At 47.9% G+C, this 288,358-nt stretch overlaps 4 protein-coding genes and 2 pseudogenes across 6 annotated transcripts; all 6 read right to left on the bottom strand.

Annotated features, from left to right (window-relative positions):
• Positions 1–18,201: 18,201 nt before the first annotated feature.
• On the bottom strand, positions 18,202–32,174 carry GHRHR (growth hormone releasing hormone receptor). Its single transcript, XM_049894095.1, has 13 exons — positions 32,118–32,174; positions 28,346–28,448; positions 28,096–28,203; positions 27,220–27,317; positions 26,077–26,174; positions 25,114–25,246; positions 23,267–23,420; positions 22,928–22,988; positions 22,342–22,411; positions 21,474–21,565; positions 20,808–20,937; positions 20,102–20,143; positions 18,202–18,327 (listed from the first exon to the last, which is right to left on the bottom strand). Exons 1-13 carry the CDS (start codon positions 32,172–32,174, stop codon positions 18,202–18,204), a joined length of 1,272 nt encoding a protein of 423 aa, XP_049750052.1.
• A 22,658-nt stretch (positions 32,175–54,832) lies between these two features.
• AQP1 (aquaporin 1 (Colton blood group)) lies at positions 54,833–69,906 on the bottom strand. 2 transcript variants are annotated; one of them, XM_049894162.1, is made up of 5 exons: positions 69,446–69,906; positions 58,707–58,871; positions 58,068–58,148; positions 56,581–56,799; positions 54,833–55,312 (listed from the first exon to the last, which is right to left on the bottom strand). In XM_049894162.1, exons 1-4 carry the CDS (start codon positions 69,833–69,835, stop codon positions 56,620–56,622), a joined length of 816 nt encoding a protein of 271 aa, XP_049750119.1. In that variant the 5' UTR covers positions 69,836–69,906; the 3' UTR covers positions 54,833–55,312; positions 56,581–56,619. The 2 variants fall into 2 exon arrangements, with proteins under 2 accessions (XP_049750119.1, XP_049750120.1); XM_049894163.1 differs by having other exon boundaries at positions 56,588–56,799.
• A 20,459-nt stretch (positions 69,907–90,365) lies between these two features.
• On the bottom strand, positions 90,366–248,719 carry MINDY4 (MINDY lysine 48 deubiquitinase 4). Of its 2 annotated transcripts, none has more exons than XM_049893532.1 (18): positions 248,542–248,719; positions 240,259–240,378; positions 234,203–234,438; positions 229,331–229,577; positions 223,436–223,857; positions 178,525–178,583; positions 171,753–171,859; positions 168,802–168,918; positions 167,261–167,349; positions 154,454–154,555; positions 152,712–152,775; positions 151,466–151,531; positions 136,665–136,732; positions 122,168–122,231; positions 118,670–118,831; positions 112,024–112,204; positions 111,325–111,397; positions 90,366–90,793 (listed from the first exon to the last, which is right to left on the bottom strand). In XM_049893532.1, the coding sequence occupies exons 1-18, from the start codon at positions 248,602–248,604 to the stop codon at positions 90,745–90,747; spliced, it is 2,289 nt and encodes a 762-aa protein (XP_049749489.1). In that variant the 5' UTR covers positions 248,605–248,719; the 3' UTR covers positions 90,366–90,744. The 2 variants fall into 2 exon arrangements, with proteins under 2 accessions (XP_049749489.1, XP_049749488.1); XM_049893531.1 differs by lacking the exon at positions 90,366–90,793 and adding an exon at positions 104,467–107,080.
• On the bottom strand, positions 92,132–93,278 carry LOC126081547 (oxysterol-binding protein-related protein 9-like; annotated as a pseudogene).
• LOC126081546 (oxysterol-binding protein-related protein 9-like) lies at positions 93,278–100,127 on the bottom strand (annotated as a pseudogene).
• Positions 248,720–259,150: 10,431 nt separating the features above from the next.
• On the bottom strand, positions 259,151–263,908 carry INMT (indolethylamine N-methyltransferase). Its single transcript, XM_049893900.1, has 3 exons — positions 263,755–263,908; positions 261,813–262,020; positions 259,151–260,792 (listed from the first exon to the last, which is right to left on the bottom strand). The coding sequence occupies exons 1-3, from the start codon at positions 263,906–263,908 to the stop codon at positions 260,363–260,365; spliced, it is 792 nt and encodes a 263-aa protein (XP_049749857.1). The 3' UTR covers positions 259,151–260,362.
• Between the last annotated feature and the right edge of the window lie 24,450 nt (positions 263,909–288,358).

Below are 288,358 nucleotides of genomic sequence, written 5' to 3'. Positions count from 1 at the left end.
TCTCTCCCTCCACTCTCTCTTTTCATGTCCGTTTCGCCAGCTTCTAACCCCCTCCAGCTTCTCATCTCCCTCCAGGCAGGAGATGCCAACATAGTCTCAAGTGTCCACCTGATCCAAGAAGCTCACTTCTCACCAGCATCCCTCTCCAACCCATTGTCCAGTCCAATCCATGTCTGAAGAGTTGGCTTCGGGAATGGTTCCTGTCCTGGGCCAACAGAAGGTCTGGGGCCCATGACCACTGGGGTCGTTCTGGTCTCAGTCAGACCATTAAGTCTGGTCTTATGAGAATTTGGGGTCTGCATCCCACTGCTCTCCTGCTCCCTCAGGGGTTCTATGTTGTGTTCCCTGTCAGGGCAGTCATCGGTTGTAGCCAGGCACCATCTAGTTCTTCTGGTCTTAGGATGATGTAGTCGCTGGTTCATGTGGCCCTGTCTGTCTCTTGGGCTATAATCACCTTGTGTCCTTGGTGTTCTTCATTATCCTTTGATCCAGGTGGGTTGAGACCAATTGATGCATCTTAGATGGCTGCTTGCTAGTGTTTAAGACCCCAGGCACCACTCTTCAAAGTGGGATGCAGAATGTTTTCTTAATAGATTTTATTATGCCACTTGACTTAGATGTCCCCTGAAACCATGGTCCCCAGACGCCTGCCCCTGCTACGCTGGCCTTTGAAGCATTCAGTTTATTCAGGAAACTGCTTTGCTTTTGGTTTAGTTCAATTGTGCTGACATCCCCTGTATTGTGTGCTGTCTTTCCCTTCACCTAAAGTAGTTCTTATCGACTATCTAATTAGTGAATGCCTCTCTCCCACCCTCCTTCCCTCCCCCATCTCGTAACCACGAAAGAATGTTTTCTTCTCAGTTTAAACTATTTCTCAAATTCTTATAATAGTGATCTTATACAATATTTGTCCTTTTGCAACTGACAAATTTCACTCAGCATAATGCCTTCCAGGTTCCTCCATGTTATGAAATGTTTCACAGATTCCTCACTGTTCTTTATCAATGCATAGTATTCCATTGTGTGAATATACCATTATCCATTCATCCATTGATGGGCACCTTGGTTGCTTCCATCTTTTTACTATTGTGAACAGTGCTGCAATAAACATGGGTGTGCATATATCTGTTCGTGTAAGGGCTCTAATTTCTCTAGGATATATTCCAAGGAGTGGGATTGCTGGATCGTAAGGTAGTTCTATTTCTAGCTTTTTAAGGAAGCGCCAAATTGATTTCCAAAGTGGTTGTACCATTTTACATTCCCACCAGCAGTGCATAAAGTGTTCCAATCTCTCCACAGCCTCTCCAACATTTATTATTTTGTGTTTTTTGGATTAATGCCAGCCTTGTTGGAGTGAGATGGAATCTCATTGTAGTTTTTGATCTGCATTTCTCTAATGGCTAGTGATCGTGAACATTTCTTCATATATCTGTTAGCTACTCGAATGTCTTCTTTAGTGACGTGTCTATTCATATCTTTTGCCCATTTTTTAATTGGGTTATTTGTCTTTTTGCAGTTGAGTTTTTGCAGTATCATGTAGATTTTAGAGATAAGGCACTGAGCAGAATGTCATAGCTAAAAACTTTTTCCCAGCCTATAGGTGGTCTTTTTGCTCTTTTGGTGAAGTCTTTGGATGAGCACAGGTGTTTGATTTTTAGGAGCTCCCAGTTATCTAGTTTTTCTTCGGCATTCTTTATAATGTTTTTTGCTTGTGTTATTAATGATATTGTTTGATAATTTCCACATTCTGCTGAATCACCTTTCTTTGCAATGGGCACAAATATGGATCTCTTCCAATCATTTGGCCAGGTAACTGTCTCCCAAATTTCTTGACATAGAAGAGTGCATGCTTCCAGCATTGTATCAGTTTGTTGAAACATCCGAATTGGTATTCTGTCAAGTCCTGGAGCCTTACTTTTCACCAATGCCTTCAGTGCAGCTTGAACTTCTTTCTTCAGTACCACCGGTTCCTGATCATAGGCTATCTCCTGAAATGCTTGAATGCTGACCAGTTCTTTTTGGTACAGTGACTATGTGTATTCCTTCCACCTTCTTTTGATGCTTCCTATGTCTTTTTGTGTGTGTGTGTGTCATTCAAGATTTCCCCATAGAATCCTTCAAAATTGCAGCACAAGACTTGACTTTTTTCTTCAGTTCTTTCAGCTTGAGAAATGCTGAGTGCGTTCTTCCTTTTGGTTTTCTAACTCCAGGTCTTCACACATTTCATTATAATACTTTACTTTGTCTTCCAGAGCCGCCCTTTGAAATCTTTTGTTCAGCTCTTTCACGTCACCACCTCTTCCATTTGCTGTAGCTACCCTATGTTGAAGAGCAAGTTTCAGATTCTCTTTTGATGTATATTTTGGTCTTTTCTTTCTTTTCTGTCTTTTTAATGACCTTCTGCTTTCTTTATGTACGATCTTGATGTCATCCCATAACTCGCCTGGAATTCAGTTATTAGTGTTCAATGTGTCAAATCTGTTCTGAGATGGTCTCCAAATTCAGGTGGGATATACTCAAGGTCATACTTTGGCTCTCACAGATTGTTTTAATTTTCTTCAGCTTCAACTTGAACTTGCAGGGGAGCAATTGATGGTCTGTTCTGCAGTTGGCCCCTGGCCTTGTTCTGACTAGTGCTATTGAGCTTTTCCATTGTTTCTATCCACAGATGTAGTCAATTTGATTCCTGTGTATTCCATTTGGTGACATTTATGTTGTTGAAAAAAGGTATTTGCAATGAAGAAGTCGTTGGTCTTGCAAAATTCCATCATGCGATCTCTGATATCATTTTTATCACCAAGGCCATATTTTCCAACTACATATCCTTTTTTGTTTCCAACTTTCAGATTCCAATCACTAGTAATTATCAATGCATCTTGATCGTATGTTTGATATATTCCAGAATGCAGGAGTTGGTAAAAATCTTCAGCTTCTTCATCTTTGGCATTAGTAGTTGGTGCATAAATTTGAATAATAGTCATATGATTGTTTTTCCTTGTCGGTATATGGATAATATCCTATCACTGACAGTGTTAGACTTCAGGATAGATCTTGAAATGTTCTTTTTGATGATGAATTTGACACCACTCCTCTTCAATTTGTCATTCCCAGCAGGGTAGGCCATATGACTGTCTGATTCAAAATGGCCAATACCAGTCCATTTCAGCTCACAAATGCCTAGGATATCAGTCTTTATGCATTCCATTTAATTTTTGACATATATGTTATATAACATATATACTATACATGTGCCTGTGCCTGTGTGTATACATGTGTGTATGTATATATTATATTATATATGTGTGTATGTGGGAATATATGTGTGTGGCTATATTATGTATTATGCATGCTGTATATATTATATGTATGTATCTGTGTCTGTTTGTGTATATGTGTGTGCATATATATAATTTATGTACATATCTGTGGGTAGATATATATATGTGTATATATGCATATATCTATAATCAAAGGAAAACCCGGTAGCATAGTTGTAAAGTGCTACAGCTGCTAACCAAAAGGTCAGCAATTGAAATCCACCAGGGTTCCTTGGAAACTCTACGGGGCAGTTCTACTCTGTCCTATGGGGTCACTATGAGTTGGAATTGACTCAACAGCAGTGGGTGGTATATATCAATCACCTAGAACAGTGCCTGGAACTGCTATCATTTTCATTACTGAAACAGCTGAAGGAGCTTGCTGGCTGGAAGCCAGGCTGGTTGTGTGCCAAAATATGCTGTATGGGGCCTCTGGGTTGAGCTTTCTCTCTCCCCAGCCCCCATACCTTCAGGATTGAAGGGGTGAGGAGGGCTGCTGCTTGCCTGGAGAGGCCAGCTCAGGTAATGTGGTGGTGCTGGTGTCCACTGGAGAAGGAGTTCCTGACACAAAACTCAATGAGGCCAAATCCCGGAGGGCCTCAACAGATATGCACCCATCCCACTCATTAATAACTTGCCGATGGTCCTGGGGAGGGCTAGTTTTCAGGGCCAGATCTGCATGGGGCCACACGTCCTTAGCTGGGAATGCAAGCCTGGTTCCAGGTGCAGCTTTGTACTGTCTCCCTCAGGCTCCCATGTGAACAAGAGGAGGTTTGAGTCTGCCATGTCCAGGGTGAGCTCTGCTTGGGGGAGGCATTGCTCTGCACCAGGAAGGGGGCCCCATTGGTATTAAAGCTGCTCAGATCACTTATGCTCCTTCTTGGGCAGGGGTATGTGGGTTCCCACAGGACAACAGTCTACCCTAAAGTGTTAATGGTCATGCTACAGACCCTATGACAGGAGGGGGTAGAGAGGACATTTATGGAGGCAGGAGCTTCTTTCTGATGTTCCTTACACCAAATACAGGAGAATCAAACCTTGGCAGGACTTGTTCCCATTTAAAAGGAGGCCTGGTGATGCAGTGTTAAGTGCTCAGCTGTTAACCAAAAGGTTGGCAGTTCATACCCACCATGTGCTCTGAGGGAGAAAGATGTGGCAGCCTGCTTCCATAAAGACTACAGCCTTGGAAACCCTATGGGGTGGCTCTACTCTGTCCTATATGGTCATATGAGTCAAAATCAACACTATGGCAACAGGTTTGGTTTGGGTTTGGTTCCCATTTAACTCCACAGAGTCTGGAGACTTTCTGCCTCCCCTCTGCCATAGCCGTAGCCCTGGAGTCACACACACCCCTGCGTTCAAGCCCCAGCTCTGCCAGTTATAAGCTTCATGACTTGAAGCAAGTTACCTAATTTCTGTGAGACTCCGTTCCTTCATCTGTACAATCGGAACAGTTCCTACCTGGCAGAGCTGTTCCAAGGAGTAAGCGGAATAAACCAAATTCGTTGCTGTCAAGTGGATTCCAACCCATAGTGACCCAATACAACAGAGTAGAACTGCCCCATAGAGTTTCCAAGGAGCTCCTGGTGGATTCAAACTGCCAGCCTTTTGGTTAGAAGCCAGAGCTCTTAACCTCTACACTAACAGGGTTTCCACACTTAGCACAGTGCCTGACAATAGCAATGGTTCTCTTTCTCTCTCTAGAGCCTCCCTGCCCAGTCCCCACCTCATAATCTCCCACCCACCCCCCTGCCCCAATATCCCCTCACTCCTCCACCCCCCGAAGAAGCCCCACCTCCCAGCACAACCTCCTCCTGAGGCCTCTTCCGGGCGTTTGGCTCTGTAAACAGGTCTTGTGGCAGCAACAGCAGCCTTAATTTTAGTTCTGGGCTCCGTAATTTCCCGTGATTACAGGCCCTGTCAGTGCAGCGTGCACTCCAGCTGCCAGGAAGCCAGCAGGCCTTGTCAGAGCAGGCTCGGCACATGCTCGCACACGTGCCTGCACACGAGGGGACACACTGCACACACGTCACCCTTCCAGGGCTGGGATCCGGACTGGGACCCTGGGCCTCAGCCAGGCAGTGTACATACCTGTGTGAGCTCACACTGATTTCCTACAGTGGGAGTGTAAAAAGCCACACTTGCACACACAGCTTCCTCTGTGGTGGCAAGCAGGTCTGACAGTAAGGAGAGGGAAGATGGCAGAAGGAACAGTTTTAGGACAAGGACTCTTATCTAACCCCGCTCTTCCAAAATCTTCCCTCTTTCCCTAAGGGAAGTGCACCAGGCATAGGATAGAAAGAGAAAGATGCCCCATCTTTGCTGCTGTGAACCATACTGAGCTGTGTGTGTTGGGGGGCAGTGGGGTCAGTCAGTGAATATTTATTGAGTCCCCACTATGTGACTGTGACCCTGTTTAGGTGCTGGGAATACACCAGTAAATAAGACAAATAAACACAAAAACATGCAGATAATACAATTACTGCTAAGTCCCAAGAAGAAAATCAAACAAGAAAATATGGTAATGACCATGAACCGTGTCACCAGGTGGTTAGGCCAGGCCCCTCTGAGGAGGTGGCATTCCCTCTGAGTTAAGATAAAGTAGAAGGCAGTAGCCATGGGAGATGCTGGGGAGAGAGTGTTCCAAGCAGCAGTTGTGATGAAATGAGTACAAGCTCAGGGTTCCAGGGAGAGTGAGAGAGGTCAGAGCAGAGTGCCGGGGAAGAGAGGGAAAGAGGATGAGCTGGGGAGGTCTTGCACACAACAAGCCTTGCAGCCTATGGAAGGGAACTTGAGTTATGCTTTTTTCTAATCAAATTTCAAAGCAGAGGAGTGCCAGGATCACTCTGGCTGCTGTGTGGGAAGTGTCCAGTATGGGGCAAGTGGGCAGCAGCCAGGAGCCCAGGTGAAAGTGGAGGGTGGTTTGCCCTGGGGTATAGCAAAGGAGTTGGTGACCAGAAGTAGATCCGGGACACATTGTGGAGGCTGGGCCTTCAGAATTTCCTGATGGATTGGCTGCAGCCTGGGACTAAAAGGGAGAGATTTAAGAATTACTCCTGGGACCTGGGTGGGAACTGCTAGTTTGACGGTCACAGAGCTGGAGACACCACAGGAGCAGGTTTGTGACCCTCAAGTAAGAGGTGCCTGCTAGACATTCCATGGAGCTAGGGAGAAGGCAGCTGGATACGGGGTCTGGAGCATGGGGGGGCACACGCTGGGTCTCCTGTGTGCCCAGCCAGAGTATGGAAAGGCTCACTCTGTTCCCAGCACGAGCCCTAAAGGGTTCCACTGAGCGCTGCTAACCCACCCCCACCCCATCACCAGGATGCTTCCTGACTAGAGCGGGGCAGGGCTGGAGCTGAAGAAACTCTACATACCCATGGGTGTGCTGCTTTTAAAGATCTGATTCAACCACACATAATGTGCTCTGGCCACCTTACCTTCATGCAAGCTGCTCTTCCTCCCTGGTGCTTCCTTTCTTCAAATCCTACCTGTTCTCTCAGGCCCAAAACACCACTGCCAAGGTGGGGAGCAGATTCCCTGACTGTTCTGACCCCCACTGACCTTTGACATTTGGACCCCACACCCCTGGCAGTCTGAGTCCCACACATCTCTGTTCTCTGCATCCACATACCTCCCAAAGCCTGGGCTTGGGTCTCTTACCCACCCACTCCCCCCCGCCCCACACACACCCACCCTGTGAAGACCCAAGGGCACAGCCCTACTTGGATGGGTGTGCAGGAGATCAGAAGAGTAAGGCTGAGGCCAGGGTCAGGGACAAGATTCCTGCTGGGCCCTGGTAGGGGCTGAGGCTGTGCTCAGTTAGGGCTCCAACTAACCCCAGGTTAGGACTGAGTGACAGGCTGGAGAAGGGATTTAGGCTGGGAGCAGTTTCAGGGCTCAGCTAGGAGCCAAGGCCAGGACTCGGAGCCTGGTCAGTGTTGAGGCAGCTGGTGTTGGAGGCTTTGCCCCCAAGGCCGCCCACACCCTGCTCTGGGCCCTGGGCTAAGAGCCTCAGCAGGTCTTCCATGAGGAGACAGGGAAGGCACAGAGGACCCTCAGACCTTCGCAGCAGCTGGGCGAGGGGCAACGGAGCTGCTCCAGGGCACAGGCGCTAGGTACTGGGTGAGCCCATCAGCAGCCGTCTGCCCAATGAGCTCTGAGCCCTGGGCCAGCGCTATGCCCAGCCGAGCCACGCCCAGCCCTCACCGAGGCCCATTCGGTGCCATGGCGATGCCACTACTGCCAGCCTCCCCAGCCCGTAACCATGGGAATGTGTGCAGGGCTGCGGCTGCTTATGCAATGCCTCTGAGGGAGACCAGGCGCCAATCACCCCACCCCTCCGCCCTGCCGCCGCCTGAGAACAGCCCTTGCAGGTGCCCCTACTCCCAGGGGTGCCTACAGGGAAGCAGAGTCCAGGAAGGCTGTGAACTTGGGTCATGCAGCCCCACCTGTCATTCCCCAGAGAGGGTGGTGGCAGGTCAAAGGTCGCACAGCCCTCCCTCAGTGGCAGAGCTGAGCTTGGGACTCAGGTTGGCACCCCATCTCCAGAAGGTACCCACTCAGGTTAGAATGGCCTGATGTATCTGGGGGGCTTTAGGGGAGGAGAGAGAGACAGGGTCTGGGGGATGGGAACTGCAGAGGGAAGAGGGTTTAGAGAGGTCGGTTCTGACGAGTGGGGGCAATTTGCCATCTGGGTACAAGTACAAGAGCTCTGGCCACCTCCATCCAGCTGCGGGACCCAGGTGTTTGGTGTTGTAGAGACAAGAGGGCCAGCTGATGGGCTGCTGTGTCACCTCCCTGCAGCTGGAAGCTGGGGCCTCATAAGGAGAAAGAGATGGGAAGAAAGCGTGCAAGAGAGAGAGTGAGAGGGAGCCAGCCCGTCAGAAGTGAAATATCCACACGAAGAGAACAGCAGAAATGAGAGAGACAGGCCCCACTGTCAGAAAAAAACTAACATTTGTGGTTTCTTGCTGGTTTCCAAAGCCTGGCTCTGCCCCAGAAGGCAACTTGGCTCCTGATGGTTCCAAACTCTGGGCCTCTGGCAGCCCCAGTGATCAGAGTCTGAGGCCTTAGCAGGGTTGCTGGGCTGGAGACAGGGGGTCCAGAGGCAGATGGCAAGTGTCTGGGTCTTTTCCTGCCTCCTGTTGCCGGTCTTGGGTCCTCTCCACCCTGGCCTAGTCTTGCATGTCCCTTTGCATGTCTTTCTCACTCAGTGGCAGGTCACCCACCCCACCTGAGCCCTCTTCTTTGCACTCACCAACCTCTGTCCTTTTCCTGGCCAAGGTTCTGGAATTCCAGATTCCTTCTCAGCCATCTTGCTCCATAACCTGCCCTCCCCACTTCAGATCCTTCAATGGCTTCCAGACCCATCTAATTAGCATTTATACACTCTCCCTTTAAAACAAAACAAAACAACTGCCCATCTTGGGCCCCACACTCATTCCCCTCACCCCACTCTCACATTTCCTCCCCTCAGGGACTAGCACCAGAAAGCTTTGTCTACACATTCTGCCTCCACCACGTTCACCCATCCCACCCACTTCTCAGCACCCTCCAGTCTGCCTTCCCCCCGCCATCCTCTGCCAGAACTGCTCTTGGGTTAGCTGTGTTGCCAAATCCAGTGGACGCTTTTCAAACCTCATCTTATAAGGCTGCTCAGCGGCATTCAAACCGTGTGCCAAGTCTTTCCTTCTTGAAACGCTTTCTTTGTTTGACCCCCACGAGCCCACAGGCATCTGGTTTCCCTCCCACCTCTCTGGTGGCTTCTTCTCAACTGCCCTTGGGGGATCCTACTTCTCTGCCTGACTTTGAGTTTTGAACCCCTTGGGGCTCCATTCTGGATGAGCCTCTTCCTCATCAATCGTTCTCCTACGTGGTCTCATCCATGCCCTGGGTGTTGAACTCTACCAATATTCCAACAACCCATGGATCTCACTTCCAACCCCGACCTCTCTTCTCGGCACCAGCCTGCTCCTTGGCACCCAGCTGAAGAGGTCTCATGAGCATTCCAGGCCAAACATGTCCACACTGAGCCCCTGTGCTTGTCCCACCAAAACTTGTTCCCTTCCCTGAATTTCCCATCTCTCTGCCTCAGCCCATTCCAGACACCTGGAAATCTTCCCAGAAACCTCCCTTTTTCTTAAATCTTACCTTAATTCGTCTCCAAATCCTGCAGATACTGCTCTCAGGCATCCTTTGAGTCCATCCTTATCTTTTCTACCACATTCACCCTAGTCCCAGCCTTCATTGTCAACCTCCCTGCCTTCAGTTGAGTCTTTACATACCAGGCAGAGGAATCATGCTTAAAGCATAGTCTCATTATATCCCACACTTCCAACTGCTCTTGGGATAAAACCTAAACTCCTAGACATGACTTTCTTAGCCCTGTGTGGCCTGGATTTGGCCACCGTCTTGGGCTACCTTCCCTTTGTAACCCTACAATCCGGCCCTGGTAGTTTACTTTCTGTCCCCCCAAGTGCCAAGCTTCTTCTAACCTCAGGGCCTTTGCACATGCTGTCTCATCTACTTTGTATTGTTGTCCACTTCTTCACTTGGCTAAATCATACTTACAGTTCTAATCCCAGTTTAAATGTCACACTTCCAGGAAGCTCTTTTTTTTTTTTTTTTAACACTCCTAGACTAGGCCTGGTCCTGCAGATATTTGTTCTCTTGGTGCTATACTTCTCCTTTGTGCACCTGCCACCATTATAATCATGCAATGATTTGAGTGGTATCTTTGTCTCCCTGTCCTGCGCATCTGCCATGCTTGTGGCCAGCCAGCATATTTTGAATACTCTTCCTGTGTTGAAGGAACTTGCCACAGTATGAGCCTCCACCCCAAGGTAGAATCAAAACTTGCTTTCCCAGCCCTCCTTTGCTGCTAGGGGGCAGGCTCATGCCCCGGGCTGTGCCTGTCATTTGCAGCCCTGTGGGACCTAGGTTTGGAAGACAGCATGAGGGAAAGCCAACGCCAGGTGGAAGCAAGTTTTTGGCAAGGGAGGCAGTGGAATTTGGCTTTTCAGGACAGCCATGTGGCATTTCTGGCATTCTGTCCCCAGAGTTATTGGTATGAGCAGCTGTGTATGAGACCAAAAGTAGGGAAGTGGGAATTCATCACAGTGACCCCCATGATGAAGGGTGGCCACTGCTCCTGGCTGCTTTGCTCTGGGCCTGAGCTCAGGTCCTCAGGGAGACCTGTGAGCTACCTATCATCCTTGACTATGTTGTGTTTCTGCTTAGCCCGGCCAGAATGGGTTCTGTGGCCTGCAACAGAGAGCCCTGACAGGGATACTCCCAACCAGACTGGAAGCCTCTTGTGGGGAAACATTCCTCAGTGGTTCCCAGCTGTATTTCAAGGGTCTAGCAAGGTGCTGCCAGCTAAGCAAGTACTTAATAAATACTTGTTGCTGCTGTTGTCGTTAGCTGCCATCAGGTTAGTCCCTCACTCATGGCGACCCCATGCATAGTGGAAAGAGACATTGCCCAGTCCTGCACCATCCCCGTGATCAGTCACGAATTGGACCCTTGCAATTCAAAGGGTTTTCACTGGCTGATTTTCAGAAGTAGATTGCCAAGCCTTTCTTCCCGGTCCATCTTAGTCTGGAAACACCACTGAAACCTGTTCGGCATCATAGCAACATGCAAGCCACCACTGAGAACTGAACTAGGTCTCTCACATGGAAGGCAAAAATTCTAGCACTGAACCACCACTGCCTCAATAAATACTTACCAAACAAATGAACAGATGACACAGTAGAGCCCAGAGCCCTAACAGGAATGCTGTGTCAGTCCCTGGGAGAACAAAGCCTGGGTCTGATGCCCACTGGACAGACCCTTCCTCCAACCGTTGCTCCCAGAGCTCAGATCAGGTATATTCTTGCTTCCTGCCCAGCAGATGGTGGGAGGGACCACTGTGCCACATGACCTGGTAGAGTTCTAGGGTCTACACCACAAGCCCAAGTCCCCTCCTCCAGGAAGCCTTCCCTGACTGCTCCTGCCCTCACCCTCACCCTGTCCTCTGAGTTCCCACTGCCCAGATAGTCTGACTCCACACTCTAGCCCTTACATCCAAGTTCAGGTTTATCCCTACGGATCTTTCTAACATTCCTGGGAATCCCCTAACCCCACTGCTGTTGAGTCGACTCCAACTCATAGCAATGCTCTAAGACAGCCTAGAACTTCCCCGTAGGGTTTCCAAGAAGCAGCTGGTAGATTCAAACTGCCTACCTTTTGGTTAGCAGCCGAGTCTACTGCTCCACCTGGCCTCTGGGGCTCCTCTTGTACAGGGAATTAGTCCCTCACTTTTATCCTCACCTCCCCTTCCCCACAAGCTGGCCACAACAGGAGAGAAGTCGAGTTTCTTCCTTTGCTTTAGGAAACTCTCCTTTCAGGTTCTGAGGCGAGGCTGGCTGGAAGGAAGATGTGGGAGTGGGTGATAGGAAATCCTGCTTTTCCTGCAAGAAGCCAAAGCCAGGGGCTCAGGGGTGCCCCCCGCCTTTCTGGCCTAAGTCCTGCGTAAAAACTCCAATAAGAGCCTCTTCTCTTGCCTCTTCAGCCCCTACTCCCGCCTAGCATCTTATTTCTCAAGGTCAGGGTCTGGAGGGGCTGGGGGCTGCCCTGTTATTCCCCCACCTCCAGACCCTTCCTATCCCCACACATGCTGGCCAGACTAGCAGCCCCTTCTTCCATCAGCCCCTTGAGGTTCACCGTGCCCAAACCAGGCCCTGGGAGCCCTGTGTCCATCTTCCATCTCATCCAGGGAGAAGGGTCAGCCCAACCAAGATTCTTGACTGCAGTTAATCTGCCACCTGGTGGCCGAAACCAGCATTGCTCCTCTCAAACCACTTCGTTCACTGCAATCCGAGGTCTTTTCTGAAGAGCCCTCAGAAGTCACCTACAGACCAATTCCCTCCTGCTACAGCTAGATGGGAAAACTGAGGCCCTGAGAGAGGAAGGATTTGCCACAATCACACAAGACAGCTCCTAATCAAGAGATCTTCCCAGGAAGCCTTGTTGCATTCCGAGTCCCTAGACTCTCACAGTGGGAAAGACAAGAAAAGTGGCAGGAACTTTTTTTTTTTTTTTGGAGGAAACATTTAGTGGGAAGGACCAGTGTTCTCAAAAAGGAATAAGCTATTTTGTGGGGAAAAATTTCCTCCTTGAAGTGCTGGAGAAGCATCTTCTGTCTGAAGACAAGGGAAACATCTCTGAACACAGTGACTTGAGCAATAGGGAAGGTGGCCTGCGGCACCTGGCAGGCTTTCCACATGCTGGCCAGGCCTGGAGAAGATGCTTACCCCTGGGGTATATATAGCCACTGCCTCAGAGATTAGAGCTGGCTGGCCCTTGAATCCCTACGTTCCCTGGGGGTGTCTGTCCCTATCCTTCATCTGTCTACCCCCTCCAGGACAACTCCGGCAGCAGAGACAGCTTCTGGGGTATACACCTTTGTTCCTCCAAAAAGGTCTTCTTTTCCTCTCTTCATCTTTTTCTTCCTATCCCACTCATTTTAACTCAATCTTTCCTCATTCTTGTGTGTGTGGGTGTGTGTGCCTGCAGTTTAGGTGAAATTTTACAGCACAAATTATCTTCTCGTTCAAAAAGTCATACACAAATTGCTTTGTGACATTGGTTGCAGTCCCCACAATGCGTCAGCAAGGAGGAGCAGGAATTTGAGGCTCTTGGTGCTTTATGATGCTGCTGAAAGGGAGCACTGGGAGGGGTAGGCTTCCAGACAGAGATGGACAATCTGCAAAGCGAGTTTCTGCTTTTGCCATTGCTAACCCAAAACCAAAACCAATTGCCTTTGAGTTGATTCTAACTCATAGCGACCCCAAGTGTTTCAGAGTAGAACTGCTCTCCACAGGGTTTTCAAGACTGTGACCTTTCTGAAACAGATTGTCAGGCCTTTCTTCTGAGGCACTTCTGGGTGGATTCAAACCGCCAACCTTTGGGTTAGCAGCCGAGCCCACTAAGTCCACCTCCAATCAGTGAAATGGACATTAAAATTACAAGAGACCACTCTATCAGGCTGGCACAGTTTTTTTTTTTTTTTTTAATGACAATAGTGACACAGAGAAGCCAGCACACTCACACTGTTTTGCAAAAATATAATAGATCAATTTTTCTGGAAGGCAATTTGCCAACAGGTTTTGTGATCATTAAGGCTGTGTGTCTACTTGGCTGGGCCATGTAGTTTGGCAGTATGATGATGTGATCACTTCCATGATAAGATTTGATATAATGTGATCATTTCCATGGTGGGATCTGCTGTGAACAGCCGATCAGTTGAAAGGGAGTTACCTTGGGGGTGTGGCCTGCATCAAATACAAGTAGACTTTCTGGCAAGGCTTTCGAGTTTTGCTCAAAGGGATCCTGCAGCTGGCTCCTGTTATCTGACCTCTGGTTTTGGGGACTTGAGCTAGCAGCTTACCTGCCATCTTGCCTGCTGACCTTGGGATTTGTGGGTTTTCGCAGCCTGAGCCAGAGCCCTGCTGTCTGACTTGCATCTTGGGTTTGCCAGCCCCTGCCGGTGTGTGTAAATCAGGAGAAACCCCCAGCCTGGCCTGTGTTCCAGCTTCTACAGCCTCATGAGCCATTTCCTTAATATAAACCTCTTTCTCTGTATATTTATATGCTTCACTTGTTTTGCTTCTCTAGAGAACCAGCCTAAGACAGGTACTAAAAACTTAATATGTGTATTGCCTTAGCTTAAAGTTTTTAGATCTAGGGGTTTCTCCTGGGATTTTTTTTTTTTATCTTTTTGAGCTGTACATGAAGGATTTTCCACATGGAAGTTTATCATCACAACTATTTATAAAAGCGTTGGCAGCAATGGAGAACCTGAGGTTCAGAAGCGGAGAGTGTTGACACATCACAGCTTTGGTGACCAATGTCACAAAACAGTATGTGTATTGTTTCATGAGAAACTAATTCACTCTGTAAACTTTCACAAAAAAAAATTGGCAGCAACATAAATATTCACCGATCGAAGGTTTGTTAAAAATTACTAGCCGAATGAAGAGTATTACACACACCACACATATCCAATGCTATCGAGTCTATTCTGACTCATGGTGACCCTATAGAGTATTACATAAGCTTTACAAATTATGTAGCAGAAAAAAAAGTTTGCAAATGTTTTTAGCAATCATCAGTTTATTCTTTTTTTAGTAGTAGTAGCTTTATTGAAATGTAATGTAATCAGCATACCAGAAAATTCACTGTTTTAAGTGTATAATTCAGTGACTTTTATATATTCATAAAGTTTTGCAACCATCATCACTATCTAATTTTAGAACATTTCACCATCCCCAATAGAAACCCAGACCCATTAGCAGTCATTCCCCGTTTTTTCCCTCCCCCTCAGCCCCTAACCAAAAAAAAACCAAACCCGTTGCCCTCGAGTGGATTCAGAATTGTAGCGACCCTGGGAACCTCTCATCTGTTTTCTGTGTCTATAGATTTACCTATTTTGGATATTTCACATAAATGAAATTACACAACATATAGCCTTTCACTTTGCACAGTGTTTTCAAGCACCATCCGTGTTGTACTATGTATCAGAATTTCTTTTCATTGTGGAATAATACGCCAGTGTACAGATATACCACATTTTGCTTTTCCATTCATCCTTTGATGGACATGAAGTTGTTTTCACATCTTAGCTATTATGCATAATGCTACCAGTTTTATATAGACATATGTACATGTAAAGTTTTTATAGACATGCATTTTTAATTCTCTTGAATTCAATTCTCTTTTCAATTCTCACTCAGTATCTCAGGAAGAGACTTGCTGGGTCATATGGTAACTTTATGTTTAAGTTTTTGAGGAACTGCCAAACGGTTCTCCAAAGCAGCTGCACCATTTGACATTCCCACCAGCAATGTATGAGAATTCTAATTTCTCCACATCGTCACTCACACTTGTAACTGCTGTATTTTGTTTATTTTATCCATCCTAGTGGATGTGAAGTGATATCTTACTGCGGTTTTGCATTTTCCTAATGACTAAGGATGCTGAACATCACTTTCATGTGCCTATAGGCTGACTGTATTTCATGTATGTTTATTCTAAATCTAAAAAAACCAGATATCAATTTATGAATATAGTATGGTCTCAACACATTTCAAAAAAGCAGAGGAAAAAACATAAAGAATTAATGATGACTTTCTTTGGGTAATGAGACTATGGCTGATTTTTATTTTTTTAAGTCCTTCTATAGGGTTGCTATGAGTCAGAATCAACTCAATGACAACGGATTTGGCTGGTTTTTTTGTTTGTTTTTTTAATAGCTCTCAAGGAGCCCTGGTGGAGCAGTGGTTAAGACCTTTGCTGCTAACCAAAAAGTCAACAGTTTGAATCCACCAGCTGCTCCTTGGAAACCCTATGGGGCAGTTCTACTCAGCCCTGTAGGGTCACTAGGAGTTGGAACGGATTGAATGGTAATGGGTTGGCTTGGGTTTTTTTATAGCTCTCAAATGTCCTGCAAATGAATATGAATTAGGCCCCTGGGTGGCGAAAATGGTTTGCTCCTAACTACTAGCTGAAATGTTGGTGGTTCAAAACCACCCACAGGTGCCTCAGAAGACAGGCCAGGCATCTGCTTCCAAAAGGCCACAGCCTAGAAGATCCTCCGGACCCAGACACAGTGCTACGCTGCACACACGGGGCTGCGACGACTCAGAATCGGTGTGGTGGTAATGCATTTGGTATATATAGATATATATATATCTCAAATGCGCTGTAATGAGTATGAATTACTTTTATGATCTGAGACTAAAGAAAGGAACGAATAATGAGGTTTCCAGACTGGGGCCACACCTTGACATTTGTCTAATCAGGACTTTCATCTAGGCAGTTGGGCATCACGGCCAACGACCTGACCTTGGGTCTCATACCGCTGTGCCTCTTTTCACCAGAACTCACATGAATGTAAGGAGGAAGATTCCATCAGCTCCACCACCAGGCACATGCCTGCAGCCTTATGCACCGACATTGGTGAGGGATTCCCAGTTCCTTCCGTTGCCGGTGCATATGGAAGGGGACCTTATCCAGAGCAGTGAGAGACAACTGAATTCTTTATGCAGAAGAGAAAGCCACCACCGAGGGAGTCATGGGAGGGGAGGAACCCAGGCTTGGGCCCGGACGAGGAAACAGCATCTGGTAGTTAGTCCAGGTGGGCAAGGGTTGAAGAAGGAGATTTAAACTCTTGGAGTGGGAGTGGGGGAAGAAGAAGAATGGCAAGGAAGGCTGATGTAGTGAGGGAAATCTTCCTGGAGGCAAGGGAATGGAGCTGAGTTCAGCAGAACTGTGGATAAAGAAAGAAGGAGCCAGAAAAGAACGAGTTGCCGTTGAGTAGACTCTGACTCACGGCGACCCCATGTGTGTCCAAGTAGAACTGTGCTCCAAAGGGTTTTCAATGGCTGATTTTTCAGAATAGATCACCTGGCCTTTCTTCTGAGTTACCTCTGGGTGGGTTCACACTGCCAGCTTTTCAGTTGGCAGCCAAGCTTGTTAACAGTTTGCACTACCCAGGAACTACAGGCAAAGAAGGGGAGAGATTTAATTCTGACCTGCATAATATTCATTTCTGCCTGCTTTCTGTACTGAAATTCCGTCCTTCCCCATCCACCAACAGTTGCTCAAGGACAGCGCCCAGGTCTTATTCCCACAGAAAAGGGTGGAAGAAGGATAGACCAGGATGATGGAGTACATTAGGGGAGCCTCACCTGGGAGCGGGGGGTGGCAGACAACAGGCACAGGTGAGGGGTATAGGAAGGTGCAGGTGAAGAGAACGTAAGAACAAGACCTGAGTTGAAGAATCTCCACCCCAGAGAAAAATGGAAAAAGGGGCCCAAGCAATCTGCAGAAGACCAAACTCAAAAGGCTAACACAGGCAAGCAGAGATGCTCACACTCATTAGCTATCAGAGAAATTCAAACAACAATGAAATGTCATTTTGCACACATTTGACTTGCAAACATTAAAAAGCTGGATAACACAAGTGCTGGTGAGGCTGTGAGGACTGAGGAACCTCTGAGCTGCTGGTGGGAGTGCTGGTAGTTTTTGCAGTCGTTCTGGAGAACAATCTGGCACTGCTTATCAATTTAAGAAGCGACAGGACTGGTGACCCAGCACTTCTATCCTGAGTATGTGTCCCACAGAAATACCCCTGCAGGTCCACGGAGGGTGACCTGCAGTGGTGGTGGAGGGAGGGGGAGACGGGGACAGGAAACACATGGGCAATGGCGCCATGTGGTACCTCCCCACAGTCAGAAGCAAGGAACCAGATGCACACAGGGCAACACAGGGGATCTTGTAAAAACAGCCGAGGGGAAAAACGTTAGAAAGAGAATGAGGCATGTAACCAATACGGTTCATGTAAATAAAAATATTGACACACAAAACACTCCGTATTTTGCAAGAACACACAGAAACATAAGTATTCACATTAAACACGTTGGAATGGTTGCCTGTAAAGGAGGGGAATGAGAGTGAAAAAGAGGCTAAAAGATAATAATGTTTTAAAAAATAAAACCACAGCGGGTCCTCGCACACATAAACGATGCAAATGTGATATGAACTGAGACATGTGGAGGGCACAACTCTCCGCACCTGAGGTCCAAATAGAGAATGTAGAGCCTCTCCCCTGTAGAGAGGCATTCACTCACTCAACCAAGTATCCCTCAGTTACACAGGCCCTAGGAGGAGGAGTGATGGCTCAGGGCTGGTCCTGCCCAGGGCTCGGCAGTGACTGGAGGGGGGTGGCCTGAGGGCTTTCTGGGGGTGCTGGTCCTTCTTGCTCCCCTGGAGGATGGTAGGCCCCTCGTAGTTGCCCAAGGTCAGGTGTGGACTCCTGTCATGCCATGTGGCCAACCTAGCACACAGATGTCAGCACCTTCACCCCCGAGCTGGAGGGCATCGTACATCTGGCACAGGTTCTCCGGGCTGGCAGAAGCTCCGGGTCATGGCCATGCCACCTTCGAGAGATCTCAGTCCTCACCTCCGGGGACAAGGGAGAGGATGTCAAGAAGGTCCGCTGCCACTTCTTTACTCAACCCCAGTGAGAATGAGGGTGCAGGGAGAGACCACGTGGGAAAAACAGAGATGGGCTGGGAGAAGCCACAGTTGGCCATAGCCACTAAGTATCACCTCTGAAGGATACTACTTCCTCCTTCCTCTGAGTATTTCTGGTCATTTCCTTTAGCTCTTTTCTCTACCTTTTAGCGCTGATTTTGTCAGGACACAGTTAAGACATTTATGGGCTGATTTCTTGAGTTCCTGGCCAGATAACTTCTCCATGTCTGTCTTGCATGACTTACATCATCCCTGGCTCTGGTGTTCAGTCCTGATCTCTCTCTGTGAGCTGAACTGTGGCTGCTGGAAACCTGTTCTGAGGGCATGACCAGAAGGAGGGGCACTCAGCACCCTGTCTGAGGTGCTGCAGTTGAGGGAGCTGAGGGTAAGGGAAAGAAAAGCAGCCTCAGGGTTAGACTGTCTGCATCTTCACACCTCCAAGGGGCTGCGTGGGGGGCAGGGGCGGTGGGCAGATGCAGAGGGAGCTCATAGGCTGTGGCTGTAGAGAGCGGAATTAGGGCTGTGGTGACAGATAAAAGGAAGATAGATTGCTGTTCAACATACAAAGAAGTTTCCGCACAGCTACCTAACCGCAGGAAGAGCCATGCTGGGAGATGGTAAGCTCCCTGTCACCAGAGGGGTGTAACCAAAACTGCTTCCTGACAGAGCCCCTCACAGCTCTCTGTTGAAACCCCATCCCTAGGCTGCACCAGCCCCAGCCAGGGCTGCACCCATGACACCCAGGTGTTATATTTTTGTCTGCATCCCAGACCCCAAATAAGGTGGTGTGAGACACAGAGAGGCTAGGGCAGGAGGGAAAGAAGACAGTCAGAGGGTAGGGAGCGAGGCAGGGACAGAGATGGCAGGTCAGGCAGGGGTACTGCTCCCCAGTAGGAGGACAGGGCACCCACAACCAGATTTAGGCAGATCACAGAGCCCACAGCAAATCCTTGGCCACCAGAGGGAGCCTGTGACCCTTGCCCCGGGAGTCTGGGGCACTGAGCTAAATTCTCCTACCAAAACAATTCTGTCCCGAAGGAAGAATGTATAGTGTCTTTTGGATGGGGCATTTCAATTCACTGCTCATCTGTCTCTGCCACCTTTCATGTTCCCATGTGAGCACCTGCTCCATGTATTCCATCTATGGTTGTGTCTCTCCCTTCTGTTTGGTCTGGTCTCTCTGTATGACTCTCTTCTAGCAGCCCCCTGTCAGTTTCCCCAGCTCTGTTCTGGATCTTCCTCCTTGGCTCAGCATATGACTCTCTTTTCCTAGGCCCCTGTATATCTACCTCTGACTTTCTTGGTTCCTCTGTCTCTGTTCTGTCTGAAAGTCTCTCCCCCAGCTTGCTTATCCCTCCCGTACTCTCCCTTTTGTTCAATTTTAGGAGCACAAAATCAGGGGATCCATTTACCCCATTTCTGTATCCCTCTCCTGATGCCTAAAAGGCCTCCTCTACCCTGCTGGTGAATGGACAGTATAACTTGGTGCATCCCAGAGGGTGAATGGATAAAATATGTTTACATGAAGCATTCAGGTTCAGTGTGATCCAGGAGCTCAGTATAGACTTTCCCACAACGGATCACAGGGGTCAGGTTTGGGGTGGGTTGAGGTCTACAGGGCTTGGTCAGGAGAGAGGGGGCCTCAGGATTGGTGGGAGGGGCAGGCTTAATGAGTAGGGAGAACCTGGAGAGTCACACACCTCTTGGTTAAGGAAGCAGTACAGGATGGCAACGATGAAACCCTGTGGGGCCAAAGAGAACAGACTCCATCAGAACCCTTTAGCCTGGCCTCAAGTTGTCCGTAGTCTTTCTACAACTTCTCTCCCACCCACATGCAGGCTGTGGCTTGGGTCAAGCTTATGCGAAAGGGAATTTAGATGCATTCATCACTTACTATGTGCATATGGTCTCATGTGATCATCATAGAAAGCCTGCCAGGGCTCTACTATTAGCCCCATTTCTCTGACATTTTTTATTCCTGCGTTTCTTAGTAATAAGCAGCAAGCCTGGCACATAATAGGTGCTCAGTAAAGGTCGGGTAGAAGGATGAACGAGTGGATGGATGGATGGATGGATGGATGGATGGATGGATGGATGGATGGATGGATGGATGGATGGATGGATGGATGGATGGATGGATGGATGGATGGATGGTGGATGGATGGTGGATGGATGATTGGTCGGATGGGTAGATGAGTGAACGGGTAGTTGAATGAATAGAGAGATGAATGGCTAGAAGATGGACAAGCAGATGAATAACTGAATAGATAGATGAGTGAACAGATGGAAGAATAACTGGCCTAGTAGCCTTCATCCTACCATAAAGTCAGCCAAGGCCCATGGGTAGCAGCACCTCTTTCCTGAACCAGGAGTCTGAGGGAAGGAGTGCCTGTGGAGGCCTCTAACCTGAAAGGAGCCCAGCCCCAGCTCCAGGGGCAGGCGAAGGCCCAGGCCGGCATTGTCAGGCAGGAAGTTGAAGATGATGTAGTGAATTCCAAACAGAGGGATGAGGAAAAGTGTTGACTTGGAGAGCCGCCTGCAGGAGAGGACAAGCCCTAGGCTCGTATTAGAAATTCTTCATGGTTTGCTTCCATCAGGGCCCCTGCTCACCCTCACCTCCCACCACCTCCCCTTTTCCACTCTGTGCACCAGCCATCCTGGAGAACACCATCCTCCCCACATACCCCCTGGGCTTCCTTACTTCTGGGCCCTGGATCCCGCTGTTCCCTGTGCCAAATGCTCTTATCCAGTTTATCCCAGCCAAGGTCCTAAATGCATTTTTCAAAAACCACTTCCTCCTTAATTCACCCTCCCCCCACCAGACTGCCATAGAAATAAATTTCAGTACTTATCAGCCTATCTGACATGGTAACTGTGTGGAGCCTCTATTCTTTCCATATCATGGTCTCCAAATCTATTTCTCTCTGGGAATATCTGGAGCAGTATGGTGCCAGGCTCACCCACCAGATGAAAGAGACCATACTGGCTCCTCTTCTGGCTGCCCTCCCCAGCACCCCCAACACCCCCGCACACATGCACAAGCATGCACACACACACACACACACTAGGTACCAGTACTGAGACTGAGTGTGGAGGCTGCCCTGAGCCGGCTCCAGTTTCCTCAACAGGATGCGAATAATATTCAGAAAAAGCCCAAAGTTCACCTGGAAATAGAGGTGCGGGAAGATAGAGGGCAGGAGTCAGGGGATGGCCTGGGGCAGCTGGGATGGGGCCCCAGCCTAGTTCTTAACTACTGTGTCACCAGGGCTCCCTCTGGGGATTAGAAACCCCAAATCCTTGAGACATGGGGATGGATAGGTAGATGGACACAGAAACCATTGCCCCAGGACTTCTAGCCTGGAGACCAAGGGGTCCCACATGCAAGCCTCAGAGAGGAGGGTAAGGCTCAGGGTCCCTGCCTTCTCAAGTTTTGAGATCAAGGGTGGGAGGTTCCGGCCTTAGCATCCTGCCTCCAGCCACTACCACAGGCTTCTGTGGCACAAATTAAGTATCCCTCAGTTTGCACAATTGCTAAGTTGGAAAAAATTCACACATTCACTGAGACCATGCAAAACAGTCCTGGACGCCTCTGTTTCATGTGTGGGAGCAGGTGGGGGGCTCACCTGCAGGACCTCTCCGATCCACCTCCCTGCCTACCTGTCTCTCCCTGCAGTATAGTGCCTGACCTGGAACTAGGGCACCACATTCATCAAAACTCCGAGCTGGCAGGGGCCTGAGCACTGATTAAGACCACCCCCCTGGCTTTACCTGGGCCTGGAATATTGAGGCCCACAGACGGTGTCCCTGAAAAGTGGGGGTGGAGCTGGGCTGGAACCCAGGCTTCCTGACTCCCAGCCTGAATTTGTGTTTCCTGCTGTGGACAGCCCCTTGCTGAACCAGGGAGGCTGACTGAATGAAGCAAAGGGCCCCAGGGACTAACCCCGACAGAGAGGATGATGGGCCCCTTGATGATCCACCAGTAGGGGGAGCTGTCGTCCAGGTCCCAGCACCTGGGGAGAGGACACACCAGGGCTGAAGTTGGGGATACCAGGATGCAGTCGCTGCAAAGTACACTTTTCCGTGGTAGCCCATGCCTTTTCCTCCTCGCATCTCTGTACCTGCTGGCCTCAGACTGTCTGTCCTCTCTCTAGCATTCAAGCCTTCCAGCTTCAACTCTCTTACCTCCTCCCTCAGCCAATTAGCCACCCCACTTCCAAAGGGACACTCTCACGTGCTGGGCTCACCCTTTCTTTCCACCAAGGTGGATGAACTCGTGTTTGCTGATTCCTTCCTGGCCCCCAACACTCTCTCTCTTCCAGGACGCCCCCACTGCTACCTCTGAGCCCACGCCCTGAGAATCGAAGCCCCCTCTCTCGCCCCAGGTTACAAGCCCTGCTCCCCGCCAGCCTGGGAATTCCCTGAGGGCCGCACCCATGTTTCCTCCTCCTCTTTCCAACTTGGAGAAGAGCCAGATTTCCCAATTGTCCTCTCCCTGCCCCATGCAATTCCATACAGGTCAGACTCACGCAATATCCTCGAAGGCCCACTTGCAGCCCACCCAGGTCCCAATGAAGAGCACTGGAAACCCTGTGGGGACCACAGAGGGGACACAAGTGAAGTGTCTGCATCTGAGACTCTGAGGCCTACCCTCCTCCTGCCCCTGGCCAGCCACGCAGGCAAGACCAGTGAAAGCCCGGAAGCGTGCTCCCCTCCCCTGTACTTGCTGTGTGGCTGTGGCCCATTCCCTCCCCTCTCTGGTCCTCAGAGTCATCATCAGTGAGGTGAAGGCACCTCTGTGTGAGCTCCCTGGCCTTCCCAGCCCTCTGCCTCCCCCACTGCACCCAAACTCAGCCCTCAGTGCTCACCCCAGCCAGCAAGAGCCAGCCACCAGAAGGGGCACCTCACACTGGGTGACGTGGAAGCCAAGAGACAGGTCAGGTAGACAGCTTCGGCCAACAGCCAGCTGAAGTTGGTCATGGTGGCAAAATGGGAGGCAGCCACAGAGATCTTGCACAGAGCCTGAGGGTGGGGGACTGGGTGCTTCAGAGATGGGACACCCACTAGGCCCCAACTCAAGACACTCCACTCAGACCATGAACCTCCAGGCCACCTCCCCCTCAGGTGGCCCCAGAGGGGTGGGGCAGTACAGTGTGGTGTGCAGGAGCACGGATTCAGGACCCAGACAACCTAGATTCAAACCCCATCACCCATTAGCAGTGTGAGCCTCCCTGTGCCTGAGCTTTTCATCCCTAGAAGGAAAAACACCACCTACCTCATGGCCTGGTCATAAGGGTTAAATGGAAACTCTGTGTAAGAGTTGCTATGACTTTCCCTTTCGTCCCATCCTTCCTGAGCTCAAGTCCACCCCTAAACCCCTCTCCCAAGAAAAAAAAAACAGTGACTTTCAAGTTGATTCTTTGATTCTGACTCAAGGCGACCCCATGTGTATCACAGCGGCACTGTGCTCCACAGGGTTTCAGTGTTTGATTTTTAGGAAGCACATCACTAAGGCCTTTCTTCCGACATGCCTCTGGGTGACTCGAACCACCAACATTTTGATTAGCAGCTAAGCATTTTAATGGCTGGAACCTCCCAGGGACTAGAGTCCATCCCTAGAGCTGGCAACATCGAAGAGCACTGATTGGCGTACAGCTCAGTCCCACAAGCTTGCTCGTGTGGACCGTGCCTTCATCCACGGCTTCACTTCACAGAACCCAGCCGCTCTGAGAGCTGGCCCTTTGTGGGGTGACCTTGCTGACTGCCAGGCTCTCTGTGCCCCAGGCCCCTCCTCTACAAGATGGGATTCAAGTCAGACTTTCCTCTTCAGGTCATTTTGAAGGTCAAAGGAGATAATATATGTAAAGCGTTGAGTGCAATGTCTGGCACATAATAAAGGCTCAATATATATTATTGTTAATACTTTAATTAAGGTCATTGGTGAGTGTGTTCACTCATTTATCTGCTCATTTCCAGCATTCTTAGAGTGCATGCTATGTGCTGGGCCTCTGCGCTCTACCCAACTTCCTTTTTTGTGTGTGTTTTTTCAATCTTTTCTTTTCCTCCCCACCCATTTCCTAATCTGACTTGTCGGTTTCTCAGACATGCCCCAGTCCGCTAGCCTCCTAGAGTTTGTTCGCACTGGTCCCTCCCTTTGGTGTGTCCTCTCTCCCCATCTCCCTGTCATTGCTGCCGACCTGGCTCCCAAACTGCCTCCTCCCTGAAACCCTCTCTGTTCTCTCCCAGCTCTCAGTTTCCTGCACCTGGTAGTCCCATCATCTGTGTGCATGGTGTCCCCCGGGGAGCCCTGTGTGTTTCCTGAAGGAGGGGCCCAGCTCTCTCTCCACCCCTAACCCCACTCTCAGCCACAAGTACAGTGAGTGCTCCTTGGAGGGATGAAATGAAGAGACCCGTGGAATAAAACAGGGCCTAAATGGGAGTACAGAATGCAGAGCGTAAAGCAGACCAAAGGATATGGAGTGGAGATCAGGCCGTGGAGAGGGGCATGGATTGGCATGGTGGTCTAGGAAGAGGGACTTAGGGCCTGATTGGGGAGCGGGCAGAAGGGGACAGGGCGCTTCCTTGTTTGGGAACAGGCAAGGGCACAGTCTCAGGGTGAGCCAATAGACAGGGCAGTATTGGGCAGGTTCATCTGGGTTTTTAATCCAACCCTCCCCCACCCCCCACCCCCCCCCACCCCCGTCATGGCCATTACAGTGGAGAAGCTGCAGTGGTCAGTGTTGTCACCGTGGAAGAGGGTGGCATCCTTCAGGAACACGGCTCCTGCCTTGAGGATAAAGGTGGCGAACAGCTGGGTGTGGACGTAGTTGCGAGGGCAGTGGAGCCTCCTGGAGGGGGTGGGAAGATGAGAAACAGGAGGCCAGGTGGGAGAGAGGCTTCTGGTATGCTCACAGCAGGGGCCTGGTTTAGCAGGCTGAGCAGGGCTGGGAGGTGAACAGAGTTGAGTTGTTGAGCTGAAATGAAGTGAATTGAATTGAACTGAAGTTGGGTTGAGTTGAGTTGAAGTGAAGTAAGCTGAATTGAACTGGAGGCCTCAGTCTTAGCTTTGCAGGAGAGCTGATCAACCAGAGCCCTGGGCTCAGTCTCATTGAGGGAACAGAGGCAGAAACCAGATCCTGCCTTCAGGGAGCTCAGAGTCTGGGAGACAGATGTGAGGACAAGGGTACTGTCCGTGGGAGTCCCCTGGATCAGAGAGACAAGGCTCACCCCATGGGACAGAGGAAGGCACAGGCTGGGTGTGATCAAGGGCTGGAGTAAGGGGTTCAGACTCTGAAGGCTGGGGCTTTCAAGGAGAAATGGTCAGAGGGTTTGAACAGCCAAGACAAGCTGTTGCATACCTTTGGAAGAGACAAAGAGGATTCTGAGAAGCAGATGGGAGCTGGGCTTTGAATTTTGACAGATATAAATACATTGAGAAAGAAGGAAGTCAGCATTCCCAATAAATAGAAACAGTGTGAGCAAAGATGTGGAACTGGGAAGGAGATCTGGTGTGTGAAGGGGTGGGTTTGTATGCTGGGGAAAGGGAAGGAAAATTTAGAAATATACAGGGAGCCTAGATCTGGGAATCTCTTGAATGTCCAGGCAAGGAACTGGACTTGGTCATCTGGGTAATAGGGAGTCATTGAAAGTTCTTGAGCAGGTGAAGAGAATAGCAAACCTGAGAGCAACCAGGATGGCGATGGCCACGAAGAGTGTCACAACAGAGATGCTGTGGCCCATGGTATAGATGATCTTCACCGTGGAAAAGTAAGATTTCTGGGGAGGGTGGAGACAAGCAGGTCTCAGCTCCTGTGCCTTTGGAAAAGGGAGGCTGAGGGATCAGGCAAAACGCCCCCATTTGGTGGCAGGGATGTCCTTCCCACTGAAAGCCCCCTCTGTGCATTGAAGCTCTTGTTTACAGCCTGCCTCCCACCTGACCTGAGGTGAGGGAGGGGGAGAGGAGCAGGACTGGAGGTGCTTCTTGCTCTGGGGGCCGACAGAGGCAGCAGAAGAAACTACATGTCTCTGGCAGATGACAAAAGCTCAAGAGGAAATTGGGCTTGTTTATTGACATCCAGCTTGCTCACCGGTTTGGGAACAGAGCGTCCCCAAATCTAGGGGACAGCTACAGGCAAGCAGGCAGGCAGAGAAAATCTCACTCCTTGCCCAGTGTTTGGATCAATCAAAGCCCAGCCTGGCCCCAGAGACAAGAAACTGAGGGTGTATCCTGGAGGCAGGAGCAGGGCTTGGTGCTCCCTCCAGTTCCAATTCTCCTGTGGGATTCAGGCAGTCACGGCCTCCTTCTGACTCAGTTTTTTCTTCTGAAAAACAGTCAGGCTATGCTTACCTTTAGAGGCTGAGGGGAGAGAGACATGAGATTATGGGCAAGTAAGTGCCAGCTGGAGTTAGAGCATTTCTGGGCTCACTCTGGACTTGAATTTCCTTTACTTAACTCAAACCGTAGCCATGCAAACCAACCAGAGAGGGAAAGGAACTTGCTCAGGGCAAAAAAGCACTCAAAGGCCTGGACATAGAGAGGGTACACCAAGAAGACGGTGAACAGTGCATTTCCCACCTGCCCTCTGCCTCCCCTCTTCTCCAAACAAACGGTAAGAAGGTGACCTACACTTGACCATTGAGCAAATTAGCATAAGGATCCCTCTCCTCCTGGCACTTTACTGCCATCTGCTGGAAGACTGCTGTAATTAATATTCCAATCTGATGTTGGCTACAGAGGGAATGGCAGCCCCCACAGTTGTACAGTCCATCACCCATGCAAACACCCACCAAGGAAGGGTCCAGGAAGCCGGGAGCCTCTTACCTCCTCAGCCAGCAGCTCCAGGGGCACAGGGCAGGCCACAGGGTAAGGCGGGAAGGGCTCCGACCAGCCCGTGACGGTGCAATTCCGCTTCACAGCCCCTGGGAAGAAAGGAGAGGGAGGGAAACAGAGTCTCAGATTGTAATTCCTCCCCTCTCCCCAGGACACCATTGAGTGACCCTGGAAGGACTCGCATAGACAGACCCTTTTGGGAGCAGAGAAAGTGACCTTCCTTGCAAAGGCCTGGGTTCCAGGCCCAGCCTGCATGGGACACACTCCAGGCCCTTTCCTCTGTGCCCTCAGAGTTGCCAGCTGTTAAGCAGAGAGAATCCTTCCCTTGAAGATGAGCTGCAGGGGAGTTTGCGGGGAGCAGAAAGCAGTGAGTTAGGCCTCCAAGGTTCTAAGGTTAGAGTGAAGAAAGGAGGCCCTTGGCCCTTGATGGGGCTGAACTTCCCAGACACCCAGCCAGAGAGGCGAGGCAGAGGAGTGGGGGTGCCCTTGTGCCCTCCTTTGCCAGGATCCATTCTGGGCAACTAGTATCATCTGAGCAGTCAGACAGAGGGGCCCTGCTGTCCTCCCCAACAGAGCCTTGGGCCAGTGCCTTTGGGTACTGGGCCCAGAACCTAAACTCGCCACACTAATTCTCCTGCCCTGGGTAGCAAGTACTCTTATTCTCCCCAGTTCACAGCTAAGGAAGGTGAGGGTCAGAAGGTTGACTGACTCGCCCAAGGTCACACTGGAAGAGGGGAAGTTGGTATTTAAATCCAGATTGTCCTGCCTCCCAAGCCAGGGATGTGTCCACCACGTTCTGCCATGACCACAGGAAACCACCTTCTCCTTCCCCACCCACACACACACACCACGCCCAGCACTCCTTACCTGACTCTGAGCTGAAGTGAGAGAAGAAATCTGGGCAGGGAAGAGTGACCCACTCGCCAGAGCCTGCCTTCGGCCAGCACAGTAGCCCATCCCAGGTGGTAGGGCAGCCTAGATTGAGAGACAGGGCAATGTCAACTCGGCCCATGAGAAGGCTCCTCTAGCATTCTGAGTGGTGAGGCTGCAAGAAATCAAGGGTTCAGAGAAGCCTCCTCCCACCCTTCAGCCCCCACTTCCCTCCCAAGCCCCATACCCAGGGTGGTGTTGGGCATCCTCTCTGCTGCTTGAAGACACACATGCTCATCCTCTCTCAACTGCATGAGGAAGTCACATTCTGGGTGCACAAGACCCAGTGCCTGCAGGAAAGAGTTACGGGATGAGGCGAGCCCATCAGACGCTCCTTTAAGGTCCACTGGCCCAAATAACCTGAGCACAGAGAATTTCTGTGCCCCTAATCCTAATCACATGGCCTGGCTCACAGGACATATAAGATGTATTGGATGAATATTTGGGTAAATGTATGTATGGATAGCTGGGTGGATGGATGATGGGTGTGGGTGGATGGATGGATGGCTGGATGGATGGATGGATGGATGGATGGGTGGGTGGATGGATGGATGGCTGGGTGGATGGATGGGTGGGTGGATGGCTGGATGGATGGATGGGTGGGTGGGTGGGTGGGTGGATGGATGGATGGCTGGGTGGATGGCTGGGTGGATGGATGGATGGGTGGGTGGGTGGGTGGATGGATGGATGGGTGGGTGGATGGATGGCTGGGTGGATGGGTGGGCGGGTGGATGGGTGGGCGGGTGGATGGGTGGATGGATGGATGGGTGGGTGGATGGATGGATGGCTGGGTGGATGGGTGGGCGGGTGGATGGGTGGGTGGGTGGGTGGATGGATGGATGGATGGATAGACAGATAGACAGACAGATGATAAGTGAATAGAAACTTAGGAAGATTAATAAATGTATTGAATATGTTATGTGCACCACTTCAAAATTCTCTGGGGCTCTCCTCTTACTACAGCAACAACTGCAGTGCCCAGTAGTCTGCAAGGTCATCCATGTTGGACAGGTCTCAGCAGAGCTTCCAGACTAAGACAGACTAGGAAGAAAGGCCTGGTGATCTACTTCTGAAATTTTGCCCGTGAAGACCCTAAGGATTACAACAGATGAGCCCCCTAGGGTGGAAGACACTCCAAATACACAGTGGCCACAATAATGGACTCAAACATACCAACGATCATGAGGATGAAGCAGGATCATGAAACATTTCATTCTCTTTTACATGGGATTGCCATGAGTTGGAGCGAACTTGACAGCAACTAACAATGACAGTCTGGTTTGAAATACAGGTATCATGAAGAGTGCAGGGGGTGTGAGACAGGGGCTGAAACCAGAGTTGGGACGGTGGACAGTGAGTGACCACCCAGGAGGAATCCAAGGACCTTGCTACAGAGCTGTGGGCTAGGAGATGAGGAAGAGGCCCAACCCAGCAAGTGGGGCCACCCCTACCAGCCCTGTCACTGGAGAGGGGGCCACTCCAGTCCCCGATCTGCTGATCCCACTTTCCAAAACCCAGTTTGGGCTCAACTGCTCAATAGTTCTGCCATCTCCTGTGTAGTCCTGTGGGGCCTTAGGCTGCAGATGTCGCCGACCGTCCAGGCTCTGTGTCTCCATTTTGGTGGATGCCCAAACTGCTCTCGGTTTCCCTTCAAGACTCAGTGACCCCAGGCCTGTATGCGGCCCGGTCTCATCTGCCCAGAACATACTAAGCACAGGAATGCAGGAAGGTTTGGAGGCAGGCAAGCCTCATTGAGATGTTCTTATCCAGCAGCCTAGTTGTAACCCTGGGGTGTTTAGAGAGCCGTAGTCTCTGCCTGTCCTTCCTTTGTCACCAATCTGGGAGCCCCAGTCCTTCTGGGAACATATCAGAGCCTGTGTGGGGAGCCACTGAGGCCAGAGGGACTAGGGTATTGATGGGCAGCTTCCAACCAAGAAGAAGGAATGGCAGCCCCCACCAGGCAAATTAGCCAGGTAAGCACAATATACACCAGCTTGCATTGAGCAAGGTACACAAGCACTTAACTGTATTTACTTGCTAATTTGTGGTGAGGAATTTCACAGGTGAAATTGTGCACTGCAGATTGGTGGGAAGGCACAATTGGGCCCGTGCATACCTTGCTTATTGGGTAGTCCAGCCCTGGCCCCCACACTTCCTCAGGGAAGCAGGAAAATACTGGGAAGCCCAACTAATCACCCGGATGTGGGGACTCAGGGCCAGCTAAAAAGCAGTGACTGTCGGGGGAAGGGGACTGGGAAGGCGACCCAAAGGCTGTCTCAGTTCACCCCATCTCACATACTGAATCCCACTCTATCCCAAAGGCCCACTCCATCTTCCTCAACACTGGCCTCGCCTATGGAGAGTGGAGCCTTCCCTGGGAGACGCCAGCCTTGGCTGCTGAATGACCACCAGAGGGCCTCGGTTCCCCCTCCAAAGGTAAAGCTTTCAGTGTGGGGCTCGCACAGGTAAGAGGAATGAGGCTGCCCTCAGCCCAGATGAAGAGGGCATGGAAGCTCCATGCATGGCACCCTATGCCTAGCCCTTGACAAACCAGCTTTCACCGAAGGCACAACAACCCTGCAAGTAGGTAGCACTTTCATTCTTTACAAAAGCAGCAAGTTAGGCTCAGGAAGGGTGGAATTTACCCGGGGTCACACAGCTAGTTTGATGGGGCCAGGGTTCAAGCCGAGGCCTGTGTCTCTGGCATCAGGTGCAGCAAGGGTGCTGGGGGTGGCACCTCCCCCCCAACAAGCCAGGGGAACTGAGGCAACAGGGGAAAAGGAGGTCCCAGTCCATGTGGCTCTGAGGAGCTCCTGGGAGCTGGGGCTGCCCCACCCAGTACGTTGTGGCTACCCTCCTGGTCCCTGCTGTCACATGGTGGAACATCCTGGAAAATACGCAGGATAATTGCAGGACGTACAGAGGGGCCCCTCTGTCCTGCTGCCTATTCTCCAGCGTTCTAGGCCTCAGAGCAATATTTGGCACCAAACACTTCTCCAAGGCATATTGTGAGAGGAAAACCCAAAACCAAACCAAACCCACTGCCATGGAGGTGATTCTGACTCGTAGTGACTCTGAAGGACAGAGTAGAACTGCCCCATAAGGTTTCCAAGGCTGTAATCCTGTAATCTTTACAGAAGCAGACTGCCGCATCTTTCTCCCGCAGAGCACCTGGTGGGTTCAAACTGCCAACCTTTTGGTTAGTAGCCAAGCACTTTAACCACTGCGCCACCAGGGTTCCATTTTGTGAGAATGCCAGAGGGGAGCAGTTGGTTCTCCAAATACTACTCAGGCCCTACTCAGTCCTGGGGCCAGCTCTGGCCACGCACTCCTAGAGGGAAACATCAGAGCTGGAGCACAGTTCAAGGAGTCATGGGGAGACAGAGGGACCTGAAAACCTTATCAGAGGAGGAGTGCGTATAAGAAGTGGGGATGCATAGCTGAGAGGAGGCCCTGGGTGGTATAAACTTGTAACACACTCTGCTGCTAACTGAAAGGTTGAAGGCTCGAGTGCACCCAGAAGTGCCCTGGAAGAAAGGCCTGGCGAACTACTTGCAAAAAAAATCAGCCTGGAAAACCCTATGGCACACAGGTCTACTCCGACACGTATAGGGTCACCATGAGTTAGATTCAACTCAAGGGCAACTGGAAGCTGAGAGGAACAGGTAGCTTGGGATGTAAGGAGTTGGTGCTGACTTTGTCTCCCCAGTTCTGAGGCATACCTTGGGTGTGATGGCCCGGGCTTCCCAAGGTAGCATAGGCTGCCTGGACAAGGGAAGGACGGAGCCCCTGTGTCAGGAGTTCTCCAAGCCAGGGCCCGCACCTGCATGGTAGGGACCCCCGTGCTGGGTGTGGGCAGTGGAGTCTCGGCAGACTCCAGCTGGGCCCCCATCTGGCCGTTGGGCTCCAAGATCAGGAGCCCAGTGGGAGAGGCAGGAGGGTCTGAGCCAGGTACTCACGGTCGGTAAGAGGTTCAGCAAGCAGAGGATGGAAGCACCCCACAGCCGCCTGTCCATAGTGGGCTTAGCGTGGCTCCGTCAGCCTGGGGAGCCTCTGCCTTCTTTCCTCTCCCACCTTCTATCCTCTGCTGCTTCAGCTGCTGCCACCACCTCTGCCCCCCTTCCCAGGTGGCTGTTTGCATAGGCAGGAGCCAGCAAAGGGGACAGAACCAGCTGAATATTCACCAGGGCTGCAGGGCATCTTGTCCAACTCAGCCCTGGCCCTGAGGCTGGAACAAGGTATCCCCAGCAGGGAGAGGCTGAGCCCTCCACCCCTTCCACATCATCTGCAAGTCTGCCTGTGTGTTTGTCCTAATGACAAAGACCCAGAGAGGTGACATCCACAATTACCTTCCCTGACCCGGTTAGCCAATACTCTTAACCATTTTCTGTCTGAGCCCAATTCTCTGTTGGTCTACACAGTGGAGTTGTTATTGGTTGCCGCTGAGTTGGCCCCCAACTCATGGTGACCCCATGTGCAAGGGAAAAAAATGTTGCCCAGTCCTGCATTAAGCTCATGATTGGTTTCGGATCCAATTGTTACGATTTATAGAATTTTTATTGGCTTATTTTTGGAACTAGACCTCCAGGCCTTTCTTCCTTGTCTGTGTTACTCTGGAAGCTCCACTGAAATTTGTTCAGTGTCATAGCAACATGTAAGCCTCCAATAACAGATGGGTGGTGGCTGCACATAAGGTGAATTGGCCAGGAATCAAACTCCAGTCTCCTACATGGAAAGCAAGAATTCTACCACTGACCCACTGATGACCTCACACAGTGGAGAGACCACCCCCCTAAAAAATGAAAGGGCCTCAGAGAAGAGGAAGGAGACCTGGGCCTGCCTTCGGGGCGCCTCCAGGTTGGTTGGTGATCCCAGCCTCAGCCCTGGAGAGAGCTCAGAGCTGTGGGGACCCAGAAGACGTAGGAGCTGGGGGAGAGACAGCGGGGGCCAGAGGGGAAGAATAAGCTGAGAAAAGGAGGTGATCCGTACCTCCGGCATGGGCTGGCCAAGAAGAGTAAGAGCGGCAGGACCCCATTTCTTTCCCTCGCTAGGATGCCAGCCTGGATGGTGGGGTAAAGTCTGGAAATATCAAGGCTCTAGAACTCACATCACCATGAAAAGGCTTGTCTACCTGTCTCCCAGAAATCCTTGTGGTAGCAGGGAGAGTTGAGCCTTTAGGGGTCCCTCATGGAGCTAGGCCAGGCTGAATGGGGGTCCTCCAGTGCAGGAATGGGAGGGCTTGTACAGCCACTAGAATCATTTTGAGCCTTCATTGCCTGGTCTCTCTTTTTTTTTTTTTTGTAAAGATATGTATAACACAACATTTGCCAATTCAAGATTTTTCGTATATACAATTTACTGACACTAATTATGTTAGTAATGTGCAACTATCACCAATATCCATTGCCACATTTCACGATAACCAGAAACTCACTGCTTCCTAAACAATGACTCCCCTTCCCCCTCCCTCCTGCACCTCCCATTAAAAACCAACCCATGGCCACCCCATGTGATACAGAATAGAACGGCTCCCTTGGATTTTCTTGGCTGTAGTCTCTACAGAAGCAGACGGCCAGTCTTTTCTTCCACAGTGCCACTGGGTAGATTCGAGTCACCAACCTTTACACTGGTTGTTTTTGTTTTTGTTGTTGACTCATGGCAACCTCATGTGTGCAGAGTAGGACCGCTCCATAGGATTTTCAAGGCTGTGACCTTGCAGAAGCAGAGTGCCAGGCCTGACTTCCTTGGCACTTCTGGGTGGGTTCAAACCACCAGCCTTTGGGCTAGTAGTCAAGCGTGTAGCTGTTTTCACCATCAGATGAGTGCAAATCTTTTGCACCACTCAGGGACCCCTCCCACCCCGTAACCACTAATAAACTTTGGTCTCTATACATGTGCCTGTTCTAGATATTTCATATAAATGAGGTCATATGATATTTATCCTTTTGTGATAGATTTTCATCACTCAGCATAATGTTTTCAAGGTTCACTAATATTGTAGCATGTATCGGGACTTCATTTCTCTCTAATGCCTGACCATTTTTATCAGAGTTTTAGACTTTAAAATGCAGGATCCCAACCGGCCAGGCTGAAGACAGCACTCTAAATTACCCTGGGTCTTGCAAACATTTTTGGAATTTGAAAGAAGATTGTATCTTTGAGGGCACTGAACAACCCCGTGCCTGAGAAGACCCGATGTTTGTGTGCAGGTCTTTACTCACAGGTGGCGGGACTCGTTGCTCGTGACAGCGACATGTTTACAGCCTGACTCGCATCATAAATGATGCAGGATGCTTCGCCCCCGCCACATCTGGATCTAGGTATCTTTTTACAACAGCAGGGCTTTTGTTCTCTATTTTTATTCATTGCCAAAGAAGTGTTAAAAGCAAATATTTTGAGAAGAGCCACCCTCCAGCCCCTGACTCTCCTACCCTTGCCCCAGCGTTTCCACGTACCTGCTGTGAACACAGTGCAGGCTTGGCATGTTTTCAGGACGAGGCAGAGCCCCTCCACTGGCAGGCAGAGGGAGGCCCCACAGACTGGAAGCGCAGAAGGCTGAGAAGATGTAACTTAAAGGGAAGGGTAGAACCTTCTGACCCTCAGCTCCGAAGAGGCAACAACAACCCAAAGATACATATTACATAAATCACCACTGATAATTTGTACCATTAGCATTAATGATGATTAATAGCTGATATTGATAGTTACACTGAATAATAGAGTTGTCTAAGGTTTTTAAATGGGGATAATTTTGCCCCCCAGGGGACATTTAACAATGTCTAGAGACATTTTTCATTGTCAAGGCTGGGAGTGGGTAGGGTGAGGAGAGTGGCAAGTTCTACTGGTATGTAGTGCGTAGAGGTGACGGATGCTGCTAAACATCCGACAATGTATAGGGTGGTCTCCTTGCCACACACACACAAACACACACACACACAGAACTATCTGGTCCAAAACACAAACGGTGGCAAGGTTGAGAAATCCAGATCTAAGTGCAGGTGTTCCCTAGCTCTCTCCCCAAACCCATTTTCTATTGGAATAGCCAAGAGTTGCGGGACTCCCATCTCTAGCTCTCTCTATGTACTCTGGGTTCAAATTCTGCCTCCGTGACTTACTAGCTATGTGACCTTGGGCAAGTTACTTAACCTTTTTGAGTCTCAGCTTCCCCATTTGAAAAATGCAGGTGAGCATGACTTCAACTATAGAATACTGTGGAAACAGCAAAATTATAGCAATAGTGAGAAGATCGGTGGTTGGCAGAAGCTCAGTGAGAGCAGGGAGAGATGAATAGGTGAAGCACAGGGCATTTGGAGGGCAGTGAAACCATGATACTGTAACGGTGGACACATGACATTATACATTTGTCAAGACCCATAGGTCTGTAGAACACAAAGAGTGAACCCTAACGTAAACCATGGACTTTATTTAGTAATAACGTGTTGATATTGGCTCAACAATTGTACCAAATGCCCTGCACTAATGCAAGATGTTAGTAATAGGAGAGGCTGTGCAAGGGGGAGAGGGCATATGGGAACTTCTGTACTTTCTGCACAATTTTTCTGTAAACCTAACACTGCTCTTTAAAAAGTCTATTATAAAAAAATGAGGGTAATACTAGCACCTTTCTTGTGGAGCTGATGGCATATGTAGACAAGGAAAGGCATATAAAGCACCTTGCACAGGTCCTAGGTCACACGGACGACTATTAATGGGATTGTGCAACAAGGACAGACTAGCGACAAATAAGGCTGGAACAACAGATTCTTTGTATGGAAAAAATTAAGGTTAGCTTTATAGCTCACATTTACAAAACATCAATTCTAGAAAGTTTAAAATCCTAACTACAAAACAAAAAAATAATAGGTTATGTCAAGACTATAAATTTATTTTTATGATCTTAGAATAGATGAAATTTGTATAAAAAGTAAATAACCAAAAGGGAAGATTAATAAGTTTGACCATAAAAAACCATTGCTGTTGAGTCAACTCTCATAGTGACCCTATAGGGCAAAGCAGAACTGCCCCATAGGGTTTCCAAGGAGAAGCTGGTGGATTCGAACTGCCGACCTTTTGGTTAGCAGCCAAATGCTTAATCATTGCTCCATGGCAACATTAAAAGAATGTATGAGCAAGAAAGAACACATAGATAAGAACTAAAACAAGCTACGGACTGACAGAAATATTTGCAACAAACATTGCAGTAACTGTTACTATGGTGTCCCCTGGGTGATGCAAATAGTTAAGCATTCTACTACTAGCCGAAAAGTTGGTGTTCGAACCCACCTAGAGGCTACTCAAAAGACAAGTTAAATGATTGAATAAATAGGGACAAAGGAGAAGGGACAACTCTTCCTTACAGAAGAATTCCAATTAATAAAGGTTGATGGAATGAAAGATATTTGTTCACACAAAAGCTTGTACCCAAATGTTCACAGAACTTCATTCTTAACACTTCAAATGTTCGTTGCTGATGAAGGGGAAGAAAAATCACAGCCTATGCACAAAATGGAATACATGCATTGCCATCTAATCGATCCCGACTCATAGCGACACTATAGGACAGAGCACTGCCCCACAGGGTTTCCAAGGCTGTCATCTTTACAGAAGCAGACTGCCACATCTTTCTCCTGCAGAGCGTCTGGTGAGTTCCAATGGCCAGCCTTTCAATTAGCAGCCGAGTGCTTAATCACTGCGCTACCAGGGTTCCTCATACAAGGAGCTATTACTGATGCATACAACATGGATGAATGTCAAAAGCATTATGCTAAGTGAAGGAAGTCAGACTAAAAAAAACCTCTATACCGTACGATTCCATTTATATGAAATTTTAAGAAAGGTAAAACTGTGGCAAAAGAAAGCAGATCCCCAGGGTGAGGGTTGTGAATTGACTGCGAAGGAGCAGGGGAGAACTTCTGGGGGGTGACAGGAATATTCTGTATGAAGACCTTGGTGCTTACACTCCTCTGCCAAGCCGGTTGCTATAGAGCCAACTCTGACCCCTGGTGGTCCCATGTGTGTCAGAGTAGAACTGTCCTCGATAAGGTTTTCAAGGGCTAATTCTTTTTTTTAATTTTTTAGAAATAGATCCCCAGGTCTTTCTTCCAAGGTGAATCTGGGTGGACTTGAACTTCTAACCAAGCAGCTTTTAGCAACCAAGCATGCAGAAATTTATCTAACTGGATACATTAACTTTATTACATGCAAATGATTCCTCAATAAAGGTGATTTTATAGCATATGTATTTTAGTAGACAAAAGCAAATTGCAGATTTTTTTTTTTTAATCTATATGTGTGTATGCAGAAGTATTTCTTTAAGTCTGGAAGTTCCACATCAAAATCATAAAAATTGGGAAAAGAGGAAGAGACAGATGATGGGATATGGGGAATGATCAAATAGAACATTAGCTTTAACACTAATATTCTAATTTTTAAGAAAAATTCATTTATACACTCCTGGTACAATTAAAATTAAATTTAGAATACCACAGTGGCTGCTGCTAAGGTTTTTCCCTATTACCCAGCAGGTACCGGAGATATTGGTGTCCAGTCTATCTTCACCACAAGCGGGTGCGCTCCTTGAGGGCTGGGATAGCAGCTCCTCTGAGACAGCCCTGCCTGCCAGCCAGCATTAAGAACCCCCCAGGGCTCAGAACCCCAGAGGTTTCAGCCCTGGCCAGGGCTTTGAACCAGTTCAGTCCGGTTCAAACCTCTGCTGAGAATTTGCATTTCTAACAAGTTCCCAGGAAGTTATACATAAGGATCACCTGGAAATCTTGTTAAAATGTAGAGTCTGATTCAGTATATCTGGGGTGAAAATGCAAACCGGTTTGAAGCCGTTTCTGGCTGTGTCTGATGCCCCCTCTTCTTGATGGAAGCCGGCCGGTTCAGGCACTGAAGGCAGCCCCTGTCTCAGGGCCGCTCCAGAGATGCCAGGCTTAAGCTGCACCCAGAACAGGTCTGGGGTCCCCATAGCTGATGGACAGCCCTGGGGGAGCACCTGCTTCAGGACATTTGGCCTGGATGTGACTGGCTGGGGTGGGCTAGAAAAAAAAAAGAGGGTAATCAGGCCAAGGCCAGAGTGATTCTTATCCTTGGCTGAGTTTTAGCCCCTCTCCTTGTCCTCGCTCTGGGGTAGGGTAGAGTCTAGAGAAGAATTAAGGGTCCTCGGACAGGCCCTCAGTTTGTGAGCACGACCTCAGAATAAGTCCCAGATGCCCTACAGACAAAGCCCCCTTCTCAGCCCTCTGAGAGAAGACCTCTCATAGCTGTGCTCTGCAAGGGCCTGGGCCACCTGCAGCCTTTCCCTCACCCTCACACCACCCCAGATCCAGCTCTGGTGAGGCTAATGGGACCATAATGCAGTCTGGGCCTGGGGCCAGGGCTCTGCCTAAGGCCAGGTTAGACTTGGCCTGGGACTGGGATCAGGGCTCTGCCTGGGGCTGGAGTCAGGGCTCTGCCTAGGCGCCAGGGTCAGGGCTTTGTCTGGGACCCGTGCCTGGACTCTGTCTGGGACCCCTGTCTGGGCTCTGTCTGAGACCCCTGTCTGGGCTCTGTCTGAGACCCCTGTCTGGGCTCTGTCTGGGACCCCTGTCTGGGCTCTGTCTGGGAGCTCTCTCTGGGAGCTCTGTCTGGGAGCTCTGTCTGGGCTCTGGGACCCCTGCCTGGGCTGTCTGAGACCCATCTCTGGCCTCTGACTGGGATTCCTGCATGGGCTCTATCCAGGACCCTTGTCTGGGCTCTGTCTGAGACCTGTGTCTGGGCTCTATCTGGGACCCTGCCTGGGCTCTGTCTGGGACCCCTGTCTGGGACCTCTGTCTGGGCTCTATCTGAGACCCATGTCTGGGCTTTATCTGGGACCCTGTCTCAGCTCTGTCTGGGACTCCCACCTGGGCTCTGAGATCCATGTCTGGGCTCTTTCTGGGGCCTGGGGTCAGCACTCCATCTCTGTCCTATGTTGGGGCTCATATGAGCTCTGTTCTGAGTCTCCAATGGGCCAGGGTGGAGCCTCGGACTGAGGTTAAGGTTAGGGCTATGCCCGAGATCTGGGTTGTAACCCAGTGTAGGGCTGGGTCAGGGCTCATCTGGTCAAGGTCAGGATCAGCACACAGATGAGGACTAGGACCCTTGTGATACCCTAATAGTGATGCTTAGACTCTTTCAGCTCTGAATCGCAAAGCGATCTCTGTGATTAAGGCTTTTTGGTCAATCTCCCAGTTCCAAAGTGGTTTTTTGCTGAACAGAAATTATAGAACCGAGGTAGAGAATTCCTTACGTCAGGCCTGCCTCCGCCTTTTCCACTCAAGGCTGCCTCACCACACCTCCTGGCCTGCGTCACTCCTCCTCCCAGTGACCCTCCAGATGGCCCCTCCAGAGGAGCCCACTCAGAACCTGCTGAGTGGGGGTGGGGGGGGGCAGGTAGGACAGGGTGAGATGTGGGCAGGCAGGGGTGTGGGAGGAGGGCTGGCCTTCCGCCAGGCAACTTGAGAACAATGTGACACTTTGTTTTCCTCCAACTGAAGAAGGTGCTTTGCTTTGCACTTGGATCACTAATTTCTTCATAAACTTTAAACTAGGCTGAAGACTTTGCCCTCCTCCCCTGGGGCAGGCTTTCTCTGGCCAGGTCTGGAAAGGGGCTACCTATGAGGGATGCAGACCCAGCTCTTCCTCACATGTGACCAGCATGAGTATTTTGCATACTTATTTTGCAGAAGGAGGAAGGTTGCATAAGAGATTGTTCTCTGAGCTGGGACTGGAACCCAGGCCTCCAGGTTCCGAGCCCTAGGTTCCATCCATGGCCCAAGTTCCATGCAGTCATTCAAAATCTTAAAGGACTCATTTTAGTGTTGAAGGTGCAGGTGAGCAGAGCCCCAGAACACTGTGGGAGCATCATTCCAGGCCCCAGCTGAGGGGTGCTGAGCAGGGCTCACCCCACACATTCACTGTCCCACCTTGACCCCACTTTTAGACTCTTCAGATGAGGCAAGCACCACCCCAGGCAGAAGGACTGGGACACTGAAGAGGAAGGATTACCCACTTCAGCCCACTCACCTCACCAGTGGGAAAACTGAGGCCCAGAATGGGCAGGACAACTGCCCAGGGTCACACAGCCAGTCAGACTCATTGCCAGGACTTGGGACCAAGCCTGTGCCTCCTCAGCCAGCCACCCCTCCCAGCCCAGGGCTGTGTCCAGATGGGAAAACTTGGCCTTGGATCCTGGTTAGGACAGAGCCAGGTGCCCAGAGTTGGGGGGTTGAGAAGGGCTGCCAGGGGTAGGCGTGAGGGTCAGAAGGCTTTGAGGCTAGGGCGAGACACGGTCAGCTTCGTGCTTCCCAAAGCTCTCCCTGGCTGCAGTGTGCAGAGTGGTCAGGAGGGGTCAGGAGTGGCCAGGGAGAAATCAAGGGTGGTCAGCTCCCCACCCTGGAATATTTCACGGCAATGAAAACAAACTGCCACCTTATGCAATGACATGTGTGGATCTCAGAAACTTAAGGTTGAGGGGAAGCCCCAGAAGACTGCCTATAATAGGCTACCGTTTTAATAAAGCTCACAAATAAGGAAAGTTAAAATATATATTGATTAGGTATACACCCCACGCATGATAAAAACCCTTTTCGTTAAAGCAAAGGAATGATAAAGATAAAATTCAGGATAGTGGATCCCTCCAAGACACAGGAAAGGTATAGGGTAGGTGGACAGGGCCAGATGCAAACTATGGCTATATTCTAGTTCTTGGGTCGAGCTATGGGTTCCTAGGGGTTTCTTATCTTACTAAATTTTATAATTTGTATCTGTAATAACTGTTAATACTTGTACAGAGCCATAGTAGACCAGGCCCCGTAATAGCCACTTTACATGTGGAATTAACTCAGTTAGTCCTCACAACAACCCTAAGAGCCGGGTCGACATTTTACAGATGGGGAAACTGAAGCACAAGTGATTTGTCCACTTAGTCCAACGATCACACAGCTGGTTTCAGACGTGGATTCTAACCCAGGCAGCCTGATTCCAGAGCCCAGGCTCTAAGCCACCCATCTACATACACTATTTTATAAAGAACAAATACTTTCCATTGTAACGTAATAAAAAAATTAAAATCTACTTAGAGAGACTTGAAAGAGGCTGCCGCAGTCCTCGACAAGGGAGGCGGGGTCTGAGAAGGAGAGGAAGTGAAGAACAAGGTGTCCTGGAGTTCTCCCCTTCCCAGATAAACTCCTTCCCCTCCCCTCCCCTCCCCTCCCCTCCCCTCCCCTCCCCTCCCCTCCCCTCCCCTCCCCTCCCCTCCCCTCCCCTCCCCTCCCCTCCCCTCCCCTCCCCTCCCCTCCCCTCTCCACTTCTCCAAACCTTGCACTTTGTTAAGGCCAGAAGGCCTCCCTCCCCTGGCTTCTCTAGGGAGCCAGCACTGATGGTCTGGTACTTTCATTTGCAACTGGGATGGCCTGCTGCTACCTAAGATGTGGTCAAGGTGGCTGGACTCCGAGGGAAGACTTCGTGGAAGCAGCAGGCCTGGGCCCCTCTGGGAGGATCTGGGCGCTACTCTGGAGCCCTTCCTCCTTGAGCTTCCTTCCCAGAGGAGCTGAGCTTGCGGTTGGGCACAGGGGTGTGGGTAAGCACTTCTCATAGAAGGAAGGGCTGCTCCTGGTGTGGGAGGGAGTGGTGAGTGCAAAGAGGGATAGATGTCCCCTGAAGCCTTCTTCTGGCCTCTCCCCACAGTTTAATATTGACCCTCCCTATTTCACCCATCCCTGCCCCACCTAGTCCCCCTTATTTATAAACCATATGTCCCTGTGTCCTTGCTTGGCCCTGCTGTTTGTCGAAAGCTTCAGCTGCTTCCCCTGATAACCGGAGGTCCAGAGGCCCTGGGGAACTGGGAGGGGCCTAAGGGCAAGAAGAGTTCAGGGATGCTCTGGTGTGCCCCTCCCCAGCTCAATACCTTTCATTGGCTCCCTATGAACAATGCAGAGCCTGATGCATAGAACTTGCTCAAAAATAGTCAGCTCCCTCCATTTAGATTTTTAGTTATTGTTGTTGTTCCCAGGAGCAATTCTAGACTACTGGCCAAGGCCCTCAAGGTCATCTAAGTGAATTTAGGCCTCAGAGAGGGGAGGTGACTTTCTTCACTCACAGAGCAAATCAGTTTCAAATCCTCTTCTCTCTACCATCCTGCCTGCCCAACCAATATAAATAAATAGAGAGAAAATGCCCCTGGATCACGGACCAGGATAGCTCTAAGTCCTGGTTCTGCCCCTCCCTAGCTGTGCGCCCTTCACTCTGTTGCCCAACCTTTCTGACTGATCGTTTTTTCACCTATAAAATGTAAGCATTGCCTGTCTTGTTCAATACCCCGCTTCCAGAACAGTGCTTGGCACATGGTGTTGTTGTTGTTGCTAGGTGCCGTGGAATCTGTTCTGACTCATACCGACCCTATGTACAACGGGACGAAATACTGCCTGGTCCTTCACCATCCTCATGATCACTGTTATGCTTGAGCCCATTGTTGCAACCACTGTGTCAATCCATCTTGTCGAGGGTCTTCCTCTTTTTTTTGACCTTCTACTTTACCAAGTATGATGTCGTTCTCTGGTTGTACTTTTTCCGAGACAGATTTGTTCATTCTTTTTGCAGTCCATGGTATAGTCAATAGTCTTCACCAATACCACAATTCAGAGGTGTCAATTCTTCCATCTTCCTTACTCATCGTCCAGCTTTTGCCTGCATATGAGGCAATTGAAAGCTTGGGTCAGGTGCACCTTAGTCCTCAAAATGACATCTTTGCTTTTTAACACTTTAAAAGAGGCCTTTTGCACCAGATTTGCCTAATGCAATGCGTCTTTTGATTTCTTGACTGCTGCTTCCATGGATATTGATTGTGGATCCCAGTAAAATGAAACCCTTGACAACTTCAATCTTTTCTCCGTTTATCATGATGTTGCTCGTTGGTCCAGTTGTGAGCATTTTTGTTTTCTTTATGTTGCAGTTTAATCCATACTGAACGCTGTAATCTTTGATTTTCATCAGTAAGTGCTTCAAGTCCTCTTCACTTTCAGCAAGCAAGGTTGTGTCATCTGCATAACGCAGGTTGTTAATAAGTCCTCCTCCAATCCTGATGCCCCGTTCTTCTTCATATACTCCAGCTTCTCGTATTATTTGTTCAGCATACAGATTAAATAGGTATGGTGAAAGAATACAACCCTGACGCACACCTTTCCTGACTTTAAACCAATCAGTATCCCCTTGTTCTGTCTGAACAACTGCCTCTTGATCTATGTAAAGGTTCCTCATGAGCACAATTAAGGGTTATGGAATTCCCATTCTTTGCAGTGTTATCCATAGTTTGTTATGATCCACACAGTCAAATGCCTTTGCATAGTCAATAAAACACAGGTAAACATCCTTCTGGTATTCTCTGCTTTCAGCCAGGATCCATCTGACATCAGCAGTGATATCCCTCATTCCACATCCTCTTCTGAATCTGGCTTGAATTTCTGTCAGCTCCCTGTCCAAGTATTGCTGCAATCTCTTTTGAATTATCATCAGCAAAACTTTACTTGCATGTGATATTAACGATATCATTCAGTAATTTCCACATTCTGTCGGATTTTGAATGATCTTTAGCAAAATTTTACTTGCATGTGCATCATAGATTGAATTGTGTCCCCCCAAAGTATCAGTCAGCTTGGTTAGGACATGACTCCCGGTATTGAGTGATTGTCCACCACTTTGTCATCTGATGTGAATTTGCTACGGGTTGTAAATCCTACCTCTATGACGTTAATGAGCTGGGATTAACAGCAGTTATGTTAATGAGGCAGGACTCAACCTACAAGATTAGATTGTGTTTTAAGTCAACCTGTTTTGAAATATAAAAAGAGAGGTGAGCAGAGAGACATGGGGACATCATACCACCAAGAAAGAAACAATGGGATCATAGCACATCCTTTGGACCCATCGTCCCTAAGCTGAGAAGCTCCTAGTCCAGGGGAAGATTGATGACAAGGACCTTCCTCCAGAGCCAACAGAAAGAAAAAGCCTTCCCCTGGAGCTGAAGCCCTGAATTTGGACTTCTAGCCTCCTAGTCTATGAGAGAATAAACTTGTTTGTTAAGGCCATCCACTTGTAGTATTTCTGTTATAGCAGCACTAGATAACCAAGACAGTGTGGTATTAATGATATTGTTTGATAATTTCTGCATTCGGTGGGATCACCTTTTTTTTGAAATAGGCATAAATATGAACCTCTTCCAGTCGGTTGGCCAGGTAGCTGTCTTCCAAACTTCTTGCCATAGACGAGTGAATACTTTCAGCGCTGCATCTGTTTGCTGGAAAATCTCAATTGCTATTATGTCAATTCCTGGAACCTTGTTTTTTGCCACTGCCTTCACTGCAGCTTGGACTTCTTCCTTCAATACCATTGGTTCTTGATCCTATGCTACCTCTTGAAATGATTGAACGTTTACCAATCCTTTTTTGTACAGCGACCCTATGTATTTCTTCCATCTTCCATCTTCTTTTGTTGCTGCCTGCACCGTTCAGTATTTTGCCCATAGAATCCTTCACTATTCACATGGCAGGACCTCAATAAATATTTCTTAGGTGAATGAATGAGTGAATTCCTAATTCTCAGTTCATTTCTGAGTATCAGACAAAGTAATACAAACGAGGTCCCTATACGTGGCAGCAATGTTGCAATTGGGGTTCCACTTGCCCCTTCACGGATCACTCTGGGGCTCCGGCCTCCCTTCTGATCCCAACACAGGATCCCCAAGCTTCAGGACCCAGACTGCATCCTGAAACCCTCAGGCAACATGAGCCTGGAGCCTAGTGAGTCTGCTCAGTGGACACCAGACCCCCTCCCTGGCTGCCCCTTGGCCCTTACTCCACAATTCTCTGTCTACACGGTGGATCATCTGCCTATTGCCTGGGGAGACAGCACCCCGGCCTCCTGTCTATGTCCAGCCTGCAGCCCCTTGCTCCTCTGAACACCCCTCTTCTCTCCTCTCCTCTCCTCTCTTCTCATCATCTGTTCATCAAATGTTTCCCTCACCCCTGTCCCTGGGTCTCCAGGGACTCCCCAGTGAAGGACATCAAGCAGACAAGCAGAGAGGGACTGTGATGGAGCCTGGAATGAAGAGGGCTTGGCATTCTTGTCTTGGCACCTGCTATGTTCCAAGCTGTTCTGGAAGGCTGTAAAAGCCTTTGCAGAGATGGGTTAGGGCAGCCCCATGAGGACAGGCAAAGGGTAAGACAAGAAATGGCCACAGGAAAAGGCAACCAGAGATGAGGGTCAGAGGAGGCTGAGGGCAGCCAAAAGAGCTCTAGCCCCAGCCCCGATACTAAGCTGCTGGGTGACTTAGGGCAGGTCCTTTCCCTCTAGCCTTAGTTTTTCCAGCTCTACAATGGGCGATGTAGGCATGAGTGTTTTAGTCAACTCTCTATCACTTTCAGCCCTTATCCAGCTTCCTATAATCAACACCCCCGAGTACCCACAGGCCCCACATGCAGACACCCCTGTCCCAGGACACCCAAGGCAGCAGGCAACCTCAACTTCCACTCCAACACACTAAGGAGCCCCATCACCCCTTTCTGACTCCCTCCTTAGTCCATTAAGCCTAGGGCCTGTGCTGCAGGGCCTGCAGGGATTAGTATCCAGTGGGAGGAGGGCACGTGGACAGAGCTTTGGAAATGGTCCCCTGGGAGTGCTAATCCCTGGGAAGGGCCTCTCTGGCGGTTTCCCGAAGACTTGGGCCAAGGCACCTGGATGGTGTTTCCACAGGATAAGCACCAAGGCGTGTGGAATGAGGGCCAAGCCAGTTAGTGCTGAGTTGTGGCTCTGCAGCCAGGGCAGAGAGGGCACATGATGGCAGCCCATAGCCCTGCCAGTGTCAAAGCCCGCAGTGATCCAACCCCAGCTCTCCTTCCAGCACTTCTTTATGGACAAACCAAAGAAGAAAGTAGGAGAAGCTGCCAAGCATTGCACAGCAAGGCAGCGAGTGGCAGAGGCAAGACGGGAGGCCATGGCAATCAGCACAGCAGCTCCCCAACCTCAGTGGAATGGTGCACCTTTCAGAGTTGGACAGAAAGCAGGGGCCCTGGAAGGTGTCAGGTGCTCCACGCATCTTAGAGCTCCTAAGGACATGCCTGAATTCCCTAAGCCTATGTGTGACCCCAGCCACCCCGACCCCTGGGCCCACAGCAGACCTGAGCAAGCACGGAGTCCATGAGCATTGGGACAGAGCTGAACAACTATGAGCTAGGATATGAATGGTAAAACCCCAAGGCCAACTCACCAGGAAAGGCTCCCAGCAAGAGTTTGGGAAAGCCTTTGGGGCAGAATCCTAGACCTGGGAAGGTCTTTTGGGACTCTCAGATTCATTCCCATAGTTCACATGTAGAAACTGAGGCCCAGAGAAGAGGAAGGCTCCATCCAAGATCACAGCAAGTCAGTGGCAGAGGTAGGTCGAGAACTCAGGCCCCAACTCCTAGTCAGGGGCTCCCTTCACGTTCACCAGCGCTGTCCTGCTTCTGCAGGAGGAGGGCTCTTTTTTATGCAGCCCGTGCCCACGGCCCTGGGTGGGCTTGTGCTTGGGGAGCCGGGTCTGGCTCAGCCTCTGCCCTGTCCACAGCCTGCACCACTTTTGCCCCCTGCCCTAGGAGCTTGGCTTGGATACCAGCCCCAGCTGACTCCAGCACAATGGAGGGACTGTCAATGATTCATGAAGGCTCTTCCAGGGCACCCATCTCCGGCAACCCCTGGACACCTGCTGCTGGCTCCTGGACAAGCTCCCAGTGCAGCAGAGCAAGGCAGGGCAGGACAGGGATTAATCAGTGATGGGCCCAGAGGGAGAGCCACTCCCAGGTGGAAGGTCCTGACCCCCATCTCTGGAACTGCACATACCTACCCCCAGTCCCTTATTTCTTGTTCTCTTGCTCTATCGCTAGCTCTCTCATGCGCACATGCACACACACACACACAAACACACACAAATGCTCTTTCATGCCTCCCTGACCCACCTGCCCTCTCAGCCCTCACTCTAAACCCTGAACCTCTCCACTCTCCCTCTTCACTCACACCAGCCCTCAAGAGAGGTTTTGATAAACTAAGCCACTCTGAGGTTTTAAATAGCAGGATCTGAAAGCATGAGGGTCCCTCAGAGATAACGCCCAGGTCAGCATTTCCAGCACTTGTTTTGTAGAAAACCAGTTCCTGAAATGGTAATAGGAGCTCCTTCCAAAGGTGGGTTTTATGGGCAAATAAGTTTGATGATCACGTTGCTTGAATAAAGTAAGGTAAATTTGCTTCTTAATTGCAGGACTTAACAGAACCTCTACTGTACTAACTTGAATGGCAAACCTGCAAGAGGGTGATGTGGTTTCCAAACTGACCTCACCACTGGCTCCCTTGCCATGAAAACCCATTAAAAGCCCCAGGGGATGGTGCTGTCATTTGGGGAGGATCAGAGATGCAGGTGACCTACCTGAGCCCACTCACTCTGTCCTTGGCCAGGCAAGTCGATGACATCTGTTGGTAAAATTCCCATGGCTGCTAACCTCCATTTCATATCTAACTCTCTTGGGTCTTTTCATCCAGAAAATCTCCCCCAGGGCTGCCTGAGTTTGCTTCGAACTTAGGGAGAAGGTGGGAAGTGGGCAGGGGGCTGGGAGCCCTCAGAGTTTTCTAGAACCAAAAGCTGTGGCCCATGGAGACATTCCTGGGTTTGGTGTCTCTAGGTCCTACATTCCTGGAGGCAGATGCAGCTGCCTGGGAGGTCACTGACAGCAGCGGAAATTCCTGGAGTTCGTCTCGGATGGAAGGTGCTCCTAGCCCATCAGTCATGATCCAGGTGCCTCAGCGTGTCCGGAGAACTTCACGAATAGTTTAACAGATCATCTCACCTCAGGGCCCAGGAATCCTCCCACAGGGTGTGGAAGGGAGACACCTCTTCAGGTCTGCACAGGAATACATAGAAGAAGAGAGGGGATAAAGTGAGGCAGGACACAAAAAGACCCAGGGATAAGGAGGACAGGGAAATGCCTTGTGTCCATGCCTTTGCTTCGGAGACCCAGAAGTGGAGACGAATGCACAAAGAGGCAGAATATTAGGAAAGGAAGCCATGAAGGCTCATTTCAGATTGCAGGTTCATATGTGGCAGTAGGCATCGCCAGGCAGTCCGTTGGAATTAAGGGTCACACCCTGTGGCTATTTGAGGGGTGGGAGAAGCTGCCTCGGGCATCTGACTCCAAGGTTCCTCCACTCTTTCTCAGTCAATGACTTCACCCACACGTAAAACCAACTCCATCCACACGGCACCTCTTTAAACATGGAACTCAACCTTCCCAAGAAATGTCAGCTGAGGGTGCGTGATAAATGAAAATAGAGAGAGGTTGCCAGTACTCTTATCAAATATCAAATTTATTATACATTTCTCATGGAAAAAAAATTCTCACTTTCAAAAAAAAAAACCTCATGTGTAACCAATCCAAGTGAGAAGACTAGAGTTTAGATATCAGGTCTGGCAATGAGGATTGATGGTGAACACTGGTGTCCTCGGACCAAATGTGGTAAGTGAGGACAAGGGAGCCTGGGCCTCCACTTGACTCCTGGAGGCTGCCTTTGCCCAGCTTGACAGATCAAGAACGATGGCTTCGAACTTGGCAGAACTCTGTGCACTCTGTGACCCGATCTTGGTAAAGTGCCCTTGTATTGTTCAAAAAGAAGAGGCCTGGTGGCACAGTGGTTAAGTGCTCAGCTGCTAACCGGAAGGTCAGCTGTTCAAACCGCCCAGTGGCTCCACAGGAGAAAGATGTGGCTTCCGTAAAGATTGTTGTTGTTGTTAGGTGCCGCCAAGTTTTTTCTGACTCACAGTGACCCTACAGGGCAGAGCAGAACTGCTCCATAGGATTTCCAAGGAGCAGCTGATGGATTGGGACTGCCGAACGTTTGGTTAGCAGCTGAGCTCTTAACCACTGTGCCACCAAGTTTCTTCGGTGAAGATTGCAGCCTTAGAAATCCTATTAGGCAGCTCTACTCTGTGCTATAGGGTAGCAATGAGTTGTAATCAATTTGACTGCAATTGGCTTGATTTGGTTTTTTATTGTTCAAAGTTTCAAGCTAGATTTATGGAAGGTTTCCCTGGAGTCCAAACAAACAATCCAAAAGTTGTGGAATGATGGCGTCACCCCTGGCAGGCAGTATCAAAGGTCTTGAACAACCTAGAAGAACTGCCGTCAGCTCCTCAGTCAAAGCACAGGCTTCCACACAGATCTGTGTGAGCAGCCCTATCTCATGGGCTCAACATTGCTCTCTGAAATGAATGCACCCCCCAACCACACACCCACAAAGTGATATTCAAAACCTTTAACTACCCCACGAGATGTGAACACTACCTCCAGCCAGCAACTTTAAACTTACATGATGAATATGAATTGTACTGGTTTAGTTGATTTTAATTTGTTTTTGGTTTTCTATTTGAGTGCCCTTACATTGAGTTCCTTGGAAACCCTCGTGGTGTAGCGGTTAAGAGGTTTGGCTGCTAACCAAAAGGTCAGCAGTTCGAATCCACCAGGCATTCCTTGGAAACTCTATGGGGCAGTTCTAGTCTGTCCTGTAGGGTCGCTATAAGTCAGAATTGGCTTGACAGCAACTGGTTTTTTTATTTGAGTTCCTTAGAGGTAAAAGGTGTATATACCTATTCAAGTTGTATTATTTTTAAAAAAATAGCTAAGTTTAAAAAAAAGCTCAAGATTTGTAAGACGCCAGGGTATCTACTGGTCACTTTCAGAATGTTCAATGGCTCCCATTCTTGAGAACTTGTCATCTTTATTAATCCTTTAAGTTTGCTCTTTGTAGATTAGACTCATTCACTGAAAGGCTTGCTCTCTCCTTCCCTTTCTTCTCCCAATTGATGATATTCTTCTTCCAAATTATAGATCTATTTTCTTGCTTGTGTATATTGAAAATGTACGCCATTTCCTCTTGATTACCTGTATGCCAGGCCAGCCTTCTCAAGCCAATATTCAGCATGAGGGACAGGCTGGCTTTAGGTGAACTGAGTATAGCACCTTGTGGTGACATCTCTTAGGAACGACAAGACTGTGGGCAGTCTTTGCTTGTGTGGAAGGAATTGGTCATGGGCTAGTCTGCAGGAGTTAACAGAGTCCCTAGACATAGGGGTTTACACAAAACCAGGGCTAGGACCTATCCCATGAGCGAGAGCCACTTGGAAGCTTCCAGGATAGATCAGAGGATGAATCTAAATAGGGTATAACAGGAATAAGTTGCCCTTGACAACACACACATACACGAACACACACACACACACACATTGGGGCAGTGGTGATTCAGTGGTAGAATTTTCGTCTTCCATGCAGGAAACTCAGGTTCGATTCCCAGCCGATGTACCTCATACACAGCCACCACCTGTCTGTCAGTGGAGGTATGCCTGTTGCTATGATGCTGAACACGTTTCAGTTGAGCATCCAGATTAAGATGGACTAGGAAGAAAGGCCTGGCAATCTACTTCCAAAAACCAGCTAATGAAAACCCTATGGATCATAACGGTTTGATCTTCAGATCATCATAAGTAGGACTGAGCAGTAATGGCAGTAACAACAACCACACGCACACACACTTTTTCTAGCTTGCACCTCACTGTGTTGATGCCACTGTTATAAGAATTGACTGCTTTCTTTTCCACCCAAGAGTGATGTGCAAAAAATATCTAACAGCCTGGTGTGGCAAAGGCACCAATCCATCAGAACTACCCCATAGCTGTAGTGCTGGACAGGATCCTGGAGGACCCTGGGATGCCAGGGGTTAATCCTTTAAATGCTAGATTGTGGGAAGGTCCAGGGGAGACTGGAGAGGGACCAGGGTAACTGAGGAGGTGACAGGGGTGAGGGGAGCACTTGGAGGGCTCAGAGCGGATAGAAGCATTTTAATATTTTAAGGACAGGGGAGGTTGTATCGGCCCATACAGCTAAAGATCAGTTGTGTTCTCACCCCGTTCCCTGCCAATACACTATACAGAACAAAAAAAATAAGCAAGATCCTATATGCAGAGAATGTGGTTTTATTGGGATACAGTAGAATCACCTGAGCAGGACAAGCTCATTAAAATTGCTGGGTACCCTTCTCTGTAGATCTCTGTGTACCTCAGGGCCCAAGGTGCTGCTGGGGACTAACTGTCCCTGGATGACTGGAGAAGACCAAAACACTACGCAAGGGCACCACCTACCTTTCCTGCCTACAGAAATGCCCCCTTTTCTGCATTGAAGACATAAACATCCCCACCTTTGGGTCCCTGGCCCCCATGCAGCAGCAAATTCCACGCATGGTCCTCATTGTATTCTAAACCTAAAGAAAACAAGGCGCCATGCCCAGCAGCTCATCCATAAAACATTAATCACTATCCCCCTCCTTGAGAGGCTCTGACTGGTGAAGGTGTGACCTGTAGGAGGGATGGAAAAATCCTAACGGTCAGCACGTGTCCCAACCACGCCATGGGCGGGGCCCTGGCACCAGTTGCTCCAGTGTTTTTCCAGACCACCTTCTGTCTTTGGCTCTGGGGACCCTGAGGACCAGCCCAGGAACCCCAAAAGGGAAGCCCTACATCTGCCAAATCCTCCAAAGGCACCATTGTTCTTGGGGCCAAGTGGCAAGGGGCTGCCTTGAGCCACTTACACCTATTTATTTAGGCTCTCTTTAAGCCTACATGGGGTTTTGAGATGGATAACAGCTCTGGGTGCCTTGAGCCACCCATATCCTTTTATCTGGGCCATCTTCAACTCTCATGAGTTTTGAGATGAATAATGATGCTGGGATTAGGGCCAGAGTTGTGGGATGCGAACCACATCAAAGCTTCATTGCATCTATGTTTGACCAGTGGACTGATCCTAGGATGGTTTCAAAGATCAGTTCTCCTCCCCATAGACCTCTTAGCACCTCTCTAAAATGCAACCTCAGCCTGATATGAACATTCATTACAGGGACCTGGCTAACATTCCCTCTGATATGGCTTGAAAAGTGTTTTGGAAAATTGTGCAATCTGGGCCAGGTCTCCTAGGAGGCCTCAGAATAAGTGAAGGCATACTCTTTGCTCTTGTAAGTTTAATGGAGAGACAAATATTCTAGGATTCAGTGGCTGCTAGATTACATTCTGCTTCCTTCTAGGCCGGGTGCAGATTAAGTTCTTTCCAGGCCAGCTGAACCACCCCATGTGCAGGTCTCGGGCCTAGGACATGGAGGAAGCAACCTGTGGTCTGGCCTCAGGGATGGCACAGACTGAGGGGGGCAATATATGCCCCCCACAAAGAATCTTATGTGTGCAGTTGCCTGGATACTCAGCAGCCTGGTGCAAGGTTTGAGTCATGGAAGCTTTCAGGAAATGTACTCTCTCCATCATATCCTGATGAACAAAACAGAAAAGAGTTTCTGTTCCCCAAGGAGCTCCACCCCAGTCTCAGTTATTTCTCGAAACCGCTCTGTGCTGGGCTGGACAGAACATTAGCAGAGCACAGTCAGAGATGGCCCTAGGGCTGGAAGATGAGAAGGAGCCTGGAACAGCTTCATCCTTAAAGATATTGCACCCAGGCTGGAGTGAGTATCTGAATGGGTATCGTATAATGCATTATTATCCCTCAAGGTACAGCACTGACCCTCTCTTTCTCCTATACTTCTGGTAGGAGAGGACAACCTCCAGGTGAGCAAGTTCATCAGACATGTTCCACCCAGAGAGAGGGGTGGAGAGCACTGGAAAGCACTGTGGAACCTGGGGTGGGACCAGTGCCAAGGGAGTGGCTTTGGGCCCTTGGGCCAGGTGATGCCAATATGTCTCAAGAGGACGCTACACCCAGCTGGCCTTGGAATGAAAGCAGCTTCTCCTGATGGTGGAGGCCCCTCAGCTGGCCATTCTCCTTTCCTCCTTCCTCTCACTATGTGGTCAGAGGAAACCTGGCTGTCAGGCTAGTCCAGAGCTAAACTCAGTGCTGGTCGCAGCAGGTCAGCACCACATATAGGAAAGAGCTCCATCTTTGACTCTAGGATTCTAGAAGCATTGGAATGGGGTTGGGGCAGAGTAGGTTGGGGGCAGATGAGCAGGGGTTGGGGTATGTGGCCAGAGCCCATAATGGGGACTGAGATAGATTCACTGGAGTAACCTAGCACCTGTCCCGCTAACACTGGCTGGGCCATTATGGGGTAAGCTAGAACTTATGTCACCATCAGCCAAGCCCTCCAGAAGAGAAGCAATGTTGGGGACTGGGGACAACAGGATCTTCCCAGATGCCCCTTCCCTGCTTAGTCTACATATAGGATAATACCTGCCTGTGTGGCCTGGTGAGATTTCCAGAAGATTTATCTCTCTCAGAGCCTTCCAGATGCCGGGCCTCAGTGAAGGCATAAGCCTGTCCATGGCCTCTTTCATATTCTCAAGTACTCAGTTTCCCAGTATAGTTGGCCCTGTTTCGAGAATATAATCGTGTGTGTGTGTGTGTGTGTGTGTGTGTGTGTGTGTGTGTGTGTATGGGAAGAGAGAAGAAGAGGGGGCCAGGATCTTGGGTCCAAATCTCAGCTAGATATAAACTTATCCTGTGACTTTGGATATGATCCACAATGTCTCTAAGAATCCATTCCCTCCTCTATTGACAATGACATTCAAGCCTGCTCTGCCCCCATTTCTTGGGAGGCCATGAGTGGGAAGGGGCTTTGTGGGCTCAGGAGGTCTGGTCAACCTCTTTCAGCCCACACGGGGACTACACAGGGACAGGTGCTGAGGCAGGAGTGGGACAGAGGGGGCCCTTCTCTTCAGGGGCTTCCTGCCTCCCTCAGGACACAGCCCAGGCCACTCTGATCCCTGTTCTCAGGTTCTGTCTGCCTGGGCTGACCCTTTGGGAGTCTGATAAAAGTCACAGAACCTCCACAGAGAAATGAACACCCTCAAGGAAAACGGCATGTGATTTCAGGAGTAGGGGAGCCCTTCAGGCCCTCAAGGTTAAGAGCCCAGGGACTAAATTACGCTTCCCCTCTTAGCTACTGAAGGTCATCTTCATGACCTAGTTGAGCACCACCCCTTGTGAAGCCTTGCTTGATGCTCTAAAACCAGTGGATTGCCTCCTTTGGGGCTATGTGTACAGGCCGCCTTGTGAGCACCTGTACATACTGTCTCACCCGATTCTAATGAGCCAGTCTGTCTCCTCTGTGAGACTGAGCTCCCTGGGGCACAGCTTGCAGGCTCCAGTGCCCGGTGCATGCACACGGTGGGGTCAGACAGTGTGACTGAGTAGGGGAAGGAGGGAGGCCTGGGCAGGCTTTGGAATTCTCTGGGGATGTCAGACTTCAATCATGCTTTACCCCATCACTTCTATACTCCAGAATCAAAAATGGCTGCCCATCACCCTGTCTAAACTGGTCAGAGTCCCTACCCTCCCCGCCCACCCCCAAGCCCCCAAAGTCATCCCATTGGGCCCAGGAAGTGTCCCTAATTGGGGCTATGAGGGCAGGACCGTGCCTCCCTTCAGAATGGAGCGCCCCTGGGCAGGACCCTGAGTCCTCAAATGGGCTTCTGGGATGGAGCAGGTGGTGGCTCCCCTCAGACTGTACCCCTTGGACTGGGACCCAATATCCTCTCAGGTTCAGGGATCCCTTATGGGGCCAGAACCAAAAACAGAACACTGCAAGAAGACCAAAGGACCTTACAAGTCATTTTCCTTTATTTCCTTAACATAGAATGAAATTTCAACTCCAGAGACATATATGCAGAGTAGAGATGCAGAGTCCTGTACGCAGTAGGCAGAACCACGCAGACAGCAGGTTTGCCACCCTCTCCCCTCCATCACAACCCTCCTCATCCCTCCTGACCTCTGTCCTTTGCCCAGGCAGGAACCTAGAAGCTGGGAAGGGGCCAGGTCAATTTCACGGTCCAGGGAGTAGCCAGGCATGGCCTTGACTGCAAGGCTTGGCTGCATCATTATCTAGCTGTGGGACCTTGGGCCTCAGTTTCCTTAACTGTTAAATGGACTAGAAGCCTCTGCTAGGTAACGGAGAGGAGAGTGTGCAGCTGTCACGCTGTGTCGGTGCCTGTTAAGGGCCTCCTGGTCAATTGCGCCTCCCGGTTTTGCTCCCCATCACAGCTTGAGTCACAGGCGGTGGAACTGCTCTGGCCCTGGTGGAATGAATGAACTTGTGGAGAGAGCTGAGATGAAGAATCCAGGCCCCGAAGCAGACTCAGATTCTGAACTGCCCTTGGGGCTGCACCAGTAATGAACTTCATTGTGCCAAGGCTGACTCCCCTTACAGGTGAGTTAGGAGGGACAGTCTGTGGCCCACTGCCCCAATGCCTCCAACCAGGGGAGTTTGCTCCTCCCCCTCAGGATGACCTGTGGGCTTGGGGACCCCTCCTCATCCAGTGACGGCATCTGCCCCCATGGCTAATCCTCCCCAGTCTTGGGGCTCCAGAGAACCAACTGCCACTTCATGAACACACACGCACATTCACAATGGCGACCTGTGCTATGCTGGCAAGTGGAGAACTGAAATCACTACCGAGATGGTAGGTGGAAAAGACCAGCCGAAACTCAGTTAAGGAACTCAGTCCTCCTCCTTCACCCTCTAAATGCCCTTCATGGTCTGATGCAGTCACAACATAGGGGTCATGACCTGGACTTCCCATTACCTAGGCTACCCGTTAGTCTCTGCTTTGAAGCAGGTATATGTGTCGCACACGTACACATTTGTGTATAGATACAGCTATATACTTGGGAAAGAACACTGGGCAAGTGGAACAGGCTGTGCTGGTCTAGACTGTATCTTCTGGGACCCATGGTGTGTTTATGCTTACAGAAACCTAGAGATGGGCCTCAGAACCATGCAGCCTTTCCTGACCCTGCCATTGCACAGAGAGGGTCACTGAGGCCCCGAGACAGGGAAGATCCCAGGGGCATGCAGCGAGTCCAAAGAGGAAGAGCCCTAGGAGCAAGCTAAACATAAAGGGGAAGGTTGTCTGTAACTTGGCCCCGACCACTTCACCGCCTGGGGTCTCTCCCCATGGAAGCACCCGCAGGCTGCGTGCTGGGAGAAAGAGGCTCATGCCCCAAAGGTACAAAGCAATAATGGTGGAACCCCAGGCACCTGCGGTATATGAGTTTGTGAGCAACTTTGGGATGAGGGAGAACTTTCCGGCACACACCCTGAGGGGACAACTTAGCAAGCAGGGCCCTCTCTTTCACCTCCTCCATTACTTCAAAGGAGTAAATGACTGGTCCCCAAGAAGCCCTGAGGCCAGGAAACAGAGAAAGAGAAAGGAAGTGACAGAAACCCCCAAAATCATGCTTGACCATGAAGGTCTGGCGGATCTTTGGGAAGTGACTTTGGCCAGCTTGTCAGAGTCTATAATATGATTTCACCCCTCCCCTCCCTCCACCCCGCCCCTACCGCCTGCCTCCACGGTGGATGCCTGGGCCAGGCCCCCCTCTATTTGGGCTTCATCTCCACCCTGGAGTTGATGTCATCTGCATTCAGGTCATACTCTTCCACCTGGCCGCTGGTCCACACCTTCACGCGGTCCATGAGGTCGCTGCTGTGCGGGGCCAGGATGAAGTCGTAGATCAACACAGCCAGGGCTCCCCCGATGAACGGCCCCACCCAGAAGATCTAGAAGCAGAAGAGGCCAGGTCAGAGGGCATCTGGTCGGTGCCGCCCTTGGAAAGCTTTCTCGAGTTTTTTCCCTCTCTCACTGCCACATTGGAAGGGTTCTCTCGAACCTCTTCTCAGTGTGGCCTGGGAAAGAGGTGGGCAATGCTCAACTCCAAAGCATGAAGCACTAACAGTAGAATTTCAGGTACCTGTGGCAAGTGGTACAAATTGTTAGTGCATTTGGCTACTAACAGAAAGGTCGGAGGTTCGAGTCCACCCAGAGGCAGCTCGGAAGAAAGGGCTGGTAATCTACTGCTGAGAAATCAGCCATTGAAAACTCTGTGGAGCACAGTTCTACTCTGGCACACATGGGGTCACCGTGAGTTTGAATTGAGTTGACAGCCACTGGAAGGATGAAGTGGCCCGTGGGGCATGAGGGACATTTGGACTTAGGGAGGATTTTGTGGCCTCCAACCACATGGTGTCAGCCCTTCAGTGTGGGAAGACAATGGCATGTCCTCTCTAAGACTTCCTGTTGCCTTAATAAGCATGCCAATCCCAAATGCCCCAGAACTAGCCCATTTACACAGCATTTCCCTGGCTCTTTGTGGCTCGGCACAGGTGGCCTGCACTGGTCAGTAGCAGCTTCTTCTTAAGGACAGCCACTGGCCACCCAGCTTCAGTAGGGCCACAGAAATAGTTTGTGTATGTGCATGTGCTTGTGTGCCTGTGTGTGTTATTGTATAAGTAACACCACACCTACAGAGATGGTTTAGTTTGATAAAAAGTTCGGCCTGGAGCAAAAACCTCCACAACAACAGCTGAAATCCGCTGAGCTTCTGCTCAGTGCTGAGTTTGATTTATAGTTCTGGCTCCTCTCATCTGCCTAGCATCCCCATGAGGTAGGTTCCACCGTATACTCATAACACAACTCAGGAAACAGAGGCTCCAAGAGGGTGGGCAGCCTGCTCTGGAAACTGGAAAGTGGCAGAGCCAGGACTCAGACCCACGCTGTCATCCATGCTGCTGGAAAGACATGGAGCCAGGTCACGAGGGGGCAGGTCAGGGCTGGGATGGCAGGGCCAGCCCTCCCTCTACTCATTGTGTGACCCAACCTCAGCCTCTTCTCAGGTCTGTTTCCTCATCTATGCAGCAGTCACAGTGTCTCTGCCCAGCTGTCTCCCAAGCCCCCATGATGGGGAAGGGCAGCCCATGGGTGGGTCATGCTGGCCGTGTGGTGGGAAGCCTCCCACCCCCCTCCATGGGGTAGCCCCAAGACTGCCTACCCAGTGGTCAGCGAAGTTGTGGGTGATCACTGCGGAGCCGAAGGACCGAGCAGGGTTGATGCCACAGCCGGTGTAGTCGATCTGTGAGGGGAGAGTCGGACAGGGAGGGAGAGACAGAGAGGAGAGAAAAAAGAGGGAGGGAGAGACCGAGAGGGAGGGAGAGTCAGGGAGAAGGGAAGAGGGGGAGGGACAACAAAGAGGAAAATGAGACCGAGGGAGGGATTAGAGGCAGAGAAACAAAGATGACGAGAAAGTAAGACAGGGAGAAAGAGAGAGACAGGGAGAGATACAGAAAGACAGAAAGAAGCAGCCATGGTGGGGGGGAGAGAGAGAGAGAGAGGGAGAAAGGAAGAAGACAAAAACCATGTAATAGTGAGTGGAGGCAGAATGGGATGACTAGACCCAGAAATAGAGGGGGACGTGATCCAGAAAAGTGGTCACAAGGGCCCTGTGTCTCCCTGTCCTGTGCAGGATCCTGTCCCTCCAGTCCTGAGGAGCTGACCTGTCACCCAACCCAACCTGACTCCATGGCGTGAGCCCTATCGGGGGTTCCATCTGCTGCCCACATTGAGGTCCACCCACCGGTCCCCTGGGCTGCTCTGCCCCACCCACCCCCACCTGGAAAGGTCTCCCACTCACCGCCAGCAGGTGTCCTAGAGCCACCGAGAAGCCGATGGCCAGGGGGGCCGAACCTCCGACGTCGCGGCGTCTGCGGTCGGTGGTGGCCAGCACACAGAGCACCAGCTGCAGGGTGCCAATGATCTCAATGCCCAGGCCCTGGCCTGGGTTCACACCAGGCGCCAGCTGCAGAGAGAGGGGCAGCCCAGTGAGCAGGACAGGTGGGACTGTGCTGCAGGTCCTGAGCCGCGGGCACCAAGGGCCAGACCCTCGCCACCTTCAGAGCCCATCACTGCAGCCCCTCATCACCCAGAGGAGGCAGGCCCTGAGCAAGCAACACAGGAAACAGCAGCCCAGCATCTAGAACTCAGGCCTTGTCCCCTCACCCCACCTGTTGCTGGAGCTTCACCCCTAGTGCCTGCTGAGGCCCTGCCCCACCAACCTAGGGGTCAGAGAGATTTGGGATGGAGTGAGGGCTCCCCATCCAGGCCAGGGAACCCTAAGGGTAGACAAGATCATGGGCAAGGGGCTGAGCCCCAGGCATGGGAGGAGCAGCAAATGGGTGGGGGGCCCAGATGAGACACTGCTTTACACCCCAAATCCAGTACATTCGACCCCACCCCCTACTACATCTGAAAATCCCAAAGCCAGGGGAGGACTCCTTCCTTCAGTTAGCTCTTCCCCACTCACTCTGTCCTCTCCTTTGCACCTGTCTCCCTGGCTGCCTCCGCCCTCTGCCTCTCCTTCCCCACTTCTATCTGTCTCTCTCTGGTCCAGTCTCTCTCTCTCCCATTCTTTCTTGGCTGTGCCCTCCCTGTCTCCTGTCTTTCCCTCCCTCCGGACCCCGGCCCCTCCCTCCCTCTCTCTGGCCACATAGGTCCCGCCACCACCGCTCCTGAGTCACTTTTAGAAACATGACTCATGGAAAAAGAAGGGAATGGGAACTGTAGTGAGCTCATGGAGCCCTCCCCTTGGGGCTGCACGAGGACTCCCCCCAGGAAGCCCTGCACCCGCCTCCATGTGCGAGTCCCGGGGCCAGGTGTACTCACCACAGGGGAGTTGGACCAGATTGGCAAAGGCCCACTTGCAAAGATGCCCAGATGTGGCCATCTAAGCTGCCTTCTTCCAGACAGGACTGGTGTGGATAAAATAGCCCTGAGCTGGAAGTCTCACCTCCCACCCTGAGGGCATGAGGGTGCTCCAAGGCCTAGGGCATTTTGCAAAATCCTGGCCCCACCCTGAGGCCATCTTACAGAACAATTCTCTTCCCGCCTTTGTCTGGAGCCCTGGGCTACAGGGAAAATGACTCACATCCCCTCCCCTGCCCCGAAGCCACAGCACTGGGCCTCTCCTGGCCCACCCCAGAGCTGTGTCCCTTGGGTCAGCCAGCCCACTGGGCAGTGTCCAGTTTTCTTCTGATCCCAAGGCTGGGCCTTGGAGGCAGCAACCCTGAGTTCAGGTCCGGACTTCCACTTGCTGGATCTGTTATCACGGGCAAGTGCTTTCCCCTTCTGGTCCTCAATTTTACTATCTGTAAAACAGATCTACTTTCCCCAGCCTACTGTCCAGAGTGCTTGGGTGGTTCAAAGGTAATAGGAATGTCTCAGGGCTTTTGAAGAGGGCTGCAGAGGCAGAGGAAATTCTGGTGGGATAGTGGTTGAGGGCTATGGCTACTAAGCAAAAGGTTGGCAGTTCAACTCCATCAGACGCTCTTTGGAAACTCTATGGGGCAGCTCTACTCTGTTCTGTAAGGTTGCTATGAGTCGGAATGGACTCAACGGCAGTGGGTTTTTTTACGGCAGAAGCAGAAGGCACTGTTTGGCTCTTGTTCCAGGTCTTATCACGTTCACAGGTAGACAGAGGGGGCAGAATAAATTCTGCTGGGGGCAGTGCGGGGGTGTGGGGTTGGGAGTGAGGGTGGCTGGAGCTGAAGGGAGGAGCTGTCTGCAGCTGGGGTGGCTCCATAAAGGAGAGACTGGGAGCTGGGAGGTCTGTTCTGATACCCTGCTACCTGTCAAGCCTGCTACCCTGTGTGTCTGAGTGCTCAGGAAGCTCATGGCTCCTTCTCCCCCTCTCCTCTGCTCTTAAAAAGGGTTGGACTAATTGCTGGCTGGCGGCAGTCCTGAAACCAGCTCTTCCTCGCTAATTAACAGAGTAAATGGCTCCTCTACAAAGCCAAATTCAGCCTCAGACTCCCCGCCTACCCCGCCTCTCTCATTGCCTCTCTCACTGTTATGGCCTCTGTGAGCTCATCTCCTCCTCCAGGTCTGAGACCCAACCCCTACCCAGAGGCACAGCTTTCCACGCAAGGTGAACAGCCCAGGGTATGGTACCAGGCTCAGAGCTCTGAGCTCCAAGGAAAGGGAATGGCCGGCCGCCTCCTCTGGGAACTCCAGGAAATGCCCCCTTCCTGACCACCCAGAGCACTTAGCTCAAAGCCACGTGGGTTGGCAACCTTCTCTGCCAATCCACCACCACCCAGTCTACCACCACCTTCCTGGTGCTTCAGTGTCTGCTGACTGACATCCTCTCCTTTGAGCACCAAATACACTTGCATTCTCTTACATCTACACCTGGAAAAAACTAGATTATTCAGAATTGGAAGGGGTCGCAAAAGTCTGTCGAAACTTAGTGTCCAGGAAAGAGCAGGTAGAAAGCTCAAAACAATCCATTAAATATGAGCTGCTGCTTAAATTGAGCCAATCCCAGTTGTGGTCACTTGCTATGAAAAAAAAAAAAAAAGGTTTACATATCCCCAGGTAGTTTTCCTTGCCCAAGATCTTATAGTTCACTGATGAAGGCCAAAAAAGTAACAATCCATTGAATACAATTATAAACAAAGGCATAATCCACACCTTTGCTCTGAAGCATCAGAAGGACCAGAAGCTCTCTGTTTGCACACCTACCCCACTTAAACCCACTGGTCAAGGACCAATTTCGACCCCACCAGTTCTAAGAAGAAGTCCTGGTGGTGCAGTGGTTAAGAGCCCAGCTACTAACCAAAAGGTCAGCAGTTCGAATCCACCAGGAGCTCCTTGGAAACCTTCGGGGGCAGCTCTACTCTGTCCTATAGGGTCACTATGAGTCGACTTCGACGTGGTGGCAATGGGTTTGGTTTTTTGTTTTAATTCTAAGAAGCCCTCCTGGATCCCTCGCTGGAGTTAACTTCTACCCCCATGCCCTCACGCCCTCATTGAGCTGTCTGTACCTTTTGTAGTGAAATAATCCTCCTGCCTTAATATGTGGATGCCTCATCCCTCCCTGCCTGGAAGCTCAGTGAGGACAGGAGTGTGGAACCTTCACCATCTCCCTGTCTGGAGCACTCAGGAGAGCCTCAGCTGCGTGGTGACTGAAGTAGGGAAGGAGGCTGCTTTTCTAGAAGTCCCACTCTTTCTAAGGGCAGTCTGTATAGGGAAGCACTCTGGGCTAGGGCTGGGAGACATGGGGCCAGATCTTAGCTACTCTGGGCCTCACAGGGAGCCCATGCAAGGCCTTGATAAGATGACCAATGAGGAGGCTGAGGCCCAGGGAGGAATGAAGCTTGCCCAGCATCCTCCTCTCCCAGGGTCTGTGCCTCCCCACATTCACAGGCCAAGGCACAGCCTACCCTTAGGCCAGCTAAGAGACCTGGCTGTTCCCAGATTGGCCTGGAAACTGGCAGAAGGTAGCTCTGTGGCTGCCAGCATGTCCCAGCATAGCCTAGGGCTGAATTCTCCGAGCAATGGGCCCCAAACCCTCCCTGTTGCCTGTAAGCAGACCAATCAAGGCAGCTTCCAAGGCCCAGGGACCCTGACCATGTCTCTGAGCATCTGCTTTCCAGGAACAGGGAACAGTAGACACCAAGGCCTGTTCAGCCTGCCCCAGCACTTCCAGGACTCGGCACTGGACAGTGAGACAGCCTCAGCGGGCCACACCGGGTCTAGGTAACTGCCTCCACGGGTGTTGGTGTGTGCATGTGGCTCTGAGCATCCGCAACTTTGTATGTTTTCATAGACCAGTGCCTGCATAACCACACACACCTGGGTATGCATCTTTTTTTTCCTATTAACTATAGATTAAGAGGCTTATTACGCAATTAAAAAAAAAAAAGAAAAATCTATCAAAGAGCTATAAAAATTCTCAGCATCTATATACACTGAACAATAGAGCCTAAAAAATAACACTAACATTGACAGGGTTGTGAGGAAAATTTGATCAATCCACTGAAGATTTTAACCATCGTCTCTCAGAAACTGGTAGAATGAAGCAGTGGAAAAATGTCAGTAATACAAACAGGAGGATTTGAGCCACATAATGAATAAGCTTGATATAAGGAAAATACGTAGAACCCTGCACCCCCAAATTAAAGAATATACACTCCTTTTAACCACATGTGGGACATTTAGACCAACTAATTATGTACTGGCCAATAACGTCTCAGCTATCTCTGAGAATCACTATCACACAGGACATTTTCCTTACTGTGGTAAAGTCTCTGTGTGGTATGTCGGGGGTCTCTACGTGGTTTGTCAGGGGGTCTCTGTGTGGTATGTTGGAGGTTTCTGTGTGACTCGTCAGGAGTCTCTGTGTGACTCGTCAGGGGTCTCTGTGTGGTATGTCAGCAGTCTCTGTGTCATATGTCCGGGGTCTCTGTGTGATTTGTCAGGGGTCTCTGTATGATATGCCAGCGAGTCTCTGTGTGGTATGTCAGGGGTCTCTGTGTGTTACATTGGGGGTCTCTGTGTGATATGTCGGGGGGTCTGTGTGTGGTATGTTGGGGGTCTCTGTATGATACGTCAGGGGTCCCTGTGTGGTACCTTTGGGGCCTCTGTGTGATATGTTGGGGGGTCTCTGTGTGGTATGTTGGGGGTCTCTGTATGATATGTCAGGGGTCTCTATGTGATATGTTGGGGGTCTCTTCATGATATGTTAGAGATCTCTGGGTGGTATGTTGGGGGTATCTGGGTGATAGGTCAGGGGTCTCTGTGTAGTATGTGAGGGGTCTCTGTGTGGTATGTCAGGGGTCTCTGTGTGATACGTCAGGGGGTCTCTGTGTGGTATGTGAGGGGTCTCGATGTGATATGTTGGGGGTCTCTATGTGGTACTTTGGGGTCTCTGTGGCTTGTCTGGGTCTTTGTGTGGTATGCCAGGGGTCTCTATGTGGTATGTCAGCATCTCTATGTGGTACATTGTGGGTCTTTGTGTGATATGTCTGCGTCTCTGTGTGGCCTGTGTCCCTGGTGGCTGCAGCTGTGTGTTTGTATCTGAGTGCATCACCATGTGCCTGTGTATCACTCCCCCACACAGGTACCTACACTGGCTGAGGGGAGAGAGGGCAGAGGAGGACTCCCTGAGCAAGAAAGCGGTGGGTCTCAAAGGGCCCTTTATTTGCTCCCAGAAGCCATTTCATCTTCCTGACAAGAAACAATACACAAAGCAATGGCTTCCTCCTTCCCTCCCTCTCTCCTTTTCCTTAGTCCAGGACAGCCCCCTCCCTCCCTCCGCAGAAAGGAAGAGGCTCTGTGGAGGAGCCCCACCCCACTCTTATGGGTCCCAGGACCTGAGTATGACCACCGAGACTCGAGAATGTGCTCCGTGCCCCACGTGTGTGTCCCCCGTGTGCATGTACGTGTCATGTGTATGACTGCATATGTCTCTCTCTGTGTGTGTATGTGTGTGTGTGTGTGTGTGTTTATACTTTGGAGCAACAAAAATAATAAAGGCTGGGAGGCAGGAGGCTGGGCTCATAGTCCTGCCGTGACTTTTATGCAACCCCCCGCAAGTCTCCACTCCTCATAAGCCTGGCTCAGTCCCGTCAGTAAAATGGGACCAGGCCCAGATTTTAGCCCCAGACAGACCCAGGATTCCTCCCTGCCTGACATCAGGCTGCTCTGGCCCCCTAGCCAGTGTGGGTAGGCCCTTGCCCTCAAGAGCCACGGCTACCCTCCAGGCCAGGATCCAGAAACCTGAGCACGGTTTTCCCATGGGGCCATCTGAGCTGTTGGGCTCAACGTGGCACAAAGCGTGTAATATGGAACCTCCCATTTTTTTTACCACCCTGCTGCACCCCACACAGCCAGACACCCCCAGAGCAACCTCTGCCACATAGATTCTACTTGCACACCTCTAGTGACAGGGGGCTAACTGACTCAGAGGTACCCCCCTCCCACTTAAAACAAATAAACTCTTTACACCAAGCAGAAATCTGCCTCTCAGTGATGTGCGTTCAGGTGCTGGAAGAGTTGGTGGTGGGGGAAGGCGGAAGGGCATTCTCCAGTCCCCTCTACCATCTTTGAATTGGGATTTTCAGCCTTAGGGTGTGCCCACCCCCACTGAACCGTAATCCCATGTAGCCCTGTGGGCAGGGACCCCTCCGGTCCCCCAGCGAAAGGTCCTGGCTGAGGGACCCTGGACACCCCTGGGCCTCATGGACAACATTTTCCTGCCCACACCTGTAAAGAAGTATGGAGGGTGGAGATATATGAGCTCAGAGCCTGGTCGTTTGGGAGATGTCAGATTTTAGCGCTTCCTTAAAAAAAAAAAAAAAATTTTTTTTTTTTTTAAGGGCAGGGTCCATGGCCCCCAGGGAGGCTGGAACTGAGGGCCTCCTTTGCCAGGAAAAGCTTCCTCAGTCAATCTCAGGGGCTACCTGACCAGCCTGGGGCAAGTCGTGGGGGGCTAACACTGAAGAAGCACCTGCTGGGTGGAGCCCTAGAGAAATGGAGAGCACTGCCTGGGCCCCCTTGTGATGAACAAATGGCTCCATCTCATGCCAGGGCAACGCTGGGGTAGAGAGGGGAAGTCGGTGTGAGAGGAAGGCAGCCACGTGGGGGGTGGGGGGGCACAGACAAGACTCTGGGTTGGGCCAAGTCCCCTCAGACTGAGGCACTCCAGCAGGCTCTGTCCCCTCTCAGAGAGTCAGATGAGGCATTCTAGAGAGGGTCCTCGTTGGGGCCAGGTGTCGGGTGGGCAACCCCAGCGGCTGGCTGGGCTGCTCTGCAGGCCCTAATGGGGAAAACGGCCTCACCTCAGAATTTTCCGTCTCGAGGGAAGTCTCTACCACAAAACTCCCACCTCTCTGCACCCTCCCCCTCATCTGGTTCTGCCTGGAAACAGTAATTATATGTCCCAGATGTGACACCACCACCCAGCCCCCAGCCCCTCCCTGGGCAGGGACGTCTGTCGGAAAACTCTAGCTTCCCTCTCCCCAGCCTACCCCAAAGCTCTGGAGGAAAAAGGAGGGGCCCTCAACCCTGTGAGAACTGGTGCTATGGAGGGGACCTCTCACTCCTTGTTTAGGGAAACTGAGGCATGGGTAGGGGAAGGAGAGGGGAGCATTTAGAACTGAGATCAGCCCCAAGTACAGCAGGTAGAAGCATTTTGCAGGCAGTCACGCCCGGAATCCGCAGGTCCAAGAGGAGGTCTGCCCTGTGCCTGACCCCCAGGGACCGAAGTCACAGCTCTAGGACAGTCCAGGGACCCAGCCTTCTCCATGACTCGGAAAGACATCAGCCTGAATCCTGAGCCCTCACCACCCTCTAGAGCCCCAACTTCCAACTACAGTCCGACTCCCAACAGCTACCAGGACGCAGTCTCGCACTGCCACTTGCCTATGAGCCCCCTCCTCTCTCCACATTCAGGCTCAAGTGGCATCTCTTCCCTGTAGCCTTCCTGGCCCTCCCATCCCTGAAGTCCAGAAGCTCCCTAGCCAGCCCTAACACAGCTTATCACACCCGCCTCCTGTCTCCTATCTCCGGCCCTGTGCACAGGGCTTATCTTGTCCTGGGCTATGGGCTTTCCCCGGCAGGGGGCTGGGCTCACTCAGCCCAGAATCAGCACCCATCACCCTGCATGACCCAGCTCGGCTTGCAGGGAGAGTGCATGAGGGAGCCAGTGAGGGGAACAGTGTAAAAGCCAGCAGAGTCAGGACTTACAAGCTGTTATATCCCTCTTTTGTAGCTGAGAACTAGAACCACACAGGATATTAGCGACTGAGCTGGGTAGGGACAGGCCAGTGCACCAACCCCTGCTTCTGAGCCTCTCACTCATGGCCAAGATTGGGGTTTGGCACTTAGAACCAGGAGGGACCCTGAAGGCTGGACTAGAGGCCGTGATCTCTCCAGGGCGTATCCTAAGTCCTGACTTCGTGAGGAGAAAGTTGTCCCCACCATGTCCCTGGGGGACACTCCTTGACTCACCCCAACCACTTCCTGCCACTTCTTTCCTTTTTTCCTTGGAAATATCCATGCCCATGACCCGCTCCACCCAAATTTTGGCTAGGATGGGGTCCGGGCCAGAGGGGCTGTGGAGCCTTGCCAAAAGCATGGAGGAAAGAATGTGTCATCTGCTGGGTACACTGGTCTCTGTCCCTCTTGAGGGACCTAGGCCACCCCCAGGTCCCTTCAGATCCTGGGCCCAGTGTCCAATGGGATCCTTTGAGGGGAACATTTTCTGTTTCTACACCCAGGACTTGTGCTTGTGAAATATGACTCCTGACCCTGAGCTTCCATCTCTGGACAGGATAATGTTCCATCCCTTTGCGCTCTCAGCCAAGCCTTCCTGGGAACGGCCACATGCTCCGTGAACAAAGCGGGTCTGCTGGTAGTATGGGCATGGCCAAGAGGTGTCAAGACAACTAAAGTCAAAATCCTGGATCTCCTCCTGAGGCTCCAGGGTCTTCAGCTCCAAGGCAACTCAACAAGTTAGCAGCAGACAGGTACCTGCCTCTCTGGCCCCCACCCTAGGATGCCCCTTTTCCTCCCCCGTCTGCAAACTGCCCCAGCCTGGGTGTAGGCTGACTCCGAAGAAGAGAGGCCAGAGAGGGCATGGGGCACCAGAGCAGAGTACGGCCAGATCAAGAGGGGCACAGAAAGTGCTCCGCCCTCCCCTTATCTGCCCAGGATGCCCACATGAGAGAGTGTAAAGCTTCTGCCAGCAGATGAACAGGTTCTGTCCCTGAAGGGGGAGGGGAGGATGACAGCCTAAGGAGCCTCAAGCCCCACCCTCTCCCATGGGGATGCTCTCCCTGCCCCCATCATGTCCAGCAAAGCCCCAGTGGGAGCCTGACCCACCCAGAGAGTCCTCCCTGAGATCACCTGGCTCTGGCCCCCTGGAGAGACTGAGGCTGGAGGCCCGGAATAGCCCAGCTCTGTCCCTTACACCCACCACAGCCACGTCTTCTCTGGCTAAAGTCTAAACTCCAGCCCACAGAGCTAATCTTCAATCTTGGGCTGAGCAGAGGTTGGCTCAACAAGGGGGCCAGGTGAGGTGTCACTGTGACACACAAGTGCTAATACCTCCCCCCCCCCGCCCCGCTCCGCCACAGCTGCCTTCTGCACCGCTCACCAGCCTGCCTCCAGCAGGATTGCCAGGGTCGGAACTTTGGCAAGAAGACAGCTGCTATCAACACCCTCTGCTGGCTCCTAGGAGCCCTTGCTGGCTCCCTGGCCGTCCCCACACCCACCCGCCCTGCCCGCTTCCCACCAGCCTCAGTTCTCCAGATCCGATTCCTCTCTCTGCTCCTTTGCCTTTCTCCCTCCTTATGAGAATTGCCTATCCCCTCACGCCCTCTGAGACGTCCACCTGTCCTGCCCTCCCAGCCTCTCAGGCCAGATTGTCCCCTGTTGTGGCCCAAGCTGGGTCTGAGTTTGTGCTTGGCTGAGGGCCTGGAAAAGCCCAGGTCTGCGACAGCCACTTAGCTGCCAGCTGTGCTAAGTGGCCCAGGAGGAATTCTTTTCCACAGCTGCCACCCAGTCGCCAACATCTGCTTATCATTAGTGACCCCAGCACAGGTCGCATGAAAACCAGTAGCAATGGGCTTACAAGGTTACACGCTCGCCCACACACACACACACTCAGCAGCACAAAACATGCTCACAGGCACACTTCCAGAAACAAACATACACACGCAGGCGTGCACGCAGCTAACACAGGCTCGGAGACCCATGCTGGAATACACATGTACACAAGCCTTTGTGCACACACACGCATACACACACACATACACGCACACACACAAACACACACACCCCATACCTCACAGTGCCCATGGAGTGGAACCCAGAGAGGAAGCTGGGTGTCTCCAGCTCCTCGCTCTTCGTCCTGGCCCCCACCCCACGTTATAATCCAGGAAAATTACCTCCAAGCTACCCCAGAAAGCACTCCCTTCTCTGTGTCCCATTTCTGGAGCAGAGGAGTGGGAGAGGGCTTTCTCCTTGGAGGTGGTTTGTTTGGGGACCTGTATGAGCGCCAGGAGCTGGGAGTGGTGGCCTGGAGGCCCGTGCTGCCCCCAGGAAATTCCTGCTCACACACTTGCAGGCTGACTGCAGCCAGGCCAGGCACCTAGTTCAGGGTGGCCGGGATGGCGGCCGGAGATTCCTCAGGGCCTAGGGCTGCAGGAGCGGGGAGCTGGAGGCACAGGCAGGGCTGGGGGGGGCAAAGAAACTGCAGCCCGACAGCAGGACACTGTTGGCCCAAAGGTTAACTGCCTCCAAGCATTAGCTGCCTCCAAAGCTTATTCCCCACAATAGATGCCCCACAGGGGACATTTCCAAGACCATTATTCTCTAAGTTTCAGCTTCCCACAGTGCCTGGCAGAAAGCTGCCTGCAGGCATAGCTGAGTTCCAGCCCCAACACCGACCCAATGCTCTGCTTGACCTCCAGCCACCTCTAGTCCTCCCAGTTCCTCAGTGTCTCCATCTGGACAATGGGCAGAGGGGCGGGTCCAAGGCCCTCTCTGTCCTATTCTAGAACCCCCAAAGCCTGGGGCCAACCCACTCACCGCGTTGCGGCCGAGAGAGTTGTTGGGCAAAGAGGAGGTGATGCCTGAGAGGATGGCGGTGGCGACGATGGCCCCAACGCACTGCGCGATGATGTACATGACAGCCCGGAGGATGCTGATCTGGCAGCTGAGCAGCAGGCCCAGTGTGACAGCTGGGTTGAGGTGGGCACCACTGATGTGGCCCACGCTCTGGGCCAACGTGGCGATGCTCAGCCCGAAGGCCAGTGACACCTTCACGATGTCCTGGGATGCAGCTGCGGTCTGATTGCCCACCACTGGGTAGTTGAAGCCCAGGGCAGAGCCAATGCTGATGAAGACGAAGAGGGTCATGGCCAGGAACTCGGCCACCACTGCCCTCCAGAAGAGCTTCTTCTTGAACTCAGTGGCCATGCTGGCGGCGGGGGGCTTGGCTGGAGGCTGCTGCCTGGTGCTGACTCCCTCGGAGAGCTGAGCCACAGCCCGGGCTGGGCCTATTTATAGGGCCTGGGGGGGGGGAGAGGAGGGGGGAGCACAAAGGGAGGAAGGCCGCTCCTCAGTCCTGGCCCGCCCCACACCGCACAGGCCTCCTGGGCGATGGATTCAGACACAGCTTTGCTGTCCGCCTGCCAACTTTTTTTCTTTTCCTCCTCTCCCCCCCCCTCTCTCTCTCTTTCTCTCCCTCCGCCCTCAGCCCTGCCCAGGCCGAGGAGGCAGGCAGGAGGCAGCCACTGCTCTAATAGGCTTTGGGAAATTCCTCCAAGCTGGCCCCACTTAAGGAGCCAGAGAAATCCAGGTGTTCCCGCCCTGCGCATGAAACTCTGGGGGTGCCTGCCTGAGGGCAGAACCAGGGCCTCTGGGCGGGGCGGGGTGGGCGGGCCAGATGCCGGCGGGTGGACGTTGCCCTCCCTGAAGGCGGGCACCACTTCCCTACCCGCCCAGCATCCCCATCCCACCCCACAAAGGCGTTAGGCTGGGTGTCTGCAGCCCTGGGAGCTAGAGGGCCTCCTGCACCCAAGCCATGCCCAGCCACTGGGTTTCATTTGAGGGGACATCCCATAGCCCCCAGCTGGTGGGCTCACAGAGCCACCGGAAGGCCTAGAAAGCTTGGCCGTGGACCACTGTCCACAATGTGGTCAAGGGGAGGCCTGAGATAGGCAAGGAAGTTGGGAAGCCCCTGTTCCAGGAACTCTCAAGCTTCTAGAGAGCAATTTTAGCCAATCGCTTGGGGGCAAGTGGGGAAGATGGAAATAGTTTAGGACTTCCTCTCCAAGGCAGTCAAGCTGGCAGATCAACAGGGAGATAGAGGAGTGGCAGCCTAACCTGGAGAAAGGAAGGGTCCAGAGGGAAAGGGAGAGAAGGAGTAGAGGAAGGAGGGAGCAGGAGAGAAAGGGAGTGAGGGAGAAGCAGAGAGATACAGAGAGAGAGAAGACTCAGAGCCAAAACAGGGGTAAAAGAGATGCCCAGCTGAGACATTGAGAGCAGAGGGGAAAGAGAGAAATTGGAAAGAGGGGAGACAGGACCAGACACAGAGGCGAGAAGCAAAAAGGGGAAGACGTGTGAGGAGAGAGAAAGCAAAGGGGGACAGGGAGCAGAGGAACCCCCAGCAGACCCCCATAGTCCACCCTGAGCCTGAGCATCCCCAACTCAGAGGCCCAGCCACAACCAACGAACTGAGCAAGAACCTGGACTCCTGGGCCTGGAAGCTGGTCAGCGGCCCTGGACCCTGCCCACCTGCCCGCAGTGCATCTGTGTGTCTGGGCCATGGACAGGGGTGAGGGTTCCTCTCTGGGCCTCTGGAAGGGCCCAGGATGACAGCTGAAACTGAGCCCCCACCGGATCCTCCACCTCTGGCCTGCTCCCTACAGTCCCACATGGACGTATTGACTGCTCCCCACTTTATAGGTAGGAAACTGAGGCCCAGTAGGGGAAGAGCTTCTCTGAGTGTCGAAGTGTGCCAGGGCAAGGACAGGGGCCATCGTACAGAGAATGCCACTCCATCGGCCCCCTCTGCCCAGCCACAGCACACACCACAGCCCCCTTGGCCCTCAATTGAACTTCCCAGGGTAAGCCTGGTGTTTGCTGGGCATGGGGGCCTAACCTCCAGAAGCAGGAGGCCAGTGGGGGGGTGGGGAGCGAGGCAGTGTTGTGTTCACCTAAGTGCCCCTAAGTGCAAGACAGAGCGGACCTGAGGCAGGGGAGCTGGAATGGTGCTCAGAGGGCTCGTGGCTGGAGATGGTTGTTGTTAGGTGCTATTGAGTTGGTTCCCACTCATAGCGACCTTGTGTACAACAGAACAAAACACAGCCTGGTTCTGTACCATCTGCACAATCATTGCTATGTCTGAGCCAATTGTTGCAGCCACTGCGTCAGTCCATCTTGTTGAGGGTCTTCCTATTTTTTGCTAACCCTCTACTTTACCAAGCATGATGTCTGGAGGTAATCATGCCTCATTAGCAGTCTGAGAGAGCGAGCTGGCCCACTGGTCCACTTCTGGGACAGCCCTCCTCAGCTCTCCTGCCCTAGGAGGCTCCCTCAGCCCCCAGCCCTGGCCCCGTGCCCCGGCACATGGCCTGGGCACCCTGATAGCAACATTGGCCAATGGCAGGGAATTCCAGGGTCCTCGGACCGGTGCCCACTCCCCAGACCTGGGATTCTCTCAGACTGAGGCTGCAGAGGACGTGACCCAGCAACCCTCAGCCCAGGATCCCAAAGGCAGGGCAGTGCCACCCCTTGGACCATGTCCCTCCTCCTCGTCTCTCAGCTTCCTGATCCCTGGCAGGACCCACCCCACCCCTACCTCTGCTGGTTCGGGGATGACTTCTGATGCTGCCAGGTAGTGGGACCCAACCAAGAGGGCTCAAGAAAGGTGGCAGGGAAAAAGTGGGCACCAGGCAACTAGAATCAGGCTGGTGCGGGGTGCAGTACAACAGAGACAGAAATATGAGCTGTGTTCACCTGTGTGTGCCCTGGTGTCTCTGACAGTGTCTATGGCTGGGTCAAGGCCTGTGCACCTATGTGCACCTCTGTGTGCTCTGGTGTCCATGACAGTGTCTACAGGCTGGGTTAGCATCCATGAGAGTCACCTGAGACATATCAATTTATCCAACAAATATTTCGGTTGCACATATTATGTGCCAAACACTGTTCTGGGCACTAGTGGTACAGTGTGAGCCAGACAGGCCAACGCCTTGCCCTCATGAGCTTACTTTCTCACACAAGAGTCTGCAGGATCTGCATGAAGCCCAGGTGGGTGACTGAGCAGGTGACCAAGGAGGGCTTGTATGTGTGGGTGTGTACTTGACAGAGGCCCATGACTCTGGAGCAAGGCAGGAGAGCGTCTGGGGTAATAGGTTAGGCAAAGCACTTTTGCTCAGGCAAATTAGTCATCCATCAATCTCAGGATGATATGAGGGCTTTCAGAAAACCCCCCTGCTGCTGCACACATCCCCAGCCCCTTCGCCATGCCAGCATGGTCCCTGCCTTAAATGCCACCATTATAACACCATTCCTTTGGACAAAATGTTGCTGTCACCAGGAGGCGCCATCAGAATGCAGGCATTACGGGGAAAAAGGCGACCTCATTTATCCTCCATCTCCCATGATGCAAAGAGGCTTCTGTGGCCATGGCTCACAGTTTGGATGGGAAAGAGGGAAGGTCTGCCATGGCAGCCACAGACCCAGGAAGGCCTCAAATCCCTCCACCTCCTTCTCCCTAGTCTGCTGCAAATCCAGGCCACACAAGGAAGGAAGAAAGAGAGGAAACTGTCCGGCTGAGGCCTGCTCTCGCATCCATGGGCTTTGGTTGTCTTCTCCGCAACCCTGGAGGCTCAGATTGTAAGCTGCCAGGGTACCTCAAAGCTGGGATTAAAACTTGGCCACCTTGTTTCCCAGAGCCCAAAGCTGGTTCTCTGTCTTCCTGTCAGAAAAGGCTCCTTCTGGGCCTGGTTCCCAGAAGGAACCTCCATTCTGTTGGCACCGGAACAAGTACAAGGCTGAAGGATCTCAGCCCCAAGAGGATCTGGGATGGAAGAGGGGCAGGAGGGAGGAGGGTGTCTCCAAAGTCCCAGAGCATAGTGTGTGTAGGTGTGGAGGGGGGCAGGGAAGTGAGTGGAAAGGAAGCACTGGGGTAAGTGTAGGCACACAGAGAAGCTTGGGCCCAGCCAGCCCCAGGAGCTTGGGCTCTGAGGGAGGGTGCTGTCTCCATCCCAGCTCTTCCTCCACTGTGTCCTGCCTGACTCAGTGAGGACTGTCCCTTCACCCTCCGCTGCCTCTGGCTTCCCTTCCATGATCAGTGGGACAGGCCTACCCAGCCTCCTGAGCTCACAGCCTTGTGCCAGGCTAACTAAGGAGAGCCTGCCCCCATCTCACCCCATCTCCTGAGCCCTGGGTGGAGCTTGGGCCACTCAGGCATGGGCACTGCCTGGCTCTGCTGGCAGCAATAGTCCCTGGCGAATGCTTTTCCAGATGTGCCTTATTTCTGACATGCCCTGTGAGACCCGCGTTCCAGTCAGAGCTGGCTATTCCCAGGATGACCTGGACCCTGTCCCCACAGGGATCTGGTGGGAGAAACTCAGCCTTTGTCCAAATGTGGATCTGGGCCTCTGCCTCATGGGGACAGGACACCCACGGGTGTGGCTGTGATTGTCACTCTCTAACCAGAAGCTTCTGTGGAGGGCAGGGCAGAGGGGCTGCTGGAGCTGAGGGCGAAGGGCGAAAGGATCTGCCCTCCCGGGCCCAGCAGGGATTTCCCACCATGGGCAGTTATCAGGAAGGATAACTTTACTCCTCCAGGAGGCCCACTGGGAAGGACCGAGCTTGGGGTCAGAGGAAACCAGACAGCAGACTTGTCCCTGGCTTCCAGGCACCATCAGTTCAACAGTAGCTTGGATGAATTTTCCCGAATTACTCAGGCTTTCCTGAATTGAGCAGAGAGCGCCAGCAGGGGACAGAAAGACAGGACAGAGTCCTGGAGAAGGGGTAGTACAGTCAGAAAGCGCTCCCCTGCAGAGAATCCCTCTGATAGCCCCAACACCACCAGCAGCAGCAGGTCCCTGGCCTCTGCTTGAAAGCCTCCTCAGCAGACACTCACTCCATCCCTTTCCTGACTTTGATCTAGGTAGGACCTGCTGGCCCTGGCTCTCAGACCACCCAGAAGGGCCTGTCCCCTGGGGAGGCCAGGGGCTGATGAAAAGACTGGATACCTGTCTGGAGTGCCCTCTGAGCCTGAGGAGCAGAGGAGAGGTCTTCACAGAGACCCAGAAAGGAGATAAGAGTTTCCTTAAGGCCTCTCAAGGCTCTCCACTGCCGGCCCTGTATAGCGCTCACCACCACTCTGCTCGGCTCCAGACAGGGGCCCAGGTCCCGTGCCACCAAGCTCGCTGTCCCTGAATGTTTGCATTGACACTCTTCCTTCTTCTGAAGCCCTCTCAACTGTGCCAGTCTCTCCTGACCCCCTCCTCCATTAAGGCTTGAGCCCCACCCTCCAGCCCAGCTCTCAGCCCAGCCTAGCTGTGCCCTCATTGCTCTGCCAAGGGGTGGGGCTGGTCCCTGAAGGCAGTCCCTGGCTCTCCTTCTTTGTCCACCATACTCCCAGCAGAGTGGAGCCCAGGGCTGGGCAGGGGTACGGTGCATCTGCTCTCTGACCATCTGACTCTCTCGAGGGATGGGGCACCTGCCTCTCAATGAGGAGGTGGGCTCCTCCTATTTAACAGACAACTCCTGGCCGCATAGGCGTTACAAGATCCCCCTTAAATCAAAACCGGATTTCCTGGGCCACCAGTGATTCACCAGAGGTGGAACAGTTTAGTAATTTTCTGGGTTCCTGCCTCCCTTCCACTTCTCCTCCCACTGCCCACCCCCCTCCCCCGCCCCGACCCAGGCCAGCCCAGCCTGACTCTCTCACATTGTCCTTGGGCGGGGGGTGTCATGTCTATTTCTGGAAAGCAGGAGTTTCTGCTTTGTTGATTTAACATCAACTCTCTAGCAACAAACCCTGCATGATGCCATCAGGAGAGGAGCCACGAGAAATAGGATGGAAAAATTTTGCCATCAGCCCCGCTAGGAGGGTTTAAGGAGCCTGGGTGGTGCAAGTGGTTTGCATTCAGCTGCTAAGCTATAAAGGTTGGCGATTTGAACGCACCTAGCAGCTCCGTGGAAAAAAGACCTGGTAGCCTGTTTCTGTAAAGATTACAGTCAAGAAAACCCTATGGAGCTCTGTTCTTCTCTGTCACACATGGGGTCCCCATGAGTCTGAATTAACTTGACAGGAACAGATTTGGTTTTAGTTGAACTACCACATCCAAGGATGGGGCAGAGATTCCAGAGTCAGGCTGGGCTCCCAGGCCTGAATGAATATGCTGGAAGAGCATGGGTGCCCCCACCCAGCCCTTCTCGGACTGGAGAAGACTTCTTCAAGGGAAGGCAATCCCTGCTGGGCTAAGACAGTGACATCCCTCGCTTTCAGAAAATGCTGCTTCTGGCATCTGTGCTGGGGTGCCAGATTCCACCCTTGGGGAGGACAGGGCAGGACGGGGTGCTCTGTGGCTCTCTGGAAGGAGAGTCACTAGGTATGTTAGTGAGTATTTCTGCATATTGGGCACATACTCTGCACTGTCCCCCACCCTACCCCAGGGCCCCAGCCTCCACAGCAGCCTCCCTCTTGCCCTCTGCGCCCTCCAAAACCCCCTTTCTTTGCCTTATTAGATTATGAAGCATCAAGATTGGGGGAAGGGAGGCAGATAGTCTTAGTTCCAATGCCCACATTTCACAGATGAGGGAACTAAGGCTCAGAGAGGAGAAGTGACATGCACAACACATGTGTGCACACACAAATACAAACACATGTGCGTACATCCAAACATGTACACACATGTGCAAACACACACAGACCAAAGATATGCATGGTGGTCATTAACCCCCCTCCCCAACCTCTGAAGCCCTCTGTCCTGTATGCTGTGCCTCTGTTACTTATAGCCACTGAACCCAGAACCTCTGTGCTGTCCCTCTGGCACCTTATCACAGAGCTGGATTTAAAAGAAGCAGTGGACGAGTCGTGGGGAAGAGGCAGGCAGTGGTCAGCATTTCTGTAGCTATCTTGCTTCATTGTCCCGGCCTTAGTAATGTTCTGTGTTACTATATGTGTCCTAGTCTCTCTGCATCTCCAGGCAGCACCTGCTACCTCAGGTGGGGAAGAAGACTGGGCCTGACCCAGCTCTCTCTTCAAAGCCAGGTAGGGATTGTGTTCTGTGTGCAGGAAAAGTTTTCAAAGCTGAACAGAACTAGCCACCTGCTGGCCCACTACCACTGTCAAGAGGGTGTGCCTAGGCTGCCATGGAGGAGGATCAGCCAGGGCCACCTACGGGGCCGCCCTCTGTCACCTCCTGGATGTTGTGCTGCTGTGAGCAAGAGCTGAGTTCTCTGAGGGTGGGAAGAGGGGTGGGCAGGGCCCGCCTGGCCCCAATTCACCTGGAGACCCCTCCCTTTGTGGTCCGATCTGGGGATTCTATTCATGTGAAGCCAACACTCCTGGAGCCCACAGGGCCAGCATGATCATCTCACACAAGTGGATCGCTGTTTTACCTAATGAGAAAAAGATGACATGGCCCCCTGCCCCAGGCCCCTGCGCCCAGCCAGGACTCCCCGGACCCCAGCTCCACAGGCTCCCCCAACACACACGCCTCCTGCTCAGTAACATCCCTCTGCAGGTATGTCCACCGGTCTTGGGAAGTCAACTCCTAGGGCTCCCACGCCACCTCCTCCAGGTTCTGGGGCCCGCCGACGATCAGGGCCGAGCTTCTCTGAACTCCCGGGGCACAAGAGCTTTTGGACAATTAAAACATTGCACAAAGGTACACTGAGATCAAGGGCTGAAGGGACTTCCCCAATGTCATCCACAGCGAGTCAGTCTTAACCTACCTCCCGCACCCCCTGCCCCTGACAACATCGGCCGCGCTAAACACAGAAGGGCATACAGGGGACCAGGAAGGACTTGCTGCATGCCTCCTGCAGGACTCGCTGTACCCCTTCCTCCCGGCACACCCCCTACTCCAGCTGACATCACAGGGGCCTTTGAAGAGCCAGGGCCAGAGGGGTTGAGGCGCAGTGTCGGGAAATCAGGAAGTCCCGGTCCCCTCCTGTCGATCCTGCCTCTGCCTAGGCTAGGTCCAGGCACATGAAAGAGGATAAATATAACATTGTCAGCAGCCTAGGGGTGGGTGGGAAGCCCTCTCCATGCCCTCCATGTTCAAGATCCAAAAGCTCTGGAAGTAGCCATTTTCAGGAGCAGCCCAGAAAGAGAGACCCGCCAAGCCTGCCCTTGTCTCCTGCTCACCCCACCCTGCCCATCTGAGGAAGGGTGGTCCAATGAGGAGATTCAGGGCCTGGTACCAAAGAGAGAGAGATTGCAATTGAATATCACTTTCCACTTGAGCTTCCTGGAAGCCACAGCAAAAAGGAAAGAGGTGTTCATCATCTCTTATTCTCTGATAACAGAGAAGGCTGCCTGTCATCAGGAGAAAGTCTTTTCCCTGCTCCTGGCTGCCCAAGAATTGATACAGCAGATCTTACTACTGAGAGATTTGAGAAGCAGGTTGTATTCTAGGGACACAAGCAGGCATTTCTATGGGAAGAACTGAGCCCAGCTCCTCAATGAGGTAAGCCCCTGATGTGAGTCACAGTTTAGATAACAGTGCCACTGGTGCCCAGCCTAGGCCAGCACGAGGACCAATGTCCACAGGACACCATCCTTCCACCACTTGCTGGCTCAAACACCCCAGATGACAGAGTGAAAGCATGGAGCTGTGATGGCCTTCCATGCCCCTCTGAGAGTTTATGGGGAGGGCAAGGCCCAGGCCTAAGCCACAGGAAGGGGTGAGGTGGATCTGTGGGCAGCGGAAGGCCCCACCTCTTCCCTGTAGTCAAGAAAGGCTTCCTGGAGGAGGGTACATGGCAGACAGATTTGTTTATGTAAGGGAAGGAAGCTGGGTTGGGAGAGGAAGGTCCAAGTAGAAGGATGGATAGGATGCGGTGGGCTTCCAGCCATGGCGGGGGCAGGGAGTTTCCCTCACTGCCCAGGCAGGAAGCCATCCTCTACTGCCCTTCTTCCCATGGTGACTCCGACCAGCAAAGACGAGCTGGTGGAGTGGGATGGTGCTGCCCTCCTGCCAGCCTCGTGAGCCTATCTTCTCTCCACTGCCTGACGCAGAGACCCAGGGAGTCTCTGTTTCCCCTTCCAGGAGGTCACACACAAAGGGTCAAAGACAGAGGAGAGCGGGGAGGCCCTGCTCTGAGGAGCACCCAGATGGGAGATGGAGAGCTGGAGCAGATGTAGGCTCTGTTCTCACCCAGCCAGGACTGTCAGAAAGCTGTGGCTGTATGAGGAGCCAGGACAACTGGGCCTCTGAGTGAGGCCATCAGCACTGCCATGGGTATGACATGGGAGAGGAGAGATCTGGTCGACCTTGGCTTTGAGGCCTTGGGTAAGTCACCACCAAAGTTTGAGGTTCTTCACTGGTAAAGCAGCTACATCCTTATTAAAGGCCAACCTAAGCAGCCTTGATGTCAACTTGGTCTGACATCAGAAAGGGCCAAGCTGGGTCACACAGGTCCTGGATTCTGTGTCTTGCTCATTCTTTCCTGGCGTAACCCGGGACACAGCCCTCCCATCCCAGCCTCTTTTCTGGTGTTAGGGAAGTATAGGACCCTGATGACTTTCCAGAAAAGGAAATGGAAAATCCTTAGACAAATAAACTCAAGGTGTGTCTGTGCTACGAAAGAAGAAGGAAAAAAGCCGTTGGCATTTTCTATGATTACAAGGCCGCCTCGGGGGCGATAGGAAGTGGGGTTTGCTGGAGAGACCCTGGGGCTGGATCCCTGCGCCTGCCTCAGCTTAGCAGGGCCGAATGGGGGCCGAGACCCATCATTCTCTGTGGGTTGCTTGAAGAAGTCTGAATTGAAGGAAAGGCTGGGCTGTCCCACACAATAGCTGTGGGTGTAGAAACCAGGTCATTCAAGATATTTCCAGAGCCCCCAAAGCCTCAGGCCAGGGCTGGTGATAGAGGAGGAAGTAAGCGAAGATAGTAGAGAAGGGGTTACAAGAAGGCCACCCTCTTCTCTGCCCTGCTTGGGGCCTTCAAGAATACCAGCAAGTACTATAGAAGGCAGGGGTGCATCCAACAGGCCTCCATTTGAAGGCCACATCTGCCATGACTTAGCCTTGGGAGCCTGGGCAAGTAGTTCTGTAAAAATGGTGTATCAGAGGTGTCTGACCTCCTCTAACTTCACAAAGGGGAAGGAAATTCAAGATCAACAGCCCAAGGCTGATTGCTATGAAGCGAAAGTGAAGACAAGCTTCCTCTCTCCGCCATCTTTAACAATCCTGACACCAACCATCCCTCCCAGGACACTCTACTTCTCTGCTGAGTTCAATAATTCATTGTGATGGCCACACAGAACTCACAGACAATACTCACGATTATGGAGTTTATTAGGAAAGTAACAGGTTACAATTCAGGTTAAAGGGCACTCAGTTCTTCGATCAGAACTGTCACTTCTCAGCTGTGCCTGCAGGTACATCTCTCTCTGGCCCTCAGCTTCTGCCCTGCCAGGACAAGTGATACTGAGCTCTTTTAGCTCTTCCGATAAGTGCCCCGAGGCACTCCACTCCACCAGTAAACCTCAGCCCTAAGACGCTCAGCTCTAACTCCATGGGTCAGCAAACTTAGCTCCACCAAGTGCCTGAAGGCACCCAGCTTTCTCACTCTGTTTGCTGGGCCTTCTCCTGCTGGTCTTCTGGTTCTGGGGTCGTATCTCTTTTGCTGCTTCTCACTGTCTTCTCACAGTCTTCAGTGTTACAGCTCTCTGTCTCTGCTGGTTCCAGGAACTTTTCAGGCCAGGGATCCCAGGTCCAAAAGAAGTGTTCCACAGCTGGCTCTTCTTTGCTGATGGTGGTGAGAGATCCTTTCCTTCTGCCTCTGGGATAGTTCATTTTAAGCCTAGCAGGATGGCAAGCCTGACCAACCCCTTCATTAGGGTTCCATATACCTTATTTGCATAGTCCCACTCAATCATTGTACGTCAGCCACAAAGGCTATGCCTAGAATGGCCATATTGAGCATTTCATTGCACCCAAACCTCTGTGGTGGCCCTCAGTCGGTGGAAGTAGTCCCTGCTGAGACGGTGGGCCTGACATTTTGGGGTGACCTCATCCAATCCTCTTACAAATGAGAGGACCAAAGCTCAGACTGGGGACAAGGGCCTTCTGAGGCTAACCAGAGAGGTAGTTATTTATCCGGCTATCCCAGGAATTCTTGTGGGGCCTGGGGAGAGTTGGGTTGGAGGTCAGGGGTAGAGGAGGGACTTCCCATTTGGGGGTGGGTTTGGGGAGGCTGGAAAGAGGGGCTGACATTCAGAGGTCAGCTAACATGGACAAGGTCCAGTTCTCCTCAGTCCATCACCACCTTCCACATTTTCACACTTTGTGAATCTCAGGGAGGTAGGCCTGCTCCAGTCCCTCCACCCACCCCTCCAGCTCTCAAAGGAGCCAGCATTTGTGGAGTGCACGCTATATGCCGGGCCCTATACTGAGCACTTTACATTTAATCCTCACATCTACCATAAGAGTACAGATGAGGGAACTCAGAGAGGTTTGTTTTTGTTTTGTAACTTAACTAAGACCACACAGCTGAGAAGTTGAACCTAAACCCTAAACCCAGGCACTCCAGCCAAAGGTGAAAGCTTGTAACTGCTCCACCACGCTGCCCAGGCTTCTTTCTCACAGCTCACACTCCAGGGTAGGTGCTACAAGGATCCCCAAATCCCAGTGAGAGAACAGCCGATAGGCCTCTGATCCACAGGCCACGAGAGCCAAGTCCCTCACCACAGTGGGTTCAGAGAAAGTGTGAGTCTCATACAGGACTGGGGCTCCGGTTTGCCTCCCTGCCTGAAAGAGTCCTGGACTTCAGGAGAGGAGAAACTTCCATAATGGCCACTGAGACCCCAAATGGCCAACAGTGAGGGCACAGACTCTAAGAACACGGATGGGGATTGCTAGGCCCCCCTATGGGCTAAGGCATTGCCCAAGGCCACCAAGAGACAGAGAGCCATCCTGCCAGTCTGTTTTCCACGGTAGACTTGGAGGTGGCAAGACCCAAGGTCACCCACAGCTCTGAAAACAATGAGCAGTGGGTCCAGCTGTGGCTGGGGCCAGAACAAAGGCTTGGTACTTCCTCCCATTGAGTCCCATCCTTCATGGTTTGCCAAGGCTAGAGGGCAGAGGAAGCCTTCGTCAGGAGACAGGGAGACAGCTGCACCCACCAGTGCTGAAAGGAGAGCAGACAGAGGGGACAGGCTGCTCAAGGCTGAGATCTGCCTGCCAGGAAGCAGGGGTCAGACAAGGGCCATGACTCCATGTCCATGGGTTCCCGCCTTGCTCCCCAGGCTGGACCTCTAAAACACAGGGTGTCTCCCACCTGCTCCTTCTCTCCATGGCCCTTCTAGAAGTTGACATCTGGCCTCTGATCCACCCTGTCTTAGTCACCTAGTGCTGGTATAAAATAAATACCACAAGTAGATGGCGTTAACAAAGAGAAATTTATTCTTCACGGTAAAATAGGCTTAAAGTCCAAATTCAGGGTGTCAGCCCCAGGGGAAGGCTTTCTCTCACTGTTGGCCTTCTCGTCAATTTTCCCTTGGACTAGGAGCTTCTCTGCGCAGGGACCCCAGGTCCAAAGGATGCACCCTGCTCCTGCCATTGCGTTCTTGGTGGTATGAGGTCCCCTGTCCCTCTGCTCGCTTCTTTCTTTTATATCTCAAGAGATTGCCTCAAGACACAATCCAGTCTTGTAGATTGAGTCCTGCCTCACTAACACAACTACCACCCATCCTCCCTCATTAACATCATAGAGGCAGGATTTACAACATATAGGAAAATCACACAACACTGGGAATCATGGCCCAGCCAAACTGATACACACATTTTTGGGGGGACATAATTCAATCCCTGACACACCTCCCACATTATCACCATGTTAATCTTTCCAAACCAGCTCGAATTCACCACTGCCCTGCCCTGAAACCCTCCATGGCTCCCCAGGACTCACAGGAGGAAGCTCAAGCTCCTTAGCCTGACATTCGAAGCCCTTAAAGACCCAGCCTGACATACTTAACCTTCCCACCACCCCCAGGCTCACCCTGCTGCTTTCCCCTGTCCCTTCTACCTGGAATGCCCTCTGCCCCTCACCTACCCTCTCTCAGGGCCCAGCTTTAATCCTTCCCCCTCTAAGGAGCCTCCCTGTCTTCTCCAACCCACACAAGTTCCTCTCCTCTGAGCTCTATGCTCCCCCCAAAATTCAGGGAGAGTCCAAGCCCTGGAGTTTGGTTGACTGGGTGATAGAAGATTGATCAATAATAGAACACTCCCTCCTTAGACTAAGGTCCCCATACACAAGCATAGTCTCTGTTTACACTATTGTCCTGGCGTCATTATTAGTAGCGCCCTCTGCTTCAGTACGAGTCCAGCTATGCTGTGGCAGGGAGAGGGGTGGGGCAGAGGGCGCGAGGCCCAGGAGGATGCCGACAGCAAGTGTTGCAGGTGCCCTGCAAGTGCCCACCCTGGGTGCCCAGGACAGGGCACCGAGGTGGGTAAGCGCTCTGTGCTTATCACCAAGGGCTACATGGGGAGCGGGACTTTGCTGAACCTCACAAATGTCAAGAGGCCTTAAAACAGAAAACGCCAGATAAACCCCCAGGATCAACCTTATCAGGGGCCACGGGAAAGGCGCCAAGTTTAATCTCAAAGCCACGCCTGCAACAGATGGTTTAGAGAGGTCAGGCACAGCCTTCCTACTCCAAAACCCAGTGACTGCAACTGTATGCCTGAGGGCGGGGCTGGGGGAGGCAGGTGCAAGACAGGGGAGCGGGCTTTCTCAAAGAGGGTAGAATGAGCCTTGGACTTTATCTGTCACGATAAGAAAGTGGGGGGGGAGGACCCCAGCAGTGCCCGGGGCCCAGGGATGAAGAAACACAGTCTGGTGTAGAGGTGTGTTGCTGTGCCCAGGTGACCAGCACCCACTAACTGGGATCTGGGCTGTGATGAAGGAGCTGACTGAGTATTATGGGCACTAAGACGATGGGGCTTGCATTTTCAGCTGAATAGTCCAGGAAGGCTTCCTGGAGGAGGGGCCCTGGATGGGTAGGGTTTGACAGATGGACAGGGATCCAGGTGCATCAAAGGCTTCAGGAAGCAAGGGGCTCATTGAGGCAGCAGCTTCTGTGGTCTGGGGTGGCTGGAGTGTGGAGCTGCAGGAGGGAGCAAGAGCTGAGGCTGAATGAGAGGCAGACTGGAATCACCCTACACAACACACCCCAACCCTCCCATCGATTTATTCCCTTCAATCCAAAGACAATCTAGTTTCTGGTCTCTGAGAGATGCCCATGAATGAGACATAGCCAAGGAAGTTCTTAACAAAGGATGCCTGTCTGGGCCTCAGTCTCCCCATCTGTAAAGAGAAGGCCTTCGGTGACTTCCTTGGAAGAACAGGATCGAGGATGGCATTTGGTGGGAATAGGAGGAGTGTGGGATGCAGATGGACATGAAAAGAAAGGCAGGAAGGGAAAACCTGATGGCTTCCATAACCACTGAGCCCCCGGCCAGTGGGGGTCTGACCTCTCTCTCATGCGCAAAAGGTCTGCATCTTCCCAACCAGCATGCAGGACTGGCAGTGTTCCTTCCTGACCCATGGGGGAGCCAGAGCCAGCCCACCTCCTAGTCCTGGCGTTTGCATTAAGCAATCTCCATTATCGCAAATGCCTGGCATTTTTGCCTGCTAATTACAGCTCCCACCTCCCACAGCCCCATGAGGATTAGGGCTTGATTAGGGAGTAGGGAGGACTCGGGTGGGTGGAGACAAATACCTGCAAATAGACTTGGCAGCTTGATTGCCTCCTGTAATTTCTGGGATCCCGTAAGTGCGATGAGGCCATATGAAGATCATCCACAGGGCCTCAGCTGCCTTTCCTCTCCTGGCCTCCCCACCTTATGACCTTCCTCCAAATGGCAGTCCCTGGGAGCACTGCAACAGCCCCTGATGGTTCTCCCTCCTCCACCCCACACGCCACACCCCTGCCTGGATGACAGGTGTGAAACACAGGCTTAGCAGTCCTTGCCACCCAGGAAAAACATCCCAGCCCCATGGCCCTGCAGCTATGACTTCCATCTGCTCTCTGCCTCCCCTCCATATCCTCTGGGCCTCCATGCTCTGGTCACCAGCCAAGACCTACAGACATCACGGACTTTCAAGACACTTGTTATTCTCACTATTCCTTTTACCTGGAAAGATCCAGCCAATGTTCCACTTATCAAAACCCTGCCTGTCCCTCAAGGCCCGGGTTAAATGCTACTTCCTCTGAGCAGCCTCTCCTATGGCCCAACCCACCCCATCCTGAACTGGAAATATTTGTCTAGAACGCTTATGGAGTCCTTGTGATGTGCCGGAAAATCTGGCGGCATAGTGGTTAAGAGCTAGTCTGCTAACCAAAAGGTCGGCAGTTCAAATCCGCCAGATGCTCCTTGGAAACCTTATGGGGCAGTTGTACTCTGTCCTACAGGGTCGGTATGAGTTGGAATTCACTCGACGGCAACAGATTTGTGATGTGCCAGCCCTGTTCTAGCGCTTCACGTGTATCAACTCATTTAATCCTCGCTACAACCCTATGAGTTTGTGATTTTACAGATGAGGAAACTGAGGCCCAGAGAGCTGAAGTCACATGGTAAGGCCACACAGTCAGGAAGCAGCAGAGGCAGGACTTTCTGATCGGGATGTAGGTTCTTCCGCAGCGTGCCTTTAACGCACCTTTCTCAAGATCTCTAGGATTTCTTCATTATGGACGCTGCTTATGTGACTCCACACGTCTCCCCACAAATCACAGACTCTTCTCCAACTTTCACTTTCATTCCCCCAAAGAGCTTGTTAAAATGCAAATTCTTAGTCAGTAGGTTTGAGGTGGAGCCTGAGGTGTGGTATTTCTAAGATGTGCCCAGGTGGTGCTGATGCTGCGTGTCCATGGACCATCTTTGAGTAACGAGGCTCAACTCTAGACCAGGGAAGGAAAGTCCTGCTGTTGCCATCACCAAGGCCTGGTGGAGGGCAGGCTCTATCAGGGGTTTTTGAAAGTGGCTTAGTCCCCTAGGTCTGTAGTTACAAAATACCATAAAGCAAATGGCTTTGAACAACAGAACTTTATTGTCTCACAGTTCTGGAAGCTAGGAGTCCAAAATCAGGGTATTGGCAGGGCCGTGCTCTCCCTGTCAGCTCTAGGGGAAGATATTTCTTACTCTCTTCCAGCCTCTGGTAGCCCTGGGCATGTCTTGGCATTCCCTGGCTTGTAGATGGATCCTCACCTGGTGTATTCCCCCCTCCCCGTGTGTGACTCTGTGTCTATTCTCTCTTAAAAGATACCACTCAGAAAGCAGTAGGAGTAGGACCTCCCCCCTGCTGTGATCTCTTTATTGTAACTGATAACAAAAGAAAAAACATCACTCATTCATGGGTCACATTCGTAGGTAGAGGGGTTAGGACTTCAACATACCTTTCTGGGAAGCACTGTTTAACCTGTAACAGAGTACCTGTGGGAGCCTCTCTAAGGTTCTAAGGTTCCTTCACCACCCTGGCCCTCACAGGAGACTGAGGCCATGCCACCCTTCTTCCAGGGCTGCTGCTGAAGCCTTTGGATGAGCCATGCCCTGCCCCATGTCCGCTGTCTTCCCTTCTGACTCAGACATGGAGACCCTGGGGAGCTGTATGCAGCCCCGCCTTAGGATAGCCCCCAGTGCCCACCTAGCCACAGCCTACCTCTCACCCCCAGGGAATTCTTGCAGTTCTTCTGGAAACTGCTGTTCTCATGCTGCCTCCTACAGAACTGCAGAGAGTGGTACAAATGGTGCTACCAACACGGGCCCACTTACCGCCCTCCAGGTGATGAGAAAAGGTGAAGAGAGAACTGGACTGGTGGTTGGAGAGGCCAGTAGCTAGTGAGGGCTTTTGGAGAGATGTGTCCGTATGTTGGGAGCTCTCCCCATTCACAGGTATAGGAGGGGGTGCCTCTCCTCTACTAAAGCCAAGTGAGAAAAGCTTCAAGAAAATTACTTGAAAGCTTGACCCCAAGTATGGGAAGCCCTTACAGGAGTGGTACCTGATACCTGCCTGGGGAGTATAAAGGTGAGAGGCCATGATGGAGCTGCTCCTGATGGGTGGCTGAGCAGAGAGACCAGACAGACTTGGGAAAGGTTTGTACCTCCAGAATTTAGGGGCAAAGAATTATTGGTTCTTTGCATGGTTCAAGTGTGGATCTTGCAGAAGGAAGGTTCAGGTCTTCTTAAAAGGGACCTGTCAGTGAGGGGAGGGAGGAGAGGGTGACTCCAGCAGAGGGTATACCACCAGAAGGTGGGGACAGGGGCTGAGGAGCCACCATAAGCCACAGCTGAAGGATGTATCACCTGACTCAAGAGAGATCTTTAGCAATGGGTGGCCCCTTCATAGAGAAAGAATCACCCTTTGCTAAGTGCTCTGCCAGAGGAGCAATTACACTGGCACCTGTCAGGTGGGCGGTTTCCTGTTCCACCACACCCCTCCCTGGAGAATCCAGCAGCAGCTTGAAGGTTTGGGGAAGCACTCAGCAGGAAAGGAAAAAAAGCTGACTACAAGTCCCTTTCCCAAGGTGGCCGCACCAGGAAGGAGGGAGTCCGGATGAGAGTTTGGAGATAATAGCTATTAGACTGCTCTAGTCTCTTACTGTTCACACTGCCTGGAAGAGCAATGGAATCTGTCAGATTATCCAGACACCATGGAACAGTCAGCAGAAGAATTCAAGGGGAAGTAACGAGAGAGAATGAAGCTGCTTTCCACTTGTACCCGAGGCCTGCTCATTCAGCAAAATGGCCCACTGTGCAGAGGTAGGATGGCTGGCCCACTCAGCCCTTGGGAAGCTGCTCAACCCCAGGGCATGGCTCTTAACCTTTGTGAGGAGAGGTGGGAACATTGCTCCATATTTAAGACCATGAGAAAGGCTAGGGACTCTCTCCCTGGAGAATTACACATATGTACACAGAATCCTTGGGTGGCGCAAATGGTTAATGTGCTCGATTGCTAATTGAAAGGTTGGAAGTTTGAGTCTACCTAGAGGCACCTCGGAAGAAAGGCCTGGCAATCTACTTCCGAAAAATCAGCCACTGAAAACCCTGTTGGACAGAGTTCTACTCTGACACAAGTGAGCTCACCATGAGTGAAATCAACTTAACCGCAACTGGTTGGTTATATGAACACAAAAATTTGCATATAATTTTAGGGTGTTGTGGACCCGCTAAAGAACCTTGGATGGCACAAATGGTTTGTACTCGCCTACTAACCAATAGGTTAGCAGTTCGAAACCACCCAGTGGCACCAGTGAAGAAAGGCGCGATGATCTGCTTCTGCAAAGATTACAGCCAAGAAAATCCTTTGGAGCAGTTCTGCTCTGTAACACGTGGGGGTGCGCCATGAGTGGGAATCGACTTGAAGGCAACTGATTGGTTACATGTACACAAAAATTTGAATATAATTTTGGAGGGCTGTGGACCCTCGGAAGGCTACCTGTAGTCTCCCTAGAAAACTGTCTCCTCTGATACAGCTCTGTGGATTTGTTCTAGCTTTGGGGCTTGGGAGAGGGTGGTGCCAGGCTTTGCCCAGCTTCCACACCAGAGAAACCTAGGCAAGGGACCTCAAACCACAACACACCTGCCTCTTGGCTTCTGGGCACATGCTTTTGTAATTTGTTGGAACTGGTCTTCTCAAGCAACGCCGGGAATATTTTGTTTTCTTGAGCCTGACCTATGGGACCCTGGTCAGAAGGTTAAGTGAGTTTCTTTGAAAAGGCACTTTTCCTTCCCAGGCTGATAAACAAGGCTGCTGCAGGGAAACCAACTTCCCCTGCCCGGCGCTCAGCTGGACTGGCCCATCCTGGGCCAAGGAAAACAAATGCATAAACATTTCGGGAGTATATAGGAAGCATTTCTGCTGGAAGCCTGCTGTGAACGGCCAGTGGAGTTTACATAGCAAACCCCGCGGGGCCTCAGCACAGCCTGGACAAAGCATTCCCCACCCTCACAACTTCCCTCCTGGCCTGGCTGGCTTCTCCCTGCCTCTGCCCAAAGGCGACACTCAGGCCACTAAGTGGTTGGTCTGCAAGAACAAGCCAGGCTTTTTGGTTTGCGTGACCAACTGTCACTTTTTCCACCTGCATGATTGGCATTTGAACTGAAGGGGTCTCCTCTTAGCTGGCACTGCAGAGGGAATACTGCCCTCAAGCTATTTACCTCCTGAGCCCGGGGGTGGGGGTGGGGGGCAAGCGGAGGCTAGGGACAGGCTCCCATCCAGAGTCTCAGACTCCAAGCCCTCTTCCTGATCCAAGTCAGACACAAGCAGGGAGGCCAGGGTGGTGACATCCCCTGGTCCCAAGTACACACACAAGCCCACTCAGCATCACAACCAAATCCCTCAGAGGCACAGGTAGGGTTGGGCACCTAGGCCCTGATTCCTGGGGGCTCTATCATCATTGTTCACAGCTTCTCACAGGGACAGTCTCCTGATAAAGACTTAGAGGTCAGTGCTCAGCCCTTGGACTCCTTCACTCCATCCTGTTCTTGGTGTCGTGACCAGAAAGCCAGGGTTGAGTCATGAAGCTGGTGCAGGGCAGTCCTTAACCTAGAGTTTGTTCTTCCTGTGATTTTTTTTTTTTAAGTGAGCAATTCATTGGCATGTAGCACATTCACAATGCTGTGCGACAACCACCTCTCCTAGTCCCAAAACATCTTCCTCACCCTAAAAGGAGATCCCGTACCCACTAAGCAGTTAGTTCCTACTTCCACTCCTCTCCCCAGCCCTCGCTCGCTGGCAACCACCAATCTGCATTCTCTCTCTATAGATTTACCAGTCTGGATAGTTCATACAAATGGAATCAAACAATATGTGACCTTCTGTGCCTAGCTTCTTTCACTTGGCATAATATTTTAGAGTTTCATCCACATTATAGCATGAAGTAGTTCTTCCTTTTTATGGCTGAGTAATATTCCATTGTGTGGATACACCACAATTTGCTTACTCATCCGCTGATGAGCGTTTTGGGTTGCTTCCATCTTTTGGCTGTTGTGAATAGTGCTGCTAGCTAGCCTTAGTTTTTGACACAACTGTCTCTCCACTTTTTCTTTACCAGCCTCCCATCCCTTGGACCTTACTTTAATGGTACACTTGCATTTCTACATTTTCTCATGTTCCCTTTTTGAAATAGATAGGATGTAAATTAATGAAATGAACAAGGTTCAGACTGCACAATTTTCCCTTCACAAGTGAGGATAGAGTTTTTCCCATTCCAACCTATCCCATCCTTGCTGTGAAATGTGAGGTCTCCTCAGGCAAGGCCCACCCACATTTTTGGTCAGTTCTCTCACCTCATGTACCATGCAGCCACACGGGGGGACCACACCTGGTCCCTCTGTCCTTCCCTCCTATTGTCCCCTAGCCAAGACTCTTTCTCCCCACGTCCCCTTGGCCAGGTCCAGCCAACAATCCTCATGGGGTCTCCCAAGCAATCCAGGTCAGCTCTGAAAGCCTGAGTTGCTCCTGGATGTCCCAGCTCAGGTACACTGGTGCCTTACACCTAGCGCTGACCAAGCAGAAGACAAGCAGGACCTTCGATAGGACAGGAAACCCAGCCAAGGTCAGGATTGGATGAGAGGGTATCACTTGTTTACAAGGACCTGTATATGGTAACATCTTAGCCCACAGCTCACCTGGGCTCTAGGTCCCTTCCACCCAGCCCCGCCCCACCCCAGCCATGATCATCACAGACCTCGGGCTCCCTTCAAAACAACAGAACAAATGAGTCTCAGTACTTGGCATGAGTTTGACTCCTGTTTTATAGAAAACCAACAACTAAGATAACAAGGGCCCAGGGTCCCCAGGACAGAACGCATCAGAGGCCTTGGTGAGGGGATGGCCCAGTGAGGAGCAAGGGAGGGATACAAACAAAAGGCAGCAAAGCCCCTAGCCACTCCTTCCAATTCTTTGGCAGTGACAGCCCAGTGGAGGGGGCCGCCCACAGCAATGTCCTGGGCCCTCTTCCAGTCCTGAGCAGCCCTTCACAGAAGGGCAAGAAGCTCCAGATTCTCTGCCGCAGTTCTGATCCAGGTGGGGGTGACACTCTTCTCAGAGATATGTCCCTGAGGCCTGGGGTTCAGCTCTCACCCCCAAAGATGAGCAATGGTAGCCATGGGGCTGACCCACATCTAAGGGTCACAGGATGGGTTCTGAGCCATTCCAGTTCACCCATGCCCCCTTCCACCTAAGGGCAGAAGAATAAGAGAAAGAGAGTTAAAGAGCTACAGGGGCCCAGACGGGAGCCCATGTCTTTCCCTGACTTACCTGAAGTTCCTGCCCAGGTGGCTTTGGGGATTTCAGATTCCATCCTCCCCACCTTACCCCTCCATGCACACACAAACCACACACTAGTCCCTCAAGAAACAGAAACACACCCAGGACTCCAGGAAGCAATGGGGGAGATAGAGGTGGCAGGTGGTCCATTCTTTCAGCCACCGATGTTTCTCAAGGACCTATTTTGTGGCTGGCACTGCACTGCTAGGCCCTCTGCTGAAGTGAGTGATCCATGCACATCTGGATCTGTCCGCTTTAAATACACGTGGGGAGACCTAGGTATGGAAGAATCCGGGGTGTTCAAGGTACAGAAGGAAGCCCAGTGTGCCTGGACCCTGGAAAGGTGGGGAGAGCAGTGCAGGGCAGGTCTGGGGACCTGGCAGGCGTGGTGCCACACGGGGCCTCATGGACCTTGTAGGGATTTCAGGCTTTACTCTAAGAGACACAGGAAGCTTGTGAAGGGCTTTAAGCCCAACAGTTAACATGACAGATTTGCATATTTTAAAAAATCACTTCATGAAAATGTAAGAAGTACTGAGTATAATCAAATGGTAGTCCAGGGTTTAACACAACCAGTTGTCATCAAGTCAACTCAGACTCATGGCGCCCCCTTGTGTGTCAGAGCAGAACTGTGCTCCCTAGGGTTTTCAATGGTTGATTTTTTCAGAAGTAAATCTCCTGGCCTTTCCTCTGAGGCACCTCTGGGTGCACTCAAACATCCAACTTTTCATTTAGCAACTGAGTACATTATTCGTTTTCATCAACCAGGGACTCCAGTCCAGGGTTAGATACAATTTAATAATAGTTCATACCAAAGTTATTGTAGGTAAGACCACGATTCCCTAATGCTTACTTTAGTACATGGTGCTAATTTTCTAAAACAACTCAGAGTGATCACTATTTACAGTAGATGAAGTATTTGTGCAAAATTTGTACATCTATCCCAAGATTACATGAGCTAGGAAACAGATGTCATATATGACAGCAGCAGCACTAGAGCTCCAACTTCGAGGTTGGGATTTATAAGTGCTTTTCAAAAGCGTGAGGTTTGGAAAGGGAGCAGACATCTTGATTTCAAAACCTGGAGTTTTTCTAAGGACTGAAGTCAACATCGTAACTGCCACAGAGGAGGATTCTTGTTTTAATTGCACATCTGCTTTGGAGAGTCCAGTACCTCTGAGATGGGAGCCGCCGCGATGAGGAAGGAGTGGACGTGGTTCTCCCAAAGAAGGACTGTCACATTCCCAACTTAATGCTTGGCAACACCAAGGTGCTTCAGTAATGCCTCATTATTAGCGCCACATTCTCCATCTTCATGAAGTTAACTAGTCTCCCGCCGTATCTCCTCCTTCCTCTCTCAAGCTTCTGCCCCTGATCGTAATTCAAATCTGTGCTTTGCTTCGGTTACTTGGCACTGATCTCTTATATTCAGGTTGAAAGTAACATTTCTCCAGAGGTAGCGAGATTTGTACTCACTCTGATTTTCTGACATACTCACTTTCTTCTTGGTTACAGATAAATTCCTTGTTATCTATAAAGAATGTATTTTTCCCTGTGGCATATTACACCATTCCATTCTGCCTCAGTTGAGCGAAAAGACTTCTTGTCATTTGGAGAAAAAAAAAATCTCAGCTGTAATTCTGTGCCTCTTGCCTCCATAGAAAGGTTTAGTGTAGAAGGTGATACTTCCTAGCCCATTTTGGAGCAATTTCTATTGCATTCTCCTCCCAGCTCCACCCAGCCCACTGTGAGGACAGGCCTTCCGTAATCACTGGGGAATGTGAGAATGTAGCATTGTTCACAGTCTAGACAAGAGACACAGTCCTGCCTACGTTGTGCATCCTAACTGACGTCTCAAGGAATTTTGATTTCATCTGTGTATGAGCACTGAGTTGTGTCTTTTGGTTAAAATACTCAGTGTAAAAGACTGAGATGGTGGATAATAGGAATTCTGCTCAGCCATGAATATTACAATCTTTTTGTAAACCCAGAGAACTTGGCCTTCCAAAACTACCTCTTTGCTCTCTTCAGGCTGATTTGTTAATTTCAGTGACACTGATCCTTTCCTTCCTGCAGGAAAGGGCGAGGTACCATGTCACCACCTGAGCCATCTGGTCCCTGGGGTCCTTCTGCTCCTTGGTGCTCACAAAAACGCTGGCATACATTTCTAAAAGAGATCGTTTTTCAACCATAAATGTTGGAATAACTATCTCGTAAGATTCATTCCTAGGCTAACCCGTGACAAGAGACGCGTAATAACGCTCTCGTGCCTTCCCACTGACTCATCATCTCATCATCTCTACCTCATGTGAACTGAAAAGGTGGGCATCGCCTGTTTCATTGGACATGAAAGAATTAAGTGATTCTGTGATGTCTGGGAAGGAGCCCTGGTGACACAGTGGTTAAACCGAAAGGTAGGCAGTTCGAACCCATCAGCTGTTCCACGGGAGAAAGATGTAGCAGCCTGCTTCCACAAAGATTGTTGTTGTTGTTGCTGTTAGGTGGCGTCGAGTCGATTCCAACACATAGAGACCCTATGTACCACAGAATGAAACACGACGCAGTCCTGCGCCATCCTCACAATCATTGTTATCCTTGAGCCCATTGTTGCAGCCACTGTGTCAATCCATCTTGCTGAGGGTTTTCTTCTTTTTCCTTGACCCTCTAGTTTACCAAGCAAGATGTCCTTCTCCAGGGACTGACTCCCTCCGATAACATGCCCAAAATTATGTAAGATGCAGTCTCGCCACCCTTGCTTCTAAGGAGGTTTCTGGTTGTACTTCTTCCACAAGACAGATTTTTTCTCTCTTTTGGCAGTCCGTGGTATATTCAATATTCTTCGCCAACACCACAATTCAAAGGGGTCAATTCTTCTTTGGTCTTCCTTATTTATTGTCCAGCTTTCACATGTATATGATGAAACTGAAAATACCATGGCTTGGGTCAGGCACACCTGAGTCTTCAAGGTGATATCTTTGCTTTTCAACATTTTAAAGAGGTCTTTTGCAGCAGATTTACCCAATGAAATGTGTCTTTTGATTTCTTGACTGCTGCTTCCATGGCTGTTGATTGTGGATCCAAGTAAAATGAAATCCTTGACAACTTCAATCTCTTCTCCGTTTATCATGATGTTGCTTATTGGTCCAGTTGTGAGCATTTTTGTTTTCTTTATGTTGAGGTATGATCCATACTGAAGGCTGTGGTCTTTGATCTTCATCAATTAGTGCTTCAAATCCTCTTCACTTTCAACAAGCAAGGTTGTGTCATCTGCATAACGCAGGTTGTTAATGAGTCTTCCTCCAATCCTGATGCCCGGTTCTTCATATAGTCCAGCTTCTCACATTATTTGCTCAGCATACAGACTGAATAGGTATGGTGAAAGGATACAACCCTGACGCACCCTTTTCCTGACTTTAAACCACACAGTATCCCCTTGTTCTGTCCGAACAACTGCCTCTTGATCTATGTACAGGTTCCTCATGAGCACGATTAAGTGTTTTGGAATTCCCATTCTTCACAACATTATCCATAATTTGTTATGATCCACACAGTTGAATACCTTTTGCATAGTCAAAAAAACACAGGTAAACATTCTTCTGATATTCTCTGATTTCAGCAATGATATCCCTGGTTCCACATCCTCTTCTGAATCCAGCCTGAATTTCTGGCAGTTTCCTGTTGGCATACTGCTTTTGAATGATCTTCAGCAAAACTTTGCTTGCCTATGATATTAATGATATTGTTCAGTAATTTCCACATTTGGTTAGATCACCTCTCTCGAGGATGGCATAAGTATGGATCTCTTCCAGTTGGTTGGCCAGGTAGCTATCTCCCAAATTTTTTGGCATAGACAAATGAGCACTCCCAGCACTGCATCCATTTGTTGAAATATCTCAATTGATATTCCGCCAATTCCTGGAGCCTTATTTTTCACTAATGCCTTCAGTGCAGCTTGGATTTCTTCCTTCAGTACCATCGGCTCCTGATCATATGTTATCTCTTGAAATGGCTGAATGTCTACTAATTCTTTTTGATATAATGACTCTGTGTATTCCTTCCATTTTCTTTTGATGCTTCCTACATCATTTAATATTTTCCTCATAGAAGGCTTCACAATTGCAACTCGAGGCTTGAATTTTTTCTTCAGCTCTTTCAGCTTGAGAAATGCAGAGCGTGTTCTTCCTTTTGGTTTTCTAGCTCCAGTTCTTTGCACGTGCCATTACAATACTTCACTTGGTCTTTTCCAGCTGCCCTTTGAAATCTTCTGTTCAGTTCTTTTACTTCATTATTTCTTCATTTTGCTTTAGCTGCTCGACATTCAAGAACAAGTTTCAGAGTCTCTGCCAACATCCGTCTTGGTCTTTCTTTCTTTCCTGTCTTTTCAATGACTTCTTGCTTTCTTCATGTATGATGTCCTTGATGTCATTCCACAATTCGTCTGGTCTTTGGTGATTAGTGTTCAACGAGTTAAATCTATTCTTGAGATGGTCTCTAAATTCAAGTGGGATATACTCAAGGCTGTACTTTGGCTCTCGTGGACTTGTTCTAATTTTCTTCAGTTTCACCTTGAATTTGCATATGAGCAATTGATGGTCTGTTCAGTGGTTGGCCCCTGGCCTTGTTCTGACTGATGATATTGAGCTTTTCCATCATCTCTTTCCACAAATGTAGTCAATTCCATTCCTCTGTATTCCATCTGGCAAGGTCCATTTGTATAGTCACCATTTATATTGGTGAAAAAGGCATTTGCAATGAAGAAGTCGTTGGTCTTGCAAAATTCTATAATGCAACCTGTGGCATCGTTTCTATGACCAAGACCATATTTTCCAACTATCGATCCTTCTTCTTTGCTTCCAACTTTGGAATTCCAATCACCAATAATTATCAATGCATCCTGATTGCATGTTCGATCAATTTCATACTACAGAAGCTGACAAAAATCTTAAATTTCTTCATCTTTGGCCTTATGGGTTGGTGGGTAAATTTAAATAATAGTTGTATTAACTGGTCTTCCTTGTAGGCATGTGGATATTATCCTATCACTGACAGCATTGTACTTCAGGATAGATCTTGAAATGTTCTTTGAAATGATGATGAATGCAACGTCATTCCCCTTCAAGTTGTCATTCCCAGCATAGTAGACCATATGACTGTCTGATTCAAAATGGCCAATTCCAGTCCATTTCAGCTCACTAATGCCTAGGATATCAATGTTTATGCATTTCAGTTCATTTTTGACCATTTCCAATTTTCCTAGATTCATGCAAAGATCATAGCCTTGGAAACCCTATGGTGCAGTCCTATTCTGCGCTATAGGGTCACTATGAGTCAGAACCAACTTGATGGCAATGGGTTTGGTTTTTGTTTTGTTTTGTGATGCATGGTGGGGAAAAAGTCCCTGGGTGGTACAAATGGTTAATGTGCTCAGCCACTAACAAAAAGGCTGGAGGTTCAAGTCCACCCAGAGGCACCTTGGGAGAAAAGCCTGGTGATCTATTTCTGAAAAATCAGCCATTAGAAACTCTATGAAGCACAGTTCTACTCTGATACACATAGGGTCACCATGAGTCAGAGTTGACTTGATGGCAACTAGTTCTTAACTGATGGTATCTAGATGCTTTGTTTCCTGAGCTGCTGTGTGCCAAGACTGAAACAGAGCCAGAGAAATCTCCTAAGTGCTTTGGGGATAAACCACTTTGCTGGAATTTATCAGCACCCCAGAATTCCTTTTCACTGCTAGAATTAGAGAACTCTCGACTCTACTTGGAGAGAAGCTGACATGACTTGGAGAAGCTAGACTGCTACTAGGCGGTGAGAGCTTACTGCCTGTATATTTGATGTTAGAGATTGATGATGTCCCAGGGTAGCTAATACTAATACCACCTGTAGAGGAGATGGACACGACTCTAACTTATACAACTGAGCACATTCTGGAGGTAAGACTGTCTGGGAAGTCATGCTGATCAGAAGTGCCAAGGACTAGGTTGATATTGTACATCTGCTGGGGTAATGATACTTTGCAGCAATACAATGCAGTTTTTAATTGAATTCTACCATGCTATTTGAGAGTTTCCATTTTCTTTCTCTGTTCTTCATCTTTGTAGTTTTGGAGCTTGTCAACAAAAAACTATAATCATTCTTTCAAGATTAGTAAGCAATCATAAACATCAGCCTCTGTAAGTTTCTTATCAAAGTCTTGGACACTAGGAACAAATCCTGAATCCAAACCCCTAGAGGGTGGCAAAAGGGAGACAGAGAGGAGAACGATATTCCTGCCCATTGTGATGACCAACTCCCCACCCTGGGCAGGCAGCAGGGACCCAGATTTGCATTTTTTAAATAGTCAATCTGACTGTCCATTTTTTTGTTTTGTTTTTAAACAAACAGGGAAACTAAGGCCTAGACCAGGGTGGTTTCTTGCCTCAGTCACAGAATTACAGGAAGAGTCAGAAATAGACCAGATTTGCTGTATACTTCAGTCCCTGGAAGGTGTAAGCTGTTATCACGCTTGGCTGCTAACCAAAAGACTGGAGGTTAGAGTCTATCCATGGGCACCTCAAAAGAGAGGCCTGGAGATCTACTTCTGAAAAATCAGCAATTGAAAACCCTACGGAACATAGTTCTACTCAGACTTACGTGGGAATGGGGTCACCATGAGTCCAAATTGACTCAATAGCAACTGGGTTTTTTTCGGTTGCTGTATTCCTAAATGACCCACCCTTCATTCTGCCCCTCTCCATTCCTCTCAGCTTTTGCCATCCTCACCCCCACAGGTGGGCCACAGTTTCTCGACTCAGGAGCTCTCAAGTCATAAACCTCTCAGATCCTAACCAGAATGAGGTTTCGCTTCACACAGGGGTGAGTCATACTCATCTGAGCTGAGACAACATCCGTGTCACACCAGCAGCCATTGGGTCTTCCTGTCAGGCTCTTGAGTTTGTGCATTGTTTGGGACTTTTTATAGACAGTTACTAACCCTCCCCAACCCAGCCAGCAGATGCAAAGGCAGGGAGAGCATCAAAGCACCAGAGAGAAGCAGCGCGCAATTAAGCATAGAAAAATCAAAGCAGAAGCATTTCAAAAACTGATGAAATGGAGAAATGACAGCTGTGCATACATAGGGAATGAGTTGTTCTGCAGTAGGAATGTCTATGAGTTGGTCACAAAGTCAGATAAGAAAGCGTCAGCGTATGCAGGCAACACTTAAAGACAGGCAAGGAAAGGAGAGGAATGAAATGGCAGTGCTTCCAAGTGCCTTGGGAGAAGCAGCATCAAAGCCCCAAGCTTATTCACCTAGAGTCAGTTCAGGAGGCTGCTAAGAGCCTGAGAGTTGAGAGCAGGCTTTCTCCACCTTGGCACCATGAAGGTTTAGGGACAGACAGACAATCCTTTGTGGTAGTGGCAGTCCTGTCTCTGTAGGATGCTTAGAGCATCCCTGGCCTCTACCCACTAGACGCCAGTAGCACCATCCCCGCCAGTCCTCACAACCAAAGATGTTGCGAAACATTGCAGCACATCCCCTGGGGGGGATCAAAATCACCCCCTGTTGGGGACCACTGGCTTAGACGTTGGGATCAGTGAAAATGCGGTGGTCCCTAAAGCTCATGTTGGCTCAGCATCACAGAGAGGACCCATATCATAGCTGCAGATGAAGGCTTTCCTGTTCCAGTGGTCCTTACTCCAGCAAGGGGGCAGTTACCCACCTCATCAAATACTTCATAAAAAAAAAAAAAAAGATGCCCGGAGGCAGGGCCAAGATGGCGGAGTAGTCAGATTCTTCCGGTGGTCCCTCTTACAACAAAGACCCAAAAAAACAAGTGAATCAATTATGTACGACAATCTAGGAGCCCTGAACACCAAAGGCAAAGTTGAGGAATAAGACTGAGTGGCAGGGGGAGGGAGAGATAGTTCAGAAGCAGCAAGGATTTGCCAGACCTGACTCTGTGGGAATCGGTACGCTGCAGGCCGGATCTGCTCATGCGAGTGTGGTGAGACAAGCAGTGGCATTAAGGATGCGTTTTCCACATTGGGAGAGACCAAGCGGCAGAGAGTTCACTCACACCTCCAGAACCAGCAAAAAGCATACTCTTGACATAGGATAAGTACTTAGGTCTAATCCAGCATGTGGACTGAAAAACACCCTTTTGGAAAAAACTCTCTCCTATTTAACTGACCCCTCCCCGCTCTGTACCGGGCCCCAAGCCAGCTTCAGTGATAGCCATTTCCCTGGGCTGGAAGTAAGACCTGTCACGTGCCCTGAGCCATCCTCCCAGCATTGGAGAAGGAACAAATTAACAAACAAGGGGAGAGAATAATTTGCCAGCTCCCCTAAGCTGGGAACTCAGGGCGGAAAAAGCTCCTTTGTCAAGGCACAGGGATAAATGGTCCATGGACTTTGAATGCCTTTCACCCCTGCATAGACCTGTGTGGACCCATTTCACCAGTATAGGCCCTCATTAGCACAGTACAACAGGGTATAAATCTGAAGTCTAACTTCAAGTGTTTCAGCTATATGGTGGAAAGGGAGGTTTGTGACGTTTAACACCACTCTGCCTATTAAGCAGGCTCCTCACCTACCCACATCAGGGGCCTGAGGACTAGAGGCTTCACCCACACCACCTAGCCACCCTCAATGGGGGTCCAAGGATAAATGTGCCTCCCAGTCCTTACAGCCAACAGTATTGGGTGCCCATAGACTGGCTGTAAAACCTACCCACCTAGGTGCTGTAGGGAACAGGGACATGCTTTCCTTACAGACACTCGGGGCAGTTGTCAGTTCCCTGCCTTGCTCAGTATGTGACCCCCCTACTGAACCAGATACCTGTGGCTACATCAGTCACCCTGCACCACACACTTGGTAACTGACTGCCTGGACACACGAGATGAATCCATACAAGAAAAGTAAACAGACTCTTGGGCTCATACACCTAGTAACAGCTCTAACTACCTGGGGACAGGACCTTAGAGCTTCAAAGGTGCTAATAATCAAACTAGCTCGCTGAGCAGTGTATTTGGGCATATCAAAACAAAACAAAACAAGAAGTGAGGATGAAGTAAGCAAACATAAAATAAATAATACAATAACTTTTTGATGGCTCGGAGATAAGAGTCAATATCAAATCACATAAAGAGGCAGACTGTGATGGCTTCACCAAGCTCCCAAAACAAAGAATGAAGAAATCTTCCAGATGAAGAGAGCTTGCTGGAGCTACCAGAGGTAGAATACAAAAGATTAATATACAGAACTCTTCAAGAGATCAGGAAAGAGATCAGACAAAAGGGAGAACAAGCCAAGGAACACATAGACATAGCATTAAAGGAACTTAAGAAAATTAGAGAAGAGCATAAGGACAATTTTAATAGACAGCAAGAATCCATACAGAGACAGCAAACAGAAATTCATAAGATTAACAATAAAATTTCAGAATTAGAAAACTCAACAGAAAGTCATAGGAGCAGAATTGAGGAAATGAAAGTCAGAATTAGTGAGACTGAAGATAAAGCACGTGACACCAACATATTTGAGGAAAAATCAGATAAAAGAATTTAAAAAATGAAGAAACCCTAAGAATCATGTGGGACTCTATCAAGAGAAATAATCTATGAGTGACTGGAGTACCAGAACAGGGGGGATAACAAAATACAGACAGAATTGTTGAAGATTTGTTGGCAGAAAACTTCCCTGATATTGTGGAAGATAAGAAGATATCTATCCAAGATGCTCATTGAACCCCACACAAGGTAGGTCCCCCCCCAAAAAGTTACCAAGACATATTTTAATCAACTTGAAAAATTCAAAGATAAAGAGAGAGAAAAGCATATCCAGCAAACAACAATCAAAAAAGAGCAGGAGTGACAATATTAATTTCTGACAAAAGAGACTTTAAAGTTAAATCCACCAAAAAGGATGAGGAACGCCGCTATATAATGATTAAAGGGTCAATATTCCAGGAGGACTCAACCATAATAAATATTTACACACCCAATGACACAGCTCCAAAATATATAAAACAAACTCTAACAGTCTCAAAAAGAGAGATAGATAGACAGCTCCACAATAATAGTAGGAGACTTCCACACACCACTTTCAGTGAAGGGCAGAACATCCAGGAAGAAGCTCAATAAAGAAACAGAAGATTTAAATGCCACAATCAGCCAACTTGACCTCATAGACATGTACAGAACACTCCACCCAACAGCAGCCAAGCATACTTTCTTTTCCAATGCACATGGAACATTCTCTAGAATAGATCACATACTGAATCATAAAGCAAGCCTTAACAGAATCCAAAACATCAAAATATTACAAAGCATCTTTTCTGACCATAAAGCCATAAAAGTGAAATCAATAACAGAAAAAGCAAGGAAAAAAAATCAAACACATGGAAACTGAACAACATCTTGCTCAAAAACTACTGAGTTATAGAAGAAACTAAGGATGGAATAAAGAAATTCATAGAATCAAATGAGAATGAAAACACTTCCTACCAGAACCTTGGAGACACAGCAAAAGCAGTACTCAGAGGTCAATTTATAGCAATAAATGCACACATTCAAAAAGAAGGGCCGAAATCAAAGAATTATCCCTATAACTCAAACAAATAGAAATGGAGCAGCAAAAGAAGCGCTCAGGCACCAGAAGAAAGCAAATAATAAAAATTAGAGCTGAATTAAATGAAATAGAAAACAGAAAAACAACTGAAAGAGTTAACAAGACCAAAAGCTGTTTCTCTGAAAAGATCAACAAAATTGATAAACCAGTGGCCAAACTGACAAAAGAAAAACAGGAGAGGAAGCAAATAACCCAAATAAGAAATGAGATGGGCAATATCACAACAGACCCAACTGAAATTAGAAGAATCATAATACTATGAAAAATTGCATTCTAATAAATTTGAAAACCTAAAGGAAATGGACAACTTTCTAGAAACGCACTACCTACCTAAACCAACACAAACAGAGATAGAACAACTAAATAAAACTATATCAAGAGATTGAAAAGGTAATTCAAAAACTCCTGATAAAAAAAAATAATAAAGCCCTGGTCCTGATGGCTTCACAGGAGAATTCTACCAAACTTTCAAAGAATTGTTAACACCACTACTACTAAAGATATTTCAGAGCATAGAAAAGGATAGAATACTCCCACACTCATCCTACGAAGCCAGCATAACCCTGATACCAAAACCAGCTAAAGACACCACAAAAAAAAGAAAATTACACACCAATATCCCTCATGAACTTAGACACAAAAATCCTCAACAAAATTCTAGCCAATAGACTTCAACAACATATCAAAAAAATAATTCACCATGACCAAGTGGGATTCATACCAGGTATGCAGGGATGGTTCAACATTAGAAAAACAATCAGTGTAATCCATCACATAAATAAAACAAAAGACAAGAACAACATGATCTCATGAATTGATGCAGAAAAGACATTTGACAAAGTCCAACACCCATTCATGACGAAAACTCTCGGAAAAATGGGAATAGAAGGGAAATTCCTCAACATAATAAAGAGCATTTATACAAAACCAACAGCCAAAATCATCCTAAATGGAGAGAGTCTGAAAGCATTCCCCTTGAGAATGGGAACAAGACAAGGATGCCCTTTATTCCCACTCTTATCCAACATTGTGCTGGAGGTCCTAGCCAGAGCAATTAGGCTAGAAAAAGAAATAAAGGGCAACCAAATTGGTAAGGAAGAAGTAAAAGCATCTCTATTTGCAGATGACATGATCTTATGCACATAAAACCCTAAAGAATCTACAAGAAAACTACAAAAACTAATAGAAGAGTTCAGCAGAGTATCAGGATACAAGGTAAACATATAAAAATCAGTTGGATTCCTCTACACCAAAAAAGAGAACGCCAAAGAGGAAATCACCAAACCAATAGCATTCACAATAGCCCCCAAGAAGATAAAATAAAAAAAAAAATACTTAGAGATAAATTTAACCAGAGACATAAAAGACCTATACAAAGAAAACTACAAGACACTACTGCAAGAAATGAGACCTGCATTAAGTGGAAAAACATACCTTGCTCATGGATAGGAAGACTCAATATTGTGAAAATATCTATTCTACCCAAACCGATCTACAGAGACAATGCAATCCTGATCCAAATTCCAATGACATTTTTTAATGAGATGGAGAAACATATCACCAGCTTCTTATGGAAACGGAAAAGGCCCCGGATAAGTAAAGAATTACTGAAAAAGAAGAACAAAGTGGGAGGCCTCACAACTACCTGATTTTAGAACCTATTAGACTGCCACAGTCAAAACAGCCTCATACTGGAACAGCAACAGATACATAGACCAATGGAACAGAATTGAGAATGTAGACATAAATTCATCTACCTATGAGCAGCTGATATTTGACAAAGCCCCAAGTTCATTAAATGGGGGAGAGACATTCTCTTTAACAAATGGTGCTGGCATAACTGGCTTTCCATCTGCAAGAAACAAGACCCGTACCTCACACCATGCACAAAAAACGAACTCAAAATGGACCAAAGACCTAAATATAAAATCTAAAATGATAAAGATCCTGGAAGAAAAAATAGGGGCAATGCTAAAAGCCCTAATACATGGCATAAACAATATACGAAACATTACTAACAATGAACAAACACCGTAAGAGAAACTAGATAACTAGGAGCTCCTAAAAATCAAACACTTACGCTCATCGAAAGACTTCACCAAAAGAGTTAGAAGACAACCTACAGACTGGGGAAAAAATTTTGGCTACGAAAATCTGGTCAGTGTCTAAGCTCCAAAATTTACAAGATACTGCAAAACCTCAACAACAAAAACACAAATAACCCAATCAAAAAATGGGTAAAGGGTATGAACATTTTACCAAAGAAGACATTCAGGTGGCTAACAGATACATGAAGAAATGCTCGAGATCATTAGCCATTAAAAACCCAGCACCATTAGAGAACACAAATCAAAACTACAATGAGATACCATCTCACTCCAACAAGGCTGGCATTAATCCAAAAAACATAAAATAATAAATGTTGGAGAGACAGGAACTCTTATACAGTCCTGGTGGGACTGTAAAATGGTACAATCACTTTGGAAATTGATTTGGCACTTCCTTAAAAAGCTAGAAATAGAACTACCATACAATCCAGCAGTCCCATTCCTTGGAATATATCCTAGAGAAATAAGAGCCCTCACATGAATAGATATATGCACACCCATGTTCATTGCAGCACTGTTTACAATAGCAAAAAGATGGAAACAACCAAGGCGCCCGCCAACGGATGAATGGATAAACAATTATGGTATATTCACACAATGGAATACTACACAACGATAAAGAACAACAATGAATCCGTGGAAGATCTCTAACGTGGAGGAATCTGAAATGCACTAGTCTGAGTAAAATTAGTCACAAAAGCACAAAAAAATATTGTATGAGACCACTATTATAAGAACTCAAGAAAAGGCTTAAACACAGAAGAAAACATTCTTTGATGGTTATGAGGGTGGGGAGTAAGGGAGAGGGATATTCACTAATTAGATAGTAAAAAAAAAAAAGAAATTATTCTAGGTGAAGGGAAGGGCAACACACATTACAGGGGAAGTCAGCACAGCTGGACTAAACCAAAAGCTAAGAAGTTTCCTGAATACAACCAAACACTTCGAGGGACAGACTAGCAGGGGCAGAGGTCTGGGGACCATGGTTTCAGGGGACATCTAGGTCAATTGGCATAACAAAGTGTATCAAGAAGATGTTCTGCATCCCACTTTGGTGAGTAGAGTCTGGGGTCTTAAAAGCTAGCAAGCAGGCATCTAAGATGCATCAATTGCCTCAACCTACCTGGAGCAAAAGAGAATGAAGAACACCAAAGACACAAGGAAATCACGAACCCAAGAGACAGAAAGGGTCACATAAGCCAGAGACTACATCAGCCTGAGACGAGCAGAACTAGTTGGTGCTCAGCTACCACCAATGACTGCCCTGCCAGGGAACACAAGAGAGATTCCTGATAGAGCAGGAGAATAGTGGAATGTAGACCTCAAATTCTAGTAAAAAGACCAGACTTAATGGTCTGACTGAGACTGGAGGATCCCCAGAGGTCATGGCCCCCAGACTGTTAGCCCAAAACTAAAACTATTCCTGAAGCCAACTCTTCAGACAAAGACGTAGAATGATACTGGTGATGAGTGTGCTTCTTAGCTCAAATAGACACTTGAGACTAGGTGGGCAGCTCGTATCTGGAGGTGAGATGAGAAGGCAGAGGGGGAGAGGAGCTGGCTGAATGGACACGGGTAACACAGGGTGGAGAGAAAGAGTGTGCTGTCACATTGTAGGGAGATAAACTAGGGTCATATGACAATGTGTGTATAAGTTTTTGTATGAGAAACTGACTTGAATTGTAAACTTTCACTTAGAGCACAATAAAAAAAGATGCCGGATGGAGCCTGCATGAGCAAGGAGAAGAGGCAGCCCTGGTTTTAAAGCCTCTGGGGCTGACTCACACCTGCTTGGTACACATACATCCCAGACTCCTCTGAATCACTTGGAATTTAGAGACTGATAGGCCAGTGTGCAGAGGTTTCTGTTCAGCACCCCAGCCACTCTCAACCACTAGCAGCTCTCTCTTAGCAGAGTGCTTTGGCTATGCTGTGCCCTCCCCTGGAATGGCCATCATTGTCCCCGCCTGCCAGCCTTCAGGACCAGATCCATGAAACCTCCTTGGGGAAGTATTATCTGACTCCTGGTGCCAAGCTCTCCCAGGGTCTGTCTCCCCCACCAGACCTAAGCCCCTCGAGGGCAGAGATGGTTTCACTGGCTCCATCTCCTTTCTGGACTCGAGCTCAGCGCCTGAGTAAGTGTGGGTGCTTGGGAGATGCTGCACAAGAACGCCCCACCCACTTCTCTCCACACCACCACTCCCACTTCTGCACCCTGCTGGGAACCAGTCTTCATTCACACTTTACTCTCCCTTCCTTTGATCCAGGTAGTCACAAAGCCCTGCCCATGGTCCATCTCCAGTGGCTCTTGTCCCTTCCCCACCACCCAACTGTACGGCCTCACTTACCCCGTACATGTCTAGTAGAGCCCCTTACAGCTTCCAAAGGGAAGGGAATGCTTCAGCATTTCTTCTCAGAACCTCACACCAGCTCAGGAAAGGGATCATTATACTCAACTGACAAATGTAGGAACTGAGGCCCAGAGCAAGGCAGACTTTCTGAGGGTCAGTCAACGTGCAGCAGCAGAGCCAGGATTCAGCCGAGACCTCTAAACTTCTGTCCCAGGCTCTTTCCCTGCATCACAGCGTCAGCGTCCTGGGGACCCAACCAAGTCAAAGAAAGACCAGGCAGATGTGTTGTAAGGGCTGAGGGCAGGCGTCAGAAGAGGGGCGGTTGGCATGGATGGTTGGTGTGGTTGGAGCACCCATGGAACCCTCTCTTGGTGGAGGAGCGGAGAAGTGAACAGGACACCTGGGTGTCAGCAGAGGCACAAAACCGGAACAACCCCTCAGGCAGGGGGTATCTCGGAGGGAAGTGGGTGCTCAGCTCCAGCCCCTCGGCGGCCCCGGTCCCAGCTGGAATTATATTTTCAATTTCTCATCTGCACCTCCAAACAGAAACATCTGTGCCCCAGCCCCAGGGCCCGGTTATGAGTTCTTTCCTCTTTTCTCTGGACTGTTGACAACTGTCTCATTCTTTCTCACTCCAGTGAGGTTGGAAGCTTGAGAGAGGTTACTGAGTGTCTTGTTTGGAAATGTCCATAAATGAGTGTGTTTTTGCTGAGACGCTGAGGGAATCGCAGGGAGGGCAGGCAGGGGACAGACGCTGCATTCCTGACACAAGCAAAGGTAAGGGGAGACTCTCTGAGGCCGAGACATGCGTCACACCATGAGCAGAGGTGGCATGGGGATCCAAGCATGGTTCACATTAGGATGCTCTTCTACGAAGGCAACACCAGCAGTCTGATCTTGTGCAACATCACCGTGGCAACGAGGCCAGGCGGCAGGAAGTCACAGTGCCCGCTCGGTGACCTTCCACTGAGTGAGATAGCAAGGGCCTCCACTCAGTCCCTGCCTGGTTCGTGACTCAAGATGTGGCCTGGGGCACCAGCCTCCACTTTGGAGACCTCGGTTTCCTGGTCTGTGAAAGGAAGGGCTCTGCTGGGTGGGAAGTTCCTGCATGGTGCAAGCAGTTAACACTGTGAACCAAAAGGTTAGCAGTTTGAGTCTATCCAGGGGCACTTTGGAAGAAAGGCATCCAGAAAATCAGCCACTGAAAATCTATGGAGCACAGTTCTACTCTGACAGCACAGGGTCATCGTGAGTTGGAGTTGACTTGACAGCAACTGGTTATGCCAGGTGGGGTCTAAGGGTCTTTCTGTGGATCCAACTGAGTTGCCAGATGGCCGTGTATGTGGTGTGTTGTGTGCTGGGGCAGGCTGAGGGATGGGGCTCTTACAGGGCAGCTGGGCTGGGTTTGAAGGTGGGCGGTGTGTCCTCCCCTGGCTTAACCTGACTTCTATCAGACTGTGAACTCTTGAGGGCAGGAACCAAGTCTTATTCAGCTATTTCTTCCATGGGTCCCAGCCCTGGGGTTCCATGAGAGTTGAGTGGTGGGAGGGATCCCCCACCTGCCCACCTAGGTTGGTCTCTCCTGTACCCTACTCCCGCCAGCAAGATCAACCAGGTAGCCATGAGTGCCCAGCTGAGTTTGAGGAGGTGCTTGGGATTCCACTCTGGCCTTTAATGACTACGTGAATGCAGGCCGTGGCACCCGTGTACCCCCTGCCTGCCCAGGTGGGACTTCCTAACGGGCAGCAGAACTTGTCCCCCAAGGGGTCAGTGACTTCACTGGCCCTGGAGGCCACTTTCCCTTTGAGCTGCTTGAGAATTTGGGATGAAAACAAAACGCAAAGCCTTTGTAATCCAACCCCTCAGAATGGGATTCCAGGAGGCTGGGATGCTGTTTCCCATTACAGTGGTATGTTATTTGATGGATACCAGAGGGGGCAAAGCAACTTTCCCACTATTCGCTCATACCGTTGGCTTTTCCCAGAATAATGCTGGGGAACGTATCACCATGTGAATTATCCAGGGAGACCCAGCATAACAGGACAAGTAATGGAAGTAGGACAGGCAGACAGCTGGCAGGTGTCAGGTAAGTCCTAGCAGGAGGATGGACCATTCACACCTGGCAGTGAGGGACAGCCCCTGGAGCCAAGAAGACAGTAGCCCTGGTCTGGTACCTTACTACTGGCTAGAAGCTGGGGGAATCTGTCCCTTACTCAATACCTGACTCTCACAAGACAGTGGGGTAGACACTACCCTCACAAGTCACTAGAGCCAACCAACCAACTGACCCAGTTGTGGTTGAGTAAATTCCAAGTCATGGCAACCCCATGTATTACACAGTGGAATTGCTTCATAGGGTCTTCAATTGCTGTGATCTTTTTTGGAAGTAGATTGCCAGGCCTTTCTCCCCAGGCACCTACGGGTAGATTTGAACCACCAACCTTTTGGTTCGTAGCTGAGCACTTAACTGTTTGTGCCACCCAGCAGTCCTCAAAGTTTGTTCCTTGGACCAGCAGCATTAGTGTCACCTGGGAACTTAGTGGAAATGAAAATTATCACCCCTCCTCTAGACCCATTGAATTGGAAACCCTGGGGTGGGGACCAGAGATGTTTCAGCATGTTCTCCAGGTGGTTCTGATGCAGGCTAAGGTTTGAGCCACTGCTCTTGGGCAAATATTTCCAACAGTGAGCCATAAAGGATAAGGGGGTGCCAAAATATTAATCCCCTCAGCATCAGGGGGCTTCGTGGGGTCCCCAGGCCAGTTGTCCCTAACTGTGCGCTGCACAATGTGATAATTTTCTCTCTGTCAAAGAGTTGGGAAACACTGGTCAGGGAGATGCTCAGTCTTGCCCAAGCTCACATGTAGTGATGCTCAAGTTCAAACTACCTGCCCAGGCTGAGGGCTCACTTCTGACACAGGTAGCTTCTCCAACTTCCCACGTCACTTCACCATCACCTGCTAGCAGGTGACCATGGGGAAAAACACAGAATTCTTGTCTTCCATGCAGGAGACCTGGGTTCAGTTCCAGGCTAATGCTCAAGAGCAGCCACCACCTGTCTGTCAGTGGAGGCTTGCCTATTGTTATGATGCTGAACAGGTTTGAGTGGAGCTTCCAGACTTAAGACAGACTAGGAAGAAAGGCCTGAGGATCTGCTTCCAAAAACCAGCCAGTGAAAACCCTATGAATCCCAACAGTCTTATCCCATTGTATGTAGGGTCACCATGAGTCCAGGGCCAACTCAACAGCAGATTACAACAACAGGTCCTTAGGGAAAGGAGCAGGGAGAGGATCTTGGGCCTTTATTCACACTTGGATGTCTCTGGATGAGTTCGCTGTCACACCAGCTCTGGGCAAGTGGGACAGGCCAGATACCCAAGTCATCCTCAAGGAATTGTCAATTAGGGCTAACCCCAAGAAGTCCACTCCCCTGGGCCCATGCTGGGAGGTGTGTGGATGAGTCACATGACAGATGGTTCTTGCTGATGCTTGGGGACAGAGGAGTCACTCCAGAGGGGCAATTGGAGAAGTTCAGGGGCAAGGGTAGATTAACCAGTAAGAAAGGTACACAAGGGTTTATATTAAACAACATATGCACAGGCTTACTTGTGTTTACTTTCTAGTCTGTACTGCACAATTTCATATGGGTTTCACCACATCTTTGATCATATAAATCAGGGGTGGTGGGCCTCCCACCAAGAGATAGTTACCATACAGAGATAGATAGAGGGGCCCGAGGTGGCGGTCCAGAGCTCTGCTCAGCTGGTCCATTGTAGGGCGGCCTGCAGGAAGGACGCCCTCGCCTCCCATGCTCTCCTGCGGTCAGGCCAAGGCCAGTGTCCTGTCCTTTCCTCATTGCTGCGCCTTCTCTCATCACATTGAATGAGTGGCCCTTTGTACATGAAAGGAGAGCGACCCACACATGTGGCCTTAATCCTGCCGATGAAAGAAGTGTGGGCACGTGACCCTGCAAGAATGCTTTGTGCCTGGGCAGGGGCGGTCCACGGATGGATGAGCAAGTGCATGGCTGTAGTCAAAACGTCCTGGCAGCTCCTCCTATTTCCCCTTCCTGCTTTTTCCACGATGCACATGGAGTTCTAGTTCTCTCTGCTGTCCCATTCAAGGGCTCAGTTGTCTTTGGGCAGGTGGCAATGCTGGGCTCCAGGAGAGCATCCAGCCCATGGGCTGCCCTGGATCTCAGGCAGTCAGTGGCTCAGGACTTTGATCATAGTCCACGGCCCCCACCGAAGCCCCCAACCATTCCACAAACAGGAAAATGGAGATGAGCCTGGGGCCACACTCAACGACACACAGCTGAGACAATAACAACAAGAGCTAACCTTCGCATAGTACACAGTAATGTCCAGGCACTCCCCTAAGTACATTTAACCCTGACGACAACCCTGGGAGCTAGCTACTATCATTATCCCCATTTTACAGATGAAAAGGTGAGGAACAGAGGTGAAGTCCAACGGCTAACAGCCAGAAAGTGGCAGAGCAAGGACTTGAATCGGAAGCCCGGCTCCAGGACTCCTGCTAGTGACCACTACAAGTTCTGCTGTTTCCACAGAAGAAGGGACTAGAATCCAGGTCTCCCACCTCCCAGGACTATTCCTCCCACTGCACCATGAGGCCTCCAAGTCACTACCCAAAAGGCTTTGTGAGGGGCCTGCCTGAGCTGGGGTTTCCTGGTAGCGACACCCACACCGGCCCTCCAGAAGTATGGCCCAGCCCCTGGTCTGGTCAGTGACCACAGTGGACTCTGGCCTGTGATTCACCCTCCCTGCTAAGTACAAAGGGGCTGGACTAGAGAAGCCAAGGGCCCCTACCCTGCCTGTGAGGCCCTGGGGCACCTCTGCTCAGCGTGACTAGCACTTCAACCTGTACCAGAAGACGGGCTGAGGCAGCCTCCTCCCACCTTCTCCCCCTTACAGAGGTGCTGCCGTTCCAGCCACCTGGAGCTGCACCCCAGGCCACCCCATCTTCACTCCTGCTCAAGCCTCACCACACATCCACCCCCACCAACGAATGTACCTGTCCTTCCACCTTTGGGCCTAACAGCACTCTCCACCTCTGGTGGCTGCCACCTCGGAAGAGGAGGGGCCTCCTGCAGCACCCAATTACTCCCACCCCCTCAGAAGCTCTGTTAGCCCCCCAAGTTACACATGACCACAGAATTGTATATACATATGTTTTTGGTTTATGTATAAGCCCCAGCACTGCATCCGTGCACTTTGTGGGTCTTGCCTTACCACACCACCCTGACTTGGCACAGCCCAGAGGGTTGTCCTCCTTCCTGCAGCCCGAGCACCCCCACCCCACCTCTGGCTGCTCAGGGTGAGGTTTGCAAACCAGAGACAGCCTGACTCACTTGGTCCTGATGCAAAGCTCGAGGGGTGGAACAAGGTCATTGTCTCTGTCTTCAGGGACAGTCTGTGTAGTATCTGGAAGCAGGAGACAGAGTGAGGCACGCACACAGGTCAGCCAGGGAGCCTAGTCACATAAACTTCTCCGTACCCTGCACTCGCCCTGTGTCAGCATAGGCAGAGCCCCCAATTCCTGGGATCCTTGTCTTCTGGTACCCGTCTCCTCTCCTCCATCCCCATGGGCTCTACCTCATCCCAGGCCCTTCACTTCTCACCTAGATGACCACAACATCATCTTCATTGATCCCCACCTCCAGGCTCTACCCCACCCCCAGAGCCCCCTTCAGCTACCCGAACAGTCTAGGGTACATCTGATCCCATCACTCCCCCGGCTCCAAAACCTTCCATGGCTCCCCAGTACCTGAAGAATAAAATCCTAACTTTTCAGCATGGTCTTCGGGTTCTTCCCCATGTAGTTTCAACTTTACCTTACACCCTGAATTCCATCAGTTTCTCAATGCCCAGCTCCGCCCTGCCCCCTTCCAGGGGGACCCTGCTAGCATTTGCCCTCTGCTCCCCCAGCCCTGACACTGGAGTCTGTGTTTTTCTCTGACTGCCCCAAGCAGGTGTGCTAGGACCGGTTTTCCTGAGCAGGCTGGAGGCTCCCCAGGACAGGCACTGGAGGAGGGAGGAGAGACACCTACCAATGGTCAGCCGGATCTGGTCCTGCTGGTTGGCCAGCCCGTCGTAGTAGTACAGGTCAAAGAGCCGCTCAGTCCTCCAGTTCCGAAGGAGCTCCAGCTGCAGGCCAAAAAGGACACTGAAGTGGCTCTCGCTGCACACCACCCAGATGGGGAACCTCGGGGTCTTCAGGAAGCAGCCGACCTGCAACGAATGAAAGGTGTGGACAGGGATGCCAGATGTCATGTGCCATCCCTGGGGAAAAGGGCCAGGCACCCTCTGTCCAACCAAAGCAACGATGCCCTCAGAGAGGCACAGCCTGTGTGCAATGCAGGGGAACTCTTGTGCTGTTCACAGACATAGGCTTGTATCCCAGAGCTGTCCCTGCCACTGCACACAGGGCTTTGATGCACAGACAGTGGGACAGAGATGTCCCGGCCTGAAATCCAGTGTAACCCTGCCCTTCATCTCCCCATTCAGCTGGTACCCAGGGATGCCTGTGCTGCCACAGAAAGCTCCCTCACACTCACTTGTCCTCCCCAGGTCTGCTCACCCTCCCGCTCACCTGAACCATGACATCGACCTCCTGACCAGTCCTTCCCATTTCCTGCTCTCCCCATCCACCCAGCCACCTGGAACCTCTCCCCAGTCCTCAAACGAATGCCAACACTGGAGCCTCTGTGCCCTTGAGTTTGCCATCCACTGGTCTAGAGCACTGTCACACTTCTCCTCCTCTTTGAGATCCTGCATCGTCCCAAATTACCCAACTTGCAAGCACAAATCATGTCCTCCTTCCAGCTCCCAGGGGCACATCACTCTCTACCACCCTACCTCTCTCACAGTGCATCATTCTGCCTCATGATGACAACTTTACCTGCATATTGTACGTGAGATTATAGCCTCAGCACCAAGAGTAGGGTGGATACATAAATGTTTGAGGAATGAAGGTGCTTGTGGATAAAGCGGAACTTGACCTAGAACTGCACATTGAAGTACAGGTAAAACTTGGAGCCAGAGGGAGAAGGTAGGAAGGCCTCAGGGTGAGCAGTCTGTGGGTGATGCCAGGAAGGAATGTCTAGGGAAGTTCAGGGGATAGTGCGACACACAGGCAAAGGAGCAAGGGGGGATGGGGCCAAGGAAATACCAGCAAAAGGAGTCTGAGCTCTCGTCTGTAGGTGACAAGGGATTCCTTTGGAAAACTCCAACCAGGGGTATTCCATGGTAAAAGGGTGCTTGGAAAGATGGATACAATGGAATAAGCAGCAGGACTATAAGTGTGTCACTAGCGTTTCCAGCTTGGGCCGCAATAGGGAGAGAAGTGGGCAGCACCCCCTGTGAGCCCCCTGCTCAGAAGCTTGGCTAGGCCCGGCCTGCCCTCTGCACCTTTCTGCCACCCGCGACACCCTGGACAGTGCCTCTCCCTACCCCAGGCCCTGTTTTATTCAGCTATGTACATGCTGTGGGCCAGGCTGATTCCCAGCCTAATCCCCACCAGCCCCAGTGAGATGCTTGCATGCTCAGGTATTTGCAGCCGCAGCCTGTGGATTAAGGAAAGAATGGGAATTATTTTTCCAGTGGGGAGAAGGGCATACTTTTTCTGCAGCCCATCACAGAAGAGTGGCCGGCACTCTTCCCCGGGCCCCTCGAAGCCCGCATCAAGCTCTCTCTGGGCTGGGGAGGATTCAGACAGAGGGCCAGAAGAGCCTGAAAGCTGCCTCATCCACAGGGGGGGTGTACGAGGATGTTCTTTACAATGTGCTAATCATTATTGTCCATGTGTCCCCTCTCTGTCATCACCATGCCCTGGGCAGCAGGGCTGGCAGGTCGGCAGCCCTGTGTGACCGTCAGGGGTGTAACAAGGGTAAGGAGCACACAGGGGCAATCTCTAAATTGCCCCACCCCCACCTCCACCAATTTCAAGGTGAATAGATGTCGATAGCGGCTATGCTTCAGCAGAAACACCTTATCCCCTCTTGTCCAGCTGCCTCAGCTGAGGCACCTTTCATATTTGTGGCGCCTCAGAATGACATTCTGCACCTTGTCTGATGCCCCCTTGGACTTGCGCCCAGGGGTAAGTGCCCCCACCTGCCACCTCCGCCCCTACGCCTCTGGTGACTTGGCCAAGTCCTGTGCCCTCTCTGGTCCTGGCTTTTCCCATCGTAGCATGAAGGACTGAGCTCCATCTCCAGCAACCCTTGAAGCAATGGAGAAGCCTGAAAACGTGACTGCACAGCTTGCTCCTCAGTGGGATGTGGGGGAATTAGATGCCTTAAAGGACGTGGCTGGACGTGCCCAAGCTCCACTGCAAACTTGGCATCCATTCTGTGCTCACAAGAGGCTTTTCTGGTGAGGGCATCGCCTGGAACAAGGAGCCTTCGATATTGGAGACCCAGGGCTCATTCACTGCAGGAAAAAGAGCCCTGAAGCCAAGCAGAGAGCAGGCATTTGCATAATCAGCCAGCCTGAATTTTCCAGCAGAGGAACCAAAGGGCAGCTTGCCATCTATACAACAGTCAAAAGATTAAGGGCAAACAAGCTGCCCAGAGAGTTTATAAATGAGTTTTCTCATCTAGGAGCCCCCTTCCAAGTGGATGACATTTTCCAAAGATGGAATTTACTTCCATTGGGTTCTCCAGTAGGTGACCAAAGGCCTGGGGCGGGGAGGGGTACCTTTCCTCCAGCACAATCTGAGGCACCTTCTCCTGGTGGGTGACCTTACAGCACAATTAGGGACCAACTTTTAAATGGTGATTCTTAATCTCCCGGCAGGGGAGCCTGTGAAGGCCCCAAAGCCATCCATGGACTGACTGCCAGATTAAAAAAAAAAAAAAACAGATGCTGTCAAGTAGACTCTGACTCATGGTGACCCCATGTACGTCAGAGTAGAACTGTACTCCACGGATTTTCAAAGGCTGAATTTTTAGACGTAGGTTGCCAGGCCTTTCTTCCAAGGTGCCTTGGGGTAAACTCAAACCTCCAACCTTTCATTTAGCAACTGAGCGTGTTAACCATTTGAATCACCAAGAGACACTGCCAGGTTTGAAGCCTCAATTTAAAAGAATCAACCCCTGATGACTGGCAGAGTTACAGTCTGTCATCTCTGAGGACAGCATCTTTCAACCATTCAAACACCAATAAATCATTCAACATGATTTATCCTTGTATCCCAGGCACCATGCTGGGCACTGGGGATACAGCAGTGAAGAAAACAAGAACAGTTACCAGGTTAGTGGGGAAGACAGATAGTAATCAAACAATCCCGCAAATACCTATGCATTACACTTCACTGAACGTAAGGTGCCATCGGGTTCAACACTATTTTTGGTATCACTAAGAAAGCTGCCAATTCAAGCCTGACCCACCATCGACTACAACATCATGCAGATGGCAACATCTGAAAATGGATAGAGGCGATGGTTGTACGACATGATGAATGTAATTAATGTCACTGTATTATTTGTGTAGAAGATGTTGAAATGGCAAATGTTTTGTTATATATATATATATGTGTGTGTAAACTTTCTATTATGATATATAATAATTTTTTTAATGCCTCAGAAATGTTGAAATGTGAAGAAAATTTGCATCTTAAAAACAATGAAATGTGGTAGTGGTACTTAAAATCATGAAGAGGCTATGAAGGAAAAAATTAAGATATAATGATTGAGAATGACAAGGTGGGCACGAGAAGAGGCCTCCCTATTTAGATAGCACAGTTGGGACAGGAAACGACCCTCTTCGGAAGTAGCATTTATGCCAAACCTTGAAGGGAGGGAAAAGCACCTCAGGTGGAGGGTACAGCAAAGGCCCAGGGGTGGGCAAGAACCTGAGAGAAGACGAGTAGGGTTGATGCCCAGGGTTGGACAGGGGGAGTGGCATGAGGTAAGGGGACAGAGGAGAGCAGGGAAAGGTGTTGGAGTGCCTGTAGGTTGGAGGAAGAGTTTGGATTTTCGTCTCAGAGGATGTGAAAACCACTGAAGGGTATTAAGCAAAGGAAAGAAGTGACCTGGCCTATGTTTTTACAGATCTCACAGGCTGGGGTAAAGACATAGGATTAAGGCGGTGAGGACAGAAGCCAGAGACCAGTGACACCGTTGGCTTGGACCAGGGTGAACGTGTTAGGCTTGAGAAACCATTCAGGGTGGAAGCCAAGTGCCTACTGATGGGTCAGGTATGCTCCTGGTTTGAGTGGCTGGGTAGACAGGGCCATTGCCTGAGCTGGGGAAAATGGAGGAGAAGCAGAGAAGAGGATGGAATGTTCAGAACCCTCACTGCCAAGCTCAGCCTTCCCACGGGTCCCTTCAGGAAGGCAGCAGTGAGCACGCCCCGCAGGCCATGGGGGAAGTGTAGAAATGAAACCCCTGCCCCATCCTGCCCTTCCCGGCCCTGTCAGTCCGCAGCACCACCACCGCAAGCCAGACAGGGCTTGGCCTTCCATCCAGTCCACAACTCAGGCATGAGCTTCACCCAGGGCCAGCTCTGGGGTTGGGGGGAGTGAGGTGGAAGTCAGACGAGCAAGACCAGCCCAGTGGGGGTCAGAGGTCCTACGTAGCCCTGGTGTGGGCAGAAGGCTGGGTACTTACAGCAGGGGCACATTTCTGTGGTCAGAGTTTCCTCTGCTTCCCCCAGGCATACCCCGAGTGTGGGGCATCTGACAAGCTCGCTGACAGGACCTCCCCACCCACCTCCACACACTTAGTGAGAGCCCCCAGCCCAATTCTCAGCCAGGAGCAGTGGAGACAGGCTGTGAGTGAGAGGCAGGCCAGGGATGCCTCCAGGGGGAAGGGAAGCTTAAGCCTTGTAAGAACAGCCCTACTATGGGCGTCTTGCGCTGCCCCGGGGAGGAAACCAGGCCTGGCCAGAGCAAGGCCAGCTATGATTCCAAGTCCAGGCTTGGAAGCTGAACCTTCCTGGGATTCCCTCTCCATCCAGCACAGCTAATCATGTAGGGCCCAAGGACTCAGGAACAGAAGGGATGGCAGGAACAGTTAACAGAGGGGAAAGCCCTTCATCTAAGCTGCCAGGCCCTGCTTGAGCCTTCAGGGGAGAAGGCAGAGGCTGAGGCCTAGCTACAGGGAGCTCACTGAAGAAGAGGCTTCTCAGGCTCCTTTCATAGTAGCAGGCAGAGAAAAGGAACACCTGCTTGCTGCAGGGAGGCAAAACTCCCATTCCTAGATCATCGACAGCAAAAGAAAGTCTACTTGGATTCCTGGAGTCTACCAGGAGGAAGAGATTGTTGTAGGGCCTGAATTTCTTCAGCAGTGACCTTATTCCAAGAGAAGGGTGACCCCCAAATGGTTTTCCCAGCAATTACCTTCAATAGACCAAAGAAAAACAGTTTACTTTTTGACCAACACCCTCAACCCAAGAATGAAACCAGGGCACAGGGTAAGCTTCAGATTCCACTAGCACGGCCAAGGTTATCTCTCTGAATATTTCTGGAGCCCACCCAGGGTCTGATGTTTGGAGCCCTGGTGGTTCTCACCAGCCACGTGGCCACGTTCCTGGGCCTCTTTCAGATACCAGCACATCTGAGAAGGAGCCACTACCATGCTTTTCTATCATAACTCTGCTTTCTGTTCCCTGTGGGGGATCAGTCAGAGAGGGGATCTGGGGATGGGGCCACTTCATTTGGTCCATTATCAGTGGGACAGCGAAATTCCACATGTGGTCATCCAGAAGGGGCTGGGTGAAACTGGGCCCTGGCCTAACATCCCGTTCTCCCCAAACCCTGCAAATCAGTTCACTGGCACTGCTGGCGTGCCCAACTCTGTGCTGGTTCTGGGGATAAACAGTGGATGGGGGAAGCCTGGTCCCAGCCTCCAGGGATCTTTGAAAAGGTGACCACCATGTAAAGGGTCTTGCTCTCCTCACAGGGCAGACCTTTCCATATAATCAACCACAGAACAATAGTTCATAGAAGTCCAGCGTCCTTTGAAGAAGAAGTAAAAACCAAGGCTCAGAGGTTTGGTACAGGTTGGGACAGGAGTTCAAGGTCCCATGCTCCCCTGCCCAGCCCCTCTCAGCACTGCTCACACCCCCAGAGGATCAGTCATCCTACATCCGCCCAGCTTCACCTGGGGGCCCTTCCTTCCAAGACCCTGACTACAGCAAGAGAAGAGGTGGAGGGAATGACACTGTAGCCAACAGACCAAGTGGGGCCTAGGACCCCACATTCCCTGTCCCTGGAGAAGACCCCCTTCCCCAACACACACACTCACACACACAGATACAGACTCACATATTCTCACATACACACTAACACATACACACACTCACATGTTCTCACACACATACCTGCTCACACACACACACACACTCACACACACATACGTACACACACTCACAGGCACACTCACACACACTAACACATGGCAGTTGCAGCCACTCTGGCAATTGTATTACAAATCCCTGAAAGCCCCTTTTTAAACAACCTTTTCCAGAACGTGGTATCAGCTGGCCTGGGTCTGAATTAGGTGCCCACAAGGAATGGAACTGAAGCTGTTCTTATTCCCAAACCCTCTGTGATTCAGACTGGGCTCAAGTTCTGCCCGGCTCTGGGAACTTAAACTTTCCACCCCCTTGCCCTCACACACACATCCTTCCCTCTTCTCATTGGCCCTAGGGAGCCAGGCCCCTGGTTTTTGGAGAACGTGAGTGTCTGGGTACCTGGCACACATTATAGTGCTCAAAGAGAGATAAGAAGCCCACATCACTGCGTGCACCAATGCCTTTGAGAAGCGTGATGTTCCCATTCCCAGAATCCAGCTCAACCACGTCGTTGAAAACATTGGACACAGCTTTCCCGGTCAGGAGCAGATTGACAAGTTCCTGTTGATGAGAGAAAGTAGAAAAGCCTCAAGATCAGCTACTAAAAGTGTGGTGGTGCGGGGGAGGGAGGCTGGGAACAAGAAAGAAAAAGGGTGGAGAAGGAAGGAAAGCAAGGTTAATATCAGAGGAGGCTGTGACCTCAACTTCCCCACCAGCCCTGAGGGAAGAGCTGCCAGTGTTTCTCACAGAAGCTGCTCTAGGAGCTCACCAGTCTTTATTCAGCAAGCATGAACGGCATCAGCTGTGCACAGGACCCTGTACTAAGTTCTGAGGGAGGGTAACACGTGGCTCTAACGCTGAGTGCCCAGGTCTGGGGTAGGGGAGCAGGCCTGGGCCTGCACTGCCAATATACTACACAGAGATGATGACAGCTCTGCCAATGTGTGCTAGAGCGTTCTGGGGTTCAGACGGACACGAATCTCACCACCATGCCACACCTGCTTTGTGGGGAAGTGGCACTGGCTCGGTCTTGAAGGGTGGTGTTTCTTTTTCCATAAATTTTTATTCTGAAATAATTTTAGACTCTTAAGAAGTTACAAAAATAGGACAGACAGTTCCCGTGTACCCTTCACCCAGCTTCCCCCAATGATAACATCTTACACAAACAGAGTACATTGTCAAAACCAGGAAACTGATGGTGGGACCACGCCATTAACTGAACCACAGGCCTCATTTGAATTTCACCAGCGATGGGGGACGGGGGATGGAGAAGGTTGGGGAGAGAGTAAAGTATTTCAGGAGCCAGTAATGGTAGAAGCAGAGAGGTGGTGGCAGGAAAGCCCAAGTCTAGTTCTAGCTGTCTCTGTATCACCTGCTGTGTAACAGCACTGGATATCCCACAACTTGGGCTACTCACTCTTCAACCCAACAAGCACCCTAGCCACACATCCAAGGGACATTAACATGCATAGGGCTATTTTTCCTGCTGACTCCTTTATCCAGTGCCTTCTGGGCTAGAGTGGACCATTGGGGCTGGAAGGGCCCTTATTCAGGGCATCTAGCAAATTTTTTTTTTTTTTTTAGGGGCTCAGCCTCTGGTTAAGAAGGGGGAAACTGAGGACTTAACCAAGCTACACAGCTGGCTTGTGAGAGAAATAACCTTCCCCACACATTTCCTGGCTCCTTGTCCAGTGTCCCTCTCTCTCTCACCTCTCCCACCCTTGGGGTGCCACCCTGGCTGACCAAAGACTCAAGGGGAAGAGCAGTGACCTGAGCCCGAGAGGTCTCTACGCACCTGCTAGGTGGCTGGGGGAGGGTGCAGGGAGCCCAGCCGAGCACTCCTCTATATTATTCACCTTCTGCATGGCCCTTGCTCTTTGTCTGGCAAGCAGAGGGGGCACCTCACAGGCCCTGTGGGAACGGCCACAACAACCCTTTCCCCAATGTCCACTCTGCAGGACAGAGTTTATGAAAGTGTTTCCCCTGAATTGTGAGAACCATGTCCAGGGTTAATAACTCCCTCAGGGAACAACACCACCCCTGCCCCACTGGCAGTAAAAGAGGCCCCACTGAATGGCCACCAAGGGGCCCCCATTGAAGGGAGATAGCGGTGGTCTCATTGTGTCCCTACAGAGGAAATGAGAAAATAATTTGGAGGAAATGTCTGCTCTGAGATACTGCACCTTTGGGGCTGCTGCTGCTAAGAAAGGCGCACCCTTTTTCAGATGAGTTTGAGTTCTCAAGGACAAAAAGGGCTTACGCCCCACTCTTAGCAGGAAGCCTTCTTGAGATGGGTTAGGAGGGGCCACAGGCCTTTCCCCGCCACTAGAATAAAAAATCACACTGTGGCATAGTGGTCATTTAGCCCCTTGCTACCCAAAGTGTGGTCTGTGGACCAGGACATCACCCTCACGGAGAAGGCTGTTAGAAATGTAGATTCCCAGGCCCCAGCTCGAAGCCCACTGAACCAGAACCAGCTCTGCAACAAGACCCTCTGGGCATGCGTGTGCCTGTTAAAGTTTAAGAAACACTGGTCTAGTCCAAATGCCTCGTTCTACAAATGAGGAAACTGAGGCTCAAAGAAGGGAAGAAAATTACCCCAAGGCATTCTGTGAGTGAGACAGAGACCAGGGCGTGGAGCTAGCCCCGGACTCCAGCCTAGCGTCTTCTCCATCCACTTGGCTGCCCGTGTCTAGGCCACACCACTCTCTGCACTGCAGAAGTGGGAGCTCCCACAGGGAATACAGGTGCAAAGAGTGAGAGCAGACCCAGCCGGGCAGCCAGAGGGTGGCCCTTACCTTGAGGTCCTTCTACAGAAGGCAAGGGAGGCCAGCTCCTCAGTCCCTCAAGCACCCTTGACAAACTGGAGGCCCTAAGCATGGTGCCAGGGAGGTTTTCAGAGCTGACACAAGTAAGCCAGGACTTCCAGGAAATTGGGCCCAGCAGACTGAGCAGCTCAGTCCAGCCTGTTCGTGCTACACATTTCGCCCCCATCGGCCACTGAGATGGCCCCTGGGTGGTGCAAATGGCTTGCTCTCAGCCACTAACCAAAAGGTTGGTGGTTCAAATCCACCCAGCAGTGCCATGGAAGAAAGGCCTGGCAATCTAATTCCATAAGAGTACAGCTAAGAAAACACTAGGGAGAGCAGTTCTACTTCGTAACACATGGAGTCGCCATGAGTCAGCATCAACTCAAGGGCAATGGGTTTTTGCCATGGGGGGTTAGATTTGGCTGTGGCCCATGCGACCACTTTGGGAGGCCTTACCTAGTGGCACAATGGTTAAGAGCTCGGCTGCTAACCAAAAAGTTGGCAGTTGGAATCCACCAGCTGCTCCTTGGAAACACAATAAGGCAGTTCTACTCTGTTCTATAGGATGACTATGAGTCGGAATTGACTCGACAGCAACAGGTGCCATGGAAGGAAAGGACGGAGCCCAAGTGCAGGATTTGGCTCTGGGTCCTGATGCCTACTACGTAGGTTCTTGAACAGGTCCTTTCCCCTGGTGTCACCTGAGTGATTGGGCAATCAGGGACAAGCAACTATGCTAAGGGCCCCAGGTGAGGCCCCTCGAGGGCTCCTCTGTGAAGATGTAGAGGGAAGGGTCTCTGCAAATACAATGCGCAGAGCAACTCTGAAGGGGCCAGGATTCCCCAGCCTTCTCCTGGGGCCCAGCGCCCTGCCCCTGTAGCTTTCAGCTCAGACCGGATGCAGCACATGCTCCAGAAATGAAGAGTGAAGCTGGGTTCTTTCTAGATCTCCCTGCCAGTGAAGCCAAGCACAGGTTGGCACATTTCAGCTGCTTGGAGAATGCTGGCAGGGGACAAGAGAGAAGGAGCGGACAGGGGGAGATGAAGGGAAAGACCGGCTGACTGGCCTGGCCCCCTGTGCCACTTACCTGTGTGCAGTATCCATATGCTCCAATCAGATGGTTGGTGGGGACGTCGAAGTCCTGGCGAACTCTGGAAAACATGGGAGCGACTATGTCAGCACTCTCTGCCTGGCTCAGGCTGGCCGGCCGGGCATACCTGCTGGGCGACCCTGGGGTTCCAGGCTGAGGCCTGGAATTCTGGATTTGGAGGGAACCTGAGGGCTCTGTGTCTGTGCTCTCCATTGAGGAGCTTCCCTCCAGAAGGGCTTAAGGCCGGAGCCCAGGGCTCCTCAAGTCCAGCTCAGAGCACTCTCTGGGCCACAGCCCCCATTCACTTCACCAGGCCCTCTGTGGACACTGGAGAAGAGAGACTGAAGTGTGGGGCAGCAATGTCCTGCATTAGCACCCCCACTGTCACTTGCTGGTGGAGACTGGTGGGAATTGGTACTGCCCCTTCTATCTCTGGGCCTCAGTTTGCCAGTCTGTTCAATGGGAGGAATGGTCCCTAAAGCCTCTGTGAGTTCCAAAATTATAGCCACCACCCCTGAGCACAGACCTTGTACCAGGCAGTATACACACAAGGCTCAGAAGAGCGGGCTTAGCCCATGGGCAATGGAGCTGGCAGGGGGACCCCAGGCAGCCAGTCTGACGCATGTGCACCCCCTTTTCACCGTGGCCCCACTCCTGGAATGGGTTTCCCCAAAAGGCACATGGTGAAAAGCTCGTTTGCCAGAAGGGAAGGATTTCTAGGGCTGAGAACCAGAACAATTCAGGGCGTCATGCTCAGCAGTGGCCGTGTTATACGTGGCATGTGAAGTGACAAGCACCAGGAGTCAAAAAACCCTCCCCGAATTTCAAATTGTTCCTCACCATCTTGTCTCTGGGCCAGAAAGTCTACGGTCAGCACATTATTCATTTGTTGCTTTTGTTGTTGTTAGCTACCATCGAGTGGGCCCAGAATTCATGGCGACCCCATTCACAATGGAACAAAAAGCTGCCTGGACCTGTGCCATTTCCATGATAGGTTGCAGACTGGACAATATTCCATTGTGATCCATAGGGTTTTCGCTGGCTACATTTCAGAAGTAGATCACCGGGCCTTTCTTCCTAGTCTGTCTTAGTCTGAAAGCTCTGTGGAAACCCGTTCAGCATCATAGCAACACACAAGCCTCAGCTGACAGAGGGGTGGCAGCCGCGCATGAGGTGGAGTGGCCGGGAATCCGCCCCTTTGGGAGACTAACGGAGTCGTATGTTGCACAGAGGTGCACACTGGGTAAACAGGAAAGGAACAACCATTTATTGCACATGCTCAGCAGGTGGCAATTTCAACCCTCCAACTGCCTTGCAAAGCTGGAATTACTACCTCTATTTCGTAGATGTGGAAACAAGCTCAGAAAGGTGAGAGACTGGCTTCCAGAGCCACGCTCCCTCCGCTGCTGCTCCACCCCTCCCTCAGCACTGTGCAGGGGCCTTGCTGCTTCCCTCGCCGCACCCCAAACAGAGCCCTGAGAGGTGCTCCACAGGTGGGAGGGCTTGCAATCAGGACTTTTATTCTTGCTTTTAGTGGAAGAGAAGAGAAACGTGGTCTCAATTTATGCCTTTAATCTAAAATCTACCACAAATCCACAAGCCTAAAACACACACCCAGGTCCCTGTACCCTTTGGAGATGGGTTTTGAAACTCCAGCTCCCTGGCCCTTGTGGGACAAATGCTTTCTTGTGGCTTTTAATAACCATGGCCAAACCGGGAAGGTTGTGGTCTACAGAAGAAGGTTGCTGCAAAGGCCAGGGACCTGGCCGATAGCCATGGGGGCTCGGGGCCCTCTGGGATTGGCTTCTGTGGCTCGCCCACCAGGCACAGCCCCGCAGGCCTAGGAAGGAGCCAGCTGGGGGTGACTAATGGCCCAACACGGCATTCGGCTGGCGCTAGCTCAGGCCGAAGAATTGATGGAAACGTTCTCCGCGGCATAGCCAAGGATCTTCTGAAGGGAAGAAAATAACCTCAAAGGAGTCCTGGGTGGACTGATAAGCATCGCTGGCCACAAGCCACCATGAAGTTTTCAGAAGCACTCAGATCTTCATAATCCCACAGCCTCGTGTTCACCCAGCGCGCAGGAGAGCCTGCGTCAGCTAGGAGCTGAGGGACACGCTGAAAGGACAATGGAAGGAAATGGTAATTGCATCCTTAGGTGCAAACACGATGGGAAATTCAGCAGTAGGCTCGGATCTTAAAAGGGAGCAACATCTGTATTTCACATTAGGGCATTCAAGTGATGCCCAGGAGCAGCTTATGGCTTAAGAGATTTACAACTCTGGCAAATCTAGGTGCCGTGGCCTCCCTCTGAGGGAATTCCTGGAGAGCCAAGTGTGAGGCGGCCTTGAGCGAGGAGCACGGCCCTGCTCTGCCCAGGAGAAGTCTGTTCACAAGGCATGGCCATCAAGAGGCCCATGTTCTAGCCCTGGGTCACTCTGTGACAGCAAACCAGGTCCCTTGCCTCTCTGGGCCTCAGTCTCCCCTTTTGTAACATGAGTGGTCCCCAACTTTTTTTTTCTTTCAAGTAAAATCTTGTTTACAGAAGCCCAGTGTATGACTCATAAAAGCGGCTGCTCTGGCTGAAGGCAGGTGGAGGGCTGGTACCATCCTTCTCCACTTTGCCGGCCCTTGAAGCCCCTCTGGGGAACCCCGGGGTCTCTATGGACACTCACCACTCTGGGAGCAGAGACTGCAACACTGGGGGCCTGCCTGCACTCTGAGGCTCCCGTCTGTTCTGGGCTCTGAGACACAAGGCCTGATGGTCCCTTCCCTAGGAACGAGCTGACAATTTCAGCTAACAGGCAGGTTTTCCCTTCCTTGGTTTTCCTGGGTGTTGGGCAGCCCTGGGCCCCGGGAGAACATTGCACAGCCTGAGGCCCCAGACACTTAAGCTGGATGGCAGGAGCAAAATGGGCCAGGGCCTCAAAATGTGTTCCCTGGAGCTGTCCTGCCCTAGGGGACTTTCAGAAAGCAGGAGCAGGAGCTTCCTGAGAAATCAGATTCCAAGGAGCATAGTGTGAGGGAGCTGGAGTGGACTGGACCAGGGGCTTGAGAGAAGGGCTTGGCCCTGGCCGCCCCACTTCCAGCCTCCTCAGCATTCGCTTCCTTCTTTCTGGTTCATGGGCAGTACCAGCAACAGCCGCCAGACCTCACTGTCCCCAGAGACGAGCTGAGCCTCTGAGATCAAGCTGCTCAGACCCAAGGGTGCAGGGTGAAGGCCTGGCCTTGAAGGCATCCAATTCACTCACTGACAGGAGCGGGAACAGAGAGCTCTGCCCAGGATGCCAGCAAAGATGGACCTTCCCACCAGCATCACACTGACCTTAATCAGGGAGTCCCACAAAACAGAACAAAGAGACCACCAGGGCTAGGGAGCCCTGAAGGGTCATCATCTTGTAGATGAGAAGAAAAATGCCCAGATTCGGGGCCTAGAGCTGGCTTAGCCCTCTGCCACCTCTGTTCACTCTGCCTTTTGCCGCATGCCTAGACATAGTAAGGCTCTGCCACTACACAGGCTTACAATGAGTGCACCTGCCATCTGTCCAGTTTCAGTCTCTTTCAAATACACTGCCCTCTCTAAAGCCCTGTAAGGCCGAGAAGCAAGTGCCACCTCCATATTACGAGTGGGGAAACTGAGGCCCAGTGAGGGGAAGGACCTGTGGTCCTATGGTCACACAGAGTCAGCAGAGCCAGGACTGTGTCCTGGGACCAATATCACACAGTGGCCTGAAGCCTGCGATGGTCAGCCGGTCAGTCAGCCCCAGGGTGTTCTAGGAGCTCTGAGGCCCCAGCCCTGATGGGGGCACCCCAGCCCTGATGGGGGCACCCCAGCCCTGGGCTGGGGAGCTCCTCTAGGACCTACCCTCCCTAACCTGAGCCTCTGGCTTCATCTCCCCTAAACTGTGTCAGTGTTCTTCCCAAATGTGGCTGAACATGTGTACCTGGGCATTTTGTACAAAAGTTTCTGAATAATAAGGGAAGTGTCCACATAGACTAGAGACATGGGTCCGGTTTATGGTCACTGCTGTTCACCTAAAGCCAGTGTCCACAGGCCAGGTTTCAGAGGCGTGTGGGAGTAGCCTGCTCTGCCTTTGACTGGCTGAGTGAACTTAGGCCAGTCTCTCTCGCTCTCTGAGCCAGTTTCCTCTTTATAAAGCCAGAAGACTGGAGCAGGAGTTCTCCAGGGACCTTCTGGGATCTGAACAAAGGTGCCTGGTACATGATTCATATTTAAAACATCAAACCAAAAATAGGCAGTGATTAACCTGGAACGGCCTGACCAGCCTTTTCCCTCGACTTGACCACTGGGGTGCTGGGGCTCCCGGAGGAGGTGTCACTGCCCACTGGGGCAGCTTGGCCTATCCCTGACGCCCAGCCCACCCCTCAACTGCACGTCCTTCATTTGTTCACCCTCTCTCCCATCCACCTGCAGCGACCTCAGAGATGACAGCTTTTTGATGGGTTTCATTGGCTTTTGAGGACAACATCAATAGTGAAAAGGGCAGTTGTGGTGCAATTAGGAGAGCCTGGGCTTTGGAATCATGGAGTCCTGAGTTCCAGTTGCTCACCAGTTGTTCCTCTTTCTAAGCCTCAGTTTCCCCGTTTGCTATATGGGTATGATGGTACCTCTATCTATTACAGGTTGCTGTGAGAACTAAATGAGATGAACTGTATGAAGTATTTGGCATTCAGTAAATATTACTTCCCTTTTCCTACAATAACAACAATAAAAACAAAACACACACACACACACACAGATCCAGACGTCATGCTCCCTGCAACTCGACCATTAGTATCTTGGCCAAGAACCTAGAACAAATGGAGGCCTCCAATTGGTGGGAATGTGGTGTGTCTTTCTGAAAAGCATTCAGATTGAGCGGATATCCACTGCTTTCCCAGGAAGGCCAAGAGAAAGGGGACAATAAGTCAGAACACCTGGGTATCAGGCCTCTCTGCCACTTGGTGCTGAGTGACCTTCAGCAAATTGCTATCTGTCTCTGAGCCTCTGTTATGGGGGAGAGCAATAACCACCGCAAGGGGTGTTTCAATAAAGGACAAGGCTGTGGCAAGGCCTTAGAATCTGCAGAGAGATCCACAGGCTTAAGGGGGCCATCATGTCCATTCTCCAGGCAGTGAGAAGACAGGGCTAGGACGGGGCCAGGAAGCAGAGGAGGTACGTGGAAGGCTTTGCAGGATGGAGAGATAGGGTACTAGGGCCTGCCTGGAGGAAGGAAGAGAAAGGCAAGGAGGCAAGCTTCTCAGCAGCTGGCCAAAGCCCTTCCCAAGCTGCCTTCCGCCTCACCACCCACCATCATCCTCACCGTGGGCCAGCACCTTCCCTCCCATCTAGTCCTTGTGCAAATGTTCCCTGCAAACCCCCACCAGTGGCCCTTGTCTGCCTTCTTTCTGCCTCCAAAACCCTTCCCACCCAACCCTCAGAGTCCTGCTAAATGTCACCTCCTCAATAAAGGGGCACCTCCCTCGCCTCAGAGACATATGTGCCCCATGTTTGCTCCTGGAGTCCTGCCCTGAGTCCTGTACCTCTCTTTCCTAACAACACTCACCAACTGCCATTTGTGGGCCTGCCCTGCACCTCCAGGAGGCCAGGGTTATGTTGTGTCCACTGGCTCCTGGTGCCCAGAACTGGGCCCTCTCTAGACCCTCCAGTGCACAGCAAATGGGCCCCTAAATTAAGCAAGCCGGCTCACACCCACCCCAGGAGAAATTGTGCAGAGGCCCTGGTGAACAGCTTCCAGAAGCTGCATTCCAGGAGGTGTGCAGAGGCAGGCGGAAATGAGTGTCCCACCCAAGAAGCTGAGGCTGGCCTAGCACAGAAGCCTCTTCCAAAAGCTTAATTAGTTACTGTTCCTTCCTCACGAAGCCTGTCCTGTTCCTCTGGCACTGGAGCCCTTCATGGAGAAAGGAGGTAGTCTTTGGGTAGGTGGGTTGGGGTGTTAAATGCACACAGGGTCGAGGGTCAGGAGACCCTCCAGCTCTGCCACTAACCCCAGCGTGGCCTGGGCTCATCCCCCTTCTCACGTCCAGTCCACAGCTCAGTGTCCATGGCTGCCCTGCTGTCCTCAACCACACCCAGCTAGCACACACTGGCCATGGTTTGCCATCTCAGCTGCTTGGGGCCTGGCTCAGGCAGAGTCCCTTGCTTTGGCCCAGACCACACTGGCTGAAATTAAACAGAGAGTGAACAGACATCTTGTTTGGTATAGACCTATTTGGGGGTCTCATTTCTACTTCTCCTCCTAAGTCAGCAAACACAGCTGAGCTGCTCTCTCACCCCCTCTCCCAGCCCAGGGAAGGGTAAGGCAGGCACAGGGTCTTAAAATGGGAGCCAGGAGACTCGGATGGTGGTGTCAGCTTGGCCACTAACTTGCCCTCAACTTCTGAGAGCCTCAGTTCCCTCATCTGTAAAATGGGTGATGGTCTCTAGCCTGTGGGCCTGCCCCTCGAGTTACCAGAAGACGCTAGAGGCCCAGAGTAGCTCTGAAAGCCATCCGCCTTCCTCCTCCACCTCCAGCCCCTGCCTTCTGCAGGGTGAAGGGGCTTCATGGGGCCCCTGAGGGAGCCTCTCCGAGCCAGCTGGGGACCCACAGGAGGCCAGAGCTCTGTTCACTGTGCGGGAAGGATTTAGTGTGAGCCTTGAGACGGTATTGGAAGAGGAAATGAGGTCAGATGAAGGGAGTGGGGCCTGGGTAGCAAGTCTGCAATTTCCATGATGAGTCCCACAATGACACCAGTACCCACAAACCCTTGCAGTCCCCTCCTCCCAGCTACCACCCTCGTCTCTAGACACTGTTGCTGAGAATGTTCATATAGCTTGGCCTCTAAGCTGAGTCAGGTTTAAAGTCAGATGGGAGTTAATCAAGGAAGTTCCATTCCCCTCTTTTCCCAGATACAGTGGGGATGGGAAGGGCCCTTAACCACCCAGTCCAGCCCTCATGGTAAATATGGAAAAGCCAGCTGAGAGACGGAAAGGGATTTGTTCAGGGCTGCGAAGCCAGTTATTGCCTGCGTCGAGACGGGAGCCCACGAGTCGGAGCTCCTGGTCCAGGTGGTTCTGTTTGCACCTTATTATTCTGGGCTGCAGGAGTTAAGATAAGCATGATGCAGGTGGAAGAGAAAGCTGATGAGCACCCTCTGTTCTCTCACATTCAGACAGCACATCTGAGACTACCAAGAGCCTAGGACTCTCGATAAGAACAGCCCCCTACCCATATCCTTATGCCACAAACAATCTGCCTAGCCAATCTCCCTAAAATGTTCTTAGTAAGCTATGCTTGTATTTGCTGAACTACAAGCTTTAGACTCATTTTTCTTCATTTCCAAGGGGAGCCTTGGCCCAGATCTGATCTGCCCCAAACTCACCTCTGTTCTTCCATTCTTTAAAATACCCCAAACTTTATTTCCTGACTCTAGCCCACCCCTTTCCTAGCCAGTGTGGCAGGCCTCTGTTGTTCTCAACTGCCTTCTGGGGACAGCTTCCCATGTTCAAATGCCCCATGATGGGTACAGCCCCAGACCTGGCCTGTCAGAGCACAGTGCCCTTGGTCACCGGGATGGTTATCAGAAGTGGGTGTCTAGCACGCACAGGCTGAGGAGCTACTGCAGAAGGGGCTCTGGGATTGCTAGCACCCACCCTGCAGGAGGGCCCACCTGAGAACATAGCTGAGACAGAGGACGGAGGAGTCAAGAGACAGAAGGAGGAATACCAAGTCCCAAAGACATTGTTCAAGTTCCTGGATCCAGCCCCTCCTGAAGCCCTAGACTCGGGATATAAATCAATTAATAGGCTTTAACTCGTTCAAAACTGAGTTCTGTCACTTCCCATGGCATGACCAACCCTCATGCTTGGCTTTCATTTCAAGGCTATTTTCTCAAAGAAATTAAGTGTTTTATTGTTGTTGTTCCTGCTGCTGTTGATATCTTGGAGAGAGTTACAAAGAGCATCAGAGTCACATTGGTGTAGATGTTGCCCAGTGTTTTCCCCTTGCCCTCGGTGCCTGCCTTGGCAGTTCAAAAATTACTTCAGGCAGTAAATAGCAAATTATTACCTATTTTGGACTTTCAAGATCGCCCTTGGGCCACTGAAGTTGCCAGTACACTGAGTGCCAAGTGTCTACTCTATGAAAAGATTTTCTTCACAGGCTATCTCTCACTCACCCACCAGGCCTGTGCCAGGCTCTGGCACCCACATTCCTTGAGGCATGCATAGGGCCATCCTGGTCTGGCTCAGAGCTGGCCATGACCCCAGGGCCCTGAGCATCCCTGGGGCCCTGAGGAAAGGAGCTCAGTTAGGCAAGTGTGAAAGCCTGCATGAGCTTTTCTGTAAGCAACTTGAGATTTTAGAAAACAAAATGAATGACTTGAAATAAAGTGGAAAAAAATAATAATAATAAAACCTACACTGGGCTTTGCACACAGTCTGGGGTAAACAAACCTCAAAGGTCTGCTTCATAACTGTTCTTTCAGCTTTTGAAGGTGGAAGTGTCAAGGCAGCAGTTGGAGCTACCAGTGCTCTGCTCTGTTGGCATCTGCCCATGGCACCCTCACCCTAGCTCAGCCCCAGGCTGGGGACAGCCACGACAGGAAAGACCCCCACCCTAAGTACCCAGGCTCCAGATAGTAAGCCCTTGCAAGAAGGACCGCTGTTATGGATTGTATCCCCCCAAAATATGTACTGGAATCCTAACCCCTTTACCTATAGATGTAATCCTGTTTGGAAATAGGATTTTTTTTGTTATGTGAATTAGGTTGTAACCAAGTAGGGTGGGCTTTAAACCTGATCGGTTCTGTGTTATAAAACGAGATTAGACACAGAGGCACACACACACACAGGGGAAGACAGATGCCATGTGAGGATTATTTACAAACCAAGGAAAGCCAAGGACTGCTGGCAGATGCAGGAGTCTGGAGAACTAGGAGAAGGGTTCATGGCATCAATATGGCTGAGGCCCTGTTTGGGAATTTTAGCTTCCAGAACTGTGAGAAATACATTGTGGTTCCATACAGCTATCCATTTGCAGTATTTCAGTTACCACAGCACCAGGTAATGAAGAAAACCGCCTTATCCTCTGTCTTACACATGCACGCACTCGCACACAAAGCACACACACACAATCAAGCCACTCTTCACACAATCTCAAACACAACCACTCATACCCGTACTATCTCACACCCAGCCACACAGCCTCACCGGTCTCTCGTTTGTGCACACCCAGTCACACCGCCACCACAGACTTACACACACTCACGTGGTATTTGCAAAGAACTGAGGTAGGCTCCTCAATCCCTACCCCATTTCTCCCTATGATTTTAGAGACTCTGTTGTCAACTGGGGCTACGAGGACTTGGTTCAATTACCCCAAGTTGTAATGGAGCACTCTGAAACATCATCGAGGGATTCTTTGGCAAAGCTGGACCTGAACCCAGAGCCAGAAGGCTGTCGGCCACCAGCTAGGTGTCCAGGTTGTGCTTGCAGAACTTGGGCTTCTCCAGAGGGGAGGCTCAGGGGCCGTGGTTGGGGATGGAAGAGGAGCAGGCAGGGGCTCTCCCACTCCCACGGCAGCTGCTTCAACCGGAGCAGTTCTACTGCACCTGCTTTGTAGAGTGAGCTTCAGGATACAGTTTGATTTTGAAAAAGAGGGAGAGGGAGAACTCATTTCACTGCAAAAAGAGTTTTAAAACCACTAGTCCAACCCCTCCCATTACAAATAAAGAAGCTAAGGCACAGGGTGGGCCAGTCCCACAGCTAGTTGGTAGCAGAGCTGAGATGGGAACGCAGCTGTCCTGACTCTGCATCTTCGCCGGTGCCAGGATGCTTCCATCCGACTCACCACCAGCCAACTGGGCTTCTCTGGACAGCCTCTCCCAGCAGCTGACCAGTGGTACTTGGCCTGGGTAGCACTTCATACTTGTGCGTCCAAATGTCCAGGAAGAAAGGCTTTTGCAAGCTGCTAACCCCCACGGGCAGGCAGGGGTGAGGTGGGTTTCTCTCAGCCCCAGGACTGTTATCATCAAAAAATGAACCACAACAAGCCTTCTGCCAAGCCTGGCACTGCTCCAGGAAGCCCAGGACAGGTGGGCCGGGGAGCCAAGGGGAGACCATTTGAGTGCAGTGTGACTGGCATGTGAGGAGCAGACCGTTACATGGGCTCCCCTCCTGAGATGCAAGAACAGCCTCTTCACAGAGCCCTTGGAAATGCCAGGAATGGTAATGTGTTGTTTGAAAGAATGTCAGCATGACCCTCTCACAGGAGCTCCGCAGCATCCCGACTCCAGGGTCACTCTCACCTGCTATCACTCCTGCCTTTCCCCTTGGGGCCGCCACCCCCTCAGAAGGCACCCCTGTACCAAAGGAGGACAAGTCCAACTTTGCTCGGGGGCTCTCATCTCCGGCAGGGCCATGGGAGCATGGGGTGGTCAAGCAGCCAGGTGTCCACCCTGGGTCTCCCCAGGTCTAGAGGGAGCAAGGATCCAGAGAAGTCCAGGAAGGCACATGTCTTAGTTTCTTAGTACTGCTATACAGAAATATCACAGGTGGGTGGTTTTAAAGAACAGAAATTTATTTTCTCACAGTTTAAGAGGCTGTTGTTGTGTGCCAGCAAGTCGATTCCAACTCACAGTGACCCTACAGGACAGAGTAGAACTGCCCCATAGGGTTTCCAAGACTGTAAATCTTTAGGGAAGCAGACTGACACATCTTTCTCCCTCAGAGCAGCTGGTGGGTTCAAACTGCTGACCTCTGAGTTAGCAGCCAAGTGCTTAACCACTGTGCAACCAGGACTCCTTGTTTCAGAGAAGTCAGAATTCAGAGCACTGGCTCTTAGGGGGAGGCTTTCTCTGTCATCTCTGAAAGAAAATGTCTCTGTTTCTGTAGACCTGGCATTTCTCAATTCCTTGGCAGTCTCCACGTAGCATGTATCTTCCCCTCCATTTGTGTTTGCTTGTCTCTGGGTCTAATCTGGAACTCTGGTGGCACAGTGGTTAAGAGCTATGACTGCTAACCAAAAAGTCAGCAGTTTGAATCCACCAGCTGCTCTTTAGAAACCCTATGGGGCAGTTCTACTCTGTCTTATAGGGCTGCTATGACAGCAATGGATTTGGTGTCTAATCTGCTCTTTTTTAATCTCAAAAGTGGTTAGGTTTAAGACACACCTTGCACTGATACGACCTCATGAACATAACAAAGAAAACCTTTTTTCCAAGTGAGATTACATCCACAAGTATGAGGGTTAGGATTCCAACACATATTTTGGGGGGACACAGTGCAGGTGCCCCAAGGCCTGCCTCCTTCCTCCCCTGGTGCCCTCAGATGGTCTAAGTAAAATTTTTCTTGAATTTGAACAACTCATTTTGGGACCTTTTTAAGTACACAGTCTGGATTGCTCACTCCCAAGTCAGGGATTGATTCCCCCTTCTTTTTTTATGCCCCTCCAAGCAACAGCCCACAGGGTTCAGGCAGTTCATTCATCCCAGGAAGTGCTTGCCAAGAGTGAGTGTCCCCAAAGGTGGACCAGTCACAAGCCCAAGGACTTCCCAAGATGGCAACATGGCCTACACCAGGAGGCACCAAGCCAAGACTGAGGGCAAGAAAAGACAGGAGGGGACACAGGGAACCTGTCCAGAGTTAGTCTGGGATAGGATCACCCTGGAAGTGGCCATTATTCAGGGTTTGCTGCCCCCCAGGAGCCGGCAAGCACGTGACATGTATTTCTTCATTTCGTCCTGTGAGGCAGGTATTACATCCCCCTGGTACAGAGGAAGAAACTCAAGCTCAAAAGAGTCATTTGCTCACATTCATAGAAAGTCAGGCCTCAGAATTGAATGTTTTACTCCTGAACTTTAAACAGCAAACAAAAGAGCCAGTTTGGGGCCCAGCCTGCCCAGGGTGAGCCAGGATCCACCAGCTTCTCATGTGTAACCTTGGAGCAAGCTATTGACTCTCTCTGGGCTTTCTTTCCTCATCTGAAAAATAAGATGATCACAATTGTAATAGTTCCCACTGACTATGGTTGTTAACAGAGATTAAACGTTTCACGGGTAAAATGTTAAGGCAAGAGGTCTAGCACATGAGAAGCCCCAATACATGTTGTTTGCAATTTTTCTGTCTGCAACTAGGACTTCTTTTATCATCTTCTTAGATGAGGGGGAAGGGAGACAACAGAGATGAGACCAAACCAAACCAATGCCCTGCAGGTCCAACACTAAAGCAGGTGTCCACCAGGTCCTCTTGGAAGATGGAGGCCCAGGGTCTCCAAAGCTTCCCCCACTGCCAACGGGAGGCCTCAAGACCCTCTGCCTCCAGGACCCAGGGGACTTTCTCAGGGCTTGGGGGAAAGGGATTGTTATTTCCCTGCTCTCTCCTTCCCTGGAGAGAAGGAGAGCTGACTCCAGTTGAACCACGCGTGTGCTTGTGTGTGTGTGTGTGCACATGGGTGTGTGTGTGTTGGCAGAGAGGGGAGAGACAGGCAGGACCCTGATTTCAGGCCCCTTAGCATGAGGCTGTGTAGGTCCAGCAAGGTGGCCTCCCCACACCAGCTCCCGCAGGTGCTGCAGCCTGCACAGGGGCTGACTCAGCCTGGCTTGGTTGGATGGGGTAGGGGAGGGGGCAGAAGAAGCTCCAGTTCTCCAGTAGCCCTGATATGGGGCCTTGAAGGTCCTTTGAGATGGCTAGGCCTGGCAGAACCACTTCCTACGGGAGCGCCTATGGAAACAGGGTAACCAACTCTGGGATGGCTGTGCTAGTGACCACCAAAGCAGAGCCCCTCACAGCCAGAGGGACCCTGCACAAATGGGGAAGCTGAGGTCAAGAGGGTCACATGTAAGGCCTTACTACAAGGCCTGGCCTTCTGAGAGCTCAACTTCCCACTCAGAGAGCTCAGAGGGTCTCCCTTATACCCAGAGGCCCCCACCCTACCCTAACCACCCAGGGATTAGCAAACGCAGACCTGGGGAGAGACAGCGAGGCTTATATTCTCCACACATGTGAGCCCAGGCCAAGAATGAATCATATCATTATGGCAAGATTAGAAGAAAAGTGCTGTTAGAAATGCTGTGTACACACACGCATTTAACAAGGTCAGGAGCAGCACGTAGCAGGCAGGCCAGCAGCATGGGCCAGAACCACGCATCCTCTCCTCCAGCAGCAGAGGCCTCAGGAAACACAGACAGGGCTGTCCAGGCCCTACAGTGGGAAATAGGTGTGTCTCCTTCCATACCCACTCACCCGCTTGGGCACCCACAGCTACTTGTCCCACCACCCTACTCCACAGGGCCCACCTGCTTAGAGTTTTTCTCAAATCTTCCCCCACTGTGTCATTTTGTTGTTGTTGTCAGCTGCCATCAAGTCACCTCCAACTCATAGCGACCCCATGGGCAATGGAACAAATTCTGCCCAGTCCTGCTCCATCCCCATGATTGGGTACAAATTGGGCCATTGTAACCCACAGAGTTTTCATTGGCTGATTTTCAGAAGTACATACCAGGCCTTTCTTCCTAGTCCATCTTAGCCTGGAAGCTCCCCTAAAACCTGTTCAGCATCATAGCAACATACAAACCTCCACTGACAGACAGGTCAAGTTGACTGCACATGAGGCGCATTGACTGGGAATCAAACCCAGCTCTCCGCGTGGAAGGTGAGAACTCTACCACTGAACCATCACTGCCCTCATGCCCGCCATATACTCCCCAAAAGTAAAAATCATTCTTCCAAGTCCCCATGCCCTCCAGAGTCTGTTCTCTGCTTAGAATTGAATGGGACAATTAGATGTACCTTACAAAACTATTAATCTGCTGTGAATCCACAGCCTTCCCTGTAACACACTGCCCAGTGACACATGCAGATAAGAAGCCTGGCGAGCTTCTGGGAAATGAGTGCAGTGCAGGAAGGTGGTGCTGGGTCAGCCTAGGAGGCCACTTTGATAAGGACACATTGAGTAATTGCTGCCTGTTAGAGATCTTGCTCATGGGGTCAAGCAGGAAAGGTCAGGTACAAGCAGTCTTCCCAGTTTTCCCTGTTTCCAAGGCCTCTATTCAGAGGCTGGCCTGGACATCCCCTTGAAGCCTCCAGGACTATTCTGGCCTCCAAAGAATCCACCCTCCCCAACCCTTTGGGGCCCTCTGTCAGCTCTCGGGCCTCGCCCTCAGTGGTTCAGCACTCCACATGCTTGACTGTGCACATACTACAGTTCCACTGGGGGAATATCTCAGATCATCCTATACCCCTAGCACATCTGGGGACACCACAGAGAAGGCAGCACAGAACCAAGTGTATGTAGAATGAAACTGCCCACTCTCCTCCACCCACCAACTTTCCCCAACTCCACGGCTCCAGTCATCCTCTCACTAATACTGACTAAGCCCCCACTGTGCACCAAGCACTGCTGTAGGCCCTGGGGAGGCAGCAGAGAACAGGACAAGTCCCTGGCCCATGGAGTTTACCCCTGTGTGCACTTCCCAGAGGGAGGAGGGTACTTACAGCTCTGTGGACCTGGACAGGATGGCAGAGAGGGTGAGCAGGATGCATCCGTAAGGACCTGCCTCAAACTGTGGGGGAGAGAAAAGAATGAGCACCCATGAAGTTCCACTTCCCTCTGTTCAGGCCCAACCCCTCTGTGGCCCTAAGCCAGCCAGCCCTGGAGGTTGCCATGTAGCCCTAGGCATGGTAGGGCTCTGACCCCTGGAAAGATGGGGAGCCACCAGCTTGAATGGTGATGTGGGCCCACAGAGACATCTGCACCCACTGAATTCTCCAAGCTGTCAATACACAGCAGGGGCAGCCTCCATTACTTTGATGTGCAAGTGTCTGAAACTTGCATTGGCAGGGAGAAGCCAAGATGGTGGACTAGTCAGACCCACCATACCATCCCTCTACAACAAAGACCCAAGATTCAAAGTGAAACATGCAGATAACAATCCTGGAACCCTGAACATCAAAAAGGAAGGATAAAGAACTGAATCAAACACTGCCTGGAAGAAAAAATTGAATGAACGCAGACAAAGAGGAGTGGTACAGAGCAGAGGGGCTCTTCCAGGCATCCTGGCTCAGCCTGGGCATCTTGGGACAAAGCCAGCAGCAACCCCAGGTGAGGCATACCGGAAGGAAACTTCACAGAATGCTCATAAGAGATAGAGAAACTATATAAACACACCCAGAGAGAAGTAAGCTGAGCAGATCATGATTCAAATCTAAGGAAGGAAAACACAGGAAAGGGAGAATTCCAGGGATCCTGCTATCCACAGAGCATGGAGGGAGTCAGGATCCAGAGTAAGGTATACTCAAAAGCGGTGGTTCCTGACCTCCAGAATGGGTGACACACATGAGGCAGTGGAACAACAGAGTATCAGCAGGAGTTCCCCCACATGACCAGACCTTGAGTGGCCCTCCTCGCACTTGTTCAGGGTCAGACTCCAACTACTGGCTTCAAAATAAAAGGCGGTATAATGGTGCAGCTACAGAACTTCCACATGGAGAGGAAGTCAAGGCGATATCAAGCTATAACAGACTGTTTTAAACTTAGGAAGATAGGGTAAATTTCAGGGTAATCACAAAGAAAATTAACCTACTCACTAAAATAAAAAAGAAGAAAACCATAAAGACTCAGCAAACACAAAATAAACAACAACAAAGGAAATGAAAAGGAAATCCATAAACAAAAAGAACTCAATACAGAAAAGTAAGTGGAACAAAGAAACCGTCATCATCACAAAAAAAAAGCACAACCAAATGACAGCAGTAAATTCACACTTATTGATAATCACACTGAATGTAAATGGGTTAAATGTACCAGTCAAGAAACAGAATGGATGAAAAAAAATGACCTGTCAATATGTTCCCTACAAGAAACACACTGTAGACACAAACATAAAAATAAGCTAAAAATCAAAGGATGAAGAAAAATATATCAAGTAAACAGTCGCGAAAAAAGAACAGGTGTGGCAGTATTAATTTCTGACAAAAATAGACCTTAAAGCAAAATCCAACATGAGAAACAAGGAGGGGCACTATATAATGATTAAAGGGTCAATCAGCAAAAGAGGATGTAACTATAATATTAATAAATATTTATGCACCCAATGACAAAGCTCCAAAAAACATAAACACTAACAAAACTGAAGACAGACAATTCACTTTAACACACCACTTTCGAGAAAGGACAGAACTAGAAAGAAACTCAACAAACATACAGAAGATCTAAATATCACCATCAAGCAACTTGATCCCATACACATATATGGAACACTCTATTCAACAGCACATACACATTCTTCCCCAACTCACTTGGATCATCCTCCAGAATAGAACATGTTCTAGGCCACAAAGCAGCCTCAATAAATCAAAAAATATCAGAAGAATACAGCACATCTACTCAGATCACAACACTATAAAATTAGAAATCGGTAACAGGAAAAACATGAAAAAGAACATCGAATACATGGAAACTGAATAATGCTTTGCTTAAAAATCATTGCATAATAGAAGAAATTAAAAATGAAATAAGAAGTGTTCTTAGAATCAAACAGGGATGAAAACACAACATACCAACACCTTTGGGACACAGCAAAAGTGGTGCTCAGAGGTCAATTTACAGAAATAAATGCAATAGAAGGGCCAAAATCAAAAAAGAAGGGCCAAAATCAAGACCTTAACCCTACAACTCAAACAAATAGAAAAAGAACAGTAAAGGAAGCCCACAGCCAGCAGAAGAAAACAAATAATAAAGATTAGAGCAGAAATAAATGAATCGGAAAACAGAAAAACAATCGAAAGAATCAAGACTAGACATAGTTCTTTGAAAAGACTAATAAAATCAATAAACCACTGGGCAGACTGACAAAAGAAAAAAAAGTAGAAGGTACAAATAACCCAAATAAAAAATGAGATGAGCGGCATTACAAAAGAACCAACTGAAATAAAATGGATCATAAAAGTATTATGAAAAAATACACTCCAACAAATTTGAAAATCTAGAAGAAATGGAAGAATTTCTAGAAACACACTATCTACACAAACTAAAACAAACTGAGGTAGAAAATCTGAACAGACCCATAACAAAAGAAGAAGTTGAAAAGGTCATTTAAAAAAAGCTCCCAACAACAACAAAAAGCCCTGGCCCAGACAGTTTCACTGGAGAATTCTATAAAATATTCAGAGAAGAGTTGGCACCAATAATATAATACTCAAAGTATGCCAGAACATAGAAAAGGAAGGAGTACTCTTGAATTCATTCTTTGAAGCCAGTATAACCCTGATACTAAAACCAGGCAAAGGTACCACTAAAAAAAAAAAAAAAATTATAGACCAACATCCTTTACGAATATAGATGCAATAATTCCCAACAAAATTGTAACCCAGAATACAGCAGCATATCGGAAAAATAATACATCATGGCCAAGAGGGATTCATACCATGTATGCAAGGATGGCTCAAAACTAGAAGATCAATCAACATAATCACCACATGAATAAAACAAAGAATGATAATCACATGATCATTTCAATCAGTGCAGAAAACACATTTGATAAAATCCAACGCCCATTCTTGGTAAAAACTCTAAGCACATAGGAATAGAAGGCAAATTCTTCAACATAATTAAGAGCCAATATACAAAACCAACAGCCAACATTATTCTCAATGGAGAGAGACCAAAAGCATTTCCCTTGAAAACAAAAACCAGACAAGGATGCCCCTTATCACTACTCTTATTCAATACTGTACTGGAAGTCCTGGCTAGAGCAATAAGCCAAGAAAGGGGAATAAAAGGCATACAAATTGGTAAGGAAGGGGTAAAAATATCTCTCTATTTGCAGATGATATGATCATATACATAGAAAATCCCAGAAACTCCACAAGAAAATTACTGGAACAAATAGAATTCAGCAAAGTGGCAGGGTATAAGATCAACATGCAAAAATCAGTTGGATTCCTCTACACGAACAGAATTCTGAAAAGAAAATCAGAAAAACAATACCATTTACAATAGCCCTCAAAAAGATGAAATATTTAGGAGTAAGTCTAACTAGAGACATAAAAGACTTATACAAAGAAATCTACAAAACGCCACTGCAAGAAACAAAAAGAGACTTATAGAAAAACACACCATGCTCATGGACAGGAAGACTTAATATTGTGAAAATGGCAATACTACCCAAAGTGGTCTACAAACATAATGCAATCCTCATTCAAATTCCAACATCATTGTTTAATGAGATGGAAAGCCTAATCACCAACTTCATACGGAAAGGAAAGAGGCCCCAGATAAGCAAAGCATTACTGAAGAAGAAGAACAAAGTCGGAGGCCTCAATCTCCTCAATCTCAGAACCTACTATACAGTCACAGTAGTCAAAACGTCTGGTACTGGTACAACGAGAGACACTTAGACCAATAGAGCAGAACTGAGAACCCAGATGTAAATCCATGCACCTATGGACAGCTGATCTTCAACAAAGGGTCAAAGTCCATTAAGTGGGGAAGAAAAATGAAACAAGACTCATATCTCACACCTATGCAGAAACTAACTCAAAATGGATAAAGACCTAAATGTAAAATCTACAATTATAAAGATCATGGAAGAAAAAATATGAAAAATCCTAGGGGCCTTAATATATGGCATAATTAGAATAACAAACATAACTAAAAGTGCAAACAGCATAAGATAAACTAGATAACTAGAATCTCCTAAAAAATAAACACTTATGCTCATCAAAAGACTTCACAAAAGAGTAAAAGTAGAACATACAGACTGGGAAAAAATCTTTTGCTATGATATCTGACACGGGTCTAATTTCTAAAATTTATAGAAAACTTCAAGACCTCAACAACAAAAAGACAAACAACCCAATTTAAAAATGGGCAAAGGACATGAACAGACACTTCACCAAAGAAGACACTGAGGTGGCTAACATACACATGAAGGAATGCTTGTGATTATTAGCCATTGTTAACCTACTGCCGTCGAGGCAAATCTGACTCATAGTGACTTGCAAATCAAAACTACACTGAGATACCATCTCACCCTGACAATAATGGCACTGATCCAAAAAAACATAAAACAATACACACTTGCAAGGTTTTGGGAATCTTAGAACTATTATACACTGCTGGTGGAAATGTAAAATGGTACAACCATTATGGAAAATGGTATGGAGCTTCCTTAAAAAGTTAGAAATACCATATGAACCAGCAATTCCACTCCTAGGTATATATCCTAAATAAATAAGAGCCATGACATGAATAGACATATGCACACCCATGTTCACTGCAGCATTATTCATTATAGCAAAATTATGGAAACAACATAAGTGCCCATCAACAGATGAATGGATAAACTGTAGTATATACACACAACGGAATACTATGCAATGATAAAGGATAATGACAAATCCAAAAAACACCTCACAACATGGATGAATTTGGAGGGCACTATGCTGAGTGTGGGGCCCTGTGGCATGGTGGTTAAGAACTACAGCATGCTACAGATGCTAACCAAAAGGTCGGCAGTTCAAGTCCACCAGCCACTCCTTAGAAACCCTATGGAGCAGTTCTACTCTGTCCTATACGGTCACTATGAGTCAGAATCAACTCAACACCAATGCATTTATGCTGAGTAAAATAAGTCAATCACAAAAGGACAAATATTGTAAAATAGTGAAGAAAAGGTTTACACACAGAAATATTTTTTGATGGTTACCATCAAACATGTAATCAAGATGCATTGATTATTACCGGTGATTAGAATGCGAAAGTTGGAAACAAACAAGAACGTTCAGAAGTTGGAAAATATGGCCTTGGTGATAGAAAGGACACCAGAGATCGAATGATATAATCTTGTAAGACCAATGACTTACTCATTGCGAAAACCTTTTTCAACAGCATAAACGGTGACTATACATGTAGACCTGGCTGGATAGAATACACAGGAATCAAATTGACTACATCTGTAGAAATAGATAATGGAGAAGTTCAATATTATCAGTCAGAACAAGGCCAGAGGCTGACTACAGAACAGATCATCAATTGCTCATATAAAAGTTCAAGCTCAAGCTGAAGAAAATTAAAACCAGTCCACGAGAGCCAAAGTACAAACTTGAGTATATCCCATCTGAATTTAGAGACCCTATAGACTTGAAACATTGAACACCAATGACTGTAGGCCAGAAGAGTTGTGGAAAGACATCTTCATATAGGAAGAAAGCAAAAGGTCATTTAAAAGACAAGAAAGAAAAACCCAAAATGAATGTCAGAAGACACTCTGAAACTTGCTTTTGAACTTAAAGTAGTTAAAGCGAATGGAAGAAATGGTGAAGTAAAAGAGCTAAAGAGAAAGTTTCAAAGGGTAGCTGGAGAAAACAAAGTAAAGTATTATAATGAAATACATAAAGACCTGGAGTTAGAAAACCAAAAAGGAAAACACGCACAGCATTTCTCAAGTTGAAAGAACTGAAGAAAAAAATTCAAGCCTCAAGTGTAATATTGAAGGATTCTACCGGGAATATATTGAACAACCCAGGACACATCAAAAGAAGATGGAAGGAATACACAGAGTCACTCTACCCAAAAGAACTGGTCAACGTTCAACCATTTCAGGAGGTAGCCTGAGATCAAGAACCGATGGTATTGAAGGAAGAAGTCCAAGCTACACTGAAGGCGATGGTGAAAAATAAGGCTCCAAGAACTGACAGAATGACAATTGAGATGTTTTAACAAATAAATGCAATGCTGGAACTCTTCACTCATCTATTCCAAGAAATTTGGAAGACAGCTACCTGGCCAACAGGCTGGAAGAGATTCTTATTTGTGCCCATTCCAAAGAAAGGTGATCCAACAGAATGCGGAAATTATCAAACAATATCATTAATATCATGTGCAAGTAAAATTTTGCTAAAGATAGTTCATAAGCAGTTGCAGGAGTACATTAACAGGGAACTGCCAGAAACTCAAGCCAGATTCAGAAAAGGACATACAGCAAGGGATATAACTGAAGATGTCAGATGGATCTTGGCTGAAAGCAGAGAACACCAGAAAGATGTTTACCTGTGTTTTATTGACTATGCAAATGCATTCGACCGTGTGGATCATAACGAATCAACATTATGAAGAATGGGATTTCAGAACACTTACTTGTGCTCATGAGAAACCTGTACATAGACCAAGAGGCAGTCATTCAAACAGAATGAGGGGATGTTGCATGGTTTAAAATCAGGAAAGATGTGTATCAGGATTGTATCCTTTCACCACACCTATTCAATCGGTATGCTGAGCAAACAGTCCTAGTAGCTGGACTATACGAAGAAGAATACAGTATCAGGATCAGAGAAAGACTCACTAACAACCTATGATATGCAGATGACACAATCTTGCTTGCTGAAGGTGAAGAGGCCTTGAAGCACTTACCGATGAAGCTCAAAGACAACAGCTTTCAGTAAGGATTATGCCTCAACATAAAGAAAACAAAAATCCTCAGAACTAGACCAATAAGCAACATCATGATATATGGAGAAAAGATTGAAGTTGTCAAGGATTTCATTTGATTTAGATCCATAATCAACACCCACGGAAGTCTCAGTCAAGAAGTCAAACAACATATTACATTAGGCAAGTCTGCTGCAAAAGACCTCTTTATTAAAGTGTTAAAAAAAACAAGATGTCATTTTGAGGACTAAGATGCACCTGACCCAAGCCAAGGTATTTTCAATTGCCACATATGCATTCAAAAGCTGGGCAATGAATAGGGAAGTCTGAAAAAGAATTGATGCCTTTGAATTATGGTGTTGGTGAAGGATATTGAATATACCATGAACTGCCAGAAGAACAAACAAATCCGTCTTGGAAGGACAGCCAGAATTCTCCTTAGAAGAAGGATGGTGAGGCTTCGTCTTATGTACTTTGGACATGTCACCAGGAGGGACCAGTCCCTGGAGAAGAACATCGTGCTTGATAAAGTAGAGGGTGAGCAAAAAAGAGGAAGACCCTCAACGAGATGGACTGACACAGTTCTTGCAAAAATAGGTTCAAACAGCAAATACTGAGAATGGTGCAGGATTCAGCAGTGTTTTGTTCTGTTGTACATAGGGTCGCTATGAGTTGGAACTGACTCCGAGGGACTTAACGACAACAACAGGGCTGGGAGGAGGAGGGAGGGAGAATCACTAACTAGACAATAGACAGATGTTAACTTTGGTGAAGGAAAAGGCAGTACACAATATGGGGGGAGTCAGCACAACATAACCAAGGCAAGGGTACATAAGAATAAAAGGCAATGAAGGTAAATGCTATAATATATAACAATAGCAACAAACAATAGTTTGTGAGTGGATACATAGGTAGATATGTATGCCAAATAGGTGTGCGAGGGTGTATGGGAGTACACCCATGTGCCTATATAGGTTTGGCTGTGGATAGTTCTACATACATATTTGTATATCCCGCATGTATGTTCATATATATAACAGAACACACAGGGGGCACAGTCATGGAAACATCCTAGACATAACCAAACACCTCACAGAACTGAGTTACTGGGCTTGAAGGCTAAGGACCATAGGTCCTGGGGACATCTAGGTCAATTAGCATAAACATAGTTCATAAAGAAAACTTTCTACTTCCTACTTTGGTGAGTAGTGTCTGGGCTCTTAAAAGCCTGCGAGCAGCCATCTAAGATAGAACTATTAGTCTCTTTCCATCCAGAGCAAAGGAGAGTGAAGAAAACCAAAGATACAAGGAAATAATTAGTCCAAAGAAATAATGGATCACAGGAACCACAGCCTTCACCAGCCTGAGACTAAAAGAACTAGATGGTGCCCAGCTACCACTGCCTATCACTCTGATCAGGATCACAATAGAAGGTCCTGGTTAGAGTGAGGAAAAAAAAATATAGAACAAAATTCAAATTCATAAAAAAGACCACATTTGCTGGTCTGAGAGAGACTGGAGGAACCCCCAAGACTATGGCCCTTAGACACCCTTCTAACTTGGAACTGAAGCCATTCCTGGAGATCACCTTTTAGTCAAATAACAGACAAGCCTATAAAAGGAACAATAATGCCTGTGAGGAAAGTGCTCCTTAGAACAATCATCTACATGAGCCTAAAAGGCCAACATCTGCCCGGACGCAAAGATGAGAAGGCAGGAAGGGACAGGAAAACTGGAGGAATGGAAATGGGGAACTCAGGGTGGTAATGGGGAGAGTGCTGACCCATTGTGGGGAGTGCAACCTATGTCATGGAACAATTTGTGTATAAACTATTGAATGGAAAACTAATTTGCTTTGTAAACCTTCCTATAAAGCACAGTTTAAAAAAATGAAACATGCATTGTCACATCTAGAACTTCTAACTGACCTATGAGATAAGAACTACTGTTACTGTCAGCAGCACAGCTGGGCTGCCAGGGGAGGTCCATCCGATTCCAAGCCCCTTACCCTCGAGAGCTGGGCTGCCTGAGAGCAGCAGAGAGCATGTTTAGAGCAGAGTTGGGATCTGGGTGAAGTGAGCAAGGTGAGCCGTGTACACGCAGGAATGGGTCTTGTCCTTTTTTAGTTTTTTGATATTTTGTTCATCAAGGATTTTTTCAGTTAATTTTGATTTTTTAAATATTTCATTAAAATATTATTTATCTTGATGACTGAGTTTTTTGGCACGCCTTTAAATCTTGCACCTGAGGTAAGCACCTCACTTGCCTCCCCCAGTCCTGTCCCTGGCTTGAAGCACAGACCCTGGACCTGGCTGCCTGACTTAAATCCTGGCTCTGCCACTCCTAGCTAGGTGATCACGGACCTTAACTTGTCAGTCTTCTCATCTGTAAAACAAGAGTCATAACAGTATCTGCCATCATCAGATTATTGCAAAGACTGAGTGAGTTAATAGAACAGGGCCTGGCACCTGTGTTAGCTGTCAGCATTACACTGGCTCTGCACTGCCCTCAGTCCAGTAAGCCCACCTGCTACAGCCTACCAGGATGGACCATGTCACTCTTGCTCCCCAGAGAAACACCTTTCCCCAGCTACAAGTCAGTATGAAGGCCTCACTCATTCCTCTTTGGAAATGATACTACTCCTTGTAAACTGTGGTTGGAGATGCTGCCTGTTACAATAGTCAGGGCTCCTTAAGTGAAGATCTGTGTAATCAATTTCTTGTCAATACTAGAACAGTCAATGAGAATTGTGTAATTTGTCATGTTTTCCTTTTTTCCCTTGGCTGCCAGGAAGCTCAGAGCCTAATAGGGTGCTCAACCGTGGTGACTCTTTGAACTCAATCTTCGGAAAAAATTATCTTTTTTCTTCTTCAAAATACAGTCTTTCTTTTCATTCATTAATTCATTCATCAGTACATCAGTCATTCAAAAACAAAAATTCACTGAATGCACTTCCTGTGCCAAGCAGATCCTCCAGGCTAAGGTTATACTTGTGAGGCAGGTGGACGTGGATCTGCCCTTATGGGGTAGTAACTCAAGGAAGAAAGAATAAGCAACTCGAAAAGAGTAGGGAAGGGGCTCTGCTCTGATAGGAAATACAGGGTCCTCTGGAAACATACAGGAAGAGTCAGTAACACAATTTTTGTGTTCGGGGGCGGGGGGGAGTCTGCCAAAGAAGGCTTTCTGGAGGAAATGGTGTCTAAACAGAAACCGAAGGGACAAGCAGGCATGAGAAGAGAGGGGAATGCGGTTCCAGGCAAGAGGAAAAGCTCTTGCAAAGGACCAGGGGAAAGAGAGGGCAAGTTTACTGTGGCTGGTGCACAGAAGAGCCCTGAGTACGTCATGTTTCATATACGCAACTTCAAATCTTTTCGGAAGTAGAAATGGAATGAATGAATAAACCAGAATCTTAAATCAACCGTATCTTAACTCTGTGATCTTGGGCCAGTTACTTTGCTTCTGTTGTCCTCAGTTTCCCCATTTACAAAGCAAGGATCTGAACGCCCACCTTGCATGTTTCCTCAGGTTACTGTGGACATACTATGAGACAGTGTCTGTGGAAGTAGTCTGAAAACTGCACAGGGTGACACAGGCCTGGGAGGACTTAGGCCACCATCACCCTTGTCACAACTCCAATACAGACTCTCATGGTACCTTGGGGAAGTTGCAAAGCTTGCTTTGTGTCTGTTTCCCCTTCTGTAATGCCTACATACTTTTGCCCCTAACTTACACATTATCTTGGAGAAGCAGCTTTCTCAGTCTGTTTCCCTTCTGCCATGCCTGCCATGTCCACTTACTTTCAGGACCGCAATGAAGTCGTGGACCCAGAAGCCCGCTGTAAGCGCTAACTCTCTATGTAAATGTAGTGGGGTATTATTACTGTGAAGGAGCCCTGTGGGCACAACAGTTAAGTGCTTGGCTGCAAACCAAAGGGTTGGCGGTTCAAGCCCACCCAACAGCTCCACAGGAGAAAGACCTGGTGATCTGCTTTTGTAAAGATTACAGCCTAGAAAACCCTATGGGGCAGTTCTTCTCTATAACACGCTGTTGCTATGAGCTGCAATCTACTCAAAGGTACCCATCAACAACATTATAACTGCTACATGCCAGCGATTTCCACAGCCCGTGGAAAACCCTCAAGGAGACCTAGCCTGGGCCTGGTCATGTCCCTCCATTCCACATGGTTAAGTGAGGGAGCAGGCGGTGGAGAAATGGCCTCTGTTGGCCCTTGGTGAAACAGAGCTGAATGGCACCAATATCCCATCTTGCTTTAAAAACATTTATTTAAAGTTATCAAATTCAAGCTGCCAGGACACAGGAGGCCCCAGGCCAACTCGCCTGCACTGAAAAGCAGGCCCAGGCAGGCAACTGGGCCAGAAACCACAGGCAAGGTCCGGGAAAGGGTCTGGTGCCACTGGGGAAGGACGGGCCGTTCTTCCCGCCTGGGTCTGTGGCCCTGGAAAGGTCTGAGCCCACCAAGTAGCTCCAATCTGAGGCAGAGGAGAGCCCCCCACCCCAGCTTGTATGGGGCCTGCCAGATACCTCTCCCGAGGGGTAAGTGGTAATGAAGCCACAGCAAGGAGGCTGTTTATTTTGGGCAGAGACCATCCAGTGTTCATTCCCAGGCTGGGCATGAGGAACTCTTTGTAGGCCCAGGCTGTGGAAAATGAATTTGGTTAGGGTAGTGCTGAGGCAGCGCCACCACTTCCAGCAAAAATACAAACTAAATTGCAAGGGGAAAAACATCGCCTTCCAGGGCGAAGAGGGCCAAATATCGACCGTCTGCACCTAGGGACCACAGCGGGACCCAGAAGGGGGAGCTCCTTGGAGCCCAGAGGCATTACAGAAAGAAGATGGCTCCCTCACCCTGGAAGGTTGTTATTCCTACTGAGTTCCCGCATTCAGAACCCCTTCACAGTCACTGTCTTGCTTGGGGTTCAGCACAACCCTGGGGTACAGGCTGAGCAGAGGAAGGAGGCCCCCTCTTACAGAAGGCCTTGGTGCTGTGAGGCCACCTGGGGCCAGCAGTGGGCACGCCAGCAGCGGGCACGCCAGCAGCTGAGAACTCTGGGTCATTTGAGCCATCACCACCAAGCCCCTCCTTTACTGCCCAGAAGTCTCACAAGGCACTCCCCTGTCCTGGCCTCACTCCACACCCTGCCTCCCCCTGATGGTGTGAACACAGGTTTCCCGGGTCCTGCCTTCCTGGTCGAATTCTGCACATGGATGCTGACAGGCTTTGCTTGGGTCTCAGTGGATTGACGCATTTAACGGTAGTTTTCCTTGCTGCTTATTTAGATTGCCTAGAACTTAATTTCAGAAACAGTCTTTCCCATGTGTTTAAAGTTCTTCTTTAAGGCCCACAGTTAGACAATGTTATGGAGTGAATTGTGTCCCCCCAAAATATGTGTTGGAATCCTAACCCCTATACCTGTGGATGTGATGTAATTACTTTCCATAATGCAAGCTAGTGTTATGTTAATGAGACCATACCAGTGTAGGGTGTGTCCTAAGCCTTTATAACTTTCAATTATAAAGAGAAAAGATTGGGAACAGAGAAAAGCAGATAGGAACGACGCGTGCCACGTGAGGATCCTCTACAAGCCAAGGAACCACCAGTGACCACTGTTATGGATTGAATTATGCTCCCCCAAAATACGTGTTGTAAGTCCTAACCTCTATGCCTGTGGTTATAATCCCATTTGGGAACGGATTGTCTGTGCTATGTTAATGAGACAGGATTAGTGTAGGGTGTATCTTGAGTTAACCTCTTTTGAGATTAAAAGAGATTAAACAAGGGAGCAAAGCAGAGATGGGGGAAGAGAGATGCCAACCCACATGAAGATCACCCAGGAAGAGAAGCTCAGAAGAAACAAGAACCTTCCTCCAGAGCCAATAGAGAAGAAAGCCCTCCCCTAGAGCTAACACTCTGAATTCAGACTTCTGGCCTCCTAAACTGTGAGAAAATAAGTTTCTGTTAAAGCCATCCACCTGTGGTAATTCTGTTACAGCAGCACTAGATAGCTAAGACAAACAGGCTACTGATAAGAAAAGAGTCAACACAGCTGAGTCCCCGATGTGAACTTCTAGCCTCCTGGACTATGAAAAAATAATTTCTGTTCTTTAAAGCCATCTACTTGTGGTATTTCTGTTATAGCAGCACCAGGAAACTAAGATGACAGTAAGAGCTGAAAGTTATCTGACCACTGTTCCATCTTCAGAAGGCCACATGTGATGGAGGAATAGGCCAGAGAGGTCCCTGAGCCCCTGCTCCGGGACCCCTGCCACTCTGGGCCAGGTGGGGAGCACACAGTGACAGCAGGGGACAGCCCACCAGCTATTCAGGTGAAGAGCCACAGAGAGCAGGGGCAGGGACCAAATGACAGCCCAGCTGAGGCCACTTGATGCTTTGGCCAGGATCCCTCCCCCCACACCACAGCCCTTGCCCACCACTGAAAGTCTGGATGGAATAGCCAGTGCTAAAAGGAAGTCATCCCAACCTGTATGTTTGTGCCAGGGCACCCAGCCTCTCCTTGGGCTGAGTCCTCAGCCTCAGTGATAGCCCTGGGGTGAGAGGCCTTCAGGTAGATCAGCCTTCAGTGACCTCCTACCTGCCTGGTCCCCTATCCAACAAGTCCTCCTATCCTCCAAGCTTACCACCAACTTTCCTCATGCACCCTGCAGCCTAAAAGAGCGGATTCCACACCCCAGAATGCTGAGGGAAAGGCAAAGAGGAGAAAGAGAGAGTGTGCTTATACACTGGGAGAGAATGGCTTAACCCTCTTTCTTTCCTTCCATCTTGACACAGTGAATGTCAGAATTATGAGACTTTATAGCTGGACAGGATCACAGGGGTCATCTGGTCTCTTGACCTGGGCTCACCCAGTAATGCTCTCCCTCTCATTTCTGCATGTCCATAACTAGCCCAGCTTTCAAGGTTGCCCTTCATTAATCATAACAATGATGATGATAATATCAACACCCAGAGCTAGCACTTATCGAGCCCACCAAGCAAGGCACAATTGTCCTAGGCCCTTTGCACATGCTGTGAGGTAGGCACTGTTATTATGCACATTTTACAGAAGAAACTGAGGCACAGAAAGGTTAAGTAGGTAGGTCACAGAGGCAGTAAGAGATGTCACCTAGATCCAAACCCAGGCTGGCCAGCTCCATACTATGTCCTTTACCCCGGGAAGGTACACCTCTCGCTTCCACAAAGTCAGCGATGCTACAGCCCTTTTCTGAATTCCCACAGCCGTTTGAGTGAGCTGCACTCAGGTCCTGACTATGTTCTGTCCCCGGTCATAGCCAGGATCTCCTCTAGCCGACTGGGCGCTCCCTAGGCCTTCTGGGCCCAGCCCTGCCTCCCCGGGGGCACCAAGCAAGGTCCTGCACTGAGCAGGAGCTGCTTCAACACAACTCAGACCTCCAGCAGTGCCCAAGAGTTCATTTCTCTTCCCTTCTCTAGCTAGTGCCTGGCCCCATCCTGGGATAGAGCCCATTGCTGCCAGAGGTGCCCGCTGCCACGTGGACAGACAGAAAGCCCTTATAGCTCTCGTCTAATACCTGTTTCCCCCTCATCCCAACCCACCCAGTCCACCCCAGCTCTGCTTTCTGCAGCCCTGTTGGTTGGCATCCTGTGTCTAGGATCTCGCCTCATGGAAGCAATGGCAGAGGTTGGCCTCCTACTCAGAAGTCCACCCTTCTCCTGCCAGAATCACCCAGTGCCTTCAGCCATGTGCTCAGGAGCCAGCACCAGCTCCTTCCCAGTGGGGGCAAGGGGCAGCCTCCAGTTCACCAGGGTCTCTTCCAGAAAGAAATCAAAAGGTTTAAAGATGCCCAACCTGTAAAAACAAACCACCATTACCTGATGAATGCTTTGCTGAAGAAATGTCACAAGCTCCTCGTAGCAGGTCAGGCTGTAGAGCATGAGCTGAGGAGAAACAAACACACAGGGTGAACAGCCTTAGACCCCCAGACCTGGCCCATCCTGGGTCAGCCCTTGGGGCTCTGGTTTCACTAACCAACAATCCCTACTCGGGAGTCACTGGCAGTTAGAGAATAGCACCCTCAGGGCAGGGAGGCACACCCACATCTGTGTGCAACTGAAAGCCTTGCCCAGCACAGCTGGGGTTGCTGGGATTGAGTCTGCCCCGCAGCAGCCCTGCGCAGGCCTACACTTCAAGTCCCCAGGATTCAAGACATCGTGGGATTAGAGCAGAGGACCCAGCATCCTGCATGACCCCAATAAGAGAGAGCCATGCCCTGTGGGCCAGTCACTGGTATCTGAAAAGGGCATCCAAACCACAATGGCCAGGCCAGGGTCAAAACTCAACAGGCAGCACCCTGAGTTCAATGCCATAGGAAGCAGGAGTTAGGGGTCACCTTTGCTTTTCCAGACAGACCAGGAAGAAAACACTTTTAGAGAAAACATTCAACCAAGTGAGGCTTAATTAGGGTCCTACAGACACACGTGCCCAAACCTAGGTCAAACAAAACAAACTAGTTAAAACAAAAGCTCTCAGCAAAGAGGAGGTTAATTTGTGAAAAAAAAAAAAATGCACTTTTTTTTTTTTTGGTATTCTTCAAACTTCTCTTTCTTTTTTTTTTTTTTCTTCTTACTTTGTCATATAAACATTGGCCTTTGGCAAATCTGCCCAAGGGTTAGGTCTGACTTCGTGGCTGGAGAGCTGTTCTACCAAGTTCTTCCCACCTTTAAACTGTCTCTCCTTCTCCATTACACACCCCATGGTTCCCTCATAATAATCCCAGAGAGGAGCTAAAGAAATACAAAGAGGGACACAGAGAAGCCTGGGGTTCGGACAAAAGGCATTAGGTACAAACTGCCCGTGGAACTTCTTGATCTGCAGAACCTCCCCATAACAAGGAGTTGGTCAGCCTTTGGGCAATATAGCCAATTGTAGCACGAACCTGTCCCCAAAGCCACCCGCCCCTCTGTCCCCACCCAACCCCAGGCGGAGGATTCTGAGGGCCTGTCCTGCAGCGAGGGAGGGCTGGTCCATCCCAGCTGATGAAGGATTTACTTATAAATGAAAGGAGACCGTCCCCAAACAAAGCCAAAGGTTGCGTGATAATTTTCCAGAAAGCCGTACTGTTTCTAAGACTCCATCTGCTTTGTATTTCCCCGTTGGACTGAACTGCTGTGTTCCCGAAGCCCTAAAAAGGAAAGGGAGAAGTATGAGACCTGCACCTAGAGCGGAGACGTGCCCTTCAGCCAGGGCAAAACCACATGTGCTGTTACGTTAAATGAGGACAAACCAGAAGGTGGCTCCTGAGAAAAGAACGTAGCCCAGGGCTTCTCGTTTTTCCCCTCTTTGAACTCAGCCACTAAGCTGGGTCCAGAGAACTCTACTAGCAGTGGAAAAAAAAGGAATGGAAAAACTACAACAGAGGAAGTACTTGGAATATTCACCAGTCCCCGTGCCCTGGAAGTAGGAAGGTTGGCTCTAACCCAGAACTGACAACCACGATTCCATGCTGGCTTGACCATGGTTTTCAGGGACATGAGGAATCCCAGCCTCTGACCTCTCTGAGCTCCCACCCACCCCATGTGGCATCTGTTTAACCTGCACTAGACGTAGGGCAGGACTTGGGGCCCCTGTGCCATTGGCCTGCTGTGTGGCCTTGAACCAACCACTGCCCCTCTCTGAACTACTGTTTCCTCATCTGTAAAATAGGGAGAAATTGAATTCCCACCCCATGTACTCTCAGGCCTGCTGCTCCAGTCCTAAGGGCTTGGGTTAATAAATTAACTGCAACATCAGCACCAAAGACAAGTACTTAATTAGTCAATACTGATAATGCTGTTAGTATCAAATACTCGCATGGCACTTAGTACGTGCCAGGCACTTCATGTTCATCATCATTTATTTACACTGATAAATGATGTAAACTGAAAATCATTTATTAGATATCATTTATTTGTAATGACTCATTTCATTCTGACAACAACATAAAGTTATATTTATTGTTATCCCCTTTTCCAGATGAGTAAACTGATGAGGCACAGAGAAGTTAAGTAAATTTTGCAGCCACACAGCCACTAAGTAACAGCATTGGGAGTCTGACTCTAGAGTCCCTTCTCTTAACCACTATGTTATACTGACCACTACGCTTACCAGGCTGTGGTCTTTGATCCCAAAAGTGACCTCCTTTACTAAAGCTTAGCCACATGGCTGGGACAAACTGATTGATCCACTCTGAAGGGTCAGGCCAAAGAGCCAGCAAACTACCCTGGGGACAGTGCCCCACAAAGAGGGCACTGGGTTAGGCAGTGGAATCCAGAGCCTGAGATCCCTCACCCATTGCTCGCCTCTCTGTGCCTTCCCCTCATAGACTGGGTGTCCCAGTGAAAGCAAATGGGAGTGCTTTGAGGCATGGGGAGAACAGTACATATCAGTGATTTAAGGGCCGGGTCCGTCTTGGAGGCTGTTTTTCCAAGGCGCCAGAATCAGAGAACTATAGAGAGAGTTGGGCTGCTAGGGTCAGGGTTTTCTTAGACACTTTGGCCCACAGGACCCCAGGGTGGAAGGCCCGGCAGATACGACCATCCACTCTGAGGTGACCATCAGAGCCCAGAGAGGGTGTTGGCAGAGCTGTGTGGGGAATTGGGCCCCTGCTCCCAGTCCAGAGCTGCCCACAGCTTCAGGCCAACTCACTGGCCTCTCATGTGGTACATGGCACAGGGCAGGGTCTGAGAGGATCGAGCAGACACAATCCTGACGCCCGTGTCAGAAGATGGCTTCCCAAGCACAGGAAATCGCATGGCCAGCTTGCATGAGGCTCTTCCAGCCCAAGGTTGAGTGGTAGCAAAAGAGCCCTTCAAGCAACTTACAGTGTGACCACGGCTCTCTCTTGGCCCCCAGCCCGCCACAGAATGTCCGCAATGGCCATGGTCAGGCAGTGGGTCCTGTGGGTGTTTGAAGGCTGCAGCTGCCTGAGGACAAAAAAGGGAAGTGAGTTTGTGCACATGAAGACACAAGCCAGGGACAGTGTACACTGTGAGGAGTGTTTGGGCAGCCCTGTCAGCAGACGCCTGTCCTTTCCTCTGCCCCCAGTGGGGCGACCTACAGCCCAGGGACTCCACAGGAGTACCTGGGGAGGAGAGGCCGCTGCAGACAAGGGCCAAGGGAGGAGCCCTGGGGAGAAGGAGGCTGAGGAAGCACCCACTTGAGCAAAGGAGACTCTTGAGACTTGGCAGGGCCCCGAAGTGTATGTCAGAAGGGGTCATGAGTTCTGGCAGAGACCAGAAGCCAGAGCCAGACGTGCCCTGGAGCTGCTGCAATCTGAGAAGAGCCATTCGGCAAATGCACGGCTTGGCCCTGGCCTGGTCCCCTACCCAGGCCCCTGGAAACAACGGCTGGTCCAGGCAGGGGTCTTTAACCCCAGCAGCCATTAGGAAATGAGATCATATGTGCTTAGGGGAATGGAGCCCAGCCTGCTGGTGACGTAGATTCAGGACATGAATGAGAGGAAGAATTCAGGGATGATGTTGTTGTTAGGTGCAGTTGAGTTGGTGCTGACTCATACCAATGCTGTGTGCAACAGAAGGAAACACTGCCCTGTCCTGCGCCATCTTCACAATCGTTGTTATGCTTGAGGCCATTGTTGCAGCCACTGTGTCAGTCCATCTCGTTGAAGGTCTTCCTCTTTTTCACTGACCTCTACTTTATCAAGCATGATGTCCTTCTCCTGGGACTGATCTCTCCCAACAAATGTCCAAAGTATGTGAGACAAAGTCTCACAATCCCTGCTTCTAAAGAGCATTATGGCTATCCTTCTTCCAAGACAGATTTGTTTGTTCTTCTGGCAGTCCGTGGTATATTCAATACTCTTTGCCAACACCATAATTCAAATGCATCAATTCTCTTCGGTCTTCCTTATTTATTGCCCAGTTTTTACATGCACAGGAGGTATCTTAGTTATCTAGGGCTGCTATAACAGAAATACCACAAGTGGATGGTTTTACAAAGAGAAATTTTTTCTCTCACAGTCTAGTAGGCTGTAAATCCAAATACAGGGTGTCAGCTCCAGTGGAAGCTTTCTCTATCTGTTGGCTCTGGGGAAAGGTCCTTGTCATCAATCTTCCCCAGTCAGGGAGCTTCTCAACACAGAGATCTGGGTCCAAAGGACATGCTCTTTTCCTGGCACTACTTTCTTGGTGGTATGAGGTCCCCATGTCTCCCTGCTTGCCTCTCTCCTTTGTATCTCAAAAGAGATTGGCTTAAAACACAACCTAATCTTATAGATTGAGTCCTGCCTCGTTAACATAACTGCCTCTAATCCTGCCTCATTAACATCATAAACACTAACATCATAGAGATAGGATTTGTAACACATAGGAAAATCACATCAGGTGACAAAATGGTGGACAATCACACAAATACTGGTAATCATGGCCTAGCCAAATTGACACACATTTTGGGAGGACACAATTCAATCCTTGACTTGATCTTTTTGGTTTTACCCTGGTCACACCTGTGTGGCAGAAGGAGTCCCTGGTGAGTGTGTGCAAGGGGAAGTGGAGAGAGGGGTGTTACAGGTTGAATTGTGTTCCCCCCAAATATGTTTTGGAATCCTAACCATTATACCCATAGATGTAATCCCATTTGGGACTAAGATCTTCTTTGATATGTTAACGAGGCCATGTCAGTGTTGGGTGTGTCTTAAACCTAAACATTTTTGAGATATAAAAAGAGCAGATTAAGCACAGAGACAAGCAAACACAAACTGGGGGTAGACAGACACCACATGAAGATCGCCAAGGAACCAAGGAACAGAAGCTTAAACGAGACGAGGACTTCCCCTCAGAGCCTACGGAGAAAGAGCCTTCCCTACAGCCTAGTGCTCTGATTTCGGACTTCTAGCCTCCTGAACTGTGAATGAATAAATTCCTGTTCTTTAATGAATCCACCTATTAGTGGCATTTGTGTGACAGCAGCACTAGATAACTAAGAGGGCTATGGAGGGGGGACAGGGCAAGCTGGAGGCAGGCATGCCTGTCGAGAATGGGCAGTAACAGCTCAGCTGAGAAGCTGGGCGTGCTGGCCTAGGGCAGGGGCAGGGAAGGGAGTAGGTGTGAGGCACTCAGGATGTACAATCAATTGACAGGACATGGCCATCCATGGGATGAGAGTGGGAGTGAAACGGGAGCTGTGAAGGAGGATGGTGGCCACACTTGTGGGCTCTGGATCCAAAGACATAAATGCCTGGCCCTTTCTCCTTTGTCTGGCAAGCTCTGCTTACAGGCCCATTAGTCTTTGGCGTGGCCTCTCCTACAACCCAGAACAATGTTGTTTTCACAATTGACGGTGACCTTGACCAGTGGCCCCGATAGCTCAGGCAGCCTGGTTTGGCGATAGCATGGGGACCATTTCCTCAGAGGAACACTATGGGTTTCCTGATACTGAAGAACTATCAGGCTGTCTGGAGGTTTATTTTTTTAAGTGCCTGAGTGCTTGTTGTTTGTCTTATCTGATGTGAAGGATTTCCCGGTGTCAGGGACTTGGTGTCACTTTCACAGCAGGTGTCAGGGGCTCACCTTCTCAGCGCCACCGCCCAAGTGGGGACTTGATGTTTTCAGAAAGACAATACTAATTAAACCATTTATTCAGTGAGCACTTAGCTACTGTTCATTCGCCACTTTTGAGCACTCACCCCATGCCAGACACTGAGCCATGGGCTTTGCAACTAGCATCTCCGTTAGAACTCCTAAGGCTGTTAGGGAGATGCTGTCATTATTGCCGGTTTATGGATGGGGAAAGATCTCACTTCAAAGTGCCTGAGCCACAACAGCCTGGGTATCCATCCCTGGCTATGTGTCCCAGGGATGACATGCTGCCCCCTGAAAGGGAAGGACAAACCTATCATCTTCTTTCTCCTCCAGGCAGCTCGGCCTGTTTGTTATTGTTAAGTGCTGTGGATTTCAACTCATACTGACTCCATGTGACAAAGTTGAACTGCCCCCTAGGGTTTTCTAGTGTGTAATCTTTATAGGACCAGATCACCAGGTTTTTCTCCCGTAGAACCACTGAGTAGGTTCAAACCACCAAACTTTTGGTTAGTAGCCAAGCTCATAACTGCTGCACCAGCAGGACTCCTTATCTCATTCTGGAGCTCAGGTTACTATTTGGTGCTTTAAAGCAAGGAAACATCCCTGTATTTCTTTGAGCCCAAGCGGAGTCTTCATCAAGGCTCTCGTGTTCGTTAAGAAGAGAGATCCACTTAAGGTAGCTTTCGTAAGAAATTAGAAAAAATTCACAGCATCCAGGGATAGGCAAGAAGTACAGCTTTAAGGAGCCCTGAAGATGTGAAACTGAAAGAAGAGTCTATGTTTGGCTGTTTCCCCTCCTTCCCTCTCATTCATGTCATGCATCAGGGACCTCTTAATTACCATTTTCATCTGAAGAGATTTCTCCTCCATTTTTGATACTGCTGTCTGCTGGAGTCTCTGGGTGGCATAAAGAGTTGACATTCTTGGCTGATAACCAAAAGATTGGCAATTCCAGTCCACCCAGCAGTTCCTCAGAAGAAAGGCCTGGTAATCTGAAAAATCAGCCACTGAAAACTCTGTGGACCACAGCTCTACTCTGACACACATGGGGTAGCCATGACTTGACGGCAACTGGTTACTGGTCTGCCGATCCTACTCCCTGAAGCTCTTTTCCTCCTAAGATTCTATAACGTCACTTTCTCCTGTTTCTGCTCTCACCTCTTATTCTTCCCCCACCTCCAAGAGTCAATTCCACTTCATGGCAACCCCACGTGTGTCAGAGTGAAACTGTGCTCCACACGGTTTCTGATGGCTAGTTTTTTGGAAGTAGATTGCTAGGCCTTTCTTTCAAGGCACCTCTGGTTGGACTTGAACCTCCGACATTTTGGTTAGCAGACAAACGCATTAACCACTTGTACCACCCAGGGACCAGGGTTCTCCCTGATTAAAACCCTTCAGTTGGTAGTTGTGCAAAATTATGCTGGGATTGTATACTCTGTCTAGAAGACCTATACTGGGCATTATGGGTTGAATTGTGTTGCCCCAAAATAAGAATTGAAATCCTGGCCCACACACCTATAAATATGATCCTGTTTGGAAATAAGCTTTCCTTTTTATGTTAATTAGGTCATATCCAAGTAGGGTGGGTTCTAAATCTAATCACTTCTGAGTTATAAAAGAACAGAAGGGACACAGAGACACACACACAAGGAGGAAGACAGATGCCATGTGAGGATCACCAAGCAACCAAGGAACGCCCAGGGCAAGGAAGGAACTGACACAGCAGAGACCCTGATTTGGACTTTTAGCCTTCACAACCGAGAAAATAAATTTCTATTCTTTAAAGCCACCCACTTGTGGTATTTGTGTTATAGCAGCACTCAGAAACTAAGACACTGGGAAACCTCTGGATTTGGAACTAAGGAGTCATCTTTCAAACACTCATTGTGTTCTCTACCAACATACTGAAGCAAGTAATTTTGGGCTGAACGCTTCTTGGTATAGTAACAAATAAGGCATTAAAAGCTAACTGTTGTTCAGTATTGATCATGTACCCAGCCCTGTTATAAACGCTTTTTATGTGTTATTTCATTTGATCATTAAAACAATCCTATAAGAGCGGTACTATTATTAACATCTTTTAAAATGGAGAAATTAAATGATTTACTCTACACCACACAGTTAGTAAAAATTAGAAAAATTAGACAACATTGAGGAAGGAGGGAGAACTTGGAGAAATAGAACCAACCGTCTTAGACACTTGGTTTTAGGAACCAAAGTTCCTTTGCCTGTGAGCCTGTATTTCCAGCTCCGTGCAGCACTACTGTCAGAGATCTTGTCCTGAGCTCGGCATGTCTTCCTGACCTAATAGGCTCTGATTATAGACTCCACCCACTGAGCCTCCGCTTCTCTATACAGAAGTCCTCATTCTCTCATTCTTTTTTTTTTATGCATTTTTTTCCCTTATTGTGGCAAACATACACACATATATATGAGCCCTGATGGTGCAATGGTTAAGCACTCAGTTGGTAACCCAAAGGTTGATGGTTCAAACCCACCCAGCAGCTCCGCAGGAGAAAGATCTGACAATCTGCTTTTGTAAAGATTTTGTTGCTAGGTGTCATCAGTTTGGTTCCAACTCAGAGCGACCCTATCTACGTACAACAGAATGAAACCCCCCCCCAGTCCTGTGCCATCCCCATGATCTTGGCTAAGCTTGAGCCCATTATTGCAGCCACTTTGTCAATCCATCTAGTTGAGGGCTTTCCTCTTTTTCGCTTACCCTCTACTTTACCAAGCATGATATCCTTCTCCAGGGACTGGTCCCTCCTCATAACATGTCCAAAGTATGTGAGACAAAGTCTCACCATCCTTGCTTCTAAGGAGCATTCAGGCTGTACTTCTTCTAAAACAAATTTGTTTGTTCTGGCAGTTCATGGTATATTCAATATTCTTCACCAACACCATAATTCAAATTTTTGTAGGAAACTCTATGGGGCAGTTCTACTCTGTCACATGGGGTTCAAATAGACAGCAAACAACAACATACATACATATATATATATACACACATATACACACACATATATATAACAAAACAGTTGCCATTCCAACGTTTTTCACATGTACAATTCGGTGACATTAACCATGCACATCATGTTGTGGCAACCGTCAGCACTGTCCATTTCCAGATTTTTCCATCACCCTTCACAGAAGCTCAGTGCCTCCTAAGCAATGACTCCCTTTTTACCCCCCCCTTCATTAACTCTTCCAGCCTATCCATCCTTCCCTGTGCCTTCTCTAACTTGGTGTTTTTAGATATAACTTTCTAAAAAGCACTGTGAAGTTGTGGAAAGTACAGTGGCCAGGCTGTTAAGAGGCCTGTGTTCCATTCCTGGCTTCTCCCCTATAAACGAAGGCACTGGGCCACGGTTGCCATTCCCTTATGAAACCGTCCCAGAACAAACAGGCTGTGTGCATGTGCATGCCTGCACCCACCACGAAGGACAGTGAAGAGGAAGGAAGGGTTGTGCTCAAATCACCTACACGCTCACCCTTCACCAGGTCGCCAGGTCTCTACTTGTGCCTGAAAAACCTCAGTGACAAAGATGATCCTGTATCACCTTCCACCTGTCAGACACCCAAGTAGCAAACTCCTACCATGAATCTGGGCTATGGCCAGGCTCTTCAAGATATCAGGAGAACTTCCTTTAAGAGCAGGAAAATCTAAGAGTCTAATTCCACACAGGAGAACCGCAGGCAGGATGAAGACATTTCTCTAGAAATGGGGCAGGGGGGTAAGAAGGGCAGAGATTATGCATTCTGCTTTTGCCTGAATTACCCAAATATTTCGGATTAAAGAGATGTTCCTACCCTAACTATCTCAAAATAGCCTCACCTGTCCACTCTGACGTGCCTGCTCGGACAGAGTCTAAAGTGGGAGTAAGGGGAGGCCAGTTACTCCATTCTTTCTGCTCCCTGAGGGTCAAAAGCAGCTGCAGAGGGTGGAAAGAACGCGAGCTGGGGGTCAGAGGACCTGGGGTCCAAGCCTGGCTCTGCTACCAAGGTCTTGAGGGGCTTTAGGTAAGTGCCTCTCTTCCTCAGGGCTTCGAACTCCCCAAATTCAGAAGGGAAGTGGGGATGAAGTGGACAGCCCTCCTGGGGCCTCTGAGGCCCTTCCTGGTCTGCTGCTCTCCCCAGGCTTGAAGGGGAAATGAGAGCAGATCATCTGTCTCTACCAGCCAGCACAACCCCTTCTCCAGTGGAAAAACCCCGGTCTGCCAGCCGCCTAGCTCTGTCCTTTCCGATTGAAGAAAGACCGGCTGCAGCCTGATGGAATTAGTCCTAATGAAGCCAGACACTGAGGCAGAAAAAGACACCATCCCTGCCAAGAAGCCTTTCTTTCAGCCTGGCTTCCCTGGAGGGTACGATCCTTTTGCTTTCACAGAACCATTTCCCCATCAAATGAGAGAGACCATGTAGGGGGCGTCAACCTCCCAGGCCTACAGACACAGCCCCAGGAGTGAGAGTGCAGAGCCCCACAGGTCCGTCCACAGGTCCTCAAGCTCCCCAAGGACCCAGAGCGAGAGAGATGCTGAGCATGGTGAGTTAGGTGATCGATCTGGTGTTCCTGAAGAGAACAGAGGAGTTTGCCCTGGTTTGGTTTTTTTGTTTTGTTTTGTTTTTAAGCTGGGTCATTTCTGAAATCCTGGAATTTCAGAGTCAAAAAGGAGGGCTAAAGCTGCAAACCCAACCCAGCACACACACACAGCCTGTGTAGGAACACTGGGCCTCCTAATAAAGGCACCCAGGGGAGCTGGGACTGAGCAAGGTTCCCGCACAAATGACACAGGGTTACATTTGCTACCATTAGGCAGCGGGCATTTGCTGTATGGCTGTTTGCTATCTACTCTCTGCACTCTTCTGTATTTATTTTTTCCAAATGAGGAAAAAGGGGAAGTTCTGCTGAGAGCCCTTCATAAAATACTCGGTGGCCCCCTCAGTCACTGTGAGGGTCCGTTGGGGCTCCAGATGGCAGGTGTTCCCACCTCTCCCAGAAGCATAACCTCCCTCCCCATGGCTGCTCCTGACCCCTTTGTCTCTCCCATTGCTCTGTGTCTCTTCTAGAGCACAGCAGTGAGGTGTGATAGACGGCCTCATGCTGGTGCCAGGTGCGGCCCTGAGCGAGCATCTTTCCCTCTTTGGGCCTCAGTTTCCCCTCCCGTACTACATCAAGCTGAGTTAGATGACTCTACTCCCCTGCGCAGCCCCTGAGGATTGACAAAGGGCTTCCTTTGCATTTTCTTGTTGAATAAAACTTCGGGTGGAAATGACGATTTCTAATCAACAGAGGGAGGAATCACTTCCCACTATTGTAACCCAGCTCTCCAGACTCCAGTCCCGTCTCTCTCTCCAACCACCTGGACAGGCTCAGGAGCATAGAGCCCAGCACCACTTCCAGCCCCGGCACCAGCTCCCATAGGCTGCACAGATGCCCAGAGAGCAGAGAATGACTTTTGGTAGCCTTTGACCTGCAGGGTCTGGCAGAGCAGGGACAGGGACTCAGCTCTTGTACCTTACACCTCCCTCCTCACCTCCCTACCTCCAGCACCTCCAGCCACTCCCACAGCCTTTGCTTGACCCAAGTCCTAACCTCTATGGAGGAGGGCTCTCCCCTCTCCACCCCCAGCCTACCTCCAGCCCCTGAGGCACCTACAACCTCTCAAGGCCAGGTCCAGGGCAGGGGAAGTGTGAGGAGGAGACACGGTAAGGGAAGGGTGTGAAGGGCACCTGATGGTCCCTGCTGTAGATGGCCTCTCACCATCAGGAAAAGCAGAGTCCTTACTGGGGTCAGGGGAGAGGTGTCTCTGGGGCCTCCCCCAGGCTGTGCCCCTCAGAGCCACCTCTACCTAGATCCCCTCAGGGTTCTCCAGGAGCCCTGGCTGGATGAGAAAACCCTAGCATCTGAGCCAAGCTCTCCACTCCTCCCTCTCATCTCTCTGGCCTGCTCCTAGGACAGCAGCCGATGGCCTCACCCAAAGGCACCAACCACTTGCAGCTTATGGAAGCAGGAAGCTAGCATGCTATACACCACTGCAGAGGGAGCACCTGTGTACACAGCCTGGGAGTAGCCAAGACTGGAGAGAGTTACAAGAAGCACCCAGAGTTGGGGAGTCCCTGGGAGACGCAAATGGTCAACGCACATGGCTGCTAATCAGAAGACTGGCAATTTTAGTCCACCCAGAGGCACCTTACAAGAAAGGCCTGGCAATCTATTTCCAAAAAATCAGTCGTTGAAACGCCAGCAGAACACAGTTCTACTCGGATGCACATGGACCACCATGAGTCAGAGGTGACGAGACAGCAACTGGTTTTTACGCAGGGTTGGGGGTTCCAATGATAGGTGAGGTCATGCCTTTACAGGATGAAATCCAGAAGAGCTTCATGGAGAAGGTGGCCCTGACCACCAAGCACAGCTCTCCTGGCTGCTCAGCAGCAGCCTCCTCTGGTCCAGCCAGGCCACTTTCCCCCACAGTCGGGTTGATTGTCACCAGGATCACCCCACACATAACCCCAGCTGGCCAGCAGCTCCTCTTCCCTCTTCCGCTACCCACCCCATTGCCTCCAGGACCAGCTCAGCCCCCTGCTCTGCCTACAGCCACACAGGGACCCTGCCCCAAGGGCCTTCAGAACAGTCTAGTCCCAACCCCTTTCTCGAGCTCCCAGCAGACTGGGAACCCTTGAGGACTAAAGCCGCAGTCCCTCCTCCTCTGCCTTCTTCCAGCAGAGCTTTGGCTGACCTGTCTGTCTAGCACATAATTAAAAATAAAAATAAATAGACACCTGTTAATAGAGATTGGGGCCTCAGTCAATACTTGTCAGGTGCCTGATTGGCGGCCTTGGGGCAGGGAGAGGAGAACCGCACTTCCCATAGCTTGGCACGGTTTTCTTTCTAGTCAGAGCCCCCCGTTGGGTCCCCAACCTGGATGGCTTTATGCCTTTCCAAGCCAGCGCCTCCCTCTGTGCAGACAGCAGAGCTCTGCCCCCAGGAGATGTCTGCAGAACACAGCCGTTCTTGGCATCCCTCAGTGGGGGTGGGGGTGCAGGACAAGGAACCAAGCTTGCCTCATGCCCCAGGCAGAACCCGCGTTCCTGGAATGAACTCAAATGCTCCATCCCGACAGTTGGGAAATGATCCCCAGCTTTCCCCAGAAGTACAAAATCAAAGCTCAAAAGCAGCTCTAAGAAGGCGTTTGGACTGAAGTGACTCATGAAACGTCTCCCCCAAAGGCAAAGGCTGAGGCCTTCTGCCAGCCAGGCCCTGACCGACCCACCCGCTGGTGTCTGGCCCGGCCCTGCCAATCTCTGCCCTGGCCACACCAGGCTCCTCCCAGCTCCTGTCCCCTGCTCTCCCCGCCCTCCAGCCTTTGCACATGTTGTTCTCCTTATTGGAACACCAGGCTTGCCTCCCCTCCCTGTTTGTCTGGATAACCCATTCATCTGTCCATGTGTTCATTCAACAAAAATTTTGCAGGCCTATTCTGTATATGAGGCCAGGGCTGGAGGTCCAGGCATAGCTGTGAACGAGGCAGCCCACTGAGGTCCCTGTTCTTACGGAGCTTATGTCCTGATGGGTGGAGGCAGGTAATGGACAGGTAAATACATCAAGAACCAAGAGCGCTAACAGGTGTTACAAGGAGTCCTTAGAGGCAGGGGTGGGTTCGGTCTTAACTAGGAAGGCCTCCCCAAAGAGCAGAGACCTGGGCGATGAGAACAGCCAGAGCTCACAAGGCTTCGGGGGCCAGGGAAGGAGTTTGGGGCTCTTTGCTGGGAGGGGGGAAACTGAAAGAGAGGAAGGTACAAAGAGATACAATATATGTGTAAGGGGAACGGTGAATCAAGAGTTTTGCTCATCCTTCAGATCCCAGTAAGATTAAAATGTCACTTGTCCAGGAAGCCTTCTTGACGCCCTTCACGACTAGGTGATCCCTTAGCATTCTGCGTGTCCCCCATAACCGTCTGTTTGTCTGACTCTCCTATTCGACTGTAAGCGCTACGAGGGCAAGGCCATGCCCGTCTTGTTCAGCCCTATATGCCTGCCAAACACAGGTGAGTACTCTGCTTTTTTCAAAGCAAGGAAGGTAGGTAGGTAGGTACATCTGTGCTCGGAGAGGGTCCCTGTACTTGAAAAGGGTACTAGAGCTTGAACTCTCTGAACGTTGCTGAGGTTTCTCTCTGCCCATGACATTAAACTCAAACCTCCCAGCACTTTGCTGCACTAGACTTCCAGAGCAGACAGTGGAGAATGGTCCAGCACAGTCAAGGAGCAACCATGGGTGGATCCAGGAGGTAAGAAGAGACAACAAGGTCAAGATGAGATCTTGCTCTTGCTGTGGAAACGTCATGTTTCTATGCAAATAGAAGGATCTTGTTAACATGCTTCGGTTTGGGAGAAAACATCTGGATTATTACTTTACTAATTTACGAAACTATTAGACAAATTATAAGATGCCAAGTGTGAAAAGCTATCTTCAGTTGGGCCCTGTCGAAGCCAAAAGCATCTATGCTGTTGGTGGAATGTGTTTCATTTGAGAAACGAGCTTGGCTAAATGTCTGGGGAACTAGTGTCTCTCCCAGGAATCTAAGCTTTGTATAGAGAATAAGCCTTCTTGTTTTTATAAGACCCAGCCTTTAAAAAAAAGACTCTGAAATGCCTGTTTCAAAGAGCAAGCACCTTTAAATAAAGGTCAGGAACTAGCAAAACTAAGCTATGGTTCTTATAAAAAAAAAAGTTGCTGTCAAGTCAATTCCTATTCATGATGATCCCATGTGTGTCAGAGTAAAACTATCCACAAGATTCCCAATGGCTGATTTTTTGGAAGTATATCTCCAGGACTTTCTTCCAAGGCACCTCTGGGTGGACTCAAACCTCCAACCTTTCAGTTAACAAGTACTTGAACCATTGTACCACCCAGATTCCAAGTTATGGTTCTAGAATCCTTTGGGATTACAATGGAATTATTATTTACTGGGCAGAGCAGGGGGATTCTTCTGAGTTGCTGAAAATATCTTCTTTCTTGATCTGGGTGATGTTTTCATGCATGTGTGATTTTGTGATAATTCACTGAGCAAAACACATATGATTTGTGCACTTGTCTGTATGTACTCTGTGTTTCAATTTAAAAAAAAAAAAAGATGCCAGAGGGTGCCGGAAGTTCTCTAGCTGTGAGGGGGACTCAGAACAAGCTGGTAACTGGGCACACGGGGAAGCAAAGGTCAGGAGGCCATCTACATCGCCAAGGCATATATTAGAGTTTTCCGTCTGTCCCTGAGCCTCACAGAGCCTTTCTGGCGGATAGCAAATGTATCTTCTTCGTCTCTGTATCACCTGTGCCTGCATAGAAGCTGTTCCAGAAAGGCTGCTGAATGAACGAGCTGCCATGTGCAAACACTTAAGGCGTGAAACGGAAATTAACAGACGAAGGGAGTGGAAGAAATTTACTGGGGGTTTGGCTAGAATGTGTGGCTATGGGTGTTGGAAGAGATGAAGTAACATAGAGGGGAGGGGAGACCTGGACTTAGCCAAACATTCAGCAAGCCGACTTGGGTGTAGAAAGGACTCGGGGAGCTGCTGTGTCCATCTGACAGAGGAGGAGGGGGTGGGCTTGGTTTTGATGCCATTCCAGCAGCCACCCTATGGAATAGGGCATCCCCACCCTCCCCGCTTCTAGAAACAAATGCATACAAGACTGTTTCAAACTGGTCTGTGCAGGCCCTCTAAGCCAGCCACCATTTCCCCACCATTTCCCCCTTCCTTTCCTTACCCTCCAAAACCAAAAAACAAACCCACTGCTGTCAAGTCAATTCTGACTCATGACAACCCCATGTGTTACAGAATAGACGTGCGTCATAGAGCTTTCCCGGCTGTAATCTTTATGGGACCAGATTGCCGTGCCACTGAGTGGGTTCAAACTGCCAACCTTCAGGTTCGTAGCCACACACAAGGTGTTTGTGCCTCCCAGGGACTTTCTTTACCACCAGAAAATGGGAAATGTCAGGGAATACATGTGTTTCCTTGCTTGTTTTTTCTGGACACTCCAGAGAAGCCTTGGGAAAAGGAGATACTGCTGGACTGAGCAGCGGACTTACCGAGCAGAATCGGCTCTGCTATCTCCTTCAAACAGCAGCTTTTGTAGGACACAGCCTTGGACCGCTGCCAGAACCCCACAGGGACCACCCTGCAAAGAATGACAAGTACTGCCAATGAGAACCGGCCCCGTATAGAGCTCTAGGTTCCCAGACTTGCCTCCCGCCTATAGGTTACAGGATACCTGGGCTGCCAAGCTGTTTCCTCTGTAACAAGGTGTCTGTGCCATGTGACGACTTCTACAAAGCACAGACCCTGAGTCAGAGACAGGGGATAGCAAAGCCCCCTGCACTCATCACTAGAGGAAGAAGCGAGTCTGCAAAGTCTGATGGGAGGAACCAGTCAGGTGTGAAGCCAGGGACATCACCATAGGTTTCCAGTCACCCAGGGAAATGTTTCCATGTCCTCAGGCCAAAGGTGTCAATCATCTACCCAGCCTTCAAGGCCCATTCTAAAAGCCTCCTCCTCCAGGAAGCTTCCCAACCATCTTGGTTGGAAGCAAACCCATTCGGCAGCCTCCACTTATGTGAGCTCTCTTCTGCCCTCATTGCACCCTGCCTCAGCACCCCGTTATGTGTCCCTTTGTCCCCATCCACCTTAGACTGTGATGGTCTCATGAGGAGCCCATCTCTGTAGGCATCACAGGGCTTATTTAGCATAGGGCCTGGCCCACAGGGCACATCAGCAAAGGTTGGTGAGACTGAACAGCACAAACTGTCCCCAACCAGGTACAAAGATTCTCAGAGCAGTGGACGTGGGTGTCCTTAAGTAGGGGTGCAAGAACCTGTGCTGAGTTTGGCTGAGCTAGGGTGGGACAGAAGCTGGTGGTCTTGGGGCTTTTCCGCAGGCAGTGTGAGGCAGGGGAGCAGGGAGCTCCTGGGGCTTGAGAAGTGGACTCTGGTTGGGCTGGCCTGCTCTACTGCCAGTCTTCAATCCTGGACTTATTTTCTGGTCCATAATGAGTATATCTGGTGAATTGTGCATAAACCATGTTAAAAATTTGCCACTCAAAGCCTGCCACAATCTAGCCCCTTCCTACACTCCTCTGTCTTCTGTGACAACTTCCTCCTCTACTTGAGCCTTTTCCTGGTGCCCCTAGACTTTCACACAGCCTCACCCTTTCCCATGCTGCCCCCTCTGCCTGGAAGGCCCTTTCTCACCTGTCCCTGCAAAATCCTTGCACATTTTCTCAGTGCTCAATGGAAGCCTCTCCAGTGCCCCCAGCCAAACTCAATGCTTCCTTCTGCTCCCTCTCACTGAGGATCCCACCATCACACACCACTCGCAGGAAGTACTCTTTACATGCGTGTTCAATTTGAATGTCTCCAAAGCAAAGGGTTGCGACCTTCCCCAGCTCTTGTTCCACCAGCTACACTTGAAGTTCCTAAAGTTCCCATTTGCTGAGTGACAGTTCAGCAGATGTGAGGCCCTGGCACTAGAGAGCACAGTTAATGCTTCAAGGATTTACCAAACTTGGGCAGCACCCCCCACCCCATGGTGGGCCCAGCAGAAAAGTCCCTGGGGAACTTTAAAAGCCACCTGCCTTGTTCTGCACAATGCCATATTTTAGCGAAGCTGTGTCATTAAAGGAAAAACTCTGGAGTTTCCACTCTTCATTGAAACAGCAAAAGGTTGAACCAAACAGAAGGGACTTTATTTCCTGTAAACAGAAGTGAGAATGTTACTGGTTGTTTTAAAAGCAAACAATACTATGCTCGGTGTACGTATTTCTGCAGTACTAGTTGGTCTTGAAGCCTATTTGAGGAAACAGAAATTGGTCCCTGGGGGTCTTACCTCTGGAATGTCTGCAAACTAAACCAGCCTGTGCTAATCTGGGGCAAAATTGATATGCAAAATTTTAGTTTTATGAGGAACCTCGAAAGGACTAGAGGTTTTCAAACTTGACTGCACATTAGAACCATCTGAGGAACTCTTAAAATGCCCAATGCTCAGGCCACATGCCAGGTTAGTTAAATCAGAATTTCTGGGGGTGAGACTCCAGTCTCAGTATTTTTTAAAGCTCTCCTAGGTGATGCTGATATGCAGCCATGTTTGAGAATCAGTGCTCTAGTGCAAGGTCAGCAAACTATGGCCCTGGGGCCAAATCCACCCGATCCCACACCGCCTGCTCTTTTAAATAAAGTTTTATTGGAACATAGCCATGCCCATTCATTCATGTATTGTCTATGGATACTCTAGAGCCGTAGTGGACTCTGTATGTCTTATATACATATATATATCACGGTTTAGAAACCATATGCCCCACAAAAGCCAGAAATATATCATATGGTATTTAGCGAGAGAGTGTGCCGACCCCACCTAGTCAACCGTTTACCATGTAAAAGAATCCCCTCTATGTCACCCATGAGTGGTCCCCCACCACCTCTGCCTGAATACCCCAACCACCCAGTGAAGGGGCCCCATCACCTCCCAAGGTAACCAGTTGCTGTTGAGTCCTTTCTGACTCAAGGTAACTCCAGGTGTGTCAGAGTAGAACTGTGGTCTGTAGGGTTTTCAGCGGTTGATTTTTCAGAAACAGATAACCAGGTCTTTCTTCTGAGGTGTGATGGATGGGTTTGAACCACCAACCTTTCGGATAGCAGTCAAGCGCTTAATCATTTGCACCACTCAGGAACTCCCCTCCCAGGCAGGCTTCCATTTTTCACAGCTCTGTCTTCTCTAAACTTCTGGCCAATACTGAGGTCATTGTTTGTCTGCCTTCACCCAAGCACCACCCTCCAGAGCCCCAGAAACATGGTCAGGCCCGTGGGATGGGAAAAGAGTGCCTTCCCCATGGTTCCTCCCTGTGCAGTTACCACCACCCTCTCTGCCATGATTTGACATCTGAGGGGTCTCTGAAGCCTCAAGTAGTCCCCAAGATCAACAGGTGGGCTATGTAGTTCCCTCCCCTGGGTCTGGTATCTGGGTCATTTTCCAATGAAATCGGTTCTTTTTTTTCTTTTCATTAAGTGTAAGGAAAATCTCCGTGACAGAGCATTTGTGTCTTTGTCATGCAATGTGGCTAGCTGTACACAGAAAAGAGAGATGCGCAAATTCCTCTGTCAGGGCTCAGTTCCCCTTCTTGTGCCAACTACAATCATCCTTTTATTTGAACTGAGTTTTTGAACTGAGTTTCCCGAGAGCCTGTGAACTACGGAGACTTGAGTGTTCTGGCCAGGCCCTATCTCTGTTTTCTGAATCATGGAACGACAGCTCCCAGCTAGGCAGAGTGGCCCAAGCACCCAGGGCTCTGAGCCTGGACACCTGGGTGCCTCTCGCTATGGATGCCACGTGCCACCATGTGCCCTCGGCCCTTGTTTTCTCTCCATAGACCTCAGCTTTGCCGGCTGCTTTCAGAGAAGATACTGCTGGTCTTTAGAGGCCTAAGAGTCAGAAACGACTACAGCAATGTTTTGTTTTGTTTTTTTTTTAAGAGCCTTATCCAGAATGGGAGCACCCCCTGCAAGGAAACCTAGCCCTGTGGCTACAGACAGCCAAGCACTTACTCCCAGGTGTGGGCCCAAATTTAAATGTGCCTGACCCTCTGGGATTTGGAAAGAAAGAAGGAAAGGAGAGAGGAGGGGAGGGAACCCACTCTTTGATCTATGTACTAAGTAAATAACTAGGGAAGTGGGAAGAAAAAGGGGTCAGCTGCGTCCCCAGGAGTACTGTTTTTCCTCCTGAATGCTGGCTGAGATGTTGGGGGGGGCGGTGCGGAGGACAGCAGGAGCCACATTCCATGCTGAGGAACTGCTGGCCAAGGGGAAATGATGAGGCCGTCCTGGCAGCTGAGGATAGTGAGGAATCCAGGACATCCCCACGGAGTTGGCTGCCAAGGCCAGGAACCTACCCCCTACCTCATGTGACCACTGGGCCCGGCAGGAGGCCATGGGTGTGAACTTGGGTGGGGCTGATGAATCATTAACACCTCTGTGTCCTTCCTTCCCAGCAACTCAGCCAGAGCCCAGCTTAAGGGACTCATGCAGGAGCTGGCCAATGAGGACAGGCATCCTGTCCCATCACAACTCTAGAGTTGCCCAGGAGGCATATGGTGAAGAAACTCTGAATCAAAGGAAGAACTATAAGTTTGACTTCTAGGGGACAACCACTCCCACACTTCTGCCTCTGGGAGAGAACCCTGTAACCCATTGCAGCCAAGACGATTATGAATCATATCAACCTATAGGACAAGTAGAACTTCCCCGCGGAGCTCCCAAGGAGCAGTTGGTGGATTCGAACTTCTGGCGTTTTGGTTAGCAGCCAAGCTCTTAACCACTGGGCCACCAGGGCTCCTCTGGGAGGTAGGACTGGCACAGACTCCTTATTCAGGTTTTCTTCTGCTTCACACCCAAATTTCCATTTAACAATGACTGAGCAATTACAGTGGGATGGATCAGGACCAGAAAGATCAAAATCACATCGCCCACTCTAATTCAAATCAAGATGCATTTAACACGGAATTCCACTGAGGCCATGAAAGTTGGTGGTACCTACCTTCGCTACTGAAAGGTCGATTGGCTTTGACACTATTTGCAGCTTGAGCATTGACGGTGCTGGGGGCAGGATGACTTCTTCCCTTATCACTTCATCCTCCACATCCTCTGAAAGAAAACCATAGCTGTGAGCTCCCTTGTTATGACTCATGGGGAACTGAAGTCATTTAACACGTGAACACAGATACATTCAGAGAGGTTTGAATGAAAGGGGGCTCCTACACCACCCATCTTGCCCTCCGCTTTGGACCTCCCCAACCTCCACCAGAAAGAAAGGACATAGAGTGAGAGAGACCTTGTTCCTTGTCACAGCCCCACCCTGGCCCAGGCCACAAGGATGCTGCAATGGGACTTAGATACTGGTCCACTAGAAAGTTCAGCATGTGGACATGCAGTGAAGCAAGTGCCCAGGGCCTAACACGCTGAGGTAGGCCCGGAAAAGACATGTTTCTTGCAAAGGGTGGTCATAACCACAAATTTGTTCCCCAGAGGATAAACACGAAGAAGATAGAATTAGAAAAAATGCCCCCATTCCTGATAATAGGATGTAATTTATCACTATTATAGCTTGCATTTATTGACCACTTGGAGCCCTGGTAGTTCAGGGCTTAAGAGCTTGGCTGCTAACCAAAAAGCTGGCAGTTGGAAACCCTGTGGGGCAGTTCTACTCTCTCCTGTAGGGTCACTCTGAGTCGGAATTGATTCAACGGCAGTAAGTTTAGCTTGGGTTTTTGTTTGTTTTGGACTTTAACACCTAAGCCCCTTAACAGCTCTATGAAGTATCAATTATTATTACCTCCCTACTACAGATGAAAGGTCCCTGAGCGGAACAAGCAGTTTGTAATTGACTACTAACCTAAAGGTTGGCTGTTTGAACCCCACCAGCGGTACCTCGGGGAAAAAAGGCCTGGTGATCTGCTTTCATAAAGATTACAGCCAAGAAAACCCTAAGGAGCAGCTCTACTCTGTAACACATGGGGTCACCATGAGTCAGAGCTGATTTGACAGAAACAGGTTCATTTGTTGTTTTTTTTATTATTACAAATGACGAAACTGAGGCTGAGAGAAGTAACTGCCCCAAAGTCACACAGATGGAGACTGGTAGAGACACAGAAGTTATGGATTGAATTGTGTCCTTCAAAAATATGTGTTGAAGTCCTAACTAAAACCCTGTACCTATAAATATGATCCTGTTTGGAAGTAAGGTTTTTGTTATGCTGATGAGGTCATACCAGAATAGGGTGGGTCCGAAACCCACTTCTGAATGATGTCATAAAAAGAGCACACCAGGGGAAGACAGACACCATGTGAAGACCTATCTACAAGCAAAAGTACACCAAGTGTTGCTGGCAGACACCAGAAACCATGAGAGAGACCCACAGAAGGAATCGACAGGGTTGAGGCCCTGATTTGGATTTTTAGCCTCCAGAACTGTGAGGAAATAAATTTCTGTTCTTTAAAGCAGGGTTTCGAACTGGTTCCTACAGCTCTAATCCCCTGCTGAGAATTTGCATTTGGAACAAGTTCCCATAAACAAAAAAAGACTCAAACCCGTTGCATTTGAGTCCATTCTGACCCACTCAATGTTAATGCCACTGGTTTGAGAACCATTTGTACTGCAGTGGTTCTCAAAATTTATTATACCTAAGAATCATCTGGGGGTCTTGTTGAAATGTTGATTTGGATTCAGTGTATCTGGGGTGAAACAAACCTGTTCCAAGCCCTGCTTTAAAGGCAACCATTTGTTGTATTTTTGTTATGGCAGCACTGGGTAACTAAGACAACAGGAGATGAATCCAGGTCGACTTCTAATCACTTCTGGCCAGGAACACTAAGCCATATTGGGATACAAACATCTTATGGCTGGGGTGATGAGGCCCAGAGAGGGTCCAGACTGGTCGCTCCAGACTCTGCCTTCCCAGCAGGCTGAGGTTTCCTCCCATTCCATCTCTGCATTTACCAGGACACTAGGATCGGGACAAAAAGGATGCAAGTAAAAACAATCCCAAGCCATGGTGCTGGCAAAGCCTTGGCTCTGTGAAGCAGGCTCCGTGGTGGATGCTTTGCCAGAGCCCCTCTGTCTGGGTATGGGCGGAGGCATTGGTGTGAAAAAGACCAACAGCCCAGGACAGACATCTTGTATCTTATTCTCTAGCTTCTCTCCTCTCCTGGGGAAGAGGCAGGCACAGGGCAAGGCAAGCTCCTGGAGCCATATGTACTGACTAAGGAGGCAGAGTCTACCTTGGGGCTGAAATGAAAACTAAAAAGAAATCTGGAATTGCAGTGACGACTTGAATTTTAAGTGAGAACCCTTCTAAGTTAGGGTCTCAAAAAAAGTCACCCTGCAATCACGACCTACAGAAAGTAGCCTGAAATAAAGACCAGATGTTGACCCAGCAGCGTGCATGGATCTGAAGAAACACAGGGATGAGAGCGAGAGGGAGAAAACACAGGAGACAGAAAACACAGCGCCATTTGCATAAATTAAAAATGCATGCACAGAAAACAATCCTGCACATTTTGCAAGGGGAAGAAGGGGCATGGGAGTATGGGGGTAGGACTAAAGGGAAACAAGGAAAGATGGGAGGCAGGAAGGAGGAGGAGGAGGAGGGAAAAGGGAAGGAAGGAAAGAGAGAAGGGAGGCAGGGAAGGAGAGATGGGCAGGCAGGGAGGGAAAGAGAGATGGGGAGGGAGAGAAAGAAAGAAGGAAAAGGAAAATAGAGAGGAAAAAAGGAAAAAGGGAGGGATGAAGAAAAGAAAGCAGGGAGGGGAAGTTAGTGAGGCAAGAAGAGAGGGAAGGGGGAAAAGAAGGAAGAAGGGAAGGGAGGGAGGGCCGGAGAAAAGAAGGATGGAAGGAAGGAAGTGGAGGTGGGTGGCTGAAGGGGCAGGCTTTGCAAAGATCACTGCTGAGAATATTCAAGGAACTGAGAAGTGTGGTTAATTCAACCTTCCACACCTGAGGCCCAGAACAAAGGAGGACGGTAGCCTGATACCACCAAGCCCAGAAGGGTTCCTTTTCAATGCTGTGGGCCAAGCTGTTCCCTGGATGCACAGGAGTGGTGTTTAAGCCTATTTAGAGGCTTCTGTTTAGTCTGAGGTTGTCAGGATGGAAGCCATGTTGAGGCTGGGGCCCAGAGGCAGTGGACCACGGGGGCTATGCAGAGTGAGTGAGCCCCCAGGAGCAGGTGGCCTTCTCTTGGCTTCTGCCAGGAGGAGGCTGGGCTGGTGTAGGGAGCTGGTTCAGGGTCACATAGCAGGCTCTAAGCCCAGATGTCGCGGGACCGCCACCCAAGGGAAAAACAAAGCACTCCAGAATGACATGTTGTCCAAAGCAGACAAAATTTGATACAAGTGCCAGTGGTTTAAGAAGGCTATTTTTAAGGCCCTGGTGTGAATGTCTGGATGAAAAGAAGCAGGGGGTTTTGTTTACCATACCATTTTATTTGGTTTTTGGGGAAGAAAATACATATTGCAACTACGTTTCATTTGAAGAGGAGGATAAAATCACATAGGGGAATGATGTTCATCCTATGGATTCTATAGGGCGAATGGCTCCTAGCTCTTTTCCAGGTGCCTGCTCAGTGTTTCCCACTGACTACAGGCAGTCCTTGACTTACGATAGGGTTCCATTCCAATTACTCCATCTAAGTTGGTTCTGACGTAAGTCGAATACTTCATTTTTTTTTTTTTTTAGTTTTCATTATTTTATTATCAGTGTCTTTATAAATCCAATTTTTATTTGTCTTTAGGGGCTGGCATGAGAATGATAATATCAGCAAGTTATACACTGCAACATTGTATGTAGTGCGTATACTAATGATAAGATGTACCAAAAAAAAATGAATGGTTGTAGTGCTGTTTGTCATAACTCAGATACATAGTAAATCAGGGTCCACCTGTATATCATTTCCTAAACTACTTGCAAAGGGTGGGGTCTGCCTCCCTCTGGAAAGCACACTCTCTCTTTCTTTCTCTCTCTCTCTCTCTCTCGCACATAGACAATCATAAGTACATACTCACGCTCACACTCACACTTTCACACACACTCACGTACTCACACACGCTCACACATTCACATGTTCATGCACTCACATACACTCAGACACACACACTCTCACACAGACACAGTCTCTCACAGACACGCTGTCTCTCACAGACATATACACTCTCACAGACACACACTCTCACACAGACACACTGTCGCTCACAGACACTCTCACAGAGACATACGCTCTCTCACAGGCACACACTCTCACACAGACACACTGTCTCTCACAGATACTCTCACAGACACACACACTCTCACACAGACACAGTCTCTCACAGACACGCTGTCTCTCACAGACATATACACTCTCACAGACACACACTCTCACACAGACACACTGTCGCTCACAGACACTCTCACAGAGACATACGCTCTCTCACAGGCACACACTCTCACACAGACACACTGTCTCTCACAGATACTCTCACAGACACATACACTCTCACACAGACATGCTGTCTCTCACAGACACACACACTCTCACACAGACACGCTGTCTCTCACAGACACATGTTCTCTCACAGATACTCTCACAGACACACACACTCTCACACAGACACACGCTCTCTCACAGACACACACTTCAAACAGTTGACTTCTGAGAGAATTGCTAAAAGCCTTCCTTCCAACAGAAGCTTTCTGGGTTCTGAAGGCCGGGAACTGCTTCGCTTTGTGTCCAAAGAGGATTGGCTTTCACTGGAAAACCTTCAAGTGTGGCACTTTTCAGAAAGGCTCTGGAGAACAGCGCTTCCTGGCCCCATGCCTCATCACTGCACCAGGCAGCCTGCATCACCGTCACAGAAACCTGCCCCTTTCTGGGTAGGCCAAGCCATCCTCACCAGCCATTTCCAATGATGAAGAACCTGAGGAACTGTTGCCTCTGGAGTGAGCCAAGAAGAATAAATACACCCTTGCCTCTGTTCTCCAGAGGCCACCCCTCCCTTCCAGCTCCATCAAAGCAATTGTCAGACGGCGTGTCCCATACAAGCAACTTCTGGAGGGAGCATGGCTTTCCTGCGTCAGCTTAAAAGGAAGAAAAGCATGTGAACAGCTATTCGATGCCCAAATGGTCCAAAGGTAACTTGCCGCCTTCACCAGCAGCTGAACTACAGCTTCCAGAAGAGGAAGCCCCATCTTTTTCTGTTCAGTCTTTGGGCTGCCTTCTCCAGTCCTCAGCTACCTTTGCAAGCCTTATAAACACATCGGTCATTGGGAAGTGAAGGATTACAGAAAGGGAAAAAACGATGGCTTTAAAACGAAGAGTGGATGGTAATGCTGCATGGCTTGATGGGCGGAGGAGGGAAGGAGGTAGTTACACAGATGCACACATAGGTGCAAATTTATCCAGTGGAACATCTAAGATTAGTGTACTTTCCGCCCCTCACTCTTGTATTTTGTTTGTTTTGTTAGTTGCTATCAAGTCAACTCCGGCTCACGCCATCCTATGTATAACAGAACAAAATGTTTCCCAGTCCTGCACCATCATCAGAACCATTGGCATGTTTGAGTCCTGTCAGACAATGTTCTGTTCTGATCCACAGGGTTTTCATTAGCTTATTGGCTAATTCTTGGAAGTAAATCACCAGGTCTTTCTTTCTATTCTGTCTCAGTCCAGAAGTTCCACTGAAACCTATCCACCATGGATGACTGTGATGGTTAAGATTGTGTGCCAATTTGGCTGGGCCATGATTCTCGTACTTAGATGTAATCACTTTCCTGATGGGATCTGCTGTGAGTAGCCAACCAGTTGAAAGGGAGTTTTCTTGGGGATGTGGCCTGCGTCCGAATATAAGAAGATGTTCTGTCTTTTTGCTCGCTCTGGATCCTGCAGCTGCGTCCTATTCATCTGACCTCCAGTTCCTGGGACTTCGACTACCAGCTTATCTGCTGATCTTGGGATTCCTCAATCTTCACAGCCTGTGAGCAGAGCCCTGCTCTCCTACCTGCCGATCTTGGGTTCACCAGCCCTTGCAACTATGTGACTCAAGAGAAGCCTTGCCGTCTTGCCTGCCAGTTTTGGGATTCATTGATATTCATAGCCTGTGAGCAAGAGCCCTGCTTTCCAGCCTGCCAATCTTGGGTTCACCAGCCCTTGCAGCTATGTGAATCAGGAGAAGCCTCTATCCTAATCCATGGACTTGGGACATTCCAGCCTCTACAATCACAGGAACCGTTTCTTTGATATATATCTCCCTAGATCTATATGTATATGCTTTACTGGTTTTGCTTCTGTAGAGAACTCCGCCTAAAACAGTGACCCTGCTGGTGTTTGAAATATTGGTGCCATATCTTTCTGCATCACAGCAATATGCAAGTCACCAATACAACAGACTGACAGATGGGTTTATATTTTACACCTCAGTAATATATTTATAAATTTTTTAAAAGGTGGGCCTCCCCAGACAGAGCTGCACTAATATTTTGACTAAGAGCCATCTTCTGGAGACTTCAATAGGTTCTGAATGGCCTTAAAAGAACCCTCAAATCCAGAAAGGACTCCTCTGGACACTAGTGTAGAAACGGCAAGATTTCTTACAAGGAATTCTCTGGGAGAGAAAGACAGGCAGTGGAAGAAGACATGTCTTCGATGAAAAAGAGAAAAGCCTGTTCTACTCACCAGGCCTGCCATCTGTCTTGAGGTCAGATGGGAGGACAGAAGCCCCCTTCCAGCCAGTGGAGAGTCCCACACCACCCACCAACTTCCAGAGGCCCCAGCTGCACCTACCAAGCTGCAGGACACCCAGTTCATCATCTGCCTTGTCAGACACCGGCAAGTGATTTTTCCTGGAAAAAAGAAAATGTCAATGTAGCACAGGAGATGACAGAGAACTACAAAGAGCAGAGAAAAAGGAAGGAGGAATGGAGGAATTCAGGAGACGGGTTCTCCCTTGCCCTGGCCCTGCCATGTTGTGTGTGGCTTTGCACCAGCCAGCTCCCCTCTCTGAGCCACAGGTTCCATATTGGATGGGGCCAGGTAGCCTCCAAGATCACTTCCAATTCTGTGTTCTGACAAAGACGCACACACACACACACACCAGGCAATGTAGGATGGTAAACACCACTTGATATTGCCAGGAACTGAATGCAAGCACGTTTACTAATGTAACTATGGTACTGTTGGGACACACACACACACACACACACAAATGTATCCAGTTCTTGTAATCATTGCACAGATATTTTTAAATCTCTTTTTTTTTTTTTTGGTCACTGCTTTCTTTCTCCCAGCTTTCCTGTAAAGCTATCAACGGCCATTTATAAGCAATCTCTGAAATGCACTAAGGTATGTTGAAGACTCTGTCCTCTATCCTCCTGTTACCTAAAAAACCGTCCTGTAATTCTGATTTGTAAAGTTACGTAAATTTGTGTGCTGAGCTTTCTTAAAACGATCCACCTATATTTTAGCTTTCTTTAGATTTTTTTTCCTTCCAGCATGCATGGATCTGAACGAAAACAAAATGACTTTTTAAAAAGAATGTATTAAAAATAACAATATTACATCACGCTCTTCAAACTCACTTATGATTGAAAAAAAAAAATGACAGCCCTTTTGAACGTGGCATTGAAATATATTTTCCTCCAACATCCTTGCAGGGTAAGATATGATTGAATTAACAATCAGAACCTTGCTATGCTACATTCTATTGAATTGGCTTCCTCTTGAAGATGTATGAAGGGGTATGAGTAGAAGACTACGTAGGACACGCTGTACCGAATCCATGAACATGAACTTCTTTGGACTCTGAGTTTCCTTCCCTGATGCTGGAACACAGTGCTTCCTCCCTCCTAGGCAGCCCCAACACTCCCCTTGTCCTCCCCTACTCAGTCAAGCTCATTTTGTTCAACTCGAAACCACAAATTTTCTACACCCATTTGGTGCTGGGATTCTACAGGAGTTCTTGGAGGGGAATGAGCTAGAATGGGCTAGAATGAAAAATCAGGGCACCGAGAGGCAGGAGAAGGGTGTACCAGGGAGTCAGGGCCAAGCTGGCTTGGAGGCCTGCCCACGATGAGAAACCACACCCTCTGAGAAGCCTCCTCCAGCTGTACCTCTCCCACCACCCCACCCCCCTCAACTCTGCAGCCGAGGCCGAGGAGCTGAGTGCCACCTCTGTCTACCCCTCTGTCACTGTCTCATCTGGAGACCCAGGCAAGGTGCTTCCCGTCCCTGATCCTGTCTGGGAAGTAGGGATCTAGGCACTCGAAGAGACGGCCTCTAAACTCCCCCTTGAGCCATTTCAAGCAGGGAACAGGAGCAGCAGAGACGTCTCTCAGACACCCCAAGTTCTATAACATCTCTCTTGGCAGGTATACCAAGTCCTACATCTCTGCTCTCTACCTCTTCACCTCTCACCTTGTTGTTAGCTGCCGTGGAGTCAACCACCGACTCATGACTCTGCCATGTACAATGGAACTAAATGCTGCTGGGCCCTGCACCATCCCCATAATCAGCTGGGGAACAACCATTGAGATCCATAGGGTTTTCACTGGCTGATTTTCCAGAAGTAGATCACCAGGCTTTTCTTCCTAGTTCATCTTGGGCTGGAAGCTCCAATGAAACCTGTTCAGCATCATAGCAACACGTAAGCCTCCATGGACAGATGGGTGGTGGCTGAGCTTGAGGTGTAATGGCCAGAAATCAAACCCAGGCCTCCCACATGGAAGGCAGGAATTCTATCACTGAACCACCACTAACCCCCACCTCTCACCTAGATGATTTGAAAAGCGTCCTAACTGGTTGGTGGCCTCCAGTGTGACATCCCCCATACCACAAACCTTCACTTGGCTGTCAAAGTCATCTTTTTAAAAGGCAAATCTGACTATGCCACTGCCGAGCTGAAATTCCTTAAAGGATCCACAGCAGCAGCAGCACTACCCATGGCAAGAATAATACTTATAAAAATAACAGGAATAATAATAGCAAATACTTTATGACTTTTTTGTATGTTCCAGGACTGTGCTAAGTCTTTACAGGCATTAACAGTCATCGGTGTCTCAGAATAGACCTTGAAGCAGTTATTTCACTGAGACTAAGAGAGGTTCAGTAATTTTCCCAGGGTCACACAGCATGTAAGTGACAGCACTGGAATTTGAACCCAGGCAATGTCTCTAAAGATAATGAAAGTAACCACCACATATACTGCTTCCTTCTGGAATAAAATCCAGGACCATCAGGGTACCCTACAAGGCTCTCCACAACCTGGCCATCTACTGCCCCAGCTCCTTAAACTCCCCTGTGTCCTCACACTCCCTGCATCCTTACACTCCACCTGCTTTTCCTCCACGTGGAACTTCTCAGCCCACACCTCTGTACCTTTTCACAAGCTGTTCACTCTGCCTAGAGTACAGTTCAGCAAACTCATACTAATCCTCCAAAGCCCAACTGGGCTGTTACCTCTTCCTCAACTACAAAAAAAAAAAAAAAAAAGAATTTTTTTTTTTTTTTAAAAGCACATGTTTATTTCTTCACTCACTCACTCATCCAGTGTCTTAGTTATCTACTGCTGCAGTAACAGGAATACCATAAGTGGGTGGCTTTAAAGAACAGAGATTTGTTTTCTCACAATTCAGGAGACCAGAAGTCTGAATTCAGGGCACCAGCTCTAGGGGAAGGCTCTCTCTCTGTTAGCTATGGTGGAAGGTCTTTGTCTCTTTCAGCTTCTATACCCCCAGCATTCCTCAGTTTCTTGGCAATCGTCATGTGGCATCTGTCTTTCCCATTTGTGGTTGCTCCTGTGTCTAATCTGCTCTTTTGATAACTCCAGAAGTGATTAGATTTAGGCTGAATCCTACACTGATTGTGGCCTCATTAACATAACAAAGAAAACCCTATTTCCAAACTGGATCAAATCCACAGGTATGTTGTTGTTGTTAGGTGCCTTCAAGTCAGTTCAACTCATCGCGACCCTACAGTGGAATGAAACACGGCCATCCTCACAATCTTTGTTACACTTGAGCCCCTTGTTGCAGCCACTGTGTCAATCCGTCTCCTCAAGGGCCTTCCTCCTTTTCGCTGACCCTCTACTTTACCAAGCATGATGTCCTTCTCCAGGGACCAGTGCCTCCTGATAACATGTCCAAAGTATGTAAGACAAAGTCTCACTGTTCTTACTCCTAAGGAGCATTCATTGTTCAGCTTCTGCATGCATATGAGGTGACTGAAAGTACCATGGCTTGGGTCAGGGACACCTTAGACCTCAAATCCATTGAATAAGGAAGACTGAAGAAAAATCAATGCCTTTGAATTATGGTGTTGGCAAAGAGTACTGAATATACCACGGACTGCCAAAAGAATGAACAAATCTGTCTTGGAAGAAATATAGCCAGAATGCTCCTTAGAACCTAGGATGGTGAGACTTCATCTCAAGTACTTTGGACATATTATCAGGAGGGATAGGTCCCTGGAGAAAGACTTCATGCTTGGTAAAGTAGAGGGTCATGAAAAAAGAGGAAGACCCTCAACGAGATCCACAGTTATAGGGGTTAGAAATCCAACATACATTTTGGGGGGGACACAATTTCAATCCATAACAACCAGCAAACATGTGGCAGCTATCTGCCAAACCTATCTCTGCCCCCTAACATTGGGAAGACCCAGACATATAAAATGAACAGACATAAATTGCAATATAACACGACGAGCTAAACTGAATAATTGTACCCTAAGATATCTGTGTTCTAATCCCTGGAACCTGTGAATGTTACCTTACATGGCAGAAGGAATTTTGCAGACATGATTAAATTAAGGATCTCGAGATGGGGAGAGTATCCTGGATTATCCAGGTGGACCCAATATAATCACACTGTCCTCGTAACATAAAGGCAGAAAGAGATTTGACACTGAAGAGGAGAAGGAGATGTGAGGAAGAAAGTAGAGATTGGAGTGGATTTGAAGATGGAGGAAGAGGCTACGAGCCAAGAAATACACTAGAAGCTGAAAAAGGAAAGGAAATGGATTCTCCCTTATAGCCTCCAGAAGGAACCTGCTGACTCCTTGACTTTAGCCCAATGGTACTAATTTCACACTTCTGTCCTCTAGAACTGTTAGAGAATAGCTTTGTGTTGTTTTAAACTGCTATATTTGTGGTAATTTGTAATAGCAGCAGTAAGAATGAATACACATGGTAAGAGTTACAACCAAGGAGGAACAAAGACTGTGGTATTATCTGGGTCTCCTCTGCATCCTGGAGTGACTAGCACAGAAGCCAAGTAGCTTGCATAAAGTCACACAACTCAGGAATGCCAGAGTCAGGACTCAAACCCAGGCTGCTTTCTCCAAATCCTCTATTTTGTTCTTTCCTCTACTTTACGTTTCTTTCCTCTCCAGATACTTCCCTGGCCTCCTGTGGTCCACGGAAAGTCCAAACCCCCACGTGGTCCCTTTGGTTTCTGAGGACAAAGCCATGGGACAGGCAGGTGGCCATGAGCCATGGTGAGAGGGTGGGGTGATATTCCCACTGGGTGGGGAGCAGCTGGGACTGTCCCCCCAGTCATGAGACTTCCACCCAGCAGGCCACCCATCAGCTGCAACCACCCAGCTCAGATACAGTGCCCATTTTCCATAGATCCCATCACCAGAGGAGACAGTCCATTACCATTACGCTCACACTTGGAGAATGTGCTTATTGTTCCTTTCATGTGTTCCTTTGTGGTGTAAGCAATACAAAGTTCAAAAGGTCAATTTAAAAGCATGTTCTTGCTTTGGAGTGAAAACTATTATGAACAACAATGACAAAAAGATAAATCAAGTGATTCAAAATGTTTTTTCAAAATGTGATTGTATAGATAACCCAGAGACATATGTCAAAGTGTGCACCTAATAAATCTATGGGAGGAAGGCTGCAGAGCCCCAGCTCGCTGCTTTACCCAAGTCTTCCACATCCATCAATATCCTGCCAGAAACATGTTGTGGCTGTGTGCTGTTGAATTGATTCCAACTCATAGAGACCCTATAGCACAGAGTAGAACTGCCTCATGGGGTTTCCTGGGCTGTAATCTTCATCAGAGCAGATCTTCTGGTCTTTTCTCCCGCGGAGCTGCTGGTGGGTTTGAACCACTCACCTTTTGTTAGCAGCTGAGCACTTAACCATTGCACCACCAGGGCTCCTTTACAGAAACACAAAGAGCCTCAAATGGGACACGTAAAAATAAATCCACACCTGCATGCTATACTGAAACTATAGAATGCCAAAGGCAAAGAGGAAAATCCTAAATGAAACTACAGAGAAAAGGTAAATTATCTACAAATGAATACCAATTACTTTAACAGTTGACTTCTCTTTGACAACAATAAAGGCCAAAAGATAATAAAGTAACATCTTCAAAGCACTCAGAGAAAATGACTGTCAACTTAGAAATTGTCAAATAAAATATCACTGAAGGTATGGACAAAATGAAGACTAAGAAAGTTTTATAAAGCAGTTAATTCACTGAGTCTCAGAGAGGTTCAGTAATTTCCCCAGGGTCACACAGCAGGTAAGTGGCAGCACAGGAACTTGAACCTAGGCAAGGAATAACTCTAAAGATAATGGAAGCAACCACAACATATAGTGCTTTCTTATGGAATAAAATCCAGGCCCATTCGGGTGCCTTATCACAGACCTTCACTGAATGAACTATTAGAGAACTTATTTCAGGAAGAAGGAAATTGAACCCAGAAGAAGAGTAAATGACAGCAATAGTAACAAAAGAAATCAGTAAAAAATTAGATAAATATAAATGAGAACTAACAATAAAAACGATAATAACGATAACAACCAATTTAGGGGGAGTTAAAAACAATGTGAAACAAATATTAGACAATAATAAACAGGGAACTTGGGATGGAGGAGTGATCAGAGTTAAAGCTTTCTAAAATCCTTGCATTTTTTGAGGGGATAGAGAGATTGGTGAAATTTAAAGTCAATTATGATTAAAAATTTAAGAGTAACCACTAAAACAGTAAAAATGTAATGTATAACTTCCAAGTCAGAAAAGAAAAGAAGGAAATATATATACTAGTCAATTCACCAAAAGGAGAAAAACAAATAAAGAAAAAGTGTGGCAAAATGAAAGTATAAAATATAACAGGACATACGAATCCAAGTGTATCAGAACTTCTAATAAAGGCAGTTAAAAAACGGAGACACTGAGATTGCATTTTTTTTTTTAATTAGCCAAATCTGTTTCAAGAGACATATCCCTAAAATATGACTCAAAACGTTAACACTAAAGCATGGGAAAAAATATGCCACTTGTTAAGAACTAGATGGTGCCTGGCTACAACTGATGACTGCCCTGACAGGGAACACAACAGAGAGCCCCTGAGGGAGCAGGAGAGCAGTGGGATGCAGACCTCAAATTCTCATAAAAAGACCAGACCTAATGGTCTGAGACTAGAAGGACCCCAGTGGTCACGGTCCCCAGACCTTCTGTTAGCCCAAGACAGGAACCATTCCCAAAGCCAACTCTTCAGACAGGGATTGGATTGGACAATGGGATAGAAAATGATGCTAATGAAGAATGAGCTTCTTGGATCAAGTAGACACTTGAGACTATGTGGGCAGCTCCTATCTGGAGGGGAGATGAGAGAGCAGAGGGGGTCAGAAGCTGGCGGAATGGACACGAAAAGAAAGCATGGAGGGAAGGAGTGTGCTGTCTCATTGGGGGAGAGCAATTAGGAGTATACAGCAAGATGTATATAAATTTTTGTGTGAGAGATTGACTCGATTTGTAAACTTTCACTTAAAAGCACAATAAAAAATTTTTTTAAATATATGCCACTTGTATACTACCATTTAAAAGGTGACGCCACCAGAGTATTATCAGACAAAAATAAACATCAAGAGAAAAAAAAGCATTATTAGTGATAAACTTATTTATTGTACCATAATAAAAGGTGCAATAAAAGAAAAGTAAATATAACCATCATGAGCCTCTATGCACCTAACAACAGAGCCTCAAAATATATAAACTAAAAAATTGACAGAATTACAAAAAGAAATTGTTCAAACTATGACCATGGTAGAAAATTTTAACACGCTTATTTCGGCAACTAATGGATCAAGCAGAAGAAACATTAATGAGAATATGGAATATTTGAACACTGCAGTAATATGCTTGGTTTTAATACACCCAACTGCTCAATAATATATATTCTTTTCAAGCACACATGGCATATTTATAAAGATTGATCACATCGAAGGCCACACTCATACCTCAAAATATTCCAAACTGTGTTTCTGAGCACAAAATAATAAAAATAGAATTCAATAGGAGGATAGCTTCTTCCTACACCCCAAAAAACCCCCACATATTAATAAATTTTAAAGGAGTAATAGTCAAAATTAAAAAATATTTCAAAGTGATTAACATTTAAAACAGAACTTAAACTTGTGGGAAGCAGCTAAACTGGCACTTAGAGGGAAATGTATAGCATAAATACACCTGTTACTGTAAAGGAAAGGATGAAAAGTAATGAGGTAAGCATCCAATTTCAGAAAGAGAACAACAGAGCAAACTAAAAGAGAATAGGAAGGAGGAAAAAAATAAATGTAAGATTAAAAAATTAATAAAATAAAGAAATAATAAATAGATTCAATAGCCTCCAAAACTGGTTTTTGAAAAGACTAATAAAAAGACAAGCCTTTGGAAAATTTATAAAGAAAAAAAGAAAAGAGCAGAAAGGGAGGGGGGATATAACTTAATGTTACAAATAGAATTTTTTCAATAAGAAGAGAAAACTTTAGCAAAATTGATAAGGAAAAAAAGAAAGAATACAAGTAAGTAATATTAAGAGTGGAAAGGGAGAATATAACTTAACATTACAGAAGAATTTTTTTCATTAAAAATAAAATACTATAAATAAGTTTAAACCAATACATTTTAAATTGACAGACTGGACCATTTTCTAAGAAGCCCTGGCAGCACAGCGGTTAAAAGCACTCAGCTGTTAACTAAAAGGTCGGTGGTTCAATGCTTCCAGCTGCTCCATGAGAGAACAATGTAGCAGTCTGCTTCTGTAGAGATTTATAGCTTTGGAAGCCTGGGCAGTTCTACTCTGTCCTATAGGGTCTCTAGAAGTCAGAATCAACTTGACAATGGTTTAGTTTGGTTTGGATCATTTTCTAGAAAAAGTGCAAAAGAATGAATGTTAATTCTTGACTTAAAAATGAGTAGAAAATCTTAAAAGATCTATAACTTCTAGGAAAAAAAAAAGAGAATCAATGATTTAAAATCTATGCCAAATCCAACCCCACCATAGACACAAAGCACCAGGTCCAAACAGTTTACAGCTGTGCCCCACCAAATATAGGAAAAATCTCCCAATTTACAGTCTCAAATATAGTGCAGTGATTAAGCACTCAGACTCTAGAGCCACCCAGCCTGGCTATTAATCCCACTCCACCACTAATCATCTGTGCAGGGCAAGTATGTTTCCAGCCATCTTTATGCTTCCGTTTCCTCCTCTATAAAGTGAGGTTAAAATAGGGTCGTACCTCATAAGATTGTTGAGAGAATAAATGAGTAAATATACATCAAGAATTAAAAAATCCTGCCTGAGACACAGTGATTGCTATGTGTTAGCTGAGATGATGACAATTAATGAAGCTAGTATAACCTTGATTCCACAAACTTAATAGTTATAAACCTAAGTGCAAATACATGAAATAAAGGGGAAATTCCTCAACATAATAAAGGGCATCTATACAAAACCAGGAAACCCTGGTGGCATAGTGGTTAAGTGCTACGGTTGCTAACCAAGAGGTCAGCAGTTCAAATCCGCCAGGTGCTCCTTGGAAACTATACAGGGCAGTTCCACTCTGTCCTATAGGGTCTCTATGAGTTGGAATCAATTCAACAGCCATGGGTTTACACGAAACCAACAGCCAATATCATTCTTAATGGAGAGAGGCTGAAAGCATTCCCCCTAAGAATAGGAACAAGACAAGGATGCCCTTTATCACCACTCTTATTTAACTTTGTGGTAGATGTCCTAGCAAGAGCAATAAGGCAAGAAAAAGGAATAAAAGGCACACAAATTGGAAAGAAAGAAGTAAAGCTATCCCAATTTGCAAATGATATGATCCTATATATAGAGAACACCAAAAATTCCTCAAGAAAAACACTGGAACTAATAGATTCAGCAGAGTAGCAGGATACAAAACCAACATACAAAAATCAGTTGGATTCCTATACACCAACAATGAGAACTTTGAAAAGGAAGTCAGGAAAATAATACCATTTATAATAGCCCCTAAAAAGATAAAATACTTAAGAATAAATCTAACCAGGAACATAAAAGACCTATGCAAGGAAAACTACAAAACACTACTGCAAGAAACAAAAAGGGATCTACAGAAATGGAAAAAGATACCATGATCATGGATAGAAAGACTCATCTTTGTGAAAATGTCAATTCTACCCAAAGCAATCTACAGATATAATGCAATCTGACCCAAATACCAACAGCATTCTTTAATTAGATGGAAAAACTAATCATCAACTTTGTACAGAAAGAAAAGAGGCCCTGGATCAGCAAAACATTATTGGAGAAAAAGAACAAAGTAGGAAGCCTCACACTACCTGATCTCAGAACCTACTATACAGTCACAGTAGTTAAAACAGCCTGGTACTGGTGCAATGGCAGGCACATAGACTAATGGAACAGGATCAAGAACCCAGACATAAATCCATCCACCTGTGGCCAGCTGATCTTCGACAAAGTACCAAAGCCCATTAAATGGGGAAAAGACAGTTTTTTTTAACAAATGGTGCTTGCGAAACTGGATATCCATCTGTAAAAAAATGAAACAGGACCCATACCTCACTTCATACACAAAAACTGACTCAAAATAGATCAAAGAACTAAATATAAAACCTGAAACGATAAAGATCATGGAAGAAAAAATAGGAACAACGCTAGGGGCCCTGATAAAGATACATGGCATAAATTCCATACAAACCATAACTAACAATGCACAAACACCAGAAGAGAAACTGGATAACTGAGAGCTCCTAAAAATTAAACACTTACGCTCATCAAAAGACTTCGCCAAAAGGGTAAAAGGAGAACCTACAAACTGGGAAAAAGTGTTTTTCTAGGACATATCCAACTTGGGTCTAATCTCTGAAATTTATAGAGCACTTCATCACCTCAATAACAAAAATACAAATATTCCAATTAAGAAACAGGCAAAGGATATGAACAGGCACTTCACCAAAGAAAACATTCAGGTAGCTAACAGACAGATGAAGAAATGTTCCTGATCATTAGCCGTTAGCCAAACGCAAATCAAAACTACTATGAGATACCATCTCATTCCAACATTACTAGCACTAATCAAAAAAGGAGGAAATAACAAATGTTGGAGAGGTTTTGAGGAGATTGGAACTCTTATGCACTGCTGGTGGGAATGCAAAATGGTACAACCACTGTGGAAAATAATATGGCACCTCCTTAAAAAGCTAGAAATACAAATATCATCCAATACATCAATCCCACTCCTAGAAGTATATCCTAGAGAAATAAGAGCCGTCACATGAATAGACATGCCCACATCCATGTTCTTTGCAGCATTATTTACAATAGCAAAACCATGGAAACAACCTCAGTGCCCATCAACGGATGAATGGATAAACAAATTATGGAATACTACACAACAGTAAAGAACAATGATGAATCCACAAAACATCTCACAGCATGGATGAATCTGAAGGGTATTATACTGAGTAAGGTAAGTCAAACACAAAGGACAATTATTATATGAGACCACAATTATAAAAACCCAAGAAAAGGTTTACACACAGAAAAAAAAACAATCCTTGATGATTGGGGGGCAGGGGAGGAGCTGGAGAGGAAATCACTAACTAGATAAAAGACAAGTGGTAACTTTGGTGAAAGGAAAGACAACACACAATATAGGGGAAGTCAGCATAGTTTGAACAAGGCAAAACCATAGAAGCTTCCTAGACACATCCAAACACTTGAGGGATCCAGTTACTGAGGCTGAGGGCTAGGGACCATGGTCTCAGGGGACATCAAGGTCAATTGGCATAACATGGTTCAAAAAGAAAAATGTGCTACATCCTACTTTGATGAGGCGCATCAGATATTAAAAGCTTGAGAGCAGCAACCTAAAAGGCATCTGTTGGTCCCATCACATTCAGAGCAAAGGACAATGAAGAAAACCAAAGGCACAAGCAAAATGTCAGTCCAAAGGACTAATGGACCACATGAACCACAGGCTTCACAAACCTGAGCCCAGAACAACTAGATGGTGCCCGGCTACCACCACCGACCATTCTGACAGGGATCACAATACGGGCTTCCTGACAGAGCTGGAGAAAAATGTACAGTGAAATTCACACAAAAAAGACCAGCCTTATTGGTTTGACAGAGACTGGAGGAAACCCTGAGAATATGGCCCCCAACATCCTGCTAACTCAGAACCGAAGCCACTCTCAAAGTCAGCTTTTCAGCCAAAGATTAGACAGGCCTATAAAACAACAATAACACACGTGAGGAGCATGCTTCTTAGTTCAGTCAAGTATACGACGTCAAATAAGCAACATCTGCCCAAAAGTAAAGATGAGAAGGCAGGAAGGGGCAGGAAATCTGGATGAATGGACACAGGGAACCCAGGTGTAAAGGGAAAAGGGGATAGTGCTGACACACTGCGGGGATTGCAACCAATGTCACAAAACAATTTGTGTATAAATTTTTGAATGAGATAAAATAATAGACATCAGCAACAGTAGACTTATGCATCAGACATGAGTTTGAAGAAAATCATGTGAGAACATTTTAACATTGAAAAATCTAATGTAATTCACTACAGCAACAGGTTACAGAAAAAGCATTTGATAAAAATAAATATCCATATTTTAAAAAAAAGCACTCTTAGCAAAACTAGTCATGGGAAGGATTTTCCTTTATCTGATATTCGTGTGTGTGGGTGTGTGTGTGTGAGTGTGAGTGTAGGTAGGTAAGAGGTAGATACATAAATACAGATAGCTGCTGTCGAGTCAACTCTGACTCATGGAGACCATATGTTACACAGAACAAAACATTGCCAGGTCCCGCATCATTCTCACAGTCATTGGAATGTTCAAGTCCATTGTTCTGCGGCTATTGTGCCAATCCACCTCTGCTTCACCAAACATGATGTCCTCCTCCAGCAATTGATCCCTCCCAATGACATGTCCAAACCAAGTGAGTCCAACAATGTTCTGGTGTGATCCATAAGGTTTTCATAGGCTAATTTTCAGAAGTAGATCACTAGACCTTTCTTCCTAGTCTGTCCAGAAGCCCCACTGAAACCTGTCCACCATGGGTAACCCTGCTGGTATTTAAAATACCAAAGGCATAGCTTCCAGCATCATAGCAACATGCAAACCACCACAGGAGGACAAATGGAGAGGCAGATGGTAGACGTATACATATCCGGTTGCTGTGGAGTCTATTCCGAATCATGGTGACTCTATAGGACAAAGTAGAAACTGCCCCGTAGGGTTTCCAAGGACTGTCTAGTGGATTCAAACTGCCAGCCTTTCATTAGCAGCTGTAGCTGCCGTCACTCTCAACTACTGCGCCACCAGGGCTCCTATTATATATACACAGAGATATACATACATATATAAATACATACATTTATATACATATGTAAATATACATACGTATCTGGACATATATATTCAAACCCTAGAGAACATCCTACTTAATGCTGAAGCATTGGAAGCCTTCCTACCAGAGTCAGTAACAAGAAGAGTATGTCTAACATCACCATGAGTATTCAATATTGCACTAGAGACACACCGGAGGCAGTGTACTAAGGTAAGTGAAACTGACAAACTGGGGCCAGAGTCCAGGTTTCCTGACTCTGAATTCAGTACTCTTGCCACCAACCCGTTTCAAACAGAATATCATTTTGGAACGGACAAGAGGGCAATAATCAAGTATGGTCACTTGCAGTGGACACAGATGAACTGGATAGACACACCATAGGACTGGCTCACCCGGAGAAGATTGGCATCCTGTAGCAATAAATGAACCCCTTTCCTCTCAACTTCTCTTCGCCAGATTGTCTTTAAGGAGCTGTATGGAACCTGGAAGGAGCCCTGATGGCACAATAGTTCATTGATGGGCTGCTAACTGAAAGGTTGGCAGTTTGAACCCACCTAGTGGCGCCTTGGCAGAAAAGACCTGGCAATTCGCTATCCTATGGGGCAGTTCTACTCTGTCACTTGGGCTTGCTATGAGTCCGAATCGACCCGATGGCACCTAACAACAACAACATGGACCCTGGAGGAGTTCCTAGGTGGCAGAAACAGTTAAGCACTTGACTATTAACCAGAAGGCTGGAGGTTCAAACCCACTTAGAGGAGTCTTGGAAGAAAGACCTGGCGAACTGCTTTCAAAATGTCACAGCTATAAAAACCCTGTGAAGTGCAGTTCTGCTCTGCAGCTCATGGGGTCGCCATGAGTAGGAATCGACTCAACTGCAACTGGTGTGGTTTTTATGGACCATGGGGTTGGGCAGTCGTGGCTCAGCAGTAGAATCCTCACCTTCCAAGCAGGAGACCTGGGCTCCATTCCCCACCAATGCATCTCAAGTGCAGCAACCACCCTTTTGTCACTGGTGGTTTATGTGTTGCTATGAGGCTGAGCAGATTTCAGCAGAATTTTTAGACTAAAACGGACTAGGAAGAAAGGCTGGTGATCTATTTCCAAAAAATCGGCCAATGAAAACCCTATGGATCATAATAGTCCCATCCCATTGTGCATGGGGTCGCCATGAGTCCAGGACCGACTCGACAGCAGCTAACAACAGCCATGGATCATAGCATCTGTGATGCCAGGCTTCAGCTCGTCAGATCCCATCCCGTCCCCTGCCACAGGCACATGTTGGCCGCGTGCGGGAACAGACACACGGGAAGTGCCTCTGAGGAGCCACTGTGTTGTATTCTTTTCCTGCCCTCCCAGCGGTGTATTCCACAGCCCCTTGCACTTACAAGGCTCTCATTTAACACTGAGCTGCTAGAGAAGGGGGCAGCCTTTGTGAGTCTATCCCTGAGGGCAAGCTATTTAAAAAAAGTTTTTTTTTTTTAATCTAAGCTCTCTGTAAAGGATTCCCCTCCCCCCCCCCCCCTTTTGGACTCTCTTGCTCTCCAGTTTCCCCTGGCTGCCTACAGAGCCTGAGCCCAGCCCCCTCAGATAAAGATGAGTTACCGGATCACAGTGAGTTATACTTGGAAGACGCTTAGCAGTCACCTGGCATAACCTCTGAGGTTACAGAAGAGGAAATGGAGATCTAGAGAGAGGAAGGGAGTTCCTAGGGCGTCATCACCTCCCAGGTGCTCCTCTGGGAAGGGATCAGCGCCCGAGCCTCGGGGAAGTGCTCCACCTCCCCAGGCTGCGGGATCAGCCAGCGTTTCTAAAATTAAGCCGTAAAGAACATGAGGTCTCATCAGGGGTTGGGTTATCGAGAAGTCATCGTGTGCGCTAACCATCACAATGCGTAGCAGCTTTAACAGATCTCAATTTTATACCCTACAGTTGCCAGTTCTGCAACTGTTGACCTTCAACATATAAAAGGAATCTTTATTTATTTATTTATTTTCCTCTCTTTTCTCTTAAGGATGTGGAAAACCTGACTAGAATTGCCTGGTCTGACATTTCCTGTGAGAAAGCTCTCTGCTTGGAATACTGTGAAAACAATCTGCCTTAACAATTCAACCCAAATAAATTATCTTCCTGAAACGGATGAAAAACTTTAATTGGGAATTGGGCCGCATACCCAAGTCTCTCTCATCCGGGTATGTGATGACAAAGATTGGACAAAGATAGGTATCGCTCAGCGAGGACAGATGCCCGGGGCCGGGGGGGAGGGGGGGCCTAGATGGCCCTTGCATCCTCCTGGAAAAGCGATCGGGCCCAGGCTGTTTAGCCGAAGAGAACACACACTGTACTTCCGCCTCCCAAACCATTGTTCTTTGGGGGTGATGATTTCTCGGCTTAACTATCTTTCTGTATGAGTCCCGCCCTACTGGCTTTGGCACATGCCCTTGAAAAGAAGTACTCAGAACAAGATCCAAAATCAAGTCCAACATTTTTCCTTTCTGTATGTCCATTCCTTGAGTCAGGCTGGATTCTGGAACATTCCAGGAATGAAGAAATTTACCCCAGTCACCAAGATATCAGACTGGGAGGGTTCCTTCAAGGACACGCAGTGCACAAAATCACACTGTACTAGAAACTGTACTAGATGTGACCTTCCCTCATATGATTCTCCTGTCCTCCCCATTTGCTTTTTGGCACAAGGTCTTGGCATACAGCTGGTATTTAAAGGATGCTCCTTCTGGAAGCTGAGGAGGACTGCACACCTACATACTGTTCATCCATGTGGAAGGGCTGGAAAGGCTGATCCAGAATGTTAAGTCTAATCCTGAGGTCCTGACGGGAAGGAGGAGGGTGGGATGAGCGGGATGGGTAAGTGTGTGGGGGCATCCCAAGGCCCCCTGGGTAGTTGGCAAAGCTAGACTTAGAACTTAAGGCTCTGGAGTCTCATCTTGGTGCATTTACATCTACCCCATTTTCTTAAAACCCAAACTCTTTAGGACAGGCTGTTCTTCCCTCGAGGAACACACACAAGGAGGACTTTGTGGCTCTCCCCATTTGTGTTTCCCTGCCCTTCTCTCAGAGTTCCTAGGTGGAGCAAATGGTTAACTCATTTGCCTGCTAACTTAAGGCTGGAGGTTTGTGTCCACCCAGACACTTTGGAAGAAAGGCCTTGTGGTCTACTTCTGAAAAATCAGCCATTGAAAACCCAGTGGAGCACAGTTCTGCTCTGACACACATGGGATTGGAGCTAACTTCAAAACAGCTGGTTTACTGGTCCTTCTCTCAAGCTGAAGTTTCCTAAGTGTGGCCAGACTCAGCTCCACAGGGCGACTGACTGGTGCTGAGAGACAGAAGCTGCTCAGAAGGCAGTGAAAATGTGGGTATAGGTGACTTCACTCCAGGGAAAAGAAAAAGATGTCTTCTTGAGGGATAAGTGTCTCTATGGAGCATGTCTCTGGAACATGGTCAGATTCATTAAGTAACCCTTCTTTCACCTCAGGTATGCAGTTCACCAGGCAAAATGTCGATAGTCTAGGGTCTCCCTTCAGTCTTGCCACCTCGCCTCTCCCACTAGCACACAGCTGCCTGGCTTGACCAATCCCACCCATCCTGAGCATCCTGGTGAGAGCAGTGGCCAGGGCCAGTACTAAAGGTGTGATGTGGTGACAGCCCCCCCTACGAAGGGGTCCCAGGTCACAGGCCTGGCAGGTGGGATCGTCAGTGGGGGATGGTTCCATCAGAGACAAAGGCGCCCCTGGCCCTGCCCTCCTGAGGCCAATACAAGAGCCCAGGATGGAAGATTGCCTCTCCAGCCCTGGCCCTGTCCCTGGGAGTCTGAAGTCATACTTGGAGTCATAAAAGGGAAGGTTCTAACACGCTGCCTGAAAGGCATTACATAAGAGCTGCTGCCGGTTTCCATAGTGGACTGGAAAGCTGTGTGGAGATGTTTACTTAGCTGCTAGGAGAAGCTGCTTTCTGGCAGCAACTCCTGCCCTTTACTATCCTAATAAAGCCAACACATCCAGGCAAGGGAGCTGCCCCAATGAGAGAGGCCGGCTTTCTCTGAGTCCTACTAAACATTAAATCCACTTAGGCTCCATTTGGTTAAATATGCCGAAGGGTGGCTTAAAACAACTTCTCGGGTGAAATATTTTCATTTTGAACTCACAAAACATTCCCCTACATAAGCATTAGTAAAAGAGCTGTGAGCAGCCTGCTTGACTCAGCACCGTCTGGTTCCAAGATTAACTTCAGAGCAATTTACTTTGAGAAAAGGCAAGAGGCGGCTTCCACTTAAATAATACTTGTTTCTGGAGCTCATGTCATTCTCCAAGTGGCCTTGGGCAGATAGCCCCCTTCTCTGGGTTTCCATTTCCCATCCTGTGACACTCTAAGGCTTCTAAATGTTCTATAGTTTTGCACTTGGCATAAAAATTGCTTATCTGGATGGCACCTTCCAGTTTCGCAAGCACTTACAAAGCACATTACTGCATGCTCTCCAGAGTCCGGTGTGTGGGGCAGCATACGGTCTTCCTGGCCCTGGTTTTACAAATGAGCACACCGAGGCTCAGAAAACTGGAAATGATCTGCCACAAACCAACCCACTTCATACAGGTCCATGGTGAATGAGGAAGCTAAAAAGCTTAATTTGTTCATTTTAAGCTTGGTTCTTTCTTTTCAAAATTATGTCTATCCCAATTTTTTTTTTTAATTTTATGAAATTGTTTTAATGTCCTAACTTAGCCAACGCCCCAAAAAATAATTTTTTTTAAAGCAACAATCTGAATGGCATCTGTTTTACCAGGAAGCAAAGAGGGCTTAAGCATCAAGCCCCTCACTTGCCTAGTCCCTGTCTCAAAGCACTGTCTTGTATTTTTGTAAAATTTGCAAAAATTAGATATTTTATACTCTTTTTCTTAAAGGACAAACAAACAACAACTACAAAAAACCAAGCCCATCCTTGTCGAGTCGGTTCCACCTCATAATGACCCCATGCATTATAGAATAGAGCTATGCTCCAGTTCAGTTTTCTTGGCTCTAATCCTTATGGAAGCAGATCGCCAGGCCTTTCTTCCACACAGGGAGCCACTGAGGGGCTTCAAACTGCCGGACTTCAGGTTAATAGACTAGTACAAACCATCTGTGCCAGCCAGGGGCCTTTTTTCTTAAAGAGACCACCCAAACTGTGTAAGTTTCAGGCATTCAAAGTGTGGATCTGCTCCTGAACCTGAGGTTGGTCCCCCAGTTTGTTTGTTTTTTAATTCATGTATTTTATTGAACTCCCACGAATTCCCAAAGTCCAACCCACTGCAAGAGATGGATGACCCAAGATCTCCTCCAGCCCAGGACCCCTGTGATTCCAGGTCTTGCCCCCAGATTGGCCAGAGACAGGCCAAGCCAAAACCAGCTCCTGAAGCTACTCTTCCTTTCACCCCACCCTGCCCGCTAGTGAAAAAGGAACCTCCAGGAAATTTTGACCTACTGCAAAGCAGAGAGCTGGTTGTTTTCTGGGCATTTCTTCGAAAAAGGAGAGAGGAACACGTTGCTTTAAACCCAAGTGAGCTTTGCAGGCTTGGAGCGTTTCACTACACTTACGCATAAAACCAGAGTGTGGTGGAATTTCCACGGGTGCACCAGCCCCAACAAGCACATCCTGGGCTAAAATTAGATGTCCCCTGAGCCAGCTAGGCAACCTCCCCGTGCCTCTCCTGGGGGCCTTCTTCAGTTGAAATGGGGTCTGAGGATCCTTGGGTACCAGAGTGAGGGTCCCATTCCTCTCTGCCCTTCTGGTGTTGCCAGCCTCCTGCCTCTAACGAGGATGCAGAGCCGCCAGCACAGGTGGCTGATGGGCGGGAATCAGGGCAGGCGGGGGTCTTCCTTGAGGGAGCTGGAACCCAACTGATAACACAGTCACTCAAAGGTGGAAAGCCTGGGCTTGAACTTTCCAAAAGCCCCAAAGAAGGGAGGCCCACAGCCCACCTCACACAAGAGTCAGGATACAGGAATTTTAAACGTTAGCACAAGACAAGGCTTCCCTCCGAGATCCTTTTCACAGGAGTTTGTAAGAGGGAGAAAAATAATGTCAAAGCAGCACAATTCCCTTTCTCCTTAACAGTGAAACGTCTGCCAGGCAGAACGAAGCCCTTTGGCAAGGCTTTGGTTTCCCTGGTTTCTAAAGATCTGAATTGTATCTATATAACTCAGGCATGGGGCTAAAAGGTCATTCCCTCCAAAATCCAATCCTCACTTCTCCAGACAGCACCCTCCTGCCATCATCCCTCTCCCCTTTCTGTACACCCTGGACTACCAACCCCCTCCAGACCTGGAGAGGCCTGCTAACTGCAGCCCCTTCTAGAGAGTGTGGGCAAGAAATGGCCCCAGCAGCACAGCCCTCGGGAAGAGCTCTGACCAAAGGTATCTGGAGCTGTGTCCAGGACAAATATGAAACCATCTGGACTCACGTCCGGCAGTCTCCTGTTGGAAATGTCACGTTGAGCCTCACCATGTGGGAGTAATGAAAGGATTTGGGGCTTCCAGAAAATATCCAGAGCTTCAGGAGAGGAAAGACGCAGCAAGCCTGTACTGTCCATGCTTGATGGCCACTGAGGACTTGATCTAGTGGGGTGCAGGGGTGTGGTAGATCTGGTGACGGAGGGAGGGAATCCGCTTCCCAGTTTCCACCAAGATAACACCGGAAGAAGCTGCTTTTTCTGCATCGGGAAAATATTTGTAAGCTACTGTTGTTTGTTTTTTTTTTACTGTTTCTGTAGGAGTCCCTGGGTGGCGAAACCAGTTAAACATTAGGCTACTAACCAAAAGGTTACAGTTCAAATCCACCCAGAGGCACCTGGGAAGAAAAACCTAGCGATCTGCTTCAAGAAGATGAAAGCCATTGAAAACCCTATGGAGCAGTTCTGCTCTGCACACACGGGATGGCCACAAGTCAGAATCACTCAACAGCAACTGGTTTAGTCTTTTTATGGTTTCTATAGTCCTTGGAACCCTGGTGGCATAGTGGTCACAAGCTACGTCTGCTAACCAAAAGGTTGGCAGTTCTAATCCACCAGCGCTCCTTGGAAACTATGGGGCAGTTCTACTATGTCTTATAGGGTCACTATGAGCCAGAATAGACTCAATGGCCACAGGTTTGCTTTGGTTTTGGTTTAAAGTCCTTGGAGCTCCAGGCTTGAAGACGTCCATATGTAGCAAGTAAGGGGTGCCATGCTGCCACTTAGCACTGTCATCAGCTATGATGAGGGTGCTCCCTCGGTGTTTCTTGGGCTAGTCTTGTATTTTACACCATCACCCCATCCAGATTCCACCATCTGGTGACACACCGTGACTTTGTTATACAGCTTTACAATCTTTACCAAGAGATAAGAGGTAGATTCTATCGACAACTGGTTTTTTCCTATTTTTTCCATGGGTTTTGTATTTTTTCTTTTTATTTTAAAAACTGTTCAAACTACAGGAAAATTAAAAGAATAATATAATGAACACTTGCACTCTTTTCCTTCCCTTATAGCGTCAAGCTGTTAACATTTTGCCATATTTGCTTTCTCTTTTTTTTTCTCTCTCTCTCTTTCAACACACACTTTTTTAAATTTTACTTCACTTTTGCTGAAATTGGAAAGCAGGCTGCAGCCATCAGGGTATTTTACCCCTAAAGACTTCAGCCTGTCTCTCCCAAGAGCACGGAATCTCTAACATGATCCTGGTAGGGTTTATTTGTATGACAACACTTTTTAAAGCTAGGATCCTTGTTTAAGCTTTCCCAGATCGCTGCCTCTGCTAAGTGTACCCTGATGGGGTTATTCTCTTTAAAAAGAAAGAAGAAGAAATCAGTTGTAATGTCTTTATTAAATATTAAATGGGCTAGCTCTGCTTTTGTTTTTGATCTAAAATGGATACTGACAACTTTCTTTCTTATTTTAATACACTCGCAGGTATACTGGACTTTAAGGATGACTGATCATCCACTTCTAGGCTAGAAAGTGACTTGTTAGGGAGCTGAGCAAGAAGAGGGGAGACTGTGGGGTATGGAAGTCTGCATGTGGATGGATTACCTTGGCAGTTCTTGGGGTTGCCTCCTAGACACCTCTCGAACACCCTTATAGGTTCGTTTACCCTCTGTATAGTAGCTTCTAGAACATCAATGCTCAATGTGTCATTGCTCTGTGAGGAGGTGGACATGAAATAATGGAGGGGGCTCTGTCTCCCAGAGGCCAGAGCCTTGCAAAACTGCCACCAGTTCCTGAATGGTGGCACAGTACTTGGTCTCAGTTTCTATCAGTGACTTTTTTAGTTTGCTTGACTTTCTTTTTTCTCATTAAAAAAATTTTTTATCTGAAGTGAGAAGGGCTAAGCAAAATGAAACTGGGACCTAAAGGAGCAACATCATCAATTATAAGCATGCCATCCTCCTCTCATAAGCTTTGCCTTCCTCTTTACTCCTTTAAAGAATCTAGTGAAGCCCTGGCCCAATGCAGAGCAATGAGATGGAGATGCACAGCCACGTGGGCCCAGGCAAGGGCAGCTCGCTCCACCAACCCACCATCCAGGCCTGACCTCAGATGGCATTCTGGAAAGGAGGAAGGCAAGAGCGCACATCTGCAGCAACCTCCAGAGGTTTCAAATGGACCCAGCCTCATCTTGACCTTTAATGCAAAGGAGAGGAAAAGCTTCATTGAACACAAATTCAAACAGTCCAGGAATGCTTCCTGAGGGCTTACTATGTGTGTGACCCCACAGAAGACAGCAGCACAGCTGGGTCCAGAAGTCCTGCCCATACTTCTGGATTCACTTCCCTTGGCCACAGCCTCTTTGACCATCACAGTCTTCCACAACCTGGCTCCAACCTTATTTCTCATCCCTCTCTTGCAAAATCCCCATCTATTCAGGAACGTTGCTGTTGTTAGTTGTTGTCCAGGCGATTCCGACTCAACAGCAACCCCATGTGTGCAGAGAAGAACTGCTCCATAGGGTTTTTAAGGCCGTAACCTTTCAGAAGCAGATCGCCAGGCTTCTCTTCTGAGGCGCCTCTGAGTGGGTTTCAACTGCCAACCTTGTGGCTAGCAGTTGAGCACTTAACTGTTTGCACCACCCAGGGACTCTTACAACCATCCATTTAAGGAAAGGGGTGTTCTGGCTAAGCAAATTATAGGAGAGAAAGCTAGTATTTATTTAGGCCAAATATTTCATATTCATTATTTCATTTATTGTCAGAGCATTTTTATAAAGCAGATATTATCATCCCCCCATTTTATAAATGAGGAAACTAAGCCACAAAAAGGTTATATATATATATATATTCCCCCCCCCCCCCCGCACCGATCAACCTAGTAGTATGTGGCTGAGCTGGGATTTAAACCCCAATCTGCCCAGTTCTAAAGTTCGGGCCCTTTCAACCTTTCCATGCTAAGAGTTACTAAACATGTTAAAGGTGAAGAACCCAATTTCAAAGTCTCAGGATACAATAAAATGCAATGTTTCCCAAAGAGCAGTTCTCAATAACTTGACGAAACAAAGCTTTGTTTAATGGAAAGAGATTTCAAATAACTCAAAAACTCTGCTGAGCAGAATTGACTCTTTCACTGGGGATTTAAAAGGCACTTGGGGGACTCATAATGCCCCAGGCCCATGATTATGGACATCAATTATCATCATGGAGCAGAGCGTGGCAGAAAATGAATCCAGTTATTGTCAGGGCTAACCCTTCCCCAGCCCCGCCCAAGCACACACTCCCTGCCTTCTTAGAGTCTCTGTGAATGATTAATTTCTCTTCTCTGCTGGCTCCCAGCTCTTGGCTTACCAACATGCTCACATCTTTCCTGTTCAAAAAAAAAAAAACCTATTCCTTAACCTTCTACCCTCTTGAGCTGCCATCCAATCCCTACAACTCCCTTCACCTCTAAACTTTAAGTGTTCCATGCTCTCTGTGTGTCCTTACCCCTCACCCCTGCCTACTCCTCAACCCGCTATAGTCCACCTTCTGCCCCTAAAAAACAGCACTTGTCATCAAGTCGACTCCAACTTATGATGACCCCGTGTGTGTCAGAGTAGAACTGTGCTCCATAGGGTTACCAATGGCTGATTTTTGGGAAGTAAATTGTCAGACCTTTCTTCCAAGGCAACTCTGGGTGGACTCAAACCTCCAATATCTTGGTTAGCAGCTGAGCACGTTAGCTGTGTGCACCACCCAGAGGCACCTTCTGCCCCTAGTATGGCTATAAAAAGTGTTGTCTCCAAGTGGCATCTGGAGTCTTAAATGCTAGCAAGTGGCTATCTAAGATGCATTAATTAGTCTCAACAATCTGGAGCAAAGGAGAATGAAGAACACCAAAGATACAAGGTAATATGAGCCCAAGAGACAGAAAGGGCCACGTAAACCAGAGACCACCTCAGCCTGAGACCAAAAGAACTAGATGGTGCCCGGCTATAACCGATGACTGCCCTAACAGGGAACACGACAGAGAACCCCTGAGCGAGCAGGAGAACAGTAGGATGCACACCTCAAATTCTCATAAAAAGACCAGACTTAATGGTCTGACTGAGACTAGAAGGACCCCAGAGGCCATGGTCCCCAGATCTTCTGTTAGCCCAAGACAGAAACCATTCCCAATGTCAACTCTTCAGACAGGGATTGGACTGGTCTATGGGATAGAAAATGATACTGGTGAAGAGTGAGCTTCTTGGATCAAGTAGACACATGAGACTATGTGGGCAGCTCCTGTCTGGAGTAGAGATGAGAGGGCAGAGGGGGTCAGAAGCTGGCCGAGTGGACCTGAAAAGAGAGAGTGGAGGGAAGGAGTGTGCTGTCTCATTAGAGGGAGAGCAACTAGGAGTATATAGCAAGGTGTATATAAGTTTTTGTATGAGAGACTGACTTGGTTTGTAAACTTTCACTTAAAGCACAATAAAATTTTTTAAAAAGTGTTGTCTCCAAAGTCACCCAGGGACCGACATTGCCAGACTCAGTACCTTCCCAGTCTGTCCTATGGATCCAAAGCTGCCAATCTCTTGCCTCCTTGAAGTCCTCTCTCCCTTCACCTGGGGTGGGACTAGGCCCCCCAGTCCTCTGTAGGCTCTGACCACTCCTTTTTACCCCACACCAAAAACATGGGCCTCCCCCTGCAGGATTCTGGCCTTGGTGCTTTTAGCATTCACCCTTGGAAATGTCCACCACTCCAAGGACTTCAGCTTTCGGCTCCATGCCAAAACCTCCCAAACGCATCTCTCCAACCTTCCATCTGACATTTGCCAGAGCCTGCATTTCTGTCCCACTCCCAACTGTGGAAACAAAAACTCAACTAAACGTGTCCAGAAACAGATCCTCATCTCGTTTCTGACTCAACCAGCCCTCTCCCCCCGCCCTTTAGATTGCACTATCGCCCAAACCCCCATCCTCATGACCCACAACTTTCTTGAACACTGTTAGGGCTGAATTGTGTTCCCCGAAAACATGTGTTAGAATCCTAACCCTTATACCCTTGGATGTTATCCATTTGGGAATACAGTTTTCTTTGATACGTTAATGAGGCCATATCAATGTCAGGTGTGTCTTAAACCAAATCACTTTGAAGCTATAAAAAAAGCAGATTAGGCACAGAGACAAGCAAGCATCAATGGGGAAAGGTAGGTGCCATGTGGAGATCTTAAAGGAAAAGGGGAATGCCAGGGCTAAAGAAGCCAAGACAAGGATTTTCCCCCAGAGTGGACAGAGAGAGAACCTTCCCCTAATGCCTGAATTTGGTGCCCTGAATTCAGACTTCTAGTCTCCTAAACTGTGAGGAAATAAATTCCTGCTCATTAAAACCACCCACTAGTGGTATTTCTCTTACAGCAGCACTAAGAAACTAAGACACACACCAAGTCCTCTGGGTTCTCCTCCTTGGGGTCCTCTGCACCTCACCCCTCTAACAAAGCCAAGTCAGGCCCTCACTGGCTCTGGCTTTGATGACCACCCCACCTTCTAGGTGGGCCCCTGCTGTTGTCACCTTGCTCAGTCCTGAGACATCCCTAAAGCACAGCTCTAACTGGTTAAATAACAACCACTGGTACACAACCAAAAACACAGACACCTTTCTCTTCCTCTCTACTGCCTAGAGAAGAACATTCCAGCTCTCTAGGCCTGGCATGCACAGTACTTATCTAGTCCCTCCAGCCTCATCTTCTCCTGGTCCCACTCATTCCCTGTGTTCCACCTACACCAGAGCTCCGCTGACTCACCAACAACTTGCCCACCTTTGTCTTTGTTCACACAGTCCCCTTAGATTGGGGTGCTTTCATTCTGTGAATGGCCAGAGAGACCCTCCAAGTCCTTATCAGCTCCTCAGCAGTCCTTCTTTCCCCAGGAGGGGGCTGAGGATAGTGGTTAAGACTGAGGTCCCTAGAGCCAGGCTGCCTGGGTGCAGAGCCTGGCTCCTCTAAGTATTAGATGCATGGTGTTAGACTGGCCGGTCATCCTGTGCCTCAGTTTCTCCACCTGTAAAATATGATCAATAACCCTAATAATGTTGCTGTGATGATTAAATGAGGTAATACATCTTAACTCTTGCAGTGGGGTCTGTCAAATAGTGAATGCTCAGTCAGTGCTGACAGTTTAATTATCCCTGGAAGAATCCAGACTCTGACTCCATGGCACTCTGTCCATGGCCTCAGTCATCCCTGTCTTTTATTATTACTATTATTATTCTGTAATATAGTTACTTGTATGAGTGTCTCGGCCTCTTGGGGGCAGGAATCTCATCCTCCCGTCTCTTTCCCCGGCACCATTCGAACAAGCAAGAGGCACTCCGTGAATGTTTGCTGAATTGAATAAAATTTAAAAATAGGTATTTAGATGGAGACCAAAAACTGTTTACTCCATCAGGAAAAAGCACCACTTTTAAGGGATTCATAGCCACAAAACTGGCCTCGACAGGAAATGGAAAAAATCCCCATGACTTCAGTAACTTCTTGTGAAATGAGCAGAGAAAACAAAGTAGAATTTTCTGGAACGAAGCATGCACACGGGATCTAGCTATACAGGAAGCTGCCCTGGCAGGTCATCTTTGTGATTTGAAGAACTCTGCCGAAAATGCTCCCAACAGAACTCAGCATCAAAGGCCATCTTTCCAAGGTGGGGGCAGCAGCCTGACAGTGAGTCACGGCAGCATTCCATGCCACTGCCATCATCTGGAAAAGTTGCTGCAGATCACAAGGGAAGGTGTCCACACTCCAGTGTGATGGAATGGGATTTGGCAGCAGACAGACTTCAGCTCTATGCCTACCCCAGCCCCCAGGATGTTCAGCCTATCAAAGTTATATCCAGGGTGGGAATGAGTATACCCATCTTTTCCCTAAATCAATGCCTTTTTCCAAATTTTAGGGAAAGCTAGTTATAAGCTTAGGCTTTTTCTCCATAAGCCACCATGAGTACACATCGAGTAAACTGTCTGGCAAATGCAGTAGAGCCCAATGTAGGCCCCAGAAAAGAGAGAGGACTGAGGGAGAATGAGAGCTGCTTCAGTCTTTAGGAATGAGACCCCAGGAGCACCAGCAAATTTTTCCCCAAAATATTTCAGTTCAAAAGGAAGGTGAAGGACAATGAATATGTTGTTCCAGACACAGCATAAGACTCTTAATTGGCCCCTCAACTGGGCCATTCAAACCCCACTCAGTCTTCAAGTTCAGCCAGCCCTGCCTCATTCAGGGATCGCCCCCTCCTCTAAGATCCTGTTGTTGTTAGCTGCCATTGAATCAGCACCCAACATGTACAACAGAATGAAACACTGCTCAGTCCTGCACCATCCCCATGATCAGTTACAGATCAGACCACTATGATCCATAGAGTTTTCATTGACTGATTTTTGGAAGTAGACTGCCAGGCCTTTCTGCCTATCTAAGATCCTATGGCACCACAATTGGCACCATCCATTTGGTCTTCGGTCAGAGATTCCCTGGTATTTTTAGGTGATTTTTTTTATTCCTGTTTGCTAAGTCACTAATCACACTTTTCTGTGATCTCCTTGAGTGGGGAGAAGACCTCACACTTCACATCCTTCCAACCTCTAGCAAAGCCAGTGATTCAGCACCAACATCTTTATCGGAATAGTGCTGAGCACATCTAAGGGAGGCAGGGCTGCAGAAAACTTACCCCTATACTCAGGCAGCTAACAGTCCAGCAGGAGAAACAGGACAGCATCAGCTCACTCCAGTGTGCAGTGAGAGGTACAAGGAGAAGGGAGAATGACATTCAGGTAGAGGAGCAGGGAAGAGATCAGGAAAATCTTCTTGAACAATGCAACATTCAAGATGACTTGTACGTGTGGAATGCAGTTTGAGTTGGTTGGTTGGTTGGTTGGTTGGTTGGTTGGTTGGTTGGTTGGTTGGTTGGTTGGTTGGTTGGTTGGTTGGTTGGTTGGTTGGTTGGTTGGTTGGTTGGTTGGTTGGTTGGTTGGTTGGTTGGTTGGTTGGTTGGTTGGTTGGTTGGTTGGTTGGTTGGTTGGTTGGTTGGTTGGTTGGTTGGTTGGTTGGTTGGTTGGTTCGTTGGCTGGTTCGTTGGTTGGTTCGTTGGTTGGATCGTTGGTTGGATCGTTGGTTGGTAAATTGGCTGGTTGGCTGGCTGGTTGGTTGGTTGGTTAGTCAATTGGATGACTAGTTGGTTAAATGAATGTATGAATTAAAAATGAATGACTAAATGAATGAATGCCAACAAGAAAACTTGAGGATAAAATTTGAATTGTTCTAATTCTATCAAAGATTATCAGTTTGTTTCACACCACTGTCCTAGACCAATCAACATAATTTTCCCTTCTAGCTCTCCTTATCATATGAATTCTCTCATTTGGCCAACATTTATCACCAGGTCCAGGGATACAGATGGGGAAAGATATATAAATAAGGCCTAATTCCAGTTCTTTAAAAGTTCCTGGAAGTAAATATGAGTTATCAAATCCTTAAAATATTTGAGGGTTGTTTATGAAACACAGGAAACAGAAGAGAAACAGCCAGACTCTGTTGACCAGGGCTGGGATCAGGTGAGACAAGCAAGGCACTTAGGGTGCAAAATTTAAGGAGGTACTCACTCTCAGGTTCAGGCAGTTGCCTACCCTGCGCTTGAACAATTTTGAGATTGAGTGCTTCCTTAAAAGGAGTGCCTCTTTGCACCCTAGATGCCTCCCTTGGCTCACCCTAGTCCAAGCCCTGGTGTTGACCTCTATATCGGCCTCTCTCTGGGGTTCTGGTGGCCAGGGACCTGGGAAGTAACTGGAAGAAAAAGAAACTTCATAATGCCTCCGCTACTCTCCCACCCATCTCCCAAAATTTATCAGCGAGCCTCACCGGCTTCCCTCCGTCTAGCAGCAGTTGCTTCCCTATCCAGAACATCTTCCTACCCTACATACTAGGACTCAAGAACTAGGGCAGCACTGGCAAACATCCAAGTGGAGTCGGGAGGATCTTGGAGCCACCATCATAATGTCCACAGATGGACAAGGCTCAATCACTCGTCCTTCCAAGGAGAGGTATGTGCATTCCCACCCCTTAGCCAGATTTTCTTGTTCTCAAAGGAAATCTGTGGTTCATGGGAAGCCTCCTTCCCCTGAGAGATGCATTAGATCAAAGACTTGGAAACCCTGAACCTAAAGGTACAGAGAGCTATAATTATCCCAAAGGGTAGGAGTCACTGACCCCGTTCCTGGAGGGCTCAGAGTAACCCATAATGTGCACTGGAGCCATTTCTCATGTTTAATCTCCTCCATCTGCTGGGAGCGGGGAGGGGGAATAATTCAGAAAGAGAGAGAACTGGGGTTCACACCAATGGACTGGGGCACACACGTAGGGTAACATGTGGTCACCAAGATGGGAGGTGGAGAGAACCAGCTGAGCCCAGGACATCAATGAGGGTGTGTGGGGGGCAGCCACCCTTCCACAGAAGAGAGGTCCTCAAAGTCAGTTATGAAGGTGAAGCTGGACTACGGCAGGCAGAGGAACCAGAGTAGGGGCCCCAGGCAACCCACTTGTTCTACCGGGGAGGGTGGGGCGGGCAAAGGGAGGCAGCTAGGAGTTATGTCTCAAGAGCCAGCCAATTTCAAACCTCTATGTTGTTGTTGTTAGGTGCCCTCAAGTCGGTTCCGACTCATAGCGACCCTATGCACAACAGAACAAAACACTGCCCAGTCCTGCGCCAACCTCACAATCATTGTTATGCTTGAGCTCATTGCTGCAGCCATTGTGTCAATCCACCTCGTTGAGGTTCTTACTCTTTTCCGCTGACCCTGTACTCTGCCAAGTGTGATGTCCTTCTCCAGGGACTGATCTCTCCTGACAACATGTCCAAAGTATGTAAGACACAGTCTCACCATCCTTGCCTCTAAGGAGCATTCTGGCCGCACTTCTTCCAAGACAGATTTGTTTGTTCTTCTGACAGTCCATGGTATATTCAATATTCTTTGCCAACACCACAATTCAAAGGTGTCAACTCTTCTTCGGTCTTCCTTATTCATTGTCCAGCTTTCACATGCATATGATGTGATTGAAAATACCATGGCTTGGGTCAGGCGCACCTTAGTATCCAGGGTGACATCTTTGCTCTTCAACACTTTGAAGAGGTCCTTTGCAGCAGATTTGCCCAATGCAATGTGTCTTATGATTTCTTGACTGCTGCTTCCATGGCTGTTGATCATGGATCCAAGTAAAATGAAATCCTTGACGCCTTCAATCTTTTCTCCGTTTATCATGATGTTGCTCATTGGTCCATTTGTGAGGATTTTTGTTTTCTTTATGTTGAGGTGTAATCCATACTGAAGGCTGTGGTCTTTGATCTTCATTAGTAAGTGCTTCAAGTCCTCTTCACTTTCAGCAAGCAAGGTTGTGTCATCTGCATAACGCAGGTTGTTAATAAGTCTTCCTCCAATCCTGATGCCCCGTTCTTCTTCATATAGTCCAGCTTCTTGTATTATTTGTTCAGCATACAGATTAAATAGGTATGGTGAAAGAATACAACCCTGACGCACACCTTTCCTGACTTTAAACCAATCAGTAACCCTTTGTTCTGTCCTGTCCGAACAACTGCCTCTTGATCTATCTAAAGGTTCCTCATGAGCACAATTAAGTGTTCTGGAATTCCCATTCGTTGCAGTGTCATCCATAGTTTGTTATGATCCACACAGTCGAATGCCTTTGCATAGTCAATAAAACACAGGTAAACATCCTTCTGGTATTCTCTACTTTCAGCCAGGATCCATCTGACATCAGCAATAATAATATCCCTGGTTCCATGTCCTCTTCTGAAACTGGCCTGAATTTCTGGCAGTTCCCTGTCAATATACTGCTGCAGCCGTTTTTCAATGATCTTCAGCAAAATTTTGCTTGTGAGTGATATTAATGATACTGTTCTATAATTTCCACAATCGGTTGGGTCACCTTTCTTGGGAATAGGCATAAATATGGATTTCTTCCAGTCAGTTAGCCAGGAAGCTGTCATCCATATTTCTTGGCATAGATGAGTGAGCACCTCCAGTGCTGCATCTGTTTGTTGAAACAACTTATTGATATTCCATCAATTCCTGGAGCCTTGTTTTTCGCCAATGCCTTCAGAGCAGCTTGGACTTCTTCCTTCAGTACGATCAGTTCTTGATCATATGCCACCTCTTGAAATGGTTGAATATTGACTAATTCTTTTTGGTATAATGACTCTGTGTATTCCTTCCATCTTCTTTTGATGCTTCCTGCATCATTTAATATTTTCCCCATGGAATCCTTCACTATTGCAACTCGAGGCTTGAATTTTTTCTTTAGTTCTTTCAGCTTGAGAAACGCCGAGAGTGTTCTTCCCTTTTGGTTTTCCATTTCCAGCTCTTTGCACATGTCATTATAATACTTTACTTTGTCTTCTCAAGAGGCCCTTTGAAATCTTCTGTTCAGTTCTTTTACTTCGTCAACTCTTCCTTTTGCTTTAGCTGCTCGACGTTCAAGAGCAAGTTTCAGAGTCTCCTCTGACATCCATCTTGGTCTTTTCTTTCTTTCCTGTCTTTTCAGTGACCTCTTGCTTTCTTCCTGGATGATGTCCTTGATGTCATCCTACAAATCGTCTGGTCTTCGGTCACCAGTGTTCAATGCGTCAAATCTATTCTTGAGATGGTCTCTAAATTCAGATGGAATATACTCAAGGTTAACCCTGGTGGCATAATGGTTAAGTGCTACGGCTGCTAACCAACAGGTCAGCAGCTCAAATCCGCCAGGTGCTCCTTGGAAACTCTATGGGGCAGTTCTACTCTGTCCTATAGGGTCGCTATGAGTCGGAATCGACTCGACGGCAGTGGGTTTTTTTTTGTTGTTGTTTATACTGAAGGTCATATTTTGGCTCTCGTGGACCTGCTCTGATTTTCTTCAGTTTCAGCTTGAACTTGCAAATGAGCAATTGATGGTCTGTTCCACAGTGGGCCCGTGGCCTTGTTCTGACTGATAATATTGAGCTTTTCCATTGTCTCTTTCCACAGATGTAGCCAGTTTGATTTCTGTGTGTTCCATCTGGCGAGGTCCATGTGCATAGTCGCCGTTTATGTTGGTGAAAGAAGGTATTTGCAATGAAGAAGTCGTTGGTCTTGCAAAATTCTATCATTCGATCTCCGGCATTGTTTCTATCACCAAGGCCATATTTTCCAACTACTGATCCTTCTTCTTTGTTTCCAACTTTCACATTTCAATCGCCAGTAATTATCAATGCATCTTGATTGCATGTTCGATCAATTTCAGACTGCAGCAGCTGATAAAAATCTTCTATTTCATCTTTGGCCCTAGTGGTTGGTGCGTAAATTTGAATAATAGTCGTATTAACTGGTCTTCCTTGTAGGCGTACGGGTATTATCCTATCACTGACAGCGTTGTACTTCAGGATAGATCTTGAAACATTCTTTTTGATGATGAATGCAACACCATTCCTCTTCAAGTTGTCATTCCCAGCATAGTAGACTATATGATTGTCCGATTCAAAATGGCCAATACCAGTCCATTTCAGCTCACTAATGTCTAGGATATCGATGTTTATGTGTTCCATTTCATTTTTGATGATTTCCAATTTTCCTAGATTCATACTTCATACATTCCAGGTTCCGATTATTAATGGATGTTTGCAGCTGTTTCTTCTCATTTTGAGTCATGCCACATCAGCAGATGAAGGTCCCAAAAGCTTTACTCCATCCACGTCATTAAGGTTGACCCTACTTTGAGGAGGCAGCTCTTCCCCAGTCACCTTTTGAGTGCCTTCCAACCTGGGGGGTTCATTTCCAGCAATATATATCAGACAATGTTCTGCTGCTATTCATAAGGTTTTCACTGGCTAATGCTTATAAGAAGTAGACTGCCGGGTCCTTCTTCCTAGTCTGTCTTAGTCTGGAAGCTCAGCTGAAACCTGTCCTCCACGGGTGACCCTGCTGGTATCTGAATACTGGTGGCATAGCTTCCAGCATCACAGCAACACGCAAGCCCCCACAGTACGACAAACTGCAGACATGTGGGGGTGAATCTCTACAGTCTGAGACAAAGTCCAAATAATGTTGAGGGACAACTTAAAATGGAAATTGTGCCCATTACTTGTCTCATGTGGGTACAGATGCTGTCAGACTCAGGATGCTCAGATATGGTGAACAATCAATAAACCACAAATGCAGCACCCTCCGCTAAGCCTCCACCAAGCCAAGAAGGAATTATTCATTCCCTCTCAGGAGGCAGACAGGCATGTGTGTGTGCACCTCCCCTCCTGATCTGAGGGCGCTGGGAGGGACTGGAAACCCAGGAGAGGTTAGGACTCACTCATCTCTCTCCCCGAGAGTGCACAGGGAACGCAGGTAGGGGCCTGGTGAACATGCCGGGATTGAATTTACGCAAAGGGCAGACACGTGTCTGGAGCCCAGGCTTGATGAAGCTCTGCTGCCACCTACTGTCCATTCTCACGCAAGACTCGAAAACCTGACGAGCAGCCCTAGTGTCAAATGAAAGAAAACCAAACCCAGTGCCATCGAGTCAATTCTGACTCATAGCGACCCTATAGGACAGAGTAGAACTGCCCCCACAGAGTTTCCAAGGAGCGCCTGGCGGATTCAAACAGCCGACCCTTTGGTTAGCAGCAGCCGTAGCACTTAACCACCACACCACCAGGGTTTCCTAGCATCAGAGGAGCTAAATCCCTGGACGGCTACATCCCTGCAGAGACTCAGAATGCAGCAGCTTGATCTGCCCCTGAATCTGTAAGATGACCCTAACAGCCATTCCTCACCCAATGTCACTGGTTCACCGTGACGTCTTCTGCATGAAACACTGCCTCTCCAATCCAGGGCCCTTCTGCCCCACCCGACCACCCCAATCGCTCCCTGATCCCGCACTGCCCTGTGGGGACCACTGTTTAGCATCCAGTTGCATTGAGCGTCGAGGTGGGCACTGAGCTTCAAGAGTCAGGCAGCGTCTCATACATCTGCATCCCCAGACCTTTGCAGGGCCTGGGTACCAAGAAGGGCTCAAGAACAGTTCCTGTGTGATTTCTACTTCAGGGACGTTGCCCAGACATGAAGCCAGTGATGGGTGAGCATGGTGCTCTGGCAAAGAGGACCACAGGTGCCGTGGTGGGAGTGGCTATCTGTGGGTCTGGAATCAGCCTAGTTCCAGACTTCCCCTGTGATGTCTGTATCCTCACCTGTAAACAATCCCTGCTTTGCCTGCCTCAAGGGGCATCATATGCCCCAAAGGTGACATCTATAAACAGGCTTTGTAACTGATTTTTATTATAACACCTGGGGACTGAATGACTGTAGAAAAAAAAAAAAGTAGAAGGAGCCATGTAAATTGCAGTGGAAGCTACTGGTGCCCACCTGATCCCCTTGATGGAATGCACCGTCCCCAGCAGTGAATGTTGGCTTCTAACGGCTCACAGCTGCACCTTTCTTCAGAGAATTGCCCTTAGACAAACAGGAGTTTGCACACTGCCCGCCCCACCCAACGACGGGCAGCCCATAGCCAATGACTGACACAGGGGAACAAAAAGCAGGCCCCCTGCTTAACGGTGGGATCAACTCTGGTGCAATCCATGCTCCAGGTCTCCCGGTGGAATCCAGCCAGCCCCATGTCCTTGCTGAGCTCCTTCCTGCCTGTCCTGCCTTCCTCCCTTTTCCTAAAAGCATACCCCCCAGAACACCATGTAAGCCGGCATCCCTGTCAGGCTCTACTCTGGACACTGGTTCTCCAGCCTCTGCAGGCATTAGAGCACCCAGAGGGCTCGTTAAAACACAGATGGCTGTGCTTCACCCCCCAGGTTCTGATTCAGGAGGTCTGAAAATTTGTATTACGAACAAGTTGCCAGGTGACACTGATGCTGCTGGTCCCGGGATCACAGTTTGAGAGCCACTGTTCTTGAGAGCCTGAGGTAAGATAGAAATGATCCAACAGGTAATAGGCAAAAAAAAAAAAAAAAAAAGGCAAAGGGGTTAGCAATGGTAGGACTTAGCCCCACAGCAGTCAGCCTGTCTCCCAGCTCCAAACACAGCTGCAGGAACAGATCCTGTGCTTCTGGGCTGGCAGTGACCCCAGGCTGCTCAGCCCTAAATTATGCTACAGTGTACCTACAGGACCTCAGAGGTTTCCACAATCTAGGAGGAAGTCCAAAGGCACAGGGCCCTTAGTTTCTGTGCTCATACTTTACACAAGATAAGCCTCATGGTCAGCTGAGTAGACTGGGGTTCTTGGATCAGAAAAGCATCAGTGGGAGGGTGTGGGCACACCTAAGCCCACATGTAGAATGCAGTGGGAAGATATCATAGAGGAGCCCCTAAGGAAGATTCCATTCAGCCCCGTCAGTTGCAAACAGGAGCGCAGAAGCCCAGAGAGGGCTGGAGACCCCTCCAAGGCTCGAATTCTACCTGCAAAACACAGGAAAATAAGCACTCGGCTTAAAGGCAAGTGAGCAACTCCTATTAACGTGGGCCCTGGTGTGAGAAACAAGCCCTTAACAGCTTCAGGACCAGAAGAGAGTTGTCACAACACCAGCAATGGGGCCCAAAATGAAAACCATGGGACAGTTCACTGGTCACACCTGTGGGCTCCACGTACATGATTCTGGCCCACAGGCCACAGGGAGGCCAGTGAACAAAGCAACACCATCAGCCAGATAAATAATGTCCTGGCTGATGAGAGATATAGGTTGTGGCCCAGTGAGATGGCCGAAGCTTGCGACTCCCACAGTCTTCCTCACCTCGAGAATGGCAACGCCCTTCTTCCAGTGATCAACCAAAAACCTGTGGATTCATCCTGGCTTCCTCTCTTCCTCTCACACAGCACGTCCAATCCACAGGCAAATACCTCTACCTCCCACATACACACAATCCAGCCAGCGTCTCACCACCTTCATTGCCACTGCCCTGACCAAGCCACCATCAGTGCTCCCCTAGACTACTGCCGTCTTCGTCTCCTCACTGGTCTCCCTGTGTCCACGCTCCCTCCTCGGGCTGTTCTCAACGCGCAGACAGGGGTAAACCAGGTCACACCTCTGCTCAACCTCCAAAGGCTCCCATCTCTCTCAGAGTCAAAGCCAGTCCTCTCAGCGGCCTCCCACAAGCCATGAGATCAGGCCCTGCTTCCTCTCTGACTCCTTCCCCTCTCTTTCTCCTCCACTCCCACCTCAGGGGGCACACACCTGTTCTCTCTCCATCTGCTCTCAGGGATCACAGGGCTTGTTCTCCATCTTCCGTCTCATCTCTTCCCAAATGTCACCTTCTCAAGAAGGTTTTCCCTGGCTACCCCTTTATAAAATAGCAACCCACTCCCAGGGCCACCTGTTCCTCTTCCCTGATTTATTTTTCCTCATGGCACTTATCAGCCTCAGGCATGTTATGTATTTACTTGTTTTGTGGTTACTGTGGGCTTCCTGTCCCCATTAAAAACGTAAGCTCCAAAAAGGCAGGGACTTGGTCTGCTTTGTTCACGCTGACACCCCGTGGCTAGAACTGTGTCACAGGTGGCATGCTGGTGAATATTAACAACTGACTCTCTGTGGGAGGAAAGCCCTGATTTGTAGCAGTGGCCAATTTTCATAGTGTAAATATTCCTACCATGGCCAATTTCAAGCTACTAAACCCTATCAGGCAGTTCTATTCTGTCATAGAGGGTCACAGTGGTTAAGAGCTCGGCTGCTAACCAGAAGATTCGCAGTTCGAATCTACCAGGAGCTCCTTGGAAACCCTATGGGGCAGTTCTACTCCGTCCTATTTACAGGAGCGCTATGAGTTGGAATCAACTCGAAAGTGATGGGTTTGTCTGGGTTTGTTTTTTTTTTTTTTTGGAATGAGTCATAATGGGCTCGACAGCAACTGGAAACAACAATGTGATGTCACTGAATGTGGAGTTGGGAAGAAATGCTAACAATCGGCTCTCTAAGCTAGTTGAAGCCATCTCTAGTACACTACTAGGAGACCTGGCAGTGCAGTGGTTAAAGTGCTAGGCTGCTAACCAAAAGGTCAGCAGTTCAAACCCACCAGCTGCTCCATGGGAGAAAGACGTGGCAGTCTGCTTCTGTAAAAATTTACAGCCTTGGAAACCCTATGGGGAAGTTCTATCCCACAGGGGTACTACGAGTCAGAACCAACTTAACAGCAACAGGTTTGGTTTGAATACACTATTGGTATCCATTAAACAGTTGTGGAATAAACAAATATGTCTATGAATTGAAATGTTCTTTCTTGAGAACATGGCTCTGGAAACTCAGAGTCTGAAATCAAATGTCCCCAAAACCAAGAGAGTTATTACCTGATGAACAGGACACCACAGGCTGGTTAGAAACAACTTGATGGAGCTGTCTCAGTGAGTACAAAAAAAGTGACACATACCTAAAGCAAAAGCTTTCAGCATTGGCTAGACAGTGAAAACAGAGTTCACGCAAAGACTTTGCTGCACCTGCAAGCGCTCACGTGTCATTTCCTCTCCGTTCTCAGGGGCTTTTTTCTCATCTGCCAGGTGAAGGGCTTGGCTTCTAACCTTCCCGGCCCTGACAGTCTATGCATACGAGCATAAGAATTTTACATGGGGCCTAAAGAAGCATCTATTCCAGTCTGCTTTTTTTAAATGCCCAATTTAAAATCTCTTTTTTAAAAAATCCAACTTATTAGTCTAAATGAAATTTCAATTCCATGGGCTCTATCCTACTTTTAAGGTTGAAAAGCTGTATTCCGGGAAAGCACCCACTCTCCCCTGGGGAAAAGTCAGTTAATGCTCATAGTTATCAGCTGCCCTGAGCTCACTGGCACCCCCACGGCAGACATCATGGCCAGGCTCCTCCATTCTCCTAATCCTGCTCCTGGGGACCCTGTGGCCAGGGGTCCGTCTGTTTCCCATTCCACACATGATGTACACAAAAGAGAGAGAGACAGACTGGTGGTCATCAGACAGAAGAAAATGCCTAGAGAAGGTGCAAATGACAAAAATTCTTCTGTGAGTGGTCAGAAGAGAGACTGAGAGGGTAGGAGGAAGACGAACATTTTAACAACTGCCTCTATGCAAAGAAAAAAATAATAAAAAATGCTACAAGAACAATGGCTCAAACAGATACATGTATACCAACCTTCATTGCAGCATATTTGCAATAGCCAAAGGGTAGAAACAACTCAAGTGCCATCAACAGATGAATGGATAAACATTATATGACATATCCATACAATGGATTGAATTGTGTCCCCCCAGAAATGTGTGTATCAACTTGGTTAGGCCATGATTCCCAGTATTGTATGGTTGTCCTCTATTATGTGATCATAATTTTATGTTGAGAGGATTAGGGTGGGATTGTAACACCACCCTCACTCAGCCCTGATCCACGGTAAAGGGAGTTTCCCTGGGGTGTGGCCTAAACCACTTTTTATCTCTCAAGAGATAAAAGGAAAGGGAAGCAAGCAGAGAGTTGGGGACCTCATACCACCAAGAAAGCAGCACTGGGAGCAGAGCACATCCTTTGGACCTGGGGTCCCTGTGCCTGAGAAGCTCCTCAACCATGGGAAGATTGAGGACAAGGACCTTCCCCCAGAGCCGACAGAAACAGAAAGGATTCCCCTGGAGCTGATGCCCTGAATTTGGACTTGTAACCTCCTAGACTGTGAGAAAATAAATTTCTGTTTGTTGAAGCCATCCACTTTGGTATTTTTGTTATGGCAGCACTAGAGGACTAAGACACATACAATGGAATATTATTCAGCCATAAACAGAAATGAAGTCCTGATAACACGTTACGACATGGGTGAACCTTGAAAACATGCTGAGTAAAAAAAGTCAGACACAAAAGGATAAATACTAAATGATCCCAGCTATATAAAATATCTAGAATAGGCAAAGGCATAGAGACAAAAGTTCACGAGTGGTTACCAGAGGCTGGGGAAAGACAGATATGGAGAGTTATTGCTTAAGGGGTACAGAGTCTCTGTTTGCGGTGACAAAAATATTTGGGAAATGGTGCAACATAAATAAGGTCACCTGCAATCAAACTATCAATTCTCACAAAGTGCCGTTTGGTGAGTCATCAGGCTTGGAACACTAGTGTAAATACAGCAGAATTACCTCTCCCATGCCCTTAGGCCCACAACTAAAGTTTCCAGAGGATCTACTGTGTGCCAGATGTAAGGGTCAAAGAAAGATACATAAACGTGTAGAGGAAGGCCCCTGTTCTCAACAAAGAAAACAGCAAGAGGCAGTGATGTTCTAGACTGTCACCATCACACCCTGACCTCTCAAGGTAGCCCAGACACCCAGCTGTTCTGAATGACCGTAAGAGGAACCCAGCAAGGGCAGCCCTGACAATCTCAAGGCAAACGGCCACAACCCACACAATGGGAGTCCATATGACATATTTTCTGAGCATTTTCTGAGATCCAAGGACACAGGACAGAAGCAAAAACAAAACCAGAAAATAGTTCCTTCGGCTCCTGATGTCAGATCCAAGGAGTCAGAGTTAGAAGGCCCTGACCGCGCAGATATTCCTGTGCTCTAACGTCTCAGCAGGTCACACCCTCCACTAATTTGTTTAGAACTCCTGAGAAGGAGAAAGGATACTATTTTTAAGGAGATTCCCCTCCAATAATAATATCTGTCTCAATGGATTATAAAGAACAAATGACATAACAGACACAAGTGCTTAGCATCGTGCCGGCAAAACGGGAATAAGTGGTAGATGTAAGAGGCCACTGGAAGATTTGTTGACTGACACATCAAGATAGGTCAACTCTATTAAAACATGTTAAACTCCCCTGGGGATACTTCACCTGGTAGGGGAAGAGGAGGCTATAGAAGCACATTTACCTGCTACTCTTCATATAAGTCAATGTTCTTACCATCTTTCAAGGGTTTAATAACTGGCCCAAGGCAACCGCAGTTATAAATGGTGGAGTCGATTTGTCTGCTCAGGTTGTTAGGCTCCAGAGCCCATGTGCCATGCCTCCTAAGTGCCCTGCGAACAGTAGGTACTCAGTAAATAACTGATGATTAAAGCAGAGGGTCCAGAATAACTCTGGAAGTAAGAATCATGGGCCAGCAGGACCCAGGAGCTAGAAGGAGGGTTAGAAACCATCAGCCAGTGGCCATGTTTTACAGTCAGGGACACTGAAATCCAGAGAGAAGATGGCCGACCCAGGTTCAGCCAGTGAATGAGGACAAAGCCCGGACTAGAACCCAGACCTCCTGATATTCCAGCCACTCCTCTTTATACAGCCCACCACCTCCTCCAGGTCCTGCAGCCTGAAAATTCTCCCGCTCACTAGGCTTGAGGCATTGTTCCCTGTTGTAGTGTAAATGTCCTCTAGCCTTGGAGGGTAAAACAAGGCAAGCAGATTTTAACTCAGTGTAAAGAACTATTTTCTAAGAGTGAGAATCATGCAAAAATCCATGGGAAGCAGTGAGTTCAAGCTGAAGTTGGTAAGCATTTAAAGGCAGTAGAAAAAAATTCTACTCATGGAGAGAGGTGACGCCATTCATTCAGTTATACATGAGGCTCTGGAGCTAGCTTCCTGAGTTCAAATCCCTGCTCTGTCTCTTACTAGGTCTATAAATTTGGGCAAGAAAAGGAATTTCTGAGTTAGTCTTTACATCTGTAAAATGGGATTATAACGGTATATCTCTCACAGAATTTTTTTCCTTCTAAATTTTATTTATTTTGTTGTAGTTGTTGAGAATATAGACAGCAAAACATACACGAATTCAACAGTTTCTACACGTACAATTTAGTGACATTGATTACATTCTTCAAGTTGTGCAACCATTCTCATCCTCCTTTTCTAAGTTGTTCATCTCTCATTAACACAAACTCACTGCCCCCTAAATTTCCTATCTTTTGAGTTGGCTGTTGTCAATTTGATTCCATATAGATAGTTCTTAAAAGAGGATAATGCTCAATGCGGGTCTTTTTTACCAGTTAAGCTAAACTATTGTTCAGTTTTAAGGTGACTTCAGGGGATGTTTTTGGTTTAGAGTTTAAAGACTATCTCAGGGCAATAGTTTTAGGGGTTCATCCACCCTCCATGGCTCCAGAAAGTCTAGAGTCCATGAGATTTTGAAATTCTGTTCTGCATTTTCCCCTTTTTGATCAGGATTCTTCTATGAAATCTTTGATCAAAATGTTCAGTAATGGTAGCTGTACACCATCCAGTTCTCGTCTCATCGAAAAGGAGGTAGTTGTTCTCGCAGGCAGTTAGCCACACATTCCATATCCTCCTCTTATTCCTGACTGTCTGTCTTAGTTATCTAATGTTGCTATAACAGAAATACCAGAAGTGGATGGCTTTAACAAAGACCCACAAATTTAAATCCAAAAATTTAATATGTCACAGTTTAGGAGGTTAGAAGTCCAAAGTCAGGGTGCCAGCTCCAAGGGAAGGCTTTCTCTTTCTGTCAGCCCTGGGGGAAGGTTCTTGTCATCAATCTTACCCTGGGTCTAGGAGTTTCTCAGCGCAGGGACCCCAAGTCCAAAGGACATACTTTGCCCCTGGCTCTTCTTTCTTGGTGATAAGAGGTCCCTCTCCTCTCTGCTCGATTCTTTCTTTTATATCTCAGAAGAGATTGACTCAAGGTACAACACAATCCTATAGATAGTCCTGCCTCATTAACATAACTGCCTCTAATACTGCCTTATTAACATCATAGAAGTTAGCATTTACAACACATAGGATAATTACATCACATCACAAAATGGTGGGCAACCACACAATACTGGAAATCATGGCCTAGCCAATTTGATACATATTTTTTAGGGAACACAATTAAATCCATAACACTCTCCTTCTTCCTCTGTTTCTCCAGGTAAAGAAAGATCAATTGTGCCTTGGATGGCTGTTTGTAAGCTTTTAAGATCCCAGGCACTAGACAATGAACTAGCAGGTAGAACAGAAGCACTGAACACACTATTAGGCCAATTAACTGGGATGTCCCAAGAAACCACCACCTTAAACCCCCAAACCAAGAAACCAAATCTTATAGAACATGTATAAGAATTAAAAGCATAAATTTACCTAAAACGCTCATAACAGTTTCTTGCACATAATAAAAACCCAGTGCCATAATAGGCCAATATAAAAACTTTCTTGATCTTGTTATTGTCGTTTGTAGGAGAAATATTAAACCTATATTCATTAAGTACCTACCGTGTACCTGGCACTGTTCTCGGCACTGTTTTCATAAAAATTTGTATTCTGTTGTGGGGGAGACAAATAATAGATAAGTAAATAAATAGAATAACTTTAGATAATGATAGGTGATGTGAAAACAACAAAACAGGGTGGAGGTGAGGATGTGGGAGTACAGGCAGTCAAAGAAAACCACTCTGAGGACAGAACACCTGATTGTCAAGAAGAGACAACTGTGACATGATTTGGGAACAGGGCCTTCACAGCAAAGGACAAGCCAGTTCTTCTTCATGTAGGAACAAGTTATGTATGGTGAGTGTACAGAAAAAAAGACCTGCAGAAAAAATAAAGGATGGTACATAGCTATGTCAATCCTATAAGAAAGGGGAAGACGAGAGACTGCCCCTACCAAAATTTTAAGACGTAACTACAGAGCCATAGTAATGAAAAACCACGGTAGTGAGGTTTTGGTCAAACACATACACACAATGAAACAGAATAAAGAGTGCAGAGACACATCTATACGAGTACTTAGTAAAGAATTAAGGTGGCTTCACAAGTCAATGGAAAAAGAACAGAATGTAGAGTACATGGTGTCAGGCAAACCATCTATAAATAAAGAAGAATAAAAGTGGGTCTTTCCATCCCAACAAATACAAAAGATTAAATACCTCAATGTGAAAGCTTAAACTATAAATTTAATAAAAAATATATATGAGAATGTCATTGATATCTAAGGATAAGAAAGACCTTACTAAAGAAAACTTCAAAAGTATAAATCATATGCCAAAAAAAAAAAAGGACTGATCATGCCAAATTAAGGATTTATGTTCAACAAATGGCATAATGGACAAATTATTAGACAAACAATACAATGAGAGAAGATATTTTACAAAATCTAAAATTAGCAAGAAATTACTGTCTACCATAGAGAAAGTAAACCTTCTTTGGAGGAAGGTAACACTAACCACAGCCTATCCAATTATTCATACATAATGTCTGAAATTCAATCAAACTTATCACAAATACAAAGAAATAGTACAAAATAATCAAGAACCAAATGAAAACAGACAATAGAAAAAGACCCACAGGTGATCCAGATATTGACATTACTAGACAGACTTTAACATGACTATGAATAATTTGTTTAAGAGAACAGAAAAAAAATTAAGAATTTCACAAAAGACTGAAATCTATTTTTTTTAAATAGAAGCTCTAAAACTTAAAATAACTGAAAGTAATAGTTTCTTAGAGAGTTTACTAGCATATTAAACACGGCAGCAGAGAAGAAATATGAACTAGAAGATAGTCAACAGAAATTATCCAAATCAAAGTACAAAAAGAGAAAAAGATAGAAAAGAGTATTTTAAAATCTATAGAACATGGTGAAAATAACTGATGTATGTGTAATTAGGGTCCCAGGAGAGAAAGAAAGAATCAAACAGAAGAAATAGTTGAAAAGATAATGGTTAAGAATTGCCAGAACTGATGAAAGGTATCAACTGACAGCTTCAGGAAGCTCTACACACCCTGAGAAGGGTAAACCAAATAAAACAACGCCTAGGCACATCATAGTAAAAGTATCAAAAGACAAAGAAAAAGAAAAATCTTAAAAAGAAGTAAGGGGTGGGGTGGGGCAGCCAGAGGGAAAAAAGACACATTACTTTCAAAGGAGCAACAATAAAACCATCAGCTGACTTGTCAACAGAAATGAAAGGCAATGGAACGTCATATTTAAAGAGCTGAAATTAAATAAATAAATAAACCACCAATCTAGAATTCTATGTCCATCAAAATGATAACTACCCATCTGTACCCATCAAAATAAAGGCAAATAAAGACATTTTCAGGCAAACAAAAACTGAAAAAATTTATTGTAGTGCACCTGCTAAAGAAATACTAAAGAGAATTCTTCAAGCAAAAAGAAAATGTAAATGGAATTATTATTCCAACTAAAATAAAAATTGTCAGGCTAGATTAAATTCCAAATATATGCTACTTATAAGAGATAAATTTTAAATTATATACTGGACCACAAAGCAAGTCTTAACAAATATCAAAAGACTGAATTATTCAGAGTATATACGATTACGACGGAATTAAGCTAAAAATCAAAAAGAAAAATGCACAAATGTTTTGAAATTAGCCAATACACATCTAAATAACCCACGATTCAAAGAAGAAATTACAATGGCACTTAGAAAATATTTTAATTGAATGATATGAATACATGACATATTAACTTGTAAGATGCAGATAAAGCATTTCTCAGAGAGAAATTTGTAGCCTTAAAATATACTACAGAAGAAGGCTGAAAATCAATTATTTAAGATCCATATCAATAAACTAGAAAATAATAGCAAATTAAGCTCAAAGAAAGTAAATGAAAGAAATAAGAAAAAAATAAGAATAGAAAACAAATATACAAAGCCAAAAGTTGGTTCTTTGAAAATATTATACAATTAAAAAACCCCTAATAAGACTGGTCAAAAGAGAAAGAGCGCGAACACAAATTACCAATATCAAGAATGAAAACGGAGACATCACTGCAGATCTTACACTTTAAAATGATTATAAGAGGATATTGTTATTATACAATTTATACATATAAGTTTGAAAAGGCAGATAAAATGGTCAAATTCCTAGGAAAAATGCCACTTGCCAAATATTTAGGGAAGAAGTAACACCAATCTTATATAAACTCTTCAAGAGAATAGAAAAACAGGGACCACTTTTAGCATAACCTAGATATCAGAATCTGACAAAGTTGCTGCAAAAAAGGAAATTTGCTAGTCAATCTCCTTCATAAAATTATACACCAAAACATACACAAAATACAAATAAATCAAATCCAAAGATATGTAAAAACATATATCACAGCCCAGTAGGTTTTATTCCAGGAATGTAAGGACGGTTTAATATTCAAAAATCAATCAATGTAGGACTCATGAAATCTGATTCTGAAAGGATTTTTTTTAAAAAAAAAGGAGTAAGAATAGGGTCAAAGGGGCGGGGGGAGGATAAAATAGTGCCTAAAAAGAGCTTTGTGAGAGCTGATTCATCACCTTTTCAGTTCCACGAACCCGTCACTCTCTGGCTGCCCACAGGCAATCCTTCTTACACTACATCGGCTCAGCCGTGTTGCTGCAGGTTTATTTGGGACCATCTGCTAAAGCCTTCTTCAGCTTTGGGAATAAGTGAGGAGAGCCAAGGAAACCTCCCCTGCAGCTTCCTAGGTATGTGAGCTCTGAGCTGTTTCCTTCCTAGCAGAGCAGCCATAACCAACCCTACCTGGCCTAATTGCTACGAGAGGGCAAGGAGTCTGTGATGGCTTCTTGGGAGCCACTAGGGACTGGACAAGTGTGAGGGGTGGAAATTCTTCTTGAAAAGCCATCACCCTGGCACAGCATGCTCACCTGAGGGGCGGGGGCTGGTTGCCCTGCCTTTTGAATGCTCTTTCCAGCCTCTCCTGGGTTGTCCTGGAATTCCCACCAGGCAAGTAGAGCTTCAGGGGTGTCCTGTCCGCCTCTGTGCTGCCGTCCACTGCTGGGCTGCCCTCAAAAATGTCTCTCACCCTGCCCCTCTCCCGCTGGGGCAGCCCTTTGCTTGGCAGGCGGGGCGGGCTGCTGGGAGTGGTTTTCTGCTTGTCTATGGTCACTTCGCTCAGCTGACCCAGGGGGCTCCTGGAAATGGAGCTGGTGCTCGAGATCTCCTGCGGCGCTGGACAAGAAGAGGAGTGAGTGGAGAGCTCGGGCACCTTCTGACTCTCTTCCTCTTGGGGCTGGGTCATGCTGCTCAAGGCCGGGGACCGCCTCAGGGAGCGTTTGCGGAGAGAATCCTGAAAAGGCAAAGACAAAAAGCAGTGAGGACCTGCTTGTAGGGGAGATTGAAAGATACTTTACCCCTCTTCAAGCATTCACCTACGATGTTCCCTACCCCAGGTCCAGTCCCCATCTCCTTCTAATCCTACCTAGTCTTTGAGGTGATAGTCAAATGCAACCACCTCTGTGATGCTTTACCCCAAGGGCGCTCCTCAACCTTTCTCTCACACCCGTTGCAGACACAGGTTCAGGTGGCAGATTAAATCTGTACCTCCAGGGTCAGCATCAACAACTGCCAGTTGCGTCCCCTTTGGCAAGTTATTTAACTTCTCTGTTCTCCCACTCCTCTTGCTTGTAATATAACAGGTCCACAATCCACTATTCGTAATCTCTAAATCCCAAAACCTCTGAATATGAAAGTTTCTTTTGGAATTCTGTGGCAAATTCTTTTTGCTAACTGTTGCAAAGTTATTTGCAGCTTAAGTGTGAGTATTCATATGTTTAAATGGAGAAACGTGAATGTGCTTGCTTGAGGGTGCTACTCCAAGCCCTACGGCAGGCTTTGCATTGTACATGATTCACGCACTGTATTTCTTTTCTAAGATCAAAAAGTATATATTCTAAATTCCAAACACATCTGACCCAAAGGTTTTGAGTAAGGGATTGTGAACCTGAAGCATCTGTTACAGTTTGAATTGTGTTCCCCAAAAAGATGTTGAAGTCCTAACCCTTGTACCTGTGAACATAACCCTACTTGGAAATATTTTTCTTTTGTTATGTTAAAGAGGTCATACAGGAGTAGGGTGGGTCCTAAACCTAATTCCATCTTAGTGGTGTCTAAGGAGCCCTAGTAAGGTAAAACGGACATGGAGAGACACACACACACAGAGGAAAGACAGACGCCATGTGAAGAAGGAAGCAGGCACATTTATATGCCCAGGAAAACCAAGGACTGCCAGAAGCTAGAGGATGGGGAAGGACTTCCTCCTAGAGCCAATGCTCTGAATTTGGACTTTTAGCCTCCAGAATTATAAGAAAATGGGTTTCTGTTACTTAAAGGCACCTGCCTGTGGTATATTTATTACAAGCACTAGCAGGCTAAGACAGTACTTTATCCCCTACAAGACTGTGAGGGGATTCAGTGAGAGAATACGTGTAAGGTACAGAACCAGGCACATCACAGCATTTAACAAATGGTAGCTACTGCTCAGCTATACGCGCCCCTCCCCATGTCCGTATGGCCTTAACCTTCCCGCTGTAGGCCGGAACGGCAACGGCCATTCCTCACTCATCTCTGGTGTCTGCAGAGCTCCCAGCTCTGTGACTTATAAACACTGAAGATCTGCTTAGTTTTTCAAATGAAGGAATATCAAAGGCGGCAACTGACATCTCCTTTCTTACTGTCAATGTATTAACTGGTAAAATGGGAACACATGCTGTTACTGATCAGTGGAGAGAAAAACAAAATAGACCTGCTGGGCTCTTCCTTGGTTTAGAGTTTCAAACTTCTCAGTGTATCCAGAAATAATCCAGGGCCAAATGATAAAGCCTGGACTGGAATAAGAGAAGCTAATTCTGTAGTTTTCTGACCAGAGTGGAAATTACTAAACACCAAAACCTCCTGGAAAAGCCACCCAGGGCATCCCCTGCCACAGAGGTAGGAAGACATTAGTCACCATGCCCAAAGAGACTCAAACTTCTGGCCAAGGGTAACCAGAGCTGTTGCAGGCAGCCCAGCCTCTTATCTCATCCTTCAGTAAGCACAGAGCTGATCTAGTTATAAAAAATGATGAAATAGCCAGTGAACCTGGGCTCACTTCTCTTCAGTAGCCAGTAAATACGGCCAAGGTACTCAAAGGCCCATAATACACCTTCCAGAAAATCTGGGAAAATTCTACACAGTCCGTCCTTCAATATCCTTCAGAAGGTGGGTGGAAAACCACACCTCCCAAAACAATTACTAGAAGTTTGCAAACAATGCCCTCGGCACTAAAACAGGCATGGCTCATCCCCCTCATGAAAAGTTCCCAGTTACACTCACTTGATGATTATAGTCTCACAATAGAACCAGATCCATCTAGAGGTTCTCAAAGTGTGCTCCACTGTCCCCTGGGTGTCCCCAAACCCTTTTAGGGGCTCAAAACAATTTTCATCATATGACATTATTTTGCCTTTTTCACTGTGTTGACATTTGCAGTGGGTGTAATCAAATGGTAGAAACTAAATGGTAGAAACTGTTGGATTGGTGTATGTTTTGCTGTGTATCCTCTCAACAACAACAACAAAATAAATAACATTTAGGGAAAAAAAAGAAATGGTGGGAAACACTGCTGATCCTTAGCACAAATCAAGGCAGCAACACCAGACTTCTTGAGTATATAACGTATTCTTCACTGCCCTGCACTAGTAATAAAAAATAAAACGCTAATTTCACTTAAGAATATCCTTACTGACGCAGCAAATCTTGTTAATCTTTTCAATCTCAACCTACAGCACACATCTCTTTAATATTCTGCATGACAAAACAGGAAGTACATACAAAGCACTCTGCTGGGTACAGAAGCATGAAGGCTGTCTCGAGGAAAAAGCGCTCGTGCAATTGAGAGCTGTGAGCTGTGGCTTTTCATGGAACCCGACTTTTACTAGAAAGAACAACTGACACACAAACGATGGTTATTCACACTTGGGTATTTGGCAGACATTTTCTTGAAAATAAATTGAGCCTCTTACTTCAAGGCAAATGAATGACATGTTTGTTGTCAATAATAAAATTCCAGCTTTCAGGTAAAAATTGGCATTTTGGAAAACTTCTATCTGCCACTGTCAGTTTGAGGGCTTTCCAACACTTAAAAAACTTTTGGATGAGTTGGGTAGTAACATTAACAAATGTGATTCTGGGTTATTGTATAACGAAACATGTCAACACTTGGAAGATCCACAATCACTCAGTTAACGAATATCTTCCAAATGACCAATGCATCAATGTTACAAAATCATGTAGCAATAAGGGATTCATCCAAAGGGCAAAAGGACAAGATAGACTAATGAAATTTGGTAAACTACAAAAGTTCATTGATAGTTTCAGATTCCATAGTAAAAAAAAACTAGCACTTGTTGAACTTTCCTGTAGCATCAAAGAACATTCCTAGTTACCTGCAAATTCTATTTAAAAGACTCCTCTGTTTTGCAACTGCGTATCTATGTGAGGCCAGATTTCCTTCCCATATTTCAACATATATTGCGACATACTGACTGCAGAAGCAGATAAAAGAAATGAGTTGTCTTCTACTACATCGAGATTTGTAAAAAAATGTAAAACAATGCTCTTTACTACTGCTTTTGTCTTGGAATATATAGGTTTTTTTTTCATTAAAAATATTATTTGTGTTAAATGTAATGGGTTTCTTAATGTTATTTCTAATGATTCAAAAAGTTAATATTTAATTACTCAATAAGTAAGTATTTTTTTGGATTTAATTTCTCAGTTTTAATTACCAATATCGTAAATAGCAATAGATAAAACCCATATAAACAAAATCTCTTGGACTCCTCAATAATTTTGAGAATATAAAGGGATCCTGAAACCAAAGTTTGAGAACCACGGATGTAGTCTCAACCAGACAGGAAGCCTCCCACAAAGGCCTCGGCAGTAGGATACCTAGTCTTCCCTTAGCACAACTAGTAAAATCTTAAAAAAAAAAACAGTTGCTGTCAAGTTGATTCCAACTCATCATGACCCCATGGGTGTCAGAGTAGAACTGTGCTCCATAGGGTTTTCAATGGCTGATTTTTTTAAGCAGATCACCACGTCTTTCTTCTGAGGTGCCTATAGGCGAACTCGAACCTTTAATCTTTCAGTTAACAGCCAAGAGGGTTAGCCATTTGTACCACCGTAGTCCCTTTTAAAACATCCTGCTTCACTGCTAAAGTGGCTCTGACTAACTGAGAACTTCTCATACCAACCCCACCCACTGGTCCCAGCTGTGTTCTCTGGAGACACCAGGCAGGTCTATACCATGCAACCCAACAAAGCTCCCACAAACACACCAGGTGCTAGACGCAAACATGGTGCAGCCCCTGCTCTTGAGAGGCTTACAACCTAAGCTCAAAGTGGATAATAGGGTTCATCTCACATGCCACTCCATTTTGTCTATTAGTAGTAACTGCCCAGGGTGCCCATGAGGTTCTGAAGTTACATCCAGGCTTGATGGGAAAAAGGGCACTGAGATCAGCTAGCAACGTCTGCCACAGGCACAGCATCCGGGAGTGGGAGTCTGAAAGCTACATAATTCCCATTCTGGGGCTAAACTATTCCTGCCTCCATATTTGAAGACATCTCTTACATTCTGCCCCACCTCCCATAAACCTTCTCTTCCCAAGATTAAACATCCCCAAATTTTTCAATTTCCTCCAAATTTTTCACCTTCCTAGTCCCTCTTCTCTGGGCATGGTCCAGTTCATAAATGTTCTTCATGTACAAGACACCCAGAATGGGACATGACATCAAGGTGTGGCCTGAACCACCCAGAGGGGAGCAGACACGCATCTCCCTTATCGGGACGCCAAGGCTGCATGACATCTAAGAGCCATCTAAGAGGGGTATATACAGCTAGAGGGAGCCTGGGACGACTTTGTTTTATCAAAAGAGAGCACGGCCCAGAGAAATAAAAACCTTGGCCAAAGATCTTGCAAGATCAAGGCAGAGACAGGAAGAGAATCCACTTCTTTCTGATCTAAATCTAAATGAAATCGAATAGTACAGGCATCTACGCTCAGAGTCCAATCTAAGCATAAGTGACATGGGTGACTAGCCAGGGATACAGATAACCTATTTTTGGTTTGCTCAGGCTCGCTGATTTAACTGATACTACACATGGAGTTTGATTTGTGGTTTTGCTTTGTTTTTCTGCTCATCTGTTGCTTTGCAAATTCCTTTTATGTTTGTTCTCTCATTTAGTTCAGTTTCCTTGCCTAATGGAACCTTACTAGGGTCCCACCTTCAGGGAGATGATAAAATAATGATGTCAGATTTTTATAATGATTTTCCCAAAAGAGGAGAACAAACAAACTATAAGGATTGTGACTTCTTTTCCCTTTTAACTTCCTTTTTTTTTTTTTTTTTTTAATAAAAAAGGTTTTCTCTAGGCTTGGATAGGTGTCTGCCATTCCTGAATTGCAAAGACAAAGCTGGGTAGATGTGTTCTCACTTGGCAAAGAATATAAAACCATAGCATGTCACAGATTGGAGGGTCCTTAGGGAGGCTTCAGTCCATCCAACTTGGCTGACAAGATGGGTAAACTGAGGGCAGGGAAGGAGATAAGGGAGTTTATGGAAGAGGCAAGTGTTCTTCCATTACCCCTCGCAGATCCCCCTTCTTAGGCTATCTTGTGTGGTACCCCAAAACAAAACCATGGGAATATCTTCAGCCCCTACCCCACACCAGTTCTCACTCTTCACTCTCATAACAGCAGCAAGAACAACAGCCCCACCTGTGGAGAACTGGCCATGGGCCCAGCCATCATGCCTCGGACAATCAGGCCAGACTTTGGCCTGGTCTTCTCTCCCATCTTCCTCATGTCCACAGAAGACTCCAATGATTTAAGATTTTCCATCTTCTCCCACGTAGGAGCCAAGGGAGGGCTTTCACCTGGGACAGTCTTCATGGGCTTACTTTTGTGTGGGGGCCTTTTGGAGGATACAAAATTACCAAGTACATCCCCATCAAGATTGTCATGTCTGCAAGAAAAAGGGATAATTCCATTAAAGCACGTTCTCCAAAAGAAATCAATAACCATGATAATAAATTCAACATTAAACCGGCCTTCACAGTAAGCCTATCACCAAATGATATGATGATTTGTAACTGGCCAGTGCTTTATCATTTAAAGGTAAGAAACAGAAAATGCTTTGGTATCTGGGCAAGTTCAGCCTACAAAACAAAACCAGTGAACAAGCAAACAAAATTAGGAATCATTCGTCCCTGATTATCCTTGATAGATCCCTGAGGTCCTCAAAATAAAGAGTATCCCTTGGGTTCCAGACCCAATTGATTAAGGAAAACTGTAGTCCTTCAAAGCAGTCATGGCATTTGTGGAGCCTAGTCTTACTTCATAACATTGATAGATAGATGGATGGATGGGAGGGTGGGTGGGTGGATGGGTGGATGGTTTAGGTAGGAAGGCGCTGTCTTCGAGTCGACTCTAATAGCAACCTATGTTCAACAACAGAATGCGTCATCCCCACAATTGCTGACTTGTTTGAGTTCACTGTTGCAGCTATCATTCCAATTTATCTCACCAAGGGTCTCCCTCACCCTCACTGGCCCTCTACTTGACCGAATATGATGTTCTCCTCTAGCAGTTGTTCTCATCTAGCAATTGATCCCTGCTGATGATATGTCCAAATCGAGTGAGCCAAACAATGTTCTGTTGTGATCCATAAGGTTTTCATTGGCTAATTTTCATAAGTAGATCACCACGCTTTCCTTCTTAGTCTGTCTTAGTCTAGAAGCTCCACTGAAATCTTGGTGGCATAACTTCCAGCATTACAGCAACATGCACAGTATGACAAACTGACAGATCGGTGTTGGCACACCATCAATAGAGGCATGTAAAGAACCACAGCAAACATGGTGCTCCCCAACTCTTCAGTTACGGCTGCAGTTAAGTATGCCAAATGATGTTTTTCTTGGGTGGTTTGGTTGAAAGAGAGAAAAAAGTGTGTGTGAGAGAAAAAGAGCAAGAAGGAGTGAGAGGGAATAGGAGGAAGACCCAGAGACAAAGCAAGAAAACCTAGGTAAATAGGAATCTTAACTGTGACCGTACAGAACCCAGCCCTCCTCTGACACAAGTCAGGACTTTTTCTACCACTAGATATGGAGCACTGGTGGTGCAGTGGCTAAGAGCTCAGGCTGCTAACCAAAAGGTCAGCAGTTTGAATCTGCCAGTCTCTCCTTGGAAACCCTATGGGGCAGTTCTACTCTGTTCTATAGGGTCACAATGAGTCAGAATCAACTTGATGGAAATAGGTTTTGTTTTGGGGCAAACACTGATATAAATGGGCATTGACACCTACTCTGTGCCAAGCTGCTAACCTGTTAACTGGGCATGGGTCACACATGAGACAAGCAGTCATGTGCACTGTTAGTGGGGCATGTCAAATAGAGGATGGATCCAGAAACAGCTTGGGGAAATCTAGTGCTAAGTCTAGAAAGAATGAGTAGGTAGGAGATGACACTAGGATAGAGGCTTGTGGAAACATGCCAAGTGTATTCATATACATGTATCCATTTGAGTCCCTGCTTTCAAATCTCTTGAGTATATAGTTAGGAGTGGGATTGCTGGGTCATATGGTAATCCTGTTTAACTTACTGAAGAACTGCCACACACATGGTTGCATCATTATACTTCCCCACTAGATACATTCGATGGCTTCAATTTCTCCACATCCTCGCCAAGCTGGTTATTCAAAATAGTCAAAAGGCAGAAACAATCCAAGTGTTCATCAACTGATGAATGGATAAACAAAATGCGGTACACCCATACAATGGAACATTATTCAACCATGAAAAGAATGAAATGCTGATACAAGCTGTAACGTGGATCAATGGATCTTGGAAACATTATGTTAAGTGAAATAAGCAAGACACAAAAGGACATATATTTGGTATGATGACACTGCTATGAAATATCCAGAATAAGTACATGCAATAGAAACAGAGAGTAGATTAGAAGTCACCAGAGGCTGGGGGGGAGGGGTAGATGGGGACTTATTGCTTAATGTGTATTAAGTTTCTGTTTGAGGTGATGAAAGTTTGAAAATAGACAGTGGTGACGGTTGCACAACATTGTAAATGTAACTGATGTCACTAAATTGTACATTTAGAATGGTTAAAATGGCAAATTTTATGTGATATGTACTTAGCCACAATTAAAAAAACATAACACATTCAGGTGAGCAGTGGGGGTTGGATCATGGAAAGGGTTATCCTAAGGAATGGGATTTGATTCTGAAAGCTATACGGAGCATCTAAAGCCCCATCAGCATCTGAAGGCCTGGCCAGATTTGTTTTGTGGAAAGCTTACAGTCTTAGAAGGAGGGTGATCATGCAGGATCCAAAGCAAGAGTAAGCCTTGCTGAAACATCCATTTATATACTGGAGGGAGGCCACACCCCCAAGGAAATTCCCCTTCACCTGATTGGCTGCTCACAGGAGATTTCATCTAGAGTTGATTACATCATTATAAAACTGCCAAATTACATCATAATTGCCAAACCACTGAGAATCATGGCCTAGCCAAGCTGACACACAACCTTAACCATCACCTTTTCCACCTAGGGGCTTATCTTCCACCACTGTATCAGACAGTATTTGTTGTGCTCCATGAGGGCTTCATTGGCTAATTTTCAGAAGCCAATCACCAGGCCTTTCTTCAAAGTCTGAAACCTCTGCTGAAACCTGCCCACCATGGGTGACCCTGCTGGTATTTGAAATACCAGTGGCAGAGCTTCCAGCATCACTGCAACATGCAAGCCCCACAGTAGGACAAACTGACAGGCAGGTGGTGGTGATAATGCAGAAAATCATAGGGAAGGAGGAGACAAGGTAACACTCAAGTTTTTGGCTTGGGTAACTGGGTAGAACTACATTGTGGGTTTTTACTGTGTCCAGTATATTTCATTTCCCAGCCAGGCAGTCAGTGAACTTCAAAGAAGGGACCATCTTCTTTATACCCTCATTACCTTTCATATCTTAAGGCATCGGTAAATTTTTTTTTTTTTAATCAGCCCCCACCTTTTGGCAGTTTGGCACCCAGCCTGTAAGCTTCAGCTACCTTTAGGAAAGGAATGCTTTCCAACAGAGCTGGAAGGAAATACCCATCCCAGGAAGCTGAACTCACTGTTGGTGAATACAGGCAGTGAAGCACAGTAAGGTTGTAATTAACTCGTCTCCAGATAACAGAGGTTCCATCAAGAATGCCAACTCATTTTCCTCCTAAGATTTCCCAAAGGTATTCTTTGTTAGATTTTTCCATCTCTACAGTGTTTTGTTGCCTTTTAGAATTCGATACACTTGTTTTTTAAGGAGATGCAAACAGAGCAAGTCCTCGAAACTTGCGAATCATGGAACTGAAAATAAACATTTTGAATCGTAAGTATTCTCCTTCGTACCGTGGTACAGCCTCTGGAGAAAACAACAAAGCTCTACAACCCAAAAAAACCCACTGCCGTCGAGTCAATTCCGACTCATAGTGACCCTATACAACAGGGGTTTTAAGCACAGTGTGTGGCTGGTTGAATAATGGACCCCAAAGGGTCCACATCCGAATTCCTGGGACCCATGAATATGTTGCCTTACATGATCAAAGGTATTGCAGGTGTGATTAAGTTAAGGATTTTGAACGGAGAGATTACCCTGAATTATCCAGGTAGGCCCAATGTAATCACTACGGTCCTTATAAGAAGGAGGTTAGGAGTTAGTAGCAGGACATGTGAGAACAGAAACAAGAGGTGTGTTATGGATTGAATTGTGTCCCCCAAATTATGTGTTGGAATTCTGGCCCCTATACCTGTAAACATGATCCTGCTTAGAAATAGGGTTTTCTCTTTTATGTTAATCAGGTCATACCTGAGTAGGGTGGGTTCTAAATCTAATCACTTCTGAGTTATAAAAAGAGGAGAAAAGATACAGAGACACACACAGGGGGAAGAGAAAGACAGACAATGGAGACAGATGCATCTACAAGGATTGCTGGCAGCTGCTAGAAGCTCAGTTAGACAAGGAAGGACCCCTCCCTAGAATCACACCCTGAATTCAGACTTTGAGCCTCCTGAACTGTGAGAAAATACAATTCTGTTCTTTAAAGCCACCCACTTGTGGTATTTGTGTCACAGCACCACTAGGAAACTAAGACAAGGTGGGAATGATATCAGGAAGGAGTAATGAGACAAAGCCTCTAAAAGCTAAAAAAGGCAAAGAAACGGACTCTCCCCTCAGACCTTTCAGAAGGAACCATCCCTGCCAACACCTTGACTTCGGCCCAGCGAGACTAATTTTGGACTTCTGACCTCCACAACTGTAAGATAATAAATTCATTCTGCTTTAAGTCACTCAGTTTATACAGTGAAACCTGTGAGAGCCGGAAGTCGGTGGGACTGCCTTGTTTTCCCGGGTCTCCCAAGGTTTTCACCTTTGACAGGGTGCAGACTTACCACATTCCTATCTCTCCTTTTAGTGGAAGATATTTTGAGTTTTCCTTCTCTGACAGGTTTCCACCTTACATAGGCTCCAGGACTACAGACTACAGTAATCTGTTACAGCAGCAGGAGGAACACGTACCCAGAGAAATGGGAGGACATACCTGACTTTGCCTGTTCCTGACAGTGATGTTCTCCACCCTGCGTCTTCATCTGAAAGGTCATATATGTTGACAAGTGTGGTCTCTGAGCATCTCAGGGGCAACTTGTTATTTTTCTTTGGAACTGAGAGCACAGGGATCGGTGTTTCTTGAGTGAAATTGTTAGCAGTGTTTCCACAGTGATCCAGAAAATATCTGGTAATGAGTTCAAGGTTTGTTTTTAGAGGATTTTCCTTTGCCTATCATTGGGAGAAAAAAAAAATCATTAATTGTATATACTGCTTCAGGGGAAAGGTGGAAAAGACAGCTATTCCCATTCTTTAACATACGCTTACCCACTTCCCATGCATTCATACATTCTTTCAGCAAGCATTCGCTGAGCCTACTATGTGTCAGGCACTGTGTCAGGCAGGGACAGGGGATGAAGATAAAACTCTGCCCTGAAAGAACTAGCAGCTAACATGCAAGTCGGGCAATTCACTGAATGATTAAAATAAAATGTGATATTAATAGAAGAATACCCAAACAAATGTCCTCTTAGCTTTTTCTCCTAGGAATAACTTTATATTAAAAAAAAAAAAAAAAAAAACCTTTAGGGATCACTAACTCTACAAGTTTACAAACATTTGGGGCCTCAGTATTTCCTTGGTGTGTGGGCATTTAACCTCAGACACTAGGATTACATAGACCATGGACACAGAAGGATATTATGAAGAACAGAGTGACAGGATTGACTCCGTTTACATCCCAGCCTTAAAAAAAAAAAAAGAAAGATTCTGTAAATAGACGATATCAGTACTTCCCAACTCTCGCTGCACATTATCTCTAGAATTTTTCTTAAAATACAGATTCCCAGGCCCCGCTGAGACTTACTAAGCTAGAAGCTCAAAGATGAGGGTACTGATTTCTTTTAAAATGCCCCTATGTCATTTGGGCAGACACAGCTATCCAAGCACCAACCTACAGGCTGTCACTGCAGCAGATTTCTGGGACCAAATGGGTCACGACCAAACTCAGCAGATTTTTCACAGTCAAATCAGGGGACGGTTTTATTTTTTTAGTATGTGACCAAAAAAACTATTTTGTCTAAGTTTAAAAGAAGCTTACATGAAGCAAGTTGGGGATTGGGGAGGGAGGGTAGCTGTTATATAATTATGTAGAGCAGATTTAAATAATTTGTTTCAGGCTTCTTGCTTTTCCTTTCAGTAAGAGACTTTGAGCCCTGGGTTGTCTGAATTATATGTAATGATTTTCACACCATTTTGCTGTAATAGTAAAAGCCTTTATATGAATCCGTTGTTGTTGTCGTTGTTGTCGTTATTACGTGCCATTTGTTCTGACTCATAGTGACCCTGTGTACAACAGAATGAAATGCTGCCTGGTCCTGCATCATCCTCATAATCGTTGCTATGTTTGAGCCCATTGTTGCAGACACTGTGTCAGTCTATCGTATTGAAGGTCTTCCTCTTTTCACTGACCCTCTACTGTACCAACCATGATGGTAAATGAGATATGAATGCAATCTTGAACCAAAGAGAATAAAAAGAGATCTCAAGGAGAGGGAACAGGAAGAAATGTGTGTACATGTGGAGGGATTGTGGGAGGCATTAGGGGAGAGTCCACTGGAAGGAAAGGTAGGGCTCAAAGGCAACCACCTGCATTTCATCTGGGTTTAACTAAGGCTTTCCCACCAATCAAAGTGACATGGAATACTCTATAATGAGGGTTCCCCTCTGCTGGATAACTTTTTGTTTTCCAACAATTCAGATCAGTAAGTCTCGGTACGTTGAGCCAACCCCCAGGACTGTATGCAAACCAGCATCTGAAAACCACTGGGGTAGAGACAAGGACACCCTCAGGAGTCAGTCAGTCCTCAATCCAATCAGCCTGTGTAAGTGCCATTCACTCAACAAACATTTGTTGTGTGCCTACCACATGCCAGGCTCTGTTCTAGATGCTAGAGATATGAAGGAATAACCCAAAGCCCCGCCCTCATGGAGCTGACATTCTGTTGGGGAATCAGACCATAACAATCTGCTAAAATATAACATTATGGCAGCAAATAAAACAAGAAGGGGAGACCAAGATAAGGCACCATTTTAGATTAAAAAAAAAAAAAAAAACCATTACCATTGAGTCAATTCAGACTCATAGCGACCTGGTCAGCTATTTATTAAGCATCATTCATGTGCTCACTCCTGTCTCCAGTTTTCCCATCTGGGAGATAAAAGGAAATGAACCACCTACCATGTCCCAGGCCCTAGACCAACTATGGGAGGTAGAGGTGAGAACAGATCAAAGTCTCTGCCCTCATGGAACTTACATTCTACAGAGGAAAAGACAAATATAATAATACGTTGTTGTTGTTGTCGTTAGATGTGGTCACGTTGGTTCCAACTCATAGAGACCCTATGTACAACAGAACAAAACACTGCCTGGTCCCTCGCCGTCCTCATAAGCATTGTTATGCTTGAGCCCACTGTTGCAGCCACTGTGTCAATCCATCTCCTCGAGGGTCTTCCTCTTTTTAACTGACCCTCTACTTTACCAAGCATGATGTCCTTCTCTAGGGACTGATCCCTCCTGATAACATGTCCAAAGTACATAAGATAAAGTCTAGCCTTTCTTGCTTCTAAGGAGCATTCTCACTGTACTTCAAAGACAGATTCATTCCATCTTCTGGCAGTTCACGGTATATTCAATATTCTTCACCAACACTGTAATTCAAATGCATCAATTCTTCTTCAGTTTTCCTTATTCATTGTTCAGCTTTCACATGCATATGAGGCGATTGAAAATTCCATGGCTTGGGTCAGGCACACCTTAGTCTTCGAAGTGACATCTTAGCTTTTTAACACTTTACAGAGGTCTCTTGGCAGCAGATTTGCCCAATGCAATACATCACTTGACTTCGTGACTGTTGCTTCCATGGGTGTTGACCATGGATCCAAGTAAAATGAAATCCTTGACAACTTCAACATTTTCTCCATTTATCATGGTATTGCTTATTGGTCCATTTGTGAGGATTTTTGTTTTCTTTATATGAATCTAGATACCATTTTTTCGCACATCAATTTTACATAGTTATTTTTATCTACAGTATACATAATAGGAGAGCCCTGGATGCTCAGTGGCTAAGAGCTTGGCTACTAATCAAAAGGTCAGCAGTTCAAATCCACCAGCTGCTCCTTGGATACCATATGGGGCAGTTCTACTCTGCTCTACAGGGTCACTATGAGTCAGAACTAACTTGACAGCAATGGGTTTGGTTTTGGGGGTTAGTTACATAATAGGGAAAAACAAACTATTGAAAATATTATCATTAAACTGCAGGGCTTTCCTGGAATCACACCAGCTTTGTGCTGGTGAATATCAAAATTATTATGCAACAGATAGACTAATAAATACATTTTTCTGTAAAATACAGGCTCCAATTCATTGTGTAACAGCTAATAACTACTGTGTAAATTAAATAATCAGGGTGCTTATTAAGATCTAATGCAAATATCCTAAGTATCTTAAGATAATAGTTACCTTAGGGAGAGCATAATATGGTGAGGGAAAAATATAACTGGAATGACAAAGACACTTCTGCGAAATTAGGTAAAGTTGCGTTTAGATAAAAATCCCAGTGTAGAATGGGTAGTTGAATTTTCAGGTTAACTGTCTCACTCTCTGTTGATAATCTTTCTAAAACGTACAATCTACTCTCCTGTTTTAACCAAAAAACCAAACCCAGTGCCATCGAGCCTGACTCCTAGCGACCTTATAGGACAGAGGAGAACTGCCCCATAGAGTTTCCAAGGAGTGTCTGGTGGATTCAAACTTCTGACCCTTTGGTTAGCAGCCATAGCACTTAACCACTATGCCACCAGGGTATCCCTCCTGCCTTAAGGCATAGTCCTGTCTTAAGACATAGCAAATGGGAGATTACTGAGCATCTGCTGTCTGGGTAGGTAGCCTTCTTTCTACAGGACTTCAGCTGAGTATGGAGTCCCTGGGTGGTACAAACCATTAACATGCCTGGCTGCTAACCGAAAGGTGGAAGGTTCAAGTCCACCCAGAGGCACCTCAGAAGGAAGGCCTGGTGATCTGCGTCTAAAAAGCTACCCATTAAAAACTCTATGGAGCACAGTTCTACTCTGACACAAAAGGGGTCACCATGAGTCTGAGTCAACTCAACTGCAACTGGTTTCCCTGAGCACCAAAAGGAGATGTGCATGAGTGTCCCTCCAGGGCCCCGAGGATGAAGGTCACCTATCTGATGGCTTTACCCAGTCTCTGATGTGACTTCACCTGACCGCTGCTGCCTTTGTCTCCTGAAAGGGGAGCACAAAGAATTCTGGCAACCAGAGTGCTCCTATTGGCTAGATGCCAGCTAGCTGAGGTTTACGGGTTTGCTGAAATTTCATCCTTTATGGGGGGGAAACCTGGCCTAATTCCTCCCTGTCCTGGGATGTATGTTCGGGTGGTTTTAAGCTGTTCTGAGGTGTCTCCAGATGTCTCAGAAGCAGGCTTGGAAGGCTGGGGTGTCCCATCCCATACCAACCAAATCTGCCAAGATTTTATTTGAGAAATGGGTTACAATTAAAATAAGCGTGATGGCCATTATTATGATAGGACTGAGAATTGGAAGCCCTGAATTCTAGATTCATCTCTTCCCTTTAACTGACTGTGGGATCTTAGACGAGCCACTTTTCTCTGACTCACAGCTCTCCAGGGTGGGGTTCCCACTAGACCAGTGGTTTAAAAACTGCTTGGCTGGGCCCTGAGGAGCTATCCCAGGGGCCAGGAAGACAAGCTATCCCCTGCCTCCACCTCACACAGGGCAGCTGCCTTTGTTTTGCATATTGAACTTCTGCATGAGGTACCACTCGATTGCTTTTTTAAAGACAGCATTGTGATAAATAATGAACTACATAATCATCAGGTTCCTTCCAACTGGGACACTACATCCAACCACAAGACAAAGCCTGCTAGACAGCCCATCCTTAAATCTAATGAGAGGATTCTGTCTTTGTAACAGAAAGAACAATTAAGCCAGCGATATAGCTTCATTCACTCATATATGTATTCGTCATTTGTTTATTTCACAAATACATAAAGACTGGGTGGCACAGTGGTCATGTGCTTGGCTGCTAACTGAAATGTCAGCAGTTGGAACCCACCAGCCATTCCAAGGGAGAAAGATGTGGCGGTCTGCTTTTGTAAAGATTAGAGCCTTGGAAACCCTATCGGGCAGTAAATACTCTGTCCTGTAAGATCACTATGAGTCAGAATTGACTCCACGGCAGTGGGTTTTATTTACTATGTCATCAGACAATAAGTTATGTATAGAGATGCAGTAATGAGCAAAACAGACACAGCTCTGCCTTCCTGCTGTGTCTGGGAGACTTAGGAAGACAAATACTAACTAAACAATCACACAAATATGTTAGTACAAATGCGAAAAGGATAAAGAAGGAAAATAGGGTGCCCTAGAGCCTGTAACAGGAGGCGGGGTATTGAGTCTGAGGGACCAGGGAACCCCCACCCAGGAAGTGTCATTCTGTTGACTCTCTCAACTCTGACCCCCGGGGTTAGTTGAACCCAAGCCCCACTTCCACCTGAATCATGTGTCACAGCAGACTGGGGAATAAGGCATTACTCAGAACTGCAGGAGGAAAGTCTGACACCGGCAGGGAGTGGAAATTTTTAGTATAACCGAATATTATATTCTTAAGTACAGTCTCACTAAAAATAGCCTCATGGGGGAAGGAAAGAGCACAGGGAATAACTGTCAGAGGCTGAGTACAGTCAGCAGCTCTGGTTAAAACGAGACTAACGCTCCTGCACACCCACACACACACAACGCCAAAGGGGCCGCACCAGGCTGACTAATGCTAGAAACCAGCTCACACTTGGGATTTGTCAGCATTGGCTTGGTCTGTTTCTCCCTGACCACACTTGGGGCAAGCCAGAAGTTTCCAGGCCTCCCACCACGTGTCTCTGATGGGTTGGCAGGACCCATGAGTGTTCTCACTTCACCGAGCTCCACACAGCACTTCAAAAGCCTGTACCTTGTTTTCCTTGTAGAGAAATTCCAGATGCAAAACCTTGCGAAGATCATTTCTGCTGTTTATGCTGAGATCAGAACGTGGGCGTTCCTGGTCCATGATCACACACGTCTTCTTTAAGCCCTAAGGGAAGAAATCGGATTCGTTATTTGCCATTTTAAATCAAAACCATCAGCTCTCTGACACAGAGTATAAACAAAAGACTGTTGATGTTCATTAAGATCATTCTTATCCCTTCCTGACATGCACGTTGCAAAGACAAAAAAATGACTTGAGTTTTTTATATAACCTTTACATCTGACTTCATAACAACTTTTATTCTGATTCTTCCAATGACCCTGTGGGCTAAGCTAAGGCTGCAATTGTTAACCCATTTTACAGAAAAGGAAGGTGAGGCTGAGGTGAGTGACTCACTCAAGGCCAGGTCAGGAGCCCCGGATTTAGCCCTAGATTTAGGGTCACAGCAAGCTGCAGCCTTAAAAATAAACAGAAGAAAAACAATAAACAACAACAACAAAAAAATTAAAACAAAAGGCCAATATTAATTCCCTTTTCATCTTAGATGGTGTTACGGATTGAATTGTGTCCCCCAAAAAGATACAGTGTAAAACCTAACCCTTATGCCTGTGGTTATAATCCCATTTGGGAATGAGTTCTTTGTTACGTTAATGTGGCAGTATTAGTGTAGTGTGTGTCTTAAATCTATCTCTTTTGAGATATAAAAGAGCAAATTAAGCAAGCAAGCAGAGATGGGGGAAGATCACCAAGGCGCCAAGGAACAGACGCTGAAAAGAGACAAGGACATTCCCCCAGAGCCAACAGAGAGAGAAAGCCTTTCCCTAGAGCCGGTGCCCTGAATTCAAACTTCTAGCCTCCTAAACTGTGAGAGAATAAATCTCCACTTGTTACAGCCACCCGCCTGTGGTATTTCTGTTATCGCAGTACTAGATGACTAAGACAGATGGGAAGTCAGGAGGCAGGGGTGAATTGTCCAAGGTGGCACAGTGGAATCAAACAGTGGGGGTTTCCAACCCTGCTAACCTATAAATCTGTGATTCCAGGACCCCAGCCCCTAGGAAGCACTTGATAAATGTTTGCTGAGTCCCCAGTGAAGCCAGTTTCCATTATCCAACTCTGAATTTCCAGGAGACTGAGGTTCAAGGCCCAGCGGAGACACACACTGGCAGTAAGAAACTGGGCAAGTCCTGTTCCCTCCTAAGAACCTGGTGTGTCTTCATTTGAAAAACAACAGCTGTAGCTGCCGCCTGCCCAACTCACTGGCCTTCCTGAGGCAGTGCTGGAGCAGGAACAGCTGCCTCCTGAACAGCTCAGCCTGCGTCAAGGGGAGTCCCTTGCTCTTGAGGAATTTCAGACCCCAGTGCTAGACAGCGCCTCAGCTTTTCTACCAGCCTTAGCGTTCAGAACTGTATAGAGGCTCTAACTGCTGGGAATACAAAACAAAACAAAAACAAGACCTGCTGCCTGTTATGAATTTAGATCCCAAAACAACCAACCCAGTGCCATCGAGTCGATTCCGACTCATGGCGACCCTATAGGACACAGTAGAACTGCCCCATAATTTAGATAAGAAGGCCAATTTGGGAAATGAGATACGAATGCAATCTTGAACCGAAGAGAATAAAAAGGAGATCTCAGAGAAAGGGAATAGAAAGAAATATGTGTAACTGTTGGGGGAAGGCGGGGGTGCATACCTGGGTGCATTAGGGGAAAGTCCATTGGAAGGAAGGGTGGGGCTCAAAAGCAACCACCTGCATTTCATCTGTGCTTAACCCTTCCCCACCAATCAAAGTGATATGGAATGCTCCATAATGAGGGTCCCTCTCTGCTGGATAGCCCTTCATTTTTCAACAGTTCAGATCAGATCAGCAAGTCTTGGTGCACTGAACAAACCCCCAGGACTGGATGCAAACCATCATTTGAAAACCACTGGGGCAGAGATGAGGACACCCTCAGGAGTCAGTCAGCCTTCAGTCCAACCCAGCCTGTGGAAGTGCCATTCACTCAACAAACATTTCTTGTGCACCTTCATGGAGCTGACATTCTGTTGGGAATCAGACCATAACAACTCAGTGAACGCATAGTATGGCAGCTGCTAAAAGACCATTATGGTGGCAAATAAAATGAGGAGGGGAGACCAAGATGAAGGGCACCATTTTAGATTAAAAAAAAAAAAACCCGTTGCCATCAAGTCAATTCAGATTCATAGCAACCTAGTCAGCTGTTTATTTTGAGCATCATCTATGTACTCACTCCTGTCTCCAGTTTTCCTTTCTGAGAAATAAAGGGAATGAACCACCTATCATGTGCAAAGTCCTAGACCAACTGCTGGAGAACAGATCAAAGTCCCTGCCCTCATGCAGCTTACATTCTATAGGGGAAAAGATGAGTATAATCTGCTGTTGTTGGATGCCACTGAGTCAGTTCCAACTCATAGTGACCCTATGTACAACAGAAGGAAACACTGCCCAGCCCTGCACCTTCCTCATAATTGTTGCTATGTTTGAGCCCATTGCTGTAGCCACTGTGTCAACTCATCTCCTCCAGGGTCTTCCTCTTTTTTTGATGAACCTCTACCAAGCATAATGTTCTTCTCCAGGGACTGGACCCTGCTAATACCATGTCCAAAATATGTGAGACAAAGTCTCACCATCCTCACTTCTAAGGAGCAGTCTTGCTGTACTTCTTCCAAGACAGATGTTAGTTCTTCTGGCAGTCCATGGTATATTCAATATTCTTCACCAACACCATAATTCAAATGCATCGATTCTTCTTCGGTCTTCCTTATTGGTTGTTCAGCTTTCATATGCATATGAGGCAACTGAAAATACCATGGCTTGGGTCAGGCACACCTTAGTCCTCAAAGTGACATACTTGCCTTATACCACTGTAAAGAGGTCTTTTGCCTGATGCAATGCCTCTTTTGATTTCTTGACTGCTGCTTCCATGAGCACTGATTGTGGATTTGAGTAAAATTAAATCCTTGACAACTTCGATCTTTTCTCCATTTATTATGATGTTGCTTATTGGTCCAGTTGTGAGGATTTTTTTTGTTTTGTTTTTATGTTGCGGTATAATCCATACCGAAGGCTGTAGTCTTCAATCTTCATCAATAAGTGCTTCGAGGCCTCTCTGCTTTCCCACATACAGTGGGGGGGGGGGGGGGGGCAGGAATAGCAGGGTAAGGAGATACAAACAGAGAGCCACAAAGGAATGCGGAGAAGGGTCACTGCTTCATAAAATGTGGTCAGGAAAGGTTGCCCTGATTAGGTGACTATCATAGAGTGAATTATGTCCCCCTAAAAATGTGTTTATCAATTTGATTCCCAGTATTGTGTGATTTTCCTATTATGGTGTAAATTCTGCCTCTGTGATGTCAATAAGGGAGGATGGGCAGCAGTTGTGTTAGTGAGGCAGGACTCAATCTACAAGATTGGATTGTGTCTTGAGGTGATCTCTTCTGAGATATAAAAAATAGAAGCAAGCAGAGAGACAGAGGACCTCATACCACCAAGAAAGCAGTGCCAGGAGCAGAGTGCATCCTTTGGGCCCAGGGTTCCTGCATGGAGAATCTCCTACTCCAAGGGAATACTGATGAGAAGGCTGACAGAGAGAGAAAGCCTTCCCCTGCAGCTAACACCCTGAATTTGGACTTTTAGCCTACTTTACTGTGAGGAAATAAACTCTTTGTTGAAGCCATCCACTTGTGGTATTTCTGTTATAGTGCACTGGATGACTAAGACAGTGACATCAAAGCAGAAACCTGGGAGAAATGAGGAAACAGGTCATGCAGTACCTTGAAAAAAGACTGTTCCAGGCAAGGAATAGCAAGTGCACAGGCCTTGTGGCAGTTGCAAGAAGGCCAGTACAGCTAGAGCCTCATAGCCAGAAAAAAGTGGCAAGAGATGAGGTCAGATAGGTCTTCAGGAGTGTGATCAGGAGAGGCTTTGTTGGCTTTTGTGAATGGGGAGCCAATGAAGGATCTGAGGAGTATTGTGAACTGATCATATATTTAAAGGATCACTTGTTTGGTAGGCTGAGAATAGATTACAAGAGGCAGGCATAAGCCAGAAATAAGTTAGGAGATTACTGAATAATTCACATGAAAGGTGGAGGTGGTTTGGACCAGGGTGGTTGCAGAAATGGTAAGAAGTGGCTACCTTTTCTATGTCCTCTGATGGTAAAGCCAACGGATTTGCTGATAGATGGGATATGAGGTATATAGGAAGGAAAAAAGCCAAGGATTATTGCAAAATTTTGGCTTAAGCAATTAGAAGGATAGAGATGCCACTTAATGAGGTGGTGAAGACTGCAGAAGGTACAGGGAATCAGGAATTGAGTTCTGGACATGTTAAGTTTGAGATGCTTATTAGACATCCATGTGGAAATATAGATGAGACCATTGGAAAGAATCTGAGAGTTCAGGGAGATGGGTTGGCTAGAGATAGAAATTTTGGAATTGTCAGTATATAGACAGTATTAAAATCCATAAGACTGGTTGAGGCACCTAGAGAATAAATGGAGAGAAGAAAAGAGGTCCACAGATGGAGTCTTTGTCCACTATTCACACATCAGGGAAACAAGGAGAAACCAGCAAGGAACCTGAGAAGGAGCAACCAGAGAGGTAGAAGGAAAACCAGGAGGAGGTGGTCTTCTAGAAGCGAAGGAGAAAAGATTCCAAGAAGAAGAAGGATGTAATCTACTGAGCCAAACACAACTGTTACATTAAGAGGGATGAGGACTGAAAACTAGATGTCATTGGTGACCTTGATAAGAGTTGTTTTCATGGATTTGCAGAGACAAAATCTGATTAGAATGGGCTTTAGAAAGCAGGGAATTAGAGTATACACAGCTCTTTCATGAGCTTTTGCTATTAAAGGGAGAAGAAAAATAGACCAGTAGCTGAAGGGGCTGGGGGGTCAAGATGGGATTCTGTGGGAGCATGTATAAATGCTGATAGTGATATCCACTAGGGAAGGAAAAATGTATGATACAGTAGAGAGGAATGATGATAAGTGAAGAAGTGTCCTTGAGCACATGAGGGAACAGCACACCATCCGTGAAGCGGTTTCCCTTACAGAGAAGTATGGATAACGCACTCATAGCAACAAGAGGGAGGGCAGAGTGATTGGTTCAGACCAAGTTAGTAAGTGTGGTGGTGAGAGTCTGTTGAAGCTTTCTCATGACTGCTTCTATTTTCTTCTTGAAATGAGCTGGGGGATGAGCTTTGGGGTTTGAGGCGGGAGAAAGTGTGAAATGGTCACCTAGGATTTGAGAGTGTGAACAGGCTGGAGAGGTATGTGTTATCAGGTTAGCAGGCACCCCTAAGCAATCACTGAGGCGAGTGGCCAAGAGTTTGGAGAAGCCAGTCAACATGGCTGTGTTTTTCTCTGGCCCCTCTCAGCTCTGTGGGTAGAGGAATAGGCTGAGCTGGACTATACCCAGGAGGGTGGGGGGATGGGGGAGTGATGAAGGGAGAGAAGTGGTAAGGGAGTCAAGCACATTACTGAGATGTGATTGTGATGATGGGAGGGTGAGAAGAAAGAAAAGGCTACCACAGGGATGAACCCAAAACCAAATCCATTGCCGTCGAGTGAATGCCAACTCATAGTGACCCTATAGGACAGGGTAGAATTGCCCCCTTAGGGTTCCAAGGCTGTAACTCTTTACAGAAGCAGATTGCCACATCTTTGTCTCATGGAGTGGCCGGTGGGTTCAAACCACCAACCTTTTGGTTGGCAGCTGAGTGCTTAAGCACTGCACCACCAGGGCTCCTTACAATGCAGTTGAGCAACTGTGAAAAGCTGTTTGGACAACAGAATGCAGATTCAGGTGAAGGTGAAGCATTGCTTTTGTCGGGTGACTGAGGGGGATGAACTGGAAATGTGGATGCGGGATGCTTGGAATCAAAGTCATGGAAAGGGTGGAATACTAGTAAAAAAAAAAAAAAAGCCCAGGGCTTGACCCCAGGAAAGAGTGGCAGAGGTAGGATGAGGACAGGATCACTGCAGGAGATGGGGCCATGGACTAGAGAGGCTGGGGGACTGCCTGAGTCATCTGGTAGACACTGACCTCACCAGGAGGTGATCATGACTCCCTGAGGGGAGGTTACACTTGGCATGTTCGAGGACACCAAAGTGTTGGAGGTAGTGAGTGGTAAAGGCAGCAGTGGAAGATGAGGTCTAAGGGGTAGCTGAGAGCTGGATCATATAGGACCTTGTAGGTCCTAGTGAGATTTCCTTTGGATTTTATCTTAATTATGATGATGAGCCAGTGGAGATTTTTATAGAGTGACAAGATATGTCCAACTTACCCTGGGCTACTCACCCTATTCACGTCCTAGTCTCATTATGGTCATACAGGAAATGGGAGAAATCACACTATCTTTCATGACTGTTATGAGAGCACCTAGGATGGTGCCTAGCTCGAGGGTGGGAACTCAAGTCATGGCCAATATCTTGGTTATAGCTGCTGGGCAGCTGCCTGTGGAAAGCCCTGTGGGGGGCGCAGGGTCTCTGCCCTGGAGGAAAGACTATGAGAAAAGCGGTAGACCTGGTGGCAGTCTCAGCTCCCACTCCTTTCTCAGAGACTGAGGGCAGCTCCTTTCTACTCTCAGGGCCTGAGTGTGCTCAGATAAAAGACGGGAACAGGAGGAGGAGGATGAACTAGACGATTCCAAGGTCCCGTCCAGTGCTGGTGTCAGCTCTGAGGTCTGTCCAGTAGGTGAGACAGGAATATATTAATAACTATAACATAAGCACCAGTGAGAGGACCACAGACCAGATGATTCAGTAATTCCAACTGGACTTTTCTGACAAGGCCTCTTAGAGGAGCTGGGCCTTGGGGTGGGCTTTGGAGAGAGCAGAGAAAGCACATGGAAAGGAAATTGGGATGGTAAGTTACGGTCAAGCTTAGGGGAGCCTTGAAGGTCAAGTGAGGATTTTGGATTTCATTTGTAATCAAGAAAGGAAAGACACAAGGGAGTATTGTCTGAGAAGTTAGTCTTGGTGGCCCAGACATAAAAGCCATGATGGCAGAAGTCAGCCTCATAGGGTGTGTCATTAATATCCAAAATGCAGCCATGACTTGGTGATAGAAGGACAATTAGCCACAGAAACAACAGATACAATGATGTTACATGAGTTTTTTTTTTTTTTTTTAAATATATAAACAAGCAAGAAAACAGGGGCACTTTCAAAACAGGTACACATCAGAGACAAGAGGTAGGATGCTGAGTATCTACTATGCGCCAAACACTATGCTTGGGAGCTGTCCATATGTGATTATTAATCCTCATCATAAACCTGCAAAGAGTAGGCCTTATTATTCCTGTTTGCAGATAAGGAAATTGAAGCTCACATCAGTGAATAACACACCCAAGCTCACACTGCTAACTAGTAGCAGTTATTCGTGTCTGACTCCAGAGTCCTTCCCACTTCTTCACCCAGAGATTTACGTGTTTATTTTGTTTGTGTGTGTATTTTAATCCCAGACAACTGCCCATTGCCCAGCCAATACAACACCCTGAGACACAGAACCATGCCTGGCTCATAGCAAGCCCTCCATCACGCAGTGTTTAATAAATGATGCTTTCCCCACACTCGCATGGGATAGGACTTCCAGCAAGCTCCTTCCCCACCTCCACCACAAGGGAAGATGACAGTTAAGCACCTCCCCAATTTCTGGACACTTCAAGAACTCTTCTAAGACAGACAAAAGGAGAACTTAAAAAATAAAATTCATGCAATGACTAGGATTCCCACTGTTGATTCAAATAACCCAAGGGTTGGACCATAAAGAACTTTCTTCAGCCTTCCCTGTTCCCTCTGGGGGAAGTTTTTACCCTAGGCAGTATTTCTTGGGATCGGCCAGTTAAGGCCTACAGGCTTGGCTGAGGCCTGCATGCTGTGCTCGGTGTAGGAGAACTAAGCTCTGCGTTAGAGAAAGGGCGGGGGGGGGGGGGCGGTCCTTGCAACCCCACCTGGGCCTCTGCCCGCGCCCAGGAGAGAAGATGCATCTAGGAGGGTGGCAGACAAGGCAGCCCCTGCCCTCTTGGCAGGAAGTGCCCAATAACAGAAATGGCTCCTGGGAAATGTAGTTTCCCCTGTCCAGGGCAAGTGGCGTTTTTGTTGGGGCATCTCTGGGGTGGAAACCAGGCAGCGGTAGGTCTTCCCCACCCCAAAGGTACAAAGGTTCCAGGGGAACCCCTAGACTGCCCCCTCAAAATTAGAGAAGCGGCCCAGAGCTTTGGAGGGGGCAAGACATTACCTTTCTGCTGAGGAACTCCCTCACCAGGGAGGCGGCCACCTCCTCCACGAAGAGGCTGTCCATGCTGCCGGCTCTGCCCACGAGGCCAGCGCGGCCCAGCCCTGCAGCCCCAGGCCCCTCAGTCCGTTGGGGCCAGTATGGCCGTGTTGCCGTGGTGACGGTGGCATCAGAGCCTGGGAGAACTCCTCCCCTTCCCTGGGAGCCTGCAGGCGGGAAGGCGGGAGGGAAGGGGAGGAGCATCCTTTAAACGTGTCTGAAAGCAGCAGGAGCCAGCAGCTGGGCAGCCACAGTGCGGCCCGGAGTCCAGGACATGGACTCTGGGCCTAGGACCTGGCTCTGCCCCTTGCCATCGGGGTGGCTGAAAACGAGTGACTGCTCCAATCGAGTTTCCACTTCCAAGACACAAAATGGGAAGAATACCTAACTCCCTGTTCCTGGAGGAATAAACCCATAGAGAAGAGCCCCTCCGCCCCTTGCCAAGGTTTTACCCACAGCACCCCAGCTGGCCCCTGCCTTGGCTGGCTGGGACTATGTGGGACAAGGAGGCCCAGGACTCTGCTTACTCAACCACTCAATCCTGAAACTAAAGGACAAGTTACCTGCCTCCCTGCTGTCTGCATTCCCATCATGAGACCATCATTTATTTTACACACAGTATCATCACATCTTTGACCCGATTCCAGCCAAGACAGTTACTATTGGCCCCATTCTTTAAAACGGGACACTGACTTTGTTGAAGGCCACACAGCCAAGGCCAAGCAGAGCAGGGATTCCAACCAAGCCCATGCCTTTGCTCAGTATCAGTTTCCCCAGATTTCAGTCATTTGAGGACCACCTTCACATCACCTACATTACTACGTAAAAAAAAAAAAATTACTGCGTAGGTATTATTTTCTCTAAACTGACTTGCACGTTTTTAAATTTAGATGGGTAGATTAGAAGATACCATCAATAGATGGATACCATCAAGTCAACTACTCGTGATAACCTTATGTACAACAGAATGAAATGTTGCCTGTCCAGCATCATCCTCACCATAGAAATACCAATGGCACAGCTTCCAGCATCATAGCAATATGCAAGCCACCACAGTAGGACAAACTGACAGATGGGTGGTGGTAAATTTACATAAATTGATTTTAAAAGGAGAGTGTTTTCAAGCAGTAATAGCCACTATTCTCATTGGATTTGATGTACTTGTTATATTTCTGGAACACGTTAAAATAAATGCATAACCAGAAAGATGAAATGTGTGCATCTAGAACCATCTTGTAGACCACCAGTGGCAGGTGAACCACACTTGGAAAATGCCACACCACCCAGACTGCCTGGGAAATGGCTGTAACATGGGGACTGCATAACCATCCCTAGCCATTTTGCCCCCACTAGGGTGCAACGGGTTTTTGAGATGTCTCTTTTGAGCACTTAGCGCTGTGGGAGACTGTGCACGTGGCAGGGTAGGGAGGGCAGAGCTGCAGGAGACAGCATGGTCCTCATCCAGGGACCTCGTGTTCCAGCTAGAAGACACAGAGTGAATGTGGAGTCATGAGAGAATAATACAAAGCAGATGGTGTTTAGGCAGGAGACTGTGGATCACAGATTGTAGGTGTTGTGTAGTCAGAAGAGAAAGGATTCTCCTCCATGCAGGCAGATCAGGTTGAAATGCGGGCAAAGAACAAAAATTCATTAATTCATTAATAAGTATTTACTGAGCCCTTACCATAAGCCAAGGGTATGGGTGCTGAGGATTCGGCACTGTAAAATATATGCCCTTTTTGAAGTCGCACAAAAAGTTAAGCGCTTGACTACCAACCGAAAGGTTGGTGATTCAAATCCACCCAGAGGCATTTCAAAAAAAAGGTCTGGTGATCTGCTTCCAAAAGGTCACAACCTTGAAAACCCAATGGAGTGCAGTTCTACTCTGCAACACATGGGGTCGCTATGAGTCAGAGTCAACTCAACAGTAACTGGTTTTGTTTTGCTTTGTTTTGTTTATGGGAAGGGATGAGAAATGGAGAAGTAGACAAAAAACAAATAAAACATATAGAACATAGCAGGTGGTTAAAAAAACGTCAGATTTTTCCTTTTTTTTTTTTTTAAACAGAAAAGGAATATAGAAGAGCCTTTAATGGATAACAGAGATTACAATTTTTAAGAAGGTGATCAGATAAGCACTCAGGCAGTAATATTTCAGCAAAAACCTGAAGGAAGAGAGGGTGTGAGCCATGAAGTTACCTGGAGGAAGGGCACTCCAGACAGAGGAAACAGCAAGTGCAAAGATCCTAAGGCAGCATGGAGCCTGAGTGCTTGTGAACCTGGGGAGGAGGAGAGGGGGGCAGTGAGGGGTGTGATGGAAGGAAACAGGGACCAGACAGTGCAGGCCTGTGGGCATCAGAGGGACCTCAGCTTTTACTCCAAATTGGGAATCCTTTGGAGGGTTTGGAGCAGAGGGGAGACAGGATCTGACTTAGGGTTTGACAAGATCCTTCAGATTTCTGTGTTGCGAATAGACTGTAGAGGGGCAAGTGTGGAAGCAGGGAAACCAGTTAAGAGGCTATTGCAACAATCGGTAATCCAGAAAAAATGTAGGCTACATATGTGTGTGTGTGTGAAACTTCTGACTGTGCACCTTCTTAACACGTTGGAATGGAATGGTTAAGCAAGGGAAGCACAAGAAGTCGTTCTTTCAGGCACATTGCTGGCCTCCAGGGATACAGCAAACTTAACCTTAGGAACTCTAGTAAAAGAAAATAGCCTGGTCCACATGGGAAGGGCAGAGGGTGTCCTGGCAGAAAGTTGAGAATGAGGCTGAATTACATCCTAGGATCCATTCCTCTCCATAGATCCCCACAAGGCCTCCTGAGGTCTCCACATCACGTTTCTGTGAACAGGACCATCCCACCGAGCACTGCAAGGGAGCCCTCCTCTCCCATCAGAATGTAAATGGTACTTGGGCTCTTTATGATAAACAACCCAGAGATGTGAATAACAAGGTAAAGGTAACTGTCAGAGTGTTAAATGTCATTAGGTTATTTGTTTTATAAAAGTTTGTTGTGTTATTTTTATTGATTCATTAGTTAATAAAAGATATCTTTGTGGGGACCAATGATGAGAAGATGCCATTGGCTGAAGCTTGTGATAGTCTAGTTCTGTGCCCCTGAGGTCCAGAAGGAAGGAAGGAAGGAAAGAAAGGAGGAAAAGAGGGCAGGGAAGAGAGAGAACCAGAGATAAACAGAGGGGAGAGGGGGATTCGATGGACTTTACATTGGAGGAACGGTTTTAGTGGTCTTGCCTCATATCACGGCTTTCACAGAGAGGAGAAAGGATATTGCATGTATGGGCTTGAGTATGTGTTTGTGTGCACAGGCACGTGTGTGTGTGCGTGCACATGCGTGTAAAATCATACTCATCACTCTACAGCTGTGGCTGTGGGCACATAGGAATCTGTGAGCTCCTGCCTGTGTGTGTGTGTGACCACAGGCATTTGGGGAACCCTGGACTCTGTCTGGTGCCCCATTTGGTTCTGGCAATGGGATGCATCCGGCGTGATATGGGGCTTGGAGTGGGCAGGCAAGCCTGCTGCCTTTGGGGGCAAGGGTTTTTTTGTGTGTGTGAGGTTAGTGTGCTGCCTCCTCCTGAATGCTCCAGAGAGGGGGATGGCTGAAACATATCCCCCAACAACAGAGGGCTCCTTGAGGGCAGGGCTGGGTCTTTTATCTGCGTCAGGGGGGTTCCAGAGAATAGGCACACTGTGTGTCTCCATAATCATGTCCTTTCCAGGGATCATGGATATGACCAGGTATAATATGTCTGGATCAGCTGGGTTGGAAGGACATCGTGAAAGTCTTTCTAATGAGGCAGCTCTCAGACTTTTCCAGCTGACTGGCCACAATCCCCAGAGGTCAGAACAAGGGTCCAGCACAGGCCACTGTCCTTGGCAACATGAAGGAACAGCTCACCCTCACATTCTCCACCAACCCTGTCTCACCATCACCTCCCAATTCATGTAGTCACCAATGTGAGACTGGAAATGGAGCAAGGACTCAGCCCCCAATCAGGTCCAGCAGGATGAGGTGGGACAGCCACAACCTAGTGTGGCTCTTGACCTTTCACTCAGCCCAAAGCATCCCAGACCTCTTCACTGTCAGGAGGAGACACACACAGTTCTGGGGGCTGGCAAGGCCAAAATCCATAAGTCAGGGAGCAGTCTGGAGACTCTGGCATTCTTGAGTCAAAACTCAGTAGGCCAAGTGGCAGGCTGGAAACTTCAGCAGGATGTCTAAATTAGTCTTGAAGCCAAATTGCTTCTCCTTGGGAAACCTCAGTTTTTTTTTCTCTTAAAGCCTTTAACTGATTGGATGCGGCCCACCCAGATTATGGAGGGTAGTCTGCATTACTTAGAGTCAACTGATCGTAAACTTTAGTCACATCTACAAAATACCTCACAGCAACACCTAGACTAGCGTGTGACCAAACAACTGGGCACCACAGCCTAGTTAAGCTGACACATAAAATTAACTGTCATGTCCCCTAGGGAAGCATTCTGCATAAAAAATCTGACTCAAGTCCTATAAATGAATGGAAATCACCCACAAAGCCCTATGGCCAAGTCTGCTGATTGTTCACTAAAATCCATTCTTCCCTTCATTCATAGTGGTATGTTTTTGTTGTTAGATACCATCGAGTCATATATTTAGAGCTGGGCAAATGGCTTCCCACCACTCTGCATTTCCCAGCCTTCCTTGCAGTTGGATGTGGCCATGAGACTAAGGTCTCACCAATGGTATCCCCTGAAGTCTTATTCAAGCCAAACAACAGTTTAACTAGTAAAGAATGTCTGCCTTGAGCATGATGCTCTTTTAAGAACTAACTATATGGAATCAAATTGACAACAACAGAACTGGAAAGATTAGATAGGAAACTTAGGAGGCAGTGAGTTTATTTTAATGGGGGAGAAACAATTCAGAAAAGGAGGGTGAGAATGGTTGAACAACTTGAAGAATGTAATCAATGACACTGAATTGCACATGTAGAAACTGTTGAATTGGTGTATGTTTCGCTGTGTATATTCTCAACAACAATAAGTAAATAAATAAAAAATTTTAAAGGAACACTAACTGATACAAAGAACAATTATTATTTATAAATGAATGAATGGTACTTAAAAAAAAAAAAGTTCTCATCAATGAAATGAAAAGGCAGTACCTGAAGGCCAGGTCCCATTTCTATACTTTTTCTTCTCCTGCCAGCCAGAGCACTGCTGTACATTTGACCATGAAGAAAAAGGCAACACCCTGGGGCAATTGTTCCCAAAGCATGGTCCCCAAAACAATAGTGTCATCATCATCCAAGACACTAGTTCATATGCATGTGCAAAGGAGGCCCGGAAATGTTTGGGCTACAAATTCTATTACTATGAAGAAGGAGATGATGGGCATCATAGACTTGAGAGGACAACTAATAATCTCTAGAACACTAGAGTTCTGATGTTTCAAAAGCACCTCTGGGGCATCCAGGGTCTTAAATGCTAGCAAGCAGCCATCTAAGATGCATCAATTGGTCTCAACCTCCCTGGAGCAAAGGAGAATAAAGAACACCAAAGACACAAGGTAAATATGAGCACAGGAGACAGAAAGGGCCACATAAACCAGAGACTACATCACGCTGAGACCAGAAGAACTAGACAGTGCCTGGCTACCACCAATGGCTGCCCTGCCAGCGAACACAACAGAGAATCCCTGATAGAGCAGGAGAACAGTATGATGCAGGCCACAAATTCTCGTAATAAGGCCAGACTTAATGGTCTGACTGAGTCTGGATGGACCCTGGATGTCATGGTCCCCGGACTCTCTGTCAGCCCAAGACTGGAACCATTCTCAAAGCCAGTGCTTCAAAGAAGGATTGGACAGGACCATAAGACAGGAAATGATACTGGTGAGGAGTAAGCTTCTTGGCTCAAGTAAACACATGAGACTACGTGGGCAGCTCCTGTCTGGAGATTACATGAGAAAGCAGAGGGAGACAGGAGCTGGTTGAATGGTCACGGGGAACACAGGGTAGAGAGGAGGGGTGTGCTGTCTCATTAGGGGGAGAGTAGCTAGGAGTATATAGCAAGATGTGTACAAGTTTTTGTATGAGAGACTGGCTTGATTTGTAAACTTTCACTTAAAGCACAATAAATGAATCAATAAAAAAGCACGTCTGGTTCTTTTTTTCTAAGGATCTCAAATCATGGTGTGCACACCTCCTCCCCATACACTTACCACACTCAGCACTCCCACATGTGTGCCCGGATATGCACAGAACTCAGAGCCTGTGTCCTGCAGACACAGATCCCCAAACAGGCCCGGGCCTTTCCCACCTCTGTGCCCAAGCACAACTTTAAGTCTGAGTATCATTTTCTCTAAGGAGGATAGGAGTTACCTACTGAAACTTCTCCAGGCTCTCGATGCTGACATTTAAGCTGGGATGACTACAATGACCAGACTCTGTTCCTTTCCTTCCTACCCAAGCAAGTTAAAATGCCTCCAGTAAACAACCACGTCTCCCACCCTTGGGCTTGCTCAGAGCTCTAGGAAAAAGAAGGAATTTGGGGTTTTTTGAGATTCCCATGGGATAACAGATGTGCAGCATTCTCCGTTTCAGATGGAGCCTGGGGGTCCTCGCCTGCCAAGAGGTCACTAGGGAAGATAAGCCTGTGCTGTCAGCAAGATGCTTCTCGTCTCAGGGCTTCCTCCTTCTCTTCGCCACTCCACCCACCACCCCCAGCTGCACCACAAGGACGTGGGGTTAGAGTCTTGTGTTGCAAGGAGATTAGAAATTTAATATAATTTTGGAGCCTGTAAAATCTTTGTGAAAGACTTTCTCCAAGTCTGGCTCGGCCTGAGGTTACTTGATTCCCATAGCGTGATATAGGGGTGAGGGGCGGGGGGCAGGGGCTACTACACACATAATAAAATCTCATGAGAGCCTGTAACTGTCATGGTGAATTATGTCCTCTCAAAAATGTGTGTATCAATTGGCTGGGCCATGATTCCTGGTATTGTGTGATTTTCCTAAATGTTGTAAATCCTGCCTCTGTGATGTTAATGAGGGAGGATGGGCAGCAGTTGTGTTAGTGAAGCAGGACTCGACCTACAGGATTGGATTGTGTCTCCTGAGATATAAAAGATAGTAGCAAGCAGGAAGACAGGGGACCTCATACTACCAAGAAAGCAGCACCAGGAGCAGAGCTCGTTCTTTGGACCCGGGGTCCCTACGCCTGAGAAGCTCCTCAACCATGGGAAGACTGAGGACAAGGACCTTCCTCCAGAGCCGACAGAGAGAGAAAGCCTTCCCTTGGAGCTGATGCCTTGAATTTGGGCTTAAGCCCACTTTACTGTGAGGAAATAAATTTCTCTTTGTTAGAGCCATCTACTTGTATTTCTCTTACGGCAGCACTAGATGACTAAGACAGTAGCTAACAGCCTGTGTCTTGTTTTCTCATTCATGCCACTTGAGGACCGGTGGAGTGGTGACTATGAACTGGAGATGGGTCCTAATTAGCCATGACACCCAAAGTTTTCCCTCTGCCAGGAATGGCCGGCCCTCCTTCTCCCCATTAGATATTAATTAACTATTGCTTTAGCTGCTGTCAGGTTGACCCCTGACTCATGGCGAACCCATGCACAACAGAATGAAATGCTACCATGTTCTGCGCCATCCCCATGACCAGGTGCAGATTGCACTGCTGTGATACATCGGGTTTTCACTGACTGATTTTCAGAAGTAGATCTCCAGGCCTTTCTTAGCCTGGAAGCTCTGCCGAAACCTGTTCAGCATCATAACAACATGCAAGCCTCCACTGATAGACGGGCAATGATTGTGCATTGACCAGGAATCAAACCTAGGTCTCCCGCACAAAAGGTGAAAATTTCACCATTGAACTACCAATGCCTCTACGAGTAAACTACTGACTTCTTAAAGCCCAGCTTAAAGGTCATCTGCATGGACCCTTCCTGGACTTCCCCGAGGCCATTGGACATTTTCCTAGGGTTCTGTAAGATGACAGTGTAACATACAGGTTAAGTTCTCAGGCTCTTTAGCTACTCTGCCTGGGTCCATAAACTTCATTCAGCCACTTAGGAGCTATGTGACTTTGAGAAAGTCTTTTAGCTATGTCCCTCAGTTTCAATGGGGATAAAAATAAAGTCTTCCATATAGGGGTATCGTGAGAATTAAATGAGTTTATATGGTTTGTAGAAGTATCCGCTGCTCAATAAGTAGTATGAGGGTGCTCACTGTTAACATTAGCACATGGTCTATGTGTTTGTTATCTATCCCACTCCTCCAGGACAGGCACTGAAGGAGTTCAGCCCTGATGTAACGAGCACCCCAAAAAGGGCAAGTGGAGTGCAGAATCTGTGGAATGAGATGGAGTTGAAGGCTTGGGTAGTCAAGCAGGGAAGATCCCAAACTGGAGCTGCCCCCAAGGAGGCATGGGAGGCCATAAAACACATCCAGGGTGAGCCTGGTGCTGGCATCCAGGGAGAAGATGAAACGACATGAGACAGACAAATATATTCACAGCACTGGGAGGGCCCAAGGAGAGCTGGAGAGGAGTGTCTCCAACTGTCACGCTGGACACACCCTCTCCCACCTTCCCACTCTGGTGCCCAAGAAGTAGCTGCCATACAGAGAACAGAGTCTTGGAAGTAGAGGAGATTGAGTCACTGACTTCTAAGAACAGGATCTCACCCAGCTCCCAGGAGATCCCACGAGGGAACATGGGAAAGAGGCCTGAGGCATTAGCATGGTCCAGAGAGGCCCTTCTCACATCCAGCTGAGTCACAGAGGGGCCCAGTGGGCCATGCCACAGCTGGGTACATGCTCTGTCTGAGATGAGGGTGCTGCCTCCTATCCAGTGGGGCTCACAATGTAGGGGTGGACTCACCCACCAGAAGGCCAATGATATTGACACAGCAATTTCCTGGTATCTTGTTCCTGCCAAGCCCATGGCCCTTCTGAAGCTGCCACAGAGAATGGAAGAGGCAGAGATGGCTCCAGATACTAGGCTTGGAGTATAGGAATCAAGAGAGTGGGACCAGCTGTGCTTAACCCAAAAAGAATGTGGCAGAGGCCAGTTGCTAGCTAACCCATACTTATGTAACCCTACTTCTCCCCATCCCACCTCTACTATTAGACTAGGAAAGTGAAATACTTCCTTTCCCAGCCTGCCTTGCAGCTAGTGGTGGTCCACATGACATAACCAACATCTGCTAGGGAGTTTCTGGAATGGCCTTTGCTTTCTCGATAAAAGATACAAATATCACTAACAAAGTCCGCTTTTCCCCTATCTCCCTACCTTGGACTTAGGCATGATGCCTGGAACTACAGTAACCACCTTGCAGCCATGAGGAAACACTAAGTTAATCACAGAGATGTTAACCCTATTACCATTGTGTCACTGAACCAAGGCCTGGCATTGTTACATGAGAAGGTAAAATATATATATATTGGTAAAGCCACCACAGTTGGGTTTTGTATTGTTTGCACTCCTCGCCAATATAGCATCATCCTCAGTAGCTAGCCCTTTATTGAATTACTGCACAAAAGGAGTCATGGCCCACAGGTCCACCTATCCTGCCCCCAAGCAGAAGAAGTTTCCTTTTTCCAACCACAATGAGGCTTTCTTCTCCAAAGATTCCATCCCCCCATTGTCTCATCAGCATATCACAGATTCTGCCCACTGGTCAGAGTGAAACAAAATGTTTTAGTAAAGCATGTGGAGAGTACAAGTTATCTTCAGACAGATACACGGTAAGTACATAGCACAGTCATTCAGCCCAGGCGGACCCATGTTAACAACCTAGGCAGCTTTCACAAGCCCCTGCTGTTTTCCTCCACCACCTCACCCATCTTCTTTCCCCAAGACACCTGGCTGGCTCTTAGCTCTGAGCTGCCAACAAGGGAGGCCCCTAGTTTGGATTCTGTATCTCTTGTCTGCAAAAAGGTCAGATCTCATTCTATGGTAGGTCCTGACCTTGTAAGGAGGGACCTGTTTGTAGCTTCCTTTCCTCAGCAATCTCCTTTCCCGGACGTTGCCCACCTGCCATCTTGTGGAAACCATCCTCTCTTTGGCTGCCTCAGCAGAACCTCACCTGTGCTGAAAACAGCCTGTGGGTCAAGGTCCATCTTCTCTAAACCACCTCATCTTAGTCTCTGACCTTCTCCTGTCCCAGGTCACAGGCTCTCAGGATATCATGCCTGCTGGGCACCAATCTTCCGTAGCCTGTTGATCATTCCACATATACAATGCCTCTCCTGCCAAGTGCAGAGAGGGGTCTACTTAAACTAACACATTTGGGAAAGAGCTGGGACTTATGTTCTTCCTGGGGTAAAGCGTGATCTGCAAAACGAGGTTCTGCTGCTAGGACTGCTGCTATAAAAATAAGCCTGTGCTAGGGAGATTTTTTTTTTTTTAGGGAGAAGCAAGGGGAAGAAGGGCTTTCTATGCCCTTCCAAGGGGGACATCTAGTGGAGCGGAGGGTCCACTGCACAAGGATTCAGGAAATCTGATTCTCACTCCAACTCTGTCAACAACTTGCTGTGTATCTCCAGGCAAGGCACTTAGCCTCTTGAAACCTCAGCTTTCTGGACTGTAAAACAAAAGGATTGGACTGATTTCTAAGGGCCATTCCAGCCCTGACCCTTTAGGAAAATAATATCAAGAGGTCAATTTGTATAAAACCTTTTACTTTTCAAAGCACTTTTTACATTCATGATTTCCTAATCTTGACCTTTTTGTAGATGATCAGATTAGGTCCCATACTCCCCACTTCACAGATAGGGAAAGTGAGGCCCAGAGAAGTGAAAAGATTCACCCCAAATCAGTCAGCAAATTAGTGGCAGGGCTGGAACTAAAATCCAGTCTCCTGACTCTTGTCAGGGTCGCCGTGTTCAGCTGTGCAGGGTGTGCCCCACACCAAGAATCTGGGGACACAGGGAGGGAGGGGGCTGAAAGATGTTCAGGGGTGGGGCCAGGTCAACCTTGAGGAAGAGGCACCTTTCTCTAATTGGTCTGCCCAGAAGGGGCACCTTGTTCTCATAGTCCTCCCTGAGGGAGAGGGAGCACCTCTTCTCAGGTAGCTCAGAGGGGCACCTTTCTGCACTGCCTCCATCTGTAGAAGCCCCTTATGGGCTGGCAATAGCCCTGATTCCTGGGCTGTGCCTCTTCCTACTCTGGGGCTGGATGAGTAGGTCTGGAAGGGGGTTGCTAGATAAAATACAGGATAAAATCAAATGCAGTTGTGTCCCAAATTTGTCATCTCAACTTCAAATTGTTAACTTTTTAGGAATTGTGTGAGCTGTCCCTTAAACCACTGACAGTTTGAAATTAATCATGGTGGGAGTATTTACACCGTGGAAACTGGCAATCAACACAATTCAGTGGTTCTTTCTCTCTCTTTTTTTAAGAGCTGGTTGTTAAACATTTACCAACACAACATTACACGGGAGGCATCCTTGTCTCAGATACACAGGGTAAAGATTCTGAAACCATGTCCCTGGGTGCTCTGCAGTCACATGGGGGTCACAGAGCATCTGAGGGTAACTATCAGGCTTAGTATACTAGAAAATGAAATATTCTACTCCTAGGATCCTAGAATAAGGCTGTTGGAAACTTATAATCCTAAAACAAGAATGTCAGAGCCCCAGAATTTCAGAAAATGGAATGTATGTTGAAAGCAGGGGCTGCTATACCCTATTCATGCCTAACCCTTCACTAGCAGATAGATGGCCAAGGCCTCAGTGCCTGACCAGAGCCCTTGCTGGCCAGCCCAGCTCAGGGCTCAGGCCTCTTGCGGGCCACAATGAAACAGACCCCGGAGCTGGCAGCATTGGCGGGGGAGTATTTGCAGGGGCTATGCAAAAGCTGCTCAATGTCGAAGCCGGCATCCAGGACAGCCTGCTCCACCTCCTCCTTCTCCAGGGCCACAGAGGAGAACCTGTGGTTCCCCACCATGTAGCACGAGACCCTGAGAATGATCGAGGTCACCAGGTGGCCCTCCGGCTTGAGCAGCGAGGCGAGGTTGCGCAGCGCAGTACGATAGGTGTCCAGGCTGCAGCAGGCACACTCCATGGCCAGCAGGGTGAGCACGCAGTCAGCTGGGGGCAGCACAGCCGGGGCCAGTGGGTTACCCAGGTGGACGTCGCACTTGAGCACTCGCTTTACCACAGCTCGAAGCTTCTCCTCCTTCTCCCGCCACCGGCCGCTGCAGAGAGAGGGTAATGCTCAGGGGAGGCACATCTAGGTCCCAAAGGAACTCTCAGCCGCTGTGACCAGCAGAGGAGGGTTATCTCTAGACCCAGAGGATTGGTATTCCTCAGTCCTAGTGTGACCTAATAGCAGGCTCTTCCCTAATCTGCACTTCAGTTTCCCTAGCAGGAAAATGGTGAGAGAGGGACCAGATGAATTACAGAAACCTTCCTCTCTCTGAATCCATGTGGACCCTTCCTCTTGATCCCCAGAAGACACAAGGAGTCCCCAGTGTGGATTGGGCGTTCAGTAAACATTGGATGGATGGATGAATTAATGAATTAGCTACACATACTATATGGATGTACAGATCTTAAAAATATAATGCCGAATGGTAACAAGTGCATTATAGAAGATAACAGGGCAAATTAGTCTGCTATAAAGTACAAAAGTGAATAAATCTAAAAAAAAAAACAGGTTGTCTAGATGTACATAAATACTTTTTAAAATCATTTTTAAAAAGCAAGGGAATTATAAAGTTCAGATCAGTGATGACCTCTGGTGGGGGAAGGCAGGAGGCAAGGGCCAGGGAAGACACACGTGCGTGGCGTTACCAGCATGTGAGTACTGAGACTGTATGGCGGGGTCATGTCCTTATATGCAATACAGTGACAATAGATAAAGATAATTGAAGGAGATGGGGTAGATAAATGATAGATAGTAGATAGATGAATGATGGATGGATGGGTAGATAGACAGGCAGACAGACATATAGATGGCTATAGAGACAGACACATAAATAGATATAGAGACAGACAGAAACTGACTGACTGGAAGAAAAGGCCCCACCATCTGGTCTTCAGTGGTCAGTCTGCCTGTATAACAATGCAACACAGTCCTGGGATCAGATACACATTCCTAAAGCTGCTGTTGTCCTGAGTGTGTCATAGGTAACAGGCCAGAGAGCCCTCTGAGAAGGGAGTTGATGTCCAGCTCCCGAGGGATCCCCCCACCAACTCACCCTTCAAGCCCTTACCTGTCTCCCTCCAGCTCACAAGCATATTTCACAGCCGGGGACCAGTCATAGGCCCCTGGCTCCTTCTTCAGCCACTTTTCTAGCTCCTCCCGGTTGCGATCAGTTAAGTCTGAAAGGGTGATGTCTTGGAAGGACTCACAGGCGGCGAGCAATTGGTAGATGGTAGGGCCTGTGCCGATGTCGATCAGGGTGTCCCCTTTGAGGCCCCCTGAGGGAGGGGACGAGATGGCTGAGACTCGTCTGAGAGTCTGAGAGCTGAGGTAGTCTTTGAATGCTAGACCCTGCTAGGGGAAGGGGGATGGAGGTGAAAGAAATGGGGCCCAAGACAGATTTCGGGGCAAGGAGGAGTAGGTCCTAGTCCTGCTCAAGGGGAAAGCAGCCCCGATAATGACAGTGATCATGAATTGATGGTTTCCTACATGCCAAACGGAAAAAAAAAAAAAAAAAAACACCTGCCATGGAGTCGACTCTCACTCATGGCAAACCTGTGTCCGTCAGAGTGGAACTGTGTTCCACAGGATTTTCAAGGATGTATTTTTTAGAAATAGATCACCAGGGCTTTATTCCAAGGGGCCTCTGGGTAGGCTCAAACTTCCCGTCTTTTGGTTAGCAGCTGAGTGTGTTAACCCCGGGACTCTACATGCCAAACACAGTGCTATATATTTTATATTCATTTATTTCAATTTATACCTCAGAATCGCCCTGTGTAGGGACGGCTATTTTTATTTCCATTTTACTGATTAAAAAACTGAGTCTGAGAAAAGTTAAACAGTTAGCCTGATGACTTTCAGCCAAGATCGTTACCACAGTCCCTCCAGGCCCTGCTCTGGAGAAGATTCTGGCTGAAGCAGACAGAGAGGACATCTGGGGACAGTGACCCTAAGTTTGGCAGGAAGCTTCCCCTGATGTCCAGCCTGGCCTGGATGTGTTCCATTGGATGAGGTGCGGGGTGGGGAACTTGGCCAAGAACAGGAACCAGGGTTTTGAGAAGGACATGACCCAGAAAGGCAGCCGGGGTGAGCTGAAGGTCACCAAGAAGCTGGAATGAAGTGTAACTTCCAACATTCCACGTGGAGCCGGGCTTGAAAACATGGCTCCACTTGGGCTCAGAGCCCACCAGCCTGGTCTCTGATTTCTGCCTCCGCACTAGTCTGCACCACCAGGCTCAGCAGCTTCTTCACTCCTTCCTGCCCCCAGCCCAGAGCTGGCTCAGGAGATTCACTCTCACAGTCCCCAATCAAGTACCCAGAAGGAAGGTATGGCTAAATGAGCCCAGAGGCCAGGATTGAATCCCCATGTATGGTGGGGGTGGGGGAGGGCAATTCACTGGGAGGCCAGGGGCTACTATGTGTCCATTTTACAGGTAGTGTAATCAAGGCCCTTGGACGCTGAAGGCCTTACCAACAGGTTCATGACAGTGCTGAGACCCCGCAAAGCACTTCTGACTTTTCCAGATACTTGCCACAGCTGCATGTGGGCTCCACACTCTCGGGGTGGGGTGACTCTAACCCTGCTCAATCCTGCTGTCTGCCCTTGGCCTTCTCTGTTCTCAGAGACCTGGCTGTGGAAGGGCAGGGCTGGACTTGTGAGCTGGAAAGCCTTCCCTGTCCCACCTCAAAGACCTAGGAGCTAACAGGGGGTGGGGGGGCATTTTGGAAACTGCAAGATGCAGTACTCTCCCCTCACACACATCCCTCATCCCCTTCCCCCCCATGTCCCACGCATTCCCCTATCCCTGCTCTGTTTGAGCATGCAGCTCCTGGGCTGTGAGGAGACAGACCCCACATACACTTGCCCAAAGAGAGTGGAAGAGCCTGACCAGCTCCCTCTTCCCCAGCCCCTGCAGCCCCAGAGAAAACCAGGCTTCAACCCAGGCTGCTCTCCTGGGACTCCTTCTCCCTGTCCCTAGAAACCCAGGGAGAAGGACCGCCCCTCCACTCACCAGGACCAAAGGTCTTGTGGAGACACTCCAGGTTAAACTTGAGCACCTCGGCCTCAGGTGCTGGGCCACTGTTGAAGCTGCAGTAGGTGGCCAGGTATTCCCTGGGCAGGAAATTCTTCTGGTACTCATCTTCTCCCGTGAAGCTGCCCTCCATGGTGGCCCCTTGTGCTTGCACTGCTCCCGCCTGCCCAGGTTTATGAAGGCTCCGGATGCTCCAGGCTCCACCCCGGAACACTGCCCACCCCCTTGCTTCTCTCAGGCCAGCCTCTTCTTGAGCCACCCCGTCTGCAGTGGGTAGGAGAGACACACATTAACTGAAATTCCTCTAAACCCAGAGCCATCACAGCTAAGGCCACAGCTGCCCTAGCTTTACTTTTTCTAGGGACAGACCCACATCCCTTAGGATAATTGATGGTGCCCAGCCCTGGGTCCCACTCTCAACTCTGCCAGCCATGTGCTGTTGCTACATGACCTTGGGCAGGTGTCAAGCCTCAGTTTCCCCATCTGCTTGTACCCCTCACTGGCTGTGAGGGCTAAGATCACAACTGAGTTCATAGCGAGGTCACGTCTATATATATGTATGTAGAAAGAGAGGGGAAAGGAGAAAGAGTGCATATATATGTACAGAGGGAGATTTATTTTAAGGAAATGGCTCATGTAGTTATGTAACCTGGCAAGTCCCAAATCCATGAGTCAGGCATCAGGCTGGAGGCTTCTCCTGACTCATATGGTTGCAGGGGCTGGCAAACTCAAAATTGGCAAGTCAGATGGCAGGCTGCTGTCACACAGGGTTGCAGAAGCTGGAGAATTCCATAATCCACAGGTCAGACAGCAGGCTACTGGCTGATGTCTCCAACAACCAGAGGTCAGAGGATGACGAGTCGGTTGCAGGATCAAGAGAGAGTGAGCAAGAACATCCATATATATTGGATGTAGGCCACAACCCCAAAGAAACTTCGCTTTCAACTGATCGGCTCTTCACATCAGATCACAAAATGGAGAATGATTACATAATAGCTGTCAAGCCACTGAGAATCATGGCCTAGCCAAGTTGATACATACCTTAACCATCACAGATATGGAGGTACAATTGGAAGATGCACCCATTAACACTGACGGAAGTGAATTGTGGATATGTCTGCACTGTCCAGAGGAGGCCCAGAGCCCCTGCAGTGGGATATAGGCATCAAGGAGTCTTCCCAGGGGTGCAGATTGCTCTGCCTGTATCAGCCACCCTGCTGCAGCTGGATGCCCTGGGGACGAACAGAGGAGGCCCTCCCCAACTCAAGGCCACCTGTGCCTCCTGCTGCCCAGAGGAATGAATCCACATGTTCCCTGGCATTCCAGAACCTCCAGGCTCTACCTTCAAACCACCTATCCACCACTTCTGCCCTTTCAGTCTAAACACACTGTTTCCAGTCTAGCCAGGGGTCCTCACAACACAAGGGAATCTGCTCAAAGTCTCTCATGGATGTATTCTTCTAATGCAGGGCTTCTCAACCTCAGCACCACTGAAATTTGGGGCTCCATCATTCTTTGTTATGGGAGTTGAACTGTGCATTGTAGGATGCTTGGCAGAACCCCTGGCCGCTACCCACTGGATGCCAGTAGCATCCCATCCCCAGTTGAGACAACCAAAAATGTCTCCTATTGGAACAGGCTGCTCAGCGAGATCTTGAACAATACCTGCACCCTTTTCTTCTTCTTTTTTTTTTTTCTTTCCCTTCCCTAGCCTGTCTCTGTCTCCAAGTATGATTTTTGCTTCTCTAAAAGTTAAAAGTTAACCAGTGTTTCCACTAGGACTGTGGAAAAACAAGTGATATTGATCTAAGCCTGTCAAATAGGATGATGCTCACCAACATGGTGCCAGTCACTCTCTGGAATGATGGGAAAATGGCAGGAAGAGATCAACATGTTTGAGATATGACCACAAAAACCACACAGAAAGAGAATGGACATTCCACAAGTTCCTAAAACCCATGTCCCCTCTAAAACCCCAGGTGGACTCCAGTTTCTTGAGAGAGACAGGTTTAGGAGGAGATCATTTGCCTTTGTCTCCATATACCAATATATATAATGAAGCTCTTGCTACCTGCCTCACCCGTCTCAGGAACTGACTGTTTGTGGCAGGCAGCTCTAACTCGTGAAATTGCAGTAAGAAATTTGGTGGCCCATATGGGGAATTCTAGCCATTTGAGAAATGGCAACCCTAGTACAGGGCCCAGGCCTGATCAGCAGTTCTCATACCAAGCAGCCACTGGGGACTCTGTCCTTGGAGGCTGCTGGCCAGACCCGGGCTTACTGGTTACTTCCAGTCCCCAACTGTGCCAAAGCGGCAGGTGAAGGCAAGACCTAACCAGGGTCTTGAGGTGAGTCTGCAACTCTCTCCCTGTTGTGCTCAGGGCCAAGGCAGATAGGGCAGGCCATTGTTTTTTTTTTTGGGAACTGGAACCAGGCGCTTGGTTTCTGAGGCAGGTGGCACCTTAGATGACCTCCCCGTAAATAGGATTGCAAGGATGGACTCTTGGTGACTCTAGAATTTGGATAGGCAGGTGAGTGTGTGGCAACCACTATTTTTGTTTGTCTGGTTGTTGTATGTCTCTGGTTGGTGCACCCTGATTCTGGGGAGTAGATGTAGACATCTCTTATCTGTTTAGATTGGGAGATTGAAGTCCCTCCATTTGGTATTAGGGATAGGAGCTATCTAGAGGAATAAAGTAGAGATTTAGACATTCCTTTCAAGGGGAGAGGGTTAGACTTCACTAAGATCATCCTCGTTCCCCTTTCCCTTTCTGGCTTATCTGGTCTGAGAGCTCTCTGTCTGTCTGTTCTTCTTATGTGTGACCTGGACTGTCTGGGAGATTGAGACTACAAGATTATCTCTGTTGCTTTGTCTGTTCATCTCATATATGATTTATGTGTACTTGTCTTCACAAGGTCTTTCAGTGTCATCATCTCGTTAATCCCTACCTGTACAAAACCCCTCACTAGATTCAACAGCAGTTTTAGTATAAGTTTCTTGAGACTGACAATTGGTTTCATTGGTCTGAGGAAGTCCATCACATGCAGATTATTTTAGAAGAGCATCTCCTAGGAGGTTGGGGTTGTAGGATAGGGATCCAGGGAATCCTGAAAGAAGCAAGCCTAATCAGAGAAAAGGTGGATTTCCACATAGATCGGGTAATCAACGAGCATTGTGCATGAGAGGCTCAAACTCGTCCATTTGTCGAGTGAGGTTGATCCTGCCTGGGGCAGGAAAAGGAGAGTTCAAACAAGAGAGATATTATTATGGGGGGAGGTCCATCACCCCAGCTGAATCTCTGCTGGGCCGCATTTTGGCCAATTGGGAAAGGTATAGTTATGAGCCCATGACCAAAAGTGAATGATTTGCCTATGTGACAGCATATGGCCTCAATATCAGTTGCGGGGCCAGGAACAGTGATCCCTGGTGGGGTCTTTACATTATAATACAATACTGCCATTAGATTTGTTCTACAGAAGAACCAAAAAGTGGGATGAAGTCCATTATGTACAACCCTTCATGTCTCTCTATCAGACCCTGCACCTCTCAATCAGGTTTTCTTCCAGGGAAAATCAAAGGCTAAAGCACTCCCTGAATCCTCACCAGAGGACCCCTCCTCAAAAGGATGGGCACCAGCCACCGCTTTGGCTACCCCTCCCCTGTATAGAGGGAAGCGCAGTAGGAGCCAAGGGGTCGGACCATGAAGCGACAGCAAGGTCTCCTACCAGAATGGCCAAGCCCGATTTTAGGCTGATGGAGGAGAAGGATCAGAAAGTGAGCGTCTGACTTCATCAGGTATAGTCTCCCCCCTCATACTCATCAGGGTACCATTTTTGGTGAGGGTGCCTCAGGAGTCCAGGCACGGCAATACTCCTTGACAGAAGTTCCAGCCAGACTGGATGGTGAGGGGTGACCACAGGGGACAATGGTGGTATATACTCCATTTTTGACTTCTGATTTATATAACTGGAAGAGCCATAACCCTCCCTACCAAAGCGACCCAAACAGAATGGCTGAACTGTTCCTTTCTATCTTCTTTACTCACCGTTCTACCTGGCGGATATAGAGGCCACCACTCTGTTAACTTCAAAAGAATGCCATATGGTATTGGAACAGGCTCGGAAAGAAGCCTATAGTCTCCCTAACTTAGACCCTAATAATGAAGCCTGACCCCCATGGACAGAAGCTCGAGATCCAGGTTGGAATCACAATCCTGAAGAGGTGGAAAGTAGGCTTCAGTTATATTGGGAATCCCTAATTGTTGGGTTGAGAAATAGGGCCCCAAAGTCTAAGAGCTTACAAAAGTTTAGAGAAATTATCCAGGGAGAAAAGGAAGATCCATCCCCTTCCTTAGAAAGGGTGACAGATGGGTTTTGTCAATACACTGATATCAACCCCGAGGATGCAAATAACGCCTGGCTCATAAACATGACTTTCATTTTGCAGAGTACCACTGATATTTGGAAGAAATTACAAAAATTAGAGGGAGGACTTGGGATGCCAATAGGGCAGCTGCTCTAACTAGCTTTTAAGGTCTTCAATAATCGGGACCAAGTTGCAGAACAGAAGGAAAAGCAAAAGATGAAACAAAAGGTGGCCTTACTAGCAGTGGCCCTAGCCCCCTCGAATCAGGAAGGGAGAAGAGAGATAGGAGCCAGAAAAGGGACCACCTGGGGTGAGGACCACTAAAACCCAACAAGTGTGCCCTCTGTAAGAAATGGGGCCACTGGAAGCGGGAATGCTCAGAGGCAAGGGAAAGGCAGGATAGACGAATACCTGCCACTCTCCAGGCCTATCAGGAAGGGCCCTCACAGTTGGATGATTCCAAATGATGGGACCCAGGGGCTCAAACCTCATTGGCTATCTCCCACTGAGAGCCCCGGGTAACCATGAAGATGGGAGGATGCCCTACTGACTTTACTCTGGACACGGGTGCCAACTTTTTGCTTTTGAACACCACGGAGTCTCCCCTTAGTCCATGTACTGCCCCAGTGGCAGGGGTTTCAGGAAAACTCTCAACCCAGCCCTTTCTCCAACCATTGAGTTGTGAAATTGGAAAAGACTTGTTATACTATGAGTTCCTTTACATGCCAGAGTGCCCCTCCCCTGTCCTGGGGGAGATCTATTATCAAAGCTTGGGGCACGAGTCACTTTTGGGCCTTCTTGGATGTTGGTGCAAATTCTGCCCAAACAGGCATGTGCTTTGCAGGCAGCTTTGTTGCTAGAGGAACCAGCTGCCCCTAGCGGCATCCCTGTCCACATACAACAAGAGGTGAGCCCAGAAGTCTACGCATCAGGGAGACTGGGACAGGCCAGGCCAGCTCAGCCAGTTAAAATTGTCCCTAAAACCCAGAGCACCTGTTGTAAATCAGAAACGATATTCCCTCCGTAGGGAAGATCTGGAAGGGATTGCTCCACTGGTCCACCGATATATAGAGATTGGACTTTTAAGATCATGCCAGTCTCCGTCCAACACCCTCATCCTGCTGGTGCTGAAGCCCTAGACAAGAGTATACAGATTTGTGCATGAATTGAGAAAGATTAATCAAATAGTGGGAGATATTCACCCAGACATGCCCAACCCATATACTCTCTGTCACGATACCCAGCCAGTATGCTTGGTTTTCAGTATTAGATCTAAAGGACACCTCCTTTTGCATTCCCTTGTATCCTGAGTTTCAACTTTTATTTGCATTTGAGTGGATTGATTTGAAATCAGGGGCAAAAAGACACCTCACATGGTAGGTGTCGGTCCAAGGGTTCAAGGACTCCCTCACAATTTTCCGGAAGACATTGGCTAAGGACATGAGGGCCTTGCAACTAGAAAAGGGCATGGTCTTGCAGTGTGTAGATGACATTCTGATGGCACGTGAAACTCTGGAGAATTCAGATCCGAATACTACCTATCATGGTCTTAAACCATCTGGCTAGGTGCGGGTACCGGGTTTCCAAAAGGAAGGCCCAAATATCACAACAACAAGTAAGATACTTGGGGTTCCAAATAGCACAGGGGCTGAGGAGCCTTCTCCAGGACCAATGGAAAGCCATCATGAGGGTAGCACCCCCTACCTCCAAACGGTGACTTAGAGGTTTTCTCTGGATGGCAAGTTTTTGCCGAATCTGGATACCAGGTTCAGACTTATGGCAAAACCCCTGTATGAAGCCCTGAAAGGAGAGGAAAGGGAACTCCTGCTTTGGACTGCTGAATGTCAACAAGCTTTTGAAAAAATTAAGTATAAACTAATGACGGCCTCAGCATTAAGATTACCTGATCTCCAAAAACCTTTCAAACTGTTTGCACATGAGAGACAAGGAATTGCTCTGGGAGTGTTGATCCAGACTTTGGGACCAGCCAGGTGGCCGGTAGCCTATTTTTCCAAACAGCTAGACAAAGTGGCATGAGGATGGCCCCCTTGCCTGCCAGCTGTGGCTACAACATATGAATTACTGCAAGAAGCTGAGAAATTTACCCTGGGACAAAAGGTGATGGCTCACATGCCTCACACTGTCCTTTCACTCTTAAAACTAAAAGGAGGGTTTTGGCTTACGGCAGGTCACATGGGAAAACATCAAGCAATCCTATTAGATAACCCAAATGTAAGCTTGAAGGATGTCTCTGCTTTCAACCCAGCCACCTTGTTGCCTATCTCGAAGGAAGGGCCAATGCATGACTGTTCAGAGATTATAGAAGAGGTTTATTCCAGCAGGCCCGATCTGTTGACATTCCCCCTAACTGAACCCAAGCTAGAAATGTACACCAATGGCAGCAGATTCATGTACAAAGGACATCAAGGGTGGGCTATGCAGTGGTGACTTGGGCTGAGGTTTTGGAGGCGGCTCCACTTCCTGCTGGCACCTCGACACAAAAAGTCGAGTTAGTAGCCCTTGGGCAGGACTTGCGACTGGGAGCAGGAAGGCTTATAACGGTGTATACCAACAGCAAATATGCCCATCTTATGCTCCATTCACACGAAGCACTGTGGAAGGAGAGGGGTCTCCTTATATCTGCCAGAAAGGAAATAAAACATGTACCAGAAATTCTTGAGCTCCTAGAAGCAGTCAATGACCCCTTCCAGGTGGCAGTGGTGTATTGCCCTGGGCGCCAGAAGGGAAAATCCCCTGAAGCTGTAGGGAAACAGAAAGCAGAAGCAGAGGCAAAGAAGGCTGCTACGGGAGGAGATAAGATAGAGAAGGAAATGGCCCTGATCCCTCATCTGGACCCTGCTGACATTCCGTCACCTACCTACACCACTCAGGACTTGGAAAGGGCTGAAAAATGGAGTTTTCACCTGGTTTCCCATTCCCACTGGTTAGTAAGCCCCAAAGGGAAAGTGCTTTTACCAGAAGCCCAGGTATATGGTGTAGTATCGGCTTTGCATGAAGGAACTCGCTATGGGAGGGATGCCAGTCTTGAGTGGATCCAATAGGTGGTCACAAGACCAAGTCTCCTCAAGACTATTCGAGAAGTCACAAGAAGGTGCCACCTTTGTGCAAAGAACAACTCAAAGACTATACCCCATCCAACGGAATCAGGAGTCCATCACTGAGGAACTAACATGGGAGAAGATTGGCAAATAGACTTTACAGTGATGCCCCAGGCGCCTGGAAACATCAGGTATCTGTTGGTCTTTGTGGATACCTACTCAGGATGGGTGAAGGGTTTCCCTTGTTGAACTGAACAAGCTCGAAAAGAAACCAAGATATTACCTCTGTTCAGCTTGCCAATTTTGAGCCAGAGCAATAACGGAGGGACTTCTGTGGCACAAATAACCCAGAAGTCAGCAAAGCCCTGGATATAAACTGGAGGCTACATTCTGCCTGGAGGTGACAGTCAACAGGGAAGACTGAAAAAATGAATCACACTCTGAAAAAGGCCCTGGCAAAAATCTGCCAAGAAACAAACTCAACATAGGTACAAGTCCTGCCGATTGTACTGCTTAGAATCCGAATGGCCCCTCAAAGTGGGCTTAAGTTAAGCCCTTATGAATTGGTATATGGGAGACCATTCCTGAAAAAGTCCACCTTCCCCACGTTGGTAATGACAGAGGTGGAAAGGAGAGACTGGGTCCATTCTCTGGGAGCCATTGTAAACATCATTAACTAATATGCCTCCCTCCATCTGTTTTTCCCTCTGATACCCCCCTTTGCAGGTTCCAACCAGGAGATCAGGTATTACTAAAGACTTGGAGACACCAACACCCTGAAGACCAACTGGCTCCTAAACAGGAGGGACCCTTTGAAGTCTTCCTGACTACTTACTTATCTTTAAAGTTGGCGAGAGTGGCTGCGTGGGTGCATCATTCCAGAGTAAAAACAGCTCCACTTGAAAAAGAAGGAACTAAGGAGTCACATTATTTCTGCACACCAGTTCAAGGTTTAAAGTACAGGTTTAAAAAAATTACAGAATGATACTTTTAACCTTTGTTTTTCTTTTCTTCCAAGGAGCATGTCACACCGTGACTTCAAGTCAGGCCCCTATGATTCTGTAAGCCAGAGGAGCCATGACCTTACACGTAGGAGATGCCCTGACTCTCCCATGTGTGGTATCATCTTTGACTACAGTTGGACCCATTAAATGGATATTGGTAACCTCAGAAAAAGAACAGACGGTTGTCTGAGATTTCAAAACCGCTGGCTCCTCCCGAGTGGCCCACATGCCTGACAACTCTCGTTCGTACAATCGGGATTTTTCGGTCATTATTTTAGATATAACCTTGTCTGATGCAGGGTTTTATTACTGTGTAAAGTTGAAAAAATGGTCACCAGAAGATACTGAAATCAGCAGTGGGGGGAGGAATCCAAGTGGTTGTTGTAGGATATCAGGAGACTGCCCATCTCCTGGATGGGTGGGACTGATCATCCAATTACCTAGTCACCATGTCCCATGCAGTGGCCACAGGTGGAAATCTCAGCAACTGCTGGATATGCCATCATCTTCCTTGGTCAGGAGCACCTTTGAGCCCCATGGCGGCCCCAGTTTTTTACAACAAGGATGTCCCTAACCATACCTTGACTCACCATGCCCCCAAGAGCTCAGCTCGTACAGTATCCATTTGCCATACCTTGTTTTTTTCTCAGTAACCTTTATAATCATGCCCAAGGAACCAGGTGGAAAATAAAATCACAAAGTCCCCGAGGTAAAGTAACCCAGCAGGTTTTTTGAGACTTTCAGCTTCTTTTATCCTGCAACAAATCTTTGACCGTGCCCTAGCTGATTCACATCAATTCTAGTATTCCCAATGGCCCCAGTGAGAAGCTATCCTTATGTGCTCCACAAGGGTACATCTTTTTATGCAGAGAGAGACTCTACCCCACCAGTAAAGCCCCAGTTCCTAGGCCATCACCTTACACCTGGGTCATTCAATGCTTAACAGGAGTTCACTTGTGGGACGGTGTACTCCAGGATTACTGATTCTCCCAACCCAAGTCCACCCATCATTTGCCCAACAACCATGAAGATCCCCCAAAAGGAAAAGGGGTGTGTTTTCAGTAGATCCTATATCCCTAGGAGTGACAGGGCAGAAAGTAACCCTGTTCTAGAGGAAAACATGTTTGGGTTGTGGTTCTTGCGAACAATTATTCCAGGTTTAAGAATGTACCACATGGAGGCAGCCATTAGAAACTTGTTGGACACTATCCACCGAACCGAAAACTCACTTAGAGCCCAACAAACCTCTTTAAATTCTTTGGTGGAGGTGATCCTGGATCACAGAATAGCTTTCAATTTTCTACTAGCCAAATCGGGAGCAGTGTGTGCTCTGATTAACAAAACCTGTTGTGCCTGGATAAACACCACCAGAGAAGTGGAGGTAGGACTGGACGCTATCCACAAGGTAACCAAATGGACTGACCCAACACCTAGGCAAGGGAACGCATGGGATTTGGTCACTAACCTTTTCCCCATCTTGGGGTCCTGGTTGACACCTTTAATAACTGTGGGAGTAGTAATCATTTTGGTCTGCATTTGTGCTCCCTGTCTAATAAGAATGGTTCCCAGAGGCAGTACCAGCACCCTCAAGGCTGGGGAGGTTTTTGCCCTAGTAGACTGAACTATTTCTTCCCCAGACCCCGGGGATGTGCATTGCTTAATCTAACAAGACTTTGCCCAAATTCATCTTTCTAAACCGCCACCTGTATATGACCCCTAAGAGATGTCAGGTTCCTCTCCCCAACCAACGTCCCCTTCCAGCAGGAAGCAGCTAGAGAGACTTAACACCCTTTTTCCCAAGATTGAGAAACTTTCAACAAAGAAAAGGGAGGGTTAGAACAGACTGCTCAGCCATATTTTGAACAACACCTGCACCCTTTCATTCTTTCTTTCCTTTTTTTCTTTCCCTTCCCTAGGCTGTTTCTGTCTCCAAGTATGATTTTGCTGTTAAAAAAAAAAAAAAAAAAACAGTAAGTTAGCTCTTCTAAAAGTTAAAAGTTAACCAATGTTTTCCCAAGGACTGTGAAAAAAATGAGTGATATTGATCTCAGCCTTTCAAAGAGGACAATGCTAACCAGGATGGTGCCAGTCATTCCCTGGGCTAATTGGATAATGGCAGGAAAAGATCAACATGTTTGAGAAGTAACCACTGAAACTACACAGAAAGAATGGATATTCCACAAGTTCCTAAAATCTATGTCCCCTTTTCCCTATAAAACTCCAGCTGGACTCCAGTTTCTCAAGACAGACAGGTTTAGGAGGAGATCATTCCCCTCCATCTCCAAATATCAATATATGTAATAAAGCTCTTGCTACCTACCTCACCCCATCTCAAGAATTGGCTGTTTGCAGCAGGCGGCTCTAGTTCATGAAATACAAGTAGATGGTTGGGCCCTTCCTCCTAGTCCATCTTAGTCTGGAAGCTCCACTGAACCCTGTTCAGCATCATAGCAACAAACGAGCCTCCACTGACAGCTGGATGGTGGCTGTGCATGAGGTGCAGTGGCTAGGAATTGAACCCGGGTTTTTTTCTCCTACATGAGGACAAGAATTCTACCATTGAACCAAATAGATATTAATATGTTCCCTTAGAGATGAGGACTCTGAAGGTGATGTGCCTTTACCCAGCGTGGCCCTGGCATCTGATGATGGGGTCCAGATTCAAATTCAAGACATGTGTCCAAAATCAGAACAAAGACCAACTCCAAACGTCATCCTCTACCCTCAGGCTATGCTGCTCTCCCACTCCCATCTACCTGTGTGTCCCTTAGTGCTGCTCAAATGTTAGTGAGCCCAGAAATCACCTGGTTACCTGGTTAAGTTGCAGATCATGATTCTAACACTTCTGCATTTCTAACAAGCTCCCAGGTGATACTGAGGCTGCCACGCTTTGAGCAGCAAGGCCTTTAGTCCTACTGTCCAGAATCAAAGGCAGTTAATGTTTATTTTTCAGATTTTAGAGTGTGTGTTCATGGGAAACCATTTCAACCAGAATACTATAAACTTGAGTCCATATTTTACTGTAATTCTTGTAATTTTATTGAGCTAATAATTTTTTTTTTATATGCCAATTTCCCCCTTTTCTGAAATTAAGAGAGTCCGTACTCTGTCTCAAGAAACTGCTCCGTAGAGCTTGCAATGGCTGATTTTTTTGAGGCACCTCTAGGAGAACTCAAACTTCCAACCTTTAAGTTAGCAGCCAAGTGCGTTAACTGTTTGCACCATCCATGGATTCCCACTCTTGACTCAGTTTCCGCCAAAGGTCACATCTTACAAAGGGATAGTACAGTATCACAAACTGGATATTGACACTGATACAATCCATTCATTTTATTCAGATTTCCCCAGTTTTACCTGTAATCATGTGTGTATGTGTGTGTGTGTGTCTGTGTGAGGTTTATGCAATTTTATCACGTGTCTGTGTATGGCAATACTTATAAAGTGGTTTGTCCAAACACAGTGATGATTTTCAGGGGCCCTGGCTAAATTTATTTCTGCCCTAATGAAAAAAAAAAAGATTAATTAAGCAAGCATACAGACTCAACAGGGTTAAAGGCAGATGGGAATATTTAACCAAGTTAAGGATAAATTCAAGAGCAAGCTCACTGACCTTGATCATTGAAATCTTGGCCATTTCTGGATCCTATTTCCTCACCCCAAGGGGACTGCCCCTTCTGGTTCTCATTTTCCCACTAACCCCCACAGCGAAACATCCTTGACCTATTGTAGACTGGCAATTTCTGTCTGTTTGTCTGTTTGCCCACCTATTTCTCTCACTCTCTCTTTCTCTCTCTGTCTCTACCCCCTGTCTAATTCTCTCCTGCTCCAACTCCCACAGCACCTACACTCAAAACACCGCCTCCCAAGAACTGAGAATACCCTGTTAGTCACGTGTTGGTGACCCTGTTACTTTATCATGTCTACGCTAGGCCCCGGCTCCATTGATACGGAGTTCGACCTCCTCCCTTAGGGGCAGGGCAAGAGGCTGGGGAGAGCAGGGGCGGGTACAGCTCGGCTGAAGGGCAGAGGGAGACACGGTGAGGTCCCAAGCCAGGATGAAGGGCAAGCTGTATGCAGGAGGAAAAAGGGTTCGTCGACCCCAGGACTACTTAATGACGTACTACACATTCGACTCTGGCACTGTGGCCAAAAATGACATCCTGAAATTTAAGCTGGAAAATCTCTTCCAGACTTTTCCCTGCAGGTGAGTGGCTGGCTGGTCTCCAGCTCAGGCCACCATAATAGTGGATGGTGGCCAGGGGATCCATTCTACCGGGCCACTTCCCCAGCAAGATGCTGCAAAGAAGACCAGCCAGTCCGCACAACCAGCCTGCAAACCACGAGGTCCTCCACTAGGGGGCAGCTCCGGTGGGGAGGGAGAACTGGTTTAGGAGGCCAAGGAGCTGAGCTTGAGTCAGTTTCTTCACCTGCAAAATGGGGAAGGGAACCTCAGGCTGGCCTGGCTCACAGGCCGACGCTGGGGGCAAGTGCGAGAACAGATGTGAACATACTGCCTGTTGTCTGACTGCTGAGAGGCCTTAAAGCCAGGCTTTGTAGCTCAGGAATTTCCTTTGGGCTCAGGAATCCCCCAGAAAATCTGATGAAAGCAGGGGTGGATTAACCAGTAAACAGGTATGCAATGGCTTGCATTGAGCAAGGTACACACAGGTTTAATTGTATTTACTTGCTAATGTGTGGTGAGCAATTTCAGATGGTTGCATCACATCTTTGCTGGGTGGGGGACAGGTGAAAGTGCACTACAAACGAGTACCAAAAAAAAAAAAAACCCAGTGCCATTGAGTCGATTCCAACTCATAGCGACCCTACAGGACAGAGTAGAACTGCCCCATAGAGTTTCCAGGGAATGCCTGGCGGATTCGAACTGCTGACCCTTTGGTTAGTAGCCATAGCACTTAGCCACTATACCACCAGGCACAATTGGGCCTGTGTGTCCCTTGCTTATTGGGTTATCTGGCCCTGGATCCTCTTGATAGGGAACACTCATAAATTTTTACACAAAATTGAGAGAGTTCGTGGATATCCGAAGCCAAACCACAGAGCCCAGCTTCCAAATCTAGGACATCAGAGCTGGGTGAGCTGGAAAAGATTATCACTCAAATTTCCTCAGTGCACACAAGGGGAGATAGGCGGGAGGGAGCAAAAGTGGCCAGCTCAGGTCTGATGGCCTGTCAGGGCAAAAGCCAGACTAAAGTCCAGGTGATTCAGGGCCACCATGCACAGTTGAGTAGAGTGCACACTGCACAAACCTAGGGATTGGCCAGTCATCAGTAAGCCTTGTCACTGCTATATAATGAGTGCCAAGAGAGGCCTATCAAGCAACACACACAGGAACGCAGAGGGAACGAAGCCTAATGCTCCCAGAGAAATCTGAGGAGACATCCGGAAGTGGGGACATTGGCCCTGGGCCTTGAAAGATGATGGACAGGTAGGTTTCAGTGGAAGAAGGGAGGAGCAGAGAGAAGAGGGCAGTGCACTTAGTGTTACTCTGGGGCAAAAAATTATTCCCCCCCCCCCAACTCCTCATCATATCCCTGACTTCCCTCATTGTCTGAGGCCAACTAGGATCCCACTGGCTCAGGTCTCAGCCCTTAACTGAGGCTCTACCCTTTTCTGCAGCAGAAATCTGTCACTTTCCCAGGTGTTTTAAATCCAGATCAGAAGACCACTGGAAGTCAACCAGTACCTGTTGGGAAATCAGTCCTGAACCTGCCCGGAAGGGTAGTCCATGTCCTTCTAGACCCCCAGCAGCAACCCTTGGGGAAGCAAAAGGGACTTGGCCCCACCCTCCAGCCATGGCTCACCACGGGGCCTGCCTGGGGCCAGGTGTGCAAGTCTGGTCTCCCCACACAGCCTGGGGCTTCCCGAAGGCAGAGTCTCGTCCCCAGAGGCCGAGTCATGAGGAAGGACAGGGCCTGGCATTCTTCTCCATCTATGCAGCCAGGCACAGAAGTGGGGAGTCCCCCCCTCCGCCAGCCCTGGCAGGTGCTGTCTCCACAGGCCCCACCACTGGCCAGCTGCTTTCAACACAGGGTTTTCCAAAAAATCATTGCCTTGGACTATGCCAAGCAGAACCTCTGGGAGCTGTAGCCATGCCCGAGGAGGAAGCCAGGGACCTACAGCTGGTCCCTGGTGGTGCAATACATATGTGAGCTGGAGGGAGACAGATACCCACAGGCTGTCTCCAGGCCACCACCACAGCCTGCAACCCACTTCTCCAACAAAGTATCCCCATCATCCATGGGCCAGAGCTTGAACGCATAGGCCTTCCTCTCCCCCATCTCCCTAAGCTTTCGTCCTGGTCACCTTTTATCTCCTCAGCCTGTATCCCCCTCCTCTGAGTCTCCACTTCTTCATGTCCCACCCATCCTGCAAGGCCCATTTCTATTCTGCCTCCTCCTGGAAGCCTCCCCTGATTGCACCAGCCCACATAGACCTCACTTTCCTCTGAATACTGGTGGTTCAGTTGCTCCTTTGATCTAATGGGGCAGAGGGGCACTTGCCATGGGAGCTATGGGCTTCAGGGACTCCCCCACCCTTGTTCCGGACCTTCTAGTCCACCTTAGAACCAAGACAAAGACTGGAGCTTAAGATTCCTGCCCTAAACTTGACCCAGTTACAGGTTGGGACACCTGATGGGGGAGAGGCCAGAGCAGGTCTGAGCATGGGACCCTTGGAGTCATCCCCACCTGGGCTTCATCCATTCATGCCTTCATTCACTGCGAGCACACTGGCCTGTGATACCACAGTGAACAAGACAAAGGCCTGCCCCAGGAGCTCAGATTCCAGTGCAGAAGACCACAACCACCAAAGGTACAGACATGTTTTTAGAGAAAACATTCAGCTAGTGTCATGGATTGAATTATGTCCCCCAAAAAATGTGTGTATCAATTTGGTTAGGCCATGATTCCCAGTATTGTATGGTTGTCCTCCATTTTGTGATTTTAATTTTATGTTGAAAGGATTAGGGTGGGCTTGTAACACCACCCTCACTCAGGTCACCTCTCTGATCCAAGGTAAAGGGAGTTTCCCTGGGGTGTGGCCTAAACCACCTTTTATCTTTCAAGAGATAAAAGGAAAAGGAAGCAAGCAGAGAGTTGGGGATCTCATACCACCAAGAAAGCAGCACCAGAAGCAGAGAGCGTCCTCTGGACATGGGGTCCCTGCACCTGAGAAGCTCCTCAACCAGGGGAAGATTGAGGACAAGGACCTTCCTCCAGAGCCGACAGAGAGAGATAAGGCCTTCACCTGGAGCCAACACCCTGAATTTGGACTTGTAACCTACTAGACTGTGAGAGAATCAACTTTTCTTTGTTAAAGCCATCCACTTGCGGTATTTCTGTTATAGCCGCACCAGATGACTAAGACAGCTGCGTAAGGGGCTAGGAGAGGTCGGTGCTGTGTTAGGTAGGATGGGAAGTGAAGGCCTCTCTGAAGAGGTGGCCTGGAGCAGCTTACTGGGCGAGGATCTGGAAGAGAGTGTCAGGCAGAGGGAACGGCAAAGGTGACGGTCCCGAGGTGGAAATGAGCGGCCTTGTGTTCCCAGACCAGTAGGAGAGTCAGCAAGCAGGCAAGACAGGGTGGCAGAGGCTGCATCCTGTGGGGCCTGGAGGGCTGGGGGAAGGCAGAGGATCAGATTGACTTTCCTGGGCCACTGGAGAAGGGGGACACGGTGGAGTCCAGGTTTTTACTGGACTATTCTGATCAGTGGATGAGGACAGCCTCTGGAGGTGTGGGCAGGGTTGGGCCGAGCAAGTAGGCGGTGGTAGCTGACCCGGTGGGCACAGTGGAGAAGCTCGGAGGTGCCGGAGTCTGGAATCATTTTGCAGGCAAAGGCAGCAGATCTTGTGATGGTTTGGATGAAGGCTGTGAGGGGAAGAAAAGAGTCAAGGGGGACTCTGAGGTTTCTGGTGGAGCCACATACGACTAAGATGGCTAGATGACTAAGACACCACTCAACCTCTTGGGGCCTCAGTCTCCTCATTTGTATAAACCCAAAACCAAACCCATTGCCGTCAAGTCAATTCTGACTCATAGTGACCCTATAAGACAGAGTAGAATTGCCCCACAGGACTTCCAAGGAGTGACTGGTGGAGACTAACTGCTGATCCTTTGGTTAGCAGCCATAGCTCTTAACCACTGCTCCACCAGGGCTCCTCCTCATCTGCATAATAGGGCAATGTTATCCCCTCAAAAAGATGCTGAACAGGTTCAATTACAGGTCCTGCCCACAGAAACGCTCTGGGTGGCAGGCAGGGTGGGCAGTATTGCTATAATTATCATCATCACCTTGATTCTGTGACCCTCCCCCATAGGAGCAGGTGGCAGAAGAAGGCAACCTAGCTCAGAAGGACAGGTTACTGAAGTGGGATGTGACCAAGCCCTATCCGCTGGGGCCTGCCCAGGTGCCGCCAGCTGAGGGCATGATGTCTCTGCTGGCCCTGGAGAGCACCGGCTCCAACATGGATGCTTTCCAGGCAGCCCTGTGAGCCCAGCACTGCATAGTGAGGCCCAAGAAGTTCCTTGGGCTCTGCCTGGAGAGGAGACCACGAAGATGGCCATGCAGGAGGCAGGCTGCCAGCTGCTGTGTGTAACTACTGCCCCATCAGCTACTCCAAGGCCTGCTCTAGGGACAAGGGTATCTGCCTTGTGGTTGCCCGCAAGGGCCCTGGGGCCTGAGGCCAGCCTGGCAGAGGAGGGCCTGCCCCAGAGAGGAAGTCATGGCCAGGGTTTCTAGGATCTTATTCCATGACCCCCCTAAAAATAGGTCCAGCCTTAACTACCTGGGTGGCACAAGTGGTTCGTGATCAGCTGCTTACTTAAAGGTGGCTCCACAGAAGAAAAGCCTGGTGATCTGCTTCCATAAATATTATGGCCTAGAAAACCCTACGGAGCTGTTCTACTTTGTAACACATGGGATCACCATGAGCCAGGGGCCAAATCAATGGCAGGTAACAATGACAATAATAACATTCCTATTATTGAATCCCAAGGCCGCAGGTGAAAAGCAAGGGATCTGCCTTGCTCGCCCTGAACCGAAGATCATGACAATAAAGTGGCTTATTTGGATGCTGTCTTGGTTTGAGTTTCCCCAGAAGCAGACCCTGAGACAAGGAGTCAGAATCCGCTGTCCAGCAACTGGTCTGACCTCCGCCCCACCCCCTCTGGACCATGCAAGGACTCTTCACTGGTCTTTCTGCTTCTGCATCCCAACCCCGGTTTATCCTCCACAGAGCTGTCTCACAAAGCAAATTTGCTCATGTCTCCACAGTGCTGGAAACCCTCAATGTCTCCCGACGGCCCCTGGGATAAGGTCCCAACATGGTAACGGGCCACGAGGAACCCCACCCCTACCTCAGATCCTGCAGCCACGACACAGGCTTCCTGAACCAGCCCAGCATGCCTGTGTTACACAGCCTCCTCCTCTCTAACCCACCCTCCACCTGTAAACAGCTTCCAACAGGTGCACAGGTGACACCAGTGACGGGGAGAAGGCTGAGCCAGGACAGGACCCCTTGCCCAGGGAAAAAGGTAGCCTCAATTTGCCATCCTGTAGCTAAAGTCTAGTATTTTCCAAACTGCTTCCATAGTGTTCTTAAGGGTCCTGGAGCCTTATGTTAGGATCAGCAACAGGTCAGACCCCCTTCCCACCATCAAGAACAGATGAGTTTCATTCCTGGGTCCTAGCCACAGGTAAGGCAATGTGAGGCTGTAATGTCTCCAATGGCCACCAGAGAGCAGTGCAGGGCAGGAGCAGCCCACAGGTGGCAGGGAGGGAGTTATGTCTGGAGGTATCCCTTAGGAGAGGGAGATCCACACTCAGTTCACCTTTGGGCTCATCGAGGTTCTTCCAGGCCTCACCTGGTGGAGGAACCATGAACAGACCCACTCAGAAGAGCCTGGAAACCCAAGGACAGGCAGGCCTCCATATTGCCAGGGCCCATCTATCATCGACTCTGGACACTGCATTTCAGAGAAAGCCCTGTAGACTTTAATGTGCGTGTGAATTTCCTGAGGATCTTGTTAAATGTGAATTTAAAAAAAGAAAATGTGAATTCAGATCCAGTAAGTGTGGAGTGAGGCCTGAGACTCTGCATTCCCAACAAGTTCTCAAGTGACTTGATGCTGCTGGTCCCAGGACCACACTTTGAATACGAGGCAGTGGGGGCTGCTCTTGATTTCTGAATTTGTCTTGAGGGACAACAGGGTTCCTTGGCACAGCCAGGAGCTGGCCACCCCTAACTCCACTGGCTCCTGTCTCCAGGGATGAGGGCCCAGTGCTGTCCCCAGAGCCCACCCTCCTTGTCCTGAAGCTGAGTCTGGCAGGATTTCCTCCCTTTGGTTTTGAGTCTCTGCTGACAGATGGAACTCTCCAGGGCAAGGACAGCAGGTGCCCCATCAGACCTCTCCTTCAGCAGTTCCCTACTGGGCTCGTAGGTAGGAGGTGCCTGGGGTGGGTTTGCTGCTGCTGAGCCTGGGCAGCCCCCTGTGGGTTTCAGGCACAAACAACTAGATGTCTTCCAGCTAGTGCTTTGTGGCTGTGGAACCTGGTGCTGGCCAGAGCCCGCTCATGTCACCTGGCCTCCTCAGAGCTCCTACCAGTCATATTGGACACAATGCTTTTTGTTGTAGATTTCCAACTTGAGACCTAAAGAAGCTAAGTGACTTGCAATGGTCCTTTGCCTTCAACGTTCCTAGTCCTACTCCACCAAAGGCTGGAGAGGGCCCAGCGCAGGTTCTCGCCTTGGATGCACATTTGAATTGCCTGGGGACCTTTAAGAATCCTGATGCCTGGGCCTCACCTCAATTAAATCAGTAACTCTGGGGCAGGACCCAGGCATCAGTGTTTCATAAACCCCTCCAGTCTTGACAATTCACTAGAAGAATTCGCAGAACTCACCAGAAGCTGTTATTCTCACATATACATTACAATGAAAGGATACAGATTAAAATCAATGAAGGGAAGAGACATATCGGCAGAATCCAGGTAGTTTCAAATGCAGACCTTCCAGTTTTCCTCCCCCAGTGGAGTCCTGGACAGCATTCACCTTCCCAGCAATGATGTGTGAAAATACACATGGAGTATTGCCAACCAGGGAAGCACACTGGAGCCTCGGTATCCAGAGTTTTAATTGGGGCTCGCATAGACCTGGTTGGCCACTCGTGTGGCTAACCTCAATTTCCAGCCCTCAAGAAGTCAAGCTAATACCATGTGAACCAAAGCCCCCACCCTAAATCACTAAAATGACAATAAATAGATCACTTAAAAACCATAAACCCACAAGGATGAAAACAGAGGAGAATACAGCAACATTTTGAAAGCCTAGAAGCAGATTGATGAGTGGTTGCTTAGCAGACTCAAGAAAGGTGCATCATAAGACCACCATGGTGAAAGTCGATAAGCAAACATTCACTTTAGGAAGGTTGAGGATTGGACTGGCTACTTCTGGAAGGCGATGGGGTGGGAAGAAAGAGCGCTCAAAACCAGAGGACTATTGAAAGTCTGTTTCAGAAGAAGCCAGCTCATCATTTCAATGCAGCTGGTACTGTTTACCTCATCCCATCCTGAACTGAGGCTGTGTTCCTTAAAAATGCAGCTGGTACTGTTTACCTCATTCCATCCTGAACTGAGACTGTGTTCCTTAGAGAGGGTAAAATGTAGAGTTTCTGGTCTGAGGATGACCAGGTACGGTTATCCTCAGATTAACTTATATTTTCATGCTGAATGTTGAGACTGTCACCTGGTTAAGTGTCAGCTGGCACAAACAAGCAGTCAGCTATTAACTGAAAGATAAAAACCAAAATCAAACCATTGCTGTCGAGTCGATCCCAACTCATAGCAACCCTACAGGACAAAGTAGAACTGGCCCCATAGGGTCTCCAAGGCTGTAATCTTTACTGAAGCAGACGACCACATCTTTTTCCCGTGGAGTGGCTGGTGAGTTTGAACTGCTGATCTTTCAACAGGGGTGTCACTAGAGTTGAGGTCAGTAATTCAGGCTGTCTCTTTTTTTTCCTCCCCCTACACCCCCGCCCCTGGGCTTCCTCCCATACCAGACCATGCAGAATCCTTAGTAATGTTTATCATCAATTTTAATCATAGAATAATACATGATAAATACAGTTGTAAATTGCTTAAATGTAATGTTTCTTAGATTATATGAATACTAACAAAGAAATTGTTTTGTAAAATCTTTCTACCTTGAATTACATTATTAGTTTTAACATTATTAGTAACTGAGCAGAAGGCTTTTTTTTTCCTCCTTTAATTACTGCTTCATTCTCAAAAAATATATTGATATAGATTCACAAATACTAATTACCACAATACCGTAGCTAAAACACCAGAAAATTTGACAAAATCAGTAACTATAAATATATTGGCAGCAACAAAAACAACAGCTGCGTGCAGACAAAACCACATGATTTGAAGCATCGTTGTAATTTCATTGGGTAATAATGACAGCGCTGACCAGAATGCATTAGAAGGTTGAAAAAGTAAATTAGCATAGAGTTTTAACCTTATAGGTATGTTGATAGGTGTAAGCTGGTCTTACAAAAAATGTTTTTGTTTGTTATACATAACTACAGGGATATTTTTATAAAAATAATAAATTTCTGCTGAAACACTACACAAAAATTTTATAGACAGTCATTTTGGTGTCACTCCCTTTGATGTTTCCATCTGACGCGGTCTGCACCCTCTGCTCTCCCCTAATGACGCCAATGCCTTTCATTTCAAACCACTAACCTTTCAGTTTGCAGCTGAGCACTTAACCACTGTACCAGCAGGGCTCCCTAGGGAATCAGACCAGCCCAAGATAAATAAGCTAAGAAACTGACATTCAGAGTCCTCTAACAAATAGCTCAGCCAGATTGTCCCACCTATGAGTATGGAACTTCAGCTGAACTTTGTAGTGCCCATCTCCAAGTATGAGCAGATAGCTAAGGAAGGTCATACATATGAGAAAAACCTAGTAGGCAGAGAACAAAACAAACAGGAAAAAAGCAACATGGAGAAACCAGATAGGGTAAGGAGAGGAAAACTTTTTGAAACAATCACTGTATTTTGCATGTCGCATGCATGACACAAGGACAGGCTGCCCAGCGCTGGCTGTTGATGCCCACATCATGTTCCTTGGCCACCTCGCCTAATGCTGTGGTGGACAGTCCCCTGCACACTGACAATCTGACAGTGTCCCACCTCAAGCCAGAGCCCATGCTTGTCTCTCCTTTTCTACCTCAGGACTCACTCCAAAACTGTGGCAGCCCCCTACACCCACAGCAGACTCAGCCCAGAACTGTGGGGGATTAACACTCCTGGAGGTAAGTCTCACAGAGTGGGAGATAAATGCTCCAACCTCCTGTCCTTTGAATGGACAAGCTCAGTGGCATTTTGCACCCTTCTCACAGGCCCCCCGAGGAGTGGAGCCCCTGTTGCCTACAGCAGCAATCTCAGTGTCATACCCTTTGTTGGCTCATCCTCCTTGCCCATCTCTCTCTGCTCCCTTGCTCCTCCCTCCCTGTTTCTTGGGATTATCTCTCCTGAAACACCACCTGGACCTAAGACCTTGTCTTGGGTTCTGCTTTCAAATGAGAAAAAAAAATTTTTTTTTTTCAGAGAACAAAAAAGAGTCATTGGAGATGAAAAATATGGTAACACATGAAAAATTCAATAGGAGGTTTGGATAATGAAGTTGAGTAAGTCTCCTAGAAAACAATGGAAAAGGAAGAGGAAGAGGACTAGAGAATCCAGGCCAGGAAATCCAACATCCAAGCAGTAGGAGTTTCAGGGACGGGGGAGAGAGGGTGGGAGGTGGGTGATAGTGGGACATCTTCAGGGCAGCACGAGGCAGACCAGAGAACCTTACATCCTTTGCAAGGTAACAGCCTCTTGTCTTCCCTCTTTGTTTGCCACAGCACTGAAGCCCACTGAAAGTGTTTTCACCACTAAAACCAAAGGCTGGAGTATTTGGAAAAAGGGTGATCAAGAAGTAGCCTCATCCTGAATGAAGCCCCGAATCTATTGCGCTGAGATGATCTTTAAATCCCAAACAAAAAACACCCCCTGAAGTCTTCTTAAAACCAAACAACAGTTTAGCTTAACTGGTAAAGAATGTCTGCCTTTAGCACTATGCTTTTTTTTTTTTTATCTATATAGGATCAAATTGACAACAGCAACTCGAAAGTTAGATAAGAACCGTAGGGAGCAGTGAGCTTTTGTTAAAAAGGAGGGTGAGAATGGTTGCACTGAGACAGATAGGGTTAACTGTGCTGGTGGAGCAAAAGAGCTGTTAAAAGATTACCATCTAGATGGGCCACATCACAACAGACCCAACTGAAATTAAAAGAATCATATCAGATTATTATGAAAAATTGTACTCTAACAAATTTGCAAACCTAGAAGAAATGGATGAATTCCTAGAAAAACACTACCTACCTAAACTAACACAATCAGAAGTAGAACAACTAAATAGACCCATAACAAAAAAAGAGATTGAAAAGGTAATCAAAAAACTCCCAACGAAAAAAAAGCCCTGGCCTGGACGGCTTTACTGCAGAGTTCTACCAAACTTGCAGAGAAGAGTTAACACCACTACTACTAAAGGTATTTCAAAGCATAGAAAATGATGGAATACTACCTAACTCATTCTATGAAACCACCATATCCCTGATACCAAAACCAGGTAAAGACACCACAAAAAAAGAAAATTACAGACCTATATCCCTCATGAACATAGATGCAAAAATCTTCAATAAAATTCTAGCCAATAGAATTCAACAACATATCAAAAAAATAATCCACCACGACCAAGTGGGATTTATACCAGGTATGCAAGGCTGGTTTAATATTAGAAAAACCATTAATGTAATCCACCATATAAATAAAACAAAAGACAAAAACCACATGATCTTATCAATTGATGTAGAAAAGGCATTTGACAAAGTCCAACACCCATTCATGATTTAAAAAACTCTCAGCAAAATAGGAATTGAAGGAAAATTCCTCAACATAACATCACCCTAAATGGAGACAGCTTGAAAGCATTTCCCTTGAGAACGGGAACCAGACAAGGATGCCCTTTATCACTGCTCTTATTCACCATTGTGCTAGAGGTCCTAGCCAGAGAAATTAGGCTAGACAAAGAAATAAAGGGCATCCAGATTGGCAAGGAGGAAGTAAAGTTATCTCTATTTGCAGATGACATGATCTTATACACAGAAAACCCTAAGGAAACCTCAAGAAAAGTACTGAAACTAATAGAAGAGTTGGGCAGAGTCTCAGGTTATAAGGTAAACATACAAAAATCACTTGGATTCCTCTACATCAACAAAAAGAACATCGAAGAGGAAATCATCAAATCAATACCATTCACAGTAGACCCCAAGAAGATAAAATACTTAGGAGTAAATCTTACCAAAGATGTAAAAGACCTATACAAAGAAAACTACAAGGTACTAGTGCAAGAAACTAAAAAGGACCTACATAAGTGGAAAAACATACCTTGCTCATGGATAGGAAGACTTAACATAGTAAAAATGTCTATTCTACCAAAAGCCATCTATACATACAATGCACTTCTGATCCAAATTCCAATGTCATTTTTTAATGTGATGGAGAAACAAATCAACAACTTCATATGGAAGGGAAAGAAGCCCCGGATAAGTAAAGCATTACTGAAAAAGAAGAAGAAAGTGGGAGGCCTCACTCTACCTGATTTTAAAACCTATTATACAGGCACAGTAGTCAAAACAGCCTGGTACTGGTACAACAACAGGCACATAGACCAATGGAACAGAATTGAGAACCCAGATATAAATCCATCCACATATGAGCAGCTGATATTTGACAAAGGCCCAGTGTCAGTTAATTGGGGAAAAGATGGTCATTTTAACAAATGGTGCTGGCATAACTGGATGTCCATTTGCAAAAAAATGAAACAGGACCCATACCTCACACCATGCACAAAAACTAACTCAAAGTGGATCAAAGACCTAAATATAAAGACTAAAACGATAAAGATCATGGAAGAAAAAATAGGGACAACGTTAGGAGCCCTAATACAAGGCATAAACAGAATACAAAACATTACCAAAAAATGACAACGAGAAACCAGATAACTGGGAGCTCCTAA

This window comes from Elephas maximus, chromosome 8 (assembly GCF_024166365.1).
Source record: "Elephas maximus indicus isolate mEleMax1 chromosome 8, mEleMax1 primary haplotype, whole genome shotgun sequence".
Classification (NCBI taxonomy): domain Eukaryota; kingdom Metazoa; phylum Chordata; class Mammalia; order Proboscidea; family Elephantidae; genus Elephas; species Elephas maximus.
Note: the sequence above shows the minus strand (reverse complement) of the source record. Positions and strands in the feature narration are given on the sequence as shown.

Bases quoted from the DNA above. Each gene is read 5' to 3' on its own strand.
- GHRHR (XM_049894095.1), bottom strand. From the start codon at position 32,174: ATGGACAGGCGGCTGTGGGGTGCTTCCATCCTCTGCTTGCTGAACCTC. The intron at 23,421-25,113 runs GTAATGGCCATG...CCCCACCCTCAG, and splicing joins ACCACTGCAGCTTCTCCACT to GCTCTGTGCAAGATCTCTGT. The intron at 22,989-23,266 runs GTGAGCACTGAG...TGGTCCCCACAG, and splicing joins GCTGGCTCTTGCTGGCTGGG to GGTTTCCAGTGCTCTTCATT.
- AQP1 (XM_049894162.1), bottom strand. From the start codon at position 69,835: ATGGCCACTGAGTTCAAGAAGAAGCTCTTCTGGAGGGCAGTGGTGGCC. The intron at 58,872-69,445 runs GTGAGTGGGTTG...CTCTCTCTGCAG, and splicing joins ACTCTCTCGGCCGCAACGCG to CTGGCGCCTGGTGTGAACCC. The intron at 58,149-58,706 runs GTGAGTGGGAGA...CTCCCCTCACAG, and splicing joins CTCTAGGACACCTGCTGGCG to ATCGACTACACCGGCTGTGG.
- MINDY4 (XM_049893531.1), bottom strand. From the start codon at position 248,604: ATGGACAGCCTCTTCGTGGAGGAGGTGGCCGCCTCCCTGGTGAGGGAG. The intron at 154,556-167,260 runs GTAAGTCCGCTG...TTTTGTCCTCAG, and splicing joins AGCAGAGCCGATTCTGCTCG to GCAGCTGCAGCCTTCAAACA. The intron at 151,532-152,711 runs GTACGGCTTTCT...GTTTCTCCTCAG, and splicing joins CAGATGGAGTCTTAGAAACA to CTCATGCTCTACAGCCTGAC.
- INMT (XM_049893900.1), bottom strand. From the start codon at position 263,908: ATGGAGGGCAGCTTCACGGGAGAAGATGAGTACCAGAAGAATTTCCTG. The intron at 262,021-263,754 runs GTGAGTGGAGGG...CCCCTCCCTCAG, and splicing joins CCACAAGACCTTTGGTCCTG to GGGGCCTCAAAGGGGACACC. The intron at 260,793-261,812 runs GTAAGGGCTTGA...CTCTCTCTGCAG, and splicing joins TGTGAGCTGGAGGGAGACAG to CGGCCGGTGGCGGGAGAAGG.